The 288,358-nt window shown below is 44.1% G+C and overlaps 11 protein-coding genes and 1 pseudogene across 15 annotated transcripts; 2 read left to right on the top strand and 10 right to left on the bottom strand.

The window, feature by feature from the left end:
• Nucleotides 1–3,641: 3,641 nt before the first annotated feature.
• LOC119171574 (acetylcholinesterase-1) lies at nucleotides 3,642–6,989 on the bottom strand. The gene is made up of 3 exons (XM_037422351.2): nucleotides 5,304–6,989; nucleotides 4,773–4,922; nucleotides 3,642–3,780 (listed from the first exon to the last, which is right to left on the bottom strand). The coding sequence occupies exons 1-3, from the start codon at nucleotides 6,923–6,925 to the stop codon at nucleotides 3,753–3,755; spliced, it is 1,800 nt and encodes a 599-aa protein (XP_037278248.2). The 5' UTR covers nucleotides 6,926–6,989; the 3' UTR covers nucleotides 3,642–3,752.
• Nucleotides 6,990–14,320: 7,331 nt separating this feature from the next.
• Nucleotides 14,321–55,552, bottom strand: LOC119171773 (uncharacterized). The gene is made up of 6 exons (XM_037422608.2): nucleotides 53,828–55,552; nucleotides 52,162–52,311; nucleotides 49,587–49,741; nucleotides 40,321–42,118; nucleotides 18,647–18,796; nucleotides 14,321–14,939 (listed from the first exon to the last, which is right to left on the bottom strand). Exons 1-6 carry the CDS (start codon nucleotides 55,423–55,425, stop codon nucleotides 14,774–14,776), a joined length of 4,017 nt encoding a protein of 1,338 aa, XP_037278505.2. The 5' UTR covers nucleotides 55,426–55,552; the 3' UTR covers nucleotides 14,321–14,773.
• Nucleotides 55,553–65,890: 10,338 nt separating this feature from the next.
• LOC142813954 (cholinesterase-like) lies at nucleotides 65,891–67,087 on the bottom strand (annotated as a pseudogene).
• Nucleotides 67,088–77,077: 9,990 nt separating this feature from the next.
• Nucleotides 77,078–79,751, bottom strand: LOC119171774 (acetylcholinesterase-1). Its single transcript, XM_037422609.2, has 2 exons — nucleotides 78,114–79,751; nucleotides 77,078–77,438 (listed from the first exon to the last, which is right to left on the bottom strand). Exons 1-2 carry the CDS (start codon nucleotides 79,682–79,684, stop codon nucleotides 77,288–77,290), a joined length of 1,722 nt encoding a protein of 573 aa, XP_037278506.2. The 5' UTR covers nucleotides 79,685–79,751; the 3' UTR covers nucleotides 77,078–77,287.
• A 9,478-nt stretch (nucleotides 79,752–89,229) lies between these two features.
• On the bottom strand, nucleotides 89,230–95,527 carry LOC119171573 (acetylcholinesterase). The gene is made up of 3 exons (XM_075892383.1): nucleotides 93,881–95,527; nucleotides 91,467–91,616; nucleotides 89,230–89,585 (listed from the first exon to the last, which is right to left on the bottom strand). The coding sequence occupies exons 1-3, from the start codon at nucleotides 95,497–95,499 to the stop codon at nucleotides 89,381–89,383; spliced, it is 1,974 nt and encodes a 657-aa protein (XP_075748498.1). The 5' UTR covers nucleotides 95,500–95,527; the 3' UTR covers nucleotides 89,230–89,380.
• An 8,181-nt stretch (nucleotides 95,528–103,708) lies between these two features.
• On the bottom strand, nucleotides 103,709–150,845 carry LOC119171572 (uncharacterized). The gene is made up of 7 exons (XM_075891902.1): nucleotides 149,145–150,845; nucleotides 146,835–146,984; nucleotides 142,215–142,401; nucleotides 131,015–131,168; nucleotides 122,651–124,247; nucleotides 106,302–106,451; nucleotides 103,709–104,062 (listed from the first exon to the last, which is right to left on the bottom strand). Exons 1-7 carry the CDS (start codon nucleotides 150,746–150,748, stop codon nucleotides 103,831–103,833), a joined length of 4,074 nt encoding a protein of 1,357 aa, XP_075748017.1. The 5' UTR covers nucleotides 150,749–150,845; the 3' UTR covers nucleotides 103,709–103,830.
• On the bottom strand, nucleotides 108,522–110,179 carry LOC142813952 (acetylcholinesterase-like). Its single transcript, XM_075891906.1, has one exon. The coding sequence runs from the start codon at nucleotides 110,136–110,138 to the stop codon at nucleotides 108,522–108,524; it is 1,617 nt and encodes a 538-aa protein (XP_075748021.1). The 5' UTR covers nucleotides 110,139–110,179.
• An 11,076-nt stretch (nucleotides 150,846–161,921) lies between the features above and the next one.
• LOC119171771 (acetylcholinesterase-1) lies at nucleotides 161,922–177,901 on the bottom strand. The gene is made up of 4 exons (XM_037422606.2): nucleotides 176,308–177,901; nucleotides 170,016–170,249; nucleotides 168,858–169,004; nucleotides 161,922–164,259 (listed from the first exon to the last, which is right to left on the bottom strand). The coding sequence occupies exons 1-4, from the start codon at nucleotides 177,648–177,650 to the stop codon at nucleotides 164,073–164,075; spliced, it is 1,911 nt and encodes a 636-aa protein (XP_037278503.2). The 5' UTR covers nucleotides 177,651–177,901; the 3' UTR covers nucleotides 161,922–164,072.
• A 12,709-nt stretch (nucleotides 177,902–190,610) lies between these two features.
• Nucleotides 190,611–217,917, bottom strand: LOC119171770 (acetylcholinesterase-1). Of its 2 annotated transcripts, none has more exons than XM_037422605.2 (3): nucleotides 216,363–217,917; nucleotides 192,604–192,753; nucleotides 190,611–191,848 (listed from the first exon to the last, which is right to left on the bottom strand). In XM_037422605.2, exons 1-3 carry the CDS (start codon nucleotides 217,904–217,906, stop codon nucleotides 191,635–191,637), a joined length of 1,908 nt encoding a protein of 635 aa, XP_037278502.2. In that variant the 5' UTR covers nucleotides 217,907–217,917; the 3' UTR covers nucleotides 190,611–191,634. The 2 variants fall into 2 exon arrangements, with proteins under 2 accessions (XP_037278502.2, XP_037278500.2); XM_037422603.2 differs by lacking the exon at nucleotides 216,363–217,917 and adding an exon at nucleotides 195,693–197,388.
• Nucleotides 193,246–195,309, bottom strand: LOC142814204 (acetylcholinesterase-1-like). Its single transcript, XM_075892384.1, has one exon. The coding sequence runs from the start codon at nucleotides 194,969–194,971 to the stop codon at nucleotides 193,355–193,357; it is 1,617 nt and encodes a 538-aa protein (XP_075748499.1). The 5' UTR covers nucleotides 194,972–195,309; the 3' UTR covers nucleotides 193,246–193,354.
• A 14,325-nt stretch (nucleotides 217,918–232,242) lies between the features above and the next one.
• On the top strand, nucleotides 232,243–246,756 carry LOC119171769 (acetylcholinesterase). The gene is made up of 3 exons (XM_037422602.2): nucleotides 232,243–232,394; nucleotides 240,752–242,245; nucleotides 244,152–246,756. The coding sequence occupies exons 2-3, from the start codon at nucleotides 240,753–240,755 to the stop codon at nucleotides 244,297–244,299; spliced, it is 1,641 nt and encodes a 546-aa protein (XP_037278499.1). The 5' UTR covers nucleotides 232,243–232,394; nucleotide 240,752; the 3' UTR covers nucleotides 244,300–246,756.
• A 10,104-nt stretch (nucleotides 246,757–256,860) lies between these two features.
• LOC119171767 (acetylcholinesterase) lies at nucleotides 256,861–285,324 on the top strand. Of its 4 annotated transcripts, XM_037422599.2 has the most exons (4): nucleotides 256,861–257,121; nucleotides 267,743–269,241; nucleotides 269,985–270,159; nucleotides 284,890–285,013. In XM_037422599.2, the coding sequence occupies exons 2-3, from the start codon at nucleotides 267,746–267,748 to the stop codon at nucleotides 270,130–270,132; spliced, it is 1,644 nt and encodes a 547-aa protein (XP_037278496.2). In that variant the 5' UTR covers nucleotides 256,861–257,121; nucleotides 267,743–267,745; the 3' UTR covers nucleotides 270,133–270,159; nucleotides 284,890–285,013. The 4 variants fall into 4 exon arrangements, with proteins under 4 accessions (XP_037278496.2, XP_037278498.2, XP_037278497.2 ...); XM_037422601.2 differs by lacking the exon at nucleotides 284,890–285,013 and having other exon boundaries at nucleotides 269,985–270,417; XM_037422600.2 differs by lacking the exons at nucleotides 256,861–257,121; nucleotides 284,890–285,013 and adding an exon at nucleotides 265,675–266,035 and having other exon boundaries at nucleotides 269,985–270,417.
• The last annotated feature ends 3,034 nt before the right edge of the window (nucleotides 285,325–288,358 follow it).

Here is a 288,358-nt window from a genome sequence, read left to right as displayed (position 1 = left end):
GTATCAATCTAATGGCATATTCCATCAGAATTGCGGATTGCTTATCACAAGAACCGAACACTCAAGGGTCACGAGACATTTCGTAATCCATGCTTGCCTCCTTTGTTCCTTGTACCGAGTGTGTACCACTAACCACTGAAATTCAAGAAAAATTTGAACTCTTTCAGCGGCTGCTTCTCAACACTGAACATGATTGTGAACCTACCCATAGCGCCGAGAAAGCCATGACAACAATCGGAAGATAAACCAGAGAAAAAAGCTACTACACGCATGTTTACGGCAAACGAAAGGCTGTTCTGGCCACCTCCTGCGACAAAAACTTCCTTATGGCAAAGCCCTCACATGGCTCACGAATCGAAACATCTGGTGAGATAGGCGGCAACACCAACGGTAAAAAAAAATAAGGATAATTAAGAAACAAAACTGTGGTTCGAGGCATGCGAGCTGTGCATGCTCACTTCGTCTTTGCGAGGGTGTTCTGCGCATCGTCTTCGTTCTCTTCAAGGGGTGGAGCCGAGGTTATAAAAAAAGTGTCAGGAGGTCTTCAAAAAAAAAAAAAAACTGTTGTGGTTGATCCCGGCTCTGGCAGTGATGTGAACAAAGCTCGAATGGTACGGCCTAATATGTCACCCCTTCCTCCTGCGCACCTCCGCAATGAAACGGGTGAGTCACTGATATCGAGAAATTCACCTATATATATATATATATATATATATATATATATATATATATATATATATATATATATATATATATATATATATATATATATATATATATATATATCAGGTAAAGAAGTGTATACCGAAGGGCTCGTTTTTCTATGTGTGTTGACACAATATTAATGAGACCTAAAACACAATGATGCCAAGTAATGTATAGAAAAGTTATTAGAACCAATGTAATGTAAATAAGAAGAAAGAAAAGTGGGTGAAAAAATAACTTGCTTTGAGCAGGAATCGAACCTACGACCTTCGAATAACGCGTTCGATGCTCTACCACTGAGCTATCACAGCGGCTATCCCCGTCGGCCACTTTATTGGGTTTATATGTGAATTTAAACGTGGGAGTGTCAGTCAGCGCCACCTGTAGCCATGCCGGCTACATTTTTTCACCCACTTTTCTTTCTTCTTAATCACATTACATTGGTTCTAATAACTTCCCCTATGCATTCTTTGGCATTTTAAATAAATAAGTCTATATATATATATATATATATATATATATATATATATATATATATATATATATATATATATATAGTGGGAGTAATAATTCAATGGGCCAGTTAGTCTTCGTGAAGGTATGGGATATGGCACAACGGGAGCGTTGTCAACAAGGATAAATATATTCATTTCCCAACAGTTTCGGGAGGGGTCCTCCCTTCATCAGGGGATGAGTTATAACTCATCCCCTGATGAAGGGAGGACCCCTCCCGAAACTGTTGGGAAATAAATATTTTTATCCTTGTTGACAATGCTCCCGTTGTGCCATATCCCATATATATATATATATATATATATATATATATATATATATATATATATATATATATATATATATATATATATATATATATATATATACAGGAATGTTCGCTGGGGTATGACGTCATAGAAGGAGTTTCTGCCCACGTAGCGTGACTCTCCCGCATGTGACTGGGAACGAAAGCTCAGAAAAACAGATTTGGGCAAGTTGATCGCTACTCATCTTCCAAACAACACCTCAACACAAGGACGCAAAGAAAAAAGACCGTATGGGCCAGTCAGCTGGTCAGCGAGTTGAGTGTCCAGCCGTTGTTTGCTCCTTCGTCGTCGTGTAGCTGCGCTGTTTTCAAGAGGAACGGATGCTCTGCTCCTGTCAGTATGGTTGATTGGGCGAGTTGGTGATACATGATTGGTTTGAAACGAGAGCGCACTGCTTAGCGCTTGTCCCTGTCTTTCTGTACGCGTCTAAGTAGTGCGCTCTCATTTCAAAACAATCTGCTCCTGTGCTTTTTTTCGTGTGAGGAAACGCTAATTGCCGGCGGCAAGGCAGCGATGCGACAAAACAGTGCGCTCCTGAATACGTGTATTCAGGAAGGACGTGTGCTACGAGTGAGTACAGCGGTAGCCCTACACTTTTATCCTGAATATAACGTCCCTTGCTTCTTGGGTAGCTGTGTAGAAAAGTGCTCTGCGTTTACATCAGAATAGTTATATTGCTTTCACAGTCGAGCCACTTACCTTCTCTCTAATCTTTGCAAGCGATCGCTGGTAAGTCTAATTTGCATGAAGGAATGCATAATTGCGTGAGATTAGGCGTTGCGCCGCATCGTGCAGGAGAGTCGAGTTGTTGTTGTTTTCTTTAACAATGTAAATGTGGGTACAGAAAAGGCTAAGAGACCGAAACATTGAAAGAAGTTCCGCACACGGTCAAGAGATAACGCAAACCATCGCTGCAAGGCCAGCCAGCCCTCGTAGTCGGCCGCAAATTGAAGCATTTTTCCACGCCAAGGCTCTTGGCGCAGTACTTCATTAAAAGCACTCTCTTCGGGTGCCCTAGATTAACTGTGGTTAACCAGTAATTAACGGTGACTCAATTAAAAGAACTTCCGTAATGAACCACGTCTATGTTGAGTTTCGCTTTGGTAGTCTAAGGTGCTTGAATATTTTAGCTCATTCATGGTTTACGTTGCAGGATATCAGCAGTGGGTGCTTTCGCATGGTGTTCCCACCGTATCTTGTTCTCGCCGTACTCCCTTTTCTTTAGCCAAGCCGTATGACGCGGAAATGTTGCATAATAAATTCCAGGTGCCCTATAGAACTTTGGAGCGTTGCCTTTTTTTTTTTTACTTTTAGAACTGTGTAGCGTTGCCGATTCAGTGACTCGGCAGCTATGGTGTGTAGCGGTTCACTCGATATACGTGGATTTGATCCCAGTCGCTGTGGTGGCATTTCGATTGAGGTGACACGTATGAGGCCCGTTGCAGTGTGCAATACCAGTGCACGCTGAAGAGCTCCAAGTGGTATCGATCGTCCGGAGCCTTCTACTGCAGTGTCGCTTGTAGCCTGTGTCGCATTAGAATGCGAGACCCCACAAACAAACAAACCAATGTTTTTTTTTTTTGGTCTCTTACATCCACGTATGCAAATTCGTGTACTTTTGATTTTCCCTATGCCTGTAAACATTTGTTATCTCTCTTTAAAGGTAACCTCGTAGTCATGTCTTAGTAAAACATCCCAATTAACCTGTATACTTTCATTGGCCTTCCAAGATCCTCCCATGCATAGCACCTCCACATTACAAAACTTGGCATATTATGACTATCTGTCTGTAATATTTCTACAAAACCTCACGACCGTGAAACAGCGTCGGACAACTATTTTACTTGCAAAAAATTATGCCACGAGTCAATCGTGCATCGTTAGCTTGTGTTGCAGAAAGTTTTTCATGTGAAGGCAAAATTACCAATTGAAATAGAAAATTGATTTCACGGGCGCGTTTGCGATAGCTAATGACTTGTGTTTATGCCGGCTATCGTGCTATGTTTTGTGTATTTCTAAACAGAAAATCCCACAAAGTCTTGTGCAGCTAGTGCTAGTGTTATATCTGTAAGGCCTTGCGGGCTGTAACATTGCGTATCGCAAGAAAATAGCCGGTCGCAGAGCAGCAAAGCATGTATTTATAAGCAATATGTACAACAATAAAGACAGACACGTTGACTAGAGTTGACTGGGAAGATAATCTTGTGCTGATGAGCTGATTCCCACTTACGCGGCATCTGGTAACGTCGCATTTCTGAAATGAGAGAAAGAAGTCACAGACTTTTTTTTTTTTATAAACCGGAAAAAAAATTCAGTCAGTTGGTGGTTAGTAGTTTTAAGCTGCAAGTATCAGACCTCCAACTTGTTTGTGGCATTGTTATAATACAAGCAAGTATTCAAGTTTGCGATGATTGGTTAATTTGTCATAAAATCAAACACTGAATTTTGTTTTCAGTCAAGAATGAGTCATAGGAAAGCACAATTACCCTGGCGGGATTCAGGAAAAGCATCACAAAGATAACGTTTTGATCGGTGCATGGTGGTCATACAGAAAAACCACAGACAAGAACGGGCACGCAGCATTAGCAGTCTTACTGAATTAATGATGACCCTGCCTGCAAGTCATCATACTAAAGTTTAAAAAAAATGTGCATCGCTATTTACTGATATTAACCGCAAGCGCCCTCTTTTTGGCCTGAAGCGTGACTCAGCCGAGCATTCGAACTTATGTGTTATTTATATACCACAAGAAGCTAAATTTTCTTATATGAAATCATAATTTCACCCAGGCTAGAAGTTGTCTGTTTTTTTCCGACAGCTTAGTTTATAACATTTTGGAATAACTCTCTCGCCTCCGCTATATTGTGTCACGCTTAAAGAAAGTGTTTTCGCTACATCTTTTCTAGGAACTTCAGTTATCGCTTAAAGGAAGTCAAGTAGGCCTTTAGAACGTTTTTTAGGGATACTGCAGGTCATTGTGACCACATAGTGTAATGCTGAAGAACTATATTGGTTTATAAATGATTCTGTCACTACTTTTCCTAAGCTGAAGAAGTAACAGTGCACAAGTAACTATATTATTTTAAAAATGATTCTATGACTACTTTTCCTAAGCTACAGAAGTAAAAGTGCTGAAACAAGACAGAGACGGCTCATTTCCATCCTGTTCCAGCACTGTTACTTCTTTCTTTGACATTAGGTACCCCATAAGCCTTGTCGAATTTCTGTCAAAAGAAAATTACTTACTTTCCCAGCAAGAAAGGCTTCCACAGCTCGCATCTCTTTAGAATATTGTCTTGCTTCGTGGTGAACTTGTTCAGTTCTATATGAATTACATTGGGATTCTCGATGGTGTACTTAGGCCATTCAACATCGGGTGGTGGAAGCACAGGTTTCCTGCAATATACATGCCGATTAAGGCAGAGTTATTAACACAACCTAAAGTTAGCCTCCGAGTATACAATAAACAATCGCTCTATTTTGATCTACACAAAGTTACACTGAAATATCGGGAGCACTTTTTAAGCTGCTTCTATGAACCACGTGGTAGAGCTCCCATGAACATCAAATACACCAAGGCCGCCCATTGCTACTAGATTGTCGTAAAACCGTCTAACAATACTATCAGTATATGCTTAATATACTGTGGTCTTCTAATATACCTTAAAAGCAAGCACTTTCCTATGGTTTTAAAAGTTACACTACACTGTATCCAGTGCAATCATTTCCCCAAAAGTGCACTTTGTAACAGCCGTAGCACTTCATTTGACAACTTACCCTGTTTTCACGAATGAGGACCAGATGTTGACGATGTGTTTCATGAAGACATCTTCCTCTGGCGTGTAAGTGAGACGATCGGCGAATTTCGCAGCCTTCGGTCCCAGATGTTGCGCGAGCAACTTTCCGTCTTTGAAAAAGGGCAGGGATCCTAAGGTGTAGGCGATGTCGTCCGCATGAGCTACTCCCATCCATTTGGGCCAGAGGCTATGGGTTGGACGGTAGTTGAACAGGTATCGGTAAGTGCTGATGCCCTGTTCAGCAGCGATCTCGCCGAAGAAGGCTGTCGGGCAGGAGAACACCGCGTCGCCGATCATCGTGCATATTGTAGAAGCCACTTGTTCCTCGGATGGTTTGTCATCAGTGTCACCGAAGTAGCCTTTGACAATTTTCTGACCGTCCCCAATATCGATGTTAAACATCTCCGACAACACAATGGAGATAAGAGTACGGTGATCACTGAACAGTAACTTGCCGAAAATGGGAACTGAATCCTTGAGCAGACGGTAGAACACAGTTCCTTCGTCGGCCACAGACCCGAGCAGAATTTGCTTCGCTTCCAAGCGTTTCCACGTGTCTACAGAGAGGACCTTCCCCGGAATGAAGTCGTCGTCTTCGGATGGTGGGAACATCTGCTGCACCATGTCGAGCGAATCGAGTTTTTCAAATAACCGCGGTGCGTCCACATTCCGTAGGCAGGTTGCGATAGCCTTGGCCTGTTCTTCGAGCTTTTTATGCTTGTCGTAGCAGTTCATTGCTAAAGCGGCCAGGATAATCTTTGTCTGGCCTCCGAAACCTATGCCGAGAATCATGGACAGCGGGGTGCCACTTTGCAGCACTAGTCTCTTGAAGAGACCGCGACTGTAAGGGGACAATGCGTGCAGAGCTGCCGAGATGCCTCCGGCGCTTTGACCTAACAGAGTGACCTCGTCGGGGTTACCGCCGAAGCGGTCAATGTTCCTTCTGATCCACTTGAGCACGAGGTTCTGGTCCCACAGGCCCATGTTTCCTCGGATGCCGGCCACCTTGGAATCGAGGAACCCGAAGATGCCTAAGCGGTAGTTGAACGAGACGAAGACAACGTCTGCAAGAGCCACGAAGTTCGATGGGTTGTACAAGTACAAGGAGGAGTCGCCCCACTGGAATGCACCGCCGTGTATGAACACTACGACCGGGCGCTTGCTGGGGCACGCACCGCTTATCGGAGAACACGGTGAGGCCGGCTTCCACACATTCAAGTAGAGGCAGTCCTCGGACGACATGTGAGTGTAGTCGATGGTCAAGTTCGGAAGAAACCTCAATGGCAGTTGCCAGCATGGCTTCGGCATTCGTGTTGCATCCAGCACACCCCTCCATCGAATTTCTGGTTCTGGCCTCCTGAATCGCAGCGGGCCCAACGGAGGCACGGCGTATGGTATGCCTAAATATGCTTCGACGTTCTTGCCACTAACGCTCAAGCATTTGCCCCTTATCAAGCCCTTTTCCGTGCGAACCACTGCATTGCAGGCTCCCTGGGCGAGTGACTGCCCACACGTGAAGCATGCCAGAACGAACGCTGCGCACAGGAACTGCAGTAGTGAGCGCCTGCCAAGATCGACAGAGACGGACAAGGCGAGTTTCATAATGATTGCTGCCAACGGGAAGCCGGCACAAATTGCCACCCGGCGGCAGTGAGCGTTGGCTCACGCGAAACTGCTATGCGGGATCGAAAACGGAGTCATCCTTTTTATTCTCCCTTGGCAAGGTTGCGAAAAGCAGACGGAAACAAAACATAAAGACTTGAGGGGAGTGTTTGTGATCAAAGGCTCTTCCTCTCTCCCTCTGTTGTTCCGCCAGCAGTGAGAGAGGCTAGCAATAATAAAATGAAGAGAGGCAGTCACGTGTAGAAAGTTTTGCATGGTGGCCCCGCTAGGTGGCACGTGTCCCACAGTGGCTGGTGTACGACCGTGACCGCTCGTATAAATAACTTGGGTTATATTTTTCTGCTGTCCCACCCTTTCGTCTGGCTGCTATGGCTAGAGGAGAGGACGGGAGAGGCAGATTTGTTGCAAGTTGCCCACGATAGAGAAAGTAAAGAAATATATCCAGGGAAAAAAAAGAAACTAAGAGAGGCTGTTTCTCTCGGGTTTGGCATGAATAATTTATGAAGACGGTGAAACTAGCGGTCACGTAGGACAGTAGTTTGGCATGTACTGGCCGTACTTACTCCTTTTAAGTTTCGATACCGAGATATCAATGGAGGCGGAAATGGTGGTGGTTCCGCAAGTATCGGTTTGTCACGAATGATGCGTGTCCAGCTTGGCCTATACGCTTCCTTGAGAGCAATGTGCTGGCAATTTCATGTTCCTTCGATAGCGGTGATCGATGCATCATGGAGCCATCTCACGAACGATGTCCATGAAGTGCGTGTGGTAAGAAGAGGAACATCGAAGTGAGCAACAAACAAAAGAAACAAAGAAGAGATATTTTTACGGCAGCGCTATCATTGTAAGATTCCTTCTTGCTGCATTTCTTCGTTTCGGGCCGGATTCCGCAATCCAGCAGTTCGTATCCTCCTTAACAGTTGCGTATGCAGGATGCACCGCGTATACGCGTGAGAGGAGGCGCCAGGCCCCACACGTTTGTTTGTCAGCCTCCTGCCAGGACAATACATATTTACTTGTTGTCTTTTTTTAAAAGGACTCCCCGTCCTGTCAGACGGGGTCCTTGCAGAGCCTATTTTGTCACCTTTTCCTGCATCGCGTTGGCCGCTTGCCAAAAACACCAAATCATGAAGCTTCCCAGAGGCCGAAAACACAAGCATCGAAGCACTGCGCAGCTACGTGCTGGTGCTTGTGATGCTTTCGTTTCTTTTGTGTCTTGTCTCCATGCGCTGTTTCACAAGCATGAAGCTTGTGATACAGAACTATTGATGGTACTGTCGATACCATCGATAGTGCAGCCACTATCGAAGTATTGATGGCAACAGAAACTATCAATAGTGCTATCGGTAATATGTTGGATAACGTTCCTGATAGCATACATCAATCGCACATACTCAGTGCACCATAAACGTGGTTCCCCAAATGCGTGAAGCAGGAAGAGCAGGCAGAAGGGCGAGAAATTTGGCATACTTGCAATCCTTCCTCAGATATCATGCTTGACACAAGGCGATGAAGTTGAATGATTGAGGTGTACAGGCGACGAGGTCGCTATATTAGACGCTATTGCATGACTTCACATTTATATTGCATTTTGTAATATCAAAACGAAAACATCAAGAAATAGGTTCGTTAATTTAAAGTTGTGAGTGGTTATTTTTGAATATAAATTTTCCGAAGGACATATATTTTTTTTTCATTTTCACTGTTAAAATCGTTTCTATTTTGCGAGAAATCACTGGTTAATTAAGTACATTGAGTACTGGTGATGGTAGGCGATTGCAAACACTATTTGACAATATTGCTTGCAATAGCGACGTCATAACTATATTAACAGCTCCATTGATAGTATCAGTTGGTAGTAATACTACCAATGGCATTATCGATAGCACTATCAGTAGTCCTATCAGCAATACTATAGATAGTTTATCAATGGTAATACTATCGTTAGCTTTTTTCGCACTATCGATAGTTAACAAATACTATCTATGCTAACGATAGCTTGCCGATAGTTTTGCATCACAAGCTAGTGGGCAAAGCGATAGTATACCCTCTCCACTCTAGCGCATGCGAGGAGAGTTCAGTGTAGCAGCTGACCTCTCGACGAGAAAACATTACAATAATCAGTGACAAAAACTTTTAAAAATAACACCCGTTGAAAGTTTACAACGTCTAAACATTACGTCACGCAATCCAGAGTAAGCCTGCCACACTTCACGCGAGACTCTAGCGTTCTTAAACCATCTAAGCCGAAGTAGTTCATTGCAGCTTGAGTAAACTTGTCCTATTTTGTTAGGGCAATAGTATATGGTGAAGTAAAATATTTCAAAAGTAATTTATTGCAATCCTGTAATGGATCAGCTCATGTTCTGTGGGTGTAACGGACACCGTCACGGATGGCTAGGAAGTGAAGGCAGGTCAAAAATGCACTGCAATCAGACCCCAAGAGATATAATATACAAATCCCTGGAACGTGCCAACATGTCATGCTGAAAAGTAAGTCACAAAAAAGCTCATATCAAACACATTAGCATATGAAGTAAGCATGCAGAGGACCTGGTACAACGTACTCAGAAAGTGTGTACGTTGGTGGAAAACATTGTTTTTTCATGCTGTGGAAATTGCGTGCGTAAACAGTTTTAGTTTATATCAGGAGCACCAAAAAGAGAATCCAAATGTCTAAGAACTATTCAGAAACAGGAACTTAGACCAATTGGCGTTCAGAGAAGAATTGATTCAACAGATATTTCAATATGATGAAGTTTCTCAAGCACACGCCCCTTTCTCAGCCCCCTTCTCCCCTCTAGATCCTGTTCGGCACCAGCCGAAAAGAATGGAAAAGAGAAGAAACTGCAAGCTTTGCTACGAAAAAACGAAAACACAAAACAGCACGAACGTATTCTGCTCGACCTGTAATATTTACCTTTGCTTCCTGCCTTCATGAGACTGTTATGCCGAGTGGCACAGTAGTCGGGGCCAGTAGGTTGATGGGCCGAAAAAAATTGTTGACATGCTGCACTGAATTTGTGTTTATTTAGAATGATAGCTAAGAAAACTAGTAACAATTTGTATATTTCAGATTTCTCAAATTATTTTTTTGCTCTCTACATTCACTAACTTGTGAAGTGCTTGTATAACTTTTTGCATGTTTTTTTGTTATTCAACAATTAAATTTTCCAATTCTATAAGTCTCACACCAAAGTGTTTTATATGTTTAAAATGCCGAATCAATAAGCCACCATTACATTTATTACAACGCTACATGCTCCTTTTTTGTCAAAAGTAATAATTTGTTTTGTGAAAGCACAAAGAAGTGCAGTTTTTCCGCCGTAGCGAAAGAGTTAAAGCACCCCAGGTGGTAGAAATTTCCGGAGCCCTCCACTGTGCATCTCTCATAATTATATGGTGGTTTGGGGACGTAAACGCAAACCTGGTAGGCTGTTCCTGGAGCGTTGGACCTTTGGCAGCCGAGGTCCGGGTAGCAGTAAAAATATCCATTGGACAAATAACGTTTATTCACTTCGAGACAAAAAATAATTTAGGCCACACTGAAGTGACAAGCAACATCACATATCTAAGAGAGAACTTCCATACGAGCTTTCGTTGCACAGGGCCCCAAGGTTATCGATACAGATATCTAAGAAAACTCTAGCTCTCAGCGTGTGGGCTGTATGTTCGTGTTAAGTGTGTGGTTCAGAGCCAGTATTTTTCTATACACATCTTCCTGTACACAGCCGCCTGTATATAGCCGTGTCACGTTTTTCATTGTTCTTCTCGCTATTTATAACTGCCATGAGTTTTAATCTCTAAATATTTAACGCAGTCTCGTATTGATCATTTTAGTCTTCTCGGCAGCCGTGTTATGTTATTCATTGTACATGATCAGTCATCGCTGACTTGGAAGCCGTAGTACTGGCACGCCTCGGCATCTCTTGAATCTTGCTCCTATAAAACCATCGTAACACCATGTTTTACTGCAAGTAACACCTAGCTTAGGACAATCTAGACATAGGAAACACGCAAATCTTTGCGTTGGCAATATTAGGTAACAGAGTCATAAATGGTATGCGGTATTGTGGGTATTTATCAAAAGTGAAGAAAAAAACATACAAACGAAACGTCGCCATAGCCACTCGAACACAACGCGCGTGCCGATTGAGCGGACATGGCCTCCAAATATTATGCAGCGCCTCCGGCGGCACGCAGCAAGCTTAGAAAAATCTAGAAGGGGACGTGCTGGGGATCACGTCCAGGAACGCGCACGGTCCACGGGGGTACCGTATGGAGGCTGTTAGAAAGAATGCATTCAATTACTAGTCCTGTTGCCGGGCCAAAAATGCCTCGACAGTCTAGAATACTCTTCTATAGCCAATTTCGCGAAATGGAATGTTTGTTACAGCTATGCTCGCGTCGCTCTCATGGATGAGTTTGATTAAGCGCACCTTGTTTTGTTTTATTCCTTTTTCCTCGAGTCTTCTTTAAGCTCTTCCTCCGCGGCGTCTTTTTCACCAATGTTTCGACTCGGCAGGCAGCACTGGCATCCTCCCTTTTTTCCGCAATTTGTGCGCCATCAAGGAAGCATCCAACATCATTTCGTGCAGTAGACGCCAGCGGTCGTGTGCACGCAACAGATTATCCACGTGTAAGAGCGACCTTGATGGCCGAGCTGATTTATAGGTGTAGTGATGAACGTAATATAGGCGCGATTATGTAAACGTAGATAATAACGTGAATTCCCATATAGTCTTGCTATCAGTGTTGCTACGGCTACGATGTTGGAGGAAAAAATAAGGCACAGACCCCAAGCATATTTCAACAGGCATGAATGAAACCTTACGCTGGATGTTAGTAAGAGCCAGTGACCGTTTCTGCAGCAGTCATTGTCTCGAAAGATGGTGCATAGCCATTGTTTTGAAACGATAGTTTTATTACTTTAAGCCATCTGTTTGACAGCTTCAAAAAATTTTACCTTTGTGAGGATGTACTACAAAGCGCAAAAAAACAATTGAGTCTTGCACCGAAAAACTCGCCCAGCACTCATTCTTCTGTTGATGCACGGGGTTTGCATAGCGTGACGTCTGGCGTGAGATTAACGTGGCTTGGGCAAAGCTTGCTGACTCAGACTTGGGCAAGGCTTCTTGACTGTCTCATCACAAACCGAGTTGCGAGGCTATGCCTTTGCTTCCTCCCGTGACTTTGAGCGATTACGTCACAGTACTCCGTGCTGTATACGCTAAATGTCTTCTCCCTCACTTCAAGGGGAGAAGATCCTTATGGCGTGGCTTGTGCGTCCCCGAATTGCGTAACCTGTGGCACATACCCACCCTCGGGCACATATCCGCATGTCCACATGTTACGAAAGACGGCTAAAACAGTGTGCTTGGGTTAGCGTGTAAACAATGCCGGCCTTCCAACGAGGAAGGAATGGCAAGTTGTGAGTGTCATGCCTCGGGGAACTGTCGCGGCCGATGGAGCACTCACTTATCAGGTGTATCAAATCAAAAGGGGTGCATGCAGGTTAAGGCGACGGACTTCACACTTATTCCTCTCGTCTCATGAATGAATCGGCTACTAACTTACGCTGATAAACTCACTATATATGGTACAGGTTGCTGGTTCACTTCTCCTTGGATGATCCTCGCCCGTGAGCTGAAATCGAACGATAAGCTGTGCGATGATAGCAATGCTAAACCAAGAACTTGAAATTTCGGCTGTGGATTTTGGGAGTAGGTGAGTATACAAGAAGCCTGGTGAAGAACAAAACATGGGCGCGGTTAACTCGGCAGGAACCATTAGTCAGCGATGTATACCATCTGCTACCCTGCCGTACCATGCCATGTGCGAGCGTCTCGCTGTGGTGCAGCTGCATTGTCTTCGGCTGTTTTCGGTGTCTCTGTTTAACAAGACAAAAAACATACCACATTTCATTTTTAAATTTTATTTTCAATGCCAACTAGCCCATATGAACTTCCATCTAATCTCTCAGATTTTTAGTGGAAAATATTTATGAAGGGCAGTATGACACGCCTTCGCAAACTCGACAATAGATCGCATAATCGAAATCCAGTGGTGGTGGCGGCAGCCGCGTTTTGGTTAGAACTAAATTCAAAATAGGCCGTGTTGGAAGCATTAAGACCAACCATGAATGCTGAACACAAAATTGACCCTATGTATAGCAATACTCTCAAATAATTTTTTTGTTTTGTCATATGAATATCCACATATATTATATTGACGGCCATCATATACAACCTTCTAATCACCACAATCATAATAAAAGATCTCACCCGACTTCAAGTTACTTTTTCACTATACGACTCTGGATAACAGGCTATATTCTGGGCATGTATAAAGCTTGAATGGTACAAATATGAACATATTTGTACCACTTGAAGGGTAAAAAAAAATCAGGATCTGTATATATAATCAGAATGATCGTGGAATTGGCGTGTAGCACCTATTGAAAGATTACTCAATTTGAATCTGTGAAATTTTCGTGATTTAGCTAAATCTGTGATATTTTCGTGGCTTGCATATTTAGCGTATATCAATGCTTCATCAGGAACACGCGATCCATTATGGTACGTTCGTGCCGCACTTCATCGGACACGACCCTCGCCATCAAAGAGAGCGCAGCCGTGGACACCAGAGCAGTTTTTTTGCCACCGGTGCTGTGATTCACTTGTGTCTTTCGGACGCATATCGGCCAAATTAAATGAAGGATTATCGCGGTGACAATATATTCAGCTTCCTTCTAGTCGTCGCCATTTTCTTTTCTTTTCCCTTCTTTGCACACAAACATACCCTCCTCCTCCTCCCTAAACTTTTTTGAGATAGAGAGAGGGGCAACAAGGCTGACACATACATGCTGATACATGACATAAGAGAGAGAGAGAGAGATAAAGATGCAAGGAAAGGCAGGGAGGTTAATCAGACGCACATCCGGTCTGCTACCCTGCACTGAGGAAGGGATAAAGGGGAGAAAAGAGGTTGCAGAGAGATGAAAAGGTACACACAATCACGAGCACACTCGGGGAGCACACACAGTCTACAGGCGGTCGCTCAGGTTTGTTGACTTTTGGTAAAGTAGCAGCGCTTTAGTTGCTTTCTGCGCAATAAGAGGGGGAGAAAGAAACCAATGGGGTAAAGGTGTCCGGAGCCCTTTGCTTCGACGTCTTTCATAACTCGATTTGGTTTGAGACGCTGACGCCAATAAATAATACTATTGAAGGCCGCTGATGCTCTGAGGAAGACAGGTCCTATTGTCACCACAGGCTGAAGTGCCATTTCTGGTTTTATGATTGTTCTTGCTAAAAGAAAGAGATTAGATTAGAACTACGGCGCAGCGTGTGACCAGTGTTGTAATCACACAGCAGCTTTCACTCTAAAATACTTGTTTATTTATGGCTCCGAGGAGAGAAAGGGGAGAAGAGAGGAGAAAGCAGGCATGGGATGGGTAGCTGGGTCAACATAAATGACGTCAGATAGATACTCTTCCCTTGGAAAAGGCAAAGTGCACCTGAAGACCGGTAGACAGGCTAGGAAAATAATTGAGAAGATCTATGCACTGAAAGATTCTATGTATCAATAAAATACTGTATGTCACACAGTTTTTGAAGCTGGAAGCACCGCCCCTCTCCCGTCTATGTCAGCGACCCCTACAGTGCAGCTTAAACATGAACACAAGCTAACTGTTATTCAGCAAAATTGGATTCATCAACGCAAGCATTTGTTCAAAGTACTAAGCCTCGAACGTTAGTCTGTCGTGTGGAGGAAAGAAAACAACTAACCACACACAAACACGGAAACATAACGGGATGAAGTGAATGGCTAACACAGCGTAAGTCCGGCAAAAGAAATGAATAATATCAGAGCCGAGCATAGGAACGTGGATGGACTCGTTGCAATTTGACCCGTGTTGTCGACTTCATTAGTTTCAGTTTCTTCTTTGGTCGAGTCCTCTTCTTGGAAGAAGGAGCGGTCTTCTGGCTTCGACCTGCATTGAAACAATGTTCCGTTTTTTTTTATTGTATACGTAACAGTGCAGGAGGGCAACGACATCGCAATAAATCAAGCTAACTTTGCTTAATATGCTGCAAAATTCACTGCGTAAAAAATTGGCGGGGCGTGCCACGTTATTTCAGTCGTATTTGACTTTGTGTAGAGTAATAGCCATAGCCACATTCAATAAACACGCACGAAACATGTCGGTTGGAACCAACGACATATGTCAGTGTGTTTAGTAGGTGCTCATATTTCCATACGAGCAATATGTTTTTCCCGGAGTCATTTCACGCTGTGAAGCTTTTCATGTCGAAAAGTCATTACTGTAAATTATTTGCATACCTGTGATTAGTTTTTTTTATTGTCGGGCTCACAGAAATTACATGGTGCATGATTGCACAATTTCTGCTGTGTGCGTGCGTGCGTGCGTGCGTGTGTGTGTGTGTGTGTGTGTGTGTGTGTGCGTGCGTGTGTGTGGGCAAACATGCATGCGTGCTTGTGCGTTATTTTCTTTACAACAGGTGTTTGAGACAAGAGTGACTAGGTCATCATTAAATCAGTAAAGCGTTACTTAAACAAAGATTTTTTTCATAACCTCACTAAGCAGCACGGCGAGACGTAGTATAGCATTCTCCAAGCAGTAATTAGTAGCGCCATTCGTGTTTCACCTCGTGAAAAGCTGCTAGGGTCCATTCGAACAAAATCAGTACAACCAACAATACAATCTTAGGGTACAGCTCATACTTTTTTAAGAGAAATTTTGAACAGAACAGCATTTTTCTAAAGCGTAAAGCTTTGGGACGTTCCAGATGCTTTCATAACATTTAAGGAAAGCACAAAACACAAAAAGTTTTGTATTGAACAGAACTGATCTATTGAGCGAACATCCGTTTGTACGGAAGTACTGGGTCCAAGTGTGCGAGTGTCCATAATTTTGAAAATTAGGCGGAACGCATCACTGCCTGATTCCTACACACCACACACGCAAGTTTTCCCAACCACACCCTGCATAGAACGCTAGTTTTGAAGAAGGCATATTTACTCAACTCAACAGCGATTTCCCATAAGGGTTCGTTCATGGGCCCATTTGTGTACTTTTACTGATCTCAACTACTTTACGATGAGAGCTATTGCATTAGAAAAAAGGAGCAGCCGACGTAATCCATGGACACCAACTTCTCTTCACATACACCGAATAATATCAATAACAAAACAGCGGTCACTACGTTAACGTTGCTGTTGGGACAAATTTTATGTGAGGAACTCACTGAAAAGCCATTGACTGCTTGAGACGCCCGAGGTGGCCTTTGCGGACAAGCAAATAAAATAGCGAAGCTGTTTGCTCTTTCCAACGTGCAAGAAACGTGAGATAGGGGTCCATGAAATAAAGAAAAGAATATGTCAGAAATAAACCTTGTAGGGAGTACGTACGTGGTATGGACGAAAGTGTACGGATCGCTAGTGTGCATTACGGGGTGGCCGGCAAAGTTACATATATATATATATATATATATATATATATATATATATATATATATATATATATATATATATATATATATATATATATATATATGAAGCGCTTTTGTGCAAGCTCTATTTATGGCTGCAGGAAAACACTCGGACCGTATACCTTTGTGATATGTTCGAGGCTGTTGCCGTGACATGGTCATATATTTTTGGCCACGGTCACAATATACATTGCCGTGTCCTCTGCAAGTGCGGTAATCTTTATTATAAAAAAGACAGACATAGTATAGTTGATTGATATGTGGGGTTTAACGTCCTAAAACCACTATATGATTATGAGAGACGCCGTAGTGGAGGGCTACGGAAATTTCGACCACCTGGGGTTCTTTAACGTGCACCCAAATCTGAGCACACGGGCCTACAACATTTCCCAGACATAGTATAGTGTCCTTAGATTGGTAACAAGAAGGCACGCAGAAAAGGAACTGCCTTTGCGTGACGTCCGCATATAATCTGTTATTAGGTTTAAGTGGCAAAGCTATTGTTTTCTACTTTGGCATTTCCTGAAAGACTTAAAATACCCATGCAATCGAATGTTCTCGGCCACCACCTCTCATGTCTGCTGCTGTAGCTCGATGGTTAATTTTACCTTTGTAAATTTTTTTCACCGACGCAATGTTAGTACCTGGAGTGTAACCCTAATCGCTACAGTGCTAGGTTGCTGACCTGAAATACATGAATTCAAACCGGTCGTGCTGTTGCATTTAAAGGAGACAAAATGTGAAAAATCTGTCTCTTGTGCGATTTAAGCACACGTTGAAAAACCCCGGGTGGTCGAATTTATCTATAGCCTTACTTTACGACGTCTCTCGTAGTCTCACTTAATAAGTTAAATTCCATAAACGTTAATAGGTTAAATTCCATAAATAAGTTAATTTCTATAAACAGAACGACTGACCGACCGACCGACCGACCGACCGACCGACCGACCGACCGACCGACCGACCGACCGACCACCCATCCAGGCAGCCAGCCAGCCAGCCAGCCAGCTAGAAGTATCATTTGTGGGCATGAACAAACAAATGCCGCATTTCTTGAAGAGATGATACAGTGAGGGCGCAATAATGTGAGCTTTTGTGACACCGCATTAATATCTTGATTATTTAGATGACATATCATTTACTCTTAAGCGTCCCCAATTCGAAGTCTTGACGTGTTAATTGACATCATATGGCAGATCCACCTTATTCTTTTTTCGCTTTCTTCCACTCTTCAATAATGAGACAACTTGTGCGCAAATAACAACGAATAATAATGAACGTGCCAAAATGAAACATCATTATGAGGCATGCTGTTGTTGGAGTTTCTAGATCAATTAGGCACACGGCGGTTCTTGCATTCCACCCCCGTCGAAATGCAGCCGCTGTGGCTGGGGATACAACTCGCGCTATCGAACTTACCAGTGCGACACCTCGATTGCTGAGCTTCCTTAGCGGAACCCCTTCAACTCTCCCTATCTGCCTGTCTTCTTACCCTAGTGAGTTGAGTGCAACGGGAGCTCTTGCTACTTTATTGTAGATATATATTGGTAATTCAATAAGACCGTATAGAAAAAAGAGTTCACATTTTCCAATTCCTCTTTTTTCTTTTTCTCTCTTCGCCTTTTTATCTCCCTTACCTCTTCCCCGGTGTCGGGTAGCAAGCCAGAATTGTTCTTCTGGTTAACATCCCTGTCTTTCACTTGACCTTTTTTTTTCTATCCCTCTCTTGGCATTTCCAGTGTACACTTGTCCTTTTTGCTCCACAGGCTACCTGTTTCTAAGCAAGGTAAGTTGGCAACTAGACTAAAGTTATAGTGAGCGACCCAGAGAGGCATCAGTACCGAGTTGCATACCCCTCTAGAAATTGTTTTTTTGCAACTAAGAGGCTACATTTCTGAGTAATCCGCATGGACTTCCTTGTAGCTTCGTGCATTAGACGGTTAGTTGCCTGTTTTCCTTTCTCAACTATTACGCCACCACGTGGCATTCCAAGAATCAGTTCTCATCAGTTGTTTCTGCCTCAGTCATTGAACCTATTTGTGTTACTCTTTTATCTGCAGTGTTATCGGAAGCTTCATAATAGTGAATCCAAAGATACTGTCGTTCCTTATACAATACCACAGTGCACAGAGGCACATAATATGGTGTCGCTGTTTGCTGTCGTATTAGTTTGCCAGCATTTACTTACTCCCTAAGAAGCACTGGTTTCCACACTTCGCATATCTTCCTCTTCGGCTCCACAATGGTTGTGTAGTTGTTCGGCTCCAGGTAGATCACCCAAGGCTCTTCGAACGTGTACCGTGGCCATTTACCACCTGTCAAAGGCACCTTCGGTTTCCTGCGATAAGAAAAAAAGGAAACAGAATAACCACTTCAAAAACGAACAACGCCGCACTACGTTCTGTCTCGAGTAATGCATAAACATGCGCTGCATGAAACACTGGTCGAATTGTGTTGCGACAGCGCTGCTGCCACTGTATACGTATTACGGAACATCAAAATTTCATTAGACGCGCTGAGCGCCAGTTAAGGGACCAAATTTTTTCCATATTCCGCCACTTGTGGGACCACAAGACGCATAGCTGCATATCAATGTTGAAAACATCCTGGGGTGGAGTTCTCTTTGGCATCAGGCTATTTATGTGAGCAACGTCTAAAACTCTTTAGGTGTAGGTATCAAGACAGTCTGGTGCGAGGCTTGGTTCTCTTTGGACGCGATATCAACGATGTCGTCTTTTCGCAGTGCTGCTCTGCTAAGTGAATAATCGACGTATGTGCAGCTACCCAAGATCCTCATCCTATCTTTGTTTTTGGTGTCAAGATGTCTACTTCACCTCGTCTACTATTTTTCACTGCCAGATGCACACCAACTCCGGCACGTAAACAACTTCATCTCGTGGTGCAGCCGTGGAATGTTCTACAAACGTTACCTTAGAGGAAACTGTGACGCCCCTGTTTAGAAGGTGTCTTCATCGTGGCTCAGAGAGCACGAGGCCACCGTTTGTTCACTACGTGTATTTGTGTACATATTGTTTTAACAAATAAAGCATGAATTGAAGAATCGTCACCATGTCTTCTCGATGGTTGCCGCTATCTTCTTGGTTGTTTGAATAAAAATAAAGTGTAAAAAATTAATATATAATTTTATTATATTTTTTTTGCTTTAACACAGCATGCTATTGCTATATTTTTTTTTTTGCTTTCACACAGCATGCTATTGTTTTTCACACACAATTGTGGTGTACTTTCACTGAGTTCACTCAGTAGTCATCACATGTGTCCATGTTGTAAGAGCATGCAATTTTCGTCCCTCTGACTTGAAAAGAAACTTCGATCATGGTTGATTTCTGACATACAACTGCATACCGCTCTAGTGTTGTTTCGCATAGTATCGCAATGTTTCAAAATTCAGAATAATGCATAAAATACTGCTCTCCCCACTTCTCAGTGTTCGAGCGCGCAGCAGAATGTGTATTTGTGTATTTATAAGTTGGTAATTGCTCCAAAACTTCAGTGAAGAAAGTCTAACACAGCACAATAAACAAGCTACACAAACGCCCTAAAGCCTGAATAAGCGAGTCAGCCAACGCAGTGGCGTAATGGTAGGCCAGTGATTGCAGAGCCACACCTTGGTTTCAGCGGTATAGTAGTAAAACTGTATGAAGGCGCAGAGCATCGTCGAGCATGCCGGAGTATACTTACGTGCCTCGCCGCGCGCCCCTCCTCCCCCTCTCTCAAGTTTGAATGCTTGGCACTTTTTATCTCTACGTGCATGTGTGTATATTCGATCAGCTGTTCCTTATCGCATTCCATGTCGTTCACCCTGCTCTTCGGCGTTCGCTGCGAAGCCGCATGTGAAGCTGCAAGTATCCGAAAGGAATGAGGTGAAGGGCAAAACGCTTGATATCCATTTATGAGATGCACCCTAAAAGTGGCGCTTACCACTTTCAGCGAAGTTTTGGCGGATGCTCACGGAAGCCCCGGGGCTTATCCCAATGCCATCGAAGGGGTTGCCCAGCTGCTGGCGTCCTGCGAAGCGTGACCGCTCCGACCACGTGCTATGTCTACCACCCGCGGGGGCCCTCAGACCACAATTAACCCTGACTTGCTGCCGTCTTCTTCGCCTTCGTTTTTTCACGTCTATGAATTTTTTTTATTTGCGTCGTTCTATCTCGCATTTCATTAGTCGACGAGGGATATTTCACATGCCATTGCACAATGCAAGGCTGTTACATTATTCAAGCTTTGACATTACTCTCTGAAACCTATTTCTTTCAGTGAGTCGCTCGGTCTCTTTAATAGACTCAATTTTAATTTATTTATCAGTTAAATCAGTTTTTATTCGGTAAATATTGGTATGCAGAAGATAGTTTCCTATACTGATAATAGCACCTGGCGGCTGCGTAGAACTCAGCAATTGCCCCGCCGTGGTGGTCTAGTGGCTAAGGTACTCGGCTGCTGACCCGCAGGGCGCGGGTTCGAATCCCGGCTGCGGCGGCTGCATTTCCGATGGAGGCGGAAATGTTGTAGGCCCGTGTGCTCAGATTTGGGTGCACGTTAAAGAACCCCAGGTGGTCTAAATTTCCGGAGCCCTCCACTACGGCGTCTCTCATAATCATATAGTGGTTTTGGGACGTTAAACCCCACATATCAATCAATCAATCAACTCAGCAATCTCAGCGAAAGCTGGAGGGACGGCCTTTCTTTTGTCCATTGTTATTCATCATTCTGTGGAAAGGTGATGTACCCTCTACATATCTGCAACCAATTATATGCAGTTCGTTGAAGCTGTGGCTGATGCGAAGAATTATGACTGAGCCCGAGGGCGTCCCACGCTGTCCCACGGCTGCGCCTTTGTCCTGTCTGCTGTACTATTTCGGGGGTTTGGCTGAAATCTGAGTAGCCGCTACTGAATTTCCTCTGAGACAGGCGTATCTTTAGCGTCAGAATTGATTAGCGAGTGTCTTTTTGGCTAGTGAATCTAGACAGATGCAGTTTTCTTCACCTGGACTAGGGGCTTTCCTCTGGTCCTGCTTCTCTTCCTCCACATCAGCTACCAGTGGACCAATTCTTACGCAATGACATCACTTCCGTGCGTGTAGCTTTATTTCGTGCAACGAAGGTGTCATTGGGTTGAAGAATCCAAAAGTGATTTAGTCGGAACTGAGAGCACTGGCAGTTCACTATCAGAGCATCACCTATGTTCGAAAGTTTTGCAAGGAAGGCATTCTCTGCTTTTTGTCTGACCAGCTTTGTGTGCGAGACATGCTAAAATGCTCAGTGTTTGCAACCAATTCATTGAGCGCTGTTATTCTTTCTAACCTAGCTTGCGTCAAAGATCTTTTTCGAGGTGTCGATATCAACATTACTCCAGCTGGGGTCATGGGGATGATTTTAGAGGCAGGGGCGATTGCAGTTTATAGATGCGGACTAGTTGTAGATAAGAATAAAGCACCAAAAGTAACATAGTTTGTTATTGTCACATTTCCCGGATCTAATTACCCCACTGAAATAGACGCGTGGCCTCCAATATACAGAGTCGAACCGTAGTTGCTTCATCCGCTTCTGTTTCGAAAGTGCTGGCGCTATGGTCAGTCCCTGATAGGATGCAGGTGAGCTGTAATATGCCGAACTTTCGATGCGGAGCATAACTCAAATGAATATAATAGTAAAGAATAAAAGTACAGCCTTCGCCATGAAGTGCACTGCGCAGACAGCCCGCATGGCTCAGCCAAAGCGCTTGATGGGAATCAAATTTTTTGAAATGGTTGATCGGAAACGATGTTGCCGAAAGGACGTCATCGCTGAAATTTAGGCTAGAACCCAGATATATGCTGGTGCTGCAGCCCGCCATAATGCAACAATGGAGGCTTCTCTTTCAGTGTTCATGGCGGACATGATCGAAAAATATATGGAAAAAGCTATGGATCGTTCGGCTACCAAGCTTTTTGAGTCTTTACCTCATATTATAGCCAATCAGTTAGCACAACAAGAAATATAGATCAACGAGAAATATGAGTACTGCTTCACAAAATAACAATGATTCTCTTTCATTAAGTAAAGCAGAATCAGAGTTACCGCCTTCAAAAGTACAGGCTGCAGGGCCCTCTCGTGGAGTCAACCTGAGGCTGAATGATGACACACCAGATGGTACTCAGGATTCAGATGACATAGACATAAATATAAAGTCTCTAAAGTGCACTCGATCCCCTCTCTCTAAAAAAAAAAAAAAACCTGTCTCCCCACAATATTCAAAAAGCAAAAAATACAAGACAGACAACCTCCCAAAAAGCGATTTTTTTAAAAAAGTGTTTCTTAGAAAGAAGGCGTTTTGCGACTTAATTTTGTTAAAATAATAGAGTCTATAAACATTCTTCAGTGGAACTATCGATCTATTCACTCAGCTAGTACATATGTTTTGTATTTGTGGTGTACATTCATTACAGGCGTTATTACAATATAAGAAACTTGGCTTTCAGCACATCATTTGTTTAAATTAACTTTTTTCTGGTCTTTCCGTCTAGATCGCTCATGCCAAGCAGAAGGTTTAGCGTTATTTGTCAATAATAAAGTTAGTTCAAAGGTCACAACTTCGTACAAATATATGTCCCCTGAGTGCAAATTGTTGTTTTTGACATAACCTTGCCAGGATGCTCGCCTTTTTCTCTAATAAATGACTACCTTTCTGTGGGCGTAAAAGGCACGCGATGTTTAGACATGACTTTCAAGTTGTGATGTAAAGAAAAAAATTATGGTTGGATGGTTTAATACTCACCAAACTGGTTGGGTTTTAGGACTGATCAATGTGAACAACGTTTGTGGGACTGGTCTATAGACAATAAGTTATATTGAGTCGATGCTAGAAATTATCGCATTTATCTGAGACCGATCCCACTCTGCCTTAGATTTGACTTTCATAAGCTTGGCTATTTTTAGCATCTCTTAAACTGCCTTCAGCTGCGCCACCAACAGTAACCACTTTCCTGTATTGTTTGAAATTCCTTGCCAAATTACTTCATCATTTTTCCAAGTTCAAATCTTTATAAATGATTCTAAATTTAAAAGTAACCAATAAGCTGTTTCGTATTTTTTATTGAAGACAGTGATAAAATGAAAGCTATAAAATCAAATGCAGTAGTTAAAAACACGTCCAAAAAGCAAAATTTATCATTGATTCAGCTAACAGGGTGCCTTAAAACTCGTGGTGGAATTCAAATTGCTCTCGTCCCCGTAGATGATGACTAGCAGCTTGTATGCAGCTAATTCATAATCAGTCCCCCAAAAGTTCGGCAGGTTACAAATTTATTGCCGCTGCTTTTAAACGCATGGTGGCTCGCTCAAGCCAATGTAAACTGGCAAAAGCCATTTAAACTTTCTTTCCAAACCTAAAAATAAAAAAGCGTTATTTCTATATACGAGATCCCGCGAAATCCAGCTGTCTCTATCAAACTCGCATTGTGAAATATTATCGTCGGAAGAAATGGGAAAATCTTTAGAGTCAGTCAGTACACGTCTAGAAAATATATTTTGTTCAGTTTCGTCAAACAGATGGCAAAAATCTATCATAACAACTGACTTGGAAAAAGTGACATTGTCCGTAGTGTCAAACGGGATTAAACATTTACCCTCGTCTGCTCCAGGTCCTGATGCACAACAGTTCCCATGATTAAAAATTTATTTATGTCATCACCCGGTGACGTTCTCAGTTCTCTAAACTATTCCTTAAACAATGCCTGGATACCCCACGACTGGCAACTAATCAGAGTAGTTTCCCTGTTAAAAAAACGAGGGTCAGGTTTTAACGTTGAAAATATCTTACCCACCTCTCTAACATTTCACCTGATTAAAACTATAGAAAGTGTTTTAAAAACAGAAAAAATATTTGAATGACAGATAAACTAATACTAAAGCCAAACGAAATTGCATTTCGCAGTGAGTGCTCAATTTGGTGCGATCATGCCAATTTAGAGAGCTGAATACAGCTTACCTGAAAAAGACGACACTACGCAGTGCTAATGACACTTGGCATAGCTTAAGTTCATGACACCGTTGAGCACCTAATTTAATGAATATGCTGCACGACTTTAATTTTCCGAGATATATTACTGAATGGTTAGCAGGATATGTAAAATCAATGGAATTTTATTGTGTAAAGACGGCTGTTGTTCATCTAAATAAAAACAGAAACGCGGAAGTCTTGAAGGGGCTTGTCTTATCTCCGGTATTATTCAATGTTCTGATTAACTCCATTCCTTTCGATCGAGATATCGCTGTCTACATTTATGCAGATGATATCGCGTTTCTCGTGTAAGACAGTGAGATTTATTTTTTTGCACAAATAACTGTGAAGGTGTATGTATTCACCAGAAATTTGGCTGCAGTCAAGTTTAATGTCTCTGATAATCAGTAAAAGAGCTCTCCTGGTGTTTCCACTATCAGATTCTACTTCAATGTCTGTACTCTATAAGCAGGAACCCATTCCGCAAAACTTAAGTAGAGCCCTCACATAGCCTATATAGCAGCAAAAGCTCGACGGTCTTCAGGCTTATTGCGCAGGTTGAGTAACACGATAATGGGTACGTAGACACACTTCATTAATCTATATAACTTGTACATGCGCCCAATATTTGAATTTGGATGCATATTATTTTTGGGTGGTTCTGCCTACAAAACAAAACCATTAGTTTTCTTGATCCTAAGACTCCTTAGGATCAAGAAGCTCGCATGCCAACTACACTTTGCAGGTTTTGTATCCTAACGGTACAAACTTTCTTAGTATTTTACAGCTTATCAGCTAGAAGACCTGATTATACCTTTATTAGTGACCCCCGACGCCTTTTTCTTGTTCATTGAACTCTATTTCATACTCCCCAGATTATTTTCGTCCAAAAGAAACTGGAAAGCATAAAGATGAAAAATAGATCGGTAATTGAAACTATTGCATTAAATCACAATATTACGATAGAATATGATGAAATTTAGCCCCGGCAATCTAAGCTCCAATATCTGAAATTTTTAAATAGCAGATTAAAAGATTACGTATTCTATGCAGAAACAAATAACATAATAGCCAGAGATGCTTCGGCGAATAATGAAAAGGCAGGTGTAGAAATTGCCTGTGATTACCTCAGCTGGTCATTGTCAGCGAGGCTGCCAGACTTCACTTCTGTGTGTGAAGCTGAGCTCATGGCTATTATTTTGGCGCTTCGAAAACTGCCTTCAAACGAAGTCAATGCAATCATCGTTACAGATTCTCTTTCTATGTGTACAGCTCTGACAGCTTCAGAACAATTAAGAGCTCTATTGACTTTGCGCACATTAGTTTCGCCTCAACTGTAACGCCTGAAGTTAGTATTGGTCCCACACCACTGTTATTAACTCTGTGTTAAGAACTAAACTTGAATATGCTTCCCCAATCTGGAGCCCGCAACAGGCATATCTTGAAGACGCCCTTGAGTGTATTCAAAACCGTGCCGCTAGGTTTATCAATAATTCTTACTCCCATGACGTCAGCGTATCTTCACTAAAGGCAGAACTTCAACTGCCCCTCCTTTCCCTCCGCCGCCGTATCGCCAGTCTTTCGTTATTTCATAAGTTTTTTTCACACCTCGATGCGCATGCCACCTTATTTTGTTCCCCCAGCGTACATCTCTCAACGAACTAATCATCCTCTTCAAGTCGCACGCCCACGTGCACGCACCGTTACTTTTTCAACATCATTTTTTCCTCGCACAGCAGTTGCCTGGAATGGCCTTTCAGGCGACATTCCTGCCATTACTTGTACTTCTACCTTCACAACCAATATCACTAATCATCTTTCACTTTAGGACAAACGATTGTTTTCTGCTCAATTTTTATGTACCCACCCCTTATGTAATGCCCCACAAGGGGTCTTTAAGGAAATAAAATGAAATGAAATGAAATGGAATACAGGTAAATTAACTGGCCAATTCGTTAGCCCGAGCTTCGCTTGATGGTCCTATGATTTCGGTACTCCCAGAAATAGAATACGTATTATCGATCAGATTTAAAGCATTAGCTATGTATGTAGATGGGGTGGAAAGTATTACTAAATGGACAGACTATCAGAAACTCGTATATTCATGAAAACCTAAAGTGCAGTAAATTTAGAAAGTTAGAAATAATATTTACCAAATTTTGGTGCCGTATTCCCCAATAAACTTTTATTCACACGGAGCTGATCAGGCGATATATTCCCTGTGCCCATTCTGCGAATAAACAGAAGCCATTGAGCATTATTTTACATCATGTTACAACTATTTATTACTGAGAAAAAGACTTCTAGATATTTCGTTTCTCACAGTAAGTTTATATTTAACTGCAGATAATTTTCTCAGTTTTGGCGCCTTCGGCTTTGGGCATTGCCACAGGAACGTATTTGACGAGGTACGTAATTTTCTTGAAGAATCTAAACGCATTTCAATATGACGTCTTCTTTATTATATACTTGATGAATACTAGTGATCTAATTGGTAATGCGAATAAATGTAGCATATCCATTCGATTTTAATCGGGGGAGGTAACCTCAACTCTCTGGTGATATCAGAACTTCAGTCTATTGATTTGGCAGTAGCTCTCATTTTTTATTGATTCAATTTTATTTTATAATAGATTATTTATTCCTAAAAGACAATTTGCGATTTCTTTTCTTTTGTTGTACATGTTTGTAATAGGCTGTGAATCATTGTATAGTGTTCACATGTAGGCTACTACAAGTTTTCTTGGTAAATCCTCCAGTGTGGGCATGTGCCAGTGTTAATAGGCAACACATTTTTTGCAATAGCTAGGTAGCTTGAAACCATCTACTAGATACGCATACTCGGTGTCTGACGCGTGGTTGCTATTTGCCTTTCATGTATATGCGTTTTATCAATGCGATAGTGTTTAGTAGCTCACTCCATTTTTTTAGGCTGGTTTAAAGCAAAACATGGGTGTTATTCATGGTTGAATGTTTAATATACACGCGAATCAGTAATGGAGACGTTTGGTTCGAGCGAGAATGAAACCTAGAGCTTCTGTGTGGCAAGCATACATTCTACCACGCGCAGCCTCGTCAGAACTTCGTTATTTTATTACAGCAAACCATTTCACTTCGAGCAGCAACTAAGAGGTTTGATTCTAAGAGTGCGTTCACTAGCGGGCACGCAATCTCGGCAGACATCAGCAGATGTCTCGTATGCCCTTCTACGGGCTGCTTTCTCAACGCGATGAGAGAGCGCAAAAAGCGCATCTTGCCCTGGAAAGTCGTATTCTCTTGCATTAGCGTTTTGAAAAGTTACGTGAAATCGGACCCAAAAGAGTTAGCTGTAAGCCTGTCTTCACTTCATGTAACATTACAGTTTGTTGTTACATTTATCACTTCGCGCTTGGGGGGACACTTCGATATTTTCTTGTATGCCAGCATGCCAGTAGGAATGATGGGTAAAAATATATTGTAGTGATATGTTCCTTGGTCTAATATCTAAGAAAGTGAAGCAAAAACATTGCTTCATCTAAATTGCCTTATTTTAGCAATCATAGTTGTTTGCGGCACTCCTTGGCATAGTCTTAACGACACTGATGGTGGAGGCGGGGAGAAGGTTGACCATTGAAATGCCTGGAATGTCTAATAGGCTGCGACATCTTATTTTTACCAGCAGGCTCTTATATCCTGCCTGCGACGGGTCGGTTGTACGTGCAGCCACGCTTTTCCACGTGCTCTTATTAAAGGCCGTTGGTCCTGTTTTGCAGTAACCGGTATCTCATTCTTGCAAGTGCATTCACGTTAGCTTTTTAGTCTTTGAAACAGGCATACTAAAGCATGTTAAGCCTGTGTCGTATATGCGAAAGATGAGAGATGACCACGGGCGTAAACAAGTATTCTCGTTTATTAAGCAATCCACGCGAGTGTCTTATGCAACCGGAATACATAAATAAATGTTGTCGGTGACCAGCTAAGATTCAAATCACGGGAGCTATAATCACAGGAACAAAACCTAAGGTTTTGTTTGGCTATGATTATCCTTTATCTTGCCATTTCGTGTCATAAACAGCCTCCATGCAATTTGAAATGGAATCTGCTGCCGACTGAACGGGAATCTGGACTCTCAACATGCTTACTTTTTCTGGCCTTTATGCCTTGTATCCTTTCTAGAGCTCAAATAAATTTGGCAGCATTTTACGGTAATGAAGTCACCCGTATCTTGAGTCCGTAGCCGTAACAGCTTCGACAAAGTACTATATATCACTTTTAGGAGATCCGAGCGAAGACGAAGAGAACGAAGTGGCGCCGCCGAGGGCTCTAAGCTCGTGACCAGTCTACTGGATTTCAGTGTTCTGGAAGTGCAATAAACGGACTTCGTAATACTGGCTATTAGGAAGCGAGGCCCCGCGAAGCAAGTTTACCTTGAAGACGATGCCAAAAACAAGATGCCAGATTTTGTGCCCAGCACGGACTCGTCGTCATGGGTAGAGGGCCTGGAGCTCTACTATAAAGCCAACGGAACAGTAGAATACTTCAAGAAACGAGTGGTGCTTTTCACGCTGTGCGGTGAGCAAACTTCCGAAAATCAGAGGGCCCTGGTGGCCCCACAAAAGCCTTCCGAGATGGAATTGCTCAATATCATCAAGATACTGACCCAGCACATCCACCACAGGTCTTCTGAGTTACTTGGCTGTTATTGTTTATCATTTCCAGAAACAAGACCAGCTTGCTAACGAATCCTTCAAAGATAATGCGACAGTTCTGCGGACCTTGGTGAAGGACTTTGGTAACGTAGATTCTACGACGATGGGACGGTAGCGCGGACGACTAATCTCAACCAGGTATTACAAGGCTACCTTTGGTAGTCATGCTTTGAAACAAACTGGTATGTGTAATACACGATTCTTGTCTTGAAAAATGGTTGCTCATCGGAGGATAAGCTACCGTTAACAACAACCTACAAATTCGGGAAGGGCAGATGGGGACTACATACCCTGTGGCGCTCTGCCACCAGTTTTAAAGAATTTCTATGAAGCTGAGTTCAATGACTACTGTGTACATAATCCTACCTTGAACAAAACAGTGAAGCCTTTTCTGAGATACGCCGTGGTGGTCTAGTGACTGAGGTACTCATCTGCTGACCCACATGTCGTGGGATCGAAAGTCGGCTGCAGCGGCTGCCTTTTCGATGGAAGCCAAAATGCTGTAGGCCCGTTTGGCTTCGTGTAAAGAACACCAGGTGGTCAAAATTTGAGGATCCCTCCACTAGGGTGTCTCTCATATTCATATGGTGGTTTCTGGACGTATAACCCCACATATCATATAAGCAGCAGGCTGACACTTTCAGTGCGAATCGGCAGAAATTTCTTGTTTGCGCTATAAGCAAGCCGTCTCAGTGCTTCCGAGGTCTAGCAGATCCCACGGCCAAGAAGAGTTTCTTCAAAAATGCCATTTGTGACATCTGCACAAGAAGGATCACATCGCCAAGGCTTGTCCTTCTAAAAGGCTAAAGCACTGAAGCATCAAATAAGCCATTGTTTAGAAGAGAAAGACTCAGGTTGAAAAAACAGAAGGACGATTGTCCTCCTTCTGTTTTTCACACAACAGCACAGACGACAACCACACCTAGGTTCATCGTGACAGTTTTGCTTTCTGGTTAGCCCCTCAAGATTGAAATCGACTCGGAAAAGCGTTCTCGATCATAAGTGGAGGGACTTTTGCTCACCTCTGGCCTCATGACACCCCGGTGTTCAAACTACGCAAGCCTGCTCTACAGACATGGTCGGGAGAATGTTTAGACATCATGGGTTTCATGCTCGTGGTTGTTTCTTTCAAAAACAACAAAGCCCAGCTACCATTGCTCGTGGCTTGAGGACTAGGAGGCATTTTTTGGGACAATTTGATTCGAAAAACTGGAAATAACAATGCATGGGCTCAACAATCTCACAGGAAGAACCATTGAAGAGACCTTAGCCATGTTCTCTGCGGTGTTCGACGACGCTCTCACTAGACATTCAGGCCCACCTGTACGCATCGACCTGGCTGAAGACATGACACCCAAGTTTTTGTAATACTGGCAGGTTTCATTTGCTCTACGCGACGCCGTCTCTTGAGAACTCGGCTAGCTCTAAGCTCAAGGCACAATTGAGTTCATCGCCGCTTCGAACATCCTTGGTAGTGGCCAGGAAGAAGAATGGATCTTCGCAGTTGTCCGGCGACTACAGAAGCACTGTGCATGCGAGCATCAAGCAAACTGCGTATTCTTTGCCGAAAGCGTCGATTTGGTCGCAACTTTTCGCGGTGGACAGATATTCCCCGAGATTGATTCAACACGGGTTTATCAACAACTGCATGTTGACAAGGCCACTCTAAATATTCTGACCGTCAATACAATTAAGGGATTGTACGCAGAGAAGTGGCTACAATTCGGCGTTTCAGCATCACAATCTATATTCCAACGTTTTAGTGTACGGGAAGTGCCATTCTTGGTATACAAGCTGAGCTCTAAGGTGTTTTAGCCAACTTCTGAAAAGATCAAAGCAATAACTAGTGCACCGGAACCAACAAACAAGGCGGAACTGCAATCCTTCGTAGGAATGATGAGCTTTTACAGGGCGGTCCGTCTGCGACAAGGCATCCATTGCAGAACCTCCACATCATTTATTGGATAAAAGAAATTGGTCCGGTATCTGCATGTGACACTGCAAATGTCGTCGAAAGACGATGGTCTTGCATCTGGAGTGAACAAAACGTTTATTTCATGCCTCGCACAAGAAAATCAGTGAATGGTATTCTGAAGGCGCTGCGTTATAGTGCCTCAGTGCGTACAGTGAAGGCGAACGAGTGCATCGAGACACGTCACACGTGAGACATGAGCGTTATCTGGCCGTTATATTGGAAAACGAAGCTTGCGGCGTGCGCGCCCGTCTCGAAGGCAATAAGGTGTAGAACGCAAAACGACGGTAAGTGTCACCACCGTGTCATCTTAACAAAGCGGTCCAAGCACTTTCCTTTTCGTGCAAGCGTTGCATTATCTGCGCAGCGTCATACGGTTCTTAGAATTACTTATGTATGCCTTTTCTAGTATATAAAGGCACACATACAGAATATTGATGTGTTCTTATGATGTCTCAGATATGCACAATAATTGCTTTTTAATTGATAATCACACAAGTATGAACGCTGAAACTTGAGCGATATTGGTGGGTGCTGCGAATGGTGTTGGCCGTTCGGGGTATTCTTCAGTGCTGTTTGGAGTATTGTTGCGGTGGACAAACACACATAAGTACAGAAAGACAGACCAAAAGTTTTGCGTCGAAGGTCCCCAAGAAATACTATCGTGTTTAAAACCTAAATGGAGATGAAAAGCCCCACTCAAGGCTTCCCTTAACAAATATAAAGACGCACTGCGTGAATGTGCGGTTCTTGGGAACTATGACAACTCTCGTCCGTTTATGCTGAGCTGCGATGCCTCGACTTGGGGTTTAGGTGCAATAATTGCGCAGCTAGGTGGAAATGGACAAGAAAAACTAGTAGCTTTTGCATCAAGCACCCTCAAAAATAGTGACAAAAATTATACGCAACTACAGGCAGGGAAGGAGTTGTGATTGTGTTTAGAGTCACGCATTTTCACCAGTACATTGCCGGTCGGCTCATACTCATCGTAACTGCCCATAAGCTGCTTCTTGGAACTATGTGTCCTAGGAAACAAATTCAGCAAGTTTTATCACCGAGAATTCTTTGTTGGTGCGTGATTTTGAGCGCCAATCATTACGATTTGGTGTATCGAAAACGAAAAAGACACCGGAATACAGATATTCTCAGTAGATTTCTTCTGGCTTCCAGTTTGAATGAGCTGACTGCACCAGAGGACATGCTGATGATTGAAGGTTTGCGGCAACTTCCACTGACTGCTTAGAAGATAGCCAGTTTGAGAATGGAAGACCCCGCACGTTCTACAATTCATCATGGGCTACAAAGCGCATCAATGGCAATACGGCTGAGCGCAAGTTTCCAACCGCACAAGAGTCGGCTTCAAGAACTGCCCATGCACCGTGGTTGTGCACTATGGAGCACATGAGTCGTTATTTGTATGAAAGCAAAAGAAGAAACTTTGACTCTCTTTTATGCTATTCACCTGGGAATTACTACGATGAAACGTTTCTCTCACAGTCACTGGGGGTGGCCTGGTTTGGGCGCCGACATAGAGTCGACAGTGCGATTATGCGAGACATGTCAACTGTGCACAGCCGCCTTCTTTCCGAGATTGCGATTTCAGAATGGACCCGCTCAAGTGAACCATGGAAGGCCGTTCACGTTGACTCCGAGGGGCCGGTGAACAACAAGAGTTTTTTAATATCGTTGTGAATGCATTCTCTAAGTGGTTAAAAGTAAGCTAAGTTTTGTCACAGTCCACTTCCGCTGCAACGAATGCGCTTCGATCAGTGTTCGCTACTTTTCACATACCGTAACTTATAATTTCCGATAACGGAATGGCATCGTTTCATCCGAAATGCAGCATTTCTTAATGCTGAACATGATCAAGCAGATAACATCAGACTCATATCACCCGGCTACAAATGGGCAAGTGGGTCGTATGGTAGAAAAGTGAAAGTGGCTCTCAGAAAATCGACTGATAGAAGGCTTTCCTGCCGGCTATCGAAGTTTCTATTCAAGCACCATACAACACCGCCCACCAAAATGCAGAAAACGCCAGCAGAGCTAGTGTTTGGAAGACAGCTGCCTTTCCCACATGGATACGCTACACCCGCGAAAATTTACCCAAAAGGGGAAGGTAGATGACATCTCAGGACCTTATGCGCCAGGCGACAAAGTGTGGGTTAAAAATTTTCTTAACAACCGAGCATGGCTAGCCACTGTAGTATTTGAAAAATTTGGAAATCGGTCACGAAAGAGGTCAGGGTGCACAGGCGTCATGTAGATCATATGAGGAGAAGGTACACGGATATTGAAACCGTCGTTCAAGAAGCACCCTAATATTCGTGGCCAGGAGACGATTCAGATGAAGACACCCGTTTTTTTTTTTACAAGGCTAAATTCAGGTGTCGAGCATAAGACAGAAGACGCGTCCGAAGTTTATGGTTTACCTGCTAGTGCGTAAGTGGATCACGCCTCTGAAGCAGGAACGCCGCGAAAAATACAGCCCACCCAACACTCGCACACCGTTCCAGACTGTATACCACGCAGCTTCTATAGTCTTATTCTGAGGGCACCAGAGCGACTTGAAATGTGCAGATACAAGTGTTCATAAAGGTTTCTGAAAAAAATGTCAGTATTTAAGCGACAAGATCACCTTAGACGTTTTCTGTTCTGTTCTGTTCTGTTTTACCTGTTTTGCTGTGGAGAGGGTGAGGTGCCTATTGCCTCGGCTATTCCATATCACAAAGTTCTGCAGCGAAAAATAAAATAATAATACAGAACGGTAACCAAGAGTTAACAATACGGGAAAGAAAGAAAAAAGAAAAAAAGAAAAAAACATAATAGCACACTGAAACCAGTTTAAATATCATGCCAATACACAGTTTTCTTCACGCAGTTCACACAGTCATAAACTACTTACACGCACACCTTACTACTCTAATGTCAGTATATACATGACCACACTTTACATAATACCCATCTCTGGCTGTCAGTCATAGGCGCTTGTCCAGTCCGGTCTCCACTAAAAAGTCTGTCAGGAAGATTATTGCCTTTTTCTGGAGATGCATCTCAGGCCATGGTCCAAGTAGTTTCTTTATTGTGAGGGGCCGTCTGTCCAAACTTGCTAATTTGTTCTTTAATTTTTGTCTTTCATTCGCGTATATAACGCACTCCAAAAGAATATGGCGAACATTTTCTTCTGCATGACCACAATGGCATTCCGGTGAGTTGGATCGATGTATCTTGTGCAAAAAGCTGTTTGTGTATGCTACTTCCAATCTAAGTCGGTGGATCAATGTCTCTAGGTGTCGTGGGAGGTCTGTCGCTATGGAAAATTTTCTGTGTGGATCAACTTCATGAAGTACCGTTTCCTTTGATTTAGGGTTCTCAAACCAGTTCTCCATCAAACAATGGTTAGCTCCTTGCGATATAAAATGCCGAATATCCACCCCAGACATAGGGATTGCGCAATCCCGTCCTTCCTTCAATGCTTTCTTCGCGAGACTATCAGTATCTTCATTTCGCTTTATTCCAATGTGGCTGGGTATCCATTGTAATACAATGTTGTGACCCTGCGATGAGGCATATTCCACAGTTTCTGCGATATATTGTGCTATTTTACCATTTTTGTAAGGTGATCTCACATTTCTGATTAGCTGAAGAGCAGGTTTGCTATCAGTGCATATCACCCATTTTCGTGGCTCAGGATTCTCGCAGATAAGCTTAACTGCTTCAAATATAGCCACCAATTCTGCTGTCATCGATGAAGATTTGTGCGATAATTTGTACATCTTCTTTTTCTGAATTTCGGGTATAAAGACCGGACAGGCTGACGCTTCTTCTGTGCATGATCCGTCTGTATATATCTTCGTTTTTTCATTATGCATTACATGAAGCTGATGAAGTACCAACTGTGCCGCTACTAGAGGTGCCATGTCTGCTTTCTTCTCTATGCCGTCTATTTCACGGATAACGTTGAGAAGTGGCAGCGTCCAAGGTGGTTTTGAAGGTTTCCATTGTTTAAATTCTGGTACTACTGCTTGAAATGATGATATAGTATCCTGTAGTCTCGTTGCCGTCCTTTGTGTTAGTGCACCAGATAAAAAATGACTTTCATGTTGCGTGAAAATTCTAAATAAATTTCGAGATGTTTCTTTATTTAGGAGTACTGCCAAAGGTGGCTCTCGAGCCTCCGCATACACTAAAGCACTGGAAGTTGACCGTGGTAAACCCAGACATACCCTCAAGCTCCTTGCCAATAACAAGTGAAGTCTCCTTTCGGTGGAGGCTGGGAGTCCGTGCAGCAGAGGAAGTGAGTAAGTTACGATGGGGCGTATCCAGGCAACATGTAGGGCTAATAACGACTCTGTAGTACCACCCCATTTGGCCCCGCGGAGATGCCGGAGGATTCGAATGGCCTGATTCACTTTTTGTTCCAGGGACTGGACATGAGGCGACCATGTTAGTCTCCGGTCTAAAATTACTCCCAAGAATTTATAAGTTTTAACCATTTGAATAGGCTGATTTTGCAGAATAATCTGGAAATTTCCAGGCCTTTTCAATGTAAACGGAAGTATAGCTGTTTTAGCCAGACTCAGTGCCATACCTTTTTTTTTTAGAAAACGCTCTGCATAATCCAATCCTTCTTGTAGAGTTTGTTGTATATCCAAAAACGATGGACCAGACGTCCATATACTTATATCATCAGCATATACTGAACATCTGATGTTAGGTGGAAGATTATACGGGAGCTGCGCCATGACTGCATTAAAGAGAGTAGGGTTTAGCACGCTGCCCTCTGGCACTCCTTGGTTGACGACATGGTCTGACGTTGGGCCCTCCTGCGTAACTACAAAAATTTTCCGGTGATTCAAGAAGTCAGCGATCCAACGCAGTATCTTGCCCTTGAATCCCTGTAACGCCAGACCTTCCAGAACGTGAACGTGACTCACTGTGTCGTATGCTCGGTGGACATCAAGAAATACAGCGACAGTGATGTTTCCTTGCGTTCGTTGGTTTTCCTTATCTGTGACCAAATCCAGAATGCAGTCCATTGTTTTTATTGAACTTTCACGTTTTTGTGTGAACACTTAAATTGGCGTGATTACTTGTGTGGATTTCTTTTGTTTTGTATTTTTACAAACTCAGTGTGGTGCGGACACAATTCTACGCAGTGTGGACTCATTTCTGTGTGGTGTGGACACTCAGTGTAGAAAAACGTGAACTCATTGTGTAAGTGTTGGGCTATGTACATATGTATAGCCTTGTGTTTGCTACTGAATGTGCGATGTTGACTTTTGTGCAAGAGAAGAGGAGTAGCCGGCGCCACGCATTGGCACCAACCTCTCCTTACATACATTTAATAAAAAAAAAGGTCCCCTGAGGAGGGAAGCATTATGTATCAGCTCTAGGACAAGCGAGCGAAGACGAGAAGAACAATGTGGCGCCGCCGAGGGCTGTGAGCTCGTGCCCAGGCTACTGAATTTCAGTGTTCTGGAAATGCAATAAAGTGACTTCTTAATACTTGGATAAGCGAAACTTTTCTTTGTGGAGTTATTGGTAGGATCACTGCATTGTGTAACTAGTAAATTGTTTAATTAGGGAGTCTTTTGTGTGTTCTTTGTCGGTAAAAATAACACGTAGTTGTCAACGTGTCTGAGAGCTCTATACACACTTTTCATAATCGTAAAGTTGGCTTTTCTCATATGTAGTCTGAACAACTAATGGCGGCTAGTCACTTACAGCGAATAGCCTGTTAGAGCGTGCCTTGCTTACGCAATGACGCGGAAACTGGATAATCAGCTCTCTTGATATAAATACCCAATTATAGGTAAGCCCCAACACGTTTAGCCAGGACCACGTATCCGCTAGAAGCACAACAGGTACTGTCATTACTTGGGCAAATACGCAGGGCAGAAAGGTGCACTTCAGAATTTCGAAAAGAGTCCATCACGCTTGGAAATACTTTGCTCACGTCTTTTTGGCCTCATATTTCGTTTCACAAAGCAGAGAAGAATTCCGTGGCTGAACGGAAATGAGTAATGTCGTGTGCCATTTTCAAGATGATTTAAAATAAGAATAACAGAGTTTTTTATATATACGGAGGGTACAAAGCCCATGAATGAGCCAACAGTGGTGCTCAAAAAATGCTGATGGGACAGGTGAAATCATTTATTCAGGCTTCTGGTTAATTCATCACTTAAGTAGCGGTGCTCGAACTATATATCCTATATTTTTTCTAGGAACGCTGCATTGTAATTAAACTTCAATTATTTTGCATTAAAACATTTTGATGGTTCGTTGTTGATATTTATTTTAAATTTAATTGTGCACTATGCTTGTGGGCTGGTTGTTTATTGCTTCTGAAGTAGTACAAACACTAGCATTGCTTCTCTCTCTGTCTCTTTTTTTTTCTTGCGTCTACCCAGTGGGGATCATAGATCTCCTTAATAATATAATTTCTCGCGTCACGACAGTGTGCGTGTCCAACACTTCTGAAGTAGCTCAGTCACGTGTTTCAGTAACGAATGCTGCAAGTTTATATATTATGCCCTTCCCCTGCTCTCATGGGCAATTTTTCTCAAACGTGTGAACGTTTCATATGGCCGCACAGGTCGTCCATGCCAAGAAGCCCTCTTAGTTTCAACAAAGGCTTCGATGATGTGACGTCATTTGATAAATTGGTGGACGGGAAAGTGCAGCCCACACTCTACAGATATACACTCTTGGTGCATCAATTGTGACTAAGCAGTTATATTTTCATTGACAAACTTAGTGAAATAGACACACTCACACGAACGAGGTAAATGCAGGGTAATAAACCAGCAATGAAACATTTGGTTTGAAAGGACTGAACAAAAAGCGACACGCCTAATGTAGTTCTGCGTGGGCAAATGCAATAATTAGGGGCTTGCATTCTCCCACTGCGTGTTACCTCCGAAAAAAACTGTTAGCTTTAAGAGCGTTAAATTGGTGCACGTATCCACACGGCCTTGAAAACTAGAAAAAGAGTAAACATTGAAATGCTTAATGTTCAAAATGTGTGCCGATAATTGTTCACGTTATTTTTTGCAAAACAACCCTGGCTCTGTGGACAAGCTAGTGCTTTGTTTCATTTCCTCTGAAGGCTAGGTATAATATGCTCGAGAAAACTACCACCTCAAGCAGGAAAAACTCATAGGGTGCCTTGTGTATTCACCTTAGAAAACTCAATGGCGAAAGTCTTTTTTTTTCTAATTTGATATATCGATGCGCTTCGCTTCCCTTCCCAGTATCCGGCACCAAGAGCTGTTTTCCACTGTCTCCTAGATCAGAGCCATTCACCCGGTTTTGCATTGACTCCGTGATTTGTCCACCCTTCACCAATAGAAGATGTCATATGGTGACATCATAGTATAACATCATGACTTCACTAACTATGGTGGTCTGTGGCGTCACGATGACGCCATATGGGAACGTCATTACGTTATGATGTGCTTTTTGCATTACTCGTTTTGACGCCTCCAGACGTCGACGTCGATGGCCAATTCGAACATTTGATAAGGCATCTAAGGCTTTCGCCTTTAAAAAATGTATCAATATCTTTCACTTGAAATCCTTACGTCACAGGTTGACATGCCGGATCTCAATCCTCAAGGATAACCAATTTTTTGTTTTACTTCTGAAACGCCCTCGCTTCTTGGAATTATGGCGCACGTTGTAAAGAGAGCTCTAGGTGTCGAAGTGTACTTCACATGCGTAACAGGGGAAGGAAATTTTGCAATCCACTTGGAGAATAATATGGTGCACACTAACAAAAACCTATTGGCTTTTGAGTATTGCTTCCAAAGACATTAAATGATAGTTGTGCGAATACTTATTGAAGAAACAATCCACATGGTGATTAAAAAAGCCAAGGATTGTAAATTGTCGTGTAGGTCTGTAAAAAATTTACCCCCGAAGGTAACTAAGAATCATTCAAAGTGGCAGGTCTAAGCAGAAAAAACAAAACACATATAATGGCATCTGTACCCATATATATATATATATATATATATATATATATATATATATATATATATATATATATATATAAATATATATATATAAATATATATATATATATATATATATATATATATATATATATATATATATATATATATATATATATATGTATATATATATATATATATTTATTTATTTATTTATTTATTTATATATAATGTGTTTTAAAAAATGTGAAATGTGTTTAAAGTTCTCGAGATTCGACGGAATGCAATATTCTGTCAATGCCTTCACGTTTGTTGTTTTTTCTGTATAGTGACAATCATTTTAAGCTTATTAAAGACATTATTTGAGACAATAACGACGAATGCTAAACCACTTTACTTTTCAATTAGTGGAGTTAGACCGTTACACGAAATGGTAGACATGAAGTATTTCGTGCGGAGAAGCTATCGCAGCTTTCGGATATGGAAAAACCAGCCTTTACTGTTGATTAGGGTGCAATGAAATTCAGCAATAATTAATAATGAAACTGCAACAGAATAATCAGTTAACTCGACACGCAGGTTACCAGAATGATGTTGCTGTACAAGGAAATGATTACGGACGTGTAGTTCTTTCCCAAGGACTGCCCTTTGGCCTTATCGGTACGACATATCCGAAGTGTTTAGCGCAGACGTATTAAGGCGAAACGAGACTTCCGACACTTCAGATAGTTCGTTCGCGTTAGTTGACGTATGTGCAGCATGTGTCTTAAAACTGCAAGTGCAGCCCACAAACGCACCCATTGGAGATGGCTGATGATGGTCGCTATAACGACACTCACTCATTATGATCATCTCAGAAAAATTTGGCAGCTTCGCTTTTCCACGTTTTGTTTTCAGCTTCGCCTCTGATTTCGGTTGAACTTCGCAAGTATTGCTTGAGGTTTTTTTTTTTTTTTTGAAGTCTCAAAGCTACAATGAATTATTCGCATGAAGAACTTCAATTTTGCTATTGGACATCATTGCCTAATAAGTAAGTAATATGTAAATATTTGACTTTCGTAATTATGACTTTGTAGGATGTATTCAGTCATCTTAGGGAGCCAGTGGCTATACAGAGAGAGTGATTGGGAAGGCATAGAATGAATATCGCATTTCGCTGAAGTTTGTGAGTTTTGGAAACCTTTCTTTAAAGACCAGGTATACAGGCGCATACCGAGTGTCCATGCTATGATCTGGTTTGCTCACCCGTCTGTGTAGAAAGTTCCCCAAGCAGTGACGATTTCTTCCATGAAGCTTTTTTCGTCCGTGGTGTAGCTCGCAGAAGAAAGTGCCTCTTTACCTTTCGGTCCGAACGGAGCCGTGATCCGAGTCGTGTCGTTGACAAACAGTAGGGATCCCATGGTGTAGGGAAGGTCATCACTGTGAGCCACGCCAAACGATTCGGGCCAAAGGCTGTACGAAGGACGATGTACGAACACGTATCGATAAACATTGACGTCCTGATGTTGAGTCAAGATGTCCGCCATGATTTGCGAGGGGCAGTAGAATATGGCATCACCGAACATTTCCGCGAAGACGGCTTCTATTTCCTCGGGCGCCTTGCGTTTTTCGTCGGGACCACCGAAATATTGTGTCGCAATCATGCGACTTTGCCATACGGGAATGTCCAGCATCTGTGACATGACCAAGATGGCTACCAGTCTGTATTCGGATAAGATCAACTCTCCGAATCGCGGGAAGGCGTTCTTGAGGTGGCTGAGAAACACGTGTCCTTCATTCTTGACGGTGCCCAACAATATTTCGGTCGTGCTAAGGTTGTTGTAAGCGTCTACAGATAAGACCCTCGAAGGCAAGAAGTCATCTCTGTCGATTGGAGCGAACATTTGCTTGATGAAATCGACCCTCTGGACATCGTCAACGATACGTGCGGCTTCTTTTTTCCGAAGACAACTCAGAATGTCTTTCTTCTGTTCGTCCAGCGTCCTTTTCAAGTCGTAACAACCGAGATTTCCGGTTATAGTGGTAAACTTCCCGACTCCCTTGAAAAACAGGCCTATCACGAGAGACAATGGGCTTCCGCTTTGCATGACGACCCTTTTGAATAAGTTGTTGCTGTGGGGCGAAATCGCATGCAGTCCAACAGATGCTGCGCCTGCACTCTGTCCACTCAGCGTTACATTATTTGGGTCACCTCCGAAGTTCTTGATGTTCGCCTGCACCCACTGGAGAGCCAGGTTCTGGTCCCAAAGACCCATATTACCGGGGATATCCGAGTCTTCTAAGGAGAGGAAGCCAAATATGCTAACTCTGTAGTTGAGCGTCACAAACACCACGTCAGTCAAAGCCACGAAATTCGCCGGGTCGTTTACAAAGAGCGAGGAGTCGGCCCACTGAAACACGTTGCCGTCAAGAAACACCACCACCGGTAAATTTTGTTCGCAGGATTCCGCTGTCTCACAAGCGGACGCTGGTCGCCACACATTGAGGTACAAGCAATCTTCCGAGGCGCTTGAGTAATTCAGCGTTATACCGGCAAAAATGGGTAGAAGTAGCTGTTTGCAAGGCGTTGGCTTCTGAGTCGCCTGGTAGGTTCCATTCCACGCATTTGCGGGACGCGGTTTTTGAAATCTAAGTTCTCCAATCGGCGGTTCGGCGTAGGGTATTCCGAGAAATGCATCAATTTTCCGGCCACCTATCTCAATACGCACTCCAGTTACGTTTCCAGTGTCGGTGATGGCCACTGGTGCTTCAGTTCCCGTTGCACATTCGCGGAACAAACAGATGATTAACAACACTGCCGAGAACACCATGCGTAGCGCACTGCACAAATGCAGCCAGTGTAAGGACGGCCCAACGCCAGCCGTTCGCATGATGACAGCTGTACTCGATCGATCGTACACTGGTGGCGACGTACGTAGTCTGCAACTGAGCGCCTCTTGCGCGATTGTGACAAGCCCAGGTGTAGGGTCCCGTTGGGAACGAAAATGTTTCTTGTGAATCTCCCATAGTGCTGACAATTTGCCAAAACAAGGAAGTCGTGGTTCTTGCGTCAAGGGCGTCTGTGACTTCGAGGTCGATAGAGAGAAGTGCCTCATTCGGCAACGTTACACTATAGTCCATGGCGGAAACTCGCAAGTTATGTCGTCTTTCCGGCTTTTTTTTATGACACAGCATAAAAGGTTAGCTATGATGTCACACTGCCTCGTGTAAATAAATGGTTTTCCTTTCTTTGTACCAATTCAACAACTCCGCCTCGACACAACTCATACCGTTGACGTGCTATGATGAGAGCAAAGAAAAGTACGGGTTCATTGAATAGACCGCTTTATGACCACTTTCTTGTGACACCGCATTGAGTGGCAGTAGCGCGTGTCAAGATTTGTCAAAATGCGACTTTCAACGCTTTTGATCAAGTTTCAAAGCAAGAAGTAGCCAAGAATCGCGCCTTTTCACACTTTCCTAAACATTTTTCTGGTGTCCCGCCCCACTCCACTCATCGCTTTGATGATTTCTGGCTTGCGCAAGGTAGTAACTGCACACAAATCACCCTTGCTTTCTCTTATGTGCTGCCTATGTTGACAGCGTTATATCAGGTTTGATTATTAGTTAAAGAACAGTGACTGCTAAGTCTCTTCTAAAGAACGCGTCTATGTGTCATTAGCGAATATGTCAATGTTGTGTAATAATGAGAAACTAGGTTCTAGGGTTTGCCTACTGTCGAAATTTGCATCAAAAATCATGCTGAAGAAAATTCACGCTTTTACTGTAGAAATGATTACATGCATAAAAGCGAGTATTCAAGTTTTAAAGGTGAAGCATTTTTTGCGTACTGCTGTCACTTTGAGTGTTCTATCTATCTATCTATCTATCTATCTATCTATCTATCTATCTATCTATCTATCTATCTATCTATCTATCTATCTATCTATCTATCTATCTATCTATCTATCTATCTATCTATCTATCTATCTATCTATCAATCTATCTATCTATCTATCTATCTATCTATCTATCTATCTATCCATCTATCTCTGTCTGTCTGTCTGTCTGTCTGTCTGTCTGTCTGTCTGTCTGTCTGTGCGCCCGTCCGTTCGTCCGTCCGTCCATCCATCCGTCCGTCCGTTACGTCTAGGTGCTCGCGTAATCACCCCCTTAACTTGGGCTAGACCAAAATTAGTATGGGGGCGAAAGATGGTTTGACGAATATGACTCGCTGTTCATGACTCATAAGATGAATAACTTGTAAGTCGTCAAGCCCTTTCCTCCAGACACATTTGGCACGTGCCTGTATGCCACGGGCCAAGGTTTGCTGGGGGGTATGTGCCACAGGTGATTAACAGTTTCTCTACCTAGGAACGGTGAAGACAGACAGCGGCAAATTTAAGTTTAAGAAAAAACTTACATCAGCTGCGTTGACTCAAGAAATGCAAAGAATGAATTTCAGGGTCCCAGCAGGAATTGGACCAAAGGACTGCGTGGCAATCAAGCATTGTAACACAGAACTGCGCCATGTCTCGGAACTGCTGTTGAAAGAGGCCTTAATATATGTGAAACATCATGTATGACTGCAGGGCTAGCTATCTAATTTTATAAAGATTATATACGCTCTCTTATGATACACCCATCACGTCGGGTAAATCCCAGCAGGAGCTAAGTGCGATCAAGTGAAGTTGACTTAAGTACCTGTGTAAAACGCTGCTATCTTCGCGAGCACAAGCGTTACGTATCAACTTACCATTGCTGGTGTGGCTATTCGTATTACGCACTGTATACGCAACTGTAAACATAGGCGTGCGTATGGGGTTGGACAGAGGGGAGGGCCATCCTCCCAAATCTCTTAAGGGAGGGGGGCGCGAAGTCATCCCCATACATTGACATATTGAGGAGGGAGGGTGCTGCGACAAACATTCCCCCTCCCCTGACGGAGACGCCTGCGCACGCCTATGACTGTACGTGAAACATATGCGACTTATCAACATTTTTTCTATGTGTACACTTGTTTATATATTTAGCGTCATTTTGTAACATTTTCATCAATAAAAAAATTACACCACATTCCCTCCATAAAAAAATCATGCCTAAGGTACATGATCTCTGCCGATGTTTTTCTTTCAACTATATATCGAAGTGGGGCTCATTCGCTTATGTGATAATTGCGTGCAAACAACTTCATACACTGATAAACACTCTTAATGATTTAGTGCACCTAGTGCATGGCTACTTTATAGCTTCGTACTTTTGTAACCCAAATAAATAGGATGGCTTGCAACGTGTCTTCATTCTGGCATATACAGGCTGAAATTGCGCCACCTGTTCCTCAAGTATGTCTTTATAATAATTGTTGGGGAATAAAGCTCCCCAGAGGATCGAAATGCCTGGAACCCACCACTGCGACCTCTTTTAAAATTATAGGGTGGTTTTGAGATGTTAAACTCACAAGAACCTTTTATGACAAACAATCATTGTCCTACAGACTACCTTCTTTGTTAAATATCTTAAACCGCGAAGATTTCGATCCTTCCTCTAAACAAAACTGTCAGATTAAACACTTCGCTCAACTGACACATTATCCTCAATGATACATCTCTCAGAATTTATGCCCATTCTTTCCTTTTTATTATTGCTTTTCATGTTCATGCCACTTCATGACCATACATTTGAACTACTCTCTTTTTATCTTAGCACTGTTTTCATAAACTTTTTGTATTACTTTTTTGTGATGTCATACCTGTATGTTTATTTCATATTTGTTGTACATGATTTACTGCCATTCCTGCTGCTTTGTCAACTTGTGAACGGGGCCAGGACCTCGTCAAGCTCTTGAGCTTTTAGTCCTGTACTCCACCTTATCTAAAGGAAATAAAATGATTGGATGATTGATTGATTGATTGATTGAATTATTATTAACTGTTGGTGTTTTACACACCAGAAGCACGTTCGACTATGGGGACGTCGCTGCGAAGGGAACTCTGATGGAATGCGAAGAAGCAGCGTTGCGCACGGGTGGCGTTACGGGTTGAATGGCACTGACGCGGGTGCTGCGGTGAGTGATGGAAGATTCGTTTTAAGTGATGGCTGGCGTAGGTCGTGTAGGCGACATGTACAGAGATGTTTCAACGCGTACGTTAGGTGCGAGTAAGCTTTATTGCGCGTAAACTGACCAGTCAATGGTTTTAGTTAGCGGTGGTCGCGGCAGGTGTTGCGAGCGAATGAACGAAGCGGCACCTGCGGGCTTCGCCGCGAGCGCGAACAGGTGAGGGATAAAGTCAACGCGAAGCAGTGGCTTACCTACTTGGCACCACGCCAACACCTGCGGTGCACAGCGCGTTCGTACGGAGGGTCAGCGTTACATAGGCTGGTCAAAGAGCTGCTTCGCATCTAAAAAAATGGAGTCGGGGGTCGGAGTGAGACCCGTCCAACTGTCGATATAACTATCTAGAAAAGCAGGAACTGTCGTGTGACTCTTCAGAAAAGGAGGAAATACAAATTGTAACGTTCACTACATATGAGGAGTGTACTAATGGCGTATTCGGTTGGGCGTTTTTGAGCGCTCTGGAGCGCTCTGAAAAGTCGCTGCACCTTCGGTTGGTAGAATTCGAGCGCTCGGACTACCTTCGGTTGGATCTTTCAGAGCGTCAGCCTCTGACTCGGAGCGCTCCCGACCACTGCGACTTCGAAGTGAGAGCGTGGCGCGATCTGACGGGGAGGACGAATCACGTGGCACAAGCCAGCCAATCACGTTACTGCTAGCAGGGGAACGAGGTGAGGAGCGCGAGCGTGCATTTCGGAAGGGGGAATCGCTAGGCGCGTAATACTTCGCATACGTGTGTTGTTAATGGCGTTTTCGCGCGTGTGTGGGGTGAATTGACATCCACGAAGCCATAAATGCACCATGTCAATAACGAGGCGGCTAGCCAAGGCGGAGCAGACGTCAATGCTGTCGTTACAGCAGCTCGCAAAAAGCCCCGTGATTTGCCTTGAAGATAGCAGTTCGGACGAGGACGATCGTCAGAATTATGTGCTGAGCTCAGAAGGCTTTCACTACATCCAGACATGTCAGAGAGACGAAGAATATAACAAAGGTAAGACATGTCACAGATGTCCACTGAAGTGATCGGCACCATTTGTTGACAATGTTGACGCGGCGCACCTATGTTTACCCGGCAGCTTCCCGCGCTGGCTGCACGGTGGCGCTGCAGGTGCACTGCTCTGGGCGCTCTGAGATCGCCGATGAGTTCGGTTGGTACGCTTTCTATCGCACTCCGATTGCGAGCTGCCGCCGAATCTGGCGACTCTGGGCCAGAGGACCAGAGCGGCCAACCGAATACGCCGTAAGAAAACTCGATTTCATGCGACCCCGCATGGCAGGGTCTGATAGCGTGAACTTTTTGTTCCTTCTATCGCAACACGGTCACCCCCTTCCGTTTTACTTTACTCATTGTGAGTCGCCTTTGAACGAGTAAAGAAGAATTGCCATGATCTTCATTGTTCATTGTTGGTGTCATCACACAATCTAAGCTTTGTTTTTATAGTGCAAATCTCATATGAGCTACGTTCTTTCAGCAGAAGCGACAGCTTTGCTGAAGTATTCGCATGTAGCGTGTTCTAATGTGGAATTTTTGTTGTAGGTAGGCCTTTTTTTAACTTCTTTTGCAAACAGACATTATGAAGGTTTTTTTCAGATGACCTGTAGGCTGTTGTTCCTTTCGTCGCAGCATGCTTTATTTAGTCATACGACTGCTGTTCGATTATTGACTGAGCGGAAAGGTGATGAGGGGTTAACGTTATTTCGTAATTATTTTCTGCTTCGCACTTTGTATCTCCTTGTAACCTTGTGCATGTCTTGAAAGTAGACACCGAAGTGCTTAATGCGCATAAAATCTATAGAAACAACAGGCTTCTATATGAACATATTGCTTCTTTTTATTTATTTATATTATAGCAAATATTTCCTTTTTTTCTGTTTCACGCTTAGATGGAGACAATGAATCACGAGAAATGAATACACGCATAGCAGGAAGGCAAATACCTTTCCTAATAGTTTTTGATCTTTAATATACGACCCGGTACTTAAGAAACAACCAGGCGTTAAGTTAAAGTCCCTATTAGTTGCTATAGGAGAGGGAGAGGATAGAGGAGGTCTGTTTAGACATGTCTACAAATCGGTGTAATTGTCATTTACACATAATCACAGAAGGACGTAATGTCTTTTGATCAGTTGTGAAGAGACAACCTCTAAAGAGGTCGTCAGCCGGCCTCGCACGCCGGCACTGTCAAGTCACGGAGAGCCGCCAAGAGCCGAGACCGGACTACTCGATGAAGTCGCATGGATTTTTAGGAGTAGGGCGAGACCATGGGAGGGTCTCAGTGCCATGGGTCGACAGTTCCTACGCATGGTAGCAGGTCGCTAGTTCCTCTCGATGTGCTTCAAGTGCAGGAGAAAGTGTTCGAAGATCTCCACTTGACAAGTGTTGGCGAGTGTCCATAGAGTGGTGTTCGAAGCTTGTGCGCTTGCTTCCACATGCGCCCGACACGCTACCGCGAGAGTCTTTTCTTTTAACTCGTGTAATATATAAGCTGGTTGTGGTGCAAGAAAAAAGAAGCTTATTACTCTGGGCCATGTGGGACCCGGCGCAGTATATCTACACTTGCTGAGGTGGCGGCGGTAAATTTAGTTTTCTGCGACTGCATGTACCTTCTCTCCTAGTGTGATACGTGGTTCAAGGTGCTGCGGTCGCAGATTGCACCGAATGGCGGGACACATGTTTATGCTGTGAATAGGTACACCTACGGGAGGCAGCGGGTCTACAGTTGCCGCTGGATCACTGGGGATATCATGGCCTCGCACACAGCAGTGCCTCGGTACCCGTGAGCCGTGACAATCGAACATAGATTCCCTTGTTGATGACTGTGGAGATTTTATTGCGTATATCCTACACCTGTTGGTAACCGCAGCCCCTTATCTGGATGTGACTTGGCCGTACAGCCCGTGTACCAATGTCTTACCGCCATGCACTTATCGGTGGGTGTAGTGACACCTCTAGAAAACTGTTGATGCCCATGCTTAGACTCGATGGGTCCCGATGAGTCACTAGTTCATGTTCAAGAAGATGGAGTGTTGTGGAGACTTCCACACTAATAAAGCGGCCGTCTGGCTCCACAGAGGCGTAGATGTATACTCAGAAATGGTCCGAAACTTTGTTTTCGTACAGGACGGCTCGCGTGAATTGCTCCAGCGCAAGTTGTGTCCCGCAGATGCTCGGGATAGCCGCGTGTTATGGCCCCGGGCCAACTTTAGCAGGAGATATATAGGGGTGCATCCACGCTCAGGTGTTCCGAGAGTTGGATCACGCCTCCCATTATTTAACGACGGTGTTGTCAAAATCTATTGAGTTTGGGGCTGCCGTCTGGACCTCTGTACGTTCTCGATGTCGGACAGCACACGTTGCGTGGCCGGGTTCTCCACTGGCAATAGCCTCGCTTCTGTCAACGTGGTGGTGCAGTGCGACGTGCGCAGTAAAACGTCGAGGGGTACTAAGATCTCGGTATGTCTGAAGAGACAGTTCACACGAACCGATTAGCTGTCTCGGCTGACTGAACCTTCGAAATTACCGCAGATTACTTCTAAGATAGGGCGTACGTGCATGCTTAAACGACTTCGCTGCGCTGAACCACGGCCTTGCGGCTAGACATAAGACTCCCAGAGAATAATTCTAAGTAATTACTTACATTAAAATGTGCCAAGGCAGTCTTGTGTTGTGTTGCAGTGGTCTTACGTTGTGCCGCCTCCATTTACGCAAATATTGACCTCGAGGTTTGTATTCACCTGCTTAAGTACAGGTAATAGCTAAAAAAAAATACTACCTATTGCACTCTCATAACAGAACAAAGCAATCTTGGCTTTCATTATGCAAAACAAGTGAGCCGAAGAGCAAGCCAGTCTGTTTCCATGACATTGAACCTTTGAGTGCGTTATGATAGTGTTTGTGCTTCTGTAGGACTTTTTCAATGGTGTGCAGACTATAGCGAAGCACATACTACGTGTATGTAGGGCAATACACCCACCTACTTAGCTTTGCATTTTGTTGATGATGTTGGAAATGGTGATGAAAAATTGTAGCTACGCCCTTTGTAATAAGTGAGAAGCCTCGCATCACTCACTCTCTACGAAATTCCCCTGTTGGGACAGCTGCTGCATTCAACAATTCTGCCAAGCAATAGTGCGCCTGGTAAATGAGTCTCATTGTCTTACGTGGCGTCACTATCAGGACTTTTTGCCAAAGTAGTTTCCAGCATTGGCGTGGCCTCGCGCTAGAATACTTAGCTGAGCACCTGTTACTACAATTCTCGAAAGGTCACATGTATTTCCGTACCGCATGCTCTGTATATCAGTCTTTTTTTCGATTAGGTTCTTAGTGGGATAGAAGCAAAAGCTTTTGGCTTCGTTCAAACAGTATAAATTAGCGCGCTATTTCGTGTAACGTCTTCAAAATTTATGTCCTAAATCAAACGAAATGCAATAAAAACAGTGAACAGCTCCCAGGGCATTGGAATAGATGATCCTGATGTGGAATACGTCACTTCTGACCCCTTCTTCTTTGAAGGCAGAGAATTCTCCGGCTGTCCTGGAGCTGGTGCCACAGCCGGAATTTCGGTGCTTTTTTCACTGCATGAATGCATAAAATATTTTCACCAGGCACTCTTCATATTCTAATCCAGGGCACATATTCTAAAAGCACTCGAAATAATTTTTTGTTCGCAGAAAAAAAAATAATCTCTCATATTGGCCTCAGACACGCGGTCATTACTTCATACTGGACTCTCTCTCTCTCTCAATTCGTGTTTAACCGTGTATAATTGGCAAGCTACAGAGACAGCGTTTTATCCTGGTGCTCCTCGTATTCAAACCTCGCCCCCAAAATAAAACTGAAATAAATAAATTCTTGACATAGCTCTTTCTCGGTGCTACCTTGGTAGTCAAACGCCATGGCGTCTAATGACTGTTATGCTTCATATGTGTTTATCCCCCGTCTGTCATAATTATACGGTAGTTTTCACACTTTAACCACCAACGATATCAACCAATAATGTATTTATCCCTATTGTTTAAACCGTACGGCAGTCCAAATCCCTAAGATGGCCTCACCCACTATTCATTAATACATAAGCACGAATTTGTGTGAAAACTTGTGACTTTTTATCAAATATATCATTATTTATGTGTATAGCATGTTATTACTGATACGACAGCTTGCGTACATACATGCAGTGCCATCTTCTTCCAACTGAGATAACAGAACTAGCTGGGAGCCACTTGTGTGTCGACATATGAACATGCACAAATAAACTTTTCTCGGGATATTGGGACTCTTTTGTACTGTCCCAACAATATATATATATATATATATATATATATATATATATATATATATATATATATATATATATATATATATATATATATATATATATATATATATATATATATATATATATATATGTATATATATATATATATATATATATATATATATATATATATATAAACATTTAGCTCGAGTGTCTCCACGAATTGCTATCGCCAAGCGTTTTTTACTGCTTCAAAATGAAGGAAAGATTTCAAGATTTGCAATGAACTCCAAGCGCCAAATTTATTTTGATTCTCTGGCCGTAAAAATTTCACAAAGATATCTGAAGTTTTGTCAACTGAACAATAACCACGGCGATTTTTTTTTTCTTTCAAACTAAAGCATACCAAATGCTAGAGTTTTTCCCTCTAGAGTAGTTCACCGCTCTCTAGTACTATAGCACCTATAGACTGTATAATGTGACTCCATACCTCGATGATGATAATCAGTGTAAATGCGACGCGTTTCAGCTTGCTACGTTTTTTAGCTTTTCTACACCTTGTCACCTAACAATGGCAATGAATCCGAAGGCTCTCCTTTATTATTGTTTATCTCAACTCTATAACTAATTGCTTGTATAACAAATTCCCTACACATTCGGCCTTACTACATTATTATTTGAATCATTTGCCATCGCTTTCAGTGATACAACTCCTTCCTATTACCTCATTGCCATTGTTTAAAATTGATGTCTGTGATGCCCAAGATTTCTGCTGACATTTTGGACGTAGACTGTTGACAAGTTTTATTTGCCTTTTGACACTTCATGCTGTATAAGTAAAGTCTTTTTCGGTGTTGCCTCGAATGCTACGTCAATAATGGTAAATAAAAGCTGGTTATCTGTGTGTTATACATATTACTTTTTTAAATATTTACGTTCAATAATGCATGCAGTACTGACGACCATACAAATATATAAACATAACCCGTTTTTTTTTCTCGAGTGGGAAGCACTCGCTCACTATTCTACGGGGTCTTTCAGTTCAGTAGCCATTGCGGATTTTGATGGCTGGCACTTGTATTGTTCATAAATTTGTTGTTGGGAGACTGGTGTCTGCAATATAAACAAGAAGACCTGCTATGGTGTATTGTTAACGCTATAAAATGAACCTACCACATGAGCAAAAGTAGCAGCATCTTGCCGGAGAGTAGCACATTACAAAAAGCTGAGTACGCATGAGCCCCATTTAGAACAAAAAGGGGACGTAATTTATACCAATCTATTTGATATTGAATGAGTGCGGCAGCATGATCACAATGTCGCCAACATTTTCGCAACTTTACAGAAGTGTAGTGTTGCATCTTGACTGTTAAGCGGTTAGCTGCCAAGCATGGAGCAGTTTAGATTGAAGTAGAAAACGTAGACAGACAAAGTTAAATTCTTCAATGTATAGCATAATGCTGCGGAAAGCAGCTTTCTGGTATTCACGAGATTTCAACAGTTTTTTATTGCGCCGCACTTGTGGTTCCAGCATCAGGGTTTGATTAAGGGGAACAGCCAGACTTCAAAGAAGGTTGGTTTAAGGCAGCGGACATTGTTAGTTTAGCTTTGCACCACTTTCGTCAGAGCCATGGTTGACCTTGTTTTGACGCTATGTTAACGTTTGACTATCGCCTAGGTCATTTAAAGCACCCGATTTTGCTTTCCCCGTACTACTGAATTCATAGACTATATTACCTTGTTACGATGGCCTTCTTCCACAGATCGCAAATATCACTTTTCGACGTTTTAACAATGGAGTAATTGCGCGAGTTCACAGCGATGAGTCGACGATCTTCCGCCGTGTATGCCGGCCACTCCAAGCCTGCCGTAGCAAGGTCTGGTTTGCTGAAACGATAGCACAGAGATTTGATGTGGGTAAGGAAGATGTATACGACGGCAGCAAAAAACAGAAAGCAGCTGTGAATACAAAAAAATGTGTGCTTGGCTATACCTTTGACGAGGCAACGATGCTCACCGTATAACCTGATTTATCAGTGCACATTGAGGTGTTGATGAAACAAAACTGATTCACTTTGTTTAGCATAGGTTCGACAAAGAGGAAAAGAAATATCAGCCGTTGTAGTTTTAAAAACGGCATCCGCTCTTATCCCTCAGACAAACATTTTTTTAGGAACCCGCTATGCACAATTTTGATGGTTGAAGGGCGATATTTTTTAACTCGGTGCGTTCAGTACCTGATAGGACAACCGCAAAATAAAAGTAATGTCGGTGTTACGTAAAACCTGATTCTCATGGAAGTTTATCAGTGAGTTGGTCAGAAAGAGGAGGCAAAATGTATTTCTAGAGGGAGCACAATAAAGAGGTCATTTCTAACAGATTTTGATGATCACACCAGTTGCCTATCTTCGTGTGTGTTCATATATAGCATACAAAGTGCACACACCAAAGTCCTTCGTGCACTCTCGTATGGTTGAATATGTGTTATGCAAAAGTAGGATGTGGCTACGAGAAAATAAAAGAAAAGATCGCTCAATAGATATTTGTTGTTCAGAAGGGTCATTGAAATCGAGAAACCAGTCTTCGTAATATGAACCGTGTTATAGTATGCGTATTCTCAAGTAGTCCTTCACTGGCACGTGCCTCGTGTCTTGGCATGGACGACGTTCTGTTCGCACTGAATGCCCTTTCTCTACTCAGCGTTATATGAAGCGGATGTTATATGGGTTTCTTAAGAGACTAAACAAAAAAGCACTCCTTAATGTAAGCCACAGCTGTTCTTAATTGAGACATTAGCTGGAAACTGTTACTTAGCAATAATCTAAAGTTGACCCTGATGACATGGCCCAGTTTGTCTTTTTCGGTGTTTCAGATATTGAATGTGAAAACAGTGAGCAGAACGCGGCTAATTTTAGCAAGCATTAAACAATCATTGTTCATCCGTGTTTTAAAAGCCGACATCAAACTAGTGCCCAACATTTTGACGATGATTTATTATTTACAAACATGTTTATCGTAAGTAAACTTTTACGTTGATATGTACGTTGTTAGCAATTTTATAATTTCATTTTGTAGGTGTTAATGTATGCAGACAAATTTTTCAATGCTACAATATCACAGTGATCATTTAACTCTTTTGCTCTCTCAGTTTTTTATTGAATTACGATGGGATAACTTAAATAATTGAACGCGGATCGATACAGAGAAAAAATTTATTGCGTATAATATGGCCAATATAGTACCGCCACCTTAAACAATAGCATTCGTTAAAGCTAGCGCAGGGTCTAAGGTTAGCATACTCATCCTTTGCGCTCGCTTCAGCTGTATTGTTTTTAATAGCGTGCTCCTTCTATATAATAATGATATAATATAAATGTAATAAAATAATCTTGCAGGTACTTACTCCTTCCGTATAAATTGGGCGAAAGCATGGACCAACTCCCTCATCAGCTTTTCTTCTTCCTTCGTGTAGTCCTGTGTCTGCAGGAACCTCTTTCCGATATTGCCTAAGGGTTCCGTGTAGCGACCTTCGTCCTTCATGAATGGCAGTGATCCCAGCGTGTACAGCAGGTCCGCAGCGTGCGCCACGCCCATCCACGCTGGCACGAAGCTGTGGGAAGCCTTGTGAGCGAATAAGTACCGGTAAACACGAACACCGTTCTCCGCGGCTGACTGAGCGAACAGCTCGGTCGGGCAGTCCATGAATGCGTCCCCGACGAGCTCGGCTATTGTGTCCCTGGCTTCTTCGTAGTTACGACCGGCATCGTCCTTGCCGAAATAGAAATCCGCGAGCGACCGCGCTTTGGATAACGGCATCCCGAACATCCGCGAAAGTGCGGCGGTTGCCAGTATTCTGTACTCTTCGGGCTGAGCATCTGAAAGTCCTGGATATGCGCTGAGTACCATGTTGTAGAACATGGTGCCTTCGTTCGCCGTTGTGCCAACCAAAACATCCCGAACTCCGAATGGTTTCCACGAGCTCGGCGACATGAATGGTCCAGGAAAGAAAGAGTCGCTTTCAATAGGAACGAACCACCGCTTCAGAATCGGCGTCGACTCTATATTTTCGATCACACTTGACGCTTCAGCTCTTCGGAGACAGCGCATCACATCACTTAACGTGTCGCCTGCACTTTCTTTGGTAGCGTTGTAGCAGCGCAACTTCCACACCATACTCTTAAAGTTTCCCCGCGGGTTGAAGACTCTGTTCAGGACCAGGGAAAACGGAGCTCCACTCTGCAATATAGCCTTCTGGAAAAGACCTGTGCTGTGAGGAGACTGCGCATGCAGTGCTACTGACATGGCACCAGCGCTCTGGCCCCACAGGGTTACTCGCTTGGGATCGCCTCCGAAGTAGGCGACATTGCTTTGTACCCACTTGAGCAAGAGGTTTTGGTCCCATAAGCCCAGGTTGCCTCCAGACTCTCGCTTGGGATCCTCAGTGTCCAAGAAGCCGAACATGCTGACCCTGTAATTGAACGTCACAAATACGACGTCACCCGTGAGGGCGACAAAGTTTGCCGGGTCGTAGAGGAACAGCGCCGAGTCACCCCACTGGAATGCACCCCCGTGGATGAAAACAACCGTGGGAAGAAGCGCGTTGCGGTGGGTGTCACCTTCCCGCGACGCAGCGCTCTTCTGGCGCCTGGCTGGCCGCCACACGTTCGCGTACAGGCAGTCCTCTGACGCACCTGAATAGTCAAGCGCCAGGGGACCGAGCAAGTCGAATGGCACCTGCCGGCAGGCGCGGGGCTTTGTTGTCGCGTTGTAAGTGCCTTCCCACGACGGAACGGGTCGAGGTCTCCTAAAACGAAGCTCGCCTATTGGAGGCTCCGCGTACGGTATTCCGAGGAAAGCGTCCACCTCTATTCCATCAGCTGGCACTCTCGTGCCCACAACTAATCCGGAGTCAATTCGCACTTGAGGAAAATCGTCCGCAGCGGCGAGAAAAACAGCGGCGGCCAGCACAGTGGCCAGAAGGCACACTTCCATAACGGTCATCCTGCTCCTATACCGGCCAGTGGCGCAGCTCGCGCAATATAGCCTCGTGTGTGTCAAGGTGCACTGGCGAAAGACCTCGTTCACTCCGGCACGTGGTCGTATATTGTCTCACATCCTATAACATCGAGCGTAGACAAATTATTGGCCTTCGCCGAAGTTCAGGCGGAAGTACCCCTGTTTACTACGACGGAACGGCCACCATTTTCCTCCATTACTCGTGTTATCTTCAGTCGACGCTCCCGGCAGCATTCAGAACAGACCTTCGGCAGTATGTTATGAATGTCTAGGCCCTTTAGCGTTCGTGCAACAAGGGCGCAATCTTTATAGCGTAATGGGTAAGCATTCAGGACCACTTGAATAATTGGGAGGAGCAAGGTTTTTCTGCTTTTCGTCACCTCTGTATATGATTGGCGAGACTAAAGCCTGTCATTTTTTTTTCGTCTCACAATGAAGGCTTTGGAACATTTCTTTTGAGGCTTTCGAACAATTATCGAATACAATTGTGATACTGTTACGTAGTAAACAGGAACACGCTATGCCCCTTAAAATAAGTGGCCAGTTGCCAGCGACATTATTCAAGTCTTACATTAGGGCGTGTATGCCACGCCGAGTGAAATTAACAGCGTCTGAGGGCCGCTGCAGCCTTATTTATAAAGTGTGGGAGAAACGTTAGAGAGACAGAAATGGGGCGGGAGTGTAATGATTACTGGAGACGTTTGCCTTGCGGCAGGGTCGCATACAACTTGCATACAAAATTCACACACTAAACGAAACTGTCCCACTAGAGAACAATCTCGCTAATTAAATAATGGCCCATGCCTCCAGGGAAGTTAAAAAATGCAATTGGTCTTCGCTTAAAGGGACGCTAAAGAGAAGAGCAATTTTGTTCGAACTAGTGAATTACTTCTTCACAATACCACAAAAAAATTGGGTGAATTTTAAGCTTCGCCCTTGAAAGTTGAACGCGATAGTGATATACTGTCCATCGTACTTCAACCACTTAGTGCTTACCCTATTGTATGATCTTACTCAGGGAACCTAAATTGTGGGGAACTACAATTTAAAAAATAAAGTTTAAAGGAACTTGCATTGATGAAGCTATGGAATGCGGTTGCGAATGCGCATGGAATATTTTGGGACAAAAGGGATTACGCGCAGCAGCATGTGTGGCTTCTGTAATGGGTGGCTAGTTTTAACCATGAAGTCGTTATAGTAATCACACGTGACACCCGATAGCAATGTACGCTTGTATCACGCAATAGAACTCTGTTAGTTCATGTTGTATTGTGAAGCCTGCATTCAGGACGCACGTGTCTGTAAAGTAAGGAAGTTTTTTTTTTTTTTTTCACTTCATATATCCACGCAGATGAAGTTATTTTCACAGTATTTTACCGTGAAAGCGGTTATGAGATCACAACTCGGGTCACGCGCAGTTGTCCGTAACCACATCACGCAAAATTAGGAAAAAAAATACCTAGCACCAGTGACACAGTGGGGCTCAAACCCGAGTATTTACCCAATGACTGTTTTGAAAGTCACCAAAATGCCGCTTTTCTAGCGTTTGCTGTGACTGCTGCGCCTTCCGCGCAGGCCTGGTGTTTTGGGGGCGAAGCTCCCTAAGCCGTGGGTCATGCGTCCGTGATATATGTAGTAGTAGTAGTAGCATTAGTAGTAGTAGCATTAGTAGTAGTAGTAGTAGTAGTACTAGTAGTAGTAGTAGTTATAGTAGGTATTCACCTCCACGGCCGGACAAGAGGAGTGGCACGCGTGAACCCTTTTGAATTGAGAAGGAAACCCGCGCACATTAACCATCAATAACAAGATAGTTGTTTCTGATGAAATAACTTACAGAGACGAGCATTGGTAACTTATTCTCTTATAAAGTTGCTTTGAATTTGATGCTTAGTGAGGAGTGATAGATGGAGAGTAAGGCGAAACATTCGTCCGTCCATTCGTTCTTGCTTTCGTCCATCCATGCGTCCATCTGTGTGACCATCCATGCGTCCATCCGCCAGTCCGTGCGTGCGTCTGTTAGTGCGTCCGTCCCTGCGTTCGTCCATGCATCCGCCCCTGCGTCCGTTCATGCATCCATCCACGCATCTCTCTGTGTGACCGTTCGTCCATCTATTCAACACTCCAAGTACTACCATCTCGCATCTTTTCATCACATATTTTAGTCCTTTATCATTTTAGTCATTTTTCGTCATGTATTTTAGTCCTTGGAATGTCCGCCGGACATTCCAAGGACTAAACGAGAGGTGGCACACGCACACTTTCTTACGGCTCGCGCTTCGGGTCTACTTCCCACCTTTAACCACCTCGAGTTCATGGTATGTACTAGTTCAATGTATTCATGGCACTGCGGTCACGCGCTCGCTAAACCTTTCTAAAACCACGGAGGTTACGCCCAGCGAGCACAATGTAGCAACCTTTTCCTGTCAGATAGTGCTCAATGTACATGTCAATGGCTGCTATTGGGAAATGAGAGACAGGAAGATTCGGCATTTACTTTCTTACGGCTTGCGCTTTGTATCTACTTCCAATTTTTAACCACCTCGAGTTCATTAATGGTATATACAAGTTCATTGTATTCATGGCACTGCGGCTCAACGCTCGCTAAACCTTTCTAAAACTGAGGAGGTTACACCCAGCGAGTATAACGTAGCAACCCTTTCTTGTCAGATAGTGCTCAATGTACATGCCAATGACTGCTAATGTGGATTGCAGCGTGCGCGTTAACTAAAAGCCGAATGCTACTGTCTCTCATTACCCCTTAGCAGCCATTGGCATGTACATTGAGCATTACCTTTTATTGTTCAACTACGCACAGAAGAAATCTCTCACCGGCACCACCTTGGTGGTCAAAAATGTTATACATGTTAACACTACAACGGCTAACAGGAACGAACGGGTGCCGTTATAAGAAGCTTCGCCCCTAAAAAGATAGCAAGGTTTGAGGGGAAAGTAAAAGAAAGGCAGCCAGTTGAGAAGTCTGTAGACGGGGCCCCGATCGGCGAACGGTGGTGAAATAGACGACATCACGGACGAGACAACAGTAAGCCCCGACATCCGCCGTTGTGCTAATACATGTAAACGTCATAAATAGCCATTTAGACGTTATGACACGGGGGAAAAAAACACAGCATATCCACGTAGTGAATGATGATGAGTGTAGCGAAGCGTCCATCCGTCTGTCTATGCGTCCGACCTTCTGTCCGTCCATCCACCGGTCTGTCTGTTCTTCCGTCCATCCGTCCGTCTGCTAGTTTGTCTGTCCGGTGTTCCGTGCATCCATCTAGTGAACACTCCAAGCAGCGCCATCTCCCTTCTGACATCCCCTGTGGCACATACACCCTATAAAGTGGATATGTGCAACTTACTACTACATACATACATGGGATGGACAGACCCATGCCTTAAAGAGCTTCGCTCCTAAAGATTTGTGTTACCTGGGGCCCTTCAAAGTTTGGGCATGTATTTAAACTGTGTCGCGCTGAATAGTTCATACAACATTACTGGTTTACGTTACCGCAAGGAAGTTAGAAAAGCATCCTTGCAGCCTGAAACTTCACCTTCCACATCTCGCCGACTACACAGTCACCCAAGTTTCGCTTGCCTATTCGGAAGCACTGACGCATTCCATTCGATCGTCGGTGCTTTCTCGTGCCCCTCAGGTGAGCAGTGTGCCCCCGTACTTCTGTGTATACGAGCGAAATTCCGACAGATTTTGTCAACAAATCATTTCCCGTTCCACTAAGTTATAACTCAATAAAATTCATATTGCCTTCTGTTTTCTTCTCGTAATGTGTGTTTTGTTAGCACTCTTCTTTGTGAGCTCAATATTTCTTTTTTTTTATCATTCTTGTACTGTTATGTATATGACTTCGTGCTGCCTACATGTGAACAAAATCTATGTGTTGATGACTTTTTATTGCATTACTGTTAAAGACATACACGTGTTTTTTTTTGCCTCTACAATTATTGCTGTGTAATATTCTAATACGAGTATGTGTGTTTGCAATCACGCATTTCCTTCTGTATGGTAATACGTATTTCATTAAACGTGATAATTTATTCAGGAATGCCTTATTTACCAGTGGAGATGATTACGCCTGTAATAACATAACCCTTTATATATATATATATATATATATATATATATATATATATATATATATATATATATATATATGTATGTATATATATATATGAGATCTAACCGACAGTAATGCCAAGGAATGTACAGGGAGGGAAGTTATTAGAACCAATGGAATGTAAATAAGAAGAAAAAAAAGTGGATGAAAAAATAACCAGCCGTGAGCAGTAATCGAACCTACGACCTTCGAATAACGCGTTCGATGCTCTAACCACTGAACTACCACAGCGGCCTTCCCTCCGTCCCCTTTTTTGGGTTTATATGTGAATTTAGAAGTAGGAGTGACAGTCAGCGCCATATATATATATATATATATATATATATATATATATATATATATATATATATATATATATATATATATATATATTCAGAATCCTCAGAAATCACCAACTACTCAAAACAATTTAAAATTATTTATTTGGACTGCCCCGCTCATGACTTCAGCGTCAGCGCGATGTTACCAACAGCCTTATACTGTGTTCTTTGAACGGTGAATTTACGATGAAGGATGTTTGTGTTGATTGATTGATATGTGGGGTTTAACGTCCCAAAACCACCATATGATTATGAGAGACGCCGTAGTGGAGGGCTCCGGAAATTTCGACCACCTGGGGTTCTTTAACGTGCACCCAAATCTGAGCATACGGGCCTACAACATTTCCGCCTCCATCGGAAATGCAGCCACCGCAGCCGGGATTCAAACCCGCGACCTGCGGGTCAGCAGCCGAGTACCTTAGCCACTAGACCACCGCGGCGGGGCGATGTTTCTGTTCGAGAACCACTTGAAAGCCATTGATATTTCAAGCACTTTGTTTCAGTCAAAGCATACTGCTTATGAATAAAGCCGGAAGTCTTCTTGGCACTTCACTATCAATATCAGAACAGACGCAAACATGTATTTCTAAAGGAATAAATCTTAAGAGAGGCGCCATCTGTGCGCTGCTTCTTTAGTTTATTGAAGGGAGGAAATACACCAGCACGTCAGAAGAGGTCGCTACGTGGAATGAAAGGTAGAAATCTCAGCCATCTCGGCCGTTGAAGAGCTTCCAGATATACTTTAAAATGGTCGGTGGGTGGGATAGCTAAACAATGGAATGCTCTATCAAGATGAAATTAATTTTGTTAAATATATGCGGTTGTTTCATGTCTTGGGAACGAGTATATTGTTTGGGAATGCAAGTGGTACAACAAGGCAATCCCTTATATATATATATATATATATATATATATATATATATATATATATATATATATATATATATATATATATATATATGAGATCCAACATACAGTAATGACAAGGAATGTACAGGGGAAGTTATTAGAACCAATGGAATGTAAATAAGAAATAAAAGTGGATGAAAAAATAACCAGCCGTGAGCAGGAAACGAATCCTGCTCACGGCTGGTTATTTTTTCATCCACTTTTATTTCTTATTTACATTCCATTGGTTCTAATAACTTCCCCTGTACATTCCTTGTCATTACTGTATGTTGGATCTCATATATATATATATATATATATATATATATATATATATATATATATATATATATATATATATATATATATATATATATATATATATATATATATATATATATATATATATATATATATATATATATATATATATATATATATATATATATATATGCTGAAGAATAACTTCGGTTGCCGCAAGGCATAACTATGCAAATAGATGCGCTTTCACATCAGTGAGCGTGTTCTATGTTACGCTGATATAAGATGAGTACTTTAGGTTCTGCTTGAATTTATAAATTTATAAGGCATATAATACACCTTTCAATCCTGTGTCTATCTGAGATTGCGGAATAAAGTACTTGGTTCATATCAGAAAGAAAAATAAGGCTTTCTGAACATGGTGTTATTCCTTTCTTGGAGCTCAGTAGAGTCGCAGTCTTCAATGTACCATAGATGGCCATCTTGAGGTGGATTACATTTGCACCCGGTATGCACCTAATAGGACGAACTAGTCCAACAGTACTTAGATTAGTGAGTACTAGAAGAGCTTTTGATGACGTTAAAGCGGGCGCCAATAATAGTGTTCCGTGTGTCACTGCCAGCGAAGGGTTCGGAATGAAGTTTAGTTTTGTCAGCTTCGCTGTCGGAGCATCTGTCGGCATGTGTTCACGGAAACAAAGAGAAAAAAAGAGGATCCAAGGTGATGCTTTGGTGCTATGCTGCTGATCATACGCGTCGAATAAGGGTTTCGTTGCCCATTGAAGAATTACGTTTCAGATGAAGTTCATCCAACGCTCTCAGAGATGCTATTTGTTTGAAACAGGTATATTAATGGCGCGAAAACCTTATAAGTTTAGGAATACGGAAAAAAGTTATATTTATGTGCGGATCTTGAATAAGATGTGAATTATTCTGAATTCGAAGGACTCAAAGGCAATTCAGTGAGTGTGGGGGGACGCCACAGACGAGAAATGATGGCAAGAGCAAAAGCTTGATGTAGCATGAATTTGCCAAGAAATTAGAATGAGAAAGTAATGGCCGATACGTTGAATAAAGTACGAAATAAGGGACACAGAAGAAACTTGAAGGTATGTTAAAGAGTGCATTTTAAGAAGAAATGCTTCGAATGAGCCCTCCGTAAAGTTAGCTCAAGAGAATACCAGTATCATTTCCCGTTTTTATTGCGGTTTTTTTTTTCAAATAGTGGGTTTTCAAAATGTGTCCAGTTCTATTTCTGTTTAGGCGCGATGAAATTTGCATTCTGACACTATTTCCTATCTGAACCTTGGTTTAAGATAGGTTTAGCCCCACCACGATGGCCTAGTGGCTAAGGTATTGGGCTGCTGACCCGAAGGTCGTGGGTTAAAATCCCGGCGGCGGCTGCATTTTCGATCGAGGCGAAATCGCTGTAGGCCCCTGTACACAGAATCGGGCGTACATTGATAACCCCAGGCGTAAGGTCGGAATTTCCGAAGCTCTCCACTACGGCATCTCTCATAATCATGTGGTGGTTTTGGGACGTTCGACACCACATGTTATTATATTAAGAAATTGTTACCCATTGCTGCTCTAAATTTAGAAAATTCTAGTTGTTTTTAGGACTCAAGGTGCTGCTTTTGATAATTTTGCTGGCGACACTGTCAGGCTGTGTAGCTGATATAATCACGAAGGCTTTAACTGCCCCTTAAACATGGTTATGGGCTGCTACCCACGAGCAAAGACTGCGGCATTCAGTTAGAAAACAGATTTCTTGCTCACTCTCTGTAAAGAATGGCCCTCACAGTGCGCGACGCTTCCTCGTGTCGTCCTCGACCGTCGTGTAATTGTCCGGTTACAAGAGAAAAACAGGATATACCACTGCGTTATATCTCTTCCATGCTACTCCAGGCTTGGGAATCGCAGGTTTCCTGTAGGAAAATGTATATCATGGTCAGTACATTGGTCTACCTTGCTGCAACACCTGCAAATTAACACTTATAAGCTTTAGTAACTCTGGGAACTGTTCAAGCACTAGATGTTTGTTATAGTCAATGCAACAGTTTCTCTTTCTCGAACACATACATATCAGCTCGTTCGTTACACATGGAAGTGTGCACGACTCCAGAAATTGTTCAAACACTGTGAATAACGCAGAGCAGAGTTAATTGATAAGTACTCTTGTTAAAATTCAAATCCTCACTTGCCTCCCCTTTCCCGCCCTCCCCGCTTCTGCTGCCATTTCGTCTTATTGCACTTATCACACAAAAATGCAGGATCGCAAGTGTAAGCTTTCATCTTAGTTTCACAAAGCTGCATTCATGCGCTTACACTCGCTTTTATGATAACAAAATTAATTATGGTTAAATGTACAAAGACAGTTGTTCCTACGTGTTAAGCGTACATATAACTTGCGCATATTTCAAAGCTTCGCATGACTAAACGTAGCAGATATATGTACCCGAAATATACTAAAGATGCCGCCCGCGAGTAACATTGAAGTGAAATTTATTTAGTTTATTTAAGGAAAGCATTTGCTCTTCACATAATGTATCTGTTCTATTATGATTGTGGCCCAAATATACCGTCAATGAATTCATGCGTAATGCGTTGCTTCCAGCTGAAGTACAGGAAATAAAATAGCCCGGCAGTTTACGTGCTCGGCGCACCTTTCAGAGGTTTACTGCGTTTTAGTGCGAGTTAACTGATACTGACAAGCAACTCGGAATTTTTTTTATTGTTGTTCTTTAAGCTTCATTCTTCCCCCCCCCCCCCCCACTGCTGAACAGTGCGATGCAGCCGCTAACAGTATAAATCTAAGCCAAATCAATTTCTAGTTTTCAATTTGTTTTATTGATTACTTTACTTTTGCTTAACATAGAATATTGCTTGATTACCTTTATGTCACGGTTATTATCTTGTTCATTTTTACATAAACCTTGAATAATGCCCTGTACAGGTGGAAGCAATACGTAGGTGTTCCTTTGGGCACGGCAACTGTAGGCTACACCACAACGTAACTGTCGAAGAAAAATTGTGAGCATAGGTGAAAACGACTGTGTGCAGTGACCATGAGCGCTGCGTCGAATCGAAAATATCAGGCCTAATTTAGGCATGGAAGCATTTTATAGTATTGTACCAACCTTAGCATGCATTCTACATGCGCAGAACATTTTCATTTCCAAGTTATCTTCTCTAGAGACATACAAGCAGTGGGAACTTGTCCAAATAGCTACAATTTACGTAGAGGTCGCGGATTCGTAACCAGGGGAATTTCCCAAAAGGAAGTCAGATATTACTAGCAATACAGAGATGAATTATATTTAATTTCTTTAAAAAGAACACGCCTTTAAAATTACCGGCTTCTCCTATTTTCAGAGCAGGAAATTGCAATAAATTCCCAATAGTTGATAAAATACTATATATAAAAAACGATCTACGCCACAAAGCACATGTTAAAGGGATGCAGCATTCGTTTTTCATTTGCTCTTTTTATGTTTTACGATTGGCAATCTGGCACTGTTAGGCCAATTTAAAAAGTATTCCAGTATTTAGTTTTGAGAACAAATGCTAGTAACGTTACTGTTTGGTCGCATGCAACCATCTATGTCACTTCTTGACTAATACCTAAACTTTCGAGCATGATAATCTGGTGATTGCTATAGTGAGCTAAACCAGTATAAACTTATGTAGTGGAGCTTGAAATTGGGTGCAAGTAGGAATAATTTTAATCATTTTTATGTCACACTTCGAGGAGAGTTAGGATGGGTATGAAGGCATGCATTCGTTTCCTTTCACCTTTGAACATACCTGTTCTGCATTTTACACGCGCAGTCCGAAGAGGATCAACAAGAACACTTTTTTGGTAGCAGTATATATAGATGTGCTGTTACGTTTGGCTTGATTGAATGTGTTACAGATTCTCTGTAGAGAAACATAACAGTGAATTAGGTACGAACCACAGTGGGTATGTGCCACAGAATTATGTGCCATATTGCACTATCATTATCTGTCACTATCCTCACATCTGACCACTGTGACCCCTAGTCCTCGCAACTCTATCTGCTTTGTTGTTCTCCAGCCAATGATTTTGAAGTTCAAACATTCGTGAAGTATCGTCAAATTTGTCATTCGAATGACTTATTTACGGTCTGTCTCCAGGGTATACATATATCTCGACAATATATGCATTTTCTAGAACTTCTATGTTTCTGATCTTCTAGAAGGAAGTACAAACAAAGCAGTATACTACATTACAAAAGGGCGCACTCATTCTCAGCTTGGTCATAAATTCAACCGCTTCAGATTAGACCATGGCTGACTTAATGTGCTACACGTTCCTTTCACTATGAGCTTTGTGCCGCAAGGAGCTTTTTAAAAAAAATTAACTTTGGCAATATTTAGGTGTCTATAAATGTATTCTTTATGTAGAGGAAGTAGATGTACTTGTCCTGTTTTAATGAACGAACCCCACGCAGCGACGGCTTCTTTTATACGCGCTTCCTCTTTCGGTGTATAGTTCTTGGATGCCATAATTCATCTCACGTCCATACCCACCACATCGGTAAAACGGCTGTGATCATCGATGAACGGCAGAGACCCCATAGTATAAATTATGTCCTCCCTATGTGTCACACCCATCCACTCGTAACAAACACTGTACGAAGGTCAGCGACCAAAAAGGTAACTGTACGTCTTCAATCCCTGCCACGAAGCGCTGACCGCTAAAACTTGCAGTAAGCAGTCAAACGCCACATCACCTAACATTTTAGGAAGAGTGGCCTGGATCTCGGTAAAACTGCGCTCTTCATCGTCGGGGCCGAAGTAGGCCCGTACAATCTCCTTCTACTTTGAAACATTTAGGTTCAATGCCTGTGCCATGACTATGACGCAGACCATCCGGTATCGAGATTTCAACATGCCCAGCAGTTCATGTAATTCATCCTGCATTACTCCCAGGAACATCGTAGCCTCGTTCAAAGTCGTTCCCAGCATTAGTTCTCTGCGGTCCATGTTCATCCAAGATTGTGGTGCCAGTATGGAGAGCGGAAAAAAGTCGCTCCTTTCTGTAGGCGCAAAAATTCGCTGTGCGAAGTCAAACTTCTTCATGGTGTTCATCATAAAACTTGAATCTAATTGGCGAAGGCATGACAGAACCCCTTTTAGCTGCTTTTTGAGGGCTTTTTCGTGTCGTAGGATCCCAGAGCACCTGCCGCGCTAATGAACTTTCCCTCTCTTCTGAAGTATATAGTTGCTATCATAGACAAGGGACTTCCACTTTTCATAATAGCCCTCTTGAAGAGTCCCTTACTGTGAGGAGAGACCGTGTAGAGTCTTATTGATATTGATCCAGCACTCTGTCCTCCCCCTGTGACGTCATTTGGGTTACCGCCAAAGCTCCCTACATTTCTCTGCACCCACTCCAACGCCATGTTATGGTCCCAAAGGTCCATGTTTCCCGGTATTTATGGGATCTCTAGCGACAAAAAACCATTGATTTCTACTTTGTAGTTGCATGTCACTACAATAACGTCTGTGAGGGCCACGAACTTTTGCCGGGTCTTAGACGAGAAGAGCAGAGTCAACCTACTGAAAACCATTCCTGTGAGTGAACACATATACGGGTACTTTTTGCTTGCAGCTTGCACGCTGCTCTACACATACAGACCTTGGCTTCCATACGTTCATGTAAAGGCAATCCTCCGAATCGTCACTGTAATTCAGTATCAGCTTAGGAGCCACATGACAAGGAAGTTCCTCGCACGCTTTCGTATTTCTCGTGGCATTGTACACGCCTTTCCAGGGAAAAACGGGTCGCGGTTTTTTTAAAAAGAAGTTCACCTACGGGTGGTTCGCCATGCGGAATGCCCAAGTAGGCGTCAACCTGCTTGTTACTGGCAAGCGAACTCTCTTCAAGAGCCCGTAGTCGACGCGGATGATGGTAGGTATAGTTTCACTGCACGTTGTGGAGGTACTGAAAAATAATCCAACCAAGAAAACACGAGTCAAGGCATTTGCGAAGCACCAACAAGGGTGGCACATCAGAACAGGAGGGAGAGACCTTTCCTTTTCTGCGTCTGTAATTGCTGCGATCGTTTACCGCAGAAACTCAGCAAGACGCGTCACGGTTATTACACACTGCCGAGGTCTCTACAGAAGCTGCCTCAGAGCGAGAAGCGTTTTTTAATAGTCTGCCAGATCCTACTGAAGAGGAAAAGTAAAAAGTATCCTCCACAGGCCCGTTGCGTGGCTTGCCTATTTATACACGCGCTTCGAATGACATTCAAATGAACGCCGCGAAGTGTTTTTTTTTTTTTTTTACTTTGAACGCGTTTGACATGGGGCTGTTTTGATCGGCGGTATGGAAACTACGTAGCTCAAGAAAAACTACAAAAGAAAATTCAGTGGTCTTCAAGAAGTCTTGTTGGCATCGAGCTTTGAAGTTTGTTTCTATGCCGATGTAGAGAGAGTGACATTGCTGGGTCATCGCTTACGCTTGCGGCAGGTTGGCTGTGTATGTGTTTTTTTTTAGCTGTAGGTAGGCGTGTGTAAGTACTTTTCAACATAGGTGGTGGTTATAACCGACATCATTGAGAGACGCCACGAATACAAGTGATTTTGGAATATGGAACGACTGGAACAAAATTTTTAAAATAGTCCCAAGATATTGATTAAGGTGCCTTGAGAGAACACCTCGGGTAAATGGCTGAGATAACGGTACCACTACTCACCACATTTTATTTGCGTGATTATTTTAGTGCCCGAATTTTAAGAGTCTATGCCTTATTTGTGACAAACTTGAGTGTTCATATATTTACAGTCATTCACCTGTGGAAAAAATTAAGGCTGGCAGCTTTCACTTCACAACTCTGTATCTTACTGGGGGAAAAATGCTACAGTAGTGTTCAAAATGCGAGGGAAAAAACTTTATAGCATTGCCACCATCACTCCAGGCATAGAAATGATACCTGGCTGTTTTCTTTCTTAACACGTAAGTTGTCTTTAGTCGACCCTTTCATGTCCGAGGGTCGTCGTAGATAGTAAACGCATATTTGCCACGGGACTGTGGGCCTTATCTCAGTGCCACTACTTCCACAGCTCATACCTTTTACCCACTACTACTTCCGCTACTCCTTCAACTTCACTCATCCACCTTATTCCACTTCATTCCTACTTCATCTCACCTCATTAAATCACACGGAAGTCAAATCCCACTTCATTCAAACTGTTTAAGGAACCTGCAAAGCAAAGGCTTCTTTGTAAGCCATCGGCTTTACAGTTTCAACGGTGCCAAGTGACGCCGGGTGAAAAATTTTCTTTCTGCCTTTCTCGTTTTTTTTTTGCTCTATCTTTCTTCATTTCTTTGCTGTTTCCTTGCGTTTCTTTACTCTCTCCTCTCTACCTCTTTGTTCTCACCCTGACATCTATCCTCTCCCTCACTCTTCTTTTCTGTTCTCTTGCTATTCGGGCCCTTCTAGTCGCTTGCCTTTGAATGAAGTGTACGCGAGTTCGAATCTCATGTCGCGAAGAAATCACTTCGCCCCCCCCCCCCCCCGCACCTCCTAGGATTCCTGTATAATTAAAAGCTGCATAAAAATAATAAAAAATAGAAAATAAATTCTAGTATATTTTATATCTCTCTATCTCTATCCTCTTTCCGACCATTTTCCCCACCCCCGCACACAGTAGCAAATCAGTTCTTCTAGGTTAACCTCCTTGTCTCTTCCTTTTATTTCTTTCTCTCTCTCTACAAGTGTATACTTACCCAAAGGGTTTCGCAGCCCGGACTTACATTGTAACCTTGTCTATTAGCACGCAAAAAATTAGTTTTTGTGAATATGAAGTGAAGGGTAGTTTACTACACAAGTGTCCTTTAAAAGAAAAAAAGAAGAAACAAGAAAGCCTTCTTTCTGTGTTAGTTATTGCCTTATAAGCGTGAAAAATAGGCTCACTAGCAAGAATAGGGTGATTTTAACATGCACGTGGTTTCGTATAACCAGTTTTCAAGCGTAGAAAACGTAGAGGGAAGCTGTATTAGACATTTCTTGTTTGTGGCGCTACATGAAATTACGACATGGTAGTTCGTTATTTTATTTCATTTCTGAATCGAAGGCACACAGCAAACTAACCTACAGGTGATGCATGAGCGTAACTTAAAAACTTGTTTGGAAATAGACTTGTGATGCGCATACTATCAGTCTTCAGAACTTATTCCATCAGAAGATCTGGTCGCCATAGTTCACAGTTGTCTTGCTTTTCTTTCACTTCCGATATGTTTTCAGGACGAAGTTGGAGCACGACGGGATCAGATGGATCGTACCGGTGCCATTCTTGCCCCGGGTCGGGAAGCTGAGGCTTTCTGGATGGAGAGAAATTGCAGGCAACCAGGTGAGACACTGAGGATCTCGAAAAATTTTAATAAACATGGAAAGTTGTTTTTGGCACTCTTTTGAACAGCTGCTTATTCATGGGTGAGTGGATTGATGCAAAGCTTTGTTGAAAGCCCGAGGTGTGCTCCTACATATATGGACAGTAACGTCAGGCCCGACCACCACATCACGGGCCCTCTGGACAGCCCATAAATAAAACCCAGGATCGGGGCTCTTAACAGCACATAGGCACTTCTGCTGTTAGATTTGTACCATGCCTCGAAACGAGGGGTATATCCAAAGAATATGGTCAAGGCTAACCAATTTATTGTTGTGCCTGCGAAAGCTATTCGGATATGTATCGAGATAAACCTACAATAATTTTTGTCGATTACTCACAGTGGGTTTTTTCGAATGAATTTTAGTATAAATACAACTGGGAACCACGCCTTACACTTATGCCATCAAGCAGATATACGCATGAATACCTTTGTGACTACTGGACTTCTGATAAAATTTATTTATTAATCATTCGATACACTTTAGAACTTTTTGAGATCCTTTTACAAATAAACAATTGGACACTTTGCGGGACGCAGCGAAATTTTAAAGTATGCCTAACAAAATTACCACTCTTATAGCGCCAAGAACACATGTCCAGAAGCACATGTTGTTGAAAATAACTGCAGCATGCTCCCTCATTTATCTTTGACACCTCCCTCCAACCAGGAGGAATCCGCAGGGGGGTAATATAGAACCTCCTACTTTCAAGTGCAATACTTAACCACATGGCCCGTTTTCGAAGTCTTGTTGGCTACAAGTTGTTGGCAGGGTTTAATGCGCAACTTGTGCGTTTCTTTAATGGAATGAAATGTGCTTATGAACAATTGGGCGTAATGGAGTAATGGAGCTTTTTTTTTTTTACAGCGAAAGCTTTTATGAGACCACAACCCGGGCACGCGCTGTTGTCCATCGCCACCGCCATCACCGGTGTCCGTAACCACATCGCAGGAGATTAGAAACAAAATTAAGCACCAATGACAAAGTGGGGCTCCAACTCGGGTCCGCTGAGTGAAATCCCGGTATTCTACCACTGAGCCACGCTGTTGCTTGGTACTTGTCAGCGAACTTGCCTTAAACAGGCTTGGTGTCGGGAAAGTAATTGCGTTAATAGGAGTCATAAAACGTTTCAGAACAGCAAAGAAACAACGAGGCGTCTCACAATGTGAATAGCGTAATGAGGGGGTCGTCCAATGCTTCAACCCATTTCAAAAGCTTGTTCTCGATCTCCTATTAACTGCTGCGCATACCCGCTTAAGGCATAATTCCTCATTGTCATCAGCCACTACATGAGTGATCGGGCACAAAATTCCTTGCAAGTGTTTAGCGGATACAACGCTTCTCAGAAAAATACAAAAAATAGCATAGCGAATGCCGGACTGCTACACAGAAATTTGTATCATTAATGCCGTAGTGGGTATTATTAATGCCGTTGTTACCCAATAAGTGTATAGAGAAGGCTCTGAAAGGCAGCTCTTGTAGCTTTTGCTGTGACTGTGCTGCGCCTTCCGCGCAGGCATGCCGTTTACTGATTGCACCTTGGGTTCCCCATTTACTCTACTTGGTTGGTGTGGAACTAGAGAAAATTAATCGGTGGATCGCGGAAATCCCAGGAGAGGCCTGCAGAACCTACTTTGAAAAAATCATGTTTTTGTACACCTGACTGAGAAGTAAGAGCTAGCTCCCTTTTCATGTGGTATTTTAAAATCTTTGTCTATAATCGAAGCCAAAGAGAAAGAATGGGCAGATGAAGAGAACGAAGACATCGAGTTCCGACTTATGGTGATGATAATTTTTATTTACGACAGACGGCGAACCTCGACCATAAAGCTTTGCTGTGGCATGAGTTACCTGGTATGGCTGGTGTGCTTAAGCGAGGTCCTGAAAACCAACTTTATTCGATACTCTCTAGATGAATCACTCAAACTTGTTCTTTGCGATAACTTTTAAAACCGTCCAAGGAGCATTACCTCGCAAGCTTACCACCTTTTATCATTTCAGTCATGAGTAATAGACAGGTATTAGCTTTTATCATTTGGGTCATCAATAGTAGTCAAGTATTAGCTACTTGTGTTGTTGAAATTTACCAACGGGCATTTCTGCGGCTTAATAGCGATATTCAGGACCATACTATTATGAAACTAAGCTGCAGTTACTTACCACAAAACATTTGGATTCCTCACATGCGAACCCTTTGTACTTACCCAGTGGCAACGAAGGAGCTGATGATGGCTACTATTTGCTGCATGAAGTTTTCTTCCTCAGAGGTATAGTCGAGTTGCTGAAGTTTCTTGATTGCAACGTCGCCAAGGACCTCGGTGTAGCGACTTTGGTCCTTCAAGAAAGGAAGGGAACCTAGCACAAATGTCGTGTCATCACCATGGGTGACACCCATCCACTCAGGCCAGACACTATACGACGGTCTGTGCGCAAACAAATACCGGTAGGTATTGATCCCCTGTCGAGCCGCCACTTCTGCCATCAGTTTAACAGGACAGTAAAACACACCGTCGCCGATGAGCTCGCTGGCAATCTTTACGATGCTTTCATTTGTGTGCTGCACGTCAGGTCCTCCGAAGTACGCCTTGACAATAGATCGAGCGCGAGGAAGGGAAGTTCCGAAAAGAGGCAGTAAAGCCGTAGTCATTGTCAACCTGTAGTCTGCTGCCAGAAACACTTTCAAGGCCGGAAAAGAATGCTGGAAATAGCCCAGCATGAAAGCGCCTTCGTCAGCAGTGGTTCCCAGAATAATTTCGTTGAAGGGAAGCTTCTCCCACGTTTTCGCTGCCAGCGGGTGCTCCGGAAAAAATTCGTCACCGTACTCAGGTCCGAATGACTGGAAAGTGTAATCCAGTGTCTCGATGGTTCGTATAATAAACGAAGCATCCACTTTTCGCAGGCATGACATGACACTGTTTAGTTGCTCATCGAGACTTTGGCTTTGATTATAGCACCCTAACGCCCCCGCAACATAGATGAATTTTCCCACGCCCCTATGCGTAAAGCCGAAAATTAGGGAGAGCGGAGTACTGCTCATAAGAATGGCTCTTTTGAACAGACCTTGGCGCTTCGGAGAGGATGCCTGCAAGCCCACAGATATTGCGCCAGCACTTTGTCCAATCAAGGTCACTTCGTCCGGATCTCCGCCGAAAGCGGCGATGTTTTTTCGCACCCAGTCCAGAGCAAGGTATTGGTCCCAAAGACCGAAATTACCGGGTAGTTCAGGCCTTCCGAGAGAAAAGAACCCGAAAATACTCACTCTATAATCAAAAGTTACAAATACTACGTCAGAGAGAGCAACGAAATTGGCCGGATCATAAAGAAAAAGGGAAGAATCACCCCACTGGAAAGCTCCGCCATAAATAAAAACGACGACTGGCCTTTTTTCGTTGAAGGTTCTCGAAGCGGTAGATGTAGAGGAGCGCTTCCATATGTTTAGGTAAAGACAGTCCTCTGAAGCAACGGCAGAGTAGTTCAACGGAGCGTCCGCAATAAAATGCAGCACTCTCTGCCAGCAGGGTGGAGTCCTTGCCGTAGCTTGGTACGTTCCGTTCCAAGGCGCGACACCTTCGGGCTTTCTGAAGCGTAGTTCTCCGATGGGAGGTCTTGCGTACGGTATGCCCAAGAAAGCATCAATGGATCTGTGGCCTACAGTGATAACTTCACCGGAGACGGCTCCCGAGTCTGTCATAACAACAGGCGTAGGTTTGGCAAAACTTTCTTCGCTGCTGTAGAGAACTTGGACTGCCAACAGAAAAGGTACCGTTTGCCACATCTTGAATATATCATGTATAACCTAGATCTGGCTTAACTTGGAGTGCGCCTCACAGCTTTCGGGCAGCGTTGTACTTGGCGCAGTACCTTGTAACGAGCAAAGTGGATTATTCGAGCGGGAAATAAAAAGAAATGGCGCAGCTGCTTTCTTGCTGTTGATTGGCTCGTAGGGATTCGGACTCTACGTGTATAGACAAACACAATTTATTGCCTTTGACGAGGAAGTTTGTATAAGAAACCACTCACTTTTCTTTTGATAATGCATGGAGGGTGGTGACCGCCATCAGAGCCCATGCTAGCAAAAGGCTAAGAACGGGCGCCCGCATATTGTAGTAGTGCATATCAAAAGCCTGATTTATACACTGCCGACACGGAAAAAGAAGGCGGCTTGACAAAGCATGGCTGGCAACTGAATCTTATTGCAGGAAAAAAAAAACCTTGTAGTTTGTGCGTGTGCGAGTCACATGAAAGTCACAAACAAAACAAGAGAGCAAAATAATTGCAAATAACTAATCCCCTGCATTGGCATAGTGTACTACCTCGTTACTGAGGCTTAAGGAGGTAGCGCTTACGCAAATGTTTTCATGCGTAACAGCGGGGAAAGCTTCCAAATAACCTTTTTCTTATTCCCTCTTTTTGTAACCTAAATACTGAGATTCGTGGAGCCCGTTTTCTTTTTTTTTCTTGAGATAAAGTTGAGCGGCTATTCTCAGCGGCCAATTTATTTGACAGTGTAGCCAAGACTGCGGAGGTGGAGCTTTCGCGCATTCTAGTTGCTCTGCACGTTGAAAAGAACATATGCACGAAAAATTGCATGAGCCAAACACTCAGATTTTTCAGTGAACATTTTAGTGGAATATTACTAGTATGTTTTAACTTAACAGCACGTTTGCAGTCTTACGCGGTTGCACTACGTCATGGACTTCATTTTTACTTTGGGAAATAAGCTTGCTGAAACGCTGCGGCTGTATAATAAATGAAAAGAAAAGCAAGTATATCTATTCGTACCAGCTATTTCGTAAGTGTTGCTCGTCCTTGAACCCTCTCTCCCATCTTCTTGGCTTCTTCAGTAGAACGGCCTTCGCTACATCACATTTGCCATCACCAACCCAGAGGCTCTGATAAAAACTGTAAGCGTTCATTTCTCATCCGGAATGGTCAAGTGTCATGCATCTTCATTGAACTCCCTCCCACGCCTTATGTAATGCCCCCACAAGGGGCCTTTAAGTAAATAAAATGAAAATGAAAGTGGAGGCATTCTTGTAAGGTGAAGAATAACTGAACTTTACCTAAGACATCCTGCAACTTTTCGAGTCTGATTGTAAATAAAGCAGTATTTGTCTCAGCAAAGTCAAAAGCGAAAGTGTCAGAAAACCTAAACCATGTTTTTTTTTTTTTTTTTTTGCGGGAGAGCAGGCGTGCGTTTTGGCTCTGTAGCTTCCACAGTGCCGTGAATAGAAGTTGTCGCGCAGTGTGGTAACACTTGTCCTGTTGTCTTTTTTTTCCTGTGTCTGTGATGTTCATAGGTCGCTTATTTTTAAAACTAGTGGATTGAAAATGTCTGTGTGTACGTCATAGTTATCACATCGTGTTTTATTTCAACCGTAATAACTACCACTCCCAAAACCACATAGAGCAAAAAACAAAGCTTAGACAAATTCCAGTGGAGCCCATGATTCTTACTCTGGTGTAAGGGCTGCGGGAGCACTGAAGCTTCCATGGACACTAGCGCCAGAATGTCCTCTAGTGAATTATTAAATGAGACCCTACGATGAATGAATGAGCAACTTTATTTGGCGCTGTTTAAAGAAAAAAAAACAATAGGACTTACAGTTGGGAGGACCAACATGAAGTAGGCCTCCTGAACCCTTTCTACCCACTTTGGAATGGCCTCCTGAAAGTCGGTCCTCGAGATGAGTAAGGCAGGCTCTCATTGCCCACAAGAAATTAAGAGTTTAAAGAAGGGCAATTTCAAGTTATTCATCGCACCGTTTCAATTAAATACTTTATTACTTCACGAATCGAGTGCTCCAATTTTTTTAGAATCCGTCAAGTACAACAAGAGTTACAGGGTTCGTCTAGTCCTAAGTGCTTTCTCTCACCTTCAGTGGTAGCGATCCTGCTGAAAACTGCGGGAAAGGGGGGATGACACTGAGGCAGGAAAAACTACGATTGTGAGGGCCACGCACTTTGTGACCTTGAGAACTTGTTATTTTTCTATTTATTTTTTTCGACCGCACGCCTTACCAACACCCTCTAGACTCGCCTAGAGGGTGTTGGCCTTACTGACCGCAAGTGCGTGTGCGCGCACGTCGCGCCATTCCGCGGCGGCCGCGGTAACTGTGAAGCTCACGATGTTTAAACTTGGATTCGTGGCACGGATATGCTGTACGGAATGATTTGTCAAGAGAAGAGATGGGTTTATAACCGCCTTTGAAAGCGAATTCGAAAGGCCAGGCCACGTGCTGCACTACAATGCTTGGCGCAGATGTTCTCAGAAGCCTCTATTATCGATCGGCAGCGCTTTCTGATCATGCCGCAAAATTGTTGTCAGTTCCCTTTAAGAAACTCGATTTATATGCCTACGCATCAACTTTCGCGCATTACACATTCATGCTCCTTGAAGAACAAACTATGTGAGTGTGTGAATCGAGTGCCTGGAGTGTGTACATTGTAATTGTGATTATTCATCCGTTCTCTACAAAAGACAAGCTGAGCTCGTCCGCAAGGTTGGTGCCACTCTTAACGGAGAGAAGCTTGACTTTTACACCTGGAAACAAGCATCAGGGACTTTTTCTAAACATTCAGCTTCTTCTAAACTTAGCACTATTTTCTATTCTAATAATGGGGCACTACATATACAGGTTAATCTGCTACTGCAGCCCGACATTGATCAAGCGATTATGTGCGAATTTCGAGGTATGTTGCGCGAAAAGTGCTTGTATACCTAATGTGGCAAAAGGAGTTCATAAATAAACTATATGGTCGAAGTTATTCAGCAGCCTACGTAACTAACTCACTCCTTTAACTCACTTCTTGCTATGAGACAATGAGACCCACCATGGTGGCCTATTGTATAAGGCACCCTGCTGATGACCCGCGGGTCGCGGGATCGAATACTGGCCATGGCGGGTGCATTTTAGATGAAGGCAAAAATGCCTGAAGCCCGTGTGCTTAGATTTAGGTGCACGTTAAAGAACCCCAGGAGGTCGAAATTTCCGGAGCCCTCCACTACTGCGTCACTCATAATCATGTGGTGTTTCTGGGACGTTAAACCGCAACAATTATTACTACTATAAGACGATGAACTGCATTTTTAAGTAGTTAGCCAAGCCATCCGATCAACGCAAAGCTGAAGATCACCTACCTGCCGTGGTAGCTTAGCTGTAGATGCTTCTAAGCTCAGGGTCACGTGTTTGACTCTCAGTCACGGTGAGTGCATTTCCACGAGGCAAAAAGCGACGAAAACCCGTGTGTTACATTCAGGTGCACATTAAAGGGCTCTACGAGGCCTAAATTAAGCAGGGTGTCTCTTATCAAGGCGTGCTTCATAATCATACCGTGGTTTTGGCGCATAAAGCCCCAGCATTATTTATGGAAGACAACTGAGCTTACATTCTAAAGGGAAACTTCAGTTTTAAGTAGTCGTGGGAAAAAATATTTAGTTTTTGAGTGGGACGATAGAACAGTACAGTATTTTCTTCGAACTCTACTAAAAAAACAATTTGCTTTTGTTTTTTTTTATTATTACCGTACAAACTGGTATCCTGTATTAGATTTCATGTTGTTTCATACACTTCATAAACTTTAAAAAAGAAGAAAAAACACAAAGAAGATGAAAATCTTTATTACTCATATTTTCTGTTTGTATCGCTGCTTCACACGGCGATTAATGCCCATGTTTATCATTTGGTGTCTTAAATTTATGACATGCAATGAGCTATCTCGCACATAATACATTAAAAATGTGTTTACACATCGTGAGATCTATGCAAAAGTTGTTTGGCACATGATATGCAGAACGATGAATTTTTAGTAATTACTCCATCAGAAGATGAGGTCGCCACAGTTCACATTTGTCTTTCTTTTCTTTCACTTCGGAAATATTTCCAGGACGAAGTTGGAGCACAACGGGATCAGATGGACTGTACTGGTGCCATTCTTTTCCCAAGACGTGAAGCTGAGGTTTTCTGGTAGGGAGGTAGGAAGAAAAAAAAATAAACAACGTGCTGAGTGTAGGAATATCATAAGATACTTCCGCACACATGAAGATATAGTTAAAAACCCTCCAATGTCTCAAGTAAAGGAACAAGCGGCGAAATGGCGGCTTCCGCGCAAAGTTCTACTTTTATTTTTATACTTTTAGACAGAAAGACTACGTTCTTTTTTTTCTTGTTTGAAGTAATATCATGCATTAAATCTTGATTGTTAATGCGCCAGCACTTCGCAGGAACCTTCACCTGTGTAGAATAACAACTCGCGCGTAAAAGAATTCCACTGGAGAGCTATTTTTTTCGTGCTGTTGTTATCATTTTGAGTTCCCTGGTGGTGCTACCATTTTTATTTCAGTTTCTGTAAATCTGTATGTTTTGATGTTACTAAACTACAGCAATGATGTTTGTAGCTTTAGTAAAAACTTTACAAACAATTCCAGAAGCATCACCTACCACAAGGTTACCCTCTTCTATAGTGTTACTTAGGCATAAAACACATACCAATTCAGTGCTTGTAATTTTAAAAGGTGAATTTATTTCGGTTATTCACAGCTTCCATACCGATTCGACATTCAAAATGCATGAAGCCGCAGTGCACTACCACAAAACCCGAGGCGGCTGTTTCAATAACTTCGATGAGTATGCACTTACCCAGTGGCAACGAAGGAGCTGATGATGGCTACTATTTGCTGCATGAAGTTTTCTTCCTTGGATGTGTAGTCGAGTTGTCGAAGTTTTTTGATTCCAACGTCACCAAGGGCCTTGGTGTAACGACTTTCGTCTTTCAAGAAAGGAAGGGAACCTAGGACGTACGTCGTGTCATCGCCATGGGTGACACCCATCCACTCAGGCCAGAAACTAAACGATGACCTGTGCGCGAACAAGTATCGGTAGGTGTCGATGCCTTGACGAGCCGCGACATCTGCCATCAGCTTCACAGGACAGTAAAACACACCGTCGCCGATGAGCTCGCTGGCAATCTTTATTACACTTTCACTACTGTGCTGCACGTCGGGTCCTCCAAAGTACGCATCGACAATAGGTCGAGCACGAGACACGGAAATACCGAAAACGGGCTGCAAAGCAATGGTCATTGCCAGCCTGTAGTCTGTGGCCAATATATGTTTCAACGCTGGTGAAGAGTATTGGATATTGTCCAACACAAGCATACCTTCGTCGGTCGTTGTACCCAGAATGACTTGCTTGAAGGGTAGATTCACCCATGTTTTCGCTGCCAGTGGGTGCTCCGGAAAAAATTCGTCACCGTACTCGGGCACAAATACCTGGTTGGTGTGATCAAGTGTCTCTATGGTCCGCATGATAAACGACGGGTCAAGTTTACGCAAGCATGACATGACACTGTTGAGTTGGTCGTCGACTTTTTGGCTTTGATTATAGCAGCCCAATGCTCCTGCAACGTGAATGAATTTGCCCACACCTCTGTGCGAGAAGCCGAGAATCAGGGAGAGTGGAGTACTGCTCATAAGGACGGCTCTCTTGAACAGGCCCTGTTGTTTAGGAGAGGATGCCTGCAAGCCCACAGATATTGCACCAGAACTTTGACCTATCAAGGTCACTTCATCCGGGTCACCCCCAAAGCTTGCGATGTTTTTTCGCACCCAATTCAGAGCAAGGTGCTGGTCCCAGAGACCAAAGTTTCCGGGCAGGTCAGGCTTTCCGAGAGAGAGAAACCCGAAAATGCTCACTCTGTAATCAAAGGTCACAAATACTACATCGGAGAGCGCGACGAAATTGGCCGGGTCATACACAAAGAGAGAAGAATCGCCCCACTGGAAAGCTCCGCCATGAATAAAGACGACGACTGGCCTTTTCTCGTTGCACTTTTCCGCACTGGAACAAGTGGACGACCGCTTCCAGATGTTCAGATAGAGGCAATCCTCGGAAGCACTGGTAGAATAGTTCACTGGAGCGTCCTCTATAAAGCGCAGTGCAGTTTGCCAGCAGGGTGGAGTTCTTGCTATTGCCTGGTAGGTTCCATTCCATGGTGCAACGTATTCGGGCTTTCTGAAGCGAAGATCTCCGACGGGAGGTTTTGCGTACGGTATGCCCAAGAAAGCATCGATCGATGTGTTGCCTACAGTAATAACTTTACCGTTGATAGCTCCGGAGTCGGTCATAACAAGCCGCGTAGGTTTTGGTAAACTTTCCTCGGTGCCGTAGACGGCTTGTGCCGCCAGTAGAAGGGTTACTATTTGCCACATCTTGGTTCTGTGGTGCAACACGAACGTGGCGAGACGAGGTGGCGAATCGGTGCCTTCGCGGAGCGTTGTACTCCACGCAATGCCGTGGTCACGTGCAGTGGAGCGCTCTTACTTGAGTGCGAAACAAAAACCGGTAGCGTATCCCCTTTCTTCTTCTTGAGTCGCGTGTGGCGAGGGAAGCGCTTCGTGATTTATCGATCAAGCCGTCACGTGCACCTGAACGCGATTTCTTGCCTTGGGCGTGGAAGGTCACGCTTGGAGCCACTGATTCGTCTTTTCGTAATACTGCGAGGGTCACATATGCCGTCGCGAGCTTTGGCAACACAAGGCTATATAGTGACAATCAATGTGAACGTACCTTTACAGGATGCACAGGAACTAACCGTCGGGGCGGTCAAAGTGAGCGTCGAATACAAATACGAGACAGACGCGACTTGATCTCAAACAGATATGATTCTTACACTCTGAATCGTTATCTACGCGCTGAGGTTCCATTTCCGGGAAGCCGCTAGGTTTCCTTTCTTACCGTATATGTCTTGTTTGGAAGACCCTGTAGCATATACTTTCCTCCTTTTACTTTCGTGCAACGAACACGTGTGTAACTTCCGGGTGTTTGCAGACTCTTGATGCTAATAAGTATTCACGCATTCAGAGCTACGCACGCAATGCATGTGTACGTTCGTGGGGAAGGTTCTTGTGACTGTCGGTGCATCATATGTGGGATGTGTAGGAAGTGTTTAAGCTGTATGGTTTAATTAAAATTGTCGCAACTAATTATCATTTACTTTTTTAGCTGTAGTTAGCCTGAGCCAATAATATTTGATAAATGTCATGGCTTAATCATATTGATTTCAATGGTCGAAAACTGCAATACATCATATCTAGTCACCCTTGAATGTGCAAACAGAGTAGCCTAATTATTACTTTTTCAGTACAGCATTCATTCATTCACTCCGCGGAAATCTTTTTTAAACAGTGCTTCAAGAGTGGCGTAAGGGCTTGAGATATAAAGAGGTTGTATTCACTGAATTTTATTTTATTGCGATATCATTGGCATCTACTGTGTGAGACTCTTGTTCAAGAGCTCTTCTTGTTAGAAGTAGAAAAAGCCCGGCTACAGAGTCGTTTTTTTTATATGGCGGGGTGATCGCAAATAATGATACCGCTTGCGCACTGGTATCCCAGAATGTCCATGAACGTTGCACTCTCCTTAGACATTCCAGATTCAAACCACGCAAGTCAACTTAAGTGGGTACGAGAAAGCGTTAATGTGACTGCTCGTAGCTATAGCTTTCTTGGAACTTCGTTTTAGTCCATGTTTTATGCTTTGGTATGCCGCAACAATATCTTTATGCCGTGAATCATCGCGAGTGAACCATTCGGGGTTAAAGGTGGTGAATGACTGGGAGTCCCAATCACGCTTGCTACTAAAGAAGTCGAGGCATGTTTATGTGCAAAGGTGTTTTGAGAGACGCAAGGACATCCTTGGGGACGAACGAGAGGAGGGAAACAGACCAGCGAAACTGAGCGATATTACCCAACACAATAAAACTCAGTGACGGGAATACCATCCGCACTACCACAAACTCAAACCGCTCCACTTCGTTGAACGGCGGCAACTTTAAACTGGCACCTATGCTGATTACGAAGCGCATTTACCTTGATTTGAGTAATACGGAGTGTTGCAAGTGTTTCACTAATAGGGTCAAACTAACGCACATTCTCAGGCAGTGTTCAGTGCTAATTAACATGAATGACTATAGGAACTCGGTTTCCAACTGGGACTTTCTGGCGCGTTGGTGGGGCACAACGCCCAGCTCAGGGCTTCACCATCAACCCTGGGCTTTCCAGTAGGCCAAAGAAGCTGCTGAGATACAAGATCTCTCAGCCGGCTCCTAGGTGGGAACCCAGCCCGGAAACCTGCAAGAACTTAATATTCACTGATTCACTCACGTTACCTTACAACATACGTGGGCTCCGAGAGTAGCTCCAACAGAGCGCCCAGCCGGAGCTGACTGACCAGTCCGCATTGCACGTTAAATCAACAGAAAGCGACAATAAAAAATACACGCAGACTCCTTTGGGAGCTGTCTAAGTGGTGCGTGAGCGTAGAGTTCCGTTGTGCATTTTTGTTTTTGGATGGCATCGGCTGATCGTCCTTCATCTTTCTATAGCGCTCATCAGCGTCTGGAACGGCGCCACAAAAGGCGTGCACACGGAGGACACCAGTACGTTTGCTTGTCCTCATGTTTACACGATGTCGGAATTTCTCTGGTGTGCACAATATTCCGTGTCGGCACATAATCGTCAGAGCGTTTGGGGGGAGGTGGAGTGGGAGGGTACTCACTGGTAAGTCATGGCAAATATAAACCTGCGCCTAAATGCAGGACACAACAGGAAAGAAGTGGGCGGGACCAGCGCAGACTAACAGACAACACTGCGCTGGTGCCCTCCATTCCTTTCTTCTTGTGCCCTGTATATAAGGGCAGTTTTACGTTTTATTATGACCCCCGCAGATTATTTCGACAAAGCCTTTATAGAAAGAATTTTACTAGTGCAGTTCTTTCTATCTATCTATCTATCTATCTATCTATCTATCTATCTATCTATCTATCCATCTATCTATCTATCTATCTATCTATCTATCTATCTATCTATCTATCTATCTATCTATCTATCTATCTATCTATCTATCTATCTATCTATCTATCTGTCTGTCTGTCTGTCTGTCTGTCTGTCTGTCTGTCTGTCTGTCTGTCTGTCCGCTACGTCTAGGTGCTTGCCTAATCACCCCCTTAACTTGGGCTTGACCGAAATTGGTATGGGAGCGAAAGATGGTTTGACGAATATGACTCACTGGTCATGACTCATGAGTCATGACTCATGACATGAATAACTTGTAAGTCGTCAAGCCCTTTCCTGCACACACGTTTGGCACGTGCCCGTATGCCACGGGCCAAGGTTTACTAGGGGTATGTGCCAAAGGTGATTAACAGTTTCTCTACCGAGGAACGGGGAGGACAGACGGAGGCAATTTTAAGTTTAAGAAAAAAACTCACATCGGCTGCATTGACTCAAGAAAGTCAAAGAATCAACTTCAGGGTCCCAGTAGGAGTTGAACCTATGCACTGCGTGGCAATCAAGTGTGCTAGCACAGAACTACGCCATGTCTCGTAACTGCTGTTAAAAGAGGCCGTAATATTCGTGAAACGTCAATTATGGCTGCAGGGCTGGCTATCTAATTTGTTAAAGATCACATACGTTCTCTTATGATACAGCCATTACGTCGGGTAAATGCCAGCAGGAGCTAAGTGCGATCAACTGAAGATGACTTAAGTACCTGTGTAAAAGGCTGCTATCTTCGCGAGCACAAGCGTTACATATCAACTTACCATTGCTGGTGTGGCTATTCGTATTACGCACTGTATACGCAACTGTAAACATAAGCGTGCGTATAGGTTGGTCAGAGGGGAGGGCCATCCTCCCAAATCTCTTAAGGGAGGGGGGCGCGAAGTCATCCCCATACAGCGACATATTGAGGAGGGAGGGTGCTGTGACAAATATTCCCCCTCCCCTGACGGAGACGCCTGCGCACGCCTATGACTGTACGTGAAACATATACGACTTATCAACATATCTTCTATGTGTACACTTGTTTATATCTTTAGCGTCACTTTGTAACGTTTTCATCAATCAAGAAGTTACACTACGTTCCCTCCATAAAAAATTCATCCCGAAGGTACATGATCTCTGCCGCTGTTTTTCTTTCAACTATATATCGAAGTGGGGCTCATTCGCTTATGTGATAATTGCGCGCAAACATTTTTATACACTGATAAACACTCTTGATGGTTTAGTGCACCTAGTGCATGGCTGCTTTGTACCTTCGTACTTTTCTAACCCAAATAAATAGGATGGCTTGCAACGTGTCTTCATTCTGGCATATATACAGGCTGAAATGTCGCCACCTGTTCCTCAAGTATGTCTTTATAATAATTGTTGGGGAATAAAGCTCCCCAGAGGATTGAAATGCCTGGAACCCACCACTGCGACCTCTTTTAAAATCATAGGGTGGTTTTGAGATGTTAAACTCACAATTATTAATAACTGTTGGTGTTTTCAACACCCGAAGCACGTTTGACTATGGGGACGTCGCTGCGAAGGGAACCCTGATGGAATGCGAAGAAGCAGCGTTGCACACGGGTGGCGTTACGGGTTGAATGGCACTGACACGGGTGCTGCGGTGAGTGATGGAAGATTCGTTTGAAGTGAGGGCTGGCGTAGGTCGTGTAGGCGACATGTACAGAGATGTTTCAACGCATACGTTAGGTGCGAGTAAGCTTTATTGCGCGTGAACTCACCAGTCAATGGTTTTAGTTAGCGGTGGTCGCGGCAGGTGTTGCGAGCGAATGAACGAAGCGGCACCTGCGGGCATCGCCGCGAGCGCGAACAGGTGAGGGATAAAGTAAACGCGAAGCAGTGGCCTTACCTACTTGGCACCACGCCAACACCTGTGGCGCGCGGCGCGTTCGTACGGAGAGTCAGCGTTACATAGGCTGGTCAAAGAGCTGCTTCGCATCTAAAGAAGTGGTGTCGGGGATCGGAGTGAGACCCGTCCAACTGTCGATGTAACTATCCAGAAAAGGAGGAACTGTCGACGTGACTCTTCAGAAAAGGAGGAAATACAAATTGTAACGTTCACTACATATGAGGAGTGTACTAATGGCGTATTCGGTCGGGCGTTTTTGAGCGCTCTGAAAAGTCGCTGCGCCTTCGGTTGGTAGAATTCGAGCGCTCGGACTACCTTCAGTTGGATCTTTCAGAGCGTCAGCCTCTGACTCGGAGCGCTCCCGACCGCTGTGACTTCGAAGTGAGAGCGTGGCGCAATCTGACGGGGAGGACTAATCACGTGGCACAAGCCAGCCAATCATGTTACTGCTGGCAGGGGAACGAGGTGAGGAGCGCGAGCGTGCATTTCGGAAGGGGGAATTGCTAGGCGCGTAATACTTCGCATACGTGTGTTGTTAATGGCGGTTTCGCCCGTGTGTGGGGTGAATTGACATCCACGAAGCCATAAATGCACCATGTCAATAACGAGGCGGCTAGCCAAGGCGGAGCAGACGGCAATGCTGTCGTTACAGCAGCTCGCAAAAAGCCCCGTGATTTGCCTTGAAGATAGCAGTTCGGACGAGGACGATCGTCAGAATTATGTGCTGAGCTCAGAAGGCTTTCACTACATCCAGACATGTCAGAGAGACGAAGAATATAACAAAGGTAAGACATGTCACAGATGTCCACTGAAGTGATCGGCACCATTTGTTGACAATGTTGACGCGGCGCACCTATGTTTGCCCGGCAGCTTCCCGCGCTGGCTGCACGGTGGCGCTGCAGGTGCACTGCTCTGGGCGCTCTGAGATCGCCGATGAGTTCGGTTGGTACGCTTTCTATCGCACTCCGATTGCGAGCTGCCGCCGAATCTGGTGACTCTGGGCCAGAGGACCAGAGCGGCCAACCGAATACGCCGTAAGGAAACTCGATTTCATGCGACCCCGCATGGCAGCGTCTGATAGCGTGAACTTTTTGTTTCTTCTATCGCAACTCGGTCACCCCCTTCCGTTTTAATTTACTCATTGTCATTCGCCTTTGAACGAGTAAGGAAGAATTGCCATGATCTTCATTGTTCAATGTTGGTGTCATCACACAATCTAAGCTTTGTATTTAATGTGCAAATCTCATATGAGCTACGTTAGTTCAGCAGAAGCGACAGCTTTGCTGAAGTATTCGCATGTAGCGTGTTCTAATGTGGAATTTTTGTTGTAGGTAGGCCTTTTTTTAACTTCTTTTGCAAACAGACATTATGAAGGTTTCTTCAGATGACTTGTAGGCTGTAGTTCCTTTCGTCGCAGCATGTTTTATTTAGTCATACGACTACTGTTCGATTATTGACTGAGCGGAAAGGTGATGGGTGGTTCACGCTATTTCGTAATTATTTCCTGCTTCGCACTCTGTATCTCCTTGTAACCTTGTGCATGTCTTAAAAGTAGACATCGAAGTGCTTAATGCGCATAAAATCTATAGAAACAACAGGCTTCTATATGAACATATTGCTTTTATTTATTTATTTATATTATAGCAAATATTTTTTTTCTGTTTCACGCACAGACGGAGACAATGAATCACGAGAAATGAATACACGCATAGCAGGAAGGCAAATACCTTTCCTAATAGTTTTTGATCTTTCATATACGACCCGGTACTTAAGAAACAACCAGGCATTAAGTTGAAGCCCCTATTAGTTGCTATAGGACAGGGAGAGGATAGAGGAGGTCTGTTTAGACATGTCTACAAATCGGTGTAATTGTCATTTACACATAATCACAGAAGGACGTAATGCCTTTTGATCAGTTGTGAAGAGACAACCTCTAAAGAGGTCGTCAGTCGGCCCCGCACGCCGGCACTGTCAAGTCACGGAGAGCCGCCAAGAGCCGAGACCGGACTACTCGATGAAGTCGCATGGATTTTTAGGAGTAGGGCGAGACCATGGGAGGGTCTCAGTGCCATGGGTCGACAGTTCCTACGCATGGTAGCAGGTCGCTAGTTCCTCTCGATGTGCTTCAAGTGCAGGAGAAAGTGTTCGAAGATCTCCACTTGACAAGTGTTGGCGAGTGTCCATGGAGTGGTCTTCGAAGCTTGTGCGCTTGCTTCCACATGCGCCCGACACGCTGCCGCGAGAGCCTTTTCTTTTAGCTCGTGTAATATGTGAGCTGGTTGTGGTGCAAGAAAAAAGACGCTTATTACTCTGGGCCATGTCGGACCCCGGCGCAGTATATCTACGCTTGCTGAGGTGGTGGCGCTAAAGTTAGTTTTCTGCGACTGCATGTACCTTCTCTCCTGATACGTGGTTCAAGGTGCTGCGGTCGTAGATTGCACCGAATAGCGGGACACATGTTTATGCTGTGAATAGGTACACCTACGGGAGGCAGCGGGTCTACAGGTGCCGCTGGATCACTGGGGATATCATGGCTTCGCACACAGCAGTGCCTCGGTATACCCGTGAGCCATGACAATCGAACATAGATTCCCTTGTTTATGACTGTGGAGATTTTATTGGGCATATCCTACACCTGTTGGTAACCGCAGCCCCTTATCTGGATGTTACTTGGCCGTACAGCCCGTGTACCAATGTCTTACAGCCATGCACTTATCGGTGGGTGTAGTGACACCTCTAGAAAACTGTTGATGTCCATGGTTAGACTCGATGGGTCCCGATGAGTCACTAGTTCATGTTCAAGAAGATGGAGTGTTGTGGAGACTTCCACACTAATAAAGCGGCTGTCTGGCTGCACAGAGGCGTGGATGTATGCTCAGAAATGCTCCGAAACTTTGTTTTCGTACAGGACGGCTCGCGTGAATTGCTCCAGCGCAAATTGTGTCCCGCAGATTCTCGGGATAGCCGCGTGTTATGGCCCCGGGCCAACTTTAGTAGGAGATATATAGGGGTGCGTCCACGCTCAGGTATTCCGAGAGTTGGATCGCACCGCCCAATATTTAACGACGGTGTTGTCAAAATCTCTCGCGGATGGGGCTGCCGTCTGAAACTCTGTACGTTCTCGATGTCGGACAGCACACGTTGCGTGGCCGGGTTCTCCACTGGCAATAACCTCGCTTCTGTCAACGTGGTGGGGCAGTGCGACGTGCGCAGTAAAACGTCGAGGGGTACTGAGATCCCGGTATGTCTGAAGAGACAGTTCACACGAAACCATTAGCTGTCTCGGCTGACTGAACCTTCGAAATTACCGCAGATCACTTCTAAGATAGGGCGTAGGCGCATGCTTAAACGACGTCGCTGCGCTGAACCACGGCCTTGCGGCTAGACATGACTCCCAGTGAATAATTCTAAGTAATTACTTACATTAAAATGTACCGAGGCAGTCTTGTGTTGTGTTGCAGTGGTCTTACGTTGTGCCGCCTCCATTTACGCAAATATTGACCTCGAGGTTTGTATTCACCTGCTTAAGTACAGGTGATAGCTAAAAAAACATTACTACCTGTTGCACTCTCATAACAGAACAAAGCAATCTTGCCTTTCATTATGTAAAACAAGTGAGCCAAAGAGAGCAAACCCATGTGCTTCCATGACATTGAACCTTTGAGTGCGTTATGGTAGTGTTTGTGCTTCTGTAGGACTTTTTCAATGGTGTGCAGACTATAGCGAAGCACATACTACGTGTATGTAGGGCAATACACCCACCTACTTAGCTTTGCATTTTGTTGATGATATTGTTGGAAATGGTGATGATGAATTGCGGCTACGCCCTTTGTAATAAGTGAGAAGCTTATATATATATTATGTAATAAGTGAGAAGCTTATATATATACATATATATATATGTACATAGTATTATGGAACATTTGCCCCCCTCGCGATGAGCCTCTTGAAGACTAAGCTATATTACCTATATCAGTTTCACACGTGAAAAGAGAGATGTAGGGTTAGACACCCCACGATTGAAACATCTCCATATGACGATCCCACTGTTTACCCGTAATGTTTGCCTGCTCACTTTTTTGCGAATAGCGCGTAACAATTGTAGGGGAGACATGGCGGTAACCAGCTGTTTGTGGGCCTTTTACGGCAAACATGTTAATCGTCGTTGCCGCAGTTTTCTCTGTTTCCTGGCATAGCTGTTCGTCGTGAGAAAATGGAAGATAATGTGGGCAATATGAGGAACAACTGTGCTCCAGTCACCCAGAGTGCACATACGCTGGCATCTTAATAATCAGCGACTTTTGAGATGCAGAGCGTACACGTCTTCCCCCCCCCCCCTCCTTCCCACCACATCAGGATGTGAATATTACCGTGAACGACAACGTTGACATGGTTTTCCTTTATCATTATATGGTTACTGCAAACTGTGATTGTCGAGACTTTACGAGCACTTACGGGAATGTGAGAGGCTATTCAAGTTATGCGACTCTTTGTGTGAAACTCATTTTCTTTTGTGTGCGAAAGAAAAAAAGGCCTTCATCTTCCTTTAAAGAAAGCGATGCTATAATTGAATTAGCGAACATATTAAAATCACAACTAACGTTCGCCGTAAGTTGCAGCAATGCATGCAGTGAAATTGTGATAATACACTCAGCTGATGCAGATTACTTGTGACAGCCCCTACCGAAAGCAAAGTGAGTTTTCTTCTTATTTCTACTCGCAGTCTTTCATGGAAAGCAAAGTGATTTTTTTGTTTTTTTATTTCTATTGTCTGTCTTTTATTGTGCCTAGTATTTAAAGCTTTTATAGAGTGCACTCAACTGTTTCTAATATTTTTCTTGTGGTACATGGCCTACAGATAATGAAGATGATGCACTACACTATAGCACCCTTATAAAGCAGAAATATCCCCGAAAAACTCAAACGAGTCATAGCTGTAATTATTATGAGAGCAGGCATTTTCAGTGCAAGCTAGGTACCTAATGTGTGGTTAACTGCATTTAAACAAGAATTTACACAGTGAGTGGGATGAAACTATAGTTGAGTGGCAATCGACTAAAAAATCAAAAACGATTTAATGATGGACTATAAGCTTTGACATTTATATTCTTCTGAGCTTTTTTTTCTAAAGGAACTGTGACGTTTTAATAGTTTAAAGCAGAGCCCTTCGGAGTGTTCTTGTGCTTCGGTGACACGACGACACCTAGTTAGGTCTGGTTCTTGTACAAAATCGATGAGGGGCGTGTTATGAGTGCCCACAGCGTCGCGAAGAATATCGTGAGAAAGTTTTGGTGAAACGATGTTCCGTTGTTTCCTGGTTTCCTGTAATTAGGCTTTGTCTTTTGTGACTTCGGGTCTTGTTGCTTCGTGCTCGTCGTGGTGCGACTCTTCATGGAGCCATCATGTGCCTCCCTGTAATGAGTAAAAGAAAGTGAAACCAGGACCGATAAATGTTAACCAAATATCTTAGGAAAGTTTATTCGTTATCCCCGTACCTTAGCGAACAAGTAACGTGTGGTAACAAGGTGTATAAGGTGCTAATTACACCCTGGCCTCTCTGATTTCCCTTGGTGCATGCGGTGCCATTTATAGCAGTGATGCTTTGACAGATAGTCATAGCGACCTGATACCTATCCATAGAAACACCAAGCCTGCGTTGAACGGGCTGCAGAGTCGCAGCGACAGCTGGAGCAGCGGCCTTTGTAAAACCTTTTGTAAACTATCTTGGGGCAACTAATGCAACTACACATGCCGGGTACCCACTACGTCATGAATTATCACGATCGTTGTGAGGCGAAGAAGCGCCGACTACGACACTGTTCGTTATTTTGCGTGGAAGCGAGGTACCCACTACACATCTGTGAGGCATCAGGTGCACTTGTTGATCCGGTGGCTGATCACAATGAAGAGTTATACGTTAGCCCTTTGTAATGCATTGAAAGCTTTAAACGACCCGATAGTTAAGTAATTCGTGTTATGTGACGCCCGCTTGTTATTTTGCTATTTTCTCGCGCTATATTACATATACTCAACGATTTCTTCCACTATGAAGCCTGTATTTATTCGCGATGGTTGCATGCTGTCATGTACATCTAATAGCAGACAATAAAAGAAGACTAAAAAAATTGAGGTAGCCCTGTGGCAAAATATTTAAAAGTCACAGGGATGGCCTGAGTTCGGGTCTCACTCTGTCATGGTTATTTTTTATTTGATTTTTTTTTCTCTCATTTCACGCGATACCTGTTACACCAGCGGCGAGGGTGGCGGCGGACAGCTGTGGGGTCGAAAACAGCTGTTGTAGTGATTTCATAACAGTTTTCTGCAAATACGGCAACACTCGACGTGGGTAGGTCGTGGCATATCAGTGAAACTGGCTACGCGTACAGCCAGCGCTAAATGTTTGGAGCTTGCGAGAATCGAGAAAAAAAAAGCTGAAAAAGGCCCCTTATTGGGCAAGCAGGCTATCTTGATTTTAGATTTACGTCCAGTTCTGAAACGTGCTAACTATGAAGAGTTACACAACACTATACAGTTTTACCAAATAAAATCACAAGTTACTGGGAACTTCAAACTTTTTTCAGAACTATGAATGTCTCCTTTTTTGATGCCGAGTGAACCTCTCTTGTCTGTTGACAGGTTCACTATATTTAAATGGCACATGCAAATACTGCACATGACATACGAAATCTGTTTGCCCAGGCATACGAGGGCTTATACGCATTGACCTACATTATCTAATAAGCCAAAAAGCAGGCAGCACCACATTTCCGATCCTAAAGTGTACCATCATTACATATTGTCTACTCACGAGAAAGTGGTAACAGCATACATTTTGGCCTATCCAGTTGGTAATCTGGTAAACAAAGCTCATGAAAGAAAGGTTGGACACCACTTAGCATACCAGCAAGCGAGAATACTTCCAGAAAAATTCAGATCGCACAGAATTGTGAGGCTGATGTCAGAGCACTTACTGTGTAACGTATCTCGAAATATACGACTAGAGCATACTCTTCTCCGCACGTTGAGAAACACTTTATCATAGACATGAAATACGTCATTTTGACTAGGAGTGGATTATTCAGAGCACTTGGATAACGACATTGTATCCAACAGTCTAACGAGCTAAATGAGTAACATGCCCTAAATTTGAGGGACACTGAGCAGAACGATCCCGTCTAAAACATGTTTGCTAAAAATAGTGACATGTATAGACTCTTACTACTATAAGTAGAATTACGGAAAGGTCTTATCGCAGATGTTTAGATGCCAAAAAATGTATTCAGTCATACTCACTTCCTGTAAAGAATTGGCCTCCAAAGGGCACAGCGCTCCGTTTTCATGTCGGTGATGACGGTGAAGTTTCCTGGTGTTAACACAAGCATCCGACGCTTATCGACCCCATATGAAGGCCAGGTCACACCGGCACGTGGAATAGTAGGTTTCCTGGAGCGATCATAGATAATGAAGCTTCACCTGAATTGCCTTGAACAAAATATTGTAACGAAGAGCGCTACGCTATTATTCATTTTGTAGGTAAAAGAAAAGAAAGTGAAATAATGCATAAATCTGATGGTAGAAGAAGAAGAAGGGAGAGATGCAATGTTTGTAGTCTGAAGTTCGGGGCTCAGATTAGTAGATTTATCACAATTCGGCGTCATTTTATTGATTGATTGATTTGTAGGGTTTAACGTCCGAAAACCACCATATGATTATGAGAGACGCCGTAGTGGAGGGCTCCGGAAATTTTGACCACCAGGGGTTTTTTAACAGGCACGCAAATCTGAGCACATGGGCATACATTTCCGCCTACATTGGAAATGCAGCCGCAGCAGCCGGGATTTGAACCAGCGACCTTCGGGACAGCAGCCGAGTACCTTAGCCACTGGACCACCGTGGCGGGGCCCGGCGTCAATTCAGAGGCGTGCGTAGGCGTGACGTTCAATGGGGTTGTGAGCTAGGCTTGTGGGTGTTGATTAGCATTCCCTATGGATGATTTAAGAAAACTGTCCTGCAAGGACACTAGTCTTAAGTTCCTAATTTGAATTTAGTATATTAACTTTGCAACTGTTATGTTACTCTTTCCAGCCCCGCCGCGGTGGTCTAGTGGCTATAAGGTACTCGGCTTCTGACCCGCAGGTCGCGCGCTCGAATCCCAGCTGCGGCGGCTGCATTTCCGATGGAGGCGGCAATGTTGTAGGCCCGTGTGCTCAGATTTGGGTGAACGTTAAGGAACCCCAGGTGGTCTAAATTTCCGGAGCCCTCCACAACGGCGTCTCTCATAATCATATGGTGGCTTTGAGACGTTAAACCCCACATATCAATCAAATGTTACACTTTCTACTCCTTGTATGAATGTCGGCCGCTAGCAATGCATCTTATTTGGCTTTTATCCTCATCAGCGTGTTGTTAAAGTGTCTGAGCTTCACATGCCTTGTCCTACACTCTAAAGAACGACCGAGTAAAAGAGTTGTCTTTTTGTTCGACAACAAATCATAATCCAGTTTGCCTATGCTTCCTTCCTTGAAAACTCGGCGCAGGTCTCTTACCTATCAAACGTGCTGAAATGTCACGCTGATAACACGCGTGCCATTTGGTATACCGGAATGTACCGGGCGCGCGGCGATAAATCAGAGAAATAACGCAAGGTAAATGACATTTATTGATGTGGGACAAAAAGGAGCCATTTTTTTTGCTGTATTTTTTCTCAGAGTGCTATCACTTGAATGCGCCTGAAACATTGAGTTTTTCCGACGATTCAGCCGGAGACTGGCCTTTCGTCGAGCATAAACTTTTTCACTGATGAAAACTGGTCTCCGTCTGAAACGTAGAAAAAAGCAAAAAAGCTTGTTTCATTTTATTTCCCTAACAATGCCACATATGCCGTATGGCATATATGGGGCATTGTTAGTCATATGAAATTAATTGCGACTATTCAGAGTTTTGTGAAAATTTCTTTTACCATTGGTCCACGTGATACTTTCGCTACTTCAGCGATACGCTATGGTAGTGTACATATAGACATGTTTTAGGTACATTTCTGATATCATCTTCGCTTTCTCCCTCTTCTATTACTCTAGGCAATATGCTTTAATTTTTTTTTTGCAAAGCAGGCAATAGAAGAAAGAAGCCAGCGAAATGATGGAATTGCAGCGTTATGCCATGCCACGGCCGTGAGATGCGCGCGTGGATGTGGCGGTAGTGGTCATGCGTTTTTTTTTTTTTTTATAGAGTTGTAACTCTGAATTCGTGTTGTTGCACGAAGGTCATTGATCTCGACTATCACTATACGAAGAACGAGCCTAAATACTCTACGTGGTAATTGATGCACTTGTGTGCAATACTGCATGAACTGGAACTCCAACTGCATTAGTATGCCGTGGCTTGCTCGCAGTACCTTTGCGACTGAAAATACTCTAATATGTTGAGGTCATGAAAGCTGCGATACATCGGGAGTTTAAAATACAATTTTTTATACTATGCTTACTATTTTTGTCATACTTAGGCTGTGTGCAAAGGCGCATATTTGTCATCGTAAGCTTTTGTTTTCCCATGAAGGTTCAACTTTAAAAATAGGAAAACAGGCTGCTACATGTGTATTTACCTTGAGACATTGCGCTTACTTTTAGGCATTAGCATGAAAATTTACGTACCCGGTTGGCCAACCAATACATGAGTGAAAATGCAGTAAGGAAATGATAAGCACTTACCCAGTTCGTACAAAAGCACCCCAAGCGCTGACAACATCCTCCATGAATTCCTCTTCTTCGCTTGTGTAATCCTGAGTGGCCAAGAACTTCTTTCCTAGAGTTCCGAGAACATCGGTGTAGCGACTTTTGTCTTTCAGGAATGATAGCGATCCCACAGTGTAAAAAAGGTCTTCGGTGTGTGCCACACCCATCCATTTCGGGAAAAAGCTGTGCGTTGACTTGTGAGCGAACAAGTACCGGTGCGTCCCAACTCCTTGGTCAGCCGCGCTGTCGGCAAACAGCTGCGTAGGGCAGTTGAAAACAGCATCAGCGAAAATGTCGCATATAGTGTCACGTACTTCGTCGAAGCTGTGCTCGACTTCGTGTCCTTCGAAGTATGCAGCCACGATTTCTTTCGCAGTCGCCACGGGAACGTTCATGGCCTGCGATATAACGACTGTCGATACGGTCCTGTACTGCGTGGCCAACACTTCGGACGCCTGAGGAAACGAGTCGGTGAGGAAGTTGAAAAACATGGTTCCTTCGTCAGTGGTGGTTCCCAGCAGAACGTCCTCAACGTGCAGTTGTTTCCACGGCTCCGGCGACAGAATCGACAAGGGCAGGAATTCGTCCCTGTCGACGGGGGAGAAAAGTTGTTGCAAAAAGTCGAGGCTTTCGATTTTACGCATGATAAAGCTGGCGTCGAGTTTACGAAGGCAGTCGATGACCTTACTACGCTGCTCCGTAAACGGGATCTTTACGTCGTAACATCCTAGCGTTGCGGCAATGTTTATAAATTTCCCTTCGCCCCTGAAGAAGATGTTCAACACCATGGAAAGCGGAGACCCACTCTGCGTGATCAACCTCTTGAAGAGATGCCTGCTGTGCGGAGACACTGCGTGTAGGGCTGCCGAAGTCGCACCCGCGCTCTGTCCACCAAGGGTAACTTCACGGGGATCACCTCCGAAGCTCGCAATGTTGTCGCGCACCCACTTAAGCACCATGTTCTGGTCCCAGAGGCCTACGTTACCCGGCATATCTGGCGTCTCCAAGGACAAGAAGCCGAAGATTCCCAGGCGGTAATTGAACGTCACATAGACGATATTCGTCAGGGCCACGAAGTTCGCCGGATCGTAGACTAACAGCGCCGAGTCGCCCCACTGAAAGGCACCTCCGTGAATATGCACGAACACTGGAAGCAGTTCTGTGGTGCAGTTTCTCTGCTCAGAGCAGTTACGTTGGGATGGCTTCCACACGTTGACGTACAAGCAGTCTTCGGATGCCCTGGTGTAGTTCAAATTGGTCAGTCCGAGTAAAGGCACTGGCACCTGATGACAAGGTGTCGGCTTAGCAGTCGCGTTGTAGATTCCGGTCCACGGCGTGACAAGTCTTGGCTTTTGAAATCTGAGGTCTCCAACAGGCGGCTCCGCATAGGGTATTCCAAGGTACGCGTCCAGCATCTTGCCACCTTGTTCAAATTGCAGACCTGATACAAGACCGGAGTTTATCCGGACCACAGGAGCAGGACCGGACGCACTCGCTTGGGCCAGTAATGCGACACAAGCGTATTCTATCGTAACCACAAGAACATGTTTGGCAATGCCACTCCTATCAAAGCACGGTGTCGAAGTGTGCCACATTCTTACATGCACTTTCTGATCCGTCTTGTACACACACAACGCTTTTCCTTTCTGGAGATAAGTCTGCTAGCGCTGTTGATCGAGGAAGGCTACGTCAGAAAAAAAAAATGAGTTGGCATTGGCGTTTGTTGGAGATACTTCCGTAACATAAGAAGGGAATTTTTTTCTTACCATATTCTTTTTATTACAGCTCCTGAAATAAGTCTTCATTGGGCCGTCGAAGTGTTTACTTTATTGATGGTCTTCGAGCTAATTCTGCATCTTCCTCTAAAGCGAAGATCAGCGACCTTCGCACACCTGCCAGCGATTGTCGAACGCATAATATCGGCGCGAAGAAGTCACCATCGTCAACTGTGCAACGTCTCGGGTGGGTATTTATTGCGCCATTATAAAAGCGGAAAGTATAGCTTTCAATGCGAGAGGTTACTTAAATTCCTGGCGGAAGAATCCTCTTTCATACAGCCATATCTGTTGTTTTTGAGTAAAAGAGGGAGAACATATATAGTGCTGCTCTTGTGGACTTTGTTTTTTTTACGGCGATTTAGATCGTCCACATTGAGCCTCCGTTGATCTGGCTGAATTTTTTCACATTGCTCTCAAACTGCGAGACTCAGTCTAACTAGCAAAGCACACCACCCCACATTGACTCAGATCGCCGGTGAACTCTTCCAAGCCTTACAACAGTTGATCGCCATGATACGAACCGACCGATTAGAAGGATCAGAGGGGACAATTGGGCAAGTTAGCGTACTTTCATCTTAAATGAACAATAGCGTGACACAAACAGGGAGGGGAAAGAAAAGACGCCTGTGAAGCAGTGACACAACCACACACTTTTTCCACAAAAACTCTAAGGTGACTTGTAGTATGAATAACATGCGACTATTTTGTTCGCGATCAGATCCACAAACTTCATTTGCAGCGATATGTACATTTTGTAATGAAGCACCTGCTGCCATTTACGAAACATACTTTTGAATTGCTAAACAGTACTTTTTTTCTTGGCGTCATCGCGTGACGTGTGAGCCACTCTTCAGTGTATCCTGTATGTGCATACGCGTAGGAGCACTGTATTTGTTTAACACAAATGTGTTTTACGCCATGGTCTACCGACACTTCAGAGGCGTACTTCCGTAATTAAAATGACTGAAAAAAAAACTGCACACGATGAAATGACAAACCCAAAAAGTTCCGCCGTTTGGAGTCAAACCCGTTACCTCTCGGTTCCAGACAAGAGATACCGGGCAGTATAGCATATCCACCATACCATCGTCAGACATTCTGGAGGCTTCACAAGCTCACCTTTTGTGTCTCAGACTTTTTCTCCCCATGCTGTTGGTCAGTGGTGTGGTACTGCCCTCTGGGAGTGGCAAAGTGAAGTGATGCATAATGACCATGGCCTCCGCTATTAGTTCTTGTAGCACGTCGTTGCAACGCGTCTGTGTTGCCTGAGATTTTCTCGTCGTACTGTACGGTTTACACTCTCCCAACCAAGTGTGCAACCTCCTTTTCCACCACTCTCATCCACTCTTTTTTGCTACATCCTCTCCCTCTAATATTTTCGCTTCCCCTCGCACATGTTGAACTCGGTAGCCGGGCTTCATACACACTCGACTACTCGCGTGCACTACGTGGACTTTTTGCTAGATTCGCGCTTGAAAGTGTAATTTCTGTTTAGTCTTTATGACAGGTTTTTCCTTCCACATTTGGCAACATGTCACATGATTAGATGTAACACCAGGTCACGTGAGTTTAGCCATGTGACTAATTGTAAGTTGATGCTTTGTGACTTTAGTCACGTGGCCAAATGTTACGTGGAATTCGGAGGGAACATGCCGCATTTGTATAGCTATTACGGGATGTTATATACTAGCGACGTGACCAGAACATGGCTTATTTCAGGAACATTCTACGGGGCTACTTGTTAAGAGATGTCTCATGATTTGGTTCACGCGACTAGTTATGAGCTGTTACGACACGTTTAGCCACGTTACTAGTTGTTACGAAATGTTATGTTATTTTAGTCGCGTCACTATTCGTTTCCTTGTGTTACGCAATTTTTAGTCAAGTCAGTTGTTGCTGCTTGATGTTACGCGAGTTTAGTCGTGGTACTAGTGACGTGATGTTACGCCATCTTTAGACACGTGATAAACTCGTCCATCGTTGTTGCTGCATTCCCTCAGGGAAAATCGGTGAACGGGTTGTGAGAGGGAAGCAAAAGATGAAGAGAAGGACGGAGCGAGCGCTTATACTGGTCATGAGTGTGTTAACTACAGTTCAAACTGCCCGGGGCAAAAAAAAAAACCAAAAGACTCCTCTCCTAAAGAAACTATCTTCTTTGGTTATCAACTACACTAGAGTAAAAAAAGCTCTGCTAAGGCAGTGGAAGTGAAGTCGAGCGTGGCTGCAGAAAATTAAATGCGGAAGTTGGCAGCCGTTAGATGTAATCAACCCGCGTAAGACCGGGTAACAGGAAATTGTGCGAAGTGGCCTACTTTCCCTTTGGCTCTGGAAATTCAAGTAACAACATAATGACGATGATAAAGTACTTCGCTGAAAAGAGTATTTTGCTCGGCATGCAGTATGTACCCAGTGGTTATGGTATCCCGTCCCTTAGCTTGAGTTTGAGCCTCGACCCCACATTGCTGCCGATCTATAATGGAGTCAGAATGGCGCACATATTCATATTCATGTAAAAATTCATGTAGTTTCATAATAATAATAATAATAATAATAATAATAATAATACTGAGCTTTGCGTGCCAGAATGACATTATAACATGAGGTGCCGTAGAGCAGCAGTCCTTATTAATCTCGACCACCTATAGATTCTTCACCATGGACGAATACATATAACCATATGGGTGTTCCTTACATTCCATTTCCTTCGAAGTGGAGCCACCGGGACTGTGAATCGAACCCGTGCCCACGCACTATCAGCACTACCCTATACATGCTATAAGATACCACGGCGAATATCGATGTGGCTCTAGTTATCAGTTTTTTACGGCATGGCTCGCAGTAACATCGATGCTTCCAGTGGTTGCGCCAGACATACTTTTCTCTAAGTGCCTTATACGTCGCCGGTAAACGAAAGAAAGCCGGTGTCAATACCTTAATCATTTCCTTGCCTTAGTGAGGCCGAAGCATTAGTTTAATATCTTCATATTGCAGTAGCATTTTGATAAACCAGTGCACACGAGACTCCATCAACTTGATTTGTATTATAAAAAACTGACTTTACCGTAGGGATTGAGGCGGTGGGGTGGGGGGCGGGTGGGAGGGGGAGGTATTGTATTAGAAAATTTCTAGAAGTGCACTCTGATACCGAAACGTCCTTCCTCTGCCCTTGGTGGCTTTGGCACGTAAAGCAGAATTAAGAAGCATTTGTTTTCTTGTGTTTTTTTTTTCTTCTGATTCAGTTAGGTTGTAATAGGAAAAATATTTTGCGTGCCTCTCTCGTAATTCAGAGCTCAGTGAAGACCAGCCGCTTGACGACAAGAGTGTGAGATTTCGGTGACCTTGCAGTTAAGCATCTTTACATTGCGCAAAACGTCAATGAGCTCTTCGTGTTTGGTGTGATGGTAGAGGCAACCACTACGCGATCCGCACGCGAGGCGCCAGTGCTCGTTTGACTTTGTGAATGTTACGAACGTCTCTGGTAGTTTCCGTGTGGCCGGCGATGTGGAAACCAAAAAAATATCCAAGCCTTTCGGAGTTAACTCAACTTGTAGTTAAACCACGCCCGCCACATTTTTTGGCCTATGACCACAACAGCGTTAGAATTGAACCACACCACTAAGTACACGAGGACTTCGATCTAAAGTCACGAGTCACCAGATCGTGACTTGCGTATCCTTGCATGTTCGCTCACTGGTGTGTGTGGTAGACGGAGCGTAATCAAATATTTCATCACCTTCATTCGCCATATACATGAAATACAGTTGATGCCTTCTTCATTAAGATATACATTTTTGGCGAGGTTCCCGAAATAAAGTGTTCGCAAATAGCAAACTCTAAAAAAGTGCATTTACCAGTCGAACTTCGTGTAAAGGTAGTCTATAGTCCTGTTTTTGCAAACACTGCACACTTTTGTATAAGAATGCTTTTACAATTCCCAATCTTCGAATGGCCGCTTAAACTATAGGACTTCAAGCAATAATTTTGTTGCGCTGCCTTGACGTTACCTATCCGTGTGCTCTTTGTTTTTAGTCTCGTTCGAATATGCTATGTAAAAGGCTATGATACACTGATGTTCTTACTCATTGACAACTGAGAAACTTTTCCTGGTACGTGACTTTTGCTACGCAGTTCGCACTCTAACTTATTTCCAAAGTTTTTTTTTTCATTCACCTATTGTTTAGTTTTCACCATAACTGGACATTCGCGGCACCACTCATAAAACACCATGTCTCAATACTTGGTGAATAAGTTCCTTTTTAATTGATTTTCCATTTGATTACATTCACACCGTAAAAGAACACAGTGATTATAACTAGCTTACAGTTTTCTCGTAACTTCGTTTAAATTCGTGTGCACACTCTACCACAGATTTGAATATACCACACGTCTACCTGATACGAGTAATAAATATCAGTGTGTGAATGAAAAAACATTATAAGCTACTTTAGAATGTCTTTGTCGAAAACGTATATGCTTTTACAAGTCTTTCAAATATTGACACTTCGCAGCTACTTATTGTTTCACAGTGGCTTTTCATGCTATGAACGTGTGTTTTACCTTCTTTATTTTCGTCGTGCTTTATACATTTGTGAACATTCCATTTGAAATAAATCGTTTTATGCACTCACACGAGCCCTTGCTTATCTTATCTTGCTTAATCTACTAAACTGCGTGTTTCTTGTACTGTCGGTTTGTAATGTGCTGTAACTGCGGTATCTCATAAATACTAAGTGCCATATTGTATGGCCGTCTTTATGTTTGTTTTCGTTATTTCGTGTAGTCTTTTTTTACTTTGTTTACTAAGCACTAAGAGAAGCACTTGCCACGCCGACTTCTATTTGTTACTTCAATAAAAAGAAAATGCCCTTTCATCGTTATTTTCCTCATCCTCTCGTGAAATGGCACAAGCCACAAAAAAAAAAAACTTACGTGTGTTGTGTCTTTAATTGAGTTTTACTAACCATGAGGCAAAAATCAGGTATAAGTTCGTGCACGACATGACAAAATTTGGTTTTGGGAAAAAGAATATCGCTTATTTTTTTTCTACGTCTCCGTGGGCATTTGTGGCACATAATAATTAAGTCGCCACGAAAACTTCCTGAAGTAGAGAATGGAAACTGCCTATTTTGTGACACGCACTAAAATAAACCAAGCAAAACTGTGGGACAACGCACACAGATGTTGTGAACATAATTTTTTTAGCACAAATATGTATGCTTGCTCTGAATGACAATTGTGAGCTTCGTCCTGCAATTTGGTGCAAAGAATTTCAGTATAAATTTTCAATGCGCCCAGTATTCCATCCTTTTGAACTACGTTGTAATACAAAAATATCTATACCCACGTTTCATTTCTTCAAATCTGCAAAGCTACTTACCTGATCATCACAGCTTACGCGGCAGATGAATTCTGAAAACATTACAAACGCTGATCGGCTTAGAACGTAAGCTGTGTATTATAATTAAACGCCTGGGCGGCCCTTGTCACGGAACATCCCTCTTTTTATCTGTTTGCGAAGCGCAACAAATGCCAGAAAAAAAAAATGGCAAATACTACGTACAGTGGGAATCGATGATATGCGAAGCACGAATGAGGAAGGTGTATATGTCACTTTAAAATCAGCACAACGTTACAAGGCGGACGTCAATTATGCCGTAGAAGACTTCCATGTCATGATTATCATGTTTTAACAGGTCATTTACTTTCGCCGTCTATTGACATCAAGTGATACCAAATTTGGTATATGTAGAGCTAACGAAACGGCCGCGAGCATGCTCCATCTTTTACATGACATAGATATCATGGTTATCATGTTTGAACATGTTATTTAGCTTCGTCATCTCTTCACGTCACGCGATACCAAAGTTCATATTTGTGCAGCTCGCGAAATGGCCGCGAGCACGCTATGAGCATAGCATGTAGTCATGTTTTTTATGACTGACCCGCTTGTCGTGATTGTCATGTTTGCAAGTTTCATTTACCTTCGTCGTGAATTCACGACGCGTATTACAAAAATTAGTATATGTGAAGCTAGCGAAACGGTGGCGAGCACACCATGAGCGTGGCATGTGGTCACGGTTTTACGCGACACGCATCTCTTGATTTCCACGTTAGGGTCTGTCACTTATGTTTGCCATGCAGTCATGTCTTACCATACCAGTTTTGTAATATGTCATGTGAACGAAACCACCGCAAGAACAGCAAGACCATGAAATGTAAATCACGACATACCTGCCATGATTCTCATGTTATGACTAGTAACATATGCTCGTCATAAAATCATGTACCAATTTTGGTATCGATACCGTTATTGAAACAGCCAGGAAAACTAAAAGTCCTATGTGGACAGACAGACAGACAGACAGACAGACAGACAGACAGACAGACAGACAGACAGACAGACAGACAGATAGATAGATAGATAGATAGATAGATAGATAGATAGATAGATAGATAGATAGATAGATAGATAGATAGATAGATAGATAGATAGATAGATAGATAGATAGATAGATAGATAGATAGATAGATAGATAGATAGATAGATAGATAGATAGATAGATAGATAGATAGATAGATAGATAGATAGATAGATAGATAGATAGATAGATAGATAGATACGCTCAAAGTCACTGAAGTTCGCTAAGAAATGCTTTGCATTTAAAACGCCACAAACACCATACGTTTCTTCTACCCCCTTCCCTCCTATATCACGTATTTTTGGGGCGGAGCTCTTACACCATCACCTGGTCGGCCGTCCTTCAGTCCTGCGTAGTCAGCATATCTACGGAGTAAATGATGACGTGCGGGCGAAGCGTCTGTCCGACCGAAGCATGTTTTGGTGTGATGGGAGTGGACGAACATACAGACAAACAGATGGATGCACGGACGGACAAACCGACAATCGGAAGCACAGATGAACGGACGGATGGATGGACGCATGGATAAACGGATGGAAGAACGCACGAACGAACGCACGGACAAACGCACGGATGCTTCGCCCCACTCATCCTCATTCGCTCCAAAGATATTCAGTAATGTTTTTACTGAAAAGAATGAATGAAACATCATTGCAGCAATTGCACCGTCAACTGCAGTTATTGGTAGAGAAGGTCTTTGGTTTCTTATACCAGCACTCTATTGGGCTGAACTGTGATCTCCGCTTCTTCCATGAGGTTTCGCTGTGGCATCCATCCTGACCTGTTGCACATGATTTGACTTTGGTCCTACCAGTCTTATATAAGTATCGAACTACAAGAACGACTTGATATAGGTGGCAGGAGGCTTTCTCCAGCAGTTGAGCAGATATTTATTTTGACCTTGTTGCCTTGTTGCTGGAAGAAGTTTAAGAATCCTAATTTCCTAATATAGATATGTTTTTTCGAACTTGTAGTTTCTAAATGATGAATTGCTAAACGTGTCTACAAGCAATTATTTAGGATCTTTACCAGTTTGATATCATTCAATAATAAATATCATATAGAAGTAGCCTTTATCAGAACTGACCTTCAGTTGTCAAAAAAAAAAAAAACCTCGACAGTTACATCATATGAAGGAATGAAACGCGGTGGACAGCTGAAGCGTCAAAATAATGAGATGGGAAGTGCAGCCAAGAGAGAGAGAATGGTAAAAGAAAGGTAGACTACGGTTTACTTACGTGTACATGTAAAAGCGTACATAGATGGTAGAATTGAAACCAGGAAGGGCAAAGCGGAGAGGGAGGTGACAAAATCAAGAAATTTATAGGCATTAAATGGAATCGGCACGTGCGGTACTTGGTGCAGACGTTGGAGTGACAGATGACGTAAAACAGGCTAATGATATTTATTGTGATGATGGTGATGATCGATTTTTTTCTCATCTCTGTGTGTAAAAAATTTGCGTCTACGAACGTAAGCCTGCTATCTACTTCCGGCAAGGTAAAAATGTGTACACCTCATTTATTATCATTTTCCTACGGTATACCCCGTTAGGCATCCAATCTCGAACTATGAAATGAGGACAACACTTGTGGCTAACCACGTCATCACGTTATATCAAGTTTCATTCACGTGGCATTGGTGAATTTCTCTTTACCCTAACCCCCGCAGCAACACTCATTAACAGAGCTAAACACAAACCACTTATGAATGTTTTCAGGCTCGTCAATCACATCCACTGCAGTCTTCGGCTGTTGAGTAATCTCGCGTCAAGAAGAAGGCTGAACAAACACGTTATGGACACAAACGCAAGCACGCTAGTTGAGTGGATCACCGCTGGTGCCGCTGAGACCATGTTGTCTTCGGCCAGGCTGGGCATGTTTTTCTTGGGCGTGCGTGCACTGGGTTTGGCAGTCTTATCGATTGTGCTCACTGTTTTCCTTGCATTCGGAGACTCGTCGCTGAAACAAGAGAAGAAACAACGAATAATTGGAGCTAACGTAGTTGCTTGGGCGAGTTGGTACAACATGATTCACATAAAGAAAAGTGCCAATTGAATAACTGGAGGTTTCACCTTGAGAATGTGTGACCAAAATGCTGTTTTGTTTTTACCGCGTAGCTGTTATAGCGAGCACTGCCCGTGATCGCCGTATGTACTTGTTATAGAACAAAGGTGGGGCTTAATTGTGTCGATTCATTATATAGGCGTTGCCCTGCATTTATCTCTTGGCCAGAGTCAGCAGCATCACTTCGCAGCTATGGTGAGAAAGGTCCGAGTGGGTTTGTGTCGCTGCTGAGACGAGACAGAAAGGTCAGCTTTTACTTGGCAACTAGGATAGGGTACTAGTCATTTGGAGCAGCCTCACTGACTTAACGCCATGAAGGCTGGTTAAACAGTGGAGCTGGTGGCATCATGCTGTTATTTCGTCCCGTTGGTCTATAGTAGTTTCACCACAATCTGCACTGCGTAACCAGTCGCCCCGACGTTAAGTCAGCGAAGCTGTCTTGAATCACGAATTTGATAACTGGACCGGAGTTGAGTAACGGCGCTTGCTCAATTTGTGTGGCATAACGCTCCGCAGATATTCATCTCACCCTTTAGCAGCTCTACTGTTAAAAAAATTGCCGAGGTTTAACGCGGTTAAGCGAAGTTTATCGAATGGTAGCTTGTGAGGCCCATGGCTCGACTGCACCGCTTTTTATCGTCCTTCATACATGTCTTGTTCTGACGAACCGACTGTGTACGGTTGCGTGAACGCGCCCGCATAAAAAGCGTCGGGAGACACTTTGGTACGAGCTCATCAACAACAAGAGCTTACGGTCATCTTGCGGGCACTGTGTGAACAATTTTCCGCACCACCGACGCGCCTCAAGTACGCTGGCATGACCATGGCCGAGCTTGAATACCAGATTCACAGACCGAGTCCTTTTCTGGGTTTGTACACAAACAAGTATAGCTGTAGCCCTAAAGCTCTTCTTTTGATAGCCTTTTCTAGCTAGTACTTTGGTATTACCACCACATGAATTACATTAATGGGATGTTCATAGCTCTTTAAAGTGAAGGTGAAAGCTAAATTAGGCCTATAGCGATGTTGAACGAAGTTGTGAGGCTACGCGATCACGTATATGCACCGCGCAAACTAGTTTTCAAAATACCACAGGAGTGCACCAACATGCACAGTTCAGGAAGTTGCCCGAGAACGGCCCCGAATAGAAGCGAACGCGTCTTCCCCGTCGCGTGTCTCCCCCGTATAGAAAATGCCTGCTTATCAAGGCCATCACCGCAGCAGCGGTGTGCCTTTCACCTTCCTTCACACCCTGCACTGGTCTGCTACTCTCTAGAGCGGCGCAAAGAAGGAGGTGGGATGCAGCTCGCACGCTTGCATTTTTTTTGTTGTTGTTGTTGTTACGTTGTCCTTCACACGATTGCCGTGAACTCAATGTGATCAAAGGAGACACGTGCAGAGGCCGCGCGCTCGCATGCTTTTTTTTTTTTTTTTTTTGACTTGAGTGACTCGGCAATGACGAAACGGACCAAGTGCACGTGCTATACTCACGCTCACTGTCTTTCTTTTTTTTTTAGACAGTATCTTTATCACATCTTTTGAAGTTCGCCTAACATCGAAACAGAACATTTAAAGCTTTCGCCCCGGAAACAGACCGAAGTTTTTTTTTTTTCTCTCTCTCTAAATAGGGTGTAGATTCCGTACACGCGCGATCTATTTGTATATGTGCTCCTTTGAGAGATAGCGCCAGTCGTCAGCCATATTATGTTAGAATTACTATTTATTTATTTATTCATCTATATATATATATATATATATATATATATATATATATATATATATATATATATATATATCGCAGGCTTCGTTTTTGGAAAGTTATCTTTTCACCCACTTTTTTTTCTTCATATTTACCTTACAATTCGGTCTAATAACCTCCCCTATGCTTTCCTTCGCATTATTGTCTGTTAGATTTCATTATTATTGTGCTAATGCACTGAAAAACGATCCCTTAAGTATACACTTCTTTCCCTTTCATATATATATATATATATATATATATATATATATATATATATATATATATATATATATATATATATATATATATATATATATATATATATATATATATATATATATATATATATATATATATATATATATATATATATATATATATATATTCTGTTACCTTTTGTAGAGGACTGGCTTCCAGAGCTTGCATCGTTCTCTCTTCATGTCCAGAACGATGGTGTAGTTGTTGGGCTTGAGCATCAGCATTTGGGGATTCCCCATCGTGTACTCGGGCCACTCGACGTTCGGGTGAGGAATAACCGGTTTCCTGGGATTTGGAGCCAAGACAGACAAGTATGAGAAAAGTATATACACAGGTATCCAATATATGCATATTTAGGGGCCCACACTTGACCTTGTCAGAGACGCAGAAGCGGCCGGACAACCTTCGGTGGCAACCATCAACTGGGTGCACGCAATGTTTAAAGCTTGTCTTGACCAAGGGTATGCAAAAGATCCGTGCCCCAAAATAACTCTCGTTCTTGGTCTAAAATTCATGCATAGATGTCCCTCTCGGGTAAGCGGAATCATTAGCATTAAGTAGTACGAAAAGAGCACGAGTCTGCGTTGGGTGGTCGCTTGAAGGGTGTAACGCCCCTATGTGGCCCTGGCCTTGAGAGACGCCGTGGCGAAAGGCTTCGGGTAATGTCGAACTCCTGGAATGCATTAATGCGCACTCAAATCGCACAGTACGCAGGCCTCAATCAAGCCTTCTTCGTAAGATGACCACCGCAGCTCTCGGGTAAGCAACAGAGCACAGCAGTTCATACGCCACCGTAACGGTGGCACCAGCGTAATAAGGACAAATCAAAAAAAGACAAAGGACCCTGGCAGAGCCATTATAAACGGGAATAAACCAACGTTTAACTTATTTATTTATTTATTTATTTATTTATTTATTTATTTATTTATTTATTTATTTATTTATTTATTTAACAATACTGTACGCCTTCTTCAGACCCATACAGGAAGCGGGCATACATCAGCACAGGTAACCAAGTAGATACAAAGTTCAGGAAATACAATATTTTGAGGGACGATACGCACAACAGAGAAACACTTACAATAGCGGGTACAACGATACTACATTGGTTCTCTTCCCATACGCGAGAAGAAGAGAAAAAAATATAATAAAAACCACGTACTACGCATGAAAACAATATATATGTACAAAGATTACAATGCACCACTGCAAAACACGTTATCTGTCATCGCAACAACAAGAACAGCAAAATGTAACTATACTGGCTCTGTTAACTGCTCCACAAAAGAACAAAATTCATCAATATTTGTAATATTAACAGCTTCACCTGGTAGCGCAATTGATACTGTCACTTAAGGTGACAGTATCAATTTTGCACATATTAATTGTGAGATTCTCGTCTATATAATTTTTTGTACCAATCATTGTAACTTGAATCATTAATTAACTACAACTGAAGCACTAAGCGTCACACGCTGTCACACCAGATCAGTAATTAAGGTATTACAAGAATTGAAACTTAGCGCAGAACACCAACGGGAAAGTCTTTTTGTTCTGTTTTCTTTTTACCCGTACAGACCTGGAGCTAATAATTTCTTTCAATTATTATTTCAGAACAATCAATTCACTTATTGTGCACACCCATTGATATGGAGCCCAAGGTGCAAGAAAAACAGTTTTTGGGGCCATGCCTCTTTTGTACTGTCATGACATGGCGTTTCGCGTTCTGTCCTTGTTACTGAAACGTTCTCACGAGTTTCTTTTTTTTGTTTGTTTTTAATTTTTTGAACAACATTGTGCAAATGCAAGCGTTTCAGGAATGATGGCCTCTCTAATCGACCTCATGAGTTCCACAAATCATTTCTTACAGTGCTTATGCAGCCACGACTGAAAAGAAGAAAATGAAATTTTAATAACATTGCTCTGATTTTGTAACCCCCGAGTATTTGTGCCGCTTTTTTGACGAAATCTAAGTTCATTTATGCGGTTGCTACCAAGCTTCTTCATAGACGTGTAAAATTGCGTGAAAGGACAGAAAACCAGCAGGAGAGCCGTTCCGTCATACAACATCGCAAAACAAGAAGGTCACAGATCAGCTCGTTGAAAATCGAGTTAATAAGTGGGTATTTCGGCTTTACTGAGTACCTATAAAACTGAACATGTTTCAATGTTTGGCACTAATGATTTTTTCTAGCGCTTCTCTAACTAATGGTAATTCCATAACATTTTCATTAGGTGCTGAAATAGTTCAATTGCTCAACTTTCTTTACTACAAAAATTATACGCACAAATGTCTAAATTCTGTCGAGGCAACAGAAAAACCACAATAAAGGATATTTCGGGTAGCGGCAATTCTCACCCTGTTCTTGCAAACGAATTCCAGGCGCTAACGACTTCTTCCATAAAGCGTTCCTCTTCGGCGGTGTAGTCTTGTGTGGCCAAGAATCTCTTGCCAATGTCACCTAACGGGTCAGTGTATCGGCTCTTGTCCTTGAGGAAAGGAAGCGAGCCAAGAGTGTACAGCACATCCTCGCCGTGTGCTACACCCATCCAGTTAGGAAAGATGCTGTGCGATGCCTTGTGCGCGAATACGTAGCGGTACGTCTTGACGCCACTTCCAGACGTTGTGTCCGCATAAAGCTGCGCAGGACAGTCGAACAGTAGGTCTCCGAGCATTTCACTTGCGATGTCTCGGAGCTCTTCGTAGCTGATGTCCTCGTCGCTGTCACCGAAATAAGCGCTCACAATACCACGTGTCTGTACGATGGGAAGCCCGAACACTTGTGTTATCGCCATTGTGCACACCGTCCGGTAATGCATTACAAAGAGATCTGCTAGATCTGGGTACTGCATGACAGCTAGGTGGAGGAAGATCGCAGCCTCATTCTGTGTGGTTCCAAGAATCTGCTCCTGGACGCCGAGTTTGCTCCAGGGCTCTCTAGACGCAACAGAGAAAGGCAAGAATTCGTCGTTATCGTGGGGTGCAAACGATTGCTGCACAATGTCAAGCGACTGCAGCTTCTTCATTAGTTCCGCAGGTTCCAGGCTGCGTAGGCAGCCGATAATATCCGAGAGCTGTTCTTCGAGCGTTCTATTCGTATCGTAGCAACCGAGTGTCCCGGCTACATTAATAAATTTACCCTTGCCCTTTACATAGTCGCCCATAACGAGGCTCAAGGGTGAACCGCTCTGCAAAATCACTCGTTGGAACAGCCCCTTGCTATGCGGCGAAACGGCTTGAACAGCTGCCGATATGGCGCCAGCGCTGTGACCGCATACGGTTATTTCGTTAGGGTTACCACCGAAAGCGGCGACGTTCCTGCGCACCCATTTTAGGGCCAGGTTCTGGTCCCAGAAGCCAACGTTTCCGGGCAACTCCGAAAGTTCTAGGGACAAGAATCCGTGAAGACCCACGCGATAGTTGAAAGTAACGTATACGACGCCCGACAGGGCAACGGCGTTTGCCGGATCGTGCATGAACAGGGCCGAGTCGCCCCACTGGAAACCACCACCATGAATGAAGACCACTACCGGGAGTTGCTTCTCGCAATTCTCAGCCTTACTACTTAGGCACGCTGACAACGGCGTCCAGACGTTCATCTGAAGGCAGTCTTCCGATGATCCCGAGTAGTTCAGCGACAGGCTTCCCACCAAGGGTATTGGAAGTTGGCGGCAGGGCGTGGGCTTTCTGGATGCGTTGTATACTCCCTCCCAGTGGGCATTACGAACTGGTTTTCGGAAACGGTAATCTCCAACAGGAGGATGCGCGTAAGGTATGCCAAGGTAGGCGTACAGATGCCTACCGCCGACTTCGATTTGCTGCCCAGCGACGAGTCCCGAATCGATTCGAACCACAGGGGCATCACTTGCCGTGGTCGCTGCTGTCGATGAAAGCAAAACAAGTGCACCAGCGATAACTCCGTTAGTTAAGCGTATTCTCGGCCTTATGGTAGTCAGAGCCACAAATTTCATGGTTGGAGGACCAACGAGTCAGCCCAACCGACTTGTAGAGATTCTCCGTGCACACTGGCCGTCGTTTACGGGAGAAGAGTAGTTTATTGTGTACAAGCACGCATTTATTGCAAGATTAGCCCAGGGCGCATTTCCCTTTCTTTTCTGGAATCTTCCTTGCCCCATAACTTATTTCTTCCGACCTTGAGCTATCGGACTGGATGAACGTGCATGTTTTAATAACGCTGGGTCCACTGCAATAGCGTCCCGGTGAAAGCTGATGCATTGCCAAGAGCTCCTCTCTTATGGTCTCTGATGTCATCACTCCGGCCTCTTTCTTTCCTCATTCTGTCCGTCAACAGTGCCACATATTATATTCGACGCATCGTATATTCAGCACAATCCACGGTCTGCATGTTCTTCACTTTAGTTTCATTTACTGGTGAAGCATTTTCTTATATAGGATGTCGGCGTTCCCAATGCACACTGTCCGTGACATTTAACATCAAAGAAATGTTACCTAAAGTCCCTTAGAAATCTGCGAAGATAAACGTCTTTTCCGTGAAATACATTCAAGATACTCAATTAAAAGGGTAATTGCCCAAAAAAACAAGCACTTGCCCCAAGCTAAATATACTTCCAGCTTGAATCTGTCGTGCACGTGACAATAATACATGAAAGAAAAGCGCTGCTTAGTGTCTTTTTTTTTTTTGAGGGGGGGGGGTGTCAACATGACTAAAGAAAAACAATAACAGGTGAAGAAGATAAAGACGTAAAGAGAGGGGTAAACTACCATATTGTGTTCCATTACGAACTCCTTTCCCCAAAACTAAAATAAATAATAATAAATAATAAATAAAACAAGGTAAAATTTCATTCACGGCCAGTTGTGAAACAGAACTTGCGTCATCTCTGTTTACAGTAATGACGAGATCGTGGCCTAGAATAGCGATGACCGCTGCCGTCGTAGCGCTAGAAAAAACACGTCAACACGATACCTCCTTAATACAGTTTGTTTGCATGGAATTGCGTTACTTGAGGCAGCTATAGATGTTGTAGCTACAAAGTATCGTAAACCAAGAACTTGCGCGTCGAAAGGAATGATTAAATAATAATGAACGTACGGCCAGTATTGTTAGCGGTTGGGGAAGTGGCCAAACCTGTATAAGCAAAGCTTGTGCTACGTTGCCACAATGCTGCGTGCAAAGTTTATGTCGTAACGACACATCGCTTGAAGCGTGTGGAAGTCTGACAAGTCTTGTCATACGGTCATATCTTGCATTCGTTAATCAAGCAGCAGTAGTCTGCCCAGTAACTGCGGCGTTAGTGTCGTTTTTTGAGTGATTACTGACTGCTTGATAGTTTTGACTGTAGAAAGGAAGAGGTGGGGGGAAGGGGAGGTGTGTCCACTGCAAGCATGTCTACAATAAGGCGTGACGCGGACTTGTTAGTGTCTTCTTAGTGTTGTTAGTGACTTGTTAGTGGAAAAAATACGAGAGAGAGAGAGAGATAAAGATGCAAGGAAAGGCAGGGAGGTTAACCAGACGCACATCCGGTTTGCTACCCTGCACTGGGGAAGGGATAAAGGGAAGAAAAGAGGTTGCAGAGAGATGAGAAGGTACACACAATCACGAGCACACTCGGGGAGCACACACAGTCTACAGGCGGTCGCTCAGGTTTGTTGACTTTAGGTAAAGTAGCAGTGCTTTAGTTGCTTTCTGCGCAACTGAGGCAGATGCCCAAGGTCCTAGTATCTTCTGCACACAAAATGGTCCGGGGTCAAGTTCATTAAAAACCATCCGGAGCTGGCATCGCTGTGTGTCGTAGCAAGCGCAGCTGCACAGGACGTGTTCGGTGGTCTCTTCAGCTCCGCAGTAGTCGCATGTAGGAGTGTCTGCCATACCAATGCGAAAGGAGTACACCTTTGTGAATGCAACACCCAACCAAAGGCGGCATAACAGTGTCGCATCGGAACGGGAAAGTTGTGATGGTAGCTTTAGCTTGAGCGAAGGGTCCAGTTCATAAAATTGACACCTTTGGAAGCTGGTAGATGACCAGAACGTGCATGTGAGATCTCGAGCCAGCAGGTAAAGTTGTCTTGCTGCATCATTCCTTGATAGAGGAATCGAGACTACACGGGGCAAAATACGAGGCTGCGGAAGATATGGGAGGCCCAACGTCTCATTTGTCTTTTGTTCTTCGCGTGGCTTTGAATTCCGTAAATAACAATCTGTTACAGTAATACACTTTACATATTGTTTTTTGGTTGAACCCTCTATATGAAACTGCTTCGTTAACTTGGACCACCGCAGTACATGCGAGTTGGTTCTCGGCTGTTCATGCGCAGGAAAGTTTCTCCGCACGAAGGAAGTGCCCGAAGTCCAAATTTCATCTCTTGAACAGCTATGAATGCATCGTTTAGTCAGTCTTTGTTCAAAAGGGATCTGATAAGCCACATACGGCATTATCTCGCCAGAAACTATTCAATCAAAGGCTCACATTTGCAATCTATTTGGCTCTCACATTTTTGAAAACCGAGAGTTTTCAAAAACTGGTTTGAAAGCCGTAATTTATAATGTAGATAATACGTGCAAATTCCGCCTAAAGTTGACCATTCGCCAGCCTGGCGAATGGTCAACTTTAGGCGGCAATAACTTAGCTTGACACACGGAATGTCACCGTCGTTAGAGATACGGTGATCTCTTGTAAGTGGCATGCAACGTTTTAATGTGGCGCCCTAGGTGTATTTCAATAAAATGAAATCAAACTCACAAAGCGGCAACAAGATGGATGCTTCGGTACGTTTTTTTTTTATTGCGAAGAAGAAACAAAATCTGTTGGGACCCACATAATTTTATTCCTTCTTGGTATATTGTTTTCCTGCTTATTCAAACAGCTGAAAACACATTCTTAGTAAGCGAAAGATGCTCAATTCAAAATAAGTTATACAGTTAGCCGTTAAATTATGTTTCTTCCGTGCATATCGCTAATAATGCATAGATTGTTACGCACTACCTATCACCATGTCGTTACTGATCGTCATTTATAACGTAGTTTTCAAACTCTAAAGCAGGCAACATACCTTACTGCAAGACCAATGACGCAACTAGAGCCTTATGTGGCTGCACACAAGACCGGATGTTGGGAGAACATATTAAACCAAACGGGTTTTTGTTGGTCCCGATTTATCTCATACGCTGAGTAAGTGAAGTCGTACGACTAATGTATTACAGTTGTGAGCTAAAGCGGAGCAGGGCCGAGCCGATAGCGTTTGGTGGTAGTCCTTTCCTTTGACCTGCTAGCAATGTGTGCACGAGCTGGTTGGTGTCCGCTTACTAGTCATTGATACATCATTCAGCGAACTTCCTAACGAAAAGCTGTGGATACTGCTAGTTTTAGTTGAGATTGTACACAAGAGCAGGTAGAGTGAACAGATGCAGCTTTAGTTGGCTACCTGCGCAGATTGGTAAGAAAGGAAAGAAGCAGAAACGACACACTGCGTATTATAGGGCCAGCGTTATGGTGGGATGCTGTGCACATTCTATGTATTGCGGTAACTTCAGGACACTATTTTCGTCTATTCTTTCTGTAGTTCTAGCATCGTATTTGCGCTGCTTGCACAACGATGTACTTCAACTTTTAAATCGGTGCTTTGTGCAACTTTGTGTTTCGTTTTTTTTTTTTTTTGGAATTCGTTTGATCGGCATTTCGCAGCACATGAAAAGCCTGTGTCTTCGATGTAAGTGAACATTTTCTGAGGCATGCATAATTCAGAAAAAAAAATACACTTGCCTACTTCGGAATTGTTCGCTTGGTTGATACGCCAACTAATAACGACAGAGCACTATTGACGGCTCTCGCAAAGAATCGTCGAGAATATCGAACAAACGCATATGCTCAAATTGTTTTAAGTGAAAATGTGTCAATTGGAGCATATACAGCTTACTTATATAAACTTATCTTCCCAACGTCAGCGAGAGTGGGGATTCCGGTAAGTAGCCCAATCCAGAGTACCAAAGCTGTAGCGGTTTTCCAGTTTATCTTCCTCTGTATATAGTTTGCATATACTTTGCACACATAGATTGCATATCGTCTGTTGTCGCATGTGTGTAATTGTACAGACACAGGCACGCTCGCCAAAAATTCAGGGCTAATAAATCTCTAAAATCAACATTACAGCTAGACTACGTGTTTCAAAGTTCGTAGTAAATTCAATAAATCTCTAAAATCAACATTACAGCTAGACTACGTGTTTCAAAGTTCGTAGTAAATTCTTGTTCTTGTTTGTAACAGACCTGCACTAAAAATGCCGCTCCACCAACGTAACCTGAACTGACTAACTGATGCTTAGGTATATTTATGGACTCAATTTATTTTATAGAATTAGGGCTACGCAGATATTGCGAGCTAAACAAGGCTCGGGAAGCGATGTTTATGCGGTTTATGACATCCAGGGTGCTGAGCAAGTGTTTTTAGGTGCGGTACGTGGATTCTTGCAGATATGGTATATTTATGCAATCGTGTCATGGCATCCAGCCATGTAAACAGGGCCCATGGAAGTTCCTCTTTGTAATTTGGTACGCTTATGCCGATTATTCATTGCACGCTATAGCCTAGTCGTAAAAACAAGAAGACCGGCTTGCACGGCAGCTTCCCCATGCAGAATCCAACTTTGTTATATTTTTAGCAATGTAGATGTTTATTCCAGCTATCCATAGCAATCCGCTAAAAAAAAAAAGCTATCATCATTAACATGCACGCACTAGTATTGTCCTCTCATTCTTCTTCATACTTTTCTTCCTCTTCTACATCGCTTTCGGAACAAGTGCGACGATTTTTCTCGTGAGATGGAACAACCCTAATTTGCTAAAGAACGAGTGCTGATACAGATAGAGCGTTAAAAAGAGATAGAGAGAAAGAAATAATGAAATAGTAGCAGAGGGAAAGAGAGAAATTCATGACAAAAAAAGTATTTCGTGACCAGGCGTTATTTAAACTGGCGCTTTCAACTGTCCGAAGGTGAGCATTGCAACCGCTCGACTATTCAGGAATGCTTGCAGAGAATAACACAGCCTTGTACAGTATAGTATAGCGAGGGAGTAGGGAAAAAAAAGAAACAGGCGGTGACGTAAAGAAATGTGAGAAAGAGGGAATGCAGGAGGAATAAAGTAAGCCATAGTATAGAAAGAAGGGGAAAGAGAAAAAAGAGCAAGAAAGATCTGTAAATAAAGAGAGAAAATTAAAAATAAATATAGAAATACAGACAGAAAGAGAAATAGAAAGAAAGAGGGCGGGGTAAATATAGATGGTCAAAGAAGATAAAAAGGAAGGAAGTACAGATAGAAGAATGGAAGAAACAAAGTGAGAAAAGCAACGAGATAAAAGAAAAGAAAGAAAAACTTTCTTTGAAAACAGTTGATGGCAAGGCGGAATTAGAATCCATGTGACCACGATCCAAAGTTTAGGGTCGTAACCACTCTATTGTCTAGGCACCCTAGTAGAGCAGAGCATAGCCTTATAGAGTAAACCATGGCAAAGGTGTGGGAAAGAGTACTGAGGGGGAGGGGGGCTTATCTCTAGGCTAGAAGGAGGGGATAATAAGTACAGAGAGTGAGAATAAAAGAATCGCACAGAATTGAAGAGGAGAGAAATAGAGGAAAATGAAAAAAAACACTAAAAGAAAGACACAGAAAGAAATAGACATAGAGAAATGAATATTGAAGTGAACGAAGAAGGATATGGAAAAATAGAGCACACATTGTCGTGTATATTGTAATAAATACGGGATAGATAGAGAGAAAGGAGAACATAAAAACTTAACAAAGCTAACGCCAGCTAAATGCCCCGCAGTTGCCTTGCATGCCGTTGCGCTAACGTTTTCTTCAGCGTGGACAGAAACGATTTGTTCAGCCGGATATGAGAGCAATTTTCTGTATAATAATAATAATAATAATAATAATAATAATAATAATAATAATAATAATAATAATAATAATAATAATAATAATAATAATAATAATAATAATAATAATAATAAATAATAATAATATTAATGTTATTAATACTATCACTACTCATAATATTAACAATATTTGTGTCAAGGGAGAGAAAAAGAGTTTCTGCCTATAATTTTTAATGTTTTTTTTTCTCTCTCACTCGTGATATATAGACCTTATCTGTGTCCACTCTGAAGTGGTCGGTATAGCGTTCGCGCACGGTCACAGCACGAGCGGGCTACGCGAGAACCCAATAGGCAAGTGAATAGCCTGTCATAACAGCGCGTATGGTGTTGTGGCGAACCGTAGTTGCTCATACTTGATGGGGTCGCAGCTGTGCGAATGTCGGCTTCAATATTTTGGTTCAGTCACAATAAATGTTCTTTTTAATGTAATCAGTGGCCACAATTGAAACAATGACGCGGTTCTTGCTTTTTGTTCGTAACTCTGCGTAACCTCTCTGTCATATTACGAATTAGTTTCGCTAATCGTTCAGTCTCGAGAAAGTGGACTGACAAAATGTTGGAGGAATCGGGAGCTTCACCCTCGAGAGTAGAACGCGATAGTGTAATCGGGCCCTCATGCGCGTCGCTTTCTCAATTTACAGTAAGACACCGGTTCTCGATGCATGCCTCAACCACGCGGTAATTAATCGAACGACTGTGCGGTCGCCCTAAAGTATTCAAGGACGGCTACTGGAAGCACAGCTGTTGAGGGCCCACTACTTCATAATTCACTTTGCGAATCGGCGAAGGGCTCAATATGCGTCTGTATGCAGTACGCGAACCTACACGGATGTTCACTTTGCTGATGCTTTTTTTTCCCGATTCTTTCTCTCTCTCTCTCTTGCAGATGGAGATGATTATCGCTGAGTGCTTTGTATTGGGTAAGCCTATAAAAACACCCAAATCGTTACGCCCTTCACGTGATCTTACACCTGGTGCGATTCTACGCTTCTGCAGCGCAATGTTACACGCGCTAAGCATACTCATTCCACTACATGACATTTATGTACCATTTTTCTTTGCTGAAGCACTTTAACCTAATACCGCGGCTCTGCTTGCCGCGCAGGTGGCCTGAGTTTGATTATCACATACATACATACATACATACATACATACTTACATACATACATACATACATACATACATACATACATACATACATACATACATACATACATACATACATACATACATACATACATACATACATACATACATACATACATACATACATACATACATACATACATACATACATACATACATACATACATACATACATACATACATACATACATACAGCATGCATGCATGCATGTATGTGATTTTGTATGTATGCATATGTCCTTTCTTTAAAAAAGTGTCAAATCATCGACTTTCACCATGCAAGTTAGTAAAAGGGGCGATATCTAATTACTGCCTTAGTTCTTAGCTGAGCTAATCATGTCCCCATTAAATTGAACAGTGTTTCCGGAATTAAGTTGGACGCCTACTCAGTTCAGGTTACCCGGACAGCTTGCTATCCGCAGTAGGCAGTGCCACGTTAAAGAAGTTAAAGAGGTCCGCTGCGACCAACACGCAGGGAAAAAAAAGGCCAACAGAGACGGCCTTGCACTATGTGCACACGAGGTGTCACACAATCTGATTAAGAATATGCGTAAGCACTAAATAGGCGTTGTCCTAACTGCTCCCTGCAAACTCGCTAAACTGTGTCTCATAATAGAAAATCGTGGACAGGAAAAGAAGAAAAGAGTGCTTGTAAAAAAAGAAACAAGCCCCGCAGTCTGTGCCGTGTTTTTCAGGGGTTGTGTATGGGATACCGTTCAGCTGCGAAAGAGTACATTGAATAGACGGGCTGATGTGTATACTGTCACGGGGTCGTGACGTGGCCGAAGACAGGAGACTTCGTGTTGGGATTTTACTGTTTATTTGGGCGAACCTGTGCCCGGTAAACGGAAAGTCCAATTACTGCAGCAGTCTTGCACTGATAGCAGTCTTGGACTGATAGCGGCGAACGGAGCGTCGGCCTTCGATCAACAACTGACAAGCGGCGAAGCGCGTCGGCATTTATACTCTTGCTGTCGAATGTTCTAGCGTTATCGCTGGCGGTGGCGTAGGTTCCAGAACAATCTGTACCGTTCGCACACTGGGCGTGATCTTATCGAAATGATCTACTACAGTCCGGAACCTTCTCGAAAACTGCAGGCGCGGTTTGCGCTGAGAATCGTGTGGTGTTTTGGGACGATAACAAAAACTTGGGAAATGGAACGTGGCAATACCGTTGATTCATGGAACATGCGTCGTTCTTGAAGGCTTTCCCAGGTGGTGCGCACTTCTCTGTGTACTACGAGGATTGAGGGTGCAATCCACAGTTTGGCAGTGCGAGGATTCTGAGCAAATCGAAACTAAGATTGACCAGAGAAATCACGCAAGCAGGGAAGATTAGGGCGAACACAAGCACGTGCATCAGTATTGCCTCGGTCACGCTAAGTGACAAAAAAGTGTGTTTTTTTAGTAGTTGAAGAAAAGAAACGCACCTTTTGTGGGTGTGAGGTTTTTATAGATAATTGGGTGTACCAGTACGTTTCGGTGTTCTCGCGCAATCATTTTTTCTAATGAATCTCCAGTTGTATATTGAGGGTCTTTTCTGTCATGTGCTTCCTTCCTTCTACTTTGTGCGCTCATATACTGAACTATATACTTCTATGCTTCTACTATGTGAGCTCACAAATATGCACTCTATAGAAGTGTGAACACAGGTATATATTTGTTATGTTATTTTTACCATCATTGTTAAACCATTTTCAGTTAATTAGTTTTTATTTGTCTTGCTGTACTTCAGCCACCCTTAGATCTATGTTTGTATAAGAAAACTAATTTTATTCACCCCGGTGTTGCATTCTTTTATGCTTTTTTGCAGGCTATTGTATATTGCTTTTAATTTGTACTAATCATATGTTGTTAAGGCCCTTGTGCTAATATTAAGATGCACGTTAAAGAAACCCAGGTGGTCAAAACTTTCGAAACCCTCCACTATGGCGTTTCTTATAATCCTATGGTGGTTTTGGGACGTTAAACCCCACATATCAATCAATCATACGTTGTTATGTTTTCGTTTGTGAACTGTTTTTCTTTGCTGTTGCTCACATGCCATAGATTAGTTTGGGCTACGGACTGGTCAAGCCGCCTCTCGGCAGCTTTTTTTTTTCGTGGTCGTCCATCTGTAATATTGTCCATGGTGGAAATAAAATTTGATTGTATATTTGCACATAATATTGCATCAATGTGCCCACCATTTCACTATAATTTGCTGACATCCAATGACGCTGACGTCGACTCGGGAATTCCTGAAAAACAAGCTCTTCAACACTATGGGCTGAAAATAAAAAAAAAAACACCAGACCTGCACGCAACGCGCAGAACTGTCACAGCGAAAGCAGGAAGAGTGGCCTTTCAGAGCATTTTTCAAACACTTTTTTGCGTAGCTTCTGCAAGCAAACTTACAAGGTACCCACCACGTCATAAATTATTCTTTAGTAGGCAGGCAGTCATTCACTATGTCATTCGTCAGACTTCGGAGAAGCGTGGTATCCGCTACGCACTTGAAAGTAACTTTGTCTCATTTTTTTTTTCTGTCCAGTGGCTGATGACGATGAAGAATTATGCTTGAAGTGGGTATGCGCCACAGTTAATGGATGATCAAGAACAAGTTTTTCTAATGGTTTCAAACACTGGGCTGCCCGCCCGTTACGCAATTAACATTTACTGAGCTTTTTTTTTTTATTTCGTGGGATAGTGGTTACGGACCTCGGCAGCCGCGGACAACTACGGCACCACACAAGATTTGTGCTGTCACCTCATAACAGCTTTCGCTCGAAAATTGGAACATTGTTGAATGTTATAATGGCATTGTGGAGGCAGTTGAGGACTTTCAATTTGAGCTGTGTGGTTGAGCTGTGAGTCGCCCTACTTTAAATGAAAGAAAAGCCTAGCATGACAATTAGTATAAGGTATACCCTTTAGCGGCGTGTTGTGTGTAGCGCAACGAATGCGGCTTATGCAGTGCGCGGAGCCAGTTCCCGACCCGTCAAATAACAAAGCTGAACGGTTGGTTCCGCGACGGCGAACGCGGGAGACCTGCGCCCGGGAAATAAAGGAGACTCCTTCGAAATAAAGGAGACTCCTTGACGAGCTGAGCCGTCAAGGTCACCCCCATTTGGGACTAGAAGGGGAAGGTATACTCGGAAGAGCCTTTGGCAAGAAGTGTGGCAGCTTGGGCTAGTTGGTATGGCATGACGATAGTTATAGCGCGAGAACAAAACGACGACACAGAGACAAGAAGGACACGGAGGATACGTGTCCTTCGTGTCCTTCTTGTCTCTGTGTCGTCGTTTTGTTCTCGTGCTATAACTATCATCCTCTAGCAAGAAGCAGGCCAGGCGCCACCATCTGAGTTTAAGTCATTGTTGGCATGCACGCGTGCCATTGAGAATGACGCGGGGACGCGACCACTGGGCTGACCGAGACATAGTGGCGGCACGGACAAGAGTTTGTCCTCCCCAGCTATACGTCATTACCTAGTGTTGTTAGGATGGCGGGGCGCCTCGCAGTCACATGCACACCTGGTCAGCGCACAGGGCCAGACAGTGTAATTTCCGCGCTTACGGAAGCTTCTACGAAGCGACGTTAATGAGGAAGTTGATGGAGCCCGAGCGTGAGAACGACTACCGACAGAGGTCGGCCAATACACGGCCTGGCATGGGAGAGAGTGTGAAACGTGGATACCCTATCCCCTCTCGTGTTGTACTTCATAACGTGATATTTGCCAATGTAGTGCCTGTTATGAAAGTGTTTCTGCAATTGGTTGTGATGATGCGAGTCCCAACGTGTTATTGGTTTGTGGGAAGACCCTTTGTTCAACCGAGGGTTGAAAAGAGAATGTTTGAATCTGAAAGGAGACAGTGGAGGTCCGGGCTTAGACTCGGGCAGACGCCTGAGGCTGCAATAAAGCGTCTCTTCACCGGACTACGGCTCTTCCTTCGCGCTTCCACCATTTACTTGAGTCATCGAGGGGACCCATTCCGAACCTCAAATATCTTCTCTCCTTAACTAGTGTAGAAGCTAGTCGAGGAGGAGTAAATTAATTATGACAATGAAGATCACTTTGCATCTAATGGGGAGGAGGGGTGGGGCTGGAAAAGTGTCACAAGGTGTACCTCACGGTAAAGAGGCCCGGAGAAGAGGAGTAACAACCGTTTCATAAAAAGTGGAGGCGATTTCACATTCACGAGGCTTGCGACACTGGTCCCACCACTGTCGTTTAATGGCTAAGGCACTCTCTGCTGACCCGCCGTGGCTGACCCACAGGTCGCGCGATCAAATCCTGGTTGCGGCGGCGACATTTTCAATCGAGGCGGAAATGCTGTGGGCCCCCCGTGTGTTCATGTTTCGGTGCACGTTAAAGAACCCCAGGTGGTCTAAGTTTCCCGTACTCTCCACTATGGCATCTCTCATATTCATATGGCAGTATTGCGGAATTAAACCCCACATATTAATCAATCAAGCTTGCGACACTCAGCGCACCATGCTTTCAAATTCAAGGGTAGCAGCAATGCGGTAAGAATTTTATCGACGCACACAAAGGGTGACGTTAAAGTCCAGAACTACAAACCGGCCAGCCTTCTTTCAATGCTGCGCGAAACATTCGTGAGATTTCGGATACGATGAGAGCTGAACTTAACTTTGATCCAAGAGAGAATGCGGGCCTCAGTAAACAGTACTATAACACGGAGCGCTTTCATGCAATTAATCATATAGTTTAGAAAACTATCGAATGCAAAGAAGCCAAGCGTGTTCGACTAGGTGCAGATAGTGGTTCCCTACGCAGTTCATCCACATGCAGTGTTTGAAACGTACGTGATTGCCGTTGCAAATACAGACAGAGAACCCACAGATACTGTAATCCTCCTCAAGAAACGCGAAAAAAAACGTTGATCGAAAATGAGGTGCAGGTCACGCAGTCTCCCCATTCTCATTCACTGCTTGTCTAAGAACAAGCGCTTCAGCGACCAGGTCACGAAGGTACGCGAATCAAGATTAATATGGGATATGGTTACGGACGTTTGTCATCTCGCTTTCTTTACTGGTTCCTTTTGCTCTGATCCTAGCCATAAACAAGAGGTTTTAGGAGTTCTGGTTCACCGTATGTGGTAAGTACGAAAATACCACACCGTAGCGTCACTTATCGTACAGCGTTTCCATACTTCCCGTTATGATAAACTGGCACAACTAGAAGATGGTTTGAATGGTGGTTTTCGTAAAACTATTCGTTAAGACCTGAGACACAGGGCCTTCACACAGACCTTATAACTCTTGTTTTCGGTGAAAAGCCAGAAGCGTAACAAAAGTATTGGGGCTCACTTTAAAATTAATATATTGTGCATTTTACAGCAAACTGTATTTTGTGTTTTTTCTACACACTAATTAGGTATAGTAACATTAGTATTAGATAGTGTAATAAATGATAGCTCACCCGGTCTTGGCAAAGGAGGCAACAGCACTGACGACCTCTTCCATCATCTTCTCCTCTTCGCTGGTATAGTTCTTCGATGACATTAAGTCGGACGCGGCTTCTCCCATCGCTTTAATTCTGTAAGCAGTATTGTTCAAAAATGGTAGTGATCCGAGGACGTACATAGTTTCCTCTGAATGAGCGACGCCCATCCACTCCGGCCAAAAACTGTACGATCCTCGATGAGCGAAAAGGTAGCGGTACGTGTCGATTCCCTGCTGCGACGTTAACTCGCTCATGAGTTGAACGGGGCAATCAAACACAGCGTCTCCCAACAGCTCACTGAACAGTTTTCTTACTTGCTCCTGAGTGTGCTCGATGTCGTGATTTCCGAAGTACGCCCTCACGATACTTCTCGCCTGCTTCACTGATATGCCGAACATGGGCTGCATGGCTAGCGTTATGGCAAGCCTGTAGTCGGTAGAGAGTATGGTCTTCAATCCTGGAGACGCGTATTGTATATTGTCCACAAGCAGGGTTCCCTCGTTAAGCACACTTCCGAGCACAACCTTCTCTATAGGAAGCGTCATCCACGTATTCTCAGAAAATGGACTTCGAGAGATGAAATCATTGCCGAGCGTAGGGACAAACACTTGCACCATTGCATCTTGACCTTCCAGGGTCCTGAAGATAAAGCTGGCGTTTAGTTTCTTCAAGCAAGCAACTGCGTCACTAAGCTGATCGTCTAGGGTTCTTTTGTAGTCGTAACAGCCCAAGAGACCCACAATGTGTAGGAACTTGCCTTCACCGCTGTGAGAAGAGCCGAGGATCAACGACAGTGGTGCACCACTCATCATGAAAGCTCTCTTAAAGAGGCCTTGGCTATGCGGAGACGCAGCATGCAGACCGACACAGATACCACCGGCACTCTGCCCCATCAACGTCACATCATCCGGGTCACCACCGAAACTCGCAATGTTAGTTCGCACCCATCTCAGTGCTAGGTTCTGGTCCCAAAGGCCCATGTTTCCAGGCAGCTCCGGTCGGTCTAGGGACAGAAAGCCCAGTATGCTCACTCTGTAGTTGAACGTGACACACACGACGTCGGACAGTGCTGCCAAGTTTGCCATGTTGTACACAAACAGCGCCGAGTCACCCCACGTAAACCCACCGCCATGGATAAACACAATCACAGGTCTTCTGGCATCACATCCCGTTGAGTCGGAGCACGTTGAAGACTTTCTCCAGACATTTAAATAAAGGCAGTCCTCCGAAGCGCTGGAATGGTAGTCTAGAGGTGCCCCGTCGACGAATCGCAATGTAGTCTGCCAACATGGCGCAGGCATGTTTGTGGCTCTGTACGTTCCGTTCCAAGGCGCCGCTGCTTGCGGTCTTTCGAAACGCAGTTGACCAATGGGGGCTGCTGCGTACGGTATTCCCAGAAATGAGTCCACATTTTTTCCCTTGATATTCACTCGCTTCCCAACCACGAAGCCTGAGCTGATGTTAACAACAGGTTCCGATTCAGCACTATTGACACAGGGTACGAAGCTAACGGCGACAACGAGCGTCACTGCTACGCTCCACGTACATTTTGCGTAGCGTGCCATGTGAATTTAGCTGGCACAAGCCTTGCGCTCTCTTGACTCTTCGCTCGAGTGCGCTCCGGAAAAGCGCCTCAAACAGAATGGCTAAACGGTGAGTGAAGTGGCGCTCTCTTCGGAGCTGTTTTGTATGCAGGCCGCTCTCTCCACTTTTATTTTTTATTTTCCCAGCTGGGAGTCAGAGATTGCCCGCACCTTGAAGGAATAATCTAATCATACCTTGGCGCCACTTTCCTCGGTACTAATATACTCGCGCGCTTTCCTTTATGCGGCACCAGTATGACTTGTGCTTCTCAATCCAGCTCATACCCTGGCATCATAAACATTTTGCCTTTCGTAAGTTACACATTGATCATGCGACATACTCACTCAGAGCCACTTCCTTGTTATTATTGTGTGTGTGTACGTCGTTCGGGAAAGACTAAAAAAAAATACCCGGTGGGGTCTCCATGTCTACTGCAAGTAGTAGCGGTCGTAAAAACTTAATGTCTTCCGAATTCCAATGATTCAATGACCCCTGTCGTTTTATTCAGCCTGCTAGAAATGGTCTTAAATTCACTTTTGCATTCTCCGAGACCAAGAGCAAAGAAGGAGAAGGAGAGAGGGGAAAGGGACGGGTGCTAACCAATTCAGAAAGGCTGGCTTAGCGCCACTAATTTCTACGCTACCCTCGAACGTGGTATAGCTTGACGAAGTTTAAAAGTTAAAGGCTGAGAAAAAGAAAGCGATCACGCTTTTTTTTCTCTCTCACACAGACACATGTGCACGCGCACGAACGCACACGTACACTCGTGCATGCCCCCCCCCCTCCCTACAAACACACACACTAACATGTATAAGCACTGCACGCACACTCACGCAAGCGTATTCACACACACACACACGCACACGCACGCACACACACACACAAACACACACACACACACACGCACACCCACGCAAACACAAACACACACACACATACGCACACACACACACGCACACCCACGCAAACACAAACACACACACACACACGCAAACACGCACACACACACACATACACATACACAGAGTCACATCATGAACAGTAATATTAATGCTAGTGGTGTGTACAGTAACCAAGAACATATTCATTTTTCTGTGCATTTATACGGAACGCCGTATACCTCCGAACAAGTGATGGAAAAATTGGTAATTGTTCATGGACCAAGCATGCTTATATATGCAAGCGACACTAAAATTTGATTGGTGCCCTGAATGGTTGCTTTGAAAAGATTACGCTCACTCACCATCAAACTAAGAAAAAAAACTTATGAGCGCAATTCTTGAGTTGTGTTTTTTTTTTTATCTGTCAGCGTCCATCATTCATTCCTTCGCGTTCTTTTCTGGCTATTAGCCAAGTACGTGGCCTAATGTTGGTCTTATTGGGCGCTCAGAGTGAATTTTTCGAACAAAGCATCTGTTTTCAGGAACTGTTTATTGTAGGTCGCCTCCCTTTGCCGCTGCTATGACGTCTTCGATCACGCTTTGTCCTTGACTCTTCTCACAATGCCCCTTGACATACGAATTAGTGTGGGAATAAGGGGTTAGCTGTGCCCCAAAATATATTCATAAACATTTTCGTTGATATCTGTCGGCCATTGGCCACTGATCGGAGTGGGAATTCTCTCATCGCTTTCAAGGAAAGTCAGCGGCAGTTCTCAGTACTAATTTTTACTTGTTGAGAGAGAACTTTTTTGTTGTATCTATACATTACTTGCTATTAATAATGTTCCGGCGAAATATTAGAGCAAGTACTTATACATTAGCCATCATAATTGTTCAACTGTACTGCTATCGTAAGATGACACGTTTAAAACGTTTAACGTTTGTTTCGTTCGCTTGGATTCACTTTTATATTCATACTGCATTTATCTGCTGAATTTTAACACAAAAGTGTTTCATGCCGGGATCCACCAAGTGACGTAACGTATTTCCATCATGTATATGACATCGTAAAATACTTACTAACAGATTGCGAACAAAAAAAACGATAAAGAAAAGTGCCTCAGCCCTGCGTTGAGCCAGCGTCCTCGTGCTCCTCAGCATGCGATGCTAACCATCGCGCCACAAAGTGACTCTTCTATGTTAAAAGCGGCCTACTTTGTGGAATGATTATACGTACAATCTCGGCTGGATATCGCCGCCGACTTCTGTAATTCACCGTGTATGAATACGTATCTATATATATATGAAAACGCAAGAAAGAAAAATAATCTAGGAAAAGACTCCGGCGCATGAAAACGCACGTCCGACATCTTGCTCGTGAATGCGTAGCATTAGCAACTGAGCCACGAAGGAGCACCTCCTTCCACGTTGAAACGGCAAGCTATTTATATCTGCCACTTACCACTGCTGAAGCCCATCTTGGGGAAACTATCGTGTTTTCAGCTTTACCAGCGAGATGGCGCAATGAGCGCACGTTGCCAGATCGTCATGACGCGGCGACGCGCGCTCATGCGTTGATCTATCGCACGTACTTAGCGCCGCGGAGGGTGCGGAAGTAGACGCTCAAGCGTGCGCGCGGTTATCTCGCGGTGGGGAAAATCGTACGCCTTGGGCTTTCACCGGAACGATTCTGTTGTAGTGACCGGGCGCACAAAGATTACTGCATTCGCTGCACAAGTCTTCGTTTGCGAAAAAGGCATGCTTTTATGACACAGCGAAGTAACAACTGAGACTCGCGTTCATCTGCCTCTGTGAGCACGTTTCGTGCCTCATTTGTGCGTGAGAAATGCGAGGCCCGTTTCAATCAACTGACCATTGTTCGCGTGACTTTCAAATTTGTTGCTATCGCATTCTTTGCGATAGCAACATTCAATGCATTCATTGCTATCGCATTCATTGCGTAAACGTATTATTTTACGGCAAAGCTGTGACGTTGTTACACACCATGTACCGCTGACGATCCTCAGAGCTCGGCAACTTCAGCGCGTTTCCGTCACCTATAGCGAAAGGGAACGAGAGGAGCGCGTTGGGTGCGCGTACACTAGACGTCGTCCTGTCGCGCCACCCCGCGCGTGTTTGTGCTCCGGCGCTGGCGTGGGGGCTCACACGCACGCGCGCTTATCTCATGATTCGAGCACTTTGTACCTCTTTTGCTTCCACCGCAAGAATGGTTTGAATTTACAGCAGTTAAGCAGAACACGAACGTAGTTTGGCTCACTGCCAGATCCGCGTTTACGAAAGGAGCGCGCTGCTCAGACACGAAAAAGTAAGAATTGCGACGGTTGTCAGCGCTCGTACTGTGTGTACATGTGCGTTCCTTTAATGGGGTTTCTTTTTCTGCTTGAGCAGCGTGCTTTGAGATTTGAGCTGTGACAGTTGTTCACGCTTGTACTATGTATGCTCATTTCGAGCATGCTTTCTGCTTGAGATGTGCGCTGCATCTTTCGAGCTTCTTTTTGTTCTACGCTTGACATTGCAGTTTGTTACTTCAGCATTGTTTCTTCGCCCTTGTGACAAAACAATGCATAATAAATGCTCAGCTACCTCTGCTAGGACAGGTTTCACTTTCGAGTAATACCGATTCCTGAAAAGAGGGATTTAGCACTTTTTTTTCTTTTTGAGTAACTCTTGGCGTCCACAAAACATTTGATCACCTCGTATAGGAGTAATCTCGGCTTGTTATTCTCATGAAATGGCCATGAAAAGTATTATTAACAACCGTTTGGATATTACTTTCCGAAACTTACATATGATTGTGAGGGGAGTCAAACTAGATGCTTCCGGAAATTTCAGCTCTTTGGTGCAGTTTTCTTTTTTTTTAGTGCACCTAAATTTAAGTGCATGGGCCTGAATCATTTAGCCTGCACCAAAATGCGGTCGCCGCTGTCAGTGAGTGAGCAGCCTAGCACTACAGCAACTAGGCCACTGTGGCGAATTGCAATATTTATAAACAGCCTTAGAGGTGAACGCTTCAAGAATCATCTATGTCTCGGTAACTAATTTCAACAGCTTGTTTACAATACTCTGACGAGACTGTTCAGTAAAATCCTGGCTTCAAAGAGGGCATCGTTGTTTGTTGTCTGCCTTGTTCTGAGGCTGCGCTTTTTCTCTCAGCATTCTGGCGCAAATATTTTAGAACGCACCTCGCGAGCATGCACAAATAAATATGCAGACGCTCATCAGCGCCCGTATAATACTGTGGCTTGTGGCAGAGCGCCAACTTTTCACGTGAGAGTGCTTTATGGTGGAAAATAGCAGCTCAGCTCATACAGACCTCAACGCGGTTTCCTTCATTCGGCTTAATTTCGCGTGCTGCACTTTTCCTGCGTGCTTGGCTCTTCACTTGGAGTATAATGGATTTTGTCATGCATGGTAGACCGCAATTTTTCGCGAGACGTTCTTTATACACATGAGTACCGTGCACGAAGCGGCCTTCGTCAGGATGGACTATAAGTCAAAGAAGCGAATAAATGCTCGCGAATCTTATTTTATAAAAATTTTCTTTCCTCTTACGATTACCTTTCTTTTGACGCGTCGCTCGTTTTGCCGCCAACTCATGTGTAACCGGTATTTACCCAATAGCTTCCATTCTGGACGTGAAACTGGGCACGAGCCCGAATGGTACAGCCGGCATTAGACGACATTAGAGATTGGTAACACGCCTCTTGGTTTCAGAATAGTCAACTTAAGATGATTGGCATGTGCTTATGGCCATCTAACATCTGATGGGCTATCATTCAAGAGGAATTCCTGCGAACTATGATGTGTCGCTCCATGGGCTGTCGCATGGATGACCAAAACAAGCTGCATGAAGTGAGCAATACGAATCTCACGAATTCAGCTGCAGAAAACAAGAAAGTTGATATCAAAACTAGCCCGGTGGGTAGAAGATGGTGAAGAGCAGAGAAGTCGGCTAAAAGCGGTGACTACTTATGGGTCAAAAAAATGTTGGTATATTTATTATCCGCGTAAAGAACACGCTTTTGACAGTACAGTACATGCCTTATTATCAGTTCATTCCTAATCGTAATAACAGTGACACTCCCTGTGAGGTGGGTGCTGCCGACACCTTTAGGGACGAGGCTCCTAAAGGCGTGGGTCTGTCCATTCTTTGTATGTATACGTACATGACCACCCATAGTTCCACCTTAGCAAACTGCCCAATACTTCGTTCTTGCAAACATCCCACTATGCCCCATCACCGATTGGCCAACTTAACCGACCATAAAGCCGTTACAATGAAAGGGGAACGGAAGCGACGAATAGCTACCACTTACGGAGAATAAAATTTATTGTATAAAAGTGTACAGTGTTTGTCACGTCTGTAATTATGTAGTGGGAGATATTCGTGGATGGTTCATGGTTTAGCGATGCAGCAGCCCTCCGGGGCTTCGCCACAATCACGATTATTCTGTGAAATTTGCCGTGATATATTCTGTGATATTTGCTGTGATATATGCTGCGATATTTTTTTGTTTTTATGAAGACTTCCTAATTTGCCCTGAATTTGGGTAACTCAGACAAAAAGTGTATTACGTGAATCGTGGTATTCGGTTTAAACCAGCATTATTTCGTGCATGCATTTCTTTTCTTTTATGCCACTGGGATTGTGACGTTAGAAAACGAAGGGATGTTGCAGAAACGGTCGATAAGATCGGGATGCCGGTGTACCACACCTCTGTGTGGAATTTAGCTGAGGTTGCCCAGAGCATGAACTGAAAATCCTCCTATACGGCTTGCGCAAGACCCGGAAAGCCAGTTTTGCGTTCTATTCGCCAAATGTATGTGTTTCTCCTATAGTCGTCTTATCTAGCAAAAGCTGTATCTGTTTATGTAAGACAAAGAAACGCGGCCGCATTTCTTTGCGCAAATCTTGGCGCAGCGAGACACCGACCCTACACCCCTCGTATACTCCCAGTCGGCCAGCACGTTTAGCTTCGAGATATGTGCCGCTTTCAACTCTCTCTATTTTTCTCTCTTTCTCAGTTCATCTTTGCCACGCTTTACTCTCTCCATTCCTCATTTCTCTTCCTCTAGCACTCACTTTTCTTTCCCACTACCTCTTTACATCCTCCTATACAAGGCTATGCTATACGCTCTGCTAGCCTGTGTGGCTAAACGAGTGGTTAGGGCACTCGCTATCGCAACGACGGCGCCCAGGTACAAATCCAGCCTCGGGAGAAAACTTTTAAAATAATTTTCTGTTTCTGTCTTTTTTACCGTCCATTTTTTCTTCTTTCTATCTCTCTCTCTCTCTCTGTGTGTGTGTGTACTCGTTTTCAGGGTTATTACAGACCACGCTGTAGCTGTCATCACTGGGATTTGTCCAAATTTTATGGCACATATCCGCTGCTGAGGTAGTTGATGCGACAGGAGAACCAGTGGGAGAAGCAGTAGGTGGCTTAAAACAGGCTGAACGCATGTCCATAGATACTACCCTCAGCACACACAATAAAATTGCTAAAGACCCCAGTGAAAGGATGAATGAAGGCAATGCTGCAGGAGAACATCACCCGGAAGACCTTCAAGACAGGCCTTCTAACAACAAGAAAGAAGAAGCAATCGATAGCAGTCATGCAAGGAAGCGTCAGACACCGGTCAGCGATAAAGAACAACGAGTGCGCCAGACATGACAGAGAAAGTGTCTTCATGTGGCCCACGTGTCGCCTCCTTCAAAGACCGAGAGACACGCCGCCTATGCCAGCGTCCTCAAGAAAGCGCTCCTAACTTGCAAAGGAGGTAAAGCCACCGGTTGCCCTGTGGATAAAGGTGACCAACAAAAGTTTTAAGAGAGCAAAATGGCTACCACGCTAACCTTTCTGATATGTGTAGCGACGCTCAACGTAGTACGTGGCTTGAGGAAAGCCAGGCGTCAGTGGCAGTTGCGCCACGTACTTGAGAAGTACAACATCGATGTAGAGGCAGTGCAAGGGACTAATATTTCGGCTCCTCGTGACACCGACCTTCCACTGTAAGTTTTTCGAGATAATGATTTGCACATCAGAGCCCACGGTGTTCCCGTTTGACGCTTTTTATTAGTTTGAGAGTGTTTGAATCATATTTTGATGTCACTACATGTTGATTTGGAAGGCTGCCTCATTTGTCGTAACTTTTCATTTCCATATTTGGAGGCTCATCTATGTATATTCTCTTTCCAAAGTGAGTGACAGGAATGCTCCATGCCCCGCCGCGGTGGTCTAGTGGCTAAGGTACTCGGCTGCTGACCCGCAGGTCGCGGGATCAAATCCCGGCTGCGGCGGCTGCATTTCCGATGGAGGCGGAAATGTTGTAGGCCCGTGTACTCAGATTTGGGTGCACGTAAAAGAACCCCAGGTGGTCGAAATTTCCGGAGCCCTCCACTACGGCGTCTCTCATAATCATATGGTGGTTTTAAGACGGTAAACCCCACATATCAATCAGGAATGCTTCATTCCTGTCTAACTTCGCTACTAAACACTGAAAGAACTCTGATAGTCTTGGGAGACTTCAGTTGTGTTTGTGACGCTAGAGATCATTCATATATATACCGAATCGTTATGATGCATGCGTAGTTTTAATGCAGGAATCAATGGATGACCACAATTTAATGGATTTGGGAGCGCATGCACCTTCCTTGGTGAGGTTTACGAACTTTCAGGGTGTCTCTCATGCTCAGCCCAACCATCTGGCTCTATCTATAGCCATATGGTCTCACATTCATAATTACGCTGTAAATCTCATATTTTTACAAGCCATTGCTTGGACACCAATTATCGGGGTTCTAAAGATTTTCGTAAGGTCTCTCTGAACTGGGACCTATGAAAGTTTAACGTACAGTTGTCGTGTAAGGATTGTTTTGTAAAAATATTCAAAGAATTGGTACAAGAGGTAACGCAGTGCCGACAGCTGCCAACCTTCGCTTAGTGGGAAAGGTTCAAAGGAAAAGTTAAGTATCAGGTGATTAGTATTTCATGTGAAGTAGTTCAAAGAGAAAAAAACACTGAAAAACTCTATCTTTGTGATTTCCTTCATAAGCTCCATACTTTTGATAGTCAACAGACGGGATTGTACGTGTATAATTTAAATGTGGTTCTAGCACACAGACAAAAGCACGAGACAGATGAATACCGGGGAGCAATGATTCGTTCCCGTGTTACTCATTTTACTGAAGAGGATTCCACTTAGAAAGCTCTCGGGGAAGAAAATATATATGTACTTTCTAAACAGGTACTGCAAAATGAGTCATGGGGTTCTTTTTTGCACAGAGACTCGTGAAATAATAGCTGCCATTGAAGATTATCACAGAAGTTTGTTTGCCGTAGGTCAGCTTCAGGAGAACTTTGAGGGAGAAGCTAACCACTTCATTGCCATTGTGTTCCACTTACAAGAGGATGCACGACTTGCTGTTGATGGGCTATAACAAGAAAAGAAATAAAACTTGGAATACAGCGTAGCAGAAGAACAAAACTCCTGGCCCAGATGGCCTAAGTGGCGAATTTTACTTAGCATTTCAGGAACTTCTGATACCCTTTTTTGAGCGCGTAATGATGGCCGTATATGTAGACTTGTTGTATTCATATTCTGAAGTCAGTAGGCATGCGTTGGTTGCCAGTAGATTACGATCGCCACGCATCCTTTGATATATGAGCGTCCAAATAGTGGCGATGTGGACATGCGGGTAGTGTATAGTCTGAACAAGTGTGCGGGAAGGTTTTCCTGTTGTTCATTGAGAGAAGCTCACTCCCACCGACATGGAAATGTATTTATTTTTCGGTGCAATGATTCCTTCAAAGTGCTGCGGTAAGCGTTCTTTCTCTCCTCCATTCCTAATAGCCCGAAGAATGCGGCAAGCGAAGGAAGTGGTGGCCTCAATCGTGCCTTCTCCTTTTCTGATCTCTACATTCTTTCCTGCAATTCCCAAGTGTCCACGCACCTTGTGCGACACCTACAGTCGCACGTGGTAGTTACAGCTGTACTTTTTTCCGCATTTGGTCAAAAGGTGGCGCTTGATTAGGTGTGTGTGTGTGTGTGTGTGTGTGTGTGTGTGTGTGTGTGTGTGTGTGTGTGTGTGTGCGTGTGTGCGTGTGTGTGTGTGTGCGTGCGCGTGTGCGCGTGCGTGTGTGTCTGTGTGCGTGTGTGTGCATGCGTGCGTGTGTGCAGGCGTGCGTGTGTGTGTGTGCGTGCGTGTGTGTGTGCGCGTGTGCGTGTGTGTGTGTGTCTGTGTGTGTGTGCGTGTGTGTGTGTGCGTGTGTGTGTGTGTGTGTGCGCGTGCGTGTGTGTGCGCGCGTGTGCGTGCGTGCGTGTGTGCGTGCGTGCGTGTGTGTGTGTGTGTGTGTGTGTGTGTGTGTGTGTGTGTGTGTGTGTGTGTGTGTGTGTGTGTGTGTGTGTGTGTGTGTGTGTGTGTGTGTGTGTGTGTGTGTGTGTGTGTAGTGAATGATGATGAGTGGGGTGAAGCGCTGGAGGGTTTCATAGCTAAACCGTGAACCATCCGCGAATATCGCCCACTACATCATCAAAGACGTGACAAACACTGTATATATTTATACAAGAAATTTCATTATAACAGGTTTAAGGTCGGTGAAGTGGTGGATCGGTGATGAGGCGTAGTGGGATGTTTGCAAGGACAAAGAATTGGGTAGTTTGGAAAGGTGAGACTATAGGTGGTCACGTACAAACAAGTAATGAAAACAGTGGGGCAATATATTGTTCTTTAATGCTGCTTGATACAAGTGCACGACCATCTCGCATTTCATATTGCGTACTTGTCAACATTATTTGCTTTATGATTGGTGAAGTGGTGGTTCGATGATGCAGCGTGCCGGGATGTTTGCAATGATGAAGTAGTGGGCAGTGGGCAAATGTGGAACTATAGGCGGTCACGTACATACACCCAAGGACTGGACAGACCCACGCCTTAGAAGCATCGCTCCTAAAACAGTGAAGTTGTCATATAGACTACTTCACTAAGACACATGGGCACCACCATCTCGGGTTGGTAAACTAATGTTTCCTTAGCTTTTGTATATCGCGACCCACCTGTTAAGCAGTGTGAGAATTAGAGTCCGTCACCGCAGCAACTATATACAATGACCTAAGGAGAAAGATAACCACTCAGTATTGTAAATTAGTTCTGCGGAAACCAACAAGGTGGCGGGTTTCCATAGAACTTTCTTCCCTTTTCAGAACCAATCAGTATATCAAATGAGATAACCCCATTGAAGGAAATATTGTATCATCATCATCACCATCATCATCATCATCAACAACCTCACTACGTCCACTGCAGGACAAAGGCCTCTCCCATGTTCCGCCAGTTAACCCGGTTCTGTGCTTGCTGCTGCCAATTTATACCCGCAAACTTCTTATTCTCATGTGATGCAGCGACGGCGTAGTGGTTAGAGCATCCGCCTCGCATGCAAAAGGTCCGTGGTTCAAATCCCGGTGCCGCGCTGTTCCCAACCAGATAAAAAAAAATCCGCGTGGTGATGGAACTGCATTACGAGGCCTGGGGTGCGGCCTCACCGGTAACCACCGCCGGGAACGCACTCCCTCACCAGAGAAGGATTGGCCACCCCGGCCACTACCTCCCACATGCATACGTCAAATAACCCACGACCCTCAGACCCCAGCAGCTGCGAAGCAACTGCCCACGGCGGCGGTCAGATCTGCAACGCAGCAGAGGGTGCTAAGAATCTCTGGATCCGGACAGGCCGCCATTAGAACCTGAACCTGGCAACATTTAACGCTAGAACCTTATCTAGTGAGGGAAGTCTAGCTGTACTATTCGAAGAGCTAGAGGGTGTTAAATGGGGTATAATAGGGCTCAGTGAGGTTAGAAGGACAGATGAGACCTTTACAGTGCTACAGAATGGGCACGTCCTTTGCTATCGGGGCTTGGCTGACAGAAGAGAACTGGGAGTGGGGTTCCTAATTCACAGAAACATAGAGGAATACTATAGCATTAATGAAAGGGTGGTAGGCATCGTAATTAAACTGAATAAGAGATACAAGATGAAGGTGGTAAGTGCTTACGCGCCTACATCCAGCCATGATGACGCTTCAACTGAAAGCTTCTATGAAGACGTGGAATCAGCAATGAGTAAGGTAAAAACACAGTATGCTATACTGATGGGAGACTTTAATCCAAAGGTAGGGAAGAATCAGGCTGGATACCAGGCAGTAGGAGATTATGGCATCGGTACTAGAAACGCCAGAGGAGAGCTATCAGTAGAATTCGCAGAACGCAATAATTTACGGATCTCGAATACCTTCTACCGAAAACGAGGAAACCGCAAGTGGACATCGAGGAGCCCTAATGGCGAAAATAAGAACAAAATAGACTTTATAATGAGTGCACACCCAGGCATCGTGCAGGATCATGAAAGTGGTTGGCAAGGTACGATCCGGTGACTATAGAATGGTACGGTCTCGAATTCGCCTAGACTTGAAAAAAGAACGACACAAACTGATACGCAAGAAGCCAATCAATGAGCTAGCACTGAGAGGGAAAGTACAGCAATTCAGAGTCTCGCTTCAGAACAGGTACTCAGCTCTTAGGGAGGAAACCAACCTTAGCATAGATACGATGAATGATAATCTGACGAGTAAGTTGGAGGCAGGGTAGTTAGACAGGACACAGGCAAGCTTTTTCAGGAAATGAAGAACCTGATTAAGAGGGGTCAAATAATGAAAGTCTCAAGTACACAGACAAAATAGAACTGGCAGAGCTTTCGAAGTTGATTAATAGGCGTAAGGTATCCGATGTAAGAAGGTATACCTTGGAGAGAATTGAACACACTCTGAAAAACAGAGGAAGCGTCAAAGCAGTGAAGAGGAAACTTGGGATAGGCAAAAATCAGATGTATGCACTAAGGGACAAAGAAGGCAAAATAACTACCAATGTGGATAGGATATTTAAAATAGCGGAGGAGTTTTACAGAGATCTGTACAGTAGCCGGGACAACCACGCCTTTAATAATGTAAGAAACATTGTATATTGTATTGTAAAAAAGAACCATGTTTTAAATGCGAATATTTCTTTCGATTGATTTGTGAGGTTTAACGTCCCAAAACCACCATACGATTATGAGAGACGCCGTAGTGGAGGGCTCCGGAAATTTTGACCACCTCGGGTTTTTTAACGTGCACCCGAATCTGAGCGCATGGGCCTACAGCATTTTCGCCTCCATTGAAAACGCAGCCGCCACAGCAGGGATTCGATCCCGCCACCTGTAGATCAATAGCCGAGATGTAACTCGCTGATCATGACATCAATAATGTCCCAATCCAATCGTGTAGGTCGTCAAATCCTCTCCGCCAGACGTGTGGCACATACCGGGGACGGGTATGTGCTACATGTATGTGGGTATGTGCCACAGGCGATCGAAAGTTTTTATCTGCCCAGTAACGACTAGAACAGGCACGGGTAATTTCAACGCATGAGCACTAAGAAAAAGCTGACATTGGCATTGTTGACCCGACTAATGCAAAAATCAATATTAGGGCCCCAGAAGCAATCGAACCCTACATTCTGCGTGGAAATCAAGTATTCAACCAGACAACCACGCCAGGTCTTGGCCCTTTGCAAGTAAACCCATATTGTTCGTTGAACGTCCATTGTGGTTGCAGTGCTGGTTATCCAGTTTAGTTAAAATTACACATGTACTGTTGTGATACAGTCGTCACGTCGGGATAGCGTCAATTGTAGTTAGGAGCCGTCCGCTAAAGTTGTCTTAAGTAGCAGTGTCCAGGGTTACCATTGTTGCAGGCAGCGGCGCTATTCACCAGCCTAACATTTCTTACGTATCTAATATCCATGCTGTCGGTATCATTACACCATTCTGAATAACTGGTTATATAATGCATAAGTGGCTGATTAATTTCTGTCTGTGTTTGTGTTTGTACATATATTAGGCGCCATTTCGTAATGTTTCCCTCAACATAAAAAATACAACCTAATCACCTCTCGTCCGCATACTTCGCATAACATCAATTCTCAAGGTAGAAGAGAGCTGCCAATTTTTTTTGCCCATTAAACGCAGATGAATATTTTTATTTCATCACTGTACAAATATATTATATGAGTATTTAATTTGCGATGTGGCATTGACTCATGTGCAACTAGGCTCAACAAAGAAAACTTGACGTTGGTTCATAATGCCTTACTACTTCCTTGAAGTCAATCTTACTGTAGAAAATGCATGGCCGATCTCTCTGCCATAGGAATCGGTACAACACGAAAGTGTAGGGTATCTTCGCAAAGTTAGTATATGGTTTCACTGCAAGGGTGAAGCAATGAATGCGATAGCAACAGTTGTAATGTCACGCTACGAACGGCAAGCAGCTCGAAACATACAGCGTGCTCCTCAATCAGAGAGGACGTACGAAAAGTTGATACAAAACACGAGCGTGAAGCAAGAGGTGTCACATCTCGACGCCTAAAGCGCGCTGCTCAAATACAAATAAGCGCGCACGAAATAAACAGACAAGTGTACGACATAGGACAAGCGCGAATTAACAACTTTCCCAGTTGTTATTTTTTGTGTGTGAGCAACTCACTCATTTAGTGAACGCAGCAGCTGTTGCTAACGTAGTGAACTTTGTGCACTTTGAAATTTGAACGCAAACTTCCGACGAAAGCCCAAGATCTATACTTATTAACCCCACCACGAGATAAGCGCCCACTTGCGAGTGATCGAACCGGTAGGGGTAAGCACGCATCACAGCGTGAGAATCAAGGACATTTAAAGAATGTATGTAACATTGATAACGAGAACAAGTGCCTTCAAGCTCTGCACACCGCCAGTGGTCAATGATGTGTACATAATGGGGCATATAAATTGTGTGCGAACTTCAAAAGAAATGACAATTTACGCTTCTCTTTCTTACTCCTCTTCTTTTCTATCTCTTTTCGTTCTATTATTCCCCTTTTCCCCCACCCCAAGTGTAGGGTAGCCAACCGAGCCAAGCTTGGTTAACCTCCCTGCCTTTCCTCTCTATTTATCTCTCTCTCTCTCTCTCAAAAGAAATGTCAAGTAGCAAAATGGATCTCTATACGTAGCGTAATTTCAGCAAATTTAACCGACCAGATTCACCAGCGCAATTGCGTAAGAGAGGCTGGATTACTAGCCATAGAAAAACCGAGTGTAAACGGCATGCTTGCAGCTAGTTTATAAATCATTTTACGTTCACCTATACATAAACAAGTCCCGCTACAAAAACCTATGCGCAGCCTGAACTATAGCCGCCATAAACACTCCTGTATCATTATCTCTTACATATTTTACACGGATTCTTCCACATTTTTGTTTTTCTGCTTCTAATCACAGAATGAAATAGGCTGTCACTCTCATTACCTTCCAGCAAGTGATGTGATAACCTCACCAATTTAACACGTCATTACATCTTTTCTTTTTTTATTTGTCCTTATGGAAGTAAAGTGTCCATGTGTTTGTATAGTACAAAACGTGTGCTTGTAGAGTCATTTTTTTTTCTACTAAATCGCTGTCTCACGTTGTCCACCTGTTATCCGCGTTCATCCCTCTGGAATTGACAGTGTATAGGAAGAACTAGAAATTTTCAGAATTATTTTAAAATAAATAGCTCGCCGTTATTACACGCTAAGAACGCACGCTTTGTGGCTGAGTCGCTTGGCCCCACGCGCTGCGACGCCAGAAGTACTAGGTCCGACAACGGAATTTTGATTGTACTTTCTTCATCTTTCGTGTACATTTGAAAATGCCATGGCCGGGACACGAATACATCAGCGGAACCTCGGTCGTCCACGGCTTAAAACACATTCATGTTAAAAATAAACGTAAGTCACTTTTGAAGTCTTTCATGGCAAATGAAGTGATTGAACACTTTTTTTTTCACGCGGGCTTTCACAGGTGTACGCTATTGTCTCTATATTAGTGTCAAGACGTTTCACGCTTTTTAATATAATCTTGTCTAACTTAATGCGTGTAGATACGCATTCGTTTGGACAGAGCGGAGCAGTGGCACCACATTCGCTAGACGTATATGTATCATCCGATGCTCATGCGTGGCACCATAAACCAAATGAACGTTGTTAACTGAGGGCCTAGTGTCGCTTGCCGACGAGTTGTAGAATTACAAATGCAGTGGCTCGCGGCCTTCACGGCTAGCTCCTTCAACGCGTAGCGGAAGCTAATCGCGGAGGCCATGGGTACCTGGCCACGTGGTGGTAAAAGGACCTGTTTACCGCGACCGGTAAAAGAACTGATCCTTTGTAGGAATCAAGAAATTTATCCTGCAAAAAAATATTATTGAAAGTTTGTACTGTGTAAAACTGCGCATGCTATTTTTTGTCGTTTATGGCACCCTAATTCTGCAGCTAATGCTTCTATGGGTCGCAATCATGTGAGTTTTCCCGTATATGCACAACTAATTCGCGTAAATTGAAGCCTTTGAAGAAGCGTCTGAGTTTGTCATGCTTGTTTTTGTACTAAGAGAGGGAGAATATGGGTTAATTATTAACACATTGTGTATCAACGGGACACATATATGTCTAGTTTTTTTTTTCTTCTGTTGAAAATATTTATCCCACAACAGCTGCCACAATTAGTTCAACGCTAAGTGGCTCCTGTCTCATCGTAAGTTTATGTAAGCCCCAGAAAAGTGTTTTTACTACCGTTTCGGAAGGACGCAGTAGTGTCACAATAGTTTGAAACTTGTTTAACGTTTTTTACGGAAGCTTCTGAATTTTTGTTTTGAGCAGATAAGAAAAACTGTCAATCGAAATGCCAGACTGTTATCTCTTTTTTCTGCCTTTATAAAGAGTCAATATCAGCTCGCAGCCATTGTTTGTTTATGCAGATTTGTCCAGCAACTAGACGGATAGAGACATCGAAACACTGTCCTTGGCGAAATTGCCATTCTCTTCGCTAAGGCTAACTGTTGATAACGGTGCATGCAGGGGGGTGATTTTCTTGACAACGTATACCTCTTGAAAATTGCGCAAATATCCAGAAACAGTATCAGTAGTCAACAATTTTGACAGCACAGGGAAAAACAAAACTGACGAAGAATGGCTCGTGTGCGCGGTGGAGCGATGTTTACTGGAACAGAGCACAGCCTTGTGGAGGCTTTTAAAGCGAAAGTGCACGTGCCGTTCTGCTGCTGGAAATTAGGTGCGCACAACGTTACTCGCTGCGATAATAAAAGTGCTGCTCTGTGGCGCTTATTACGGCCGTTTAATTCCCTATACTCGGCGTTATGATCACGTGATGGCACCTTCATAAGTGTCCTACATTTTTTCCCCACCAAAGTCTTGACTTGATATTGATGAGATTTGTTTTATGCTATTTCTCTGTTGTTTAAATGGGGTTTATACCACAGCCGGTCATTGTAAAATTGTGTCAGAAATAATGAACCAACAAGGTGTTCACTTACCTTCCTTTTTTGCCTAAACTTTTCTGGTGGAAACAGTTGGTATCACTATTGTCATTTCTCATTGAGAAGGTACGTGACGACTATGATGAAATATAGCCTATTTTAGATGGTAATAGCATGGTTTCTTTATTACAAGATGAATTGGAAGCACATGTGATATTCTTGCTGCTTTATTATAAAAATGTGAAAAGGACTAGAAAGTTGCACGCAGCTGCAGTATCGATCTAGACAGACCACTAATCAACTCTGCTCTAGTCAAATTCTGTTCACGTCCTTCTCGGTGTTTCTGAAATTTTCATACATCAAAACGTTCCCCTAACTCTTAAGCTATTTCTTGGTGTGATGCTTCGACTATAGTGCACAATAATTTACAGAAAGACTAGCCCGTTTTGGTTCATGCGAAGGAACACTAAAAATGTAGGCGTTAGTACTTCTTAGTGCTGCGAACAGTAACCAAATCATATGGAGGCGGATGAAAGCTTTCAGTACTATAGACTATGTAGAAAGAACTGCTGTAAAAATTGGTCATGTACAAAATACCACGAGCATTTAAAATTTTAAGCTTTCTCGTGTAAACCTGGTTTCACATCTGACAATAAACGTCACTGCACGTTGTCGATAATGCCTTTATAGGTTTGTTACGCTTTCATCCGGAAAAAGGCTAAAAGTAAAATTTAAAAAATCAGGTAGGAGTAAACTGTGAACAATATGAGTGAAGCGTATTTGTTGCAACAGAAAATAGGAATTAGTTAACTCGCAAACAGAAATGGAAGCGCAGTTCAATCCAAATTAATTCACAAAACAGACTCTCAGTCAGGATGCAAGTCCGAAGCTCATCATGCTACTGAATTCAATGTTCATCCTCCCACAACATCATGACTTTCACTTGTACCCACTATGTATGAATATCTGTAATATCTCGTATTACGGGCTACCAGGATGGTTGAGAAGGTATCGTTATCTTATTGTCACATATATCTGCAGCTCCCGCTTTTACGATTCGAACATACTTCGGACCACTTATCTGTTCTTTTTGCGCTGTACTTCACATAATGTCACACCTATAGTCCATCAAACATTATTTCTATACGTTTTATGTCTATATGTTGAAGTATAAATTTCAGATACCTATTAAACGCCCTAGCTGAATGTTGAGCATGTAGTGGCTACAATATATTCTCCTGATACTTCTCTTAGGATCGGCAAGTAAGTTAGCGTCACGTATAAATGAACATGGTGGTGAAAAGGTGAGACCTAACACTACAAGCGTACTGTAAAAGCAGATTTTACCACTCTGGTGAACACTGACTGTGGAATTCGGTATCATCTCCGCGAAAGAACCACGTGACTGCAAGGGAAGTAATTGGCAATCGGAAAGTGCAGGCCGTTTCAATCGACCAACTGAAATGCCACGAGTCCACTGACGCCTCCGTGTTAATGTACGAGCATTAATTAACTGAGGCAAGATTTCTGAAGCACTTTTACGTCAGTGAAATGCAAAAAGTCGAGACTGGAGGGAACTGAAATTCCCATGCTGCCGTGCCCAAATCCGAGGTACTTTCACATTACAGGAGTAAAAATGCCTCCTGCATGGCGAAATGTCAGATAGCAGAGTTCTCTTAATGTAAAACGTAAAAAACTGGCACTGCGAGTAAGATGGCTGTGTTGTATGCGTCTGAGTGCTTGGGTGCCTTTGAGATGTAATTACTTTCAAGATCGTTTGTATTGGGGTGCGGCAACGATGCGGAAGGAGCTCTCCCGGACCTTGTTGCCTCTTCTTTGCGCCCCCCTGTTGTAGATCTGGGACTCCTAAAACAAAAAAAGAAGAGCAAAATTAAGCCCTGTCAACAAGAGCAGCAATACCTCAAATGATCAGAACATATTTTTTTGTTCCGTATTGTGTTCTAGCAAAGATATGACAGCATAAACTCATTCATGATTAACTCATTCATGAGTGGACTCTTTCTTATTCACCCAGACTCAAATTGAGCCGTGAGTCTGAGTCTCAATGAATTCAGGCAAGATTTGGAGAGTTTGAGCCCGAGTGAGCTGCACATTGTTTCACTAACCTCTCGTCCTATCTACTCAACTTCGGTGATGTTATAAGCCATATGTCGGCTTATGTTTATATTAATTATATCGCTTGACACATTGATACAGTAGCGTTCATATGCCAGTAAATTTTAATTGAACAGATTCGTGAGTTACAGATGAGAGAGGTTTCTTCGCACTGCACCCAATTTTCTTTCAAACGAAGGTCTGCTTAAGAAGATCTCATGAGAGTCTTCACTTTCTATAGAAATGTTTTAGAGAGATTCCAACGTCTGATAGCTCGTATTTAAAGATACGAGATCAAAAGTGCCAGGTATAGCACCGATTATGCGAAATATGGGTGTTAAAAAGCATTGACATCTTGGGCAAAACGCACGCATGAGTCGCCTCACTCAGAATCTCCCAGACACAGATGAAGTCGTGAGTCTGAGTCTGAGTGAGTTCAAGTGAAAAATATTTTGGCGAGTCTGAGTTCAACTGAGTTCGATTAAGGAAAGTTTTAGTGAGTCTCGGTGTGAGTGAATCCGATTGAGGAAAACATCGGTGAGTGTGAGCTCGGGTGAATCATAAGGGGCGGGTATAGTGCGTGAGTCTGATTGAGCTCGAAATGTTTTTGCCGACCTAATATTAGATCACACAGGGGACGAAACGATACTGAAACAGCGAGGAAAGGCATAGCAGTGTGAATGTATCTTGACTTTTGGGTGGAGCAGTTGCCTTGTGATGAGTTTGCCCGGTGACTCTTGCGAAACCATTTGTCACAACCCCTTCACATCTCTCGCTCACAGTGTCCTTCTGCAAATGTGTTTCTTCACTCTTTACCGCATTGAAAAACCGCGCTCTTGAGAACCATGTGGGATAGAATACGCACACGGAACTTCATTCTTATTCTGGAGGCTTCATCAGAAGGTGACCTGAACTATGCGAGGTGTTGTTCCTAAACTGCATTTCTCTCTCCATTGGTAAGAATTAAAGGATCTCATAAGTCATTAGAACTTGTCATAACTAATATATATGCGAAGTTCTGTTTAATTGACCCAAACCGACAAGTCCGGTAACGTGTCTTTGCAAAATTTGTTATTGTCGTTACTGATATCGTTCTCTTCATAGTTAAAATGTTACACCTCGTAACCTCCAGCAACTATCCCGCTGTCTCCTTCAGGCGTTCAATCATTGCAGAAGAACAAACGTTCTCACTTAATCATTATGACAACTCTTGCTGTTAGTATTGGAAGATGCAGCATAACATGACGATTTACTAAATGCGTCTGTAGTGTAGACACAAAAATAATTTAGGGCTTTTCGGAAAGCAACGCAACAGTAAAGCTTTGTAAATACCTAGTAGCTGTCAATGTAAAATGTTGGAATGAAAGACTGGCTGAGTCCCCACCGCCCTTAACAGTTTTCTTGGTTTCTTTATTTTATTCAATGGAAGGGGGGGGGGGGGGCACGTCGCGCAAATGCTCACGGGATGTTCTGCGGGAAATAAGTAATCGTTTACTTGATAGACTCAACAAAAGATATAGCGGCGGCTACTGTTATTGGCACTTAGAAAGAACGTTTTAGCACATTTTGCTTTCTGGTAACATATCACCTGACACTTCGAAACAGCATCGGAGACTGTGGAGCATCAGCTCGTTAAAGCAATTCATGCAATTTGCGCCTAAACTTGCCCATAAACGTGACACTTGAAATGAGAAGGTATTGCTCTGTTAACCTATTCTACAACATCAATTTTTTTCTAAATACACGGTAGCAAACCGAAAAGTCGAACTTACTTACGCGCTTTTCCTTCCTTCTCTCACTCTCTTCGTTCTCTCTCGCAATGCAAGTCATTCCATGAAATAAGCATTAGCCGATTCGCCATAGCGGTCATCGATCATGCCCGGTTTTTATAAAACGGTGATTTCGGCCTATATTGAGATCAGAATGGGACTTGCTTTTGAACTTCAAATCAGTGCAAGAGGCAACTGATGTTTGATACATGAAAGATTATAGATGCGAAATAGTTTATTTGTGCCATATGCAACTTCATTTAGTTTTGCGGGTTTCATGTACACCAGTAATAAACAATGGCAAATCAAAACGATACCATTTTTTTAGTTATTTCTATCATCTGGTAGCATATGGTTCATTCAGAGTGGAGATGTTCTGCGTCAGCAGAAACAAGATTTCACGCTATTATACATGGACGTTATATTGTGGACCTTACGTTGAAACATCCCTAATTTAAATATATGTGAGCATAAACTGAAAGTCAAGCTCCCTCTGGTGACTAATGGCTGTCGTTATTTATGCAGCCGCACTATGAGTTCCCTGAAGTAATTTATTTTTTTCTGTTCATCACAACACTCGGTACACATCTCGTGACTCGTCCTTCACGCAAATGTTCGTTGCTGCTGCAGCCGCTGGTTATGCCCAACCTGTTTAGACATCTTCGTCTGCCTCAGGGATCAGCAAGGCAATCAAAACCGCCTAATCACGCGATCATATCTACCATCTACGTACGTTGTGGACTGCCAGTTCCAGGCGCACCCCGTTGAGTGGCCGCAAAAGTACATGCACGGGAAAGATACACGCAGAGCGCCTACCTTGTATCTCTTTCCTTGTATGCACCCGCGTTCTCTGCTAGTTCATAAAGATGCGCGTATGTAGCATCGGGTATCAGCTTCTATAACCGACGCTTCTATATACGAGCGAGGTGGCAGCTGCCTTGCTTTCTGGTAAGACTTGTCCGAGGCAAAAGTAATCATGGGGGAAATCCCTTGCTACGGCGCCATTATGCGGATGCCTGTACGTAAACAGCGTCTCGGTGCAGCCACGTGTCGGGCTGAGTTGCAGTCTATTATAAACTTGATCCTCTGCCCTCAGGTATCGATACGGGAACGTATAAACACGTGGCGCAATATAAATAGCCAAGGTCATAACGCTCGTTGGCTAATTGTAAGAACCCTCTTCGCTACGTCTGCTTTGTTTCGACCTCTCGATGTGAGAGAAGGGCGAGGGTTTGGTTCTGTGTCACGGCCACCGCATGAAGCGATGCGGATTCCAACAGTACGTCGTCTACAGATTTAGAAGGGCCCTTGAACCATTTCCCGTGGTGTCGAAGAACTTTACTGGGGAATTGAGATCCTGGTAGATCGTGAAGAGCTGCTTTAAAAATCGGCTGTCAAGAACTCTGAAGACAATTAGCTACTGTGACCATGTTTACTTCCTCAGAAGCTTTTCCAGCTTTTTTGCTTTTCATACATTTGAATAGAAATTGTGTGGGGTATGGGGGAATCAGCTCTCGCACATTGAAACATTACGTACCCGCTGCTTTAACGGGCATGTTGAAAGGACGACAGCTAAATTAACTGTGAAGCGTCGTGCTTCCCCACACGGGCTCTATCAACATGTATAAACGAATTTATTGTGTTCTGAACAAAATATAAGAAGAGTCCTTTGTTTTAGAAAAAGCAGCGCTTATTAAATACAAGCAAATAAAATATACGCCACGAAGTACACAAAGCCATTGTCTGAGCCCTCTGTAACGTCCATATGTACTGCGATATATTTCCACTCACGGAATCTTTATCGCTTTTGGCATTAGCTTCGTATACGTTTTAGCAACCCGTTCTCATTTCAGATCCCTATAGTCATGTATGTTCTTTTTTATGAAATGCATGTACCTGAAAATTCTGAATAGTTTAAAACTAAGATTCGTCGCATTGAGCTGAAAAGCATGACGACTATAAGACGAATGCATCGTTTTTTTTTTATCTTCTCGGTCGATGTATTGGTCCTATCACTCTCCCTTTCGAAAACTTTAAGTCCTTAACATGGCTTCTTAGGGCATTGGAATGCATTGCAAGATTTGTACATTTCACCTTATTGTGCACTTCATCCACGATTGGACCATCATTAACCCAGTGACAGTGTCATGTGATGGCGTCATCACGTGAAGTCACGTCATGATTAGGCATAGTGACATAATTATTTATCAATAATTTTTCACATCACATGTGTTGGCACCGCCAACGCAGGACGCCGACGGTCGATTCTCACGTTCGATGAGACATCCCGAGACTTTCACCTTAATGAACTGCGATGGACGTATTGGACATGCATTTAGCAATGCTGCCATTCGCAAGGGTTCACAAGGGACGTACTTTCTTTGATATCATGAGATGCTCGATGGCACAACTCACCGTTTCAGCAGAATCGGCCTCCACAGCTCACAAAATGCCTGCCGCTCCTCAGTCTCTATTGTGTAGTTGTGCGGCCGAAGGCGCACGTATTGCTGTGCACCCGTGTTGTACAAAGGCCACTCTGCGTGTGACCCCGGTATGGTTGGTTTCCTGCAAAGAGATATTGCTGCGCAGTAAGTCGCATTAACTTACGGACACGGCTCCACATACTGCAATGCGCCATTCTCTCTCCGTTGTTTCGTAATATGCAATCCAGTTTCCTTGGTTTTCATTCATTTTTCCCGAAGACACACTTCATCTACTTCATTTATAGGTTATTTAGAAAAAATATAAGGAAAGTACAGCTGATATATGCGAAGCACCAAAACACTTCTCTTTTGTTTCATTTAGAACAACAACTTGGACTAAAGTGCACTTGAATCCGTCAAATATTTCATTTTATGATTTCAGTACAATTTTCAGGTTAAAGAGTACTTGAGTTATTTGCAGTTGTTGTGACAAAGACGCATTTTTATGCTTGATTGTTTTTCTTTTCTCGCACGCCTGAGGCCTCGATCTGATGACCCCGCTTCGTCCCTACGAGAAACCAAACTGAGACAGTCAGTGTGGTAAGCGAGTAGCTGTCTTCAGTGCCACAACAAGACATGATGAAGGGGCGCGGGTTATTCAGGACAGTCGAATAGAACAAGGCTTTTACGGTCTGGGCTTCACTATACCACGCACGAGCTGCGTTAAAAGTGCATTGGACATCTCCAGAGGCCCATGCTGGGTTTGTTGTTGACGGTTGTAATGATGCCAAATGAACCGCCACATTCAATCCGATCAGGCGTAGTGGTATGTGCAGCTTATGCGTACAGAATTAGAAGATCAACGAAGACGCACGAAGCATTTCGCTATCGGAGTAACGAAGCCAAACGTGCGCCCTGTCACGCTCCGTACAGTCGATTGTAAAGGAATTCAAATATGTAATCAAGTTTGGCCTGCCCAGAGAACCTGCGAAGCAGTAGTTACACTAGATCTAACTGTCCCCACGTGGGAGCGGCCCGTAGTGTTGCCCTAGAGGGGGGTGGGGGGGGGCATTTCTCAGGATCCCTAAATTAAGTTCTTCGTACCAAACCACAAGGTTGTGTGCGTTATACCTTGCGACGAGCCCCAAGGCTCCCAACTAACTGGTCAAGTTGATAGACTGCGTAATTAGGTACTTTCCTTTTTCTCTCCTCTATTCTTTTCCTCGCTATTCCCTCTTTCCCCGTGTAGGGTAGCAAACCGGGTACAACCTGGTTAACTTCCCTGTCTTTTTTTTTTCCATATCTCTCTCTCTCTTCTTTTTCGCTAAGTTTGTAATGTGAGTTACTAAAACGAACAATTTTTTTTCTAACAGCCGTGTTTACAAATATGTACTTGAGATCGAAAAATATAATAATGAATTGATCATTCATTTGAAGAAGGGGACAGTTCTCGGCCACGATTGCGGATTCCGTCAGCAAGGGGTCGAGGTCAATGTATCAGTGAATAGACTAAGACTGTATATCGCTCTTTGTTTTCCATGTTTATCCTACTTGTATAAACACGCGTGAACTCCTGTATGGCGAACGTTAAATTGTATTGTTTTCACGCGAGCCGGTCTACCGCTCCTAAAGCACTAGAAACCGCACAATTAGGCTACCGTACGTTGCGAGGACGTTTTCTTTCCTTCTTGTTTTTCGAGCAGGAATATCTAAAACGCTACACATTAAATATATATAATCTGGAAAAAGTCACCAGGTCACATCGCCCAATATCGCCAATGGACTGTCAGTGTTTATTTTGAGCCGAGCTAAGACACCTCACCTGGGCCTGCGTAGGTCTCTCACTGGAGATCTAACATCGAACTGCGACTTGTTCATGATAAAACAAGCACCAAAAAACTACGAAAACTCAGAAAGGACACAGGAAAAGCGCTTTCTCGGTGTTTGTAGTTCTTGGCGCTTGTTTCAAACATGAACTTATTCCGACATGCCAAAGTGGCAGTCATCCTGTATGACATGTTAACCCCACTAAATATGCTGCAGTATAAAGTACAGAAATAAGGTTATTGTTTCACGCTGCCATGCAGCATGCAGTGTTTCAAAAATGAATGTGAACTCAAGGTTGCTCTCTAAATCTGCTGGAAAAGAGTCTTTAAAATTTAGAACACCGTTTCAATGTATAAATGACGCTGTAAGTGTTCCTTTAAAGATAATTATTCTTAATTCGCCCTGACTTGTGCATTTTTGTGCTATATAAATGTCAACGCCCTAGTAAACTAAACAAGTGTAACAAAGCCCTCACCCATTTTGCACGTAGGCAGCAATCGTAGAAACGAGTTCTTTCATGAACATCTCCTCATCTTTGGTGTAATGCGTCACGTTCAGCTCGTCTTTCAGCGTGTGCCACAGCGATGGTCGATGCTTCTCTTCCTGGGTGAGAAAAGGTAGTGCTCCTGTGGTGAAAAACAGGTCTTCAGTATGGAAGACGCCGACCCAGTCGGGCCATACGTTGAACGAAGACTTGTGCGCGTATTGATACCTATACGTCTTGATGCCCTGCTTCGATGCCTTTTCAGCAAAGAATACGACGGGGCAGTAAAAGCCGCCGTCCCCGATGATGTCACCGAAAATCGTCAGAACTTGATCTTTGGTGTGGTGCTTGTCGTAATCACCAAAGTAGTCCTTGATGATTCCCCTCGCTGTTGAGACCGGTATGTTGAAAAGCGTACTAATGACCAACGTAACGACGAACCTGTAGTCATCCACGAACGAAAAGGCGCCTTCAGCAACAGCTGAAACTTTGCCGATGTGGTAAGCAAACACCGTGCCTTCGTTAGCAACCGTCCCCAAGAAAACCTCTTGCGCAGCTATTTCGTCAGCCGCGTTTTCGAGGAGAGGGTCAACCGGCAGATAGTCGTCGCCGTTCACGGGAGGGAATATCTGGTCTTGAGGTTTCTCTTTCGCGAGCCACTCGTAGATGGCATGGCCGTCAGCTTTCTTAAGGCAAGCCACAGATTCTTTCAACTGCTCTTGGAGGCTTCGTTTTTCATCGTAGCAGCCCGCGGCTGCCGCCACTGCTAAGAATTTTCCCGTGCCTTTGTATGGCTCTCCAACTATCATCGACGCCGTGGCCCCGCTTTGCAAAAGCATCCTTTTGAAAAGGCCCTTTCCCTTCGGTGAAATTGAGTGCAGAGCAACGGAGATGGCCCCTGCGCTTTGACCTGCCAGTGTCACTTCGTTCGGATTACCTCCGAAAGCGGCGATGTTCTTCTGCACCCACTGAAGCGCTAGGTGCTGATCCCAGAGGCCCCAGTTTCCGGGGAACTCCTTGGAACCCGCCGTTAGGAAACCGAAAATGCTCACCCTGTAATTGAAGCCGACACCAATCACGTTGGAGAGAGCAACAAAGTTGGACAGATCGTGAACGAACAGCGACGAGTCGCCCCACTGAAAGCCACCTCCGTGGAAGAAAACCAGCACGGGCAAATTGGCCTCGCACTTGCCGTCTGAAGCACACGCCGTAGCGGGCCTCCAAACGTTCATGTATAGGCAATCCTCCGAAGAGTGCGAGTACTCGATTTTGGCCTCCTTTATGAAAGGAAAGTCGATCTGCATGCACGGGTTGGGCGTTCTCGAGGCGTCGTACGTTCCGTTCCACGGAATCGGAGGCCGTGGTTTCTCGAAACGCAGCTCTCCCACCGGAGGCTGCGCGTAAGGTATTCCGAGGAAAGCCTGCACCGGAACACCGCTGACAATGTCACGCCGGCCGGCGACGAGTCCATCGCTGATGCGGACAACAGGGGAGCGGGCGTCGTTCGAAACGTCGGTCGCATACGTCCGAGATCCACACGTGACGAGCCAGGAGACGAGCAGCGGCAAGTGTAGAGAAGAGCGTGCCGACTCCATGATGGTGTGACGGAGTGCTGCGCAGGTGCCAAACTGAGTGATACGGTTCCACCTCTCTCAACTATTCAGAAGCTTCCAGGCGAGACGAATGCGGCTGCTGGAGAGGGAAAATCCCTTTGTCAATCCTGTTTTTTTTTTTTCGTTTGTTTTTGCCTCCGGTTGCCTAACCTTGACGTCTCCCACAACAAAACAGGTCTGATGCCCCTTGCTTTCAGTTAAAGGGCGTCCGTCCCCTCTTATAGGTTTTTACTCTTCGATCAAATTTATTCTTCATTCCTACATAAGGTATGCAAAGCGACGCGTGTGTGAGAGGCACTGGTAATCAAGGGCGCTTTTTGTGCCTTCAAAAGCATAGGGCATCGAACATTAGTGCCGACTTCTCAGCTGGCAAAGTAACCGGAGGACTAGCCTGAAAACGCGTATCAACTTTAAATTGGCGATGGCAGAATTTACTTGCTAGCCGGCATCTACTTTCTTATGGATACACTTGGTGAGGAAAGAAGCGAAAGATCCCCGGGAATTCCTTTTTGCGCTTTCTCTGACGCACAGCTTTAAAAAAACAACTTCACGTGTCGAAACTCTAGTTTGTCGGCTTTTGCGGTTGCTTACCGAGCGTTTAGGCGTGTGGTAACTTTCGTTACTTCAGTACAGCAGTCTCGAACAAGAGGACACAGTTGCATTAGAGCGCCCATTAGGTAGTGTAAGAAATTTGAATACGCTATAGATGTCCCCCTAGGCACTGCGATTTCTGATAATGGATGAGAATTACAATTGTGTTATAAGCTTGTTATATGCATGCCATTTCTGATAAAATCCCCTTTCGGACAATCAGTGTGTGCGAAATAAAATTTTTTATTTAAAATAATACACCCAAAATTGAATGTCAGTAGTAAACAAGAAACATAGACTGGCATTGATGTCAGTGATTTGATGCGTAGTAATTACCGTTGTACATGAGCTACTATATAAGGTTACCATATTTACCGGAATGTAACACAAACTTTTTCTCAGATTTTCGGTACCTAATGTCGACCCTCATGTTACAGACTAATACCGACATAGCTTTTTTATTTTCCTGGGTGCAATGGAAAGTCACCTCTTGCATTACTATCATGCATGGTCACATTACAATCGAATAAATGTGGTAAGGTGTGAGGACATTCCTGCTACTATGTCATTAAGAAATTTGTTTCAATGTTAACTGTTTACAATTGGGGCTCTTCCTTTGTTGTTACTTGGCCAAGTGTCTTTCTTGCAAGCCTATACAAAAAAAAATTACACTAGTCAAGGAGGAATGAACCGTGTTGAGTCTTTTGTATCACTAAAACATATTCTTCGTGCCGCCTTTAGATCAAGCGTGCAAAAGTCTGCGAGCGGGAACACAGAAACAAACAACGGCACATGAATGAGGATAGCGGCGTCGCCAAGGTCACAATCACGAGAAGCCGAGTTCTCACGAAATGATGTCTGCGTCTGCTTCGGCGAATAACTTCCTCGTGTTTGTGTTTGTTCGTTTGCGTTTATGCTATGCCACTTGAACAACTTGTTTTCTCAATCACGTGACGCCAGGTAAGCGCACGCGTGACTGGGCTGTACGGCGATATATTTAGAGAGGCAACGTGCTGCGAGGATAAACATAACCTCAGACTGTATAAATAACTATAAAGTGTTCAATGAGGGCTAGGGACCAGAAAAAAAGAAAGAAAAAAAAGGAACATAGCAAGAAATAAATAAAAAAGAACTAAGAAAAAAAGTAACAAAGAAAGAAAGAAATAAAAAAGAACTAAGGAAAGAAAGGAATAAAGAAAGAAGAAACAAGGAAAGATTGAAGAAAAAGAAAGAAATGAACAAAGAAAGAAAGCAAGTAAGAAAGAGAAAAAGGAGGACACTAAGAAAGAAAAAAGAAAGAAAGAAAGCAGGATAGGAAGAACGAAAGAAAGAAAGAAAGAAAGAGAAAAGGACTAAGGAAAGAAAGGAACGAAGAAAAAAACAAACAAGGAAAGTAAGTAACAAAGAAAGAAACAAACAAAAAAAGAAACGAACAAGAAAGAAAGAAAGAACGAGAGAAAGAGAGAAAGAAAAAAAATGTGATGAACGTATAGCAATGTATGCAAGTTATGCAATGTATGCAATGTATGCAAGTTAGTCTCATATGACGAGTGAGTCATATATGACTGACATTTATATTCAGATAACTGGTGGTAGCAATAGTCTTCGTTTTTGCATTTCACACGTTCAACAGGTGAAGGAGCTAATCAACTTGCTCACAACATGTAAAGTTGACCTCTTTGTTGACGAAAACACAGTTTACAGAATTTCTGCTTATTAAGCTTAGAAATCGAATAGTCATCAGAGAAGTGGTGCTACATTGCATAAACATGCATAGGTTTATTTTATCACCAAGACACGCATTATCGTATTAATGGGCCCCCAAACCACCCAGAGGTCGAAATTTTGTTGTGGTGCGTTCCAGTTGTACACGAGGAATGCTGGCGGGGTTGCACGAGTTGGCTCGTTTCGCTCTTTCCTTCGCTAGTCTTCGTTCGTGCGCTGTTGTTGTTGTTGTTGTTTCTCTGTGCAAATGGCTCGTACCCAAAGAAAGGGATTGGCCGATTATAAGGTGAATTTGCCCTAAACTTTCAGCATTGCGTCATTCCTACAATTTTTTTTGTAACTTAATTTTGATTTGAAATACCGATATCAAGTTTGCAGAAAAAAAAAATAAGAAAAATAGTGAGACAGCAATTTAGCAAGAAAATCGTTTAGTCGCAGTGATGTATTCTTGAACGGCGAATAAAACATCCCTGTGGCTGAAACCCAGTGTAGAGGCTCCAAATGAAAGAAGATCAGGTTGTGATAGTTGCAAGCCCAGTCTTTGAAGAGGTGGTGCTAGTATGCTTTGCCTGAATAAATCGAAACGGCGACAATGTAATAAAAAATGACTGATCGTTTCCTCTTAATTACAGTAAATGCACATAGGGGAATTCAATATGCCTGATCTATGCAAGTAAAAATTGAGGGAGGTAACGCGGCAACGAAATTTCGTGATGACAACTTCCATCATCCTTGATTTAGTCAGTTCACTGCGCCAGGGAAATAACAAGTGTTTGTACTCTGGAGAAGCCGTCAGTGCAGGGTCAGATAAATTTTGCCTGATTTTAAGTGTGCGAAATCGCGCCACCGTAATGTATACTGTATGAGGGAAAATAGGAATAATTGGTGTCGAAAGGGATGCCTTCGCAAGAGAATCAGCTATTTCGTTTAACAACAAACCTTTGTGCCCTGGTGTCCAGATTAAATGAATACTTCGGAGATGACAGTTGATCAACGATTTAAAAAGTTTCACTATAGGTGAGTGACCAGATGCGGACAGAGAAGAGCACACTGATAATGAATCAGTTATGACTGCTACAACTGGAATGGAAATATTTACCTTTCGCAAAGCTAACATTATTGCCATGAATTCAGCCAGAAAGACAGGAAGAAAGTCCGGTAAGCGAAGTGAAAATGACCAATCAAGTACGGGGCAATATATTCTAACGCCTGATTTTTCATGTGATTGAGATGCGTCCGTTGCTATAATGACATTTGTTGGCAGAGTACTTAAATGGTCCTACAATAAACCATTTAAAATGCCTGTAGGTAATAGCTTTGCGTGAGTTGGGAAGATATCATGGTAAACAATTTCTGGAGAATTTTGTTGCTCAGTTAAAGGAATCAGATCACGAACGTGTACATTTAGGGGCTCAAGTAACGATTGAACAAATACTATTTGTGGTTTGGTAAATCTGGGCCAATGCACGGAAAAGAATAGGTCAGGATTGGAAATAAAAATAATTTGTTCAGGGTTAAATGGTGCTTCATATAGTCGTAAAAAGGTCTGCACAGTAAGGATGTTAAAGCGACATAATAAGGTTGCTATTCGTCCGCTCTCCTGTTCACCTCTCCGAGTGGCCTTCCTCTTCGTCCGAGGCGGAGACGCAAAAAGCGCGCGCATCTGCTAGCAGAAAACAGGCTCTCATTCGCCCATTAACCCCGTCTTTTGCTTGCGACGTCACCTAATCTTGCAGGGGACGTCATGACGGCTGTTGTCAATAAAGGAAAGGCACGGAGAGCATCACACGGGCATCTGTTGGTGGTTTAGGCTCCCTTTAAGCACACCAATGGTACCTGAATTGGCCGGTCACCACGCTACACCCGGAGAACGAACGATCATCTCAATAGAGCAGTTTTATTCGTTTAGTGTTCTGTAAAGCACATCCCTGCTAAAGTTGTTTACGGAGTGTCTATATGTCCTATAACGAAAAGCAATATTTGTATCTGCGCTGGCACTTTGTAGTAATAAACAAGTGGGTTGGCCAATTTCTGTATCATTTCGAGTCTCGTCCAGAAAAATCATCAGTTGTCTGATGGTTCGAACGAATCGAAGACTAGCACACCAGCGCAACAACATAGTCATCTGATCATTATGCCGCACTGTCATATTTTCTTTCTTTATATCTTAAGTTGCTGGCATTGCAGGAAAGTGCATGTGTCGGTGGTTGTGGTTAGGTTACGCTTGCACACCTGCTTGTCTTGTGCCAGCTATCTCTTTTCGACTCTCGACACGCATATCAGAGTTTTTGCAATACCGACTTATTGGGTGTGTTGTCTTACAAGTTATACAGTTTTCGTATTCCTCGCACATTCTCCGATACTTCTCTCGTCGCGTCTAACGTAACAGGGTGGCTGTGACACGTTTTGCTGCATCCAAATCTCAGTCTAACAGCAGTTAACCATTCCCGGGAGGGCATATTTGGTCGCTGTTTTGATATAGGTCACATGACAGTTCAAATTACGTGCATCTGCAGAGGGTTTATAGAACATCACAGCATATCCACGGAGTGAATGGTGATAACTGGAGCGAAGCGTCCATCCTTTCGTGTGTCCAATCCGTGCGCGCTTCCATCCGTCCGTCCATTCATGCTTCTGTATGTCGGTCCTTTCATGCTTTCGTCCGTCCGTTCATCCATACGTCCTTCTGTCTGCCCGTGCATGCTTCCATCCGTCCGTCCATCTGTCTGTCTATCTGTCCGTCCTTCAGTCCGTCCATTTTCTTTCTGTCCACCCTGCATGTGTATGTCTGTCCGTCCGTCTGCCTGTCACTCACAGTGGTGCCGCCTGCTGAGTGGGTTGTGCAGCTACGTGGTTATGAGCCGGCCCCAAAAAGAGATGCATGGACCGACCCCCGGCTCTAGAAGCTTCACCCCTAAAAAAAATAAGTCAGCTTTGCTTCAAGTTGCTAGGCATGAAGGAAGTGTGGAGCTGGGCAGCCCTCTTTGTTTCTCTTCAGCTTTCTTTGTCCCCTCTTTAAATGGGAATGCATTTCTTAGTCGGGGCATGTCAGGCGTCTATCGGTGTCCGAACGACAGCACGTGTTATTTCTCCGTTCTCACTCCCTCTCCCATAGCCACAGCTGCAGGCGCGTGCGCTTATTCTAACCTTAGCAACCGCAACAGGTTGTGCGGATGGAGTTGCGTAGAGTGAGTGGAGAGGAGGAGCACGCTCTGGCATGTGAGGGCGCCCGCATCGTGGGAACTCGGCGGAGCTCCGGCGTTTGAGGAGGCAGTGTAGGAGAGAGTTGGTGCAGTGCTCCGCCGCTCCTTCTCTCGTCATTCACTCTCTCTCCTCCCTGCACACCACTTTCTGGTCCATTCACTCGTACGTATATATAATAGGAGGGAAGCGCGCGCCTCACTCTCGACCCTTCGCTGGCTGATGAATGTGTATATAAACAGTTGTGGTATAAATTCTCGTCTCATCATTAATTTACGCCATTAAAATTACCACGCCGTGTACTCTCGGCGCAATAAATGCCTTCTCATTTCCTCACGATACCCTTCGGGGAAGTGGGAGCAATTTTTAATCTCCTTCTCCTTTCCAGTTTTTCTGTAGCAAGATGGTGAGTGGAGCTGGTTAGTTGACGTTCATGTTTTAAAATTTAGTTGAATCGCACCGAAGAACACCGACTTCGACAAGGAGACGGGACAGCGCTTACACTTCCAACTGAGTTGTCAATGTAAGCACTGTTGTGTCTACTTTTTCTTGCACGTGCAAATCGGCCGCTTTGACCAAGTCCTTGGGCATTTCTTCCTCTTTATTTTATCAATTTTTATTTATTTGCAATTTTTATTCTTTTTTATCTCTTTCTATTTCTCGTTGTCGCTTTCTTTCTTCTTATATACTTGGTTTGTTTGCGTTGTGTTGAGTGAGGACAGCATATACGACAGCCCAGCCCCATAAAGTGCTCCTCACCTAAAATTACGTTGCCATGAATGCACAGTCAAATCAATCGTTTTTTTTTTATTCGAACAGTTGGCCTTCAGTAATCACAGCGGAATTTCAAATTGGTCGTCTATGGCTGGTAACATTACCCCCCCCCCCTGCACTTACACCTTCAGGTGATAGTGGGGCAAGGGCAGCGCGCGTTCACCCGATGAACATAAATGAAAATTTTCGAACAGCGTGGGTTGCCCTCTTGACTTCTACCACCGAGGCCCCATTAGCCACAAAGTATGTGTTCTAAAAGAAAGTGGGATTTTGTGAATACCTTTTTCTGTCTTTTTTACTTGCAGTTACTCGTAGCATGGCATGTTAAATTGCAATAAAGGGTCACGAAATGCGAGAGCAAATCATGGGATCTGCTTAAATAGCACATAATGTATTTGAACAACACGTGGAGGCCACCGTACGCTCTCGTTCCCGGTAGTTGTCGAGTGAGATTAGTTGTCGAGTGATCAAGATTGACAAGCGCGCGCATCCTGTTCCACAGCTCTGTGCACATATGCGTGCCTGTCTATGGTTATAAGTAGACGGCACGTACCATACCATCGCGAAGGCTTGCCGCTCTGCGGGTTTTATTTCACGCCGATATTACAGTTTCGTTTCAGAGCTTCACACTGCGATAAATCGTCCACATGCATGCATTTCTAGTTCTGCCTACAGTATATGAACTAGCACTTTATTCCATATATCTGTATGTTTCTAAAAAAACTCAAGGCCGACTGAAACCTGAAACTGGCCATCACTGAACTCCACAGAAACAGATCGCTGAGCGCTGAAACTGGCCATCGACGTCGATGTTCCGCGGCATCGGCGTCAGCACGGGGGATGCAAGAACCACGATGACGGCACCGTGACATCACAAATCGCCAAAGCTTGCGTCATCATACGTCATCTTCACTTGCTCAATGGTGAGCCAATCACGGAGGCAATGCATAAGCAGCTGAGATGCAGAAAGTATGCAGTGCCTCGATCAGGGAGGCTGCGTAAAACCACGTAAGCACCTGAAAGCTTTTGAAGGAGAGGAGGATCAATGCTTTAACAGTTAAGAAAAAGACAGCCTTTTCCTTCGACTTGCATTAGGCGAATGCTTGAGGCCCCTTGGGAGCTTTTTAACAGGTCCTTGTTCCTCTCTCTACCTTCTGATGCGCAAGGGTGCTTCCAGGCCACTTGAATCAAGTTTAAAAGTCTTTGCCATCGTTTTGTTTCTACGAAGATCAGCGTTACTTACTCTTACAGCAATTAGGCAGAAAGAACACTGCCAAGAAAAGTCACCATATATATATGAATGAAAAAGTGGAGAGTAATAACTGCAGAAAAGAAATAATAACGGACAGTGCCATGCACTGCCAGTCCATGCATCAGATGGCGCTTGTTATGAAGGCATCGGTGCAACACCAAGGCAGCTCGAGGCGGTGGCACGTAAGGGCCTTGGAACGACGACTCGCTTATGAATGCGGTGCGCCAGCCCTGTTGCTACCTTGAACGCGACCTTCATCAAGGTTGTGACCGAGCTCGAAACGAGTAACGTCGATTAGATCTGAGTCAAGGGTGCCCCTACGTGCGCTACTTTTCACTCTGCATATCAACTACCGGCGAGGGTGCGTACTGCTCCTTGAATGTTAAATATGGTGGTTGTGTCGGCGGTAAGTACGAGTGTGACGAAATGAGGCATGAGAGATTGCACCCTAGTGCACGCCTTCTACAGCGTCGAATATTCGACATCTTAGCAGTTTGTGAAGGTAGTGCATAATAAAATTGTATATCAATAGGGATGAATCTCTGGCTTCTGCTGGCACGTTTTTTTTTTCTCTCGTTTTTTCTTATAATGAAAAAGGTCACAGTTATGTGAAAGGCAGGCAGGTTAATGAGTGCGGCGAGTTGGGCAGGTTGGTAACGATGCATGACTAAGAAATCTTAGCGCCACAGAACGGAAACAAAAGAAAGAAACGTAGACAACACGAGCGCTAATTTAGCGCTCGTGTTGTCTACGTTTCTTTCTTTTGTTTCCGTTCTGTGGCGCTAAGATTTCTTAGTCAGGCAGGTTAATATAAAAATAGAAATCCAATTCGCTATACGCTGCACAGGGGAAAGAGAAGGGGAAACACCATGGCAAGAAAGAAAAGAATGAAAGACAGATGCGAAATATACACGCACATACACACATAGAAGCATTACCATGCCATAGTCATTTAACAAGGCCGCTTGGCTGTAAAAACTTTAGCGGCGGTCTCGTCGTTTGTTTGTGTGAATATCACGCATTCCGGTATCCAGGATCGATTGCTAGGAAAGAGACTGTCCATCGAGGTGTACTAATATTACTGGGAGGCACCTGCTCTGGGTGATTTAGCAAACACAGTGAAAGAGAACGGATGTGCAAATCACTATTGCATTTACGTCTAAGTCTTGCAGCTATGCACAGACACTGCGAATACTAATAAATTTTGTGTCAAGCTGGTACAAATTATTGAGTAGTTTGTTTTTAGATGCGAATGCATTTCTCAGTCGGGCTATGTCAGGCGTCCGTCGAGATCCGTCCACCACCCTCTCCCATAGAAACAGCTGCGGGCGCCCTCGCCTATTCTCGCCCCTAGCAACCGGAGCACGGGGTGCGAGAGAGTGTAGGAGAAAGTGGGTGCCATGCTTCGCCGCTCCTTTTCTCACCGTTCACTCTCTCTCTCTCCTCCCTGCGCGCCCCTCTTCCGTCTGCTTTCGCCTCACTCTCGGCCGTTCACTGGTTGGACGCCTCTCAAGGCGATGGCAGAAGTCGATGAAGGCGAATGTCTCACGGCAACGGTACCCTCTCTCAGCGCAAGAAATGCATTCGTATTTCTTCGCATTTTCCTTCGGGAAAGTGGGGGCATTTTTTGTTACATGACTGCTTATATTGGAAAAAGCTAGATTGGTTGGTCGCAGAATCAACGCGCGCGTTTTCTTGTTGCCCAGCCACTGTAACATTGCACGATGGTGGGATTATACTCCAATACACTTTATAAAAAGCTTAACATTCAGCCGTAGGGAGCGCACATTGGTAACGATGGAGTGCTAGATACATTTGTTTCCTTATGGGTAATCATATTCCAAAAAAAACTCACTGTTTCTAGAGTGAACCACGAGAGCTGATGAACGCTGGAGCTTCGGGAAGGAGGTCACGAACATCTCTGCGTTAGCCAACCGTCTGTTCAGCTTACGATTGTGAAATTGTTTTTCTTTGGAGGGAAAGTAAAAAGAAGGGTTTGCTTTTTCTGCTTTTTCGTTCCTTGGGTGTGAGGACAAGCATCATTTACATCTCTTGTTTGTCAGTTTCTTTTGTGATCACGTGGTTGATTCTACTCTTTAACGTTGACATATATCTACTTCGTGTATAAGAGAACATTGTTTTCTAAATAAAGCTTGCAGTTGCTGGTAGCACATTGACATGTGTGCTTCAAAAGTCTCCGTTATTTCTAGCCATCACACACAGTGGCGTGGCCAGGTGGTGGCACACCAGACCCGTGCCCCCCTCACTCCTCCTCGAACTTTGTTCCTAATTTGCGGTGGCATGTAGAGCACAAAATAGAACTCGACCACCCTGCCCGTCCCCCCCTAAAATTCAAGAAAGTCCCCCCCCCCCCCCCCGAAAAAAAATTCTGCCTATGCTCCTGAACACACCCAACAGGCAGTCATTATAAGTAGACACCCCCTAAGCGACCTTTGAGAAACTCACAAAAACTAACAGGAACCCCTACACATTATCCTAAGACAGCTCGATGGCTAAAGCCATCTTCTTTTTCTGCTCAGTCGATGCATTGATGCTGCCCCGCTTTCCTCCGAAGGCTCTCTGCGCGTCATGGTTTAGCGTTGCCACCAGGATCGGCCCACTTTTGCACAAAGGACGGTGTCGTGAGAGGACGTCATCATTCGATGTCATGGTATGTGAGGTCATGGAGACTACTGTTGACGTCATTGTGAAGTCATGTGGTGATGTTGACACGCATTTTTGATGATTTCTTGCTTCGCTCATGTTGACGCCGTTTGGATGGGGACCTTACGGAGCATAAATTGAGCTCGGCGCTCAAGAGCTCGGAATATCAGCATCAAGTATGGGATGTCCAGAGAACCTGCAATACGGCGGTTTGGTTTGGTTTGGTTTAACAGTCCCCACGTGGGAGTGGCCCGCAGTGTCACCTTAAGGGGTGGCACTTCTCCTGATTTTTAATAAAGTTCTTCGTTCCGTTTGAAACATATAAGGTTTTTGTCTTTGTAATTACAATGTATTACGGACAATTTTCTCGTTTTACGAGGCATCTTATGTTTTCGTCTTAGTAATTAGAATGTAACGCACTCACTGACATTAAAGAATAAATGAAAGGTGTGGATGACTTCCGAGACCGTCATTTTGTCGCCGCTTACTTCGTTGCTTGCTTGCTTCCAGATTACGTTTCCTTACACCAAATTCTTAGTCGGTGGTGGCCGAGCAGCGTTACATTACAGTTGGAAGTTTGCAGGGGCGGTGGCAGCATCAACGAAAGCTCGAGTGTGCAGCGACGAGTTTGTTTATGCTGACACCACCCCAGCCTTCCATTCGCGATACGGAATCCAAAGGCGCTTGACAGGTATGTAGGCCAAGATCGCAGGCGATGTTATATTTATTTATGCCAGCCGTGTTGGGCTAGCGTGACCTATTGGGCATTAATAAATTTCATTCATTCATGTATTCATCTAGCTATGTTGTTATTTCAATGTGCAGAGATAACGTCGATCCTTCCTCGCAGTAATAATAACAGCACTTTTTTACTAGATGTGCATGTCGACCAATCAATTTCTCGCCGTGGGTAGTGCCGGATTGTCCTTTCCACTTAGATATTCCAGATACAAGAAACATAATCCCACTTTATTATGTATTATTATTGGTGGTAAAATGTAAAAATAAAAACATCAAGACGCGTTTACACGTGATTCAGCTAAACAAAATGATCACGAGTGCCAGCTCCACCGCATTTCTGTCGAAATAAAATAGTCACATTGCGCAAAACAGCTTTAGAAGGCTTTACGAGATAAAGAGTGCATACAGAAAGTCAGCATTAACTAAGTACATAGAAACCATGCATTTAGTAAATCGCACGTAGCCTTCAAGATGACATTTGTAAATAAATGAGACTTGTCGCAGAAACTTGCGAGAACATGTGCTTTACTTGTGAATAATTCTATTTTGTTCATAGTCAACACAAAAATCAGATGCAATGTTTCGTCCTCACATGATATGGCAGAAGATAACAGGAGTTGCCTATATAATTGAAATTCCTGAAATCACTTGCTATTAGTCGGCAAACAGATGAAAACGGAATCTTAGACTATCAGTTGACTCGGCCGCAAGAAGTGAGCAAACGTAGCGATCAAGCCTACTAAGCTGTAATGCACAGCCAAAATTTTTTCGAAAATTTTTGCAGGCAAGAACATTCTGAGAGAAAACTTAGAATTTTTTTTTCACTTCAACACCTTAAAAACGAGAAGAGTGCACTCATGTTACTTCCCTAGTGGTGAACTATCTGCCTAAGTACAGTCTTGATTTGCACGAAAACCGAGAACAATCCATCCAGTAATCAAGCATTACTAATTTATTAAACATTGTCACGATTTGAACGCAGCGGTGATTATCTGTAATGGGGAGCATTCAAAACACCATGTCTTTAAGACTGACTGTACCAGAGAATGAATTTACAAAAGGCTCCTCCGATGTAATTGTTTCCTACAAGAACATTGTAGCCGCTCCCGATGACGGACGTATTGTTACCGGAGGAGACTGGACACTTGCAAGAAGCACTTACCGAATAAAGCCACGAGAATGCGCCCGTATTCGAGGACTGCATTACTCGATCAGAAAACATGGCAAAATTTTGGAGGTTTATATGAAAACCATGCTTAAGGTGAACATGAATATCAGAAAGAAAATGAAAGCCTAAAGCTTGTTTGCTGTGGTTTGAGCAAGCTTTTTGAAATTCAGTTTTTTGTTCTTTCTTTTTCGCAGTATACAAACACGAGATGACAGTACAAAACCACTTAGGCGAGCCTTTTGACTTTGAATACTTTCGTGGCTGTAAACCCCCTGCAACCGACGCACACTGGGTGAGAAACCTGACCTGCAGGTTTCTGGCACTTAAAATTCAAGCTCCGTCTTCGCAGTGAGTATTGGTAGAGGATATGGCAGCCATTTACTGCACGCTACAATGACCAGCTAGCACCAACGCTGGGCTTTTCACTCGTAATCCTGTTAGCTGCCTGTTTGAACATCAAAGTGAAAGTAATAAATGTAAAAAAGATGACTGCAAGATCAACCAAGCGATATATCCTATTAGCTACTCTCCATCATGAAAATGTGAAAAGGATACGGGAGGGCAGAAGAAAACGAACGAAAGAATCGGCAATGTAAAACCTGTCTTGCACTGAGATATAAAGCGTTCCATGGCGTGACGCCAAATGAAGACTTACAACTCTCAACATCGGGCAGTTCTTCACCATCATTATTGCGCAATAAATGCGTTGCACAACGATCCTGGCAGCAGTAGTAAGGTACAAGGAAATAACGACGAGCATTGCCCGTGGAAAATAATGCGAATCTTTACAAAACGTACGGTGCCTTACCTTCACGAAAACTATGTAAGAAGGGGCTTTCCTAAAAGTGTGCCGCCGTGCATTATCACGTGGAAGCTTTTGTGGAATAAGAGCGATGATGGTTGACGTTACACGGGAAAGATGAGCAGCTCGAAACGTAGAGTTGTGGAAATACATACGAGGAATGACTGAGGCAGAGAAAGTATGACGAACACGAGCGCTGTCTACCTGTAGAGAAGTTACCTCTCCGAAGTTCCACACATCTGAATGCTAAATAGGCAGCTTCCACAGTATCGTGTTCATTCTCCGGTTGCTTCACGTCGCAACACTTTTCGTCGCAAAGCTGTGGAGCTTGTTCTCCGAACCTTGCGTTCACGAGTGCACGCGATTTGTAAATGCTCACGCCTCTCTTTTAAACTAGTGTCGCAAACGAATGTCGCACGGCGATGAAGAGGCTACAGGCTGCCAATGACGTGGCAACATTCTTGCTAGTCTGGCGATTCGCTGCGCTTGCCACGGCTGGAGGTGTGGATTTGCCGCTGGAAGCAGCAATTCCAGGTGAAACAATCCTCAGAGGAGGTTGCTTCCCGGAGCCCTTCCTGCAAGAAAAGTACGAAGTGTAAACAAGTGTAACCTTTCTTAATAGTAAAAAAAAAAAAAGTGTTGCGAACTTCCATAGAAGAGAACCTCAACTCAATACTGAACAAGTTATAAACAAAAAAATATATGATTTACGTATGAAGGAGACAAAAGTGGTAACCACCAACTTACCTTTTGTTGAACGAAACTAATCAAGAAATAAATAATCATTATTCAGTAACAATGGTACTGACCACTTCATTGCTCCTGCTTTTTAATTATTGTCCCAAATTTGGTTAATGACGCCAACAAAAATATTACAGCGTATCGGCTAGAGTCTCATGTTCATTGGTGTTTGCAATCATTGACTGCATTTATAAATGTAGTTACCCAATTGTGCATATTCCTAAAATATTATAGCAGATGTACTATACCGGTATTTTAAATGAGTTTTGCGGAAACCCACAAGGGGGCAACAGGTTAGGAATGGGCTAGAAGACAATCACTGGTTTGTAGCACAAAGACACAAGTAACTCCGTACGGATTACTCAGAAACAAAAGCGTCTTAGTTGCCGAAATAAGCTGCAGAAATAAGCCTTGTGGCTTCGTGCTTCAAAGCGGTGGTTGTATTCTTTCCCTTTCCTATCCATTTCCCAGGTACGATACCACAGCCTCAGAAGTCGACAGTAGCGATACTGCAGATGCAGTCAATACTATTACGACAAGCGGCTCATAGGGTCTTCGTTTCTTATGCTGCCTCTTTAAAAGAAATAAAACAAAAGTTGGAGACTTGGAGAACGCTTGAATCTCGCCTTCAAAAGCAGTACGCGATGACTCAACATGTCTGAGAGCTTTGTAATGAATGGGTCTTTTAACTATAGCCGCTTGTTGCGCAATTCTCGTGTTTCGACACCTGAAGTTAATCTAAGCTTCTGCCACGTAATACTGAATACTTAAAGGAGACTTGTCTCAATACATGACATCCAGCTAGTATATTGTTTTCCGAAGCAGTTCCGAGCAGCATCATAGCTCTGTAGCAGTACACCTGCTTGACACGCAAGTGGCTTAGGTTCCGTTCTCACTCGAACCAAATATTAACGCGATAGCGTTACGTGTCGCAGAAAACCCGCCACCGGCATCGGCCCCGTTGCATGTGAGCGACAAAATCGTCTGTGCGTCTCTGACCGAAAAATCAAGTCACTAAGATGGCCGCGGGAGGCCGCTACTTGTCCACGCGTGCGTGCGCGATCACACTGAAAAGGCGCGCATTCGAAGAAAATAAGTGCTCAAGGTTACTAGGTGCGGTAGCTTCTTTGCCCTTCCACCCCTCCCTGCTTAGCTTCCAGCGCTTTCGTCGTGACGAGAGAGGAGATAATGCCATTGCAGCATGCGACTAACATTTGTAACTCCACTCGCACAAAGTCGGATTCTTAAAGTTTTTGCGGTGTCGAATTCGTGAGGTAATAAGCTCTTCTAGTGAACTCATTCCATGGTTACTTGAAAAAGTGTTTCAGGGCCCCTTCAACGCATTTTGTTCGCGAGGTGTCACGACGAAAACACGAGCCCATTCGGCAATAATTGCGCGCACTGATCCAATCTACTGTGAGTGTGTTTGTGTGCGTGTATGTGTATGTAACAAAACATATGAATAAGTATGCATTTAGCAGTTGAAGGGTGCACTCGGGGCTGGATTCAACTTTCGCGTTCAACTCTTAGAGGCGAAGCTTAAGGGTCCCTTACTTTTTATTGCTTATTTTATATGCATTCTTTTCTTTTTTCTGGTCAAACCCAATGCTGAGTTGTTGGTCTGCCTTTAATGACGATTACACCGACAACGGAATATTAAGTGCTCAACCCTTAAGGGGCCGATGTGGGGTCGCATGCTGCCGAATGTTGTCATCGCTTGGAATAACGCAGGCAAAGCGTAGCCATCTAAAGCACATTGAGCGCGTGCTCGCTCCATAGAGAAGTCTTCTTCTTCCCGTTCTTCGAGTGTCTTTAAAGGGGTCTTGGCACCCAACTCTCAACCGTAATCAGTGTTGTATGGGTTGATTCTTGTACGTTCACAGACAAGCTGGTGAAATTTGAGCGAACTTGGTCGAGTGGTTAACTTTTAATCGAATATTTTCATGAACGAGCGAGCGGCCTGAGAGTCGGGCAACATCGGCGCGATCGCTAGCCATGACGTCACGAACCACTTGCCGGGAGAGCTGCTGCGTGGTCTGCATTCCAGAAGGCTATCGCGTTACGTGGTCAGCTGTGCTTGCAATACAAAAATTTCTTCGTTGTTCAACTTCCCACTGGAACTAAATGACTTCCGGTGGTTGAAACAATGCCACCGCATCATCCATGTAGCGCTGGTGCTTGCAGCAAGCAATTTTGGAAGTCGAAAAGTGTCCTGTGAATGTGCAATCAATATGCCGTTATCCACTACAGAAAAATATTTATTGAAAGTCCTCGCAGGCAGTGCCATGGTTGAGCGTCACGCTAGCTTTTTTTTTTTTTTTTTACCGGTACTGAACGAAATCGGCGGAGTTCAAGCGAAGACTCGGCTAAGATGTATATCGACTCTAGCGCCACTTTGACATGCCATTCACTTCGGCTTTTGTTTACATATACCGCACGCAACAACTGATGAAAAAACAACGGTCCGAACGTGCAGCGTCGCTACGACCACTTATTTATTATGTTCAGAACTGAAAGTCATGCATGCACGTATGCTAGCCAGCAAAAAATCTGCCCGCTTTGCCAATTTCATTGCGCTTAATAGCAATCGCTCGCAGATGTAGCGTATCCCGATTCTCGTATCCTAAGCTGGCTTTTCAACCTGATATGCTTGAGATAAAGCTACTTAAAATTCTGGAAAGCAGTCTGCGACGTCTGCCCCAACGGCGAGGTTGTTGGCATCTTGGTTCACACCGTCTTCGATGCTTTCTTCGTCGCTTGAGCTGATGGAGTTGAAGTCTAAACGCGCAACGTACACGACATCGTCGCCGCAAATGGTGATGATACCGGTAACGCACCGCAATACTTGCAACCCACTGACACGTGCGGGCCACGCGGCAAGCAACACTCGCAACACTGACCATGTGCGGAAAGTGCCGTTTTGTGGCAGAAGACGACACTGCTACTTCGGCTTGTGACATCACGCTAGCCGTGACAAAACGGTGTTTGCCGGCGGTGGGCGGAGTTTATAGCCGATGACTTCTACGGCTTATTTTGGACTGAAATAATCTCTCACAGTCCAGTTCTCACACGTGTGCATGCGTATTCGACCCCCTCTCTCATCATTTTTCGCCGAAAACAGTCAATTGTTGGGTGACCATGTCAGGAACTTTTTAAATGCGGAACACTTTTTAAATGCAGCCTGAGCTGTCGTATATCGTCTTCTCTCCGCGTACTGGAGATAAAAACCCCGTAAGAAGAAAAGCCAGATAGAAACAGAAAGAAAAAGGAAGAGAAGGAAAATGGGAAGAAAACTCTATATAAACAGAAATAAAGAAAGGAAAAAGAAGTTAGAAAAATTGGGGGGGGGGGGGGAACGAAAGACAGACAGAAGAAAAGAGAGAAACAAAGAAGTACACTTGAGCCCCAGCCTTCATTCAGGCTTGGCTCCACTGGTGCGAAGCTACCTTATTATTTTTTAAGCTCTTTCCGTGAGTTCTTTAACGCTATATCAAGTCATAACTGTAGCGTTCGTGTGCCCAACGTGGGACCGGTCATGAGTTAGAGACAATCCGTTGGCGGTGGCCTTTCATCAATACGTGTAGGAAATTGTCTTGAAAGAGGGTATAAGCTGTTACAAAACTTTCTCCAAACCATGCGTTCATTATATCAGAAAACGAAGCATGTATACACCAACTTTTACTGCTAAACCTGTTATTATATCACAATGATAATGGTGGGTCTCCAGTAGTGGGCAGTACTTGCAGCTGGTGATTTCTAGGACCTATTTTGCACTGAAATGTTCTTTCATGACCCACTTTTCATATCTGTGTAGACCCTTTTCTTGTACTTTTCGCCAAAAACTACAAATTGTTCGATCACTGTCATGGCCACTTTAATTTTCCTATTTCATTCATGTAGCGTATGGGTAGTCCAGCTCATTGAATTACTTGGGCTCAGGTGGTGTTACACTGTTTGTATTCTCTCACTACACATACAAGCATGTGTACTATCGGTGTCGATAGAAACCCAAACAGCGGCGAGATATGATATACAGTGTCCATCATCCGTTCATCCCCGAAGACATGCGTACTTCTGCATAACCGGAATGCTGCACGCCTGTTTATAGTGATGACTGGACCAATATGGTGCTAGGTTAAGTAGCTACTGCTCCTTCTCCCATCATTATCCTTTATCCCTCTTTCTTTCCCCTTCCCTTATCCCCTGTGCAAAGTAACAGGCTCACCTCTCTGCCTTGTAATAAATTCTCACTATCCCCATACCATATCTTATCTTTGCCGCTGTTGGGATTTGTTTGACACCGATACTACAATGCGGCCAGGAGGGAAGCGTACATTACTTTGCAAGTAGATGCACTATTATTTGAAACATACTTCCGGAGGGACGCTGCCCTGGAATGACACACCACGTGTATTGGAGATCAGTTACTCACCTGACCATGAATTGCCTGTAGAGCTCGCACTTCTCTTGCGACTTATCGAGCCTTATGGTGTAGTTGAAAGGCATGAGTTGAACGATTTCTTGCCTTGTATTCGTGTAGCTTGGCCACTCGACGTCGTATAGGGGTATCGATGGTTTGCTGTAAGATGGCGAACACCATTACATTTCGTTTCCATTGTGTGGTTTGTGCATAAAGTACGATAATAATTAAATGAGTCAATCTCTCATTCTGCGTCAACCAGCTACTTTGCGAACTAAACGGCAGCTATCCGAACCCCATGTAACTTTGTTCATCATTTAGACCAACATGTCCTAACCTTCCACCGTCTAAACTTCTGGTCAAGTCCCCTCTTTTTTTGCGTGCACGTTTCCATGTACTTCTTCATGCATGTTTAATTTTTTTGCGATATATCTACGACCGTTAAGCGAAATGTTTTTTTTTTTCTTGTACGGACATATTTTAAGTCTCAAGTCAACCTTGTAGGCGCTCATATAGCATAGTAGTAAGTGGGAAGAGTTTAAAGCGTTAGTCCAGCCGCTTATTTGGAGATGATTTGGTAAAGCTGCGCAAGTGTGCTAACGATTTGTGTATCAATGCACCTGTTGTTACAACGGTATTCTCTAGCAAAATTCACAAACTTATACTAATATAAAAGCACTTCGTTTAGCGGTCAATAAGGATCCTAGTTATCAAATGTGTGTGCAAGTAACGTGAAATTAGCACACCGCATTTGCGAAGCAGTTTACATTACATATCCCTTAAATCCCAAGTGAAATATCGCCATTATTTATCTAAACTTTTCTGGCATATAGGTTCTTAAAAACTGCACCTCTTGAATTTACGCTTGTGTCAACGCATCACCAACACTAGGTTACGTCTTGTTAATGGGGTGAATTGTGCGAAGTATTTAACCTTCCATCGTTGTAGCCGGTCTCAACAGATACTTTTTTTTCTGAGAACTGTTACTATATACAATTTATGTTGCGAGTAGCTTATTTAACTCATACGACTAGCTAGATTTTCAACCTGCCGTCTACAGCTTATAAAAAACGAAGTTTTTAAACGCACATTCTCCTAGATTAATGAGGTTGCTGTCGTTTTCTTAGTTATCAAGGCAAATAGTTGCAGCGCAAGACGCTCCGTACTTACCCTGTAGCCACGAATGATCCCCAAATGTCCATCATCTGTCGCATAAATTCTGTCTCGTTGGTGGTGTAACTCCTTCCCAGAAAGCCTCTGGGCAGGCTCTCTGTCGCAATGCTCGCTCTCGTGGGATCATTGGCGAAGACCATACTTCCCAACGCGAAGGGCAACTCTTCCGAGTGCACCACTCCGAACCATTTTGGGAATATGCTGTACGTAGGCCGATAGGCAAACAGGTACCTGCAGGTGCAAAAAAAAAAGAAAGAGAAAAAGTTTTGGTTAGAAGTGCAAATAATAATTCGTGAATGCGTATAATAGTAGTGTTATAGTAATAGTAAGAAGAATAATATTATTATTCAAACAATTAGAGACAGTCTTCAGAAAAAAAAATAGTGAAAAGTCACACACACAAAAATCTGTGCGAAATGCGAAGAAGGAAAAGACAAGACAAGCACAGAATGGGGCGTGAAAAGTAACTAAGGGGTATATACACAACTATGTAGAAAGAAGCCTTCCTAAAACACGAAAAAGGGAAGGATTTGTACGTTTTGAAAGAAAAAATATCTTTAGACAGTGCATAGCTGAGATAACAACTATGTCAGTGGACTGTGAAAACATCAAGCTCATGAAAGTTAGCAAAATAGGTACTTTGTATTCTGTGAACGGTAGAATGTGGAAAGAAGTATAGCAGGCACATGAAATGGTCGATTGTCTCTGGTTAACTTGCGCGGAATTCGGAAACTTACACAACTGAGAAGCAAAGAGCAGGATATCCGTAATACCATGAACTCGTTTGTTAAGAAACAAGTCAACGCGATTTAGTCGGCAGTGAAGTAATGTCAATCATAATAATTTGGCAGTGTTGGAATGAGATCCAGAAGCATTTCTAGTGAAACTACGGTTGTAAATGCTTATGAATTTTTTCTGGACTCGCTCAATGGCGTCACTGCCAAATTTAGCAATGTAATTTCAATATAAATCACAGATGCATATTCAAGACATACTGCAGTGTACAATTTGTGGAAGGTTGTAGGAAAACTTAATTCTCAAGATACTCTGCAAATACAGCCGAAAGAACGTAGTCCATGCATGGCAGCACATTTAGTGCGAGCAGAAAAACTTAGCTTGCTATCCAAAGGAACACCAAGATCACTGAATTCATTAATCGTACGTAACAACAAGGTATTGACAGAGTACGAAAATGACACGATGTATGTTTTGCGAGATATACTCATCAATTTGGCCTTTCAAGTATTCAGAGAAAGGTCACTGTTGTCACACCGTTCGGAAAAGGAACACAAATCTGACTGCAGCAAGCGACAGTCACTAAATGTATGAATTTCTTTAAATATCTTTAATGTCATCCGCATACAAGAGAAAAGAAGGATAACAAGTTGCAGAAGAAACGTTGTTAGCGCAAATTAAAATTAAAAGTGGGCCTAGTACTGACACTTGAGGGACTCTACTAGTCACTTTTCACAAAGAAGGCGCTTGGCCATTTACGGAAACATAACAAGATCTATTGAAAAGATAGCTGCGCAGGAGATTTACAACAGACGAGCCAAAATCAAAGTTTGCAAGTTTCACCAAAGCGAGTGAGGGGGTGGCTAAGTCAAAGACTTGCTCAGACCTCAGTACACTACGTCAATCTGTCCTCTCTGAGAAATAGGTGGGGAGATTTGCGTCATCACACTAGCACGATTTTTGGTAGTTGAGCAGCCATGAAAAAAAAAACCTTTTGTTAATTAGAAATCAACGAGTTTTAACACTCACATATAATATGTTGTTAAGAGCCGGCTCAAACATCTTCGATGTGGCACGCAGTATAGAGAAATCGTGCGATATATAGAAACACAAGATTTGCAGTCGGACTTAAATACCAAAACAAAAACACGTGCAGTTTTCCCCAAGCTGGGAAATGTGGAAGTGTTCAGACAGTTGTTAAATATTGCAGTCACTTCTGGGGCAAGTATATTATGATAAGAAATTAGTATTGTGGAAGAGATGCCATCTGGGCCACACGATAAGGACAATTTCAGGCGCCTAATGCATGAACAGATGAGCTTTTCATGCAGCGACAGACCACTAGATGTGCTAAGTGCCTTGTGCTGATGTGCTATTTGAGACCAATAGAATCTTAAGGCTTATAAACGGCTGAAAAATGCATGGCAAAACAGTCAGCAGCGGCATGCACTTCGACACCATCTGAATCCAGTAGCCTGAAGGACTACTTCTAAAGCTCAGCTGTCCTGCCATAAGGATTTTTTTATTAATGCAATATATGAACCGTGGTCCCGTTTATGTAGACGTTTAGCGACAGTTCTGTAAGAGCTTAACTCTTCCTTAAACTGGCTCAATGCATAACATTTAGCCTTCTTGTGCGCGTGATCTTTACGCTTCAGTGCACTAATAAGTTCAGATGAGAACCAGTGGGGCTATTCGCAATGTTTAGCTTATAATTTGGAATAAACTTACGCATGCTGTTTAATACAAGCTCCGTACACTGCCGAACGTGGTTATCAACATTTGGTTTGTCAGTAACCAGTGTCCAATCAACAACTTTGAAGTAATGATAAAATTGGCGAGCCCTTAAGCTTCGCTTTTAAAAGTTGAACGCGACAGCGATATTTTGTTCCTAGTGCGCACTTCAAACAGTTGGTGTATGAATTCTTTTCGAACTTGCTATGCACCCACTGCGTGGCCTTAAGGGTGAAGGTGTGTGTGTGCCTTTTATGTGAACGACTATTTTATACCATAAAAGTATTGTGATGTTCTGACGCCTAATAACAATGTCCGCTTTTACCACGCTTTATGACGGCAATATTTCATCTTATATTGTGAAGCACGTGTGCAGGACTCGTTTGCTTCAAAGCCTGAAAGTTGCTTTCACTGCATTTCAAAGCAGAGGAAGTGCTTTTCACTGTATTCACAAGCAGGCGCATGGTCGTATGGTGTAGAACAAGTGCTTGCACGCACACGACCTGGTTCTATCCCCACGCATACCCAGGATTTTTATTGCTCATTTAGTATGTGTCCTACTCAATTTTTGGTCATGCAAAAGGGATAATTTTTCGCTCACAACCAACGACGCTGATGCCGACACCGAAATTATTGCAAAACGAGCTTTTTAACGCTATCGCGTCAAAAGCCCGAGTAGTCACCTCTCTTGAAAGTAAATCTAGAAGATTGGTTAAAATGACTGCTGTAGCTTGTAAATTAGGCATATACCGATAAATTTCCATTAAGTGGTGAAGGGAACTTGTCAGGACAAACAAAAGAGATGTCGGGGCATGAATATTATGATATTATTATTATTATTATTATTATTATTATTATTATTATTATTATTATTATTATTATTATTACTATTTGTATAATAGGAGCATTAGCACTATTTTGTTTATTTTTCGTCAAGATCGGGGAGGCTGATATAGGCAACGTGACTAGGCATGGCCCCCAAACTTTCATTTTAAGGAGTTTACAGCCGACTGTGGTGCACATAATAAAAAACAAGATCAAATTGTACAGCGATGCGACAACAGCCTTATCAACAGCGTAAATAAGCGTCAAGCAATATAAGCACGGAGAAACATGCTTATGAGAAGGAACGCAACAATTTTTTTTTCATTGGAAAGATCAAGTAACAAAAAGACATATCGCAACAACTTGCATTACAAAAAAAAATCAACCTTTCTAACTACAGAATCCAGTGCTGAACATGATGTATCCAGAATCAGACAACCAATGGTTTATGACAGCGGATTTTATGAGCCACGCAGTTCACTTTGACAATGCACAAGGACACAGATAAAAAAATTCGCTCTAGTTTTGAGTAGTGCCAAACTGTGAGAGCGATATCATCATGACCCTGGTATGATTGAAATGAAGCTTATCATCCTAACCTACCCTTCGCTTGTCAGAATAGGTCAGGGTGAAATACTGAATACCGGCTCAGGTTTCTGTGCATAAGTTGGCACGAGCTCCAAATGAAAAATGGAACTCAAGCCATTCCTATCTGTAAAGATTAATGTGAAGGCTGTTTAGTACATGACTTATAGGCGACGCAGAATTCATATTCATAGCGGAACACACTCAGCGCACAAATCCTAAAAGTGTATCTAACATATCTCTCGTAAATTAAACCCACGCTGCTTTGAAATCTCCGCTTGAGCAGCAGGGTACTTGGGTCATTGCGGATTTTCTGTTTGGCGACGCACGTCATGTTTGCTTCTTTGCCGCAAGTGATTGGTATTTCTTGAGCGATCTGAAGTGTTAGCCGCCTGTGCATCCCTTTATTCACACTTAGTGGACCGGTGATGAGAGGCAGCATTCGCATAATTCATACATATATATCAGGAGGAAATATTTTGAACCCCAAACCGGAAATTCGAATTAGTGACACCCCTTCACTCCGCAGTGTGCTGCGTTAGAAAAACTCAACCACGCGCCATGCATGGGCCAGCGTAATAACAGGTCGCTATTTATATCAACTGCTTGCCGCTGATGGTACGTATATCTCAAAGGAGCTCGAGCCTGTTTTCTATCACGCAACGCTCCTATATTTTTCTTACATTTCAAAGCTGCCTTTGAGCCGGGCACGAAAAAGTGAGAACTTTCCGTATACCCACTCGTAATGTTGAAAAAAAAAATACCAGAAACACCTTGCGTCAGACGCGACCACGCGGAAAAAGACACAGACAAGTCACTCCGTGTGCCACAATTTAGAATAAAAAAAAACATCTAAGGGTGTCTGGTTCTGCTCTGTCGACACTTGCAGCCCGCTGCTCAAACACAAAGAGATAACTGCGACAGTTGTTAGTTCACGCTTGTCCTGTGTGTACCTGCGCGCTTTTTTTTTTTTTTCGAGCGCCCTTCTTTTTGCTTCAGAAGCGCGCTGCAAGTATGAAGCTACTTCACCTGCTTTGTGTGACATTGTAATTTATTTCTATCGCATTCATTTTTTCGCCCTGGCAGAGAAACTCTGGCGTTTTTTTTTTTTGTAGATGCTCAGAAGAAATACGCTGAACACGAGCTTTATATAGAGCTTCGATGTAAATTATGAGACAACATTATATCACTTGATATTAAAACTGGGAAAAAGTATTCATTGCCCAAAATAAGTATGAAGTTTCAGGCTTGTTCTTGTTAATATGGCATCTTAATAGTAAGAAGCATGTTACAAAGCAATGCACAAGGCATAAACACGTTTTCTTTTCTTTCTTTTTTTCGCCTGGATGGATCTACTAGCGCATTTTGCACGGCTGCAAAATGCGCTAGTAGATATGAAAGTGCTCGGCTGCAGGGTCATGAGACGATGATTCGATTCCATCGGTGGTGGTATCATTTTTGTGAACGTGAAAGGATAGAGATTTGCATACTGTGCGTTGCGATTGCACATTAGCGTAAAACGGGGGATCTAAATTATTCGGAGCCTTCCACAACAAATCCTATGATATTCTCACTTATTTTGGGACGTTAAATTGTTGAAAACAATCAATCGGCATTCTTATTTATGATTTAGTATTACTGAAGCTACCAAGAAATTGAGTCTTTCGAGGGCCCTTAATCTTCTAACAACGTGGATAAAACAGTAGTCTGATTTCTCCCCTATCACGTCAACTGATTTTGCTGCAGATTTGTTTTTGTGTAGGCAAATACGCTTACTCACATCCACGTGCACTCACGCTATTCAGTAAACTGCTAAAATTTTCTTTTTTGAATTTCTGCGCAGCCTGGATCTCAATGAACGAACGGGGAATGTTACCTCGCTTAGTGACCGAGGGTAAACTTACGTCCTGGGACTCCCGTGAAGTTGCAGGGAAGTGTCGTTAAGTGCATTTATTTGTATGCTGTGTTTCTTTTTTTTACACTGTAGAGTCTGACAGTGCGGGCAAATTATATAAAATTCAGACGCATTCAATTTTAGTTCCAGTCATTAGGAGTACGATTCTTCATTGAACAACAAAAAAAATTTATCAAAAAACAGGCCCCCATCCGCGTGCCAATGTCAGGAATGAAAACTATCCAATAGGCTCGTTTTTTTGTATTATACACAACAGATGAATCATTAGGAACGTGTGTGACTTAATAAGAAGTTTTCGGAATGCTCCATATCTATAGACACAAATATAGTCGCTGATAAACTCGCTTAAGTGAGCATTTTGGTACTTTAAGCGCATCTCGTGGGGAGGGGAAAAAAGGAAACATACATTGAGCATCATGCAGCCTTCTTAGCATGTGCATCCTCAACTACTCTTATGAACATCGTATTACCCACTTAAAGAAACATGAACAGTACCTGTACGATGGCACTCCTTGGAGCGCCGTGAGTTCCGAGTAGAGGTGTGTCGGGCACTTGAAAACGATGTCGCCCATCATTTCGGCAAGAAGTTCTACGACCTTTTGACCTTCATGTTTTACTTCGTAACCACCAAAGTAAGCCTTTACCATCTTCTTGCCCGTAACCAGAGGCACGTCCGCAAAGAGGGACAGCATGGCCGTGATGGTCGCGCGATAATCCACTTTCAAGTTGTCCTTGAGGTCGTGATGATGTTTGAGAATGTAGCTTAGGAAGCCCGTTCCTTCGTTCAGGTTACTGCCAGCGAAAACTTCCTTGACGTGCATGTTCTTCCACGTGTCCATCGCCAGGGGGTCATACGGAAAGAAATCGTCGCCCTCTTGTGGCGAGAACACACGCTGCCCCAAATTCAAGCGTAGCAGCGAGCGGATTACTCTGCGGGCGTCCAGCTTCTTAAGACACTTTATTGTCTTAGAATAGTCCAGATCCTTCTTCGGAACCGCGCCATTATGGCACCCGAGAAAGCGTGATACGTCATAGAACTTGTCAGGGCTATAGTAAGTTGATCCAGCAAGCAGTGTAAGAGGCGTTCCACTCTGCATGATAATTCGCTTGAACAGCCCTTTGGTGACGGGCGATGCAGCCAGTAGTCCGGCGGAGACACCCCCCGCACTGTGACCCGCCACCGTGACTTCACTGGGGTCGCCGCCGAAGTAAGCGATATTTTTGTTGACCCATTTGAGAAAAAGCACTTGATCCCACATACCCATGTTTCCGGGCATATCGGCCGTTTCCGTCGTCAGGAAGCCGAAGATGTTGAGCCTGTAGTTGAAACTAACGGTCACGATGTTGGTTCTCACCGCTAAGTGGCCGAGGTCGTACAGGAAGAGAGAGGAGTCCCCAAATTGAAATCCGCCGCCGTGAATGAATACCATAACGGGAAGCTTGGCGTCGCACGTATCCGAGTCGTTGGGGCAGCTGCGAGTCGGTCGCCACACATTGTAGTAGAGGCAATCCTCGCTGGAATGGGTGTAGTCTAGTACGATGTCCTCGTAGATCGGAAAGTCGCTCTGCATGCATGGTGTAGGCTTCCTGCTTGCGTTGTATATGCCTTTCCATGGCTTGGCTGGCAGCGGCTTCTCGAAGCGCAGCTCATACACTGGAGGCGTGGCGTAGGGCACACCGAGAAAAGCGTCCACTTTTTCACCACCCGCATCCATCCGGATGCCTTGGACGACTCCGTCATCAGTTTTAACCACGGGACGTTCACTAGCATCGGCGCAAGAACATAGCTGAAAAATATGTGCAGCGAGAATCAATAACATTCGACAGGAGATCGGCATAATTGCTGATGCCACTGTTTTCTTTTCTGTCTGCCTATATACTGCGAGCAAGCGTAACGCACCAAGCGCGCTATAAGCTACGTACGCACAACCCGTACTCCGAAATCAGCCCTTCTACGCGATTTCTGACTAGTATACTCGCATGCCCAACGTGCGGCGGCACAAGCACACCGCAGGAAACGAAACTTCTCTGCTTAGCTGCTGCGACTGAACCGCTGAACAGAGGAGAGACTGAAAGTTTGATTGTCATAACATCGAACCTATGCAACGCTTCTAAACTGGTTCAGCGGCCCGTTGTGACCTTCCGTGACGTCGTGATTGGGAATCGCGATGGCAAATGCAAGTGAGTTAGCGATCTAGAGGTCGAGAAAATACGCCGGTCCTAATCTTACATCATCGACCTTGGGTGCCTGGCCAACGTATGCACAGCGCTACGCGCCCAACGCTTCGCAGGGGTATAGCGACCAGGAGACACCTATCAGAGGACGACATTACGTTAGAAATGTAAGCATTGAATCCTCATTTAGAATGGCTAAATGCAAAGTTAGTTCTCTATAATGTTAACCTAATCCTTGATTTGATTGACATGTCGCGTGTAACGTCCTAAAACCACCATATGACTATGAGAGACGTCGTAGTGGAGAGCTCCGGGAATTGCGACCACCTGGGGTTCTTTAACGAGCACCAAAATCTGAGCACACGGGCCTACAGCGTTTTCGCCTCCATTGAAAATGCAGCCATCACAGCCCGAATTCGATCCATGGCCTGCGGGTCAGCAGCCTAGTACCTTAGCCACTAGACCACCGCGGCGGGTCAACCTTATCCTTGTCACCACCGACCGCGTGACAATAGACTTTGGTAGTACGAAACAGTTTTGACTGAAAGCTACACTCCCAGAGGGGTGCGTATGACTGATGCATGCAAAAAACTACAATTTGGGCTTATTGTTTAGCGACTCCTTAGTTAGTCATATTCACAACCGGGCAATATCGTCAAACATTTAAGAAGATCCTGTCGTAAAATTGCAATGTTCAAGTAACGTTGTACCTTCATGAGGTGCCCTAATTGGGCTTTAGACATTTCATTTTTTAGGCGGAGTTTTGAGCTTTTGGTTTATGCAGGATAATGCCGGATTAGGTTACTTGTGACATTCTAAATACTAACACAAGTGACGCCGCACTTTTAGTATTATGCTTCTATTTTTAATTCTCGTTTTCACATTTGGTAGGATGAGCAGATGTTGCATCACTGCACCATAAACCTAAGGCTCTTGCTTGGTTAAGGAAGAGGGATACATGGCAGACGCACAAGCTCTGGCTGCTCTGTTGATTAGAATCAAGTAGCAGCAGCCATAGATTATCGTTTCTACAGGTCAAAGCGCTTTCGAGGTCCCTTATGTAAATTTCCTTTTTTTGGCAGAACATGTGGACGACTGCAAACACGCTACTCAGGCGGACTGTGCGCAGCTGCCACCAGTGATGGAGACGATAAGGTGGGTACTCCCAGGCTAGATAGTTATCGTAAGGATCCACGCTTTGTGGCGCTGTTCCAATCTTGACTACACGAGGCTGAATTGGGGTAGACTTCCACGCATTTCTGGCGCTCAGACACAATTCAAGTGATTCGCATGGGCAACGTTAACTCACATATTAAAGGTCATGAAAGCAAGGACGATACACAGCTTAAACATTTATTTCTGTGTTTTTTTTTTTCAACGCAAGACTGTAGAGTTCCTGCTGGCGAGTTCCTAGGTTTCATGAAAGATAATAAAAAGGCGCACAGTCGATTCCTTCAGACACCACCAGAACACACATGCAGTAAAGAACTGATTTAAGTGGGCGTTGAGAGTGCGTGAACGAACGATGATATCAAAGCGAATGGTGCTCGTGTGGGTGTTCTCTGTTTGTTCGTTTGTTTGTTTAAACGAACCCTGCACACCTGAGGCATAGGCCTTCAAAACTTTCAAACCTTCAAAACTCATTAATGAAGTATATTTTGTGGTCAGAACTGAGTCATGCCCATACTCACCAACGTTTTCCCGAGCCGGACTCACCCATACTCACACTCGCGAAAATTTTCTTCGACCGGACTCGAATTCAAACTCACCAGAATGTTACTCGCCCGGACTCCCTCATACTCACATTCACGGCTCGATCTGAATCTGAGTTAGTCCGAGAGAGTCGACTCATGAGCCCGTTAGCCTAGAATTAGCTTCTTCGACAATAGTGGCAGTGCTCTTTAGCACCTAAATCTCACGTAATCGGTGCTTTTCCTGGAGCCTTTTAATGTAGTACTCTCGAATGTGAGTGCTCGCAAACCAGTAAGGTAATTTTTCTTTAAGTAGACGACAACATAAGATTTCTTTATCTAGAAATTCGCCGGAAGAGTTGGCGGGTGTGCTTAAGCCACTCGCCTATTTAACTTGCACCTCTGGTCAATAAATATCGAAGTGGTTAATGAGCGACACTGTTTTGGAATACGTAAGAGTTGACGTGAGTATAAACGGGATATTAGGAAGGGCTGATAGTAATGAGGAAGATAAGTAGATAGGAGTATAGGTCGGCAAGAAAAAGTGCAGCTCACTCCGACTCGCAAAAATTTTCATGAGGCGAACACACTCGGACTCACACTCACAAAAGTGTTTTCCCGCCGGGCTCACTCGCCGTTAAATTCATCAAAACGTTACTCCCACAAACTCACTCAGACAGAACTAGCAGCTCCATCTCGGTCTGAATGAGTCCTAGTAAGTCGACCCATGAGTGAACTCGCCGACCTTTTATATGCCCTCAGGACCTTACTATTCGCAGCCGTATTTTGTGTGCCTCGACATATACTTGCAAAACAAGTAATCTGTCATTTTCGTCTCAATCCCAAGCTATTTTGGCAATCGTTTACGAATTGAATCTGTGTACTTGTACCATCATCATCATCATCATCATCATCATCATCACTATTTTGACTACGCCCACGCCAGGGCCAAGACCTCTGCCATGATCCGCCAATCAGCCCGGTTTTGTGCTTTCTGGTACCATGTTACACCGGTCAACTTTTTATTCTCATCGGTCCACCTATCTTTCTGTCTCCCTTTTGTGAATTCGCCTTCTCTGGAAATTTAGTCAGTTACCCTTAATGACCAACGGTTATCCTGCCTACGTGCTACGTGCCCGGCCCATGTCCGTTTTTCCTTCTTGATTTCAACTACGACATCTTTAACTCAGGTTTGTTCCCTAACGCACTCTGCTCTCTTCTTGTCTCTTAGGGTTACACCTATCAGTTTCCTTTGAATCGCTCACTGCGTCGTCCTCAATTTATTCTTCAGAATTATTTCATAGGTTCTTTTCATAAGTTCGTTTCGTAAGTTCATAAATTTATGAGCATTTACAACCATCGTTACAGATAGAAATGCCTCTGAAACTAGTTCCTACACTGACACAAGATTATCATTTCCATCACTTCACCACCAACACAAAATCGCGGTGTAATGTTATTTCTTAACAAATTTCTTCATGGTATGATACCCTGCCTTTTACGTCACAGTTCTGTAAATTTTCGAATTCCACTTAAGTTAACCCGAGAGAATCGACCATTTCATGTACCTGCCAACATCTTTCGACACTTTACCATTTACAGAATTCAAACTCTCCGTTATGTTAACTTTCATGATCTCGATGTTTTTCACAGTCCACTGTCATTGTTTTTTGTGGGAGTGCACTGTCTACTTCGCGCTCGCCCACAAAAAGATCACAGCATATCCACGGAGTGAATGATGATGAGTGGAGCGAAGCTTCGAAGGGCTTCATCGGCAAACTGTGAATCATCCGCTGGCCGCGTCCGTCTATATGTATGTATGTATGTATGTATGTATGTATGTATGTATGTATGTATGTATGTATGTATGTATGTATGTATGTATGTATGTATGTATGTATGTATGTATGTATGTATGTATATATGTATGTATGCATGTATGTATGTATGTATGTATGTATGTATGTATGTATGTATGTATGTATGTATGCATGTATGTATGTATGCATGCATGCTTGTATGTATGTATGCATGCATGCATGTATGCATGTATGCATGCATGCATGCATGCATGCATGTATGCATGTATGAATGTATGCATGTATGCATGTTTGTATGCATGCATGTATGCATGTATGCATGTATGTATGCATGTATGCACGTATGTATGCATGTATGTATGTATACATGTATGCATGTATGCATGTATGCATGTATGCATGTATGCATGCATGCATGTATGTATGTATGTCCGCCCGTCTCTCTGTCCGTCCGTCGGTCTGCATGTCCATCTATCTGTATGCCTGTCCATCTATCTGTATGCCTGTCCATCTATCTGTATGCCTGTCCGCCTGTCCATCTATCTGTATGCCTGTCCGCCTGTCCATCTAGTGAACACTCCTAGTAATACCGCCATCTCGCCGATTTTCATCCTATATTCATCACATACAAGTACCGCCATCCAGCAGATATTCCAAATATTAAAACGAAAGGTGGTTCAGCCTCGAGACTTCTAAAAAAATGAAAACGAGGTTTTGTCTTACGATCACTTTTGTGCGGAACGCCTAAGCCGTCTTCTTGATTTTTTTTTTCTAGTTTTCTATGCACAAGTTTTCCCACAATGAACTTCCTGCGTTTGTCCCCTTTCGATGCGTTGCAGTATGTCCCACGTCACAATGGGCTAAAATATTCTTATACAAAGATGTTTAGTGTAAGACGTTTTTTTTTTTTCTGAATATGGCCCCACCTGTTTTGTAATGTTCGCTATTATCGCACAGTACACTTACACGTCGCACTTCACCTCCATTCAAATGCGACCACCGGGGCTGTAATCGAGCCCGCGACTTTGGGTTGAGCAGCCGAGCACCGTAAGCACGGTACTACTGAGGCAAACGGAGGGCGAAAAAAAAAAAACTTATACCAACACCGTTCCTACGAACATGAAAATTGAGTGCGTCAGTGGTTCGTGCCTTTGCCCCTGCTGCTTATTTGTATCGTTCCGCCCTCAAGGTTGAAGTTGAAGTTAAAGTTAAAGTTTATGTCAGGCAAAAGCAAAAAAAAAAAAAATGAAGAAAGGTACAATTTGCCTAGGGGACCGGCGAAAAGGCATAAAAGCCTGACAAAGCGCCTGCCCCCTGTAAACCCAAAACCCACCAAAATAACACAGTGCTCAGTGTAAAGTAAAGAGTCAATAAGAAATTCAGCATAAATAAGTTTCTACATGCAAATCATGTACAGGAAAACATAAATGAGCGAAAAATTTGAGCAGGCAATGAAATCAATAAAGCATATGCGTGTCCGACAAATGAAGCAAACTGTAGAGGACATAAACAAAACTAATGTAAGACATGTGAAATACCTGAAGAAACTGTAAAATACCTGAAAATACCTGAAAATACCTGTAAAATACCTGAAGACATGTAAATACCTGAAGGTTACAATCACCCTCCCCCTCCAGAATCCTTAGGAGCTCGAAGGCTAATCGGCTTCCGCGTGCTCGGTGATCAGACGCCGTCCATACCTCACAGCGCGGTCAGCTCGATGTAAGATGGCGCATTGCCACGATCAAAGTGAGCCATCTAAACTCCGTCAAGGTGGCAAAGCGACCGGAGGAGGCAGTTTCATTGAGCAGCCTTCGATACTCTTGCTGCTTATTTCGTTGGCACTGAATGGTCGGGAGGGACGCAGCCTTGAGGCACGCAGACGTTATCAATCTTGATCGCTCTGTCAGCCGCTCTCTTTAGTTGCCCTAGTTTTCGCAACAAGCTAGTTCAAACCGACGTAACCCTGATGAACCGTGGTGATTGTGTACAAGGCTGGTACAGCGAGAATTAGCGATTGCAGTAGTCTCACCTGACGAGAGAGGTTAATCTTACTTCCTGTTTTTGTTATTTACCTGCGCTTCAGGCCACTACCTATGGCGCGCACAACACAATTGAAATATCGTTAAGTTACCGTAATTTCGCGCTGAGGTATCAATTCTTAGTTTTTAATTTTTTTTTCGATGGATAGGTTACGATGCTCTAGGTGCTTACAATGTCATCTTGAATTCCTGAATGTAAGCCCCATTTTCGACATCGTGCGTTTTTTTTTTTTTCGTGCATTTGTTTTACAGAAGGATGCAGCAAAATCCCAGAGCCTTGTATTAACAGTGCTGCATTAGGATCTGGGCGAAAGCTTTAGAGAGTAGTGCTAAAGTTCTTTTTTCTTAAAGAGCTTTAATTTCGAAACTGCTGCCATGTACGTGCCCCTAAGGCACTCTCAAGTGGTTTTTTTTAACCGCTTTTCACCTGAGGGATTCCCCAACTGGTTGTAAAAGACTTGTTGGAAATAAAGAATGAATGAATGAATGAATGAATGAATGAATGAATGAATGAATGAATGAATGAATGAATGAAAAGGTAACAGCATTACGTCATAATGATAAAAGGTTTTCAACTAACCATTGTAGTGCAGCGAATGGTTGGTATTTCGAATGATGTATTTGATAATTTGCATAAAAGTTTGTTGTGTATAATAATTTATTCATTTATTTTTTTAATGCTGCAATCTGATAGCAGATCTTGGCAGGGTGGAAACACATGAAAATGCACACAGATTCTAGCCCATGCAACGTCATAGCAGTGGCAGGCGTTCTTCAAGCATTTCGAAATGGTTCAATAAACATGGCTAACGAACACGTATAATATACAAACATAAATTCATATTACTTTCTGGTACTTTTGAAACATTGTGAAGGAATTATGAGTAGCAACATCGGTATTAGGATTATTCCACTCTGTTGTTGCCACAAGAAAAAAAAACGTTTTAAACAGATATTCCTTGTCTCAAAGGAATTATAGTTAAAGCATACTTTTGTTTTGTTTGGTAACCTTATGAGGAAGTAACGAAATTGGTAATATTAGTGTCCATTTACAAACTGAAAGAATCTTTAATCGGCAGTGTCGCGCACAGTCACCAGGAGTAATTCACTGCTTCACATTATTAGCCAGTAGTTCCCACCCATAGAAGCCACTATGGGTCAATATGAAAAAGAAATACTATTAAGCGATGTTGACGTTTAAATCCCTATAGTGCATTATGATGCCCCTGTGGATGCGGAGATGCAGCTATGTCGTTCTGCAACATTCATGCAGGTCGTAAGTTTTCGTTTGCCATTCAGTGCACTTAGCACACACATGGTCAACCACCCTGGGTTATGAATATGTGTCAATGCCACTCTTAGGGCTCTAGGATCCTTATGTTATTTGCAGCCGTGTACTACTCTGTGCGTTGTCCTTAAATGACGTCATCATTCACCTGCATCCTTCTGACATCACTGGGCTGGTGCCTGACAGTGTGGGTCACTTCACTTTATTTTTCTTAAACACAGTGCAGCAAGGTATTACCTAATGGGTGGGGTTCACGAAGTAGTGGCTACATAATTTACGAGATAGTTCAATTATGTTGATGGCGTTTCATAGTAGCTTGCGAAATGTGTAGTACATAAAGGTTCGGCACCATTCAAAAGTTGTTATTGCTGTTGTTGTCGAGTAGTGGCTCAAGCAGGGCGATTGGTTCGCATGGTATTGAAAGTAAGCTAACTATGCCGATGTCGACCAACTTCTCTGGTCTTTTTTCGTGCTATTTCTGTCACCTCACTTGACTTCTTAGTATTGGTGTGTTAGCAGCTTGCTCTTAACAGCCACGAGCAGCCACCAATAACGAAATACGTACAGCGTATACTCTAGTGGGCTAATAACGCCGTTTCGTTTTAAATAAGGATCCAATCACTGGACAATAAGTCAATCATTCAATTAGAAATAAAGGAGTATAAGGCTGCCTTTCGTGACACCTTCTTCTCCTCCCCGAACTTTTCGGGTTCGGTCCTGACGGCCTCGTAATGACATCATGGTTTTGGCACTTCGAACCTCGGATATTCTTTTTGCTTCTTCGTCTCTTTGCCATCTCTCCCCACTTCCGTCATGTGACATCCGGGTCATAGGTGACGTAACATCCCTTACGCCCCTTCAGTCCGTCATGTGAATGCCGGGTACGCTCTCCGCTCCTTGCATATGAGAACAAGCGCAGTTGTGGAATGTCCGGTCACCACCACATGTGGGCGAGTCGCATCGTCCAAGAAGAAACGTGACGTGGAACATTCCTCCTCAGAAGGGGGTGGAGTGGATCCAAGCTCAGTGGGCGGTGGTGGGTCGTGTTGTTCTGGCCATACTTTATGTATGTTGGTGCGTCTTATATGCATTGGTGAATGCATACCGTATCATAAGGAATGAAAATTTACGCGAACGAAGACAGAGTACAGAAGAAAAGGCAAAGAGCACCGAACTTCTAACATTTTTATTTCTCAGAAAAGCCTTCACGTTATAGAAAATTACTAACTGACATAACAATAATGCTCGGAACAAATGGCGTAGCTGGGGTATAGCACGTCCCATGCCCCTTCCCCACTCCAAATTTTTTTTCGTCATGCATATATAGCGCAATAGGACCGTTTGCCTGTCCGCATTCATGCACTTTAGAACAATGAAGCGCCCCCCCCCCCCCCCCGTCTCCCCCCCAAAAAAATCCGAATACGATTATATCGCAAAAGTTCGCCACGTGAAGAAACACTAGTACACGTTTTCTTGATCAATGAACACCAAGTCACTGCATGTGACAGCTGGTGATTTTGCCTTTTCAGATCCCTTTTGCCACAGACACCCGTTTTCATTTTATTTCGATACTGTTATTGGCACGCTAAAGGTGTTCACCTTGCCATCAGAATTTCCACGCGAAGTCCATTACGTAAGAACTGCACCGGGTATTTGCTATCGACAACTCGACGCTATCTTTACCGCTATGAGAGTCCCTGACCCACTATAGTTTCAATTTGTTTGTTTGCCCTGATCTTTTTAGGTTGTTTTTTTTACAGCGAAAGCTGTAATGAGATTAAAACACGGGTCACGCGCTGCACCACCGCCGCCGCCGCCGCCGGTGTCCGTATGCAGTTTCAAAAGAATAAAAACTCAGTAAATAATAAAACACCAAGGACACAGTGGGGCTCGAACCTTAATCCGCTGCGTGCCAGCCCACTGTTATAACACTGAGTCACGTCCATACTTGGGACTTGTTCGCAAAGTCGCCTTCGGCAGGCTTCATGTCGGGAAAGGAATCGCATGAATATGAATAATAAAGCGTTTTAGAACAGCAAAAGAACAACCAGGCGTCACACATTGCGAATATCTTAAGAAGTGGGTCGTCCAATACACCAACCCATTGCAAAATCTTGTGCTTTTTCCTCTATTAACTGCGGGGCGTACCCACTTCAGGCATAATTTCTCATCGTTGTGAGCCACTGCGTAAACAATTGGCACAAAATTTCTTCCAAGTGCTTAGCGGATACCACGCTTCTCAGAAGAATGACAGAGGATAGTATAGCGAATGCTGGCATACTATCCAGAAATTATGATTATTAATGTCGTAGTGGGTATCCAGCAAGAGTGCTTCTAGCAGCTACCCAATGAGTCCTTAGAAAAGGCTCTGAAAGGCCGCTCTTCTAGCTTTAGCTGTGACTGCAGCTCCTTCCGCGCAGGCCTTCCGTTTTTTTTTTGTATTGTTTTATTGATGTTTGGCAAAATATCGGGAGGTAGGCTATGTTGGAACCAGCTATCCTACCATCATGACAGTAATGTACAAGCTAAACACACAAACAAGAAAAATTAAGAATAAAAGAAGAAAAAAACTATTCAGATGCACTATATGTGCATACTATATACACTATATGGCTTATAATGCATGAAGGAGCACAATATGTACGGGCACAGTCCAGTTCATATATCTGGATCACTTTGCGGATAGAGTTCGCACAAATAGTGGCAAAGTATAATTAGAAAAGACCCCGAAAGTTCGCTCTCCTATAGCTTTCGCGGTTTCCGCGCTGCACTTTTCGCGCGGACGTGGCGTTTTGTTTTGTTTTGTTTTGTTTTGTTCTGTTTTGTTTTTTATTCCGCTTCCGATGCCAACGCGTATTCGCGCTCGGGTAAACTTACTGCTCTTCTGAACTGGACTTGTGGCGCCATCTGACGATCATTGGTCGAATCATTTTTAAGGCCGTAACCGAAATGGTTGGGTATGCGCGGGCGCCACTCTCCTCCTGCCCGTCCTTGGCAATGCAACAGAAAGTCCTCGAGGCTGTGTACAAAATTCGCTCATTCACCGACCATCACATCTGCCATATGGGAGGCGGTAATCCACAGCTCGGCCTTGGCAGATCAGGGCTGTAAATCAAGCCGAGGAGCTCAGCATTTTAGTCGCCCCGCCGCAGTGGTCTAGTGGCTAAGGTACTCGGCTGCTGACCCGCAGGTCGCGGGATCAAATCCCGGCTGCGGCGACAGCATTTCCGATGGAGGCGGAAATGTTGTAGGCCCGCGTGCTCAGATTTGGGTGCACGTTAAAGAACCCCAGGTGGTCTAAATTCCCGGAGCCCTCCACTACGGCGTCTCTCATAATCATATGGTGGTTTTGGGACGTTAAACCCCACATATCAATCAATCAATCAATCAGCATCTTAGTCCCCGCGTGGGAGTGACCCGTTACACAGTGATCTATGTTTTGGAGGACCCAATAAAAGTTTCTCCAATTTAATCCAATCCTCGAGGCGTGAAACGAAGCTCCTTTCGCCTCACTACCACATGTTTTCCGTGTGAAACAAGAAGTGCATCGTAAATTATATTATCTGGTGCATGGTTGGTTATCTTTAAAAAAAAACAGATTGATTTCTTTAAAACCACGAGGTCTTAAGAAACGCTGTATGAAATTTCCAGAAACGGCGGCCGCCTGTAAATAGGACGAGAGGGGGTGAAAGGCAAGGGACATCCGTGATACCAATAGTTGAGGAGGTTTAACATCCCAAAACCACGATGCGATTAATGGAGACGCCGTAGAGGATGGCTCTCGACATTTGCGCTACCTGGGTTCTTTAACATGCTCCTAAATCTAAGTACACAGGCAGCGACCGCATCTTCACATCTAACGAAAGTGCGGTTGAGATTCGATTCTCCGACGTGTAGGCGGTCAGCTGAGCACTATAACCATTATACCACCACGGCGGGCAAAGAAAATCAGTGTGGTGGTTAGAATAAGGTGCACGTTAAACGACCTTGCGGTCGGTTAACATTTATCCAGGGTCCGCCGAAACGGCGTGCCTCATATTCATACCTTGGTTTTGGCTCTTGAAACCCCGTCAACACTTATTATTATTATTATTATTATTATTATTATTATTATTATTATCATCATCATCATTATTATTATTATTATTATTATTATTATTATTATTATTATTATTATTATTATTATTATTATTATTATTATTATTATTATTATTATTATTATTATTATTATTATTATTATTATTATTATTATTATTATTATTATTATTATTATTATATGTGAGTGCTCAACTAGTCATACGTTCAGTTTTTTTTTCCTCTTAAGCTTACTCTATTTTTGTGATAGACGGCAACTTAAGCTAGTCCAGAACAACCTGCATGGTGTTTAACTGGCACCACCATGGCCATTATAAGCGATGTATTGACAGTACGTTTATCTATACAATATGCTATGCAAGTATATGTAGTATATATCCCATCGGGCAACAAACGGCACCCAATCATGCAATTGCTGTTCGAACACTGTTACAATCGCTAAACATGCTTACGTCTCAGGCCACTGCGGTAACATTACGGAAATTTATTGTACAGACAGTCTTTCTCCTGGTTTTCATTCAGGGACAGTTCAAGAAACTTTTTTTTTTTTGCAATTGCGCCATTGCATCGTACTATCTTTGTTTTTTTTTCTGTACTTTGCTCCACTATATTATACGAGGGTATAATGCCATTTAGTAATACTTCAATATTTACGTGTCAGACTCATAATTTATTTGTACAGGGCTATCTGTTCATTCTTCAGTAAAGTGCTGAAGTTTCTCTAGCTCTGTAGTCTACTGCTTCACAGGCAACGCAGATGAAACTGTCTGCGTGAATCATTGCTCGTGCGATTTCGTAAGTGCGAGCTGCAATTCGATTTTTGCAGGCAAAGTTATCATGACCCTCTCAAATACAGAGATAATTGTACTTTAGAGATCTACAGTGACTAGCGAAGGAAAGGTCACAAAGTGGTACCAAATCTTCCCAAACTGCACAACCGCAGGTCGCGGGATCAAATCCCGGCTGCGGCGGCTGCATTTCTGATGGAGGCGGCAAACTTGTAGGCCCGTGTGCTCAGGTTTGGCTGCACGTTAAAGAACCCCAGGTGGTCGAAATTTCCGGAGCCCTACACTACGGCGTCTCTCATAATCATGTGGTGGTTTTGGGACGTTTAACCCCTCATATCAATCAATCAATCTTCCCAAATGGCCGCACAATTTGCACGACAAAGTGTGGAGTGGCAGGCTCACCATCAAGACCAATGAAATCTATAATTTACGCGATTGTGACAGAAAAGCTCAATATTCACAAAGTGCGTGCAAGCTGGGTACGAAAAAAGATTACCGTTCAACTCGAACAACCGAATATTCCCAGGCGGCAAACTTATGCAGAGAGACTAAACAAACTGATGCAGTGGTAAGAAAAGGGCTTAGAAGTTTATGGTGATTATGTAGAAAATTGAACTAGAGTTATATTAGGCTAAACCCATCAACACAAACTTTTAATAGCGAATATTTATTTTCGGTAGACTAAACAGGCCTTATTTTTTTGAATGACACTCGTAATAATGGAATGTGTTAATTACGTTACACTATAAACATCTGCTCGTTAATTCCCTGTCCTTCATTTTATCATTTAGCAGTGAAGTCTGTTCTGCTCAAGAGGGAATTCGCCCTCATTTTACAGCACTGCAAATGGCGAGAGGGTGGGCACTAGGACTATCTAAAAGGACACTTTCTTTAGTAGGTAGTAGCGAAAGAAATGTGCTTTATTTACAAGTGATGGTACAATCGAAACCTACGAAGTGAGAGCCTATGAAAACAGTGAGCCAGCAAATATTACAGTTGCTTCGTCGAATCTGCAGTCATTGAGAGAGACTAGCCGGTACAGCAGTTGCACGTCGACGTCTCGTCTTTACCTGAATTCTTCGCTGTGTCATTTCTGGCGACCACAGCCACTGCCAAGTCCTTTATTTCGGCGTTCCTGAACTCTGCTGGCGCTTTGGAGCGCGTGTTGTCACACTGTTTTGAGTATTGTGGAATGGTGAGTTCAATATTCAGCCGGGTGTTCTATGTTGATCTAGAGTCAGACTCTAGGAGAGTGTTTAGTGCCACAGTCAGGCCACGCTTTCCGCGTCTGTCAGACGCAAGTGTAGACACAATAAGGCCTAAATATTCTTTCTTTTGATGCACTTTTCAAATTGATAATGTATCCAGAAGAAACAACTGCTTCTTCGAGATAATCAGTGAGGCAATTGATTCACTGTAAGCACACTGAGGCATGTGACTCGCGTGGAACATTTTCACTCTCATACATTACCCTCTCATTCACTCTCTTTCTTTCTCTTCCACTCATCCATCACATTTTCCATGATAAAGGTGGCAAACTGCATAGTTTACCTGACTCTACTTTCATTATTTTTCTCATCTCGCTACTTACCTCCGTGCCATAGTTTGCACTTTTGTGTTGTGCAGCCAACAAAAATAAAGTTGAAATTTGAATGATGAAGAAACCTCAACCTTCCTGAATTGTTTAAACACGACATCGGCATACTCTTATTAATTGTGGAAAAACTCGCTAAGTGGAGTTTTTTATGCACTAGTAAGGGCAAATAGTATCTTTTGCAAACTGCGACATGCTGTCTCACTGTATTGTCGTTTTAACAAAACAAAAATGAAAATGGTGAATTTTGGGTCATAGACGATGATCATAGACTCTATAGTACTTGACTACAAAAAAAAAACGATGTCCGGCTCCACCGAATGATCTAACTACCCCATGCAAATCCATATGATGAAAGCGAAGATGGTGAATAGCACGGTGGAAGGCTCGAGAGTGTACGAGCTAGAATACAGCTCTAGTCTGACGTCACTCTTGGGAGCGGCCTCTGGTGCGACAGACCGTGTTGACTTGGCGGGTTGTGGTGACCCTGTGGACGACGTATCGGACTGCAACGATGACTGCTCGGCCGAGGCGCCTTTACTCCTGCACATATAGAACAGCCTCAGATTTCACATATTGCAACTGGTTTGATTGCTTTATATGGTGCAGCAAAGACGTGTCCTGACCCTCCCTCTTCGCGAGTACATAACTTCTTTTATTTATTTATTTTATTTTGAAGAGTCAATGCACTGATTACTGTTCCTAAGGGGCTCACAGCAACGAAAAGATTAGGGTGGGGAGGTGGCGATTTTACTCTCACCATTCTTCACGTTGAAACAAATGACTGAAGGAATTGTCACAATTTCTTCACAACAGTTACACCGTTCCACTGGGCTAGTATTATAAAAATAAAGTTTACGAAAGAAAAACGATATACATACATATATATGGTCCCGAAATAGATTAGTTCTAAAGTTCTCGTTTTAACGCAGCACACATAAAAGTATGGCGCCTTATTAGGTAATTTCTTGTCTTCCGCAGCTCGAGAGCTTCTTCACGCTGCAGTGAGGGCAGTGGCACAATGAGCGAAAGTAGGACTACGTACGCTAACGGTAGCACTTGTAATGGGGTTCTGCCCACAAAACTACACCCCAATCATACAATACCCGAGCCTTACTTTAATTGCTAGTGTGGGAACAACATACTAAACATCAAGTAGTACTTTTTCATAGAAAAAATGCATTTTATTTCTAGTAAGTAAATTAGCAGCAGGTACCCTCATTCATGCCCACAACGCCAGACGGCATCATCACTGCAATGCCGTTGAGCATAGTATCGACACAACGGCTAACACTCACTGCTTGAGAAGAAATGGTCTCCAATATTCGCAGCGCTCCTTCTTAGGGCCGAAGCCTCGGGTGTAGTTGCTGGGCTGCAGGTACACGAACTCCGGGTTTTCGGCCGTGTACTTGGGCCACTCAGCGTCCGACAGGGGAATCTTTGGCCTCCTAATAAAAGGAAATGTATACTAGTTGTACTTAAGCATTCTTATTGAGTCTTCACTTGATAGAAAATCACATGGTAGTGCGCTATGTTTATATACTCGTCTTTGCGGTAATTCCAAGTTCCACGCTTTCAAACTTGTGAAAAGAAAAGCTGTCTAAGAACTACCTACAGTCCTATTTCGATGTTTTAGTCATGAAAGTGAACCTCTTGTAGGCCAAGCTCACCCGAAACGGAGTTGGATTTTCATTTAGGCACTTACGAGATTTGTTGGCTGTGTCAGCGACTACGCCTGCGAGGTCCATTCACCATCATGTGAGGCTGCATTCTTTTTAGCAATTGGCTGTTTATACAGTGTGTATTTTCATGATTATGCTAGAAATCCTTTCGCAATGGAGAATTACATAACAGTACTACTAACGGTTTTCCACCACCCCCTACTCCCCCACCCACCCAAACAGCAACTGATTACATTATTTCAGAGTGTTTCGGTCAGTAGTGTTTTTAACACACTCACACTATAGAGTACCATATAACTAGTGCAAAGTAGGACGGCGCTTGACAGGCGGCAGGTTATTTCAAGTATTTTCTTCATTTAAACATTAATCACACCGATACTTTCGCAGCAACGCCACTCTCCCTCACATACCCGTCACGAACGAAGGCAGACCATATTTGCAGCAGCTCTTCCATAAAACTCTCATCTTCCTGCGATGCCTCGGTATTCCTCATTTCATCTCCGTACTTTCCACTGGGCGAAGTGAACCGAGGCTCGCTTTTGAACGACCTCAGCGACCCCAGAGTAAACGGCAACTCGCAGCCGTGAGCGATGCCAGCCCAGTCGGGCCAGAAACTGTACGAAGGCTTGTGCGCGAACAGGTAGCGGTACGTGTCAGTGCCCAGCTCTGCCGCCTTCATGGCGAACAGGTTCGTCGGGCAGTCAAACATTGCGTCACCTATCAGCTTCGAAAGAATATCCACAATCGTCTCGTCATCGTGCGTGACACTATAATCTCCGAAGTAGGCCTGGACTATACTCTTTCCATTGTGTGTAGGAATGTCGAACGCAAACTTGAGCCCCACGGTCACGGCCAGCCTGTAGTCGAGGTGCAAGAAGTGCATCAGGTAAGGCATGGCGGCACGAAGAGCGTACACGATGAAGCTTCCTTCGTCACGCACAGTTCCGAGGAACATTTCTTTGACGTGTAGTTCTATGTTCCTCCCGTTTAAGGGATCGAAAGGCAGCATGTCGTCACCGTACACGGGAAGGAACATTTGACGTTTGACGTTCACAGCCTCCATCCTTGTGCGGAGGGAGACATGGTCGAGGCGCTTCAGGCAGTCGATGACGTTGCTAATCCGCGCGTCCAGACTTCGGCCGGTATCATAGCAGCCCAGGGTGACCGCAGTGTTGATGAACTTACTGATCCCGCTGTATGACAGCCCAACGATCATCGTGAGTGGAGTCCCACTCTGTAAGATCAGCCTCGTGAAGAGTCCCCGACTCTGGGGCGAAAGGGCGTGCAGCCCTGCAGCTATTGCACCCGCGCTGTGGCCACTGAGCGTCACGTCACGTTCGTTGCCGCCTAAACGACGTATATTGCGGTTGACCCACTTGAGCGCCATGAGCTGATCCCAGAGGCCCATGTTCCCCGGAAGCGCTGGACGTTCTGCGGAGAGGAAACCGTAAAAGTACACGCGGTAATTCAGACTGACAAAGAGTGTGTTCGTGCGCGCCACGAAGTTGGTGCCGTCGTAGACGCGCAGTCCAGAATCGCCGAACTGGAAACCACCGCCGTACAGAAACACCAGCACGGGAAGATTCGCTGTCTCGCAAACCGATTCGTTAGAGCAAGCACTGGCTGGCCGCCACACGTTGATGTAGAGGCAGTCTTCCGATGAAGAGGAATAGTTGAGCCGCGCGTCTTCGTTGAGTACCTGGTCTGGCTGGAAGCATGGAGTTGGAAACTCGGTCGCAACGTAAGTTCCGTTCCACGCTTTCGCAGGCTGGGGCCTAGACAGACGAAGGTCCCCTACTGGAGGCTGTGCGTACGGTATTCCGAGAAAGGCGTCCACGTCATCGTAGTCGGTTAAAATTCGTTTTCCCTGAAGATGCCCTGTGTGAATTTGAACTACAGGGAAGGCATGACTATACTTAAAAAGACAGGTTATGACGCATATGCATATCCACCTGCAACTGCAACATGTTACCGAATAAAACATGCTGCGTGGACTGAGGCGCTAAAGCTTCAAATCGTTGACGTTTTGTTTTCTCTGTCAGAAAGCATGCAGGAGCACTTCTGTCGAGCAACACACGCACACTGAGCATCCGTTCTACGCAAACTCAGTCGCAACGACCGTTCCACGTCCTGTGCACTCGGTTGCCAGGGTCACGTTTGAATGGATGATGTAAGGAGGAGCAAGAGAAGCATGTCGAAGATCATTAATTACTTATGCGTGGTGACCACGCAACATAAATGATTCACGGTCCCCGTCGTGCGGAAGCTATTTGCTCGGAAATAATCACTGGCTCTCCGAATTTCAGTAAACAAAGATGTTGATTATCGATTATGCCGGCCAAACACATCTCAAAATACTGCCACCCCCCCCCCCCCCCACACACACACCGTCCTTCTTCATTAGAGCATCTGGAGTCAAGCATACACTTTACATTACTATCAACTAGGAGCTGCGAATAGCCGAGGCTTCTTGTGTCAAACAACAGCGTGAGAATGGAGACTAAGCCGTAGCTCCCCGGAATATGTTATGATGGTTTCTTCAGTTTCTGCAAGGAAGCTTAAAACTTCACTTCATGGTTGAGAGAAACCTTGCGCACTTAAAAAGAAAGCCCAAGAACACTTGTTTTCACAATAATATTGAAAATTCGCATATTTCTAACAATATTTAAAGTGTTAATAGCTATTTTGTCTCATTTTCACCATACCCTGTTCTGAAGTACGCCGACAGCATCTCCTGCAGTTGTCCGGCAAGTTGACGCTCTTCAGGGGTGATCCTTGCAGCACCAATAGCGAGACGCTGCCTGGTTTTCTCCGTCACGGCGTCTGTAAACTTCGACGGATCAGCGACAAAGTCTAGGGAGCCCATCATGAAAGGAATATCGTCCGCATGCGTCGGACCTCTTGGATTAGGCCACGGAGATGTGGAGGGAAGATGGGCAAAGATGTAAGCGTACGTATCGATGCCTTGCTTGGATGCCTTCTCCGCGAAGAACATTGTCGGGCAGTTGAAAACAACGTCACCGAACATGTCGTCCAGGATCTCGAGCACCTTCTTCTTCTTGTGCTTCTCGTCGTAGTCACCGAAGTACTCCTTCACGATCTGCCTGCCAGAGGACACGGGTATCTGGAACATTACGGACAAAACGACAGTCGTGATGAAGCGATAGTCTTCACTCAGGATGTTCTCCAGTACAGGAGCCGAACGACGTATGTTGCGCATAAGGAAGTTGCCCTCGTTGGCCGTGTGTCCTGTGAAAAGCTCCTTGGTGTTCAAGTGATTCCAAGTGTCATCGGACAGCGGGTCGCTAGGAAGGAAGTCATCGCCATGTGTGGGTGGGTAGAACTGGTTGAGCGGCTTCTCAGCACTGACGGCGTCGAGTATCTTGCGCGCGTCCACCCGTTTCATGCAGGACAGTAGATCTTTGACCTGATCCATCAAAGTGCGCCGGCGGTCATAGCACCCGACGGCGTCCGCGATGGCCGTGATCCTGGCTGCCCTTCTGTGAGACACGTTGAGGATTGTGAGCGCAGGTGTTCCACTCTGCATTATGATCCGCTTAAACAATCCTTTGCTGTGTGGCGAAACAGCGTGAAAGCCAACCGACGCTCCTCCTGCGCTCTGTCCCCAAAGAGTTACTTCGCTGGCGTCGCCCCCAAAGTAAGCGATATTGGCGCGAACCCACTTGAGTACAAGGTTTTGGTCCCAGAGTCCCATATTTCCTTGAAGTTCGCTGTTTTCCAGCGAGAGGAAACCGAAGATGTTGACTCTGTAGTTGAATGTCACCAAAACTACGTCTGCGGTTGGCGCGAGGTTGCTTCCATCGTACAAAAATAGCGCTGAATCTCCCCACTGAAAACCACCTCCATGCACGAAGACTACGACAGGCAGCATGGCACTGCATTTGGGTGACGATGTGGCGCAGTACTTCGATGGCCTCCATACATTGAGGTAAAGGCAGTCCTCGTTTGAACCGGAATAATTGAACGGAAGCTTATCTGCCAGTGGCAAATCCGTCTGGACGCAAGGAAGCGGCTTCTTCGTAGCGCTGAGAATTCCTTTCCAGGGCTTTGCGGGCTCCGGTTTTCTGAAGCGTAGATCTCCCACTGGAGGCGTAGCGTACGGGATCCCTAGGAAGGCGTCCACTTGGCGTTTGTTGACTGTTAACCGTTCTCCGGAAATGAGGCCCGTCTCTGTGTAGGCCTGTGGTACATCACCTGCCGACACGACTGCCAGGAGGCAGCCTATAATGAAAACGGGACAAATCATTGTTCCCGAACAGCGTCGGCAATGTCTCGCGCCACCTGTGTGTATGGCGCACTCTTCCGAAATGCTCTTTGTCGGTGCTCTGCTCCAGTGCGCGGACGCTGTTTGTAAGAGGCACTGAACTCCCAAAGTGTGTACCCGCTTCTTTAATTTCCTTTCCTTTCCCGCTTCACCTTGCCAAGCTACGCTGTTTAGCGTTTGCTGGGTTTATTGAAAGGAGGTCGAATCAAAGTAAGATTTGGAACAGGAGAGGGTCCTTGAATGCTGATCTACGATCACCGCCTCAGCATTTCTTGGCTAGAGTGCGGTGGCTCGTTACACAATCAAGACCGAATTAGAGGTCGAGAAGGCAACGAACCGGTTCACCCTTTCCAGTGTTGCTTAACGCTGTCCTGATGGCGGCGCAACGTTGGTCAACCTTGCACGTGCAACGATCCTTATCAATGAATGTCTCAAAGGAACGGCGGCTCTCTGGGCGACTGTTTATCTTGACGAGATGCCATCTAAATATTCAGTAGAAAAGCAAGCTTTCAGTTGTCACTTGCGGATTTTCACGCAAACTACGGCGAGTGCGACAGCAAACGCAGCTATTTTGCTAAGTCAGTTTTCAGCTATTCCGGGAAATCATGGTGTTCAAGTTGCGTGCTGGACATTTAACTATAGCCGTTTTTCTAAATTAATTTACATATTGTTGCTTGCCCTTTTTCTTAGTTATGAACCTCGCGTTGTCTGTGCAATTTTTCGAAAGAGTTCATATGAGTCTCATATTGTGGACGCTATAACAGATAAGTCTAAAATTCAAAAGATCACAAAAACTACAAAAACACATGCACGCATATATATCTATCAACAATCTGATGAATCAGACATTTTATTTCATCGCCTTAATGGTGCGCGATAAAGATAGTTTTCTCCCCATTTATGAGCAAGCACCAATATTTAACTTTCTCCAAATGAGCACAGTGCTGAAATGGCTCAATTTTTTCATCGCGATCACAGTTCAGTCTCGCGTAACCTTTTTTTCCTTATTTGAAGCGGAAACATGCACATATGTCACATGTGGGATTTATCTAATATTAGACAACAGTGGTTCTCAACAAGGCTATTCGGCACCTCACAAAATTATTTCAAGGACGTCGGATACATATAGTCAGGCGTCATGCAATACGATTGCCGAAATTTCACGTGTCTGCTTACGAGCTCTGTTCATAAAATCTTTTATTAGTTTTAATAAAAAAATTTCTTAAGCTTTGTGTTTGATTTATTTATGCTGCGAGTATTTACTTCCCCAAAGCTCCTTCATATCTTCCCAGTTCAGTGAATGTTGTCATACCATATACCACTGAGCGTGGGTCTCGCTGTACAGCCACAGGTGTGGTTTGTGTGAGTCTCGAATCATATCGTTTTTGTTTAGCATAGTAAGTGTTACTGCATAGTAAGTGTTCATTCTCCGATTAGTCGATAGCTCTCACACTTGTGGAGGACGTACACAGTTGAGCGTGATTTGAGGGTTATGGCGCGAGTGTCGGCGAAGAACTACAAGAGCGCCACGGTCCAGAACGATCTTTCGAGGAGAAGGAGGTATCGGGTAAGCTTGCCTCGCTATTTTTGATGTTCATCACTCTCGTATGAGCAAGGGGTGCTTTTATTTTTTTGTTGGTTTTATGCTTATGCGATGTTCACATTTTGTGCAGCTTAGCTGGTTGTCTAACAAGGCAGTTTACCAAATCTAACTTAACCATTTCGCAATCGTTCACGAGGACAACAGCCAACGAACGCGAATATTCGTCTCAAATACTGACAAAGTAAGCCGAAAATTGAGAAGACAGGCGGAAGTTTTGTAGGATAGGTGATTCTTGCAGCATTCAATGGCAAACGAAGGAGAGAATTTCGCGCGAAATCTTGATGTTCACTGTTCTGAAACGCGCCTCCATTGGCCTCTGGGACGCTATATATAGGCCATTCGATGCTCGCACGTTAACCTTCAAATCATGTTCAGCTGTACCGATAGGATCTTTGGGCTTCTTGTCCAAGTTTTTGCTCGCCATGCTCTTGACCCAAATACATGTGCTCGTTCGTAAGAGGCCCGGATGTCGATACCTACAATAAACCATGGCACGAATACTTAGTCAATCAGTTTCACGGGATCACGCGTTATCGCAAAACTCGTACGCGCTTTTAAACACAGCTGGCAAAGTTCCTCGGCTCTCGGCTCTTTAGTGCGACAGTCCAGTACACGGAACTTTCTGTACGCCCCGACTTGACTGCTTGAGATTACATGTTTTATAAAAGGAAAGTAAGGGGATATTTTTGCATTATTGATTCTAAAGCATCTAAGTTACAACTGCACTTAAAATCTCCTTCATAGTGGTCCAACATATGGGTTGAAACTTTCTCATTTGAGTGCTTTCCCCTGAGATTTATATATAAAAGGTACTCGAACGAACAGTGAATAATAAAATGACAGCATATCCAAGGAGTGAATGATGATGAGTGGGGTGAAGCTTCAGAGGGTTTCAACGCTAAACAGTGAACCATCCGCGAATATCGCCCACTACCTCATCGAAGACGTGACAAACACTGGATATATTTATACAATAAGTGTTATTATTCGTAAGTGGTAGCGAAACGGCGCTTCCGTTATCCTTCCATTATAACAGCTTTATGGTCGGTAAAGTGGTGGATCAGTGATGTGGCGTAGTGGGATGTTTGCAAGGACGAAGTAGTGGGCAGTTTTCAAAGGTGGACCTACAGGCGGTCACGTACAAACAAGGGATGGACACAATAGGACAATCCATGGTTCTTTAACGCTACCTGGGTACGAGTAGATGACCATTTTGCATTTCGTATTGGCTACTTCTCAACAGTATTCGCTATATGGTCGGTGAAGTGGTGAATCAGTGAAAAGGCGTAGTGGGATGTTTGCAAAGGTAGTGGGATGTTGGCTGACGACGATGAAGAATTGTGCCTGAAAAGGGTATGCCACAGGGATGCTTTCAATGCCGTTTGCGATTATATTCAAGCAACCAAGCGTATACCTTTGTCATCTTCAATCAAAAAATTATTTATTACTCCCCAGGGCAGAGTGAAGTAAACGCAGCTGAGTGGTAATCATAACACCTCAAATCTCAAAATTGCTCAACTTAACTTTTTTTTGGTTTTTCGTTTGCTCTTTTTATGTTGTTTTTATCTTCACATTAGTCTTATTATAATACCAATTTATTACACATAGTTAAAATGATCACAGAAAAACTGCACTACACTTTTTTGGCCAATCCCCCTGAGTGGGTATGAGCCAACCTCCCAGGGAAACAAAACAAAACAAAACAAAACAAAAAGGGTATGTGTACACTTAATAGCAGAACAAAACAAGCTTTTGCAATGGGTTGGAGTATTGGACGACCCACTTGTTATGCTATTCGCATTGTTCGACGACTGCTTGTTCTTTCGCTGTCTTAAAACGTTTTATAGGCCGTGTCGTATTTACGCGATTGCTTCCCCGACATCAAGCCTGCCTAAGGCAAGTTTGCCATCAAGTCCTAGCACCGGCGTTAAACAATGGTAGAATACAGGGCTGGCATGCAGCGGACCTTAGTTCGAGCACCACTGTGTCAACTAGGTTTCTTTTTCTATTTTCACGCGATGTGGTTACGGACACCGGCGGTGGCGGACAACAACGGCGCTGCGCGAGAGCCGAATTAATCTCATAACAACTTTCACTGTAACATGCACCCCTGTACATTGTATCAGTGTAACTTTTTTATATAATTTTCTAATTTACTAATGTATAGGAGCGCCTATCTTTACTTATGAAACTGATGACTCGTTTGTTTAGTTCTAGCTTACGCACAGTTGTACTTGCTATCACGTAGTATTTTGTAACGCGAACCAGAGATAGAGAGAGATAAAAATGCAAGGAAAGGCAGGGAGGTTAATCAGACGCACATCCGGTTTGCTACCCAGCACTGGGAAAGGGATGAAGGGGAGAAAATAGGTTGCAGAGAGTTAAGAAGGTGTACACAATCACAAGCACACTCGAGGCGAGCACACACAGTCTACAGGCGGTCGCTCAGGTTTGTTGACTTTAAGTAAAGTGTGAGTGCTTTAGTCACTTTCTGCGCAACTGAGGCAGATGCCCGAACCAAATGTCTTGCATTCTTTCTATGGTGGTTTTATTTGTTTTGAAGAAGTATTGTGACACACTTGCGCGAGCAACATTTGATGATCCATAAACCTGTCTTTCTTTTAATAGATTGTTCGCCATTCCATCTTGTTCCGTATTCCCAAAAACGCCTCACGCTAAAGTTTTTGTAAAAGATATTTCAGATAAAAACAATGCATAACATTTTATCTGCGAATGCGGCTTGCGTACGGAGAATCCACTTACAAAAAGATTTTTTGTGAATTCGACCTCTTATTTTTTATTTTGTTTTCAGCGGAAATTAGTATACGTGTTCTTGAGAGCCTGCTGACGGAGAGCCCGCTTCTTTTCACTTTTGTATCAAAAAATAAAAAATGAATGTTTGTTATTTCATGCAAACGCTGCTGTGTAACTAATACGAAAATGTTCTTGAGTTCCTGCTTTTTTTTTTTTGCTAAACTGCTAAACTCGCTGGTTTTAACAAACCCAGGGTGTTCAACAGTCTGGCACCATATTAAATATCATGCTGCAGTTCGGCCGCACGAATTCCGCTAACTTTGCTTGTACATGGGAAACTTGAATGTCCTTGTTGGCGTGTGGCTAAATTTAGGTCAACGGCGCAAAGTTCGAACGTTGATGCACACCACGTCACTAGACGTCTTGCAGTATGGTTATTCCCAAAGAATATGGCGTACGTATAGGTCAAATAAGTTTCCTCGCACCTCAATAATAGAGGAAGCTTGTTTTTTTTTTTCTTGTGGCTTGTGATAATCAATGAAGGACGCTTAACGACATATTCGTCAGTTTTTTTTTTCTGCTTTTTTTTCTCACCTACATGGCAGCGAGACAGGCTCTATTTTGTCAACTCTGCTTTTGGGTAATTCATTCTGTGTTTTTCCAGCAGACTTTAAGGACAGCGGGGTGCATTTTGTAACGACACATCGCGCATTTCTTCACTCTCGTACTTGTCCATGAGTGTTCGCTCGATTTATTGCGCCAGTTACTTGATGGAAAGGATAAGAAGCGTTTGCGCTGAGTGTAAAGTAACCTTCAAAACTGAAAACAGCAGCGCGAATTTAAGGAAACATAATTAGATAGGCTCCAGCTCAATTTAGGCGAAGACAAATAGAGACACACAGAACACAGACGAGCGTCTGTGTTCTGTGTGTCTCCATTTGTCTTCGTCTAAATTGCGCTGAAGCTTATCTAATTATGTGCCAACTCGCCCAAGTCAAAGTGCTTAAGGAAACAGTTACAAACTAACAATGATGTATATGTCTTGTTAAAGCTTGGACTGTTCTTTATATTGTGTACAGCGGGCTTATCCGCCAGTATCACCCATGTATTAGTACCGACCTATATTTGAATGCACGAAAAAAATTTGGATGCGTTATTTCTTTATGGAAGTCTAAAATCAAGATAGGTGCTGACAAATGGAAACAAGTAGTGGGGTAAGCAGATCGAACAATGCCCCAGACAGGCTGGCTGGTGTTTCGATAGGAGCAGCTATCTTTGCAAAGCCTCATTGTCATCTTTAGCGTGTTAGTTATAAGGGTGCTAGTATTTTTGTTATGTGCAGTAGTGGTGCTTGTCGCTGTTGGTAATCGCTGTCAGAAAAAAAACTGAAGAAAAGGAAGTGTAGCCCTTGCTACAAGGGCTACACGTTTCTACTATAGTTATTTTTTCTTTCTTGACAGCGTGCAGAATACAATGTCACTGGCATTTGTATTCTGCCGTTACTATATCTCGGAAAACGAATCACACATGGTCTAATTGCTCCTATGTTAGTAATGCTCTTTCACATTTTTGAGCATAGATTTTTTTTTTAAATCTTGACAGCCTGCGCCATGGCCTGGTATGCCTGTTGCTTATTTCTTGGTTTGAGTTGACTGAAAGCAGTAAATAAAAAAGACACCTGATGTATTGTGTAAGGCAGAGCGCTGTGGAGTGGCGGATCACAGGTTCAAATCCATGGTCGCGCGCCTCTGAAATATTTTCTCCTGAATCATCTTTATTTGTGTTTTTGTGTATATTGTGAGCCTCATGATGATGATGATGATGATGATGATACCTCATACGCTTCGTTTTGACATAAATAATCATTATCACCCCTTGGGTTTGACAGCAGTGCTCAGGCTCAATTGAGGGCGAATAAAGAACAGTTTTGCGGCCCGAGCGTTTGACTTTTTCAGCGCGTTTTCTACTCCAATACATCCCTGGAGCTTCTTTTAGGCCACCGTGGGCACAAACAGCCCCCGGCAACGTCGAAAGACGAGCGCTTTAACACTGGAGCGTCAACGATTCTTGCACCAACGGCAACCTCTTCCTGGTTGGTCACGCCAACTCAAAAAGTATTCACCGGTATTCTCTGGCTTTCATGGTGATGGCATTGAAGATTTCACCCCTGGGAAGACTTTTCGAAATTCACTTGCATCGCCTTCTATGTGACACGTGTAGCCGAGACTTGGTTTTTCATTCACGAGCTCGCGAACTCTACTTCGTGAATTGAACGCCTTTATGCACCAGTCACGACATATTTTCGCGAACCCTTCGATCCGCTGAGACATTGCGCTGAAGAAGCTAAAGCGCAGCGTGTTCAGCAAAACGATGAATCATGCACTTCTTACATAGATGCCCTTTTTCGTCGCGTGAGCAGCTCAGTGATGGAGACTCACAAGGTGGGCTGCCCCACGGAAAGGCATTGGTCCCGCTGCACTTGACGCCCTGGCAAGGCTGAACCCCCTTACCGTACCAGAAATCGTCGCCACGTGTAATCACCTTGATCAACTCCGTCTGCTCCATTTGCACCCTGACACATCTCATCTAAGCGCAAACAATGACAGCGAGCTACACGCGCTGATTCTTTCCCGCATTCGAGTGGAACTCAAAGAACACGCTGTGTTTTTTTTTTTTTGAACTCCCGGACCCCGTTTCGTGGCAACAGCCTCCGTAATTCGTCAGAGAAGAGCTTGTTGCTGTAATGGGTAAAGGGGCACGTGGCATATGCTGAATGTCTGCAAGTGGTGATGGTGTGCGGAGCACGGAAAAATTCTCGATGGTGCGCAGCACTGCCACTCCTGCTCACGCCATTGGTGGGCGAACTGGTTGGGGTATGGGACCCGAGCCATTGTGGCGAACCCCGAGGAAGAGGCGGCATTCTCCTGTGGAACGCCCCATGAAAAAAGGAAAGTCGAAGGGGCAGCATTACTCTCGTATAATTAAAGCAGCGGGTGGCTGGAGGTAGCGGCGTGAGGATGCCTAGAAGCAGCCATCTACCTTAGTAGCCTCCGGGCGAGGCTTCCCGGACCAGCGGCACCACATCACGACATTTGCCGGTGCACCTGCAGCTCTTAAACTTCTTAACAAGATAGATGCGACCCACACGACAGTTCCTGGAGCGCCATGTCATTCGTTTGGGCGGGCCACACTTAGGAGAAACCACAGTCATGTGCTAGGCCTCACCAGCCAGGTCCCGTAATGAACGGGTAACAAGAAACTCAACCAGGCGGCTTATTCACCGGATGCTCACGAACGGCGACCGTATAACTACTTCAAGAACTTCATCAACGGAACAGTGAGTTCTCGTTACCGAGCTGATGCTACGATCAAAAAGGCGTTCAAACAGGGTGCAACCACGTGAGAGCCACAGAGCAGCCATAGTCGCTATAGACTGGCTAGTGCTAGAGTTGACTCCAATTTTTATCGGGGTGTATTGTTACTCTGGCTAATGGATTAAGGTATGGCCAACGGATGAGTGACTTTTTCGTGTGACACTCGAGTGTTGATTTCCTCGTTCCATTCAGTTTGATAGAGTCTTTGCTGTGCCACCATGCTCTCCCGTCTCTCTTTTTCAATCACCACCCGAGTTGCAAGTACTCCCAAGACAGACCGCTGTCATAAAGTGTGCGGAAGTTCCGAGGCGTGGCCCTGTACCAACTCCGACGGACACTCGGGTTGCGCTCCTAGCGCCTTTTCAACAGACATAACATTAAGGTAACCGCATGCGATTCCCTTAATGATGTGTCCTTGCAAACGTCGCTTCCGCCTCCCGATGCCTGGTGTCTAGACTAGTATGCTTTACTGTGAAGTCAGTAAACCTGGTCGTTCAACATGCCGTCAACAGGTTGAACGATGATGTCACGATTACAATGAAAGAGACGAACTTCTTTGTCCGTATCCACAACACAGTCACCTGTACCGACGCTACGAACACCGCTCACCATCTTCACTGAGCCTCGGCGGAAACAGCGCAGCCACTTTCCGTCCCTGATGCACTGCTGTTATTTTCGCCTTCGACCAGCTATTTTGACCCTGAACCACCACCCGGAAAACTAAACAGTGCAGATTTCGTGAAGGGAAGCTGCATCTTTCGGGCTAAGTCAAACTCCTCCGCAGCAACTATCAAGTGTTCTGTTAGACTGTGTTAAATGTGTTCAAGATTGTGTTCAAGCATTTGTAAACCCGAGGTCAGCGTTTTTTGTCATTATTATTGAACTATGTTCACACTTGCGATAAGTGAAAACACCGCGCACATGACCTCTTCTTCGATGTCTGTACGAACGCTGTTCCTGTTCGGCCTACCGGTGTGTCCACACAGTTTTTGTGGATGGTATACTTGATCACATTCAGTTTCTCGTGCTTTCAACGTGTGCACACGCACTAACTTTAGGATGGGACTTTCTCTCTTCAACGTAAGACCTCTCGGCCGGTCCCCTCTTTTAGGAGTAATAAAGTTTTGATCATCATCATCAGCAGCAGCAGCATCAACGTAAGCCGTGATATACTGTCATCAGTGAGTCGTTCACGTGACGGACATGGAATTTTTATCATCAGACGATACACACTAAACAAGAATTACCTGAAATAACCTGAAAACAAGGGTAAACTGCTTGTTCTATAGCGCATTCCCTTTTTGGGTTTTTTTTTCACAACCTACGAGCCGAGGTAAAAATTTACCCTCGCGATGACCAGGTTTTTGATCGTAGCAAGGGTAGTAATTATTTATTTGCCCCGCTGAGGTTTTCGAGAGAGTATACAGAGAGTCATTTTTTGCTGTCTTTCCTAGGTTTTAGGGGTTATTTCTGAGAGTTATTTCAGGTGGTGAAAAAAAAAGGAAGCTGACGGGAGCAATCGGGCAGTGAGTCCATAAATTTGCTAAATCTCAAAGTGTTAGCGTCTGCATGACACATGCGGAAGTTAACATGGACACGAACATACACTAACACAACCAAGGCAGAATAAAACACCACCTGAATGAACAGCTCGCGTTTATTTTCGTTTTCTTTTCTTCTTTGGTGCTGGACATTGGCACACTTTCCCACCTCAGCAACTCCTGCATGCAGCTGATATTACCAACCTTTCATTTCCACAGGAGAATCCATCAACACTTCCCCATATTCCGATTTTCGAAACACTTCCCGCAAGTTATTTACAAACAAGGTAAAGTAAGAATTCACTGATCTATTATATACATCATAGTTATATACCGCCATAAGGTTTCTCCAAATGCTATGAAAGCCTAGTAGAAAAAACATATCATTAAGTGCAATGTCTTGACCAGCAGTTAAATAACAAATATCATGTGGTGTTAGCGACAGCACAGCGGTGGTCACTGCACAGCGGTTCTCACTGTCCGTAATGTACACGTTTTTCCAAGATACCGTTGTGGCTTGTTTTTCTGACACAGAAACTCCTGCGCTGCGGCGCTATGCAGAATCGTCCGAGCTCAGCGAAACACGGGATCTTTTTGAGGTCTGGCAACATCCCCATTTGAATGAGCCAACAGTGCGAAAAAAGTCAAATACACCCCTCGGCGCGCTGCGTTTCAATGGTTACGAAGAGTCCGGCATCCCGTCAACGACGGTCAACAAAGTTGACTGCGTGTGTTCAAACCAGAGGCATCTATCTTCTGCAATTTGTTTGTCGTTGCACTGAGTGCAAAAGTGCACCCATGCAATAGAAGTATCAAAAGCTTTTCCTAACAATGATTTCTTAAAGGCACGAGCTGTTTACATTCATTTTGACGCTTTTAATGTCAGCACTATGTCTGCTTTCGAATAACCAGCACGGTGGCCTCTGGGATCATGGGTGTCGGCAGGATTCTGTCTTGAGGGAGAGAGGGAGAGAGGGATGCTTATAGCAACTATGTAAAATTGAGATATCTTTCTGATCTTAAGGTTTACAAAATTGGATACTGCCTGCATTTATTACTGAAAAAAAAACGCAACACTTCGACATCCAGATGGAATTTTCAGAATTTCTGAGACCACGAGGCACAAAGCTGAATATAACCGCTGCTGAGGCAGGCAGCCTTCAGTTTAGATTTTCTGGCTAGCAATGCAGTTCGACAGTTTGCAATCAGAAATCGCTGAGAAACTCAAAGGCTCCTCTTCTGTAAACTTTCGCATTAAATGATATGCAGTTGAATGACATGTTGCCAGGCAGAATCACCGCAATCTCGCGCATGCGAGAAACTTGTCCTAACATTCACCAATGTCTCTAAATGCGAGCGGCATGTGTCTTGGCGCACTCATAGCAAAGTGTCGTACAAATTTCTCTGCGAAATCTCTTAGGCCCTCCTTTTCATTTTTTTTTCACGATGCAGTGCGAGCGTGCAGAGTTCAGACAGGCGATCGTCTGACATCGTCGAACGAAGCCACGTCTCCACACGCCGCATCGTGCAGAAAGAACTTTCGAGATAACATGCTGTGTAGGGAAAAGTTATGACCATTCGAAAACAACGACTGATGGCGGGATAGATCCCCTCAGCAAATGCAAGATCGATCAGGTCTCCATTGAAGTCTGCTTTCATCTATCACCGACGCCAAAGTTTCACTTCGCAGTCGAAGTTATCAAATTCGGAGTATGTATCAACAGCCTCGCAGAGCTTCTTCTTAAAGTACTCATTCTAAAGCTTCGTCAGCACATTTTGATGTAATAAGAGAAGCGCAAATGCGGTAGTATTGCGTTCTCAAAATTTCCTTCCAGCGCTGAAGGCAGAGAGTCGAAGTAAGGAATGAAGACATTACGGCGGTAATATTCTTCCGGAGTTCCTAGGGCATTCGTCCTGTGCATGTGGCGCGCAACTATAAGCGGCATACTGCTTTGTGCCCCAAGCTGTCGTGCGATTTCCTCGGTTACAGAAGAAAGGTCCTTCAACATTTCTCCCGCTTTTGCCCTGTGCTCGCATATTCTTTCAGCAAGGAGCCGCATATGCTGCACCTTTAAAATGTCCATCTGGCGTCTATGTAACATATTTGTCCCCTGTTCAAGCAGAGCAGAATATCTGACAATAAAGGTGAGGCAAACTAAAGAAAATAGCAGCATATCCACGAAGTGAATGATAAAGAGTGGGGCGTATCATTCGTCCGTCCATTCGTTCTTGCTTCCGTCCGTCCATGCGTCCGTCTATGTGACCATCCGTGCGTCCATCCGCCCGTCCGTGCGTACGTCTGTTCGTGCGTCCATCCCTGCGTTCGTCTATGCATCCGCCCCTGCGTCCATCCATGCATATGTCTGTGTGTCCGTTCGTCCATCTATTCAACACTCCTAGTACCACCATCTCGCATCTTTTCATCATGTATTCACCATGTAGAAGCACCGCCATCCAGCGGACATTCCAAGGAAGGACTAAACGAGAGGTTGCACACGCACACTTTCTTACGGCTTGCGCTTCGGGTCTACTTGCCACCTTCAACCACCTCGAGTTCATGGTATATACTAGTTCACTGTATGCATGGCACTGCGGCCCAACGCTCGCTAAACCTTTCTAAAACCAAGGAGGTTACGCCCAGCGAGTATAACGTAGCAACCTTTTCCTGTCAGATTGTGCTCAATCTACATGCCAATGGCTGCTAATGGGAAATCAGAGACAGGAGAATTCGGCTTTTACTTTTTTACGACTTGCGCTTCGTATCTACTTCCCACCTTTAACCACCTCGAGTTCATAGTACATACTAGTTCATTGTATTCATGTCACTGCGGCTCAAAGCTCGCTAAACCTTTCTAAAACTAACGAGGTTACACCCAGCGAGTATAACGTAGCAACACTTTCTTGTCAGATAGTGCTCAATGTACATGCCAATGGCTGCTAATGGGGATCGCAGCGTGCGCGTTAACTAAAAGCCGAATGCTCCTGTCTCTCATTCCCCTCTCATGCCTCTCTCATGTCTCTCATTAGCATGTACATTGAGCACTATCTTTTATTGTTCAACAACGCACAGAAGAAATCTCTCAGCGGCACCACCTTGGAGGTCAAAATGTTATACTTGTTACACACTACAACAGCTACGAGGGACGAACGGGTACCGTTATAAGAAGCTTCGCCCCTAAAATGAAGAGGCGCATAGACTGCATAATAATTAGTGTGCAGTTTCCCATGTTGGCCAGTTCGCAGACTATGGCAGTGTTGCCACAGCCTCCATGACTTCAACGAAATGTTGGCGAAAGAGATGAATGCTCTCATACTGAGAGGTCCACCCGGTTTCACAAAGCAAGGGCAGCGACAGCGCGTTCTTCCTCCTGAGTGGGCTCTCCCAGAAGAACTTAATCGTCGCTTTCTTGGATGCCGCCGCACTTATGACGTCCGCCACTGTCCTTGCCCCGTTCACAACCAAGTTTAGCCGATGTGAAGCACAGTGAAAGTTCATGACTCGAGGGTGTTTTTCCTGTATTCTAGCCTGTACGCCAGGTATACTGCCCGCCATTGAAGAGAATCCATCGTACCCTTGGCCTACGATGTTTTCAGGATTGAGGGCAAAGTCGTTAACAGCCTTGAGAATTGTGGCAGAAATGGTCTCAGCGTCCATGCTTTCTAGCGGAACCATGCCAGGAAGTTCTTATCGGAGAGCCTTGAAATCTGGGTCTGCAAACTGGAAACCAATACTGAGCTTTTCTGTGCCTCATATGTCCGCAGATTCGTCTTCCAGCTGTGAATACTGCCCGGACTTGTTCCTCTCATTGGCAATGTCTTTCCCAAGGAGGTCCTCGCTTATTTTTATCGGTTCGTTTTGAATACTCGCCAATGTGTACTTTGCGTTTTTGGAGCTATTGTGGAGATGTGCTTGCAGCACGTGGTCCCCATCGTGGACGCGAAACGTGAGAAGGTTCTGAAAATCCGGCTTTTTAATTGCCTCGCCGAGACAAATCATGCATTCTGCAGAAAAGCACAGCCACTGTAATAGAGACCAGTTTCTGCTTATTGCATTCCGCTTCTTCCTTTGCGGCTGTGTCCAGCTGCAGTGCGACATCGCTTGCCAAGTCGAAAAGCTGACGGCAGTTATCTCTCCTTTCATTTGCGTCCTTGTTCCATTCGCACTTTTCATTCTCCACGGCCGACTCGTGAAACTTCTTGTACTTTGTGAAAGCACTGAAGATAAAAGCTCCTTATCACTCTTTCCCCATCACCGACTGGAAAACGACATATTGGCGGCAGAGCGCCAATGTGTCATTTTCAAGAAAGAAAGACAAAAAAGAAAAGGAGAAAGAAAGAAAGAAAGAAAGGAAGAAAGAAAGAAAGAAAGAAAGAAAGAAAGAAAGAAAGAAAGAAAGAAAAAAAGAAAGAAAGAAAGAAAGAAAGAAAGAAAGAAAGAATGAAAGAAAGAAAGAAAGAAAGAAAGAAAGAAAGAAAGAAAGAAAGAAAGAAAGAAAGAAAGAAAGAAAGAAAGAAAGAAAGAAAGAAAGAAAGAATGCACGGGTGTCAATGATCCCCCGGAGCTTCGCCCACTCGCCATCACTCACTTCGTGAATAAGCCATGACTTTTTTTAACCATTGATACTTTCGTAGTAAAGAAATATCAAAAGCATCGATAGTGCCATCAATAGTTCTCATCACTAGCACAGCCGTTCACTTGGACAAACGATTGTGACGTCGCTTCTGACTCTCTCAAGGTGGCGCTCGCATCGGAACCCGTACTCCTTCACTTCGATGAGCATGCCCGTATACTTGTGTGCCCACCGGTGCGAGCGAAAATGGTGCCGGCGACGTTCTCCTACAGCGTTGACACAGCTGGTAGAGAGAGAGAAAGAGAGTCGTCGCCTATAGGGAAGTCGTTCGCAAACGAATCAAAACTGTATGATCACAGAACAGGAATGGCCTACTGTAATTTGTGCCTTTAGAAACGCCATTTTATAGTAATTACGGACCCCTCCGCGTTGTACTGGTTATCATCGCTAAATAGATTAGCTTTATGTCTTTACCACTCGGGGCTCCGGCTGCAAGGGTACACATGAACGTTTCTTTAAGAAATCTGGGGGGGGGGGGGGAACGCCAAGATGGCGACGCCCTTTCTTGTCGCCCTCTCCAACTACCATCTCCTCAGAGATAGAACCTTGATATTTCACCCCATGACAATGAGGCTGCGAGTCTTCTGACATTATGAGAATTAGCGGTAGCTGGCCATCTGTCTTCCAATCACTAAACTCATTTGGCCTTCTATCAACAGCATGATTCGTGTTGTCATCGCATTCTTCAACGCATCTGCGTAAAGTCCACGCCACGTAATGGTCGGTTGTGCCTTCAACTGAGGCAATTCAAGATTGAAAATAACGTGCTGCCCCGATACACTTGCAATGATGACAGACACCGGTGAGCTCCTGATCTCCCACGTTCGCTTGAACCGTATACCTCCCTGAGGCCTTTCACGATGACCCCATCTTCCGGCCACATGGGATTCTACGGAACATATAGCCGCCTGAAGAGTCACTAATTCGGGGCTGGTGTCACCGCCTCTGTTGCAAAGTACTGCTCTTCTAGCGCATTATGCCACCAGCGCCAGTGGCTGACTTCACCTTCTGCTGGCTTGTTGAACCGATCTCATGTCTCGAAGAACTTTTTGTCATTGTTGAAAAAGACCTAGTCGGACCTCATCTCAACATTCTGCATGACAGTCAAGTGTTGTACTGCAGAGCAATGCGAGTGCTTCATAATGTTTTGGAAACACGCCCTATACGAGCGACATGTCATGACAGCGCCCGTTCGAGTGGCAGTGTCGGGTATCCACTCTTATAGACACTTTTCTCGTGGTCGCCGCTATGTTACTTAGCATGCGGCGCTTCCCCTAGTTTTTCATTCCTCCTGTTTGTGCAAAAGTGCAAACACTCATCTTTACAGCACCACGAGCACTTCGATACTTTTTGCGCACACCGGCACGCACCATTTGAACAGCTTGTACGCACAAGAAACGAGAGAAAAGCAGGTTGGCAGACCATGACTCCTTCTCGCCGACAAAAAGTGGTCTCAATCATCGTAACAAACATTATATGTCTATCACTCCTCAAGCTGCAGTCAAACGTTGCGCAAGTACGCTTACAACCACCACGTATGGTATGCACATCATTTCCCTGCACCATGCACATAGTTCTTCTGCAAAGAGAAGCTTTGCGCTCATGCCTTGGCCTGCCTAAAACAGATGCTAACAATGTGTTGTATTTCGAATTGAGAGTCCCTCCTCTTTCCTGTAGAATTTGCCTTCTGACTGTTCAGACACTATTAGGGATTTATGAATCACCATTACGACATTCAGAAACAGCCTTTATTTCCACCCCGGAATAATTTTTCGGTGCTAGATAGCTGTGATTTCACACCCCAGAAATTATATTTGTACAAAATTTACTAAAGGCTCTAAACGTACAATTACGCGACATCATGCCGAGTCGTGATAATTCAGCCCCGGTTGAAATTCAATTCGACGACATTTTTCCTAATGTTGCCAAATTACTTCCCCATAATATTTTGGATGGTTTACTGCAAGATCAACTGCGCAGTATTACAACAAACGTTATTCTAGCTACAGACGCATCGCAATATGACGAAAAGTCAGGAGTTAGAATTTTCAGCCCAATTTCAGATTGGTTTTATTCCCTTCGACTAGCCGATTTCATACCCGTTTTTGTGGCTGAATTTTTGGTCGTATTCTGCTCTCCTTACGCAAGTTAGATACAGCAATTAGATCAGCTGTCATAATAACAGTCTCTTTCTTTGCGAGGGGTTCTTTCTGTTGGGGCTGATAATCAAGTAACAAAGGCGCTCCATGCACTATAGTGCCTGCGCATTTTAGAAAAGTTCGATTATAGTTTGGGTGTCTGTACATAAAGGCTTATTTCTGAATTAAATAGCCGATTCATTAGCTAAGTCATCAACTAGCAGACCAATTCTACCACACTGTTCATCCGCTTATCGGACTGCTGCTCGATTCCACAGACGTACGCTTATGGAAGTCTTTAGAGGTACAGCACTAACAAACTATACCGAGTATCGCCATGTATTATATCCCTTGCGAAGAGACTTTTGCCACACTCGTAAGCAAGAAATAGCTATTACAAGGCTGTGTTGCCGGGTACCAAATCAAAATTTCTCTAAACACAAATCTGCTCAAGCACCTACGCCACTGTGCGCGTTTTGTGATGAACTTGAAACAATAGATCATTTCTTTTTGACCTGCAGGCGGTTTAACACATTACGAAACACCCTTTAATAAATACCTTCCCGTGGTATTTGTATGGATTTATTTGTGCCTGTCATTTTGTCTTTTGGAGCTTCCATTTCCGGGTTCTCTAATGCGACAGTATGCGTGGCGGTTTGAGACTACGTTGATGAAACTAATAGGTTGACTAATTAATCTGTTTCATTATCCTAACCTGTCTACAAAATTATATACGTATGAAAATCAAATTATTGCTCTATTCTAAGAATAAATTCGTTTATTTATTTAAATAATTATATGCATAAGATCAAGCACCTCAATTTCTAGGTCATCGGTAATCTTTCCATTATATATCCATTATTCCAAATCTGCGCAATAATTTTTACAACCACTGAATTCTTGGCCAATCCACCATAATGCGTATGCACCACGGAAAGTAGGTTAACAAGAACAAGAACAATGTGGGGCAGAAGCTGACCACTATTCTATCACATGAGTGAGCGCGTGTTTTGCGTTAGATCATGAGCTACCTTTTACAATCCAGTGTACTCTGCATGCCTGGCAAACACGCGATATGCGTTTAATCACTCAATTACCATGACAACACAGAACCCTTCATAAACGCTGTACGCTCGAAGCGAAAAATTCCGCATGCTCTACTATTCATTGTATGTTTCACATGAAATGGATTTTAGCAGTCAGTGGAATCTGCAATATTTCTTTTTTTTTTATTTCACGTGATAGCTTTACGGACACCGCTGAAGTTGACGAACAACTATGCCACCAAGATGTTTATTTATTTATTTATTTATTTATTTATTTATTTATTTATTTATTTATTTATTTATTTGATTTACAAGGACACATAAGAAAGAGGGAAAGAGCAAGCTGGCAACTGCCACCTGGAGGGGCACAACGCCAGCTAACTTTTTCGGGAAGAGGGAACTTTTGATGCAATTAATCCGTAATCGACACGCTATCTAACGTTCCCGTCCTTCAAACGCCCATGGTTAGGCAATGTTATCATAGTTTTCCTCAATGTGGCCTCGTAACTACGTCGGGCAGCATTGAGCGCTGATGATGAAGTCCTTCACGTGGCCCTAAGGCGCTTTCTCGGGAAGTTGATATCAGTAGGGTGATTTTACCTGTGATTGCAGCGTTAGAAGTTTAGCAATACGTTTTGGTTATTTATTTTTTTCTTGCTACTCATATATTTCGCAGCGCCTACCTGGTATTCTGGCACGGCAGCACGAACAGTAGTCAGCTGCAAAAACGGCCCATATCTTCCAATCACATGGATGGTGACTGAATTCTCGCCTCAACAATCGATAGTTTCATGGACATGGCATGGAGAAACACATTTTTTTAGAACCCATATTCACTTGAGGGGCATTGTTTGGTGTCCTTTTTTCTCACGAAAAAACGACATTACTTCTGTAAAGATATAAGGACAGTAAGTGATGGCATGACTGCGCTGTACCTCAGAATTTACGTGCCACATATTGTTCTCGGAAAATAATGGTATACAATTCCCGTTCTACATCAATTGCTCTTTTTTATTTTTCTGGTAACCGAATTACGGGTCGTTCAACATGAAAAAAATATTTCTTTTTGAATAAACTCAGGTGAATAGTAAAGAAAGTAACTTGATTACTCAGGTATACCTCACTAGAACAGCACTGACAAGCAATGAAGTAGCAACATAACTTTTTTACAAGTTTCGTGATGATCAGTGAACAAAACTTTGCGTACATGCGATATCTTACAACATTGTTGTAAACTTCAAGATTGGAAAAAGTCATCCTTGTATACAGCATAAATGATAAAATCAGCCCCAGTTTCGATATATCCAGCTTTAAAGCGTCCAGCGATATGTACGGTGCTCCAGAAAATTGTTCCCTATAGAACTATGCGACATGCACTTTACAGTTTTCAACAAAGTAGCCACATTCTGACTCAGTGAGCAGCCCGATTTCTTACTGGTTGTATATTTCATCATCTTTTCGCGGGCCTCAATATTAGTGGGCCAAAAAAATATATTACATTACTTTGGTTTAGTGTTTTCTGATATCCCAGAGGTTGCCACTTACTGTGTAACTTCGATCTTACATAGCTTAAGGAAATAATTGTCTGTAGAGCGATTGAGAACTGCACATGTGACGGTCCCTTATGTCTTAAGACATTAGTTTTACAAAATAAACCTTTAAACTTTGGTCCAAAAATACGTGGTGTTCCACTTCACAGAAAAGTGCGTTGTACCTCCATAGCATACACTAAGCGATTGCACACGTTACCCTGCATTATTCGAGTGAAACTAGACTCTTACGCATTTGCATAGTATAGGCAAGACGTAATGGCATGCACACATGCTTAGACAGAGGCAAATATAAGGTTGGCGCTATTTGTATCTCAACATTAGGGACAATCTGGTTAATACTCTATTTTTTATGTTCTTGTTCGAAGAGGAGATCGGGCTGCATGCGGCTGCATATATATGCGATGCGCTATGTAGTGCAAGCGCACAGGGCAAGGAGTGACTGATACTTACCCCGTTTTTACAAATGCGCCAAGGGATTTCACCAAGTTCGTGCTGAACGTAAGCTCCGTGGAAGTCACGCTGAAGTTTCTGAACCAATCCGGCAAGTCATTCCATCGCTGTGAGCGTAAGTTCGCCTTAAATGTCGCCACAGAGCCTAGCATGTAAGGCAAGTCGTCAGTGTGCACCACGCCCATCCACTCGTCCCAGACGCTAAGTGGCATGCGCTGACTATAAACATAGCGATAGATGGAATGTCCTCGCTTGGCCAGCTGCTCTCCCCATAAGTTCGTGCTGCACACGAACACGGGATCTCCGAATGAGTGGCTGAGCGTGCGTAGTACTTCGTCAACGCTGAGGTCATTTGTAGAATTGTCAAATAAAGAAGAGATGTATTGACGCGCCGTTGAGAGGGGAATAGAAAAGGATGTGCTCAACACTATGGCCGTAGCCCCTTCGTAGTAGTCGTACAGAGCTGGTTCCAAGTTCCGAAGCCTTTCAATGGGATGATAGAAAAACACGGTGCCTTCGTCGAGCGTAGTGCCCATAAGCATCTCTTCTCCATTTATGCAGTCAACATTGTCGAAATCAATCGGATACTCCGGCACGAACACATCTCCTGATATTGGAAAGAACATGCTCGTCAGTTGGCCCACTGTTCCAAGCCTATGTATCACTTCTCGGGGGTTCACTTTCCGCATGCATTCCAACATCGCCGACGTGTTGCTCGCACGATCGGTGCAATTCAGTTGTCCCGCAAAGTTGGTGAAAAAGCTCATTTGGTTGCGACGCTGAAATGTAATCAGAGATAACGCTGTGCCACTTTCGAAGATGCACCTCTTGAAGAGCCCTTTGCTGAGTGGAGACAAGACATGGACCCCGGCGGACATTGATCCCGAACTCTGGCCGTACAGTGTAACGAGCAATGGGTCACCGCCAAAAGCAGAAATGCTCTGTCGCACCCACTGCATAGCCAACAGTTGGTCCCAAAAAGCCAGGTTGCCAGGCGCATCGGGTGACCAGTCGCTGAGAAATCCGAACACGTTCATACGATAATTGAAGTTCACAAAAACAACCTCGTTTACTGACGCGAATGCAAGGCCATCGTTGTAGAAGGCAGACGCGTCGCCCCATTGGAAGGCGCCGCCGTAGATGAACAGTACGACAGGCAGCAGCGGAGCCTGGTAGTCGCAGGCGTTTTCAGTTACACAGCTCGGTCTCCAAACGTTGATGTGCAAACAGTCCTCTGACGAGGAAGTGGTGTAGTTGAGCAGAACTTCGCGGTTCAGACGATGGTTGGTTTGCATGCATGCCGGCTTAAACTGACTGGCGTCTCGCACGTTCTTCCAAGGCTTTGCGGGCAATGGCTTTCGAAATCTGAGTTCACCTACCGGAGGCTGAGCAAAGGGAATTCCGAAGAAACCGTCCATGTGTTTTCCTTGGTGAGACAAACGTACACCTTCGACTGGGCCGTAAGGCGTACGGACCACTGGCCGCTCGGCACCACATAACAGTGAAGTCAATGCTGCGACTGTGACTGTTCGCCAGTGAGACATGTCTACGTCTGTGCTTACAACCGTCGCTGTCTAGACGGAAGGATAAGCCCACCAGCCCCAAGGCGTCCGCACTGACGTCCAACAAACACGGCAAACACGTCTGCTATAAGGGAAATGAGATAGCTTTGGAAGTTTCCTTGTGGTGGCACAGCTCTTACACTACTGTTTGTTTTCTTACTTTCTCGACAGTGAGTATGAAACTGCACTTCACCAACGCATGCGTGAATTTATTACCTTTATTTGATATATTACAAACGGCGTCATCAATATTTCCACTGTTCTCATGCGTCATGTCTTGTTTGATAGTAAAAAGTATCAGGAATTTTTTTCTGTGGATTTGATCTATTGTAAACACAAGCAGTTCTGGGGCTCTGTGGTAGATTTATTGGAAACGCGGCACATGGCATGTTAATCAGTATGTGCTCTTCGAGCCTTCCCAACTGTCCGTAAATCTTCAATAGCTGTCGTCAGTGGATCCTATACAATATTTCTGCTTCTTCGATTCGCCTGTATTTTCAGGACCACCGCGATTTGTACTAATAGGCACGGCCATTTTCTTTGGCAATAAACCACACACCGAAATCTTTTGGGATTTAAATGAGGACTATGTACTTGATGTTCTTTAGCTGGTAAAAAGTGTGGCATATGAGGGCTATTCATATTTTCGGTTGAGGCACCAACTGTCTGCGAAGTGCTTAACTTCCTCAACGCACTTCAGCTCGTACCAGACTTGCTACGAAGTTCCAGAGCGCCTTCTTAGCATCAGTCAATACCGACCTCGGAATCTTTTTGCACAAGAAGAAGAATCATGCTGCACGTGGTAGTTATTGAACACCAAACCATAACAAATGCCAGATTAAAGTTTTGCAGAATTGTTCAATGGGTTGCCTTCACGTCGGGGCAAGCACATTATACTTCAGAGTGTTGTAACTGGCCTCTCTTTTGAACATTTTCTTATCACGAATCACATTTGTCGTTTGTGTGTGTGTGTGTGTGTGTGTGTGTGTGTGTGTGTGCGCGCGTGCGTGTGTGTGTGTGTGTGTGTGTGTGTGTGTGTGTGTGTGTGTGTGTGTGTGTGTGTGTGTGTGTGTGTGTGTGTGTGTGTGTGTGTGTGTGTGTGTGTGTGTGTGTGTGTGTGTGTGTGTGTGTGTGTGTTTACAAGCGTGCGAGCGTTTCGCAGACGTTTCCGATGAAGTAATTCCAGGGCAGTTGTAACGCTAACATTCTGGTCCTTTAATCGACTTTCGTCATAAAATTACAGCAGCAACGAAAGAATTGTACGAAGTTGATAATGACACCAATTAAATAGGCCCAATATATATAAATTATAAATGAACATCGGGATGGTGTCTTCAAGCCATCCTAAGTTGGTGGGAAATTCGCCAAAACGGTAAGTGGCATCATTCATGAATGCAAGTTGTTTACGTGCACGGCTTCCGACCACCTGAAAATAATGCCTCCGCCAATTAGCCGGAATAACATCCATGCTTTACGTTCACTTCATTCACGCATCTCGCCCCATGCGGAGTGTGCTAATGACGACGCTCAAGGTTCAGGCCATGGTACACATATTATGCGCGCCAGTGGCGGGCCAACCTTGAGGCTTGATATCGGCGCGCCGTCCTTCGCGCAGCGCACGTTCGCAAGGTCGCCGCAGCCTTCCTTGAAAAGGGACGCTCTTCCACTCCAGGAAACACTCGAGTAGCTTCAATGAGAGAGAAACAATGTTATACAATGTTACGTAGACATTCCCAAGGACCGATCTGAAAGATGTCATTGGCTACACACTGCCCCCTCTCCGCCAATTCGTCATGTTATTCATCTGTCCTCGGTTTCGCTGCATAGAATAAGCGATAAGAAAACTTTTAGTGGACTAGTTACCATCGACAGGTATGCGAGTGAACCTAGACATCATCTCTCGTTACCTTTACCATCCAGTGTTTTCAACACTTTTATCGTTCGTTTTCAATCAATCAATAAAATAATCAATCAATCAATGATTATATCTATCTATCTATCTATCTATCTATTTATCTATCTATCTATTGCCACTTGCATGTAATGGGTTGGGAGCAAGAGCGGCTCTCACCCTGAAAAAGAAAAGAATATCGCGTGCGTATTCTTAGCTCGAGATCAGCTCGATACCCACCATTTTAGAAATCAAAGGAAAAATTGTTTTGAAACTTTATTAAAAAAACTAGGAGTATCACTTACTACTCCTAATATTTTGTCCTTTAGGGCTGCTTAATTAGGACTCAGCGACAGGAACATCTGCGGCGCTCTCTGCGAATTCCTATGTAACACGAGAAGATCACCTTGCTGAGCCATTGATCAGCTCTCGGTTTTTACTAGCCAATCTAACACTTAATATTTAACTATTACACTGTAATGACTTGAACATCGGAAGAATTACATATAACGATTACACCTCAGATATTGAACAAATTCTATTATTTTATTTCTTTCACTTTTTTCACATTGTGCCGAAATAATCCATCCAAGTCAAAACAAAGTAATTCTATTTCCCTAGCCTGGATAATCTTAAGGCATTGACTTACATTAGCCGCCGTCTTCTCGGCCAATCCCTCTTAGTGGGTGAAAGCCACGAAAAAGGATCAAGCAATCAAGCAAGATCCAGCCACGACGAATGCGCTTTTCAAGACCTGGCTACATCTTTGCTAATTAAAAGCCCCTTGCACTTTTAAAGTCTCGTGACAAACTGATGGAGCTGCTGGGTAGCCCTCACGGATGTTGCAGACCCCTCCAGGAAGTCACCCTGCGAGTCCAGTCCCAGTTAACACCCCAGTGCATCAGACCAGCCGGCGAATCAGGGGGTTGCCTCCTGAAGACAACGACACGTATCACACCACTTCAACAGGTGTGACGAGTTCTTCGGTTCAAACAGATTCAACCGACACGGGAACCACGATTCTGAACCGGTATACGCTGGAGAAGCCCCGGGTCTCGACGACGTTCCGGGGCATGGAGCACGAACACGTCGAAGACTGGTTGGCCAATTTCGAGCGCGTAGCCGCCTTAAATCAATGGGACGACGCGGCCAAACTGGGACGTGTCTACTTCTACCTGGAGGACGGGACGCGTACGTGCACGGTACCAGAATCGCGAGGCGCACCTGACGTCGTTGCATGAGTTCCGTCATAGGCTTCTGGAGACCTACAAAAGTGCCGATCGTCAAGAACGAGCGGGACGAGCGATTCAAGCCCGGGTCCAGTTGCGAAATGAAACGTTTACCACTTACGTGGAAGACATGACACGCCTCTTCCGACGAGCTGACCTACGAATGGCGGAAGATAAGAAGTTGGGCAATCTGATGCGTGGTGTTCAAGAGAAACTCTTTGCCGGCCTTGTTCGGAGTCCTACTAAGACCATCGCAGAGTTCTTGACAGATGCTGTGATCATAGAAAAGGTGCTGCAACAACGTTCTAGCATGTATGACAGACAAATATATGGCATGTGCGTTGCGGACATTCTCGCCACAACTGGAACAACGACCACCTACGTGATTATTCGTTCCGTGGTGCACGAAGAGCTGCAGAAGGCCGGCGTGACACCTCATCCCACGTCTGGTTCAATCGCAGCGGTTATCAGAGAGCTGCACCAGACACTACGGGGCCCCTCGCCTCCTGAAAGCTCCATGCCAGCCCCCACAGAATACCGCCGTGAATGACCGTGCACCTATGCGGAAGCCTTAAAGCGGCCTGCGGCCTCTCTGCCATTAATCGTTCGTGCTCCTTCTACCGTGTCGCTCCAGTCAGTGAAGCCAACAGAGTACTACAACGATAGGTATGCGTCGCCAACACTTGTCCGTGCCACCCTAGTCAGCCATTATTGCAGTTCATTACATCGATGATATGCGCACGTCCCCTAGAAAGTCAGATATTGGTGTACACTCAACCACTGGCCTCTGTGCTTTCACTGCGCTGAAGCAGATCATTTGTACCACCTGTGCTCATACCCCCGCCTTAGACTTCGCGGCTTCTCTGAGTACTCGCTGCCACCCCGGTACGGCCCGCGACCCCGCGGCATCAGAAACTACCTCCCCAGCGCCCTGCACCACCGTCCGCTGGGCGCCAGTCGCGTACACCATCGCCGAGGCTATTTTCATCGCTGCCCCAGCGGTATTTTACAAGTCCCCGCCGGCAAAACAAACTGAAGCGACTTCTGGGGGCGAGGTCGCTGAAGATCGAAGTACCGAAAACCTTCGATCGACTCAGAAACGTAACTACACTGCAGAATACGACTGGCTTTCACTTGCTATACCAGTGACGATTGATGGTTCCGTGGTTGACGCGTTAGTGGACACCGGCACCGATCACTCAATATTTATTGAGAAACTGGCCTCGCAGCTAAAAAAAGTAATCTCGCCGTGGCACAACTCGCAGATTCGGACGGCTGGCGTCCATCTGCGATCCAAGGATCCAAAGATATATGTTTGCCACTAACTGCCTTGTCCTACGCCAGTGCTTCCGTGACGTTATTCTTGGAGTTGACTTTCTTCAAGAGTATGGTGCGATTATTGACCTGCAAGACCGTCCGTGTCATGTTTTCAGCCGACCCAGCAATTGATGTACAGGATGACGAACGGCGTCTCGACGTACTTCGAATTTCTGCAGACAGCGTGACGCTTTCTCCTCCAGCGAGTGTCATGTTCGACGTCACATGCTGCAATTTCAGCGATGACATAGCAGTGGCAGAAACTAACGTAGAGCACCTTCTGAAACAAGACATTTGTGTGGTCAAAAGTGTCATACAGCTTCGTGGTGGCCGATCGCAGTTGCTTGTTACCAACTTTAGCAACGAGCTCCGACACCTCTTCCGCGGCACTTAGATCGCTTTCCCCAACGAAATAGAAGAAATTGACAACTGTTTCGCGCCGAACGCCACCGACGCAACAGACAAGACATTCGGCAATATCGAAATCAACCCTGCGCTGTCGAGCAGTAACCAGACTGCACTGCGCACGCTTTTGTTTGAATTCCGGTCCTGATTCGCAAGTTCCTCTAAGGTGTGCCAGACATTCATTACACAGCACAGAATAATCACGCACGACGACGCACGCCCGATCAACCTGCATCCTTACCGCGTGTCTATAAAAGAACGCGAAGCGATACGTACGCAATTCCGAGATATGTTTGAAGATGGTATCTGTCTATCTATCTATCTATCTATCTATCTATCTATCTATCTATCTATCTATCTATCTATATATCTATGGCTCTCTAGCGTAACGCAGTATACCCTCTATGCGAATGCTCGATCGATTTTAAATGCGAAGCATTTCCTAGTGAACTTCGGTGACTTTGAGCGTATCTATCTATCTATCTATCTATCTATCTATCTATCGATCTATCTATCTATCTATCTATCTATCTATCTATCTATCTATCTATCTATCTATCTATCTATCTATCTATCTATCTATCTATCTATCTATCTATCTAGCCGCTTACGCTTAGGCGCTCTCGTGGTCACCCCATTTACTTGGCGTGAAAATTAGCATGAGAACGTAAGACGGTTTGACGAATACGACGCGCTTGTCAAGACATGAATAATGTCACAATCTCGACTCGCTCGCTGGATTTCATGCCGACCAATTGTGCCCTCGCGATCTCCGACGTCAGGATAGCTCTGGCCTACTGGACTTGCGATACGCCGTCTCCTGATGCCGACAAGAGCTCTCGCCAGTGGTGCCCCGTCCTCGGACTCCTGTGACCGTGTTTCCATCTTTCCTATCTCTCCTATCCCCTCAATATGTCCTCGCTCGCTGGCTTAGCACATTTCTCTTTCCTTCTCTCTACACCTATCTTTTTAATCCCTCCTCATCCCCATCCCTTGTGAGCTACTGTTGAGGTGCCGCACCCTGATGCAGACAGTTACGGGACTCACTTTTCTCTTTCCCCCTTAGAACCACTCCAGTCACAATCTCGTCGCGTACGTCGTCATACACTTCCCGCCAGACAGTGGCACATACCCACGGGCGGGTATGTGCCACAGGTTATAAACGCTTAGTATCTACCCAGGAACGACGAGAACACACATAGGCAATTTAAAAGCGCGAGTGTTAAGAGATACCCGACGTTGGTGGCGTCGACCCGATGAGTCCTAGTTGGAATCGAAGCCGAGTATTCTGGGTGCCAATGAAACATTTTACCACAGAGCTGTACGCCAGGTCTCCGAACTACTTTTCAAATACACGATAATCTACATGAAACGTTAATAGTGATTGTAGTGCTGCCTACCCACTTTTATAAACATTACATATCTACTATTTTTATACAGCCGTCACGCCGGGTTAACGTCAATTGTGGTTAGGTGCCATGCACTGAAGTTGATTTATGAAGCAGTGTCCAGGGCCAGCATCTTCGCGAGCATCACCGCTTCATATCAGCCTCTGGTGTTGCTAATGCGCATGTTCCAGTTGACGTAGTTATGCAAGTGCAAATGACTGGCTATATGTAGGCCCCTTATGCTCAGATTTGGGTGCACGTTAAAGAACCCCAGGTGGTCAAAATGTCCGGAGCCCTCCCCTACGGCGTCTCTCATAATCATATGGTCATTTTGGGACGTTAAACCCCACACATCAATCAAACAACTGGTTATATTAACATCTGCAACTTATCAACATATGTCTGGGCGTGCAACATTAGTACATATATTCAGCATCATTTCATGACGTGTTGCTCAATAAAAAAATTGCAACATGGTCGCCTTCGTTCCGCTTGCTTCGCATAACATGGATTCCCAAGTAGATGGTATCTGCCAATTTTTTTTAATATGAAGTTTTCGAATATCGTACGCTAAGTTAGCGAGCGTTGCGGGTATAGCGTTTGCGTATGGGCGCCATATGAGTTTGCGGATTGCATTTATCGCCCGCAAGCACTGATTTACGCTTGAGTCACTGCAAAGGAACTTTGCGGGCCATACGCAATTACGAATTTTCAGCGGGCGGACCACAAACGCTAATAGTGGTTAGTATTATGACGCATGTGCAATGGCAGCGACCGCAACGCGTAGCGTACAGAAGCTTTGCGTACGCTATTCGAAAACTCTCTGATGATATAGGAGCAGGTGGAAACTTTGGAGCTCGAGAAATGAGATAAATGAGGCTGAAATTTTTAGTAAGCTTTATGCACTACGTGATTGCAGCAGTTTATAAGTGCACACGCAACCGAAACAGAGGTGAAAGCTTGGATACGCTCCGAAGACTTGAAGACGCAATGAAAGGCCATCCAGTCGCTTGAGGAGGCTTTGGCGAAGCAACAAAGAAAAGGAGCCGACGACCTGTCTAACGGGCGCGGAGGCACCCGAGGAACTGTCGCCTAGTCGGAGCACAACATCTTCGAGGTCTAGGCTCTGTGATTATCGTACTCTAATAGCCGTAATCTTAAAATAGACAACATCCGCGCCCTGCGAGGCCGGGGATTTTCTACACGCCGGATGTATAAATAAATGTTATTTCTCTCTCTCTATCTCAGCTTTCTTGCTGTATCTTAAGGTTACACCTATCCTTTTCATTTCCATCGCTCGCTGCATCATCCTCAATTTAAGCTGAATCCTCTTTGTGAGTCTCCAGGTTTCTGCTCCGTAAAGAAGTACCGGCAAGATGCAGCTGTTATATACCTTCTTCTTGAGGGATGGTAACTATCTAGCAGTCATGATTTAAGTGTGCTTCTGAAATGTGCTCTACTCTATCCGTATTGTTCTAGTTACTTCAATCTCGTGGTTCGGTTCCGCGGTTATTACCTGTTCTAAGTAGGCGGCTGTAGTCTTTTACAACTTCAAGTGCACTATTATTTATCTCGAAGCGCTGTTCTCTTCCGAGGTCGTTATACATTACTTTCGTTTCCTGCAGATTCTTAGAGTTATAAAGCTCGTCAAACAACGTTTACGTCTCTTTCAGTGGCCTGTCACCACACTTGCTTTACCTGAAATCAGCGTCTTAGTTTGATGATGTGAAACTGAAATCATATTGGTTGAAGGCGGTAAAAACTATTTTCTTCAGTGTAAAGGATTAATGAAGCAGCTCGTAAAATACCCAGAGCAGATATCTCATCAGATCTCAAGTTTAATTTTTTCATTAGAGCTGAATCTTAATGCCAATATAAACACAAACCAGCTGTTTTTTACCATTTTCGTTCATTCCGAACCGTGGCTAAATCTGTAAGTAAGCACAAATTTCTGAACTATAGTTCTTATTTTAATAAAGCCGACAAAAAATGAATGAAACTTCGTATTTTTCGGCCAGTATCGAAATTTCTTCTTTCTTCCTACTTGTGACAGTTCACACGCACAGCAGTACTCCTACGTTTGCACATACGTACATGTAAGTCGCCCAGTTTGTCTCACTATCCCCAATATTGTAAAACTCGCGAACTCGGCGGTGCTTTAAGGAGGTTGAAAATATATTATAAGTGTGAATAACTTCTCGCGAAACAAGGCAAAATAAGGAAATGATCTTACGAAAACATCATATAAGAGACAGAAAATACAAATGAAGAAACTGGCAATATCTGCATGTTTACGCATAAGCTTACAGCGAGCCCTACAGATTTATTAAGTTCCATGAAACAGCCAGGACTAGATGTACGCCATCCACAAGAAGTGGAAAACAGAAGAAATGATATATGTTCTTATAGCGACTCTGTCATGATACCAAACTTGCTGTACATTTTTTCGTTCTTAAGACATTTTCTTTCGCTTTCTTAACTTGTTTCTTTTTGCCATATTTGAGCCATTCTGAAGCCTATGCATGTTCTGCATAGATATATTGGTTCTCGTCCTATCGTAAACGACTTTGATCAAGGACGTTTCTGTACATGCTGCAAGTTCCATACAGCCTTTCACTTCGAGAATGCTTGATGCTTGTTATCTTCAAAGAGCACCGCATGTAATCGAAGTGGCTTAGGGAGTTTCTGAGCAAGCCTCTAAAGAAACTGGTTTTCGCAAACCGGTAAACCTGCTTCTTAAGGTATCATCCATTGGCAGATTCGGAGCACTGCCGGCAATACCTTCTTCTGCTCCATGCGGAGCAGCCATTGCCAGATTGATAGTGCTCCCTTTATATTCCATTGGTGGATCTGGAGTAGCTGCTACGCTAGATCTACTTTACGAAGCAACGTTTTCTACTCCGCGAAAATCGGAGTATTCGACCGGAGATCGCAAGCACACCACACCTTAAAACGGTGCCAACCATGTTTCCTAATATACACTAGAGCGAACTCTGGCGCTAGTGTCTATGGAAGCCGCAACGCATGGCGCTTCAGCGAGCATGGGAAGGATGGGTAGTGCACAGATTTGTCTAATATTCGTACTTATGGCCTGTTTTGGGCTCCGTGTGTGTTTGTGTTGCTTGGAGTTGTTTCTCGCGAAACAAAAATCAACAAATGGTCAGCGGTTGCGCTTCGACACGTTATTCTTTTAGGCTTACCATTTCCAATCAGGTTACAAAATTGAAAATAATTCGTTTTTTTTTTCTTACATAAGGAAACTGAAACCAGCCATAAACGAAGCCGCGAGTATGATTCGTCACCCGCAAGTACGAAGACTAGGCAAATCTGCAGGCTACCCATCATTCCCAGGGCCGCTGAACGATTGCATCGCCAGAGCTCCCTCTAGTTAATTTTAGGAAACTCTATGATGCCAGCAATGGGCGCACCAACGGACGCCGGTCACGTCAGTTGCCCCTCGCGTCGCAGCTCACGTTTTGCTAGCGTAGCGTCGCTGTGCCCTGCAGCTTGACCACTGAAGCAAGAAGAGAGACGCGCTCATCGCGTTCCATTCCGACCCTTCCATTTGCTCCAGAGGGAGGACGTGTGTTTCATCGGTAAATTCCATTCTGTTGCCCTGCGCCAGTGTGGAGTGCTCCGGCGCAGAGTTCATCGGCCACTCCGAATCCACCAAGCGATGACACCATTAGATATTCAGATGTGTGCGTAGAGTAAGTAGGATGTAAATAATGGCTACGTGAACGAACTCTCTTTTTTTCTTTGAGTGCAACAATTCCATTTCGCTTTCTTCATCGGTACTGTCCGTAGATTCCGAATTTTCCTACCACATGTCTTTTCAGAAGTGTTTCAATTGCTTCCACGGCCACTAATAATGTGTGTCACTTGTCGTAGCGCAAAATTACTTCAGTCCTTCAGTAAAACCACTCATACATAAAATGCACGTCTGTGCTGTACTGGTTATGGCGCTTGACAGGTGGCCCGAGGGTCACGTGATTGAATCAATAGGGCGTTTTACAATACCGTTTGCAAGCGCTGTGGGCGTTGCGGTCGTAGCGGGTGCTATATGAGCTTTAGAATAGCGTTTGCCCTGCTGCAAACCGCAAAGCATGATCGCAGCGACACCATAGCCTAAAAACCGGCGTTTGCGGGCCAAATGCGGGCCGCGATCGCCGCACGCAATTTTGGATTTTTTGCGTGCGGTGCGCGAACGCGAACGCCGACTCGCGTTACGACGCATGCGCAGTGGCAGCGACCGCATTGCAAGGGCTCGCGGTGTGCTATTCTAAAACTGCCTACTATCGCAGTGGCCGCAATTTAGTGGAGGCTGTACGCTAGGGACGCATGAACTTGGATTTAGGGGCACGCTGAAGAGTGCCAGGTGGTTAAGCTATCGGGAGTGCTCTACTATACGACGTCCTTGTAAACATATCGGGGTTTTGAGACGTAAGGCCCAAGCAATTATTAGGAAGTTTTAGAGCACCGAAATGCGGCCGACACTAAAAGGATCAAGCCTGTTATTTTAGAGGTGAGCAGTCGAGCACCCTAACCGTTACAGCGCCGCAGCAGACATGGCGGCACTTCTCTCAAGCATGTTTTGCGGCACGCGTTCATTCAGACATTGAGGCGCTCACATAAATAAGGAAAGAATGAAACCGGCATTCGCACACGACAAAAAAAAATACATCAGATGGCTTCCACCTTCGAGTGGTACAAGGCTAATGCATAAGAGGCCCTCTAAGTGTTTGTAACCCTGGGATGGCTATACATAGCGAATAAAAGTCACCACGCGAAGCATTTCGTTTCATGTCATAATCTTAATTAACCTTTCTAATGCGGCGCTCGTCCCGACAAATTAGGCTTGCGCCACTCATTGCTCTCAACAACATTCTTTTCTGTCCACCGGGAGCGCTTTTTTTTATGACTTAGTAATAAGGACATGTGCTTTACTCGCCTACCACGCATTAAAGCAGGAAATGTTTAGTATCGTTGTCAAGGTTGGAGGCATCCTTATGGGCCCCTGACCAGCATACTCAATATATATCGTTCCGCTACTTCCGCCACGTTCACTGTCACTCTTTAATGCCGTCTTGCTTCTTCGCTCTCACTCATCTAATCTCCTTTTCCCTCATACACCACGCAGTTCTGTTTTTTATATTACTATTACTGTTGAAGTGCTAGCAAGACTCATCTCTTCATCTTGTCAAGCGATATGCTTTTTGCACACAAAAAAAATGGATAGTCATAATGACATTGTTTCATTGTTATAAAAGTAACAAGCTGGGCAAGTTTTCATTTCTTGAAGAAAAAAAAACATTCCACGAAGAATCGTAACAAAAAGAGACGAAAGATGCAGAGCGCCGCCCTGATAACTGTTGCAAATTCACTTCTGTGCCTGTTCCGTCTGCTTCTGTTTTCGTTTTTGTACGCCGTCTTTATCCCCGAACTATTTTTACGTGCACACTTGAAGCAATATAACTGACGCATATGCACAAAAAAAATTATAAGGCATGACCGTATTCAAATGTGTATAGATGTCAATCATATCATCATTTTGTTATCCAACGATTATGAAAGTCTCAGAAGCTTGCAGTTTATTTTGTTGCAGGGGCGTAGACAGAAACTTTTTTCGTGGGGACAGGCACGGGCCAGGTGTGCCGCACCCTGGCTACGCCACTGTTTCATAGGGCTACATTTTAAGTCAACTTGCAACTTGCACGTTAGTCAACTTGCTTCATTATTAGAATTACATTGGTCATTGTTTCTTAGTTGCACAGCGTAAAGGCAGACTGAAGAGCAAAACAATTTTAGGGGCGAAACTGCTTATGGCGTGGCTTGTGCGTCCCTCGTAGTACGTAACCACCAGTGGCACATACCCGAAATAGCGGTTCTTACGATTTTGACCTCCAAGGTGGTTCCGGTGAGAGATTTCTTCTGTGCGTTGTTGAACAATAAAAGATAGTGCTCAATTCACATGTTAATGGCTGCTAAGGGGGAATGAGAGACAGGAGCATTCGGCCTTTAGGTAACGCGCACGCTGCGATCCCCATTAGCACCTACTGGCATGTACATTGAGCACGATCTGACAAGAAAGGGTTGGTACGTTATACTCGCTGGGTGTAACCTCCTTGGTTTTAGAAAGGTTTAGCGAGCGTTGGGCCACATAGCCATGAATACAGTGAACTAGTATATACCATGAACTCGAGGGGGTTAAAGGTGGGAAGTAAACCCGAAGCGCAAGCCGTAAGAAAGTGTGCATGTGCCTCCTCCCGTTTAGTCCTTGAAATGTCCGCTGGATGGCGGTGCTTCTATATGGAGAATATATGATGAAAAGATGCGAGATGGTGGTACTTGGAGTGCTGAATAGATGGACGAACGGACACACAGACAGATGCATGGATGGACGCATGAACGGACACAGGCGCGGATGCATGGACGAACGCAGGGACGGACGCACGAACAGACGCAAGCACGGACGGGTGGATGGACGCATGGATGGTTACACAGACGTACGCAGGAATGGACGGAAGCAAGAACGAATGGACGGAAGAATGCTTCGCCCCACTCCCCATCATTCACTCCGTGGATATGCTGCCATTTTTTTCGTTTCTTCTCTTCATCTAACTATTTGGAGGCGGAAATGTTGTAGGCCCATGTGCTCAGATTTGGGTGCACGTTAAAGAACCCCAGGTGGTCGAAATTTCCGGAGCCCTCCACTACGGCGTCTCTCATAATCAAATGGTGGTTTTGGGACGTTGGACCCCACATATCAATCTTCATCCAACTATTCGCTTTCATCGACTGTGTTTAGCATCTTCTGGTAAACATTCTGTCGCTCTTAAGGCCCATATATTGCGAATGTTTGTTTTACTCTTTGCGTGGCCAGCCAAAGTCGGTTTTTTTTTTTTTTTGCTTGATATCAACAAAGATTTTGCAACCCCTGTAGGTTCTCTGGCCCATTATGCCATTCTCCGATCTTTTAATGCTACTCGTATTATTTTTACGTCCCACCTCAACACTGCTTATCTTCAACTTTTTCTCTAGTTGTTTTCTTAATTTTTTTAACCTCCAAGTTTCAGCTCCATGTGATTTAAATAGCAGTGTGCAATGACTGTGCACTTTTCGCTTTACCGTCAGTGGCAGATTACTTAACTATATTTAAAGACGTACATGCCTTTGCACTGTTGTTAGCTTCTGCCGGTTAATAGCTTTTCTTTCGTCTCTTTTTTTTTCCTTTTTGTGGTGAGCTTTCCTGCTCTCCTGCCAGTATTTCTAAATACTGCAGAAAGCGAACTGTGCGAAAGCAGTTTGAAGGGTATACACAGGCAATGTAGTACGTGCATATGTCAACTTTCTATCCTTGACTTTGTTTGCTCTCCTTTGTATTGACGTTTACCTACGAAAGGGTGCATTTATTCGTTTGTTTTTGCAGCTGTTTCACCACGGGTGCTGTCTGCAGCACAGCGTGAAGCGAATAGCGTCGCTGAACATTTGCGTATATTTTATTTTCTTTCTATCTCTATCTTTCTCTTACGCAAAGCACACCGAGTGTATAAAATTGTACCTGTTTTTCCTGATTTCCTTGCAGGTGTCTCCCGCGACTTGGTTCCTTCCGGGGTGAACATTGAATTCCGAAGAAGCGCGCTACGCCAGAAAACATGAGCAGTATTAACCGAGAGAAAGGCAAGCCTATTACCTTATCGCGTTAGCTCGTCGATACCGTTCATTCGACTGTCGAGGACATTTCATGTTTCCGAGAAAGGGAAACGAGGGGTGCATCAGTAGGGGGGAGGGAAGGCTTGGACGAGGCCTGGCCAGACGCTTTGCTGTTCTTCCCTCCCTCTCTTCGGCCCCGCCATCGTAAAATGTCGGCTAGGACCGAAAGGGGGGAAGGGCTCGCGCCTGCCAAGGTGGTGGCGGAAGCGGCGACTCGCAGAGCGTCGCTGAAGCTAGTAGACCCGTCCAGTGACTCCACTTCCTCCGCTTTCATTCTTTCTTTCTTTCTTTCTTTCTTTCTTTCTTTCTTTCTTTCTTTCTTTCTTTGCGAGAATCGGCGCGCCGCCTTGTGCAACAAAAGTCCGCACGGACGCTCGCTTCTGAGACAGATGCTGCACTGAGCTGGCCCAAAGAGCATCGAAGACATCTTAAACATTGTAACTTCCTCGAAGGGACAAAATAAGGCACTTTCTTCGAGCTCACTTCACGACTGCTCGAAGAACGGGCCATACTGGAAAGTGCTGAAGGTGAGCTTTTTTTTCTTTCTTTAACAGGGTGCATGAGTTATATTCAGGCAATAGCGTTAAATTGGAGTAATGTTAAATTGATATAAAGTAACACATTGTCAGTAATTCCTGTTTTCAAATGTTAACAAGTGTTATTGTTATTGTTACATGAGCTAAACTGAACATATGCAAGCTATTTTGTTTAGGAGATGCCAGTTAAATTGACTGCTAACTACTCGTTCACCTTTCACTTTTCAGCGCGAATTGCATCGCGAAACAGATATTTCTAGTTTTCCAAATAGTAAGTTATGACAGTTACCTTTATTCTGTCCATCATATTAGCCCGTGTGCTCAGATTTGGGTGCACGTTAAAGAACCCCAGGTGGTCGAAATTTCCGGAGCCCTCCACTACGGCGTCTCTCATAATGATATGGTGGTTTTGGGACGTTAAACCCCACAAATCAATCAATCCATCATATTAGACCGCGTGACAAGCACAACATTCGATCTTGGCATTGCCATGTGGGCAACCACGTGAATCCCACATTATGTGCTGGTAACAGCTGGTCAGATATATAATGCGCTTAATCGCTTCTGTTCAATGATATGCGAAACGAGCAACTTCAGCCGTAATATCTTCGAGTTGCGCTTTCGCATAATTTTCATTCACAAGAAATTGAAAGTGTCAATGGCACTCTTTTATTGCCTTCGTTCGGCAACAAATAGAGGGCGTGGCTAACAAAGACACCTGTGCGGCTAGAGACGCCTCCAGCTAATACCACGTCAGTGGAGTCGCTTTCTTCTTGTATGTCTTCGACTGCATATTTAATTTTTTGTGCATGCAGAGCTAGACGGAAAAACAAAAAAGATACCACGTCGAAGTCAAGAATATCGGCATTTGTGTAACCAGAAAAATGTTGTGTGATGACGTTAGTTAGCTCCCATGTAGCTGCCATGTGGTGGAATATAGTTGAATTTTCGGGTGGGGGGGGGGGGGGTAGTTTTATTGCTACCTGTGCAAGGACATCAAGATCTGAACTTCTATTCTGCTTCTTTGTTGTAAAGTAACATAAGGCTGTAAACAACTCGAAAGAGTGCACAATGCTAAATAAATGCAGTCATGAAAATCTTGAAAGTTTTCTCACGGCTTCCCATCGTAGGGTGTTTGTTTAACTTTACCAGTCTTGTGCCAACTCAGTTAACGTTCTCGACCCATTCGGTCACTAGAGAAAACAGGTGATCTTGTGGATAATAAGAGAATAAACCTCTGATTTCATTTGTGAATGAGTTATGGAATGGTACGCGCTGCCTACGATGATTTTTTTTTTCCTTTTTTAATCCAGTAGCATGTGGATCGAAGACATTTCCATTCGACAGAACATATCTCGCAAGGAGTTCGGTGATATACACCTCCGGAGAGCACTTGTCTTCTGAAAGGTCTCTTTATCTCGGAGCCTGACATTTGGTTTTCGGTTGCAGTAACTCGCAACGCTTGAAAGGCACCTTTGCTCTCACTTTCTCAGTCCCTCGCTCTCAGTCCTCATTTTTCTACTTGCGTAGAGAAGGATAATCTTTAGTGCAGGAGCGGAAAATTACAAATGTCTCTCAGGGATGCTCAGAATTACTTTTAGATGTCATTTTTTTTCTATTTATCACCCATACGTGGAGCGAAAAAAGGTTAGTTTTTATGCACCATCCGTGACAAACATTTTTAATTTCAGTATTCTGCCCTTACTTTGGCAAGAACTCAAACATTCAAGCTTTTCTTTGTAGTCCGCAACATGCATTTTGCTGCGATGTTTTGGTAAATGTTACTACGCCGCTCACTGACACGCCCAAGTGCAATGGTTCCAGATTTAAGCGCGTTTTCAAGGCATAGCCACAGCCACGACCATATTGACGCCAGTGAAAAGTGAGACAAAGATTATGCTACTGCTCACAGGAAGTTATTGCTAGCCCTTTTGAGTCGCTTGAGGGCTACACAGTGTAATGGCTGTTGTATTTTATCACCTTAGTTTCATAGAGACTGCAACCTCAGAAGGCTTTTTTTATTTATGTTTATCATAATAATTAATTCACGCCAGTTTGTGTACATACTATCACAGCATTTTATTTATTTGTTTTTTTGTAAACTTAGAAAATTGCGTCACTGGTTCCCAATGTTCTGAAAACGGCCCACTGTCTTGCCCCTACGCAAGCGTTGCAAAATGGCAATGTGTTAACAACCCTATGCGGCAATGGATGTTGTAACATGATCCTGTGCTTGCCCCTACGCAAGCGTTGCAAAATGGCAATGTTATAACAACCCTATGCGGTAATGGATGCTGTAACACGATCCTCATAGGCACGGCTGGGTGAACCAGCCAAGAAGACGAAATGACGAAGTAGAGAAGTGGCTCACTACATCCGGAGAAAGTGGCACGCAAAAAGGCAGTCGTTCAGTGTGCCATTTCCCTGCCCTTCACCCTTTTGAATGGTTCATTCTCGACGCGTTACGTGCCAAATGACCCACACAACAACCTTACTGCAGGCGCAGGCTTGCGAAACAGACGATGGCAGGGAACATAGACCCAGTGATCGCAATGGGTTTCACTTCATTACAACAGAGCTGTTATTGTCGAGGTTCGCATTGCGTCGTAAATTATCATTGCGCTGGAATGACTCTATGGTAGAATACCGAACTCCCACGAAAAGGACCCAGTCCGAACCCCGTTCCATTCTGTATACTTTTTTCTTATTTTGTTTCTGTATTTCGTGCGACATTAGATACGAACACCGGCGGTGGCGGGGGACAACTACGGCACCCTTGTTATGATCTCATAACAGCTTTCACTGTAAGACGAAATAAGAATAAATATGAAAAATAGAATGGAGTTCGAACCTGAGCCGTCTGAAAGGCAGCCAAGTGTTCTACTACAGAGCCTTGTCGGGGCTCGAACTCCTTCTCAAAAAACACTATACCGGTGTTATGTTGGGAAGAAACCGCGTTAACATGTAATATGGTGGGTTAGAAGAGTAGAATAACAACTGGGCCTCACACAATGCGAACTGCGCGACTAGGCATCGCACAGTAGTAACTGCGTAACGAGAAGTCGTTGAATGCTCCTAACCCATTAAAAAGAGGTTCGGCATTAATTCTTCATCTTTGTCGGCCCCTGCACATAATGATATACAAATGCGTAGCGATCACCTCGCTTCTACTCACAATGACGGATAATAGTGCGGTGGGTGTTTTCCAACTTGACAGAAATTATTATTTATGGCGTATAGTAGATACCTTCTTCTTGCCCCGCCGCGGTGGTCTAGTGGCTAAGGTACTCGGCTGCTGACCCGCAGGGCGCGGGTTCGAATCCCGGCTGTGGTGGCTGCATTTCCGATGGAGGCGGAAATGTTGTAGGCCCGTGTACTCAGATTTGGGTGCACGTTAAAGAACCCCAGGTGGTCTAAATTTCCGGAGCCCTCCAGTACGGCGTCTCTCATAATCATATAGTGGTTTCGGGACGTTAAACCCCGCATATCAATCAATCAATTAATCAGGTACCTTCTTCTTCTTATGTGGTTCTTAAAGGGAAAAGAAGAGAAAAGTGAGTCCCGTAACTGTCTGCATCAGAGTGCGACACCTCAACAGCAGCTCACAAGGGAAGGGGGTAAGGAGAGATTAAAAGGATAGGATTAAAAGGTACCCTGCAAGCGTACTTGTACTAGTGGCCCCGAGGGTTCTAGAAATGCCACTGTCCGCCGCGGTGGAGCAGTGGCGCTGAGGTGCTTGGCTGCTGGCTCGAAGGCGGCCGATTCGATCCTGGTCGCGGTGGTCGTATTTCGGTGGAGACTAAATGGTAGAGACCCCATGTACTGTGTGATATTAGTGCACGTTAAAAAACACCAGCTGGTCGAAACGTCCGAATCCCTCCACTAAGGCGCCTCCCATAATCATGTCTAGGTTTAGGAACGTAAACCCTCAGATATAGTTTTAATAATTATAAATACCGATATAGCTATAATAATTAGAAATACCACTCTTTCAACTTTCGCTGTGAGTGTGTTGCGCTTTCCGCGCAGGCCTGGATTTTTTTTAGTAGACCAGTGTAGTGAGTACTATAGGGTGTGCCCAATTGCTGCGGCGCATTGCTTTAGACGACAGTAAAAATAGCCGTGCATAGTTTAGTATGTTGTAATAAGGGGTGCGAAATAAACAGGTTAGACGGTAAAGGGCTTGCCGAGCCAGGGCTAGATAAAGGTGCCTAGCAGCTCTGGTGTGAATTGACCTTGCGAGACTTTTTTTTCAATAATATGTGGCGTAGAAAGAAGGGGTTCACTTGCGTACGAATTGAACTGAACAATGTCGTAAATCTCTTAACACCCTTGCTTATACATGGCGTACGCAGCCGCACTCTTCTTTTTCGACACTCCGCGTTTATCCTTTCCGTTCATACTCCGGCATTTGCAGAACGGGTCTTCCTTTTGTCGTTCGCTTTTCTACGGGCTTTCTAACCTTTGGGCTTCCTGGCCAGAAAGTTCATTATATTTGAATAATAACGCCCCCTAAAGCACCTGGCACTCAAAGAATTGAATAGCGTACGTTAGATGGTTGGTGTTGCACAGCTAAATCCAGCATCCAGTGAATGTATCTCGAAATCACATAGTAAAAAACAACAAAAAATAACAAAGAATTCAACCAAAGTGGATATAAAATGGGCACTTTTAATTGGGCAGAAGGGCACTGAAGCGGGCCTAAAGGAACCTTGCAGCTGGGTGTTTTATAATCAAGGTCCTGAGAGATATCACGTTGACTGCGTGTAGGCACGTTTTATTCGAAGAGGCTTATCTTTCAGTACCGAGTAACGCAAAGGCATTTAATTTGAATCGAGCGCTTCGGAAAGAGAAGCTGTGATGAAAGAATTGATTGCTCAAAATGGCGAGCTCGAAGCAACTGCGAAAATTCCAGTTATCTTTGCTTACTGATAGTGCTGCTGTTGATAACGGCGGAAGTCGCCTCAAATGCAATCGCATTTTTTCATCCATTGAGATATAACCGCAAATGACCTCGGTGTGAGCGAGTAATATTACTCACTGCTAGAAGCTATGAACACCTAATTTGAAAGCGACATGGTGCTCTTAAAGCGTTCAAACTTTCGTTTGCATGCTTTGTACCAAGCTTCCATTGCGATTCGCTAATCTAATATACTATGCAGATTGCTTTCAATAAACGTTTTATAAATTTGTAGTGAAGCCTTCCATTAAATCTTTTTGATCAAGTACGCAATTCAAATCATATACGGTTCTGGCTTTATGCATGTCCTCGATAGGGTCGCCGCATCTTTCGCTTAGTAGGCTCCAAACGACGCTGACCTTCGTCATCCTTTTCTAGCTGTGTACACAAGCAATAATTAGTAGCACTAGAGCTCAACTGATAGTGCACTACGTTATTCCACGTGCACGTGGGCTGCAGTTCATAAACACCCAAACTTTAAAAGCAGTATCGCCGGGATCTTTAATGAAGTAAGCTATGTGCAAAGGTGATGTGTATTTCGATGGCAGGAAGGCGATTGGACCTTCCTCTTCTTCAAAGCAAATTAAAGCGCCAGTTAAAAGGCAACGAATGCTGGGCAAATGGCAAGGTCTACTATTTTATATGCTGACGACCTCGCGTCCTCCATTTGTAAACGGGCACCCTGGGTCAATCTCCTTGTACATCTCAATTTATTGCAGAATCATAATCGTTGTTTGCTTTAAAATTACAAGCGCAAAGTGACTCGGAATTCATGTCGTGCTGCGGTGAAAGCGGGATAATAAAACATCTTCATTCAGTTTCATAAAAAGGTACCTATTTCCTCCGGTACGAGAACGCCCCGAGTTTCAGGTTCAAGCGATACAAGAATGTGGTAAGCTCGTCAGCCCAAAGTCAACAAAGAAGCCTTTTGTGTCAACCTGCACTTCTGCGTTCGTCAAGTTTCAGCGGAGGATTTCAGCTTAATTCTTTATCAGAGGAATAAACACTGGTGCTGAAGTTTAGCTGATATACATTGTAACACTTTTATATAGCTTGTACTTTTTAGTACTCAACAGAAGAAAATAAGTTGCCAGTTACCTCTCCATGCCAACGGTTCCTCAATTGCCTTTTTTTTTTCAAAATAATTTATTGTTTCAAGTGGGGAACATCTATAGCTTATGTCGGTAATAAAAAAAATCACAGCATATCCACGGAGTGAAGGATGATTAGTGGGGCGAAGCATCCGTCAGCCCGTCCGTGCTTCCGTCCGTCCGTTCGTTCTTGCTTTCGTCCGTCCGCGTGACCATCCGTACGTCCATCCATCTGTCCATGCGTCTGTCCGTGAGTCCGTCCATCCATCTGTCCATCCGCCTTCTAGTCTATCTGTCTGTCTGTCCTTCCGTCTCTGCGTGCGTCCATCTAGTGAACACTCCAAGTACCGCCATCTCGAATCTCGCATCCCCTGTGGCACATATCCGCTTCGCGCGTCCGTCCATCCATTCGTCCGTCAGCTAGTCTGTCTGTCTGTCCGTCCATGCGTCCATCCGTGCGTCCATCTAGTAAAAACTTTAAGTACTGCCGTCTCCCATCGCGCATCCCCTGGGGCACATACCCACTCTAGAGCGGGTATGTGCCACCGGTGGCTACGTACGCACATACATACATACATACATACATACATACATACATACATACATACATACATACATACATACATACATACATACATACATACATACATACATACATACATACATACATACATACATACATACATACATACATACATACATACGGAGGAAGGACAGACCCACGCCCTAAGGAGCTTCGCCCCTAAAAAACACACAAGTCAGAGTGCCACATTTGTCTGTCACTGAAATCCTAGCAACTACCCAGCACATCTGGTCGTCGCGCGGTTTTCTCAGCTCCCGGAAATAAGGTTGTTGTTCTGAGTCAGCGCCATCGACGAGCATCGCTTCGGCAGCGCCACTTCAACGTGGGCAACAAGTCGGGTTCCGTGCGATGGCAATCGTGCGGGAATGAGGCGGAAAAGTTTTGGCCGCTTCGGCTTTGTCCTTTAGGCCGGCCAGGTTGCCTCCCTCCGAACGGGCCCGATTTAGGTCCGATGTATTTTTGAAATGCCGCTGAGGCTCGCTTGCATTCTCCGTGTGGCAGCGTGCTTCACTGCATCCGGAAACAAGCCGGCGCCCACTCCGCCTACACTTCCTTCCTCCTTCCCACAGTAACAACAATGGCGCTAAATTAAGCACGCTGACGGTCCCACGCATACGAGACGGCCCTTACAACCCCCTCTTCCACCTGACGCTCCCGTGACAAAGTCGTGATCTAGCAGAACGTGCAGCTCTTCTCACTACGAACGCACGACACCACCCTCTCTGTGAGTTGTATAGATCCTCATCCGAAATAGACGTTATGCTGTGAGACCTAGATACCCCCCGCATTATGGATGCAAAATTATGCAATGCACTCAGCTGTGACGACAGCATGAGACGACGAGTTTATAAAATGTGTCTTGCGTGAGGGCCCACCTATCATTACGCTGGTTTGACAGAATCAGTTAAGTTCCTCAGTTTTTTTTAACTGCAGTTAATTACGTCCATACAAATGCATGAAAACCTCAGCTCCCGAAGTTAGCACCATGATATGCGTGATTTTTAAAGGCGCAGTGCCATTATCTATAGATACAAGAGAGATTTGTGAAGCTCGCTGATGGACACTCTATAGAGATGGTCAGGTGTTAGCAGGGCGTCGTGCTTTAGTGTTTCGTCAAGGCTAGTCGTGCAAGGCTAGTCATCAACAATCATCAATTGCAACCATTAATACAAGGTCCGTATTCTGGCGGCGTTCTAATTGGAGCACGATACGTGTGATAACTTCAAAATTGTTGGCCTAGAGTGACATCAAACAGCGGCACGACAAAGATACGTGTTAAGCACCAGTAAGTGTAACTGTGTAGCTTGTATATTTCGTCCTTTAAATCACCGGGAAGTGCAACTTCCTCGCAAGACACTTCTATCTTTCTTGCTATTCAGCACTTTAAAAAAAATGATTAAGACCTTCAGTTCATGTACTTTTCAAGAGTGCTTCTGCTTGCACTAGCTTATGTAGCATATTGTATTTTTGGACGTCTTTGAACCAAACAGAGAGAGTGAAACGCACAGAAACAGGCACATAGGCAATACCGTTATTTTTTGTGTGTGTGCTTTCTGCTCAGACATTTTCACTGCTTTGATCGTTCCTATCATAGACAGAAATGTCTTGTGTGCGTAGAGATGCTTCCGTTTGGCGTATCATTGTGTTGTTTCTATATTTATTTATGCTCATGACCATTTCTAATGCAATCATGTTTTGTTTGTTTCGTTTTCAGAATGATGACCGCTACGCTGCTCGTGGGCTGTGTCCTAGTCTTCTTGGCAGCCAGCGGTGCTCAAGAGTCGCCTGATGACGTCGTTCAGACCATTAATGGTCCTCTGCGGGGCGTAGATGTTCCTACAACAACATCGTCGGTGCGCGCGTACCTAGGTGTTCCCTTCGGGGAGCCCCCGGTTGGAGATCTTCGCTTCAAAAAGCCAGTGCCAAAAAAGCCGTGGAAGGGCGTTTACAATGCCACTTCGCAGCCACCACTCTGCCCTCAAATGCCCGTCCGAATCAATAATTTCTTTCTCGTCGAAGACTCGGATCCCGTGTCCGAAGATTGTCTGTACCTGAATGTGTTCGTTCCTACAAAGAGGAACTCTAGCTTGCTTCCCGTGATCGTATATTTGCCAGGTGGTGGATTTTCTTATGGCGGCATCTCCATCGGAGCCATGGACACATCGGAGCTGTCAGCGAGAGGCAATGTCATAACCGTCACGGTCGGTTATAGGTTGGGCGCCTTCGGATTTCTCTACATGGGCTTCGAAGACGCTCCTGGAAACATGGGCCTCTACGACCAGCTTCTAGCTCTCGAGTGGGTCAAGAACAACATCCGCTCATTCGGAGGTGATCCGTCCAGGGTAACGCTGATGGGCGAAAGTGCCGGCTCCATTTCAGTTGGAATGCAACTCATATCACCAAAGAGCAAGGGTCTCTACAAGCGTGCCGTAATGCAGAGTGGAAGTCCATTCACTGCCGCTGTGGTGAGCGACCTGGACCAGGGACTATTTCGATCTCACCTGCTTAGCAGGACTCTGGGTTGCGATGGAGGCGAGGACAAGTACGATGCTGAAACTGTCCTCAAGTGCCTCAAGTCGAAGCCTTTCATGGACATATTGAACGCCACTGAGAGCTTCAACGCTGGTGGCTTGGACTCGTTCTTCCCCGTTTTTGGAGAGGATATGCTGCCCGAAACACCTGCGGCCGCACTGAAGCGTGGAATAGTGAACGCTGACGAACTCTTGACCGGAATTTGCGAATCAGAAGGCGACCTTTTTCTTTACTTCCTGTTCAACAAGCTTCGTGACATGAACACCATTGATGATGTTATGAATGGAGAGATGATATTCCTTATCAAAGCTCTTATCACCTCGACCATGGAGGTAGACCCCGACCCTATAATCAAGTATTACTACAGCGGTGTGAATGCGACCCAAGGTAGAGAGTCCGTCTACATTGGGTCTTCGTTAATTGGAGACATGCAATTCGGCTGTCCGACGATCGGCTTCGCGAAGAGGTTCCTCGGCACAGGTAGGACAGTCTATATGTACCAGTGGTCGCAACAAGCTTCCTTCGTCGACTGGCCTGACTGGACACGACCAACGCATGGAGACGACATATTTTTTAGCCTTGGCTCTGGCCTCAAACTGGCTAAGAATGCCACCAAAGATGACATCAAGGCGACAGAAAACTTCATACACATACTGTCCACTTTCAGTCACACAGGGTAAGCCATTCATTTACTTTGGTAATGGTCAGGTAATCGGTCAAAGTGGTAAATTGTACAAATCTAATGGTCGCAAGCGTTAATACGTTACGCATCTCTCCAGCGTCAAAATTCCTAACGTATGTTGAACAACGCTTCGCAAGGTGCCAGCAAATTTAATTTAGGCTTTGTGATAAACGCAACGCTGCCACACGGCAGGCTATTTTCGATATGTTAAACTAATTGTGAACACTTGTGGCTTATGTTCACTGCAGTCACGTAACAGAATTAAATCAACAATACCCAATGATATGTCGCAATAATGCTCTGTAAGCATGTTCCTTTGGGTAGGTACTGTTGACTGTGGCGCAAAAAAACACATTTCGGGAAAGGGGGATAGAAAAGAGAAGGAAGTGAAGCGCGAACTGACATTACTGGAAACGCAGGAAAAATAGTAGCACCTTCGGCACATACTTAAAGAGCCAAGGTGCAACGTGAACGACGTGGTCAAGATGCCCCGTCATCAATGAGTGCGTATTTCTCGAACAGTACAATCGTATCAAACCGAAAAAGGGGCTGAATCGGTCCCGTAATATGAGGCCAGATTTTAATTTTTGATTGATTGATATGTGAGGTTTAACGTTCAAGACCACCATACGATTATGCGACACGCCGTAGTGGAAGGTTCCGGAAATTTCGAACACCTGAGGTTTTTTTTTTTTTTTTACGTGCACGCAAATCAGAGCACACGGGCCTACAATATTTTTGCCTCCATCGAAATTGCCACCGCCATAGCCTGCATTCAATCCTGCAACTTGCGGGTCAGCAGCCGAGTACCTATAGCCACTAGAATATCACGGTGGGGCCAGTTTTTAGTTTTTATATTAACTTTAAAAACTATATACTAAAAGCAACCATATAGTTTTCTTTATTCGTATAAATATTTATCCAGTCAGACGGATCTCTGTCTAATACCTTCACCTTAAAATTATATAGGTGTGTCACTGACACAAAAAGACGCTTTTTTTTTTGTAGGAGGCTTACGAAAACTCTCTAAAAGCTTGTTTCGTACTTTTTTACGATAATCAGTACTAGTGCAAAGCACCGTACACAACGATGCGTGTTATCTCTCTTAGCTATGAGGCTAGAATTCTCTCTCAATCCGTCATTAGGTAAGCGGGTTGGTCTTATTACACATCCCACATTTCATTTTATCGTGTCTGTGACTCTACGTATTATTTGTGACTATATGTTTTTAACGCCTATACCATAGTCATCACCAAATACGTGGAGTAGGAAGCCAAACGAAAAGCCAGGCTAAAATCTTCGGGGATGTCCTCAAAATTGATATCTAGCTTCCACAAATAGCATCGGTAACTAACTTTCAGCACTATTCGTTGGCAATTCAGTTGAGCAATGGCAAAAATAGCGCACCGGATATTTTAGTTCATAAAAAAAAGAAGTTTACTACAGTCCGATTGATGATTTATTGATTGATATGTGGGGTATAACGTCTCAAAACCATTATAAAATTATGAGAGGCACAATAGTGGGGGACTCCGAAAATTCCAACCACTTGGTATCTTTAATGTGCATGCACCCAAATCTGAGCACACGGACCTACAGCATTTTCACCTCCATCGAAAATGCAGCCACCACTGGCTACAGTCCGATACGATTTAAGACGGTGGGAGAGTACCTGGCCAGATAAGCGAAGCTCGGGTGCCGATCGTCTCCGTGACTTAACGAAGATAAGCTTTCTGACAGTAAGGTCACCGACCGTCCGGCTTCAGACGTCAGTTCGGGAAATAACACTCATTGGTGCAGGTACATTCACATTTGAGGGCGTAAATGACGCTACCTTGTAAACTTTACTGACTACAGAACTAACCTTTTGCATTGTGTATATTTTTTTCCTATTTTCTAGGGTTCCGAAAGTCCTCGATGGCACCACATGGCCGAAATTCAATGACGAAGAGCAGTACCTGGACCTCCGACGGGAGGGAAACGTGGTCAAGAAGCGGTTGCTTCAAGCTGCATGTGAATTTTGGGGCAAGGTGCATCCTTATCAGTGAAGATGTCTAACGTTCGGCCTTATACAGTGCATTACTGAACATCATAGCAAATACCATTGCACGTTTGTGATAGCTGACGAGTGGGTTTCGACTGGAGTTGTCCTAATTACATGTGCACAATCACATCCGCATAACATCTCCATTCTTATGCCACTCCGAATTTCATATACGTTGTGTACCTGTCAGATAGCGTATAAAAATATTTACAACAATGTACAGATATTTACATATTTGTCATGTACATACAGTGAGATCAAATTAATGCAGCGGGTCGACAAGTTTAGCCATTTAGCTACTGTTACTCCTATAGATGTCTTCTATGTCCTGTTGAATGTTATGACATTTCCTGTTTCCCATATGATGCAGTGCATCATGTGCAATGTAGTTCTGTTTTCTCTTGAAAAGAGACTTGTATTCGTCGCCTTATTAGTTGTTGTTGCTTTGCTGTTGAAAGCGATATGTGTAATGTAATTTGTGAAATTTTATTGTTACCAATGCAGTGTTATCGTGTTCCATTTTTCCGCGACGTGCTTCCAACATGATATGTCAAGCATTAGGTACGCTCTTATTACCGGGGCTGGGGCTTTTGCTGTGATATCATGGCAACGTATAAAAATACGACGCGACAATTATGTGAAGATGTGCCCATTGAGGCGCACAACGTTGTTTTGGGCAATCAGTCCCCCTCCTTTTATGTTTTAAAGCACATTTAGTAACGTAAATATTCTTCTTTAACGTACTAAGCAGCATTAAACACTAATGCTTGCTTATACATTCGAATTATAAATTGACATTCTTTCTGTAAACACGGAATCTATATACAATATGTTCAGTTGGCAATCTCAACCCGGTGATTGGTGAACGTCATTCATGTTGCGACATATTTGATGGTTAAAAATATCTTTTCCCGTGATCTTTAAGGCATTCAGTGAAAGCTTAAGCACGAACTTACCTAACAGGACCTCAAAAACTCGTGCGCGTACTGGAAATTAGATTCCGCGTTTTCAAAGGGTATGAGGAAAAAGTATGTACAGAACAGGAGCGTTTCCCGTTTCTTATTACGCCGAGTACGTTGCACTACCGTGTAATACAAAACCTGAGCGCGATCTTTGCGGAATACACGGCAACTTCACGTCGCGTGGCAGCTCTTACCAAGTAATTACGCAGAAAACGGAAACTAAATAGTTGCCGGATTCGTTGGCCCAACATCTTGCGAAAGGGGCCGTAGAGGCGGCTCTCGTCCTGTGTGCTTCTGAAACGCTTCTGCTGTCCCCTTCCCAAGATGGAGGGGCACTTGACGCAGCTTAACGTAACCGACGTCGTCATCTTCCGCAGTCAAACAAGCTAACAACAAGCGAGCACTGCGCTGGGACGCAGTGCGAGTGAATTCAAAAGAACTTTGGCTAGCCTGTTCATTCGCCGTGTAATGCGCGGATTACATGGAGCATTGGAGGGCGACCTCAATTGCCTCAGAAACTGCCTTCCGGGGTGTGCTGTAGTGAAGGTTTCTGGCGTCTGTCGAGAAGCACGTTACAGATTATCTATCTTTGTGACAATCGATCAAATTAGGTTGGACTGTGTTTATTCTGTGTCATGTAGTAGCCATATTTGTGTCGTGTAGTTGCCATAGTAGTTCCGTAGCAAGCTGGTGGTGCTATTAAGACAAATGCATTGTGCCCTATGGACATGCGTCAAATGTTACGAAATGACATTGTGCAGACACGTACTAACCATGCAGAGTTTGACATAAGTGTTTTCTGTTGTTGTTGTTTTCTCACGCATGCACTTTGCACAAAAAACGCGCGTTTTTATTTGTGTTGCTGTTATTTGTGAATCCTGTTAGTACTGGTTTTGCATTGTTGTAATCGTTTATGCAAAAGCATGTTGAAATTTTGGGCATCTAAAAATGAAACTCCTTCGAAGCGACCCATTTTCAGTTTTTTTTTCTCGGTTATATGTTTGTCTTTATATTACATATTAGTTATATAGAGCATGTATTAGTCTCTGCGCGTCACACACATTGAACTTGTGTAAGCACTGCGTCACATCTAGTTATTTCTTGAGCATAGAGAGGTTCCGACGTCTACACACGACTGTTATACGCAGTTTGCCAAGTTTCATGCATTTTTGGCGAACGTAGACGCTTCATATCACATAACTATATTTATTAGATAAAGCCAATGTATACTACTTCGAATTCAAGCAGCTAACTAGCATGGACATCAGGAAACTTAATTAACGCAAAAACACGAAACAAACATGAAAACGCACGTGCACAATTCTAGCCACGAGGCTAGTGTTGCTCTTTCGGAAGTGTTAACTCATTTCATTAACTGTTGGCCTTTAAAACACATACTTTAAACATCGTTCCAACGCAGTACTTGTAAACGCAGCGTCCTATTAAATTGTGTGTTCACCTGTCGCCTCTCGCTTTATTAAAATTATTGACATATCAAATCAGTTTCTGACAATATAGTTGGCTGTAACATTAACATCAGATAGTGCGCCCTATGTCAACCCTTCAAGAACCGTAAGTACAATGCAATATTATTCATAGTTAAGTGCATATTAAGTGCATATCATAGTTAAGTGCATGAAGTTCCCTCTAAGGGCTGCGTGATATGCTAGTTGACTAATAATTAAATAAGACATTTGTGCTTTTAGGAAAGTTTACGCTTCTGATTTTACAAATCACTCGCTTCTTAACAGAGCCATGGGTCATATTTAGGAGATGGTTATTTCTGAATGAATTCAGCTTACAAACAAGACAAGAAAATAATTCACTGAAGTCATCATGTTTTACCGCATAACCATTTATGAAATGCTTATGTGAAAATTATCCACAAGAAATCTATATAAAAGTAACAGATTGCATTGCACATTCAGGGGCAGCTCAGCACGTATGTAATAAATTATAACTATACAAATGGTCCAAACAATTGTGTTTTATAAATAGTTATTTGTAGTGTAAGGAAAGTTTCAGCAAATTGTTACAACCGTACTTCTTGGGCCGAGTCACTTTAACCACTAATCAAACTTCTATCAGAAATCTACAGACTCAACTTTCCAAATCAACGTTGAACTACGAGAAGTGCTGCATGCTCTCTGGGTAATCTTAAGCAGTTCACCTTCTCTTGCCGGCACTTTCAGACATTTATGCAAGCATTTTGCCCCCATGACTAGCTAGCGCTCTAACCCACAGCACAGGACGTCGCAATGGACTGTCAAAGTCACTTTGCATTTGCGGTATGCACGGTAGCCACCTGTATTTTTGTTAACGACCGACTTTTGCCACAGAGAATCCAACTACAAATGCTCATTTAAAGATAATGCCACCCAGGCGTGGACCAATGCGCTCATCTATGCGTGAAGGGACAATACACCGAATACCCCTTTTTATTGGATGGAGGGAATTCCTTGTGTTGAGACGAGGCGTGTGTAAATGGCAATCGATGAAAACGAATCTTATCCAAATACAAACAGTGTCACAGGCTAATTGATTCTACTTGAATATCGAATAATTTTCAAATACTGGGCAGTTGTTTCTTCAATCCCTATAAATTGATACACACGTGCTCCTACACGTAACTTCATAATAACGGCACAGCAGATCATCAGTTGCGATTATATATACATCAGTTGCGATATATATATATATATATATATATATATATATATATATATATATATATATATATATATATATATGTATATATATATATATATATATATATATAGTCTGTTGCATTACCGTAAGTTGTGATTGCTGAGCCTGCGGGAATATATCTTCTGGTGCCTTATCAGTTTGGGCTTGGGCTCAGAGTGCATTATTGAATTGCTGCAATATATTAAAACATATTCATATTGTTACGGTTAGATTGAGTTTAACTATGTTTATTTACAGGAGAGATCAGGCGACGATCGGAGATGATGGCAAACATAGGCCGAACCAAGTAACTTCCTCTTCCTCCACCTTTGTCCCCAAAACATGGCCCGGCTCATACCGTATCATTCCCCGGTTCACAGACGAAGCCCACTGGGCGAGCCGAATCATTGGCGTAGTGTGGGATGGAACTGCTTGAGACGAGCTACATGCGCCAACTGTGTTTGACTTGACCGAGGACCAGATGACGTCAAGCGTGTCACCACGTAGGTCAAGTCACTCAGGCGATTTACGATAACGAATGGACCGACATAGTGCGCTAAAAATTTCTGGCATAAGCCACGTTCCCGCTGAGGGGTCCACAACCACACGGGATCCCCTTTTTCAAATAAAACGGTGTCGTGGCGTTAATCAGACCTCTCCTTGGAGCGATCTTGCGATGCCAGTGTGCGAATATGGGCAATTTAGCGGGCTTCTTCAGCTCGGCACAGTGTTTGGGCAACTGAATCGTCCGTATGGAGCTCGTATGGAAGTACCGTATCGAGGCAGCTTCAGGATGGTCGAGCGTAGAGTAGGTAGAACGTAGGGAAGTCCGTGGTTTCGTGCTTCGCTGTATTATAAGCATAGGTGGTGAATGGCAAAATGTCATGCCAGCTCCTGTGATTTGAGGATACATACATAGCCAGCATACTACTAAGCGTGCGGTTTGTGCGTTCCACAAGGCCATTCGTCTGGGGATGATATGGCGTTGAATGGCGAAACTGTGAAGTGCAGAGACGAAGCAATTCCTCTACAATGTCGGCGACGAACTGGCGACCGCGATCAATGAGGATGACACGAGGTAGACCATGGCGAAGAGCGATGGATCGTAACAGGAAAGAGGCAACGGAATCCGCTGTGGAAGATGGTATTGCAGCAGTTTCCGCATATCTGGTAAGGTGATTGACGCAGACTATGATCCAGCGGTTGTTGTTGCAAGACCGCAGAAACGGTCCTAGCAGGTCGATACCAACTTGTTCGAAAGGTGTTGTGGGTGGCGTTATAGGGTGAAGGAGGCCATGCGGACTGCTTGTAGGACGTTTGTGGCGCTGGCATTTGTCGCAACTGGAGACGTATTGCTTCGTACATTGTTGCATTTTAAGCCAGTAGAAGCGCTCTTGAGTTCGATGCAAAGTGCGGATGAATCCAAGATGGCCAGACGTCGGGTCATCATGCATGAAATAGAGGACGCCATACCGCAGGCTTTGGGGAACCACTAGCAAATACCACACACCTTTGCCGAGAAATTCACCTTGTACAACAGTCCATCGCGAAGACAAAAGCGCAAAAAAGTGCTATTTTTTTTTCGGTGACTACATCGAACACGGCACCACTGGATTCGCCGTGCGAAATTTTCAATTGTTCGCAGGCTACTACTGCCGGGTTTCGCTTTGGTACAAAAGCATTCACTGTAGCTTCTCCCTTGCTCACGAGATATGCTGGAGAGTAATTACAACAACACCGAGGATATACAACAAACCCACCGTAAAACTGGGGAAGCACTATAGTACGTCCTGTTGCACCGTGTTGTGAGGGAAGAAACCGAAAATCCCGAAGGGTTAGAACCGTTTATTTTGAAAATCAGAACATGAACCTGTTCATAATATTGCCTTTTAATGCGAAGCATCTTGTGGTCGAGTTCACTCCGATGTGCAGCGTGACCACCTTTACTACGCATGTGTGTCCTCTCCCTTTCTCTCTTATCTTCTACGCCCCTCTCTCGTCTTGCACTGCTGACGCAGGCAGCATTTATTTATTTATTTATTTATTTATTTATTTATTTATTTATTTATTTATTTATTTATTTATTTACATATACTGCAACCCCATTAAGGTATCTTCGCAGGATGGGATACAAAGATTTGATACAACTAGTAGGGCAAACAACAACAATGAAAAACAAACTACATGTGATACAAAATCTATGCCGATATAGATAAAATTGCAACGACATGTCAAATACAGGTATTAACACAACGAAAAGGAAAATAAGCTAGTTACACAATATGGGACATAAACAAATTCCGAGATGGCTGCAACACCACATTGTTGGACAGTTGATTCCATTCATTTATGACCCTGGGAAAAAAAATTAATTTAAGCAGTTGTTGCGAGAAGTGAAAGGGGCGATTGTTAGCGCATGTCGCTGTCTTGCAGCATAACCTGTAGAAAAGGAGATGATCTCGGCCATATCAACACTGTGGTGTCACTTAAAAAGGTAATAGAGACATTTTATTTGAGAACATGATTTCTTTGTGTCAAGGTTTGTAGATTGGCTCTTTTTAGCAAGGCTGTCATTGAAGTGCGTCCAAAGCTGTTGCATATATATCAAACCGCCCACTTTTGAATGCATTCTACTTTATCAATGTATTTTTTGGTAAATGGATACCAGATTATGGCTGCGAGTTTCTTGATGGTATAACCTGACTGTTCGCCCTGCACAACTGTGCACTGCCCACCCTGTATATGTAGAGACTGTATCTTGACCTTCAAGGTAGTGCTGGTGGGAGATTTCTCCTATGCATTGTTGAACCATGAAAATTCGCAGCTTGCGTGTTAAATAAAAGCAAACTGCGGGCCACCTGCTTTGCATTGTTCTCTTTAGCGAGAGATGATGTAATTTTTTAGGGGCGAAACTTCTTAAGGCGTCACCCATACGTCTCCCGTTTGTAAGCACTGGTGGCACATAGCCGAAAGAGCGGGTATATTCCACAGGAAATAGACTTTTAGGGGCGAAGCTCCTTAAGCTGTTTGACGTGCGTCCTCGATGTATGTAGTAGGTAGTCACCTCCATAACCTAGGCGACTATGTTGCCTCTAGTTTAGTTCTTTGAATGTCCACTAGATGGCGGTACTTGTATATAATCAATATTTGATGAAAGGATGCGACATGGTGGTACTCGGAGTGTTCACTAAACGGACGTACAGACAGACAGACAGACAGACAGACAGACAGACAGACAGACAGACAGACAGACAGACAGACAGACAGACAGACAGACAGACAGACAGACAGACAGACGGACAGACAGACAGACAGACAGACAGACAGACAGACAGACGCACGGACGGACAGATCGACCCACGGTTGAACAAACGGACGGATGCACGAAGGGTCGGACGGACGTTTCGCCCCACTCATCATCATTCAGTCCGTGGATATGCTGTGATTTTTATTTCATTATCGAATTTTACAGCCAAGCTGTTATGATTGGTTTGCCGTGTGTTAGAGGTAGAAAATTATCATCATCATGAATAGGCACGCACTCGATCCCAATCCAAGCATTCTGTATAGATGGTTAACAAGAGAAGCAGAAACATGTCCACTATAGCTCTGCGCTGACACAGCCTCGAGCAAGCTGCACTGTTTTTTTTTTTTTGTTTTTTTCGTTACGCTCTCCCCGTTTCAGTCTTTACAGTAAAGGCGCACAGGTAGCTCTCCGGAGAGCAAATTCGTTCTCTCTTTCCTTTGGCCAAGCAGAAAATCAAAAGTACAACCACAGCAGATGCCTATCTGTGCACTTACGGCGCAATAACGGAAGTAGCACGCGAAATTCTGCACCCTTCTATTTGCACGGAAGAAAAAGAGTGTATTACAAGAAAGAAGACAGCTCCTTTTCCTTACGTGAATAGGTCGTCGGAGGAAAGGAGTACAATCTGGCGCCAGCAACATTGTAAAACCAGCGCGCAGGGGCAGCGTCGCCACCTGGGTAGAATGAAAGAAACTGGCTGAGCAACCCCGAAACAACAAAATATAAGTGCGAAGAAACACTAAAAAAGCGATGAAGGCGGTGCTCCTGTAGCTGCCGTGGATGCCGATAGAGAGCGCGCGTTCTCTCGTAATGCGGCCAACCCAAAATAGCGCCTCAAAGAGATCAAGACCATTCGCTAAAGCCCGGAAAAACTGAAAATATCTTTCGTAAGCGATGCTACGAGCCGATACACGGAAACGCAACGTGCGGATAGGTTGAATATCGACTCGTCAACAACGGGCCTGTCCACGTTTCGATACCGAAGCGTAGGCTATAGACTGTCCGAGGCACGTATTCCTGTTCACTCAACTTATCTCGATTGATATGTAGGGTTTAACGTCCCAAGACCACCATATGATTATGAGAGACGCCATTGTGGAGGGCTCCAGAAATTTCGACCACCTGGGGTTCTTTAACGTGCACCCAAATCTGAGCACACGGGCCTACAACATTTCCGCCTCCATCGGAAATGGAGCCAGCCGCCGCAGCCGGGATTCGATCCCGTGACCTGCGGGTCAGCAGCCGAGTACCTTAGCCCCTACTAGACCACCGCGACGGGGCTATTCTTGTTCACTCAACCTATCTATCTCAATATAGAATTTCTTCTCAGCGAACGATAGTGAAAGCTGGTGATGTGATAGCGAGTGACGAATCATAAGCACGCTTCAGACGCTTAAAGTGACCGTTATCTGCAGTTTTCAGATGACACTGCTCTGTTCATAGACGCTTTAGAACTCGTCGTAAACTCGTGGAAGCATGGCAGAGACCTAGATCATCATATACTAGCAGAGTAGCTGAAGCTAAAGTATGCAATGACTACTACCGCGGGAAAGGAGGAATGCACGAATGAAGAAACAGTGGTGAGAGAGAGGGAGTAACAAGTTCTTAGATTGATTGTGTATACCTTACGTTAGGGAAAGGGCTAATACAAGATGCTAAAAGACATGCGCTACGAATAAAACAACGTAAAATTGAAAGTAAGTTAAATAAAAATGGAACATTGACTACAAGCACACAAGGCGTTGACGCGTTGTTGAGCGTTTTAAGGACAGCAGTTATCTCAGTGCGGACGTTTGTAGCCGGGTCTTCTATAGATTGTAAAGAAAACTTGGGAGGAAGCTAAGATGTGCACCACTACTATGCAAACGTTACCTATATATAAGTTACTGATGATTGCAGCACTTTCACACCGGAAGAAAACGGTGTAGATGGCAGTATACTTTTACTGAGATCGCAGAATTATGCCTCAAAAATGCCTTCCATGTCTTAAGTGCCACCATACCAGAAGCCTTTGGAAAATAATTTTGACGTCTTTGACGTATGACAAGCTCCGGAGGCATGGCACACAAACAGGCGTGCTCAAGGTTTTCGTTCAGGAAGAGTCACCCTTCCGCACAGCCCCTCAGCAAAGGACGCGAAGATAATGATGAAGAGATGGCGCGCTCTTCGGAAACGTTCTGCCTCGAGTCCTTGGTTTTCCGGAGATGAGGGTTGAAAATTAAACAGTTCTGGAATGCAACATCAAAGTACATCAGCCCCTTCCCCCATCTATTATCGTCAAAAGCCTGCGCAGCCGTGATTCGGCACCTTCAACGATGACTTAACAGGTCCGACAGAGTGCAACCAGAGTCCTTCAATGTTCAACCAGAGTCCTTCAACCGGAGTCCTTCCCCAGAGTCCTTCAAAATTTGAAGGACTCTGGTGCAACTAAGAGGCAGATCTGAACCCCCTTCCCCTCCAACACCATAAGGAGGGGACCCCCCCCCCCCATGCCCCTTCCCCGTCCCATGCCTATGGGCAAGAGCTCGTTTCACATTTCGCACTCATAGGAATGTCCGCCACCGAAAATTTATCAGCATCCTTTATTAAACGCTATATACACTTAGCTACGGCAACTAGGGGCGGCATGTTCTTAGTTCACACAAAAACATGGACAGGTCATGTCGTTTGTAAAGCTGATAATCGGTGTCCTCTAATGGTGACAAAATGTGCGTCTGATAAGAAAAGTGATGTCGGGAGTGGCAGACGACCAGATAAGTTGATAAGATTGCAAAGTTAAGTCACCGTGTAAACAGGTTGTTAGTAGGCATAGAAAGGCCGATCGGAAATTTCTGAAAGTGGCCTTCGAACTGAGCCGCACAGAAAGAAGTAGGTTGATGGCGAAGGCGATACGATAAATATCAGCATTGCGACTGGACGCGTTTCTTTCACCGATCTCGTCTGGAGTGTACACTTTCATGGTTGCGTGCTTTGGCGACAAATCCAGATGAGGCCCCAGCACGCAACTATGCACGGGACTTTCTAACAGCTTCGAACAAAATAACTTATAATCTATAGGAATGCACAAAAAAAAAGCATGTAGGCGCACAGACTCAGCGCTTTCGCCATTCCCTTGGCTGTATACACCTGCAGCAGACACAGCAGATGCATTTTCAACAACTCCGCATAGCAACAATTACTACTTTCTTACAAGCTTGACGCGAAGTTGTCGTAATGCAATGAAATGGCAAATTGATTGCGGTCGGGTGCTCGGAAACAGCTCCTGTCCTTTCCATATACTCGCAGCGGGTGTGTCTGCGTATGTTTCAGAGAAAAGGCTTGCAACCATAACAATATACGTATTTAACTCATTATTACCCACGTGACCAAGCAACAATTATAAATATCAAATATAGTTCCATCACAGATTGAACGCATTCTAATCGTACCAGTACTATCCACCTTTCTAGTGCACTAGAACAGTACGTTTTAGGGGCGAAGCTCCTTAACCTGTGGGTCGTGCGTCCCCGATGTATGTAGTAGTAGTAGTAGCAACAGTAGTAGTCATACTAGGTAGCCACCTCTCGTTCAGTCCTTGAAATGTCTGCTGGAAGGCGGTACTTCTATATGACGAATACAGGATGAAAAGATGCGAGATGGCGGTACCTGGAGTGTTCACTATAGGTGGACGGACGAACGGACGGACGCGTGGACAGACAGATGCACGGGCGGACACACGGGGGCGGATGAGTGGACGCACGGATAGACAGAAACAAAAACGAACGGACGGACAGGAGCATGGACGGACTGATGAATGCTTTGCCCCACTCATCTTCATTCACTCAGTGGATATTTTCTTTTGCTACGTCAGTGTGGTGATGTGTCACGATCGTTTGGTGATCAAGATAAGAGCGTTAGTAAAAAAAATGTCACCATATCAGCATGTAATCTGCAAATGTCATCGAAAGGCGATAGTCTTGCGTGTGGAGAGACTGAACAAAACATTTATTTGGTGTTCTGCGCAAGAAAATTGGTGAATGGTATTCCGGAGGCGCTGAGTTTGAGTGCCTCGAGCGTGCAGCGGAGGCGAACGAGCGCATCAAGTCACGTCATACGTGAGACATGGGCGCCATCTGGCAGTTTTTCTTGGAAAACAAAGCACATGGCCCTGACACGGGCGTGCGCGCCCGTCTCATAGGTGATAAGGTGTAGAACGCAAGGCGACGGGTAGGTGCCACCACCGTCTCGTCTTAGCAAAGCGTTGGAAACACTCCCCGTTCCGTGCAAGCGTTGCATGGTCAGTGCAGCGTAATAAGCGCTACTGTCCTCAAAATTACTTATGTATGCCTTTCCTAGTAAACGACGAACATGCAGAATATATATGTGTTGTTATGGTTCCTCAGATACGCGCAATAATTGCTTTTTGATTGACAATCGCACACGTACGAACGCTGATCCTTGAGCACCATTGGTGGGCGCTGCGGATGGGGTCGGCCGTTCGGGGTATCGGCTGGTGCTGTTTAGAGTACCCGGTTCGCGGTAACGGTGGACAAACAGGCAAATGTACAGACAGACAGACCAAAGCTTTTGCGTGGAAGGTCCCCAAGAAAGACTATCGTCTTTAAAAGAAAGTCATTGTAATGAATGGTGGCATAATATAGATTTACTCTACCTGCTTTAGCGCGTATACACTGCAAACTAAATGCAACGTTTAGTGGGCTCCGTCATATTTGTAATGAAGCCTATACAACCCTGTACACCAAAAAATATGATCGCATGGGGCATTTTGTTTTTGACCCTGCTTCATAAAAGGTTATGCGATTAGTTTGGTGACGCAATGCCGAGGGAATCATTTATTGATGCTTTCTTGAATATCACCCTTAAAACAAGTTGTGGTGATATCTTCCCTCTTTAACGTATTAGTAAAGCCATACATACGGGAAAGCTATAGGATACCGTTCTATAATTTACGAGCTTCTCATGTCTTCCATCTAAAATTGCTTCCGTGTAATAAGTCACTCATTTTCATCACGAAGGCGTTTTTATGTTATTACCGGCAAGTTTATGTTCTGACAAATCAATTTTGTTCTCTTTCGGCAAATGAGACGTGCGTGCAAGAAGAGAGCAGCGGTGGGCCTGAACGCCATGACGTTCTGCTGACGTCAGCGCTGACCTACATTTGCATGATCTCTCTTGATATCAAGCGCCATAATAAACACCTGAGGCTGGTCCTCCGTCACCGCTGCTGTACTAAAGCTTTACTCACATGACGCAAACGCATTCAAACAGAAACGATATCAGGGTCTCATCTAATCAGCCCCAAGGGCTGCTTAGGAAGGCCCATCACTGATAACACATAAAAAACTGGCCGGAAATCACTGAATTAATAAGCAGGACCACTGCAAATGGGAACAATGTTCTCTTACATAAGTTCCCGGTATATTGCACTCTTGCCAGCACTTATCACCTTACAGCCAATTGCATAGAAGGAAATCCCAGAGCTTAGCGAGATGATGCAAATAGTCCTTCTCTCTTTTTTTTTTTATCCTTCGCTTCAGCCCTTGACACCCCATATCGGGAGGTAATTACCTGAAGGACGTGAACCCGTCCCACTGAGACGCAGTAGCAGCGCAGATTAACAGACCCTGAATGCTGCAATGTCGCACACTTGACGCATGCGTCTACGTCTGCATTCAGGGCTTTCGGCATTAACCGACGCTATCCGAATGGGCTGAATGGACTCCTGACGCCGCTACGTGTGCGGGTATGATACCATGCGAGAGCTTTGGGTGTCTCTGAAGTCGGATGTGCGAAGTGACCTTCCGCCACAAATACAAGCCAGGGAACCGGTCAAGACGTCGGAGAGGTTCGGGCTGGAGAACAGTGAAAGGTAAGCCATTCTTTATCGGCTGCGTGTGACGTTCATTTTTTTTTAACGAATTTTGCCACCAAAACTGTTAATTTTGTGTGAAACGTTAACATTTCATCTAGCCCAAATATACGTTTTGCCAAAGGAAAGGGGGAGAGGAATGTCGCTGCGATGACACTCTGTTTCCATGACGCGTGTGATTACATAGCTTGTGCATCTTGTCAAGCGCAGCGCAACAACCACAAAAAAAAAAATACACGTAAACCAAACGTTCTGTTCTGTTCTGTTTTAACTGTTTTGCTGTGGAGAGGTTGAGGTGCCTATTGCCTCGGCTACTCCATATCACAAAGTTCTGCAGCGAAAAATAAAATAATAATACAGAACGGTACCCAAAAATTAACAATACGGAAAAGAAAAAAAAACATAATAGCACACTGAAACCAGTTCAAATATCATGCCAATACACAGTTTTCTTCGCGCAGTTCACACAGTCATAAACTACTTACACGCACACCTTACTAATCTAATGTCAGTATATACATGACCACATTTTATATAATACCCATCTCTGGCTGTCAGTCATAGGCGCTTGTCCAGTCCAGTCTCCCCTAAAAAGTCTGTCAGGAAGTCAGGAAGATTATTGCCTTTTTCTGTAGATGCATCTCAGGCCATGGTCCAAGTAGTTTCTTTATTGTGAGGGGTCGTCTGTCCACACTTGCTGATTTGTTCTTTAATTTTTCTCTTTCATTTGCGTATTTAACGCACTCCAAAAGAATATGGCGAACATTTTCTTCTGCATGACCACAATGGCATTCCGGTGAGTTGGATCGATGTATCTTGTGCAGGAAGCTGTTTGTGTATGCTACTTCCAATCTAAGTCGGTGGATTAATGTCTCTAGGTGTCGTGGGAGGTCTGTCGCTACGGAAAATTTTCTGTGTGGATCAACTTCATAAAGTACCGTTTCCTTTGATTTAGGGCTCTCAAACCACTTCTCCATCGAACAATGGATAGCTCCTTGCGATATAAAATGGCGAATATCCGCCCCAGACATAGGGATTGCGCAATCCCGTCCTTCCTTCAATGCTTTCTTCGCGAGACTATCCGCATCTTCATTTCCCTTTATTCTAATGTGGCTGGGTATCCATTGGAATACGATGTTGTTACCCTGCGATGAGGCATATTCCACAGTTTCTGCGATACATTGTGCTATTTCACCATTTTTGTAAAGTGATTTCACATTTCTGATTAGCTGAAGAGCAGGTTTGCTATCAGTGCATATCACCCATTTTCGTGGCTCAGTATTCTCGCAGATAAGCTTAACTGCTTCAAAGATAGCTACCAATTCTGCTGTCGTTGATGAAGATTTGTGCGATAATTTGTACATCTTCTTTTTCTGAATTTCGGGTATAAAGACCGCACGGGCTGACGCTTCTTTTGTGCATGATCCGTCTGTATATATCTTCGTTTTTTCATTATGCATTACATGAAGCTGATGAAGTACCAACTGTGCCGCTACTAGAGGTGCCATGTCTGCTTTCTTCTCTATGCCGTCTATTTCACGGATAACGTTGAGAAGTAGCAGCGTCCAAGGTGGTTTCGAAGGTTTCCATTGTTTAAATTCTGGTACTACTGCTTGAAATGATGATATAGTATCCTGTAATCTCGTTGCCGTCCTTTGTGTTAGTGCACCAGATAAAAATGACTTTCATGTTGCGTGAAAATTCTAAATAAATTTCGAGATGTTTCTTTAGTTCGGAGTACTGCCAAAGGTGGCTCTCGAGCCTCCGCATACACTAAAGCACTGGAAGTTGACCGTGGTAAACCCAGACGTACCCTCAAGCTCCTTGCCAATAACAAGTGAAGTCTCCTTTCGGTGGAGGCTGGGAGTCCGTGTAGCAGAGGCAGTGAGTAAGTTACGATGGGGTGTATCCAGGCAACATGTAGGGCTAATAACGACTCTGTAGTACCACCCCATTTGGCCCCACAGAGATGCCGGAGGATTCAAATGGCCTGATTCACTTTTTGTTCCAGGGACTGGACATGAGGCGACCATGTTAGTCTCCGGTCTAAAATTACTCCCAAGAATTTATGAGTTTTAACCATTTGAATAGGCTGATTTTGCAGAATAATCTGGAAATTTCCAGGTCTTTTTAATGTAAACGGAAGTATGGCTGTTTTAGCCAGACTCAGTGCCATACCTCTTTTTTTTTTTTTAGAAAACGGTCTACATAATCCAATCCTTCTTGTAGAGTTTGTTGTATATCCAAAAACGATAGACCAGACGTCCATATACTTATATCATCAGCATACACTGAACATCTGATGTTAGGTGGAAGTTTATACGGGAGCTGCGCCATGACTGCATTAAAGAGAGTAGGGCTTAGCACGCTGCCCTGTGGCACTCCTTGGTTGATGACATGTTCTGACGTTGGGCCCTCCTGCGTAACTACAAAAATTTTCCGGTGCTTCAGGAAGTCAGCGATCCAGCGCAGTATCTTGCCCTTGAATCCCTGTAACGCCAGGCCTTCCAGAACGTGAACGTGACTGACTGTGTCGTATGCTCGGTGGACATCAAGGAATACAGTGACAGTGATGTTTCCTTGCGTTCGTTGGTTTTCCACATCTGTGACCAAATCCAGAATGCAGTCCATTGTGCATCTACCTCTTCTGAAGCCGGCTATGCTTTCTGGTAGTAGTTTTTTCATGTCTTGCCACCATAAAATTCGTTCATTGATCATTTTTTCCATCACTTTTGAAAACCAACTTGTCAAACTAACCGGCCTAAACGAGTCCAGCTGCATAGGGCTCTTCCCTAGCTTTAGCAACGGTACTAATTTTGATATCTTCCAACTTTCCGGAACTTTTTCTTCTTGCCAACTTTTATTATAGATGTCCAACAGGTGTAATTTTACTTTTTTGCACAAATTAGCAAGAGCAGCGTATGTAACTCCATCTGTTCCTGGTGAACTTGTTCGTTTTACTGAAGACAGCACATATTGGAGCTCCTCTGGTGTGAAGCTGTCATCCAGATCCGATGAACTGATCGCAGAGAACTTTGTTACAACCGCCGAAGCTGATTCTGCTGAGGATTTACATTCGCTAGTTTGGGCGGTCTCTCCATTTCTCAGTGTAAGATCGCAAAATTCTTCGGCAATCACACGTTCGCTAACTCCTCGAGACAGCGCTAGAGCCTGTAGTGGTCTCGAGTAGACTACTGGCTGTCGGAGGGCGCGTACCATGTTCTACAGTTGAGGCGCCGAGGTAAATGGAGAAAGTGAGGCACATAAATCTTGCCACCTTTTGGTTGAAAGCTTCTGCAGTTGGTTATGCATTGCAGAATGTACTTTCTGTGCAACCTTGAAATCTTCTAAATTACCCGACCTGCGATATCTTCTTTCAGATCGGCGTCGTATTGCCCGAAGCCTCTCATACTCAGCGTCAACACCCGAATACCCATCTGGAATGGGTACTGCACGAGTTGCTTTTGTTAGAAATTTTTTTATCTTCGATGCATACGTTTCTGCGTCAGAACAAGGTTCAAGATTTTGTCTCTGTAGTTCTCGAAAGATTGCCTAATTTGTAATTCTTGTTGTGCGGTTATTTCTCGTTTTCTTCAACTTTGGGTGATATATGAATACTGGCAAGTGGTCACTTCCTCTTGTATCAGCGTCTGCAGTCCAGTCTGCTCCAGCCGCTAATTCAGAGGAGCACACAGTGATGTCTAGTACGCTGCAGTAGTTATGCCCCCGTAGAAACGTCGGAGAACCATCATTTAGTATAGTGTAACCATAATCTTCGCGTATTTTTACTATAGCAGGTCCCCTTACACTACAACACTCACTACCCCACAATTCATGGTGCGCGTTAAAATCACCACATATAATAATGGGATCACGGTCAGATCTACACACTGCAGCCAACTCTGCGTATGAAACGTTTGCTCGAGGGTGCACGTAAACACTAACTACAGTTACAGTAACGTTACCAAACTTCACCTTGCATCTAACAAATTCCGGCGCATTTGTTTTTGAAGTAGCCATAAGTGTCGACGGAATATCGCGTCTCACACACAACATCACTCTGCTTTTTGCAGCAGGACGTTCTGCTTGGTACACCACATAATTGGACAAGCGAAAGTTAGCGGATACTCTTGTTTTGGAAATACACAAAATCGGAAACCCGTGCTGAGCGACGAATTTCCGAAAATCTCCACTCTTATTCTGCAAACCGTTGCAGTTCCACTGGAATATTGCACTTCTTTTGTACCAGTTAGCTAGTCCGGTAGCCATGATTACGACAAGAGAAGATGCTCAACATCTAGCAGCAATTTCACTTCTGGTAAAGAACCTGCTTGTGGCAGGGATCGTAGAATTGCTTTAAGAGCCACAAAGATTATTGGCAAAATGACTTGCTCATTTGCGGCTGTCTCCGCCGAGATCGCATTTCTTGAAGAATTTTTCCTCAGCAAGCTGCTGTGACCCTTCCCTTTGGTATTCAGTGGCTCCTTGGCTGTGTCTGGCCCGGCAGAAAGTTCTACTTCAGCATGTCCCTGGGCCCGGACTTCTTTGCCAACGCGATGTTTTGGTGCTGAGCGCTTCAATACTTCCGAGTAAGAGTCGTGGCGCCACTGTTTTGCATTTCTTTGTGCCACAGGAACATCTTCGACTATATCCGCATTGGGTGCTGGACCTCTTTGTATCTTATGGTACCCTTTTACAATTCTCTCTCTTTGTGCCGCTGATGCCAAACGGTTTCGAGAGCAGCCTGAGAACGATGCCGGATGTGGTCCAGCACAGTTGGCACACTTAGGTTGACGCTTCGAGGTGCATTCTTTGTAATCATCTGCGCCCGCACATACCTTGCATCTCTTGGTTCCCCTGCAAGTCTTAGCCTTATGCCCGTATCTCTGGCAGTTGTAACACCTTATCGCCGGCTCAATGTATTCCTCGACAGTGTGAACCGTAAAGCCGAGAGCAACTCTTTTTGGCAATGGCATGTCATGTCTAAACTGGAGTATTACATTACGTATGGGCTGCATTGTGGCACTTCCATCTTCATTTCTTGCCCATCTCTTTTGTCGTGTGACTGAGATTACTCCAGCATCTTTAAGATATTCCAGTAGGTCATAATCACTGTATTCGAGTGGAACATCTCTTATCTTTACTAGGGTCTTCATGTAAGACTGAGGTATCATCACATGTACAGGCAATCCAGCCAGACTCTTGATCAGTAGCAACTTGTTTGCCGAGTACAAAGACCGTACTGCAACACAAAAACTTCCGTCTCTGTTGATTCTTGATGATGTCACTTTCTCATTGATGGCAGAGATTATCTCAGATGCCATGCGATTGGGATTCACCTTCCAGAAGGAGTCCTCGGCAGCGATTGTTCTGAACACCACCGGTATCCCCGTAGCTCGGTTCTTGTGATGGGTGACCACTGTGTAAGCTCCCTCGTCTTCCTTGGATGCTTCTGTATCCATCTGTATCATGTCATTAAGGGAGTACGTCGATGTAGCGTCATCGTTGTCAACTTTTCTTCCTCCTCTGTACGCCTCTTCTTACACTGCGAGGCCTCGCTGTTGTCTGTATGGGACGTCGATATTGTTGCTGAGCCTGCAGCGACTTGAAGCCGAGCGGGATGTATAAGTGGTGCTCCGCTCGGCGTTAGCGGCATCTCGTTGTCCCCCATACCCGGGCTTTGCCAGGTATGAGGCACGGGCCCGCTAAGGGGCAATTCTGATCGCGATGCGTAGTGAAACTCCGACTCACCGATGTTTAGCTGCCACTCTGGAGACAGTCCACCCACCGCACACACTGTAAAAAGATCCCGAACTCAATATGATAACTGAATTAAGAGAGCGAAATGAAGCTACGGGCTTCTTCCATTCACTTCTTCTTCCTCTCCCAAACGTTCTGTTTATGTGCATCTTTTGTGTATGTTTCGATGCGCCTGCTAATATGCACATACTCTACACTCACCAACTAGCGTGACGATATTCATTCAATACGATGACTACACTTGCCCCGTAAAGTCCCTTTATATTGATACAAATAATTGTGTGATATTGTTACTCGTAACAATATCACACCAGCGCTGCCCTGACTTGCGTTTTAAGCCCAGTTTTGCAGACAGTGTATGTTGCTGTAGCACATTCCATATGGTGCCTGACCTCTCTTTTTTATTATTATCATTTTACTGATGCGACCACCTCGAGTGCTTCATCAGATAGTGACTGAAAATGGGGTGCGTGCTATAGAAACTGGAGCAGCGTTCGGTGGCCGAGAAGGAAAGGCCAAGATTCGTTGTTTTGTGACGTCATGATATGACGCCGTACTTACGTCATAGATTGCCGATATTTGCCAGGTTAAAGGCAGAAGGATTAAAAGGTCGTCAGTGGGGTGGGAGGATCATTAAAATCTGCTGAGAAGAAACAAAAGAATGTTTCAGTAAGCGTTCTATGAAGGGTGAGAAAAAAACATTAATGGAAGCATTCAATTGAAGGGGCTTGCAAAGTGAAAGGGCTTTTTCTTTCGAGTCTATTAGGAACAATCTATTAGGAACATACGGGTCTGTTAGGAACATACGACATTACTGTCAACGAATTTTATTCATACTCTTAACCCACTTCACCGAGCAGACAGGGCTCAAGGCCATCCACAGCTCGAAGGCCGGCCACCCCCTATTAGAATGTACCCCTCATCTCGCATTTCCAATTCAGATACTCTGAACAGGTGGCGCCGTCTTGCTTTGGGCTCGCAGATCGCTCGCTGAGAGATGTTCGTAATCTCACACTGGATGGCACTGTGAGCGCTCCCAGCCTTCGTTGCGCTGGCTTTTAAGTAGAATTTCAAGGGACTAACGCCTTCGCTTTGCCAGTGTGCATGGGCGTCGGCATGGGAATACAGAAGGGGAAATTCCACCCCTCAATCAAAAGCAGCACTTGCCCTCGCCCATTCTGCACCCGCGCTCACCCTCTCTCGCTGCTGCGATGCAACACGGGTTCGCAACACCCAGGACCAAATCCTGCCGAGACTAATGCCAGATTGCGTCACATTAACCGTACGTTGGACTTTCCTCTGGCACATAAAAAGCGAAATATAAAAAAATTTAAGGAGGACTGGATGATTGTTTATCTGATATGATTTCATGTGAAATTCGGTGAGAACGAACGCCCCGAGAACGCGACTTGCCTGCATGCACAGGTTACTACCATGCCTGAAATTCACAAAAGCATCTCCACATTTGACACCATTTGTAGACAGCGTGCCTTCTATTGTAGCATAATTTACACTGAATGGCAGAATTCTATATGAATGGCGTAGATTCAGAAAGTGTCCTTACAGGGGCTAAAACGAGAAGTGTAAATTTAAGCTCTCGTTTTCTTGGTTACAAGGTTACCTATTCTAAACGAAAAGGAATTGATGGTTGACATTCAACACATTTTTTACTGTGTCATTATTATAAGTTATAGCTCTATGTTTTCAGCGGTGTATCTGATTAATTGCGTTGCATAAACGAACTAAAAAATGGAGGTTGGGGTTAAGAAGGAAGGGGCCCACGGCATTGCGCAATCGTCAACGTAGATCTGAATGACTCTTTCTGTCACAGGCGTCAAGTAAGACTCTTATAAAATATTATGGACACATGCAAATTTAGAAAACGAGACAGAACGAGTAAATCTTAAGAGCGTTGCTTGTCCTGTCCCGTTTCCAAAACTCGTATGTAGTGTTAACCAGTTCTATGGAGATCCTCATGAACTCGCCCAAGGCCAAACACTTACGAGTGCCTCATTACTTTCTCTCTAACAAGGTGCGCTGACCCCCTCCCCTTCCGAAACCGGTCAGTACCTCCGGACCCTCTCAACAAAGTGTGGCATCTGGGTCGCATTCCCCTTCCCCTCTGCCCCATTGTGTGAATGTGAAACCTGCCTGGACATATGATTCTAAACCTCGAGGCATAGTCTCTGGATATACACCTTATCGCTGGAGCAACACGGCGAAGAAGACGAAGTGGCATTCCTTTGTACGCCTCAACTCCTTTCGCTGTCAACCGGAAACCTGAAGGGTGAGGGTCTGTCAATCGACTTACGACTGAGACAAACGTCGCACTGTCCTTCTGTGCCTGAGCAAACTGGTGTCGCTGGGTATCCAGGGCAAAGGTGCGTAATAAATCCACTGATTCCCCGTTGGCCGCCTTTCCGCGTGCGCTGCTTAAATCTAAACGACGCTATTACCTATGGATGATACTCAGAGTTAAAAATGAGGAAGGGATGTTTTTTGCTTTCGCCTCGGCGTTTGCCTCGTCAGTATACATTTATGCGAAGTGGCTCCGTATTTCCCCGTTCGTTGTTTACAAAGGCGGTCACAGCCAGGACAATGATGAAGGCCTCTGAGCGTGTCGAAATGTGTTGTCTGACTACATTACGCGGCCTTGCCTCACCGCTCATCAAGGTGTGCATTGGACAATGTGAGAGAAGGGAGCGCAGCTCCTCAGGTCCTAAGGATATAAATAGCTCGTTTGGCGGCCAAGCAGTTGGTTCTTCACGTTTGGCTTTATGAATTGCCTTAACACAAGTCACAACCACTCTATCGATAACAGATTGTCGTGAGGGGTCGCAAATGAGCTCATCCATATATATTTTTGTTATTTTAAATTATTCTTCAGTTGAGCAAGCATTTCGTGAAAGGAAGTCGTAAGAGAAGACTCTCTCGCCCTTAATAAGCCGTCTCGCGCAAATCTTGGACACATGAAAGGCGCAGCCCACCGCGCCATGCCAGTCGGCAAGCGGGCTTCTGGGGGTGGGATCGCAGAAACAAAGGTGTCTCCTGAGCAGCAGCCTTTAACTCCTAACGTGTTTCGTGTGTCAGTACGACCATAATGAACCACATCTCGTCCGCTTCATTTTATTAACCATCTGCCTGCATATTTCAGGTGAGTTTGTAATGATGCGTAAATACCTCTTCACCAATTAGTGTTGTTACGCCAGTCGATTACTTTTTTTTTCGGGGTATTAAAATTACTGGCTGTTTATGCACGTACTCAACATATCATTTGGATATATCTTTATGCACCACCTTAAATATTTTTTAAGCGAGATAACCACCATGTCATGGTTGTTTCTTTGACACGTGCATGGTCATCAATTGGTATTTGATGGTCGCCAATTCTAGATGTTATCGTAGCTTGAAAAGAGCAGCTTGCATATATATTCTTTGAGGAGGCGAGGAATTGTACAACTAACCCCCGTATTTACAAACGCTCCTCGACTCGACTTTCACCCTTCACTTGACAGAGTTGAGCAGTGCGCCACCGCTCGGCTGAAAATTACGCCGCGCTACTCAAGAATCACATCAGATTATCGCTGATATGCAGTGACTTGCCGTTCTAAGAGATGACGCTCCCGCCGGCTTTCTCAAGTGAAGGTGAAGCGTTGAGTGAAGGGAGCTTCTATAATATGGGGGTTAGAACTTCTGGTGACAGTCATTCGCCGGATATATATTGCTCATATAAACTAAGTCATCAGGCCGTGCGTTTGCGTCAAAGAATGTAATATCGTCCCAAGGGCTACGGTTTCCTGACACATGAACTACCCCAAGGATCTTACAACATTCAAGTATGTGGTATTTCCTTTCATTGTCGTCTGAACAAATTGCCCTCTTTTCATCAAGTACGCCCAGATTTATCTTCGTTATCGTCTGTTTTTTTTTTATTTCCTTCTGCTGGAATCACGCTCATCCGAAGCTTCTGAATATCGACTCGTTCAATAGGCATCGTTCAGTCTCCCCGGGTGCGTGCGCAAACATTTCAAAATGGCACGTTCCCTATGCCAGAAATACACCAATTTGTGGACATTCAAAGGTGTCCTAAAGATATAAATTTAACTTAGTTGATTATAATCAAGTAAGGTATACTCGTTGTCTGAGCAATTAGTTTGGTTTTATTGCAGCGTTCTTTCCGATGAGGTCATAGCGACAAGTGTCTATTTACCACTGCCGAAGCAACCTACACGAATTGTCGTTGACACATGCATGGTTACTTTTTGCGCCATGAAAATATCTACTTAGGTATGTGCTACTTAAGTATAGAGGGGCCCTAAAGAGATAAACAATTTTTGACGAGTGTAACTCAAGATTTCACAATGCCAAAAACAGGAACACCTCTATAATCACTAGGCAATGCTTAGTAAGTGAGATAGCACACGTAAAAAAATCTGGGTTGCGGCGCCACTTTGAAATTTGCCGCACCCAATGGCGTAATGCCATATATCTTGACGACGTCTTTTACGTTCTACATCGTCCCTGATAGATGAAAATGAAGCACATCATCTTTAAATAAGGTTATATATACACTTCAAATACCAAGTTTCAGAAAATTTTGTTGATCCAATATTGTCAAAATACAAACGTACGCTTACAGGTTCGTAGCGTCACTCGCACAGATATAGGCGCGAAATTTTAAAAAAATGATACTTTGACCTATATTTTCTTCGCTATAAAAAACATATGAAGGCCAAACTAACAATGCCAGAGTTTTCCGAGCAAACTTTAGCAATGTAAACTGTTTCATTGTTTCACTTTAATCTTTCGTTCAGTTCATAATTTCTCGTATTTCACAAGTTGTTCAATCTTTTCATTGCAGAAAATGCTATCAGTTGCGTGGTCATTCGTTTTCCTGTGCTTGTTGGGTGCGAGCTGCCAACGAGACTCGGACACCACTGTTCCCACAACCACTGGACGTGTGAGAGGCACTCTTGTCCCGACGACAGCCGGACCTGTGCGCGCCTTCCTGGGAGTGCCCTTTGCAGAGCCTCCAGTTGGTGCTGCCCGTTTCAAGAAGCCCCAACCGAAGGAGCCCTGGGAGGGAGTACTCCATGCCACGTTAAATCCACCTATGTGCCCCCAGCAGCCTATACAATTCAATAACTACTACTCTGTGAAGAAAAGCGATGAAATTTCAGAGGACTGCCTTTTCCTTAACGTTTTCACTCCTATGACGCGCGGGAAGTCACTGAAACCAGTTGTCGTTTATATCCACGGAGGCTTCTTCAACTATGGTGGAGTTTCCATGAAGCTCTACGATGCCTCAGAACTATCAGCCAGACAGGACCTCGTTGTTGTTACCATCGCGTACAGGCTTGGCGCGTTTGGATTTCTCAACGTGGGTACTGAAGATGCACCAGGTAACATGGGGCTTCATGATCAGATCCTCGCACTAAGCTGGATAAAAAGCAACGCGGAGGCCTTTGGCGGAGATCCTGACCTCATCACTCTCGTTGGCCAAAGCGCAGGAGCTTTCTCCGTTGGCATTCACTTGACATCTCCCAAAAGCAGAGGCCTCTTTAAGCGCGCAATCATGCAGAGTGGGAGCCCCTTCACGACCACAATGATGAACAGCAAGGACGATGCGGCCTACGGCGCGGGTGAGCTGGCCAGGGCTTTGCACTGTCCTATGCCAATGATGATGATGCAAGGTGGTGGTGCCAATGCAATGCTCAAGTGCCTACGCTCCAAGGATGTTGATTCCATACTTAACGCTACGGCAAGCTTCACCATCCAAGGTCTGGATGGCTTCTTCCCCGTGATAGGCGACGAAGTCATACCCGTGAAACCTTCGGTTGCTTTGAGAAGCGGAAGGCTTAACGCTCGCGAGCTACTGGCAGGCATATCGGAACACGAAGGGGACGGCCTCATCCACTTTATGGCGAAGAAATTCTACGACACCAAAGATGCCGATGAAGTCAGGAAAGACTCGATGATTTTCGTGGCTAGAGGTGCAATGCTAACCTTTTTAGGAGTCGATTCAAAGCGAGCAATAGATCGCTACTTCAGTGGTTCGCAATCGCAAGGTGGTACGAACGCTCTCCACGCAGCGGCGGATCTCATCGGAGACAGTCAGCTCGGATGTCCAACAGTGGGCTTCGCCAAGAGATTCGTAAACCCCGACACGAGGGTTTTCGTGTACAAGCTTTCGCAGCAACCATCCAGGATAAACTGGCCAAAGTGGGTTCGGCCGACGCACACAGACGAAATAGCCTTCGCTTTAGGATCCATTTTCAAGCTGGATCCACAGATCTCGCTGAGCGATGTCAGAGCAGCCGATAACTTCATGCACATCATTTCAACATTCAGTCGCACAGGGTGAGTGAACAGATTGCTGCGAAAACCTGTGTACTTGATGTGCTCCTCCAAGTGTGCGCGTGATTTTTGTCCTTTTTTCTCTTTCTTCTTCCTCTATTTTGACACCTTCTACCTCTATTTTGACACACGTCCGGTTTGAGAACCGGACGTGTCTTTCTCACCTATCTACGTCTCGTTGCTTTTTCCTCTCTCTCTACGGCACTGGTCTTTGTACCTTTACCATGGCTTTGAAGGTTGTCTGTTTTGGTTACGCACATGTTTGTTTACGTACAGCCCTAAGACATCAGCCCACAAGATATTAACCCCCGTGTCAAGGACATCTGGTGATTTTATGCAATGTCATGAACGTACATTGTGTTCTTCTAACCTTGGAGCTCTAATGATTGCTTCATGCATGTATTGGTGTTGCTAGTAAATAGTAACTGGGCGACTGACAAAACAAAATTTTTTCGAGCATTACACATGAATCCACACAGGCCGTTCATTGCTGTCGTGTGTTGTTTTTTTTTCATTTAGAGTTGAATTGTTGCTCATAATTAATCATCCCAGGCTTGTATCATGTTTTTTTTCTGTATAAATTATGTGTTTTCTAAGGATTGGTTATTAATGGCCATATTCATGCCCCTAAACATGCCACAGGATTGATTGGAAGCAGTATATTAACACTCATCAGTTGGCTTAGTGCATACAATAAATCATTGTGATTTCAATGAGCGTAAGTATCTTTTTTGTATATTTTGCAGAGTTCCACGTGTCACAGACAAGACTTCATGGCCGAAATTCGACCAGCAGCAGCGGTACATGAACATCGAGAAGCAAGGAAGCTTTCCTGGAAAGAACCTCCTTTATTCTACGTGCGATATGTGGGAAAGAGTTCGTCCTTATGAATGAGTGGGCACAGCATTCGCTCGCTTTTAGGTAATTCACTTTACTCATAATTAAATATATAAGGACCTTACTCATATTTGTTAAGGCGCGACACCTAACGCTGCTGTCTAGTGTTTGGATGCCGTATCGGACGCCGCTCACTTTATATGTGTTATCATTCTAGAACATTATAATCGGCGTTAAGACCCACGCGAGCCACATGCGAGTTACGTCATCTGTCAGCCTCTATTTGTCGGAACGCGTAATAAACATTTTGTTCTGTTTTGGCGGAATCTTCGCACCACTTAAGTTACAGCCAGTCATTCCTGTTCTGTGATCGAGCCGTTTTCAGCATTCGTGAGTGCGCAGCTGGCGCAGGCGACGAATCAATCTTTACCAGTTGTACCGTGCACGCTATACGAGGACGGCACCGATGTCGTGGCCTCTATCGTCGGTGTGCAGATAGGTATGCAGGGGCATGCTCACCGAACTGACAGAGCACTGTGTTAGAGTTATTGTATATTGTTCCGACCGGGGTTTGCAGCCATCGGAGGTCCGGGATGAAGTGGTGGAGGCAGGAGGAAGAGAGACTTGAAGAGGGTTTATTTACATTATGTACACGGTGAACTCACGTACATGACGAGCTCTTTCTTACATGGTGAGCTTTCGAATCTGGCGTTCCTCTACACGGCGCTCCTTCGAATGAGCCGGGTGGCTCATTATAAAGGGCATGTGCTCCCCAGATCCCTAGATCAGGGAACACATGCAGATGGTACTGTCCAATCACAGATCACACACAGCTGGCGAGGGGAACAAGCATGTACGGCCCACGTGAACGTCCAATATTGAGGCGTGACTCTACAGTCTAAATGGCGATAGCGAGGCTCTTCCTCGTCGTGTGTGTGCCGCCAGTCAAGGGGTCCCAAGCTCATGACAGCATACTTCAAAGGGTCCGCCGAACTGATCGCTTAATTAGCAGGGCGATTTGCGGTGGCCGCCGTGGTCTCTTCCAAGGAAGATGCTGTACTTGTTGTCCTCTCTCGAACGGCTTACGGCGTCGTAGCGACACGACGTCTCACCCTCCGGCTAGGAGGGACAATGTCTGGCGGTCATAGGCAGCCGGCCGGTCGGCTACTTGTTTGAGGATCCAAAGAGCGCCGCTCCCTCGTCAGCTCTGGCGCCAGCCACAACAATATGCTCGCCACGAGAGAAGAGTTGCACCTTTATGTTCAACCGCTGCGCAGTGAAGCCACTCGTCGTGCGCGCAGGAAACAAACACGGTGCGATGTTCCGGCATGGGCGACATGCCGCAGACATATTCGCGCACGGTCAGCAAGGTTGCACTTGTCGCGTGATTACGTGCTGGGACAGCGACGACGATGAGGTCAGTGGAAGCGCAAGCAGTGCGAGCGCTTTGACTTCGAAATAAATTAGTTGGTTTTGGTAACACACGTAGCAGCAGTTTTTCCTCTGCCTCTCCGATACACAGCCTACAGTGAAACTGTATATTCAATAGGGTCTCACGCGTACAACAAGAGTTTTAGAGTGCTTGGCCGATCCCGGGGTCAGCGCGGGGCGTGGAGCAGTTTGTTATAGGCGCAACAGTATATCGATTCAGTGAATCAAGTAAGAATAATAGTGAATATTAAGAGCATTACATCATTACATGTAAAGGAGTCAATTTAACATGAATCAGGTTACTGAAACAAGATAAGTTGATTGAAAAGTGTCTTACGTGAACCCGAAAGTGAAGCTGTATAAGGCTGGGCTCTGACGGAAAGTGCGTCTCGCGCATGCTGAGGGGTTATCAACGGAGAAAACATGCAGGCAAAATTTTAGCGTCTTCACCAAGCCCCGCCTTCGCTCAGCCGGTGGTACTCTGGTAATTCAAAGCTGGGGCGTTAGCGATACCTCGCGCTCTCTTAATCACATGTTGATGCATATTCCGCTTTCCCTTAAATACAGTTTCCCTCGCGGTAATGGCACCTAGTACGCTTACCGGTTTCGTAAGATACATACTCATTCCTATGCTGAATAACGCACTCACTTTCCAGCGACTCACTTGCACCTTCTTTCCTCTTACTAACCCATTTGCATACGTTAGAAAGTTTAGAAGGCGAGGAAAACACAACGTTTACAATCTAATTGTTCCCGATAATTGCTTTCATAACAATTGGAAAGGCCGTGAACATACGAAACAATGGTGAACTGATCCATCTCTTGCGACTATTTACTAGGTTTCTGTTATGTGGCTTCTTTTTCTTTTACCACGTGGACCGGTTTACCACAAACTGTGTCCGTCAAGTGGCTGGTATACCAGTGTTTCTTACTTAGCCTTTCCACCTGCTCTTCGAAGTCTTGCATCATTTTGCGGGCGCAGGATTTCTCAAGCGCTGCTCGCAAAGCATTCAAAGTGATTTCCATTTTGTTCATCTTCGAGTGGTTGGGTGCATAATTAACCAGCTGTTTTCGGGCTGTTTGGTTAGATTAGTAGCCAAACACTGTTGTGAAATTGAACTGTAAACCTTAGGCTACGACTATATATATGCGTGCTGAACTTGTCCAAAAACACACTTATTCGTTCTTTTATGCCCAGTTATTAGTGAGCGCATGTTTGTATTGTTTTTTTCTTCGTGTCTGTTCCCACCACGCACTTCGACCAAAGTGGAAAGCTTCGTTGGCCACGCAACCTAACTGAATCGAATGGCTCCTCGTTTTATTTTTTTCATAATAGTGCAACAAACTGGCTTGTTCAGTGCTGGCGAAAAGAGAATAATAAATATTATTATTGGCCTTTAACGCCCCAAAACCACGATACGATTGAGAGACGCTCTAGGGAAGCGGGGCCACTGAACCTGTTAGAATAATGCAGGCTTAATCAAGTCGCCTTCACCCCGATTCCCACTGCCTTTGTCTTTGTCCATGCTTTTGTGAGGCGAATACTCTGCCATAACATGTAGAAGATAAAGATGGAAAGAAGACTGTAAAAGGCGGGGAGGTTATCCAGAAAAGCCCACGCTGGTGGAATGGGGAAGGGGGATAGCTGATAAAAAAGAGAGAGAACAAAAAACATGAACAGCGATTTCGCTGATGAGCAGCTTCGTAATCGCCATACGTTGTGATAAAAAGTATAAAATGAGATCGTTACAGTGACAAAACGTTCACAAGACGAAATCTATGTGCAGAAGTGTTCATAAGGACCGTGCGCTGATGGCTTAGATCATAAAAAATGGTAAACATAAAACTTGTCACGTATTGTTGTTAGTCAACGCTGGTCCCATCAACCTCTTTATTCTTGTGTTCTGTTCCTAGGCGTAGTTCTTCGTTCACCAAGTGATTATATATCGGGAAGACTTCAGCAGTGTTGGTTTAAATGTTGCTGAAAGTCATAGCAGAATAATTCCCACGCCCATACTATACCAACAAAATTTATTTATTTATTTATTTATTTATTTATTTATTTATTTATCTGAAGAATTACACATGACGCTAGCATGGACTATTAACAAATACGGGTGCAAGTGGAAAGAGGAAGTCGACGCGCAGTCGATGGCCATGTCGCCGACCCTGTGTGCGCCCTTGACGGGCGCCTGGCGAGACGGGTGATCAGCGCGCACTATGTTTTGTCTGCGGCGAAGGCTGTGCGCGTGCAGGCCGAAAAACCGCTTACTGAAGACTAATGCACGTGCCTACATTCTGAGGACAACACGCTCTGAGTACTTGACCTGCCCACCCTGCAAAGTATGCTGAGCAATGGAGTTTTCTTGATGTAGCCGCAATGGGGCTCTATAGCAAATGTTGAGATTGGTAAATGTGAGGACATTGCTTGCATATAGTTTCTAGCATATAATATTTTTAGCGTGTGTGTGTGTGTGTGTGTGTGTGTGTGTGTGTGTGTGTGTGTGTGTGTGTGTGTGTGTGTGTGTGTGTGTGTGTGTGTGTGTTTGCTTACTCAGCTCTTATTCTTCCTACACTATATCCTGTTCGTTTCTTTCGCACAGGTTTACGTACAATTTCAGCAACCAGCAATCTCACGTCATTGCTACTTTTTTTTTTATCTGCCCATACGCATAGTATTTTTTTTAATCAAAGATACACATGAAAGTTTTCTTCGTGTATAAATTCAAGTAACTACTTGCTGGTCTTAAAGATACAAAATATTCTAGCACACGTTCTTAAACAAACGATCCTCAGCCCTGTCACTAGCGACCTGGCTCACAAAACTTGTGACTGCCCTCGGGCATCTTTTTTTCAGTTCTCACAAACACGTGAGCCCTTCGTATGACACCCACTTAGACAAAACAATATAGTCATATTCCGATCGACGTTGTGTAAACACATAGTGGAAAACTTCGAAATAATTCTGACCATGTTCCCTGCTTTCACGCTCTCCTACATTTAAGAGCTTGAACGATTTTGCATTTAACCTTCATCCCAATGCGGCGCTAAAGTGGCGAAAGAATCCTTGACCTTAAACTCGGCCGCCATACTTGATAAGTACTGATTGTGGCACTTTTGGGTTAGTATTTCTGTACCATTACATGCGATGTATCACCATGATGTGTTTTTTTTTTCTTGCGAGGGATACTCGAACTGTGCTGCTTAGGCTTCCGCAATCATTCACACTATTGACTATAACGTTAGTTTTTTTTTTTTTTTATCACATCTCTTTTCCTTGTTTATAGACCAGGAAAAGAGACGCTGATCTACTTTTTTTTTCAAACAAACGCTCATGTTCGTGAAACGTCAATAGCGGTTGCAGTGCTGCTTACCCAATGTTATAAATATTACACACGTACTCCTGTGATATATCCATCACGTCGGGTTGACATCAATTGTGGTTAGTTGCCATGCGCTGAGGTTTATTCATGTAGCAGTGTCCAGGGCGAGCATCCTTGCGAGAATCAGCGTTTCATTTGAGCTTCTGAAGTTGCTAATACGAATGTTCCATTTCACATCGTTGCACAAGTGCAAACAACTGTCTATATAAGCATATATACAACTCAACAACATATGTCTGTGCGTGCAACGTTTGTACATATAATTAGTGTCAGTCCATGACGTGTCGCTCAATAAATAAGTTGCAACACGGTCACCTTCCTTCCGTATGCTTCGCATAACGTCGATTCCCAGGTACATGGGATCTGCCTAATTTTTGTTTCTTAATGCTTAGACGTTAAAATTACCCATGTGACTTCTCGCCGTTCCTAGTTAGATACTACGTGTCAATCACCTGTGGCGCATACCCGCATACCAGTGACACATACCCACCCGCGGGTATGTGCCACTGTCTGCCACGAAGCGTTTGACGACATACGCGACAAAATTGTGACTTGATTCATTTCTTAATAGCACGTCGTATTCGTCCAATCATTTTAACCTTCGAATCTAATTTTGGCTCACGCCAAGTTAAGTGGGTAACACGAGAGCACCCAGACGTTATCGGATAGATAGATAGATAGATAGATAGATAGATAGATAGATAGATAGATAGATAGATAGATAGATAGATAGATAGATAGATAGATAGATAGATAGATAGATAGATAGATAGATAGATAGATAGATAGATAGATAGACAGACAGACAGACAGACAGACAGACAGACAGATAGATAGATAGATAGATAGATAGATAGATAGATAGATAGATAGATAGATAGATAGATAGATAGATAGATAGATAGATATATAGATAGATAGATAGATAGATAGATAGATAGATAGATAGATAGATAGATAGATAGATAGATAGATAGATAGATAGATAGATAGATAGATAGATAGATAGATAGACAACCAGACAGACAGACAGACAGACAGACAGATAGATAGATAGATAGATAGATAGATAGATAGATAGATAGATAGATAGATAGATAGATAGATAGATAGATAGATAGATAGATAGATAGATAGATAGATAGATAGATAGATAGATAGACAGACAGACAGACAGACAGATAGATAGATAGATAGATAGATAGATAGATAGATAGATAGATAGATAGATAGATAGATAGATAGATAGATAGATAGATAGATAGATAGATAGATAGATAGATAGATAGATAGATAGATAGATAGATAGATAGATAGATAGATAGATAGATAGATAGATAGATAGATAGATAGATAGATAGATAGATAGATAGATAGATAGATAGATAGATAGATAGATGCCAAAGGTACATGCAGTACGCATAGAAATCCTTCGCATTTATAACAGACCAAGGAGAAGATTTCCAACAAGCTCGGAGTTGCGTGCTGCTCTCTGTGGTGTATGATCTTTAAAAAGAATTGATTTGATTTGATATATGGAGTTTAACGTACCAAAACCACCATATGATTATGAGAGACGCTGTAGTGGAGGGCTCCGGAAATTTCAACCACCTGTGGTTTTTTAACGTGCACCCAAATCTGAGTACACGGGCCTACGACATTTCCGCCTTCATCGGAAATGCAGCCGCTGCAGCCGGGATTCGATCCCGCGACGTGCGGGCCCGCAGCCGAGTACCTTAGCCACTAGACCACCACGGCGGGGCGATCTTCAAAAAGAAGGCGTCTGTTCATGGCGCGCTTGAAAATGCGAGTGAAAAGAACTCAGTGATGGTTGTGGCATCGCCAGACACGGGCTGGGCAGTGTCCACCTGCAACTGCGAACTGCGCATGAACGGGGTTCCATTGCCTTCAACAGAAAACGATGGACTTCGCTTTCATACTTGCCTACGACAGCTTCACGGCAAGCATTGGCTGGTCGAGCCACTTCAAAGTCCATTGCGGCATTGTGGTCAAAGTCATATCCAGGAAGCAGCAGCCATTGACTCAATGACGTTATTGTGGCTGCACACGAACAAAAAAGTTATGGACGAGCACGAGCTTTTGGACATTTACAGTGCTGACGAGATGGCTCTAAAGGAGTACTGACACAATTTTAAATATTTTGGGATTGTTGTTTTAAATAATAACACCGGTTTCAATAACCCTAAAAACAGTGCTGTGGTGCCTCAGAACGCAGTGCTTAGATTTTAATTGACACTGCTTTAAAACGACACTATTGGTTTCGATATTGAGGGGGCCACTTTGGCTCAAGAGGGATGTATACATAACCACTGCATCTTGGTGGTACTTAGCTACGAAGCGGAAACCTCGAGGCTTACTTGGGGGGTTCAACTTGATTTGAGGACGATGCAGCGAGCGAGTAATACGAGCAGCCTTAAGAGACAAGAAGAGAGCAGACTGGGTCAGGGAACATACCGGGGTTAAGGACATCGTAGTTGAAACTAAGAAGAAATGGACATGGGTCGTGCACGTAGCGCGTAGGCAGGATAATCGCTGGCCATTAAGGGTTGCAAGCTGGATTCCAAGAGACGGCAAACGCGTGAGAGGCAGACAGGAAGCTAGTTGAGCAAATGGAATTAAGAAGTTTGCTGGCATACCATGGCAGAAGAAAACACAGGACCGGGTTGACTTGTGGAACATGGGAGAGGAATTCGCCCTTCAGTGGGCGTAGTCAGGTTGATCATGCTGATAATGAATTACATCCTCTATAATTCCCTATACTTCGAATGACATCTGCTATAGTTTCTTTGGCATCAATTTCTCTTTGTTCTCAATAATATTGCGGTGAACAAAAAGAAAGCAAGCCCTTAAATTTACACTGCAAATATGGTTAGTCTAACACGCAAGAACAGAAAGTGTATTCGAAGATAATATATAGAAAAGATAATAAAGTAATATATCGAAAACTTTTAAACAAGCAAACTGGCACGAAAATATATAGTACCAAAAATAACCAATAAATACTTTACGACGACAATAAGAATCGACAGAACCGTAGCTTGAGTTAATTCGATTTAGCACCCACACCTCTGCACAGGGCATATTGAGCGAGGGCGCAAGACAAGACACAACACGTGCACTGTGTAGATGTGTGACATACTTTTATGTCGCAAATGCCACGTGCTATGTAGGAACACGCTGTTAAACAGCTTCCTCGAAACATATATGGCTCAACAAATTCAGATAACCCTCTCTACATTTTCTTCCCGTGGCATTCATTCTCTCGCCCTTCTGCAGCTAGCTGCGTACCTGCAAGGTGAAAACAATCTGACCTCGCTGTATTCTATCATAGTTCACACTATAGCGCGGATGAAAAGAGGGCAGATACCCTTGATTTCCTCTTCTCCAACTTCCTCGTTCTTCGGATACATTGGGGGTGGTGGTATTAAGTGATTAGGCTGAGTCATTACAAACAAAAAAAAATAAAACTTCGTTGCGTAACGAGCTATGGCCACTCGAAGGTGGTGAAGCAAAAAAAAAAACATGCTCAAGGCCACCGGAAAAGACGGAAGCGGAGACACGGCTACCCAGCTTGGAAAGGCTGTTTCTCTGCAGCGCCATGGCATTTTCTTTCAGCGGTCATTTTGATTCTGAATAAGCCACTGAATCGGGCAGCAGCTCACCCTGATTCATTCGGTCCCTGGGATAACACACCGCGATCGTCTGAGGTAAGCATCTTCATGGACCGCTTCTGACTACAATGGCTGATGCATTTCTGTGGTATTTCGCGCATGCCAGTGAGTTTCGTGTCTTCAGTTCACCTTTCTATATAAGATCCAGGTGCGAGGGTTATGCTTGCCTATTTAGTCAAACTGTGTAACAAGTAGGGGTGAAAAGCTGCCAAACAGTGGACGCAGCCTTAGCTAACGTTTGGGTGAACTAGTGCTTGCGTACCTGTCCTTATGGATGATTGCGCGAGTTGGTGATACATGATTGTTTTGAACTGAGAGCGCACTACTTAGACGCGGACAGAAAGAAAGTCTTTCCAGTGGGCTTTCGTTTCAATACTGCCATGTACCTGTCCTGTTTAAGTATGAATTCACTAATGGCCACGTTTTCATGTTCAAGTGGCTGTGCGGCAGTTGGTATATTTTGGGGAACACAGTTTCAGTGACATACTGTCACGCAATATGCTTTCGTGAGTTGCATAAAGTTCACAAATTATAAGTGTTACCGACACTCATATTACACGCTATTCGGATGCAAGACAGCCTACTAATTAGCAGCTTGTAGCAGGCGTAACTTCATGATTTTATTCATGTTCCTTTTCATGTCGCCCCTGACTCAATGGTTACGGAAGCACACTAAACGTGCCTAGTCATACAAACCACTGTTTGATTAGAACAGACTACACTGGAGTGAAACGAATCGATACGTTGTAGGCACCTTTCACTCATGCCAAGTTCACCTACGTCGCATGCTGAAGAACGCTTTTTCCTTTCTTTTTTTCCGTTTTGTTTTGTTTTTAGAGCAGCCGCTTGCACAATAGGGCAATATTTCTAGGAATCAGAAAAAAATCACAAAGATACTGAATCAGATAAAAAGATAATTGCAATGTTATAAATAACGAATACTCTTGGTGGCTAGTTCCGTGTATTTTCGTGTTTTTGCAACAATGGCGTATCTATTGGACGCCATTTGACGTTATTTATTGACACAGCCATTTAACTTACCATTTTTGCATGTATACTTTAGTTGCAAGGTCCACCACTCGAAAAGCCAGTGTTAATCTGAGCCATCGGTCATTAACGATTTCCAGCAAGGAAGTGCCACTCCTCAAATAAAGGAGTTTGTGAAGAGGTACAGTTTGATCTTGTTCGGCTTTGTACCTTGGAAAAGTGCGCGTGGGTAGTGGGTAACATGTTCTGTTTCAGTAGATATGTTCGGTCTTGCCTAACGAAGTTTCCAGTTTATAGTAAGTGCTGGTGTGGTCGCTTCCCTCTCTGGCCCCAGTTCGCGCTACAAATTTCAAAGATGGATAACCATATATAGCATAGCCTTGTAGAGTATGGTATATCAAGCATGCGGGAAAGGGAAGTGATAGTAAGTAGGAGGAAAAGAGGAAGACAGAGCATAAAAAGCATAGCCATGCATGACATCACGCAGCCAAAGCAGTGCACAGCACAGCCATCTAGAGCATAGTAAAGTCTAGCAAAGAGCTTGGAAAGGAAGGTTATAATGAAGAAGGAGGAAAAGCAGGGGGCTGTATGGTGTCATCGCATGCAGTCGTCTCGTGTTGTCACTCAGCGTCACCATGTGAAGCAGAGCCATGCATTGCAAAGGCCTGGGACAGAAAACGGGGGACCACGATAATTGAAGAATTAAGGAAGAGAACAGAGCACAGCGTAACCATGTATGGCGTCACACAGACGCAACCATAATATAAATGATGAATTATAGCAGAGATCGGCAACACGTGGACCGCAATGATCTCCCTGCACAATATGAGAACACCTCCTCTCCCTCCTCTCCCCCCTCTTGTCACTTCCTACCTGAAGGCCGAAATGGCAATTTCGTCCTCCAATAAGCATTTCGCTAGCAATCTGTATTTGTAAATTGCAACCTTCTGATACGCGTGCAGGCAATAAACCTATTCTTGTTCCGGTTTGTTCATTACTATAGACTCACAACATTTTTTTTTTGCCTATACTGAGTGCCCCCCCCCCCCCTCAATTGATTTGCCATGCACCCCCGCTGTGTCGGCTTCGTGCTAACTTGACCCTCCGCCTCAACACGTTGCCCAAATATCACACGCAACCTCCACTCTTCAGTTCATAGGCTGGCTACGTCCGGTGGTGTCCGTAGATACGTTGAGATCCTTAGGAAGGTCATTCTCTCGAGCAGGAAGCAATGCATCTCGAAGTTAGACGTTCCGGTCGATGGGGAGTACGGGTAGAGACGATCCCGTGTTTCGCTGTGCCGACCTTTGCACGACCTAGTTCTTTGTGTCACCGCTCACCTGAAATGTGTTCTCTTTTTTTTCTAATGCGAATAATTTCTTAGCAAAATTCGGTGACTTTGAGCGTATCTATCTATCTATCTATCTATCTATCTATCTATCTATCTATCTATCTATCTATCTATCTATCTATCTATCTATCTATCTATCTAGCCGTCTACGACTTTTAGCTCCCCTGGCCGTTTCGATAATGGTATCAGTACCAAAATTGGTGTGGCGTAATATGACTGTATGACGAGGGTAAGTGAGACTAGTCATAACATGAAAATCCTAAAATGTATGCCATAAATGTCATGATTTACATTTCATGGTCTTGCGGCTCCTGTGGTGGTTTCGTTCACATGACATATTGCGAAACTGGTATGGTATGACATACTGCATGGCGAACATAAGTGACAGACCCTCACATGAAAATCATGACATGAATCTCATGTAAGTCATGACTACATGCCACACTCGTGATGCGCTCGCGGCCGTTTCGCTAGCTTCACATATAACTAATTTGGCACTACGTGACGTTAATGGACGACGACGGATATGACTGGTGCAAACATGACAATCATGAGATGCTTATCATGTAAGAGCACGACTACATACCATGCTCATACCAGCTTCACATATACCAAATTTGGTATTACCTGACGCAAACAGACGATGAAGGTAAATGACACCTTCAAACATGATAATCATGACATGCACGTCATGTAAAACATGACTACATGCTGCACTGACAGTGTGCTCATGGCTGTTTCGCTGGCTCTGCATATACCGAATTTCGTATCATGTGACGTGAATAGACGACGAAAATAAATGACATGTCTAAACGTGATAATCATGACATGGAAGTCATGTACGGCATAATTTACTTCCACCTCATAACGCTGTGCTGATTTTAAAGTCGCATATCGACCTTCCTCATTCGTGCTTCGCATATCATCGATTCCCACTGGAAGTGGAATCTGCCAATTTCAGTTTTTTATTTGTTTTTTTTTTTTACTTTGGGAAAGAACTAAATATTTTCTGAAAACTAAAGAGCTTAACATGGCTTGCAGTAATACACTGAAATTTTAGTATGTTTTTGTTAAGTGTCATGTAGGATTGGTGTCCGACATTTTTATAAAGTATGGTGGCATACTGAACGACATAGTGTTCTTCTTTTATGGAAGTATGCTCTTCCCAATGTGTCCTTTGCCGACATTCCACTTGGATTGTTGGGGTTTGAACACGAGCTAAAAACACTTTAAAGCAGTGCTCATGTGTTTGTTTTTTGAGCAACCTAACGCTTAATAAGCCCAATGTAAAGTGAGATAATAAGGTTTTTAACACGTCTGGTTTTGAACCTTAATTGCATGAACGGTAAATATGGAAATGGCTCAAACTCAATCCGACTACAAAAAAAAAACAGTATAATGGCTCAAAACCAAAAAGGTTCACCATACACGTTTCTTCTTTTGCAGAAAATGAGATCGGCAACGTGGTCGTGCATCCTGTTAATGTGTCTGCAACTAAGCACTCAACAACGTTCCTCATTCACTGTCAACACTTGCACTGGGTGTTTAAGAGGAAAAATTGTGTCCACAAAGACCGGGTCAGTGCGTGCGTTTCTGGGTGTTCCCTATGCGGAACCGCCGATAGGCCCTGCTCGTTTCAAAAGAACCGAACCCAAAAGACCATGGACAGGAGTCCTTAACGCAACGAACCTACCACCAATGTGCCCCCAAATGCCGTTGAGTTTCAACAGCAACTACCTGGTTAAAGAAGCTGATCCAATGTCGGAAGACTGTCTGTACCTTAACATCTACGCTCCATCTACTAACGGCACATCGGGGAAGCCCGTTGTGGTTTACATTCACGGAGGCTTTTTTTCTTACGGCGGTATTTCAATGCCAATTCACGACGCTTCTGAGCTGGCTGTCAGAGGAGATGTCGTCGTAGTTACCGTTGCGTATCGGCTAGGCGCTTTCGGATTTCTCAACGTGGGAACTGAAGATGCTCCAGGAAACATGGGCATTCACGACCAGCTTCTTGCCCTGCGCTGGATAAAACGCAACGCCAAGGCTTTTGGCGGAGATCCCGACCAAATAACCTTGGTCGGTCAGAGTGCGGGATCTTATTCTGTCGGTGTCCACTTGGTGTCGCCTAGAAGCAAAGGACTGTTTCGACGTGTTATCATGCAGAGCGGGAGCCCTTTCACGAGTTCGCTTGAAAACACCAAGGAGCAGGCTCGTCACAGAGCACGTGTCCTGGCGGAAATGTTAGATTGTGGTTCACTGGGAAGGGACTGGAGAGGTTTCCAAACGATGGCGAGCTGCATGCGATCAAAGAATGTTTCAGAGATTTTGAATGCGACTGCGGGTTTCACGACTCAGGGACTCGATGGCTTCTTCCCAGTCGTAGGAGATGACTTGATTCCTGTAAGAGTAGGGAAAGCTCTGAATAGCCGGAGGCTAAACGCACGCGAGCTCCTGGCCGGCATTTCATCAGCCGAGGGTGACGGACTCATTGATTTTGTGGCTAAGGGGTTCCGCGATAACACCGACGCCGCTGACATAACGAAGAGGACGATGGTATTCTTCGCCAGAGGCATGATGATCACGCTGTTGGACCTAGAGTCTCAGTCAATTATCGATCAATACTTTGGCGGTCCGAACGTCGGGGATGGCGTCGAAGCCGTGCACGCTGCTGCTGACCTTCTAGGCGACAGCCAGTTGGGATGCCCAATGCTGGGATTTGCCAAAAGGTTTCTTGGTCCAGACACTGCTGTCTTCATGTACCAGTTCTCGCAGCAGCCATCGAAGATTGGGTGGCCGACGTGGGTGCGCCCGACACATGCGGACGAAATTGCGTTCGCCTTAGGTTCTGTGTTTAAACTTGAAAGTGACGTCTCTGATAATGATGCCAAGGCTGCGGAGAACTTCATGCATATTATTTCGACGTTCAGTCACACCGGGTAAGAGATCATTGTGCTTGCAGTGTTTGTTAAGTTCGTGATGGTTCGCTCGCCACAGCCTTCGATATACAGTTGACAAAGACACGCCCAAGTAGTAAAATAGCTGCAAGATGAAGTGACATGCTTGGGCTTAAGGTAGATGTTGTCACAAGAGATTTCGATTGTCAAACGAATCCCCCTTTCTTCAGTTGCCCCCTACTTTATATCAACTGATCCACTCATGCTCAATCGAAGAAAGCGTGTACCTGACACACCGGGTTGTAATTTGCTTTCAAGTGGCATCACATATGAAATTCTAATTACCAAAGGTACCAGTATTCACTTCGTTCACATCAGTTCTCTACAGTGTGAAACCATAGACGCTTACTTTGTACTTTTTTTTCATTTTCGCGCAATCAGTCGTCGTGTCTATTCACCCTCTTTATTAATAAAACATTCTCAAGAAATGTGATGATGAAGTCGTAATATGACATGAGAAAGTAGCGTTCAAACAAAAGGTTTTGCGTTGAAGGACCAGTGTGTTTTAAAATACTGTCTATTTATGTTTTTTTAATTGTTTATCAACACATTTTGGGGTATAGCGAGGAGTAATTAGAAGTTATTACAAAGTAACGTCGAAACTGATTTTGAAATCATAAAACAGGAAACCACACAAAGGAAGTATTTTTTTGTATCGAATGCTTCTTGGAAACCCTTCTTTTTTTCGAGCGCTTTGATATTCGGCGGCTAATTTAGCGTGATAGACCTAGACGTCTCAATTCCAATTACCTAGATTGCATAACACCTCTCAATATAAGGTTGGTTTGATATCAAAATCATATTTGACTAACTATATCTTATACAAACTTCCTCATTCGGCTATTCCTGGTAGCTTATCATAAACGTAGATCATGGGCCATTGTTTCTTCAATCCAGACGTAAATATGAAAGCAACAAAACACCACTTCTAAATATTCTAAAACCTCCAGTGCCAACATTTTCGCATCACTTGCTGCAGAAGAATGTAACGTTTGCGTTTTATTTTGTTACAGAATACCACGAGTCCCTGACAACACCACCTGGCCTAAGTTTGGTGAAGAACGTGATTACATGGAAATTGGAAAAGAAGCCAACGTCAACAGAAAACAACTTCTTGGGCCTGCGTGCAACATTTGGGAGGAACAAAAGCCCTATAATTGAAATGTCGTCATACCACCTGTATCCGATAGCTCCTTGCAAGACAGCTGAGGTGAAGGTGACACGTCATATGCAAAGATGAGGTAGACATTCACTGACATCAATCGTGGTCAAAATGTAAAACGCAGTTTACAGGGTGTACTATCATTTTACATCTGCAGTTTAGCGTAAAATTCATGTCACTGATGACAAAGAAGAAGATCCGCCTCCCGATGGTGGAGAAGAAAGACTCAACTCTTACTTACTCGGACGTAAAAAACTGGTCTCGAATAAAACAGCTTTCAGACTGCTATGCTTCCCTAACTGCTCGCTTTTCGCAAGGTGATATGCGGGATACGCTTCGTAAACAGCTAAGACACACGATATTTTTGAAGAAGAGTGCATCCACATCATCCGGTATGCAGGTAACGAAGTCGAACGCTGGAAGAAAGCAAATGAGTAAAAAGCAGACGTGATCAGTCGTTGAAATTTGGCATGCAGAAACAAAATTAATAGAGGGAGTGCTGCAGATGAAGAGAGGAGCAAATGCCACCTTTACACAAGAAACCAGTGAACACACATATTGAGCGAGTGTTAGCTGTGGCAGCTACTGCAACTGGGCTTTACAATATCAGAGTCCACTACTGCCGCATGGGTGAAGGGGCTGTCAGATTGCCAATATTTTGTTGTTCGTAAGTTTTAAAGGGCCCTGCAACACGTTGCCGAATAACCATCGAATAGCTTCATAGAGGCTTATTACCTCCCGAATCGGCCGCTGCTAAGCTTTTTACAACCCATCGAGTACGAGCAGCTCGCAGAAGCTTGTGACGCACGCTGTAATTGATTTTTCGCTTCTCTCGTCCCGGTGAGCGGGCTGGAGGTCAAATATAGAGAGGCATTGACACGAAGGAAAGAAGTTGCATAGCGCGTGCGTCATCCCTTTGTACACTCTTTTGTTTTCTTCTCATGTGATTCTTAAATAGAAAAGAAGAGAAAAGTGAGCCCCGTAACTGTCTGCATCAGAGTGCGACACCTCAACAGCAGCTCACGAGAGATGGTGGTAAGGAGAGATTAAAAGGATAGGATAAAAAGGTAAACAGATAGAGTGGGAAAGGAGAGAGTGAGGCGCAGGGACAGTGAACGACGGAAAACGATGAAAGTAAAGAGGAGATAGGAAAGATGGACACAATCTCAGGAGTCCGAGGACGGGGCACCACTCGGCGAGAGCTGCGCTGTCGGCGGAGATCGCTGGGGCCCAACCGGTCGGCACGAAATCCAGAGATCGAGTCCTTTTTTTTTTTTTTAGATGCGGAGCATCTAATACTCGAGGCTTGTAGTGCGGCGCTGTCCGCAAGCTTCCTCCTCCTTCTTCCACCATCTGTGCATCCCTTCCTCCTCTACACACCGCGCGCGCTTCACTCCTCCACCATCTGTGCATCCTTCCTTCTTTACACACCGCGTGCGCTTCTCCTCTTCACGAACATTCGCTAGCTGTATAATGTAGCGCGCATGCGCCGTCACGCTTCGAGAACATAGGCAGCTGACTCGCGCGCATGCGCCGTCGCGCTTCGAGAACTTCGGCAGCTGACGCGCGCGCATGCGCCGTTGCGCTTCTCCCCCTTCTCGAACATTCGACAGCTGACAGTGCATGCGCCGTCGCGCTGTATATATACTCAAGGTCGGCGCTCGCTCGCTCAGTTGCCGCTCGTCGGTTGGTTTGTACGGCGCGTCGACGTCCAAGGTCGCGGTGAAATGAATTCCAACGAATCCACAAACACAATGATCGACGTCCCTTCGACCAGCGCCGCCCTTTCGCATACGTGTGCACGTGTTCACTCATTTAAAACCCCCTCCTACAACCACGTTAACCAATTTAGCCATCGACCCAATTAGCCATCGACCCAAGTAAGTCGCAATTTAACACCCCATTTCACAACCACGTTAACCAATTTAGCCATCGACCCAAGTAAGTCGCACTTTAACACCCCGTTAACCAATTATATGCTCCGCATCCTCCTCAGTGTTCCCCCGAGGAAAGCTGCGGGCAATTTTTTTTTCAAACGCATGACTGGCCAACGGACTGACATTCAGTGTGATCGCGAGTGAGCGCGCAAGCAAGTGGCGGCCTCTCGTGTCGCCAGCGGTAATAGTGCACGACGCACAAATCAGAAAATAGTTGTGAACTTGGGCATACAACACTTTAATTTGGATGAATGGGATCATTTGTAGAAAGAAGGAAAAATTTAGAGCTGTCTTTGAGAATTATAAATTCCAGGCCGCTTGCTGCCTTATAATGTCTGCTTCGCGTGTTCTCAGGGTCCTCGACCACCGATCGGCATTGTTTTTTATCATGCTGAAAACGTTCCGCAGGGCCCATTTAAGTTTGTTGACCCAATAAAGAAATTTCTTAGTAATTCCCTCACATGTCGTATTGGTGTTCCTGTGACAGCAATGGCTGAATAACAATAAACAGATTAGTTAATTAATAACCTTTTTTCATAAGATAAACATAAAAAGCTGAATATCTCTCGGAATTAACTGTAAATCGTCAGTAGAGGTAAAAATATCCGCTCAAAAGTATCAGAGTCTAGGCTCTGCATGGAAGGACTACAAAAGCTCGTTGTTCCAGGAAAGACTTGCTTACGAAATACCAAACTGCTTTCCTCGTAATACAGAACAATAAAAATAGTCTGGTATCATTGTATTTTCTTTACATGGTATACACACGAAACAGTGCACCTAAACATGACTGTGGTAGGAATACAGGAGGTAAAGGAAGGCCTAATCGACACGAGATTCATAGGAGGTGCTCCGATATTCAGTACAGACAGTTATTATATAATTAGGTATAACTTGCTTTTCAGTAGCGCCAGTATGTTCTACGTACCAAGTCAAATAACAATCAACATTTCAGTTTCTTGCTCAATGGCCCATCCCCGTGCAACTTGCTTTTCAGCAGCGCCAGTATGTTCTACGGAACAAGTCAAATAACAATCAACATTTCAGTTTCTTGCTTAATGGCCCATCACCGTGCAACGTTCTAGGTTACGTCATGTCCGTTCAAAACGACAATATGTTATGCTAAAGACAGTGCATAACAGCCTTAAAGAGACGACACACGTTTTTCGCGTGGGTGGCATACCTTGATGCAAGCACTGATACCTTCGATATATATCTGTTTTTTCCAGTGACTGCAGACCTATCTGGCATAGTAATGTGCTCTGAAGTATGAGCGTTTCTCCTTCGAATTAACGCCCCTTTTTCCATCTTTTCTAGGATGACTGCCAGTTGGGCGTGTTGGTAAAGGTTCACGATGAAACAAGCGCAAAAATACACACACTCAGA

Source organism: Rhipicephalus microplus, chromosome 4 (genome assembly GCF_043290135.1).
Source record: "Rhipicephalus microplus isolate Deutch F79 chromosome 4, USDA_Rmic, whole genome shotgun sequence".
NCBI classification, from domain to species: Eukaryota; Metazoa; Arthropoda; class Arachnida; order Ixodida; family Ixodidae; genus Rhipicephalus; species Rhipicephalus microplus.
Note: the sequence above shows the minus strand (reverse complement) of the source record. Positions and strands in the feature narration are given on the sequence as shown.

Coding starts and splice junctions, on each gene's coding strand:
- LOC119171770 (XM_037422603.2), bottom strand. CDS start 197,254: ATGATTTGTCCCGTTTTCATTATAGGCTGCCTCCTGGCAGTCGTGTCG. Junction 192,754..195,692: donor TCGGCGTACTTCAGAACAGG/GTATGGTGAAAA, acceptor TCCTTTTATTAG/GAGGCCAAAGATTCCCCTGT. Junction 191,849..192,603: donor AGACCATTTCTTCTCAAGCA/GTGAGTGTTAGC, acceptor CTATATGTGCAG/GAGTAAAGGCGCCTCGGCCG.
- LOC142813952 (XM_075891906.1), bottom strand. CDS start 110,138: ATGAAATTTGTGGCTCTGACTACCATAAGGCCGAGAATACGCTTAACT.
- LOC119171773 (XM_037422608.2), bottom strand. CDS start 55,425: ATGACCGTTATGGAAGTGTGCCTTCTGGCCACTGTGCTGGCCGCCGCT. Junction 42,119..49,586: donor CACTGTTTTTATTGCATTTC/GTTTGATTTAGG, acceptor CCTTGACGCAAG/AACCACGACTTCCTTGTTTT. Junction 18,797..40,320: donor GGAACTTTCTACACAGACGG/GTGAGCAAACCA, acceptor TTCTTATCGCAG/GAAACCGAAGGTGCCTTTGA.
- LOC119171769 (XM_037422602.2), top strand. CDS start 240,753: ATGATGACCGCTACGCTGCTCGTGGGCTGTGTCCTAGTCTTCTTGGCA. Junction 242,246..244,151: donor TCCACTTTCAGTCACACAGG/GTAAGCCATTCA, acceptor CCTATTTTCTAG/GGTTCCGAAAGTCCTCGATG.
- LOC119171572 (XM_075891902.1), bottom strand. CDS start 150,748: ATGGAGTCGGCACGCTCTTCTCTACACTTGCCGCTGCTCGTCTCCTGG. Junction 146,985..149,144: donor GCTGCCTACGTGCAAAATGG/GTGAGGGCTTTG, acceptor ATCTCTTTGCAG/GAAACCAACCATACCGGGGT. Junction 131,169..142,214: donor CAGTTTTTTACGTTTTACAT/TAAGAGAACTCT, acceptor AAAAACTTACAG/TGGAAGGTCGGTGTCACGAG.
- LOC119171767 (XM_037422599.2), top strand. CDS start 267,746: ATGCTATCAGTTGCGTGGTCATTCGTTTTCCTGTGCTTGTTGGGTGCG. Junction 269,242..269,984: donor TCAACATTCAGTCGCACAGG/GTGAGTGAACAG, acceptor TATATTTTGCAG/AGTTCCACGTGTCACAGACA.
- LOC142814204 (XM_075892384.1), bottom strand. CDS start 194,971: ATGTTTTATTCGGTAACATGTTGCAGTTGCAGGTGGATATGCATATGC.
- LOC119171771 (XM_037422606.2), bottom strand. CDS start 177,650: ATGCCGATCTCCTGTCGAATGTTATTGATTCTCGCTGCACATATTTTT. Junction 170,250..176,307: donor CAAGGAGTGCCATCGTACAG/GTACTGTTCATG, acceptor TTGCACCTGCAG/GTACCTGTTTGCCTATCGGC. Junction 164,260..168,857: donor TACAGGCAATTCATGGTCAG/GTGAGTAACTGA, acceptor CTTTTCTTGCAG/GAAGGGCTCCGGGAAGCAAC.
- LOC119171574 (XM_037422351.2), bottom strand. CDS start 6,925: ATGAAACTCGCCTTGTCCGTCTCTGTCGATCTTGGCAGGCGCTCACTA. Junction 4,923..5,303: donor TCCTCATTCGTGAAAACAGG/GTAAGTTGTCAA, acceptor TGTATATTGCAG/GAAACCTGTGCTTCCACCAC. Junction 3,781..4,772: donor AAGCCTTTCTTGCTGGGAAA/GTAAGTAATTTT, acceptor CTCTCATTTCAG/AAATGCGACGTTACCAGATG.
- LOC119171774 (XM_037422609.2), bottom strand. CDS start 79,684: ATGTGGCAAATAGTAACCCTTCTACTGGCGGCACAAGCCGTCTACGGC. Junction 77,439..78,113: donor AGCTCCTTCGTTGCCACTGG/GTAAGTGCATAC, acceptor CCTCCCTACCAG/AAAACCTCAGCTTCACGTCT.
- LOC119171573 (XM_075892383.1), bottom strand. CDS start 95,499: ATGTGGCACACTTCGACACCGTGCTTTGATAGGAGTGGCATTGCCAAA. Junction 91,617..93,880: donor GGTGCTTTTGTACGAACTGG/GTAAGTGCTTAT, acceptor TGATCGCTCCAG/GAAACCTACTATTCCACGTG. Junction 89,586..91,466: donor AGGCCAATTCTTTACAGGAA/GTGAGTATGACT, acceptor TACTCATTACAG/GGAGGCACATGATGGCTCCA.